This window comes from Bos indicus, chromosome 29 (assembly GCF_029378745.1).
Source record: "Bos indicus isolate NIAB-ARS_2022 breed Sahiwal x Tharparkar chromosome 29, NIAB-ARS_B.indTharparkar_mat_pri_1.0, whole genome shotgun sequence".
In the NCBI taxonomy this organism is placed as follows: Eukaryota; Metazoa; Chordata; class Mammalia; order Artiodactyla; family Bovidae; genus Bos; species Bos indicus.
Window position 1 is genome coordinate 8,997,437 of NC_091788.1, and position 226,504 is coordinate 9,223,940.

The following is a 226,504-nucleotide window of genomic DNA, read 5'->3' on the forward strand; positions in this document are numbered from 1 at the left end:
AAGGGATGGAGGCTTTCTCGGTGGTGAGGTGACGACTCGAAGTACGATATTCAGAAAGTGCCATTTGATCGAGGACCTGAAGCAGATGAGGGAGCAAACCGCGTGGGCATCCGAGAAGAGGCTGTTCCCTCCTCTTCTATTTCTTGTGCACATATAGTAATGCAGTTATACTTAGCAATGTCTGACGACATCCTTGATGTTAAAAATATGAAACAATGTGGAAACATACAGATGATAAGAGCATCTTTCTCACCACCCGTCACCTCCTCATCTCCCCGGTAAACACGCTGACCACTGTGTATTCCCTTCCTGAACTTGGTCTCCCCATCATCTGTATTCATTTCTGTGTATCTCACCCATGCATTTCATTTCATTCTCTTTACGACATAAATGAGATTGTCCTTTGTGAAGGTGATGCCTTTTTATTTTCCACACAGTCTCTTCCAAATGTTTTCTGCACTTCAGAAACATAGGAGAGCCATGCTCATGTTCAGTTGCTCAGTCATGTCCGACTCTTTGTGACCCTGTGAACTGGATGTGGTCCTCTAGACTCCTCCGTCCGTGGAATTTTCCAGACAAGAATACTGGAGTGGGTTGCCATTTCCTACTCCAGGGGATCTTCCTGGTCCAGGGGTTGAACTCAGGTCTCTCATATCTGTGGCACTGGTAGGTGGGTTCTTTGCTACTGAGCCTCTGGGGGGCTTCATATAAAAATGAAAGAGGTATATTTCATTGCTAAATGAGGTTGGATGTTTCACTTCCTCCCACGAGCGATTCATCTAGTGTTCATTGCATTGTATTGTAATACTGTTTCTGCCTGGACAGTCAGTTCTTCATGGTCAGGGATTGTGCTTCTCCTTCCTGAATTTCCAGCGCCTGGCACAATGCTGAGTATGTGGTGGGTGTTCTGTAGGTGAACGGGCAACTAATTACGCTTTCCCATATGATCATACAAGGCCTTTCCAACAGTGGATGGGATACAGGCTGAGATCAGTGCTATGGTCTTTCCTAATGGGAGGCATTTACTACCCATTGAACAATCTGTGTCACAATTGGATATAACCACTCTGGCATGGCAACCAGGGGGCCTGGGGTCAGGACCTTCACATCAAACAGTCCAGTGTTAGCTATGAAACCTACCTTTCACTCTCCTGACTGAAAGGAAATGGACATTTAATGAACGCACAAGCATGCTAAGCACTTTACAAAACACTTTGTCATTCAAGGCACAGAAAGAACTCAAGGAGGTCAGTATTATTTTGCAGATCCGAGGAAACCAAGAATCAAAGAGATTAATATGGGTATTATGTGGGTCCACTCACATACTCACAAACCACCATGCAGACTGATCTTCACATTTCCCCATATTTATTTTATTTTTAAAAATTTTATTTTTATTTTATTTCTTAACACCAAAAACATTTTGCATTGGAGTATAGCCAATTAACAATGTTGATGGAACTCTGCTCAATGTTATGTGCCAGCCCGGATGAGAGCAGGGGTTTGGGGGAGAATGGTTACATGTGTATGTGTGGTTGAGTCCCTTTGCTCTTCATCTCCCTGCATTTATTTTAAATTGTTTTTTCCATAAATAAACCATTATGTCCAATATACCCTGGAGGAGCACATTCACACATTTAATGACCAAGCCTGGATGGAACATTTAAAAAGCCACTTACACAACTTTGTCATTTAGCAGACTTCATTCTCTTTTAATTTATTGTGTGATGGATGTTAATTAGACTTATTGCTTTGGTAAGTTCAAAATATACAGTCATCCCTGTATATCCACAGGGAGTTGGTTCTAGAACTCTCCTCACATACAAAAATGCATGGATGCTTCAGTCCTTCCTATAAAATGGCATAGTATTTGCATATAATGTACACACATCTTCCCATATACTTTATTAATATTGTTGCAGACTTTAACTGATCCTAGGCCTTGAGGAGACATGACTGAAGTGACTTAGCAGCAGCAGCAGGCCTTGAGGAAGGAGGCCAAAGCAAGGTCCCAAACCAGAAAGAAGCTCCCTTTTCAGGGGGAGAGGCGAGGCAGATGCAGATTTTAGAGTTGGGAAACTGAGCCTCAGGAAGGAATGGTGACTCTTGCAAGAGACACAGTCAGGTTTAGAGCCCAGGGGCCCTGTGCAGGCGACCTCTGGAGCCCCAGGAGACCCCTCCAGCACAGCCTGCCCGGTTGCAAAGCGCGGTCCCTGAGTGGAGACATCTGCTCTCTGAGGCGAGCTGGCCACACAGGAGAGCTGGGTCTGACACAGCCAAGCAGAACCTGTGAGCGGGTGGTGGTTTTTTTTTCCTCCCTCCACTAACCGGCTTTTTGCTGCAAAGAATAAAATTCTCTTCTGGTGACACACATTTCCTGTCAGGATGAGGCACACCCAGCTGGTGGAAACCACCCAGATTAAATGAAGAAAAATCCTTTTAATTCCTCTAGGTACACATTTTTGGGTCCACTGGATTGTTGCCATTTTCCCAGGGGCTATGCCAGAGGTGGATACACTACACTAAGAAGGGTAACAATACACTAAGAAGGGTAACAAGCACAGTGACATTAAATCATCCACCGTTTAATATCTCCCTAAATTCCCAGGTTCTATAAAAGCAGTACATTCTCACAGAAAGCTCAGAAGAATGATAAAAATCTGTGTGCTCTTTTTTATATAAAAACAAAACCCAAATCTATAATTTTCAGTCTCAACAAACACTGTTAACATTCTGATGTGCACAGAATAATATTTATATGCATTTTACATCCTGCTCTGTTCCCATAACCTTATATGGTAAACGTATCCTCATTAATTGTGTCCTGTACAACCTAATTATAAATGATATTTAACATCCTGCCATGCGGGTTAGGTGGTTAACGTATTTTTGGACACTCATATTCCCACTCCCCGACTCCCACCAATTTTTGGTTACTATATTATGGCAACTGTGAGCAGATTCCTGCCTTTTTAAGAGACTACTGATACATTATCTTATTCCCTCATCTTAAGATTCCAATGTAGGCATTATAGTGTTTTAGAAATGAAAGGACTGGGCTTCAAGGAGGGTAAGGAATTGTCCCAAAGGCAGAGCCAGGTTTGGAGCCCAGGTGCTGCTAACTCCTAAGCCAGGCCTACCTATGCCGGACTCTGTCTTTACAGAGCATCGGTGCCTATGATGGAAGAATGTTCTGGTACTCTCCTTTGCCAAACTCTCAATCCTCATCTCTCTCCTTTCAAGTTCCCATGGACACCTGGAACCCTTAGTCAGACGGAAGCCTTTCCAACGAGACTCTCTCCATTGGAAAGCGGCCAGGCCTCTGCGCTGCCGCCATTGACGGCTCCCAACTGCTGCAGCATATGTTCCTCCTCGCCTCGCTCCCAGCTGTTCTCAGATAGGCCGGCCGCGAGGTTAATCACGTCTCACATTGTAAAACGGACTCCTGACAGACTCACGAAAGCCTCATGGCTATTGTGCCCCTTTCAGACTCCCGTTTGTAGTCTCAATGGTTTCCAACATCTAACGTGCCCTCAACAGCTCAGCACATTTTAAAGAGAATTCTAAACTTAAAAAAAAAATCAAGCTCAAAGCAGACTTGGGTATGTACCCAACAGTCAAATTGACATAGTTTCTCAGACGTTTGGAAACTTCCGGTGTTCAAATCCGAATTCTTGGGGTTCTCCTCTCAAACCTGTCTCCGTAGGTGGTGCTGGCTGTCTAGCCAGTAACCCTTCGCTGCTTCCTCCTCACTTGACAGAACCTTGATTTTGTTCAGGGATGACGTGCGCAGACCAGGGTTTGAACGGACTCGGGTCTAAGCCCTTCACAGCCATCTCAGCGCCAGCACTGGGCAGGCTTGCTCCTGGCTGGGCAGTCTTGCTCCTGGCTGCCAGCAAGGCTGGCCAGTGAGATTAAAGGAGGTCTGTAACTCCAAAAAAAAAAAAAAAAAATATATATATATATATATATATACTCCATTAATAATAATAAAAAACCAGTAAGAAAGGAAGTCGTCCAGAGAATTTCTAGACACCCAGTCTCCGTGAGCTGAAAGGGAGGCTGTATTAGGCATTTCTCACACAGCACTTCGGTTCATCTTGTCTCATCTCTTCCTCTGGCCATCTCTGTGGCCATCAGTTACTTGCAAGATTCTACCAGCTTCTGTCTGCCCTGGGGGGAATCCCATCTACCCAACCACCACCCAATCTTAGATGCCAGTCATCTCTTACATGAACGACTTCACCGGCTCCTGAACTGACCTCCTTTCTCCAGCCCCCGCCCCTTCCCCAGGATATTCTCCGTGTCACAACCAGAGTGAGCTGTTAAAAATATCATCGGAATCATGACGATTCCCTGCTTCAAACCTTTCAAAGAACCTGTATTAGATATCTTTTAAGTTAATTAGTTATTTTAGGTCAGGGTTAGGTCTCCACTGCTCTGCGTGTGCTCTCTCTGGTTGCGCCGAGCGGGGGCTCTTCCTCGTTTCGGCGTTCCAGCATTTCACTGCGGTGGTTTCTCTTGCTGTAGGGCACAGGCTGTAGATGTGTGCGCTTCAGTAGCTGCAGCACATGGGCTCGGTAGTTGAGGTCTGCGGGCTCTAGAGCGTGGGCTTAGCAGTTGTGGCGAACAGTTTGACATGCTGCCCTTCAGCATGTCAGATCTTCCGAGACCAGAGATCAAACCCACGTCCCCTGCACCGGCAGGTGGACTCTTATCCACTGCACCAGCAGGGAAGTCCTGCATTGTATTTTGAGTAAAGTCCGAACTTCTTACCAAGATCCACAAGACGTTGCGTGTTCCGGTCAACCTGTCCACATCTCCGTCCTTTGCCTGATCTCAATTTGCTCTTGTCCAGACGGTCCTTGAGGTCTTATGTGTTTGGAACCTTCAAGTGCAGATCCTTCCGCCTGGTTCCCTCTTCGCCTAGTGCTCCGCATGGCTGGATCCTTTCTGTCAGCCGGGTGTCAGTTTTCACATCTACCTTCTTAGAGGAGCCCTCCTTACCACCTGGGGTTAAGCGAGTCCCCATTCTTTTTTTTTTTTTTTCCTGACTGCTCCGGGTCTTCACTGCTGTGTGCGTGCCCTCTGCAGTTGTGGCAAGTGGGAGCCACTCTCTAGTTGCCGTGCAGGGCCTTCTCACTGCGGTGGGCTCTCTTCTTGTGGAGCCTGGGCTCTAGGGTGCTGGGCTAGCTGCCCCACGGCATCTGAGATATTCCCAGACCAGGGGTTGAACTGGTGTCCCCCTGCATTGGCAGGCGGACTTCTAACCGCCAGACCACCAGGGAAGTCCCTCCATTATTCTTTACACCGCATAGTGGCTGTTTTCTCCATAGCGCTCTGGTATGTTGTTATTGCATATTCATCTTTTGTTCACTCTTAAATTGCTCATCTCCCCAGTCGGGTTAGAATCTTTACTAGCAAAGGCCAGGATTTTACTCTTCAATATTTACTCGGGTCCTTGTACTATGCCTGCCTTAGAATACGTACTCAATAAATACTTATTGAGTGAATGAGTAAATTGTGATAATTAGTATATCAGTTGCCATTGAATGAGGTCCTTACTTGTGTGTTCAAATCCTGCTCTGTCATTGATTAGCTCTGAGAGCTTAGGCAAGTGTCTTAACTTCTCTGTACCTCAGTTTTCCCATCTAACTGGGGATAATAATAGTACCTAGATCTGTCAAAAGAAGTAAATTATTTATTATTATATGTGAAGTGAATTGAAGTGACTCAGTCATGTCCAACTCTTTGCGACCCCATGGACTGTAGCCTACCAGGCTCCTCTGTCCATGGGATTTTCCAGGCAAGAACACTGGAGTGGGTTGCCATTTAGTGTCTGGCAAAAGGTAAGTGTTATATGAATGCCTTTTTTTGTTTTTTTAGTTGCTAAGTCATGTCCCACTCTTTGTGACTCCATGGGCTACAGCCCGCCAGGCTCCTCTGTCCATGGAATTCTCCAGGCAAGAATACTGAAGTATTTCCTTCTCCAAATGATTAGCTGGTCTTTTTATCTCTGCCAGGAAACTGAGGCTCAGGAAGACTAGAGGCATCTAGCTAGTAACTGGCAGCCTGGAATTCCAACCAACCGGAAGTGCAAATTAACAAAGACATCTCTACTTTAGTGGAGGCGCAGTTATGACATTTTTTGAGGGGAAAGTTATAGATGGACATTATTGAAAGTGTGTGCCACTATTGCAATCCTTTTGCCAATTGTTTGCTTCTAAATGCTTTCGAAACCATAATCAAATGGTGCTTTTTTGAAGGATAGTCACATAAAATTGGAACAAATAATGGCTTAATATAATTACATTTAAAAAGCTATATGGTGCATGATTGTGAAATTTGTGTGTGGACAAAGATCATGGGAAGGCAAGTGGAATGCTGTGAAGGCATCTATAGATGCAGAGCAATTTGTGCTGCCTCACTTCCCACTCACTTTCTTTCTTTCTTTTAATATTTATTTATTTTATTTTTTTATTTGGCTGTACCAGGTCTTAGTTGCAGCTCTTTTAATTGAGGCCTGTGGGATCTAGTTCCCTGAACAGGGGTTGAGCCCTGGGCCCTAGCATCGGGAGCGTGAATTTTAGCCACTGGACCACTAAAGAAGTCCACCCCGCCCCCACTTACTTTCTAACCCTCCCCAACCTGGCTTCTCCAACCTCCACTGAAACTGCTCCTAAACATCACCAGTGATTTTACAGTTTCCAAATCCAATAGGAGCTTTCTGGACCTTGGATTACTGATTAATGGAGGCAGTTGATGCTATTAACCAACAGCAACCCTCAGCCTCAGCATCATCGCCACTACCACCTTCCTGATTCTCTGATGTCTCCTTCCGTTTGAGCCACCTTGCTCCCTGTATCTCTCTGCATCATCCCCATGTTCAGCTTCTGGCCCCCTTTCCTTCCCTTTCCCTGTTCTGGGAGAACACCCCCTGGGACTACTGCATCAACTCTTACCGCAACCTACATCCCTAACCAGAACTTTTGACATTTTAGTGCGGACTCAAATGCTGGCCATTTCTCCGAAGAATTGAAATTTCAGAGCCTGGAGCTCTCAGATATGACCTTTTCTTTCCCCATAATGGTCACCGCTGTGAACTCTCGTCCTCTTTCCCCAGGTATCTCATTGCAGCATCCGGATTTATCTCTTTATCCCTCCGCTCACCTCTAACCCTTTCCCAACACTCCTGTGGGGTACTTCCTAAAATGCTTAAATCTGAGGTTCCACTTCTGATAATGGCAGAGTTGATCCCGTAAGAACAAGTTTTCCATAAATAACAACCATAAGCTATAGAAAAAAATATAAGAACCAGTCACGGGGAAGCACTTAAAGAGAGTAACCAGAAGCAGACATGGTGAACAAGGGTCGTGCTTGGAAGAATGAAATGTCATGTGTGAGTTTTGCATGTTTTACAGATTTTTGCCTGAGGGAAAACTCCAGTCAGTACTCTACTGGGCAGCTAAAACTCGGACAGAAGCATACATTCTCAGCAGTTAAAAGAACTGGAGGAAAGCTTTTGGGTAACCCTAGCAGCTGTAAATTGGTGGAGAATAGGGGCGGGGGAGACCTAAGAAAGGAGAAAGCAACTTCAGAACCCATCATGTAGTGATCCACATCTGTCACTTTCAGATCCTGTTACTTCTAAAATAATTTACTCTTCTTATTCCTTATTACAAAAGTAATGCATAGGACATTTAGGAGATATAGGGGAACAAAGGTAAAAATAATTCATTATTCAATAGTGACTCACTGAAGACCAATCATGTGCCAAGAATTAACCTTGGTCCTGGGAACACAGCCCTAAAAAAAAATCTTTGCACTCACTGTAGTAGGTGAGTCACACAAGAGGAAAATAAACAAATAGATGTGTAACCTAATACCCAAGGTGGGAATTACAAAAATGTAAAATAGTGTTTCTGGACAAGATAGAGCAAGAGAGAGAATATTTAGAATGCTGAAAGTGGGTACTTACAGGAAACTTTTTTTTTAATTGAAAAAATTTTAGCTCTTTCTAGATACTTTAGGAATGCTCTTCAAGTAGCAAAGGTTAAAGATATAAATATTTTTCATTTAGGCACTTCATTTATTGTTAAGTGTGTTTTATTTTTCACCAGTAAAAGGTTAAAATATATCCTACAAAGTTTCAGTCTATGGCTGGATCTCTCTATGGAGCCAAACAATTTTTTATCAATTTTTTAAAACCATGAATTGGCTTATTGTTTTGGTGTTCTTTAGATAGAGTACGAATTTACATCTCTGTCATTGAGAGATGGCACAGGTATTATTACTATCAGAGCACTGTTATGAAAAGTGATCTTCCAACATCTGTCATCTCCCTCTCGTCTAATGAGATAATGTCATTATCTGCTGATGAAATATTGTTCTATGAAACCTTGCCCCGTCATGCAATTTCTGCAGATCTTATAGGGGCAATCTGAGCTCAAGTGATATTAATTACTATTCCATCTCTCCATTTATCCCAGTAATTAATCATGTATTTTAATGATCTTCTCTATTTCCTGCGGGTTATATAAAAGTTACCTTGGAGACTAAGTTAAAACAGTCAAATTTGGGGGTAATTTTTCAGTTGAACGTGCACTTCATTGAAGAAGCCTGTAGATTCCAGTTTGAAAAGCACGTAGATGAATAGCCCAGTGCACAGCACACTGTGGATATAAATTCAGTCTTGCCTTTTAGCAGACCCGAACTAGATTATTCATTTTATTTCTTCATGTTTACTTTTTGTTTTTTAAATGTTGCTTTTATTTTATTTGCATTACAGGGTCCATGATTGCGAGTGTGTGTGTGTGTGTGGCTGTGCTGAGTCTCCACGTGGCACACGGGCTCACGAGTTGCAGCGTGTGGGTTTCTCTAGCTGGGGCGCATGCGGCTTAGGTGCCCTGTGGCATGTAGGTAGTTTCGAACCAGAGTCCCCTGCATTGGAAGGCAGATTCCTAACTAGTGGGCCACCAGGGAAGTCTCTCTTTATGTTTAAATGACTACTCTGTATTTGGTTTCGTCAGTGGTTGGAGAGGGAAAAGCACTTGAGATACCTAACACACAGGACAGGGAGCAGACAGTCCTCAGCATGGAGTGATGGGATGGACTTCAGATGAGAGCGGGTACACGCCTGGTGTGGTGTCCCGGCACTGAGGGAGGCTACTGCAGACTGTTCTCCAGAAAGGGCTCTGCACTCCCTGACGAGGAAGTGGCGAGCCCTAGATGGCCACTGCCTGTGCAGGCACCCCCAGCCACACTGCCCTGCCTTCCAGTAAGTGGGCTGCCCACCATGTCTATCGGCCTGACTCTAACTAGCTCTGTGGTTTGGGTGAAGTCATTTCTCCTCTCTGAGCCCCTTTCTCCCTCTGAAGATGGATGGAGTGGAATGAGATGAGAATCGTGTGTGTATGTGTTCAGTCGAATCAGTCGTGTCCGACACTCTGCAACCCCATGGACTATAGCCCGCCAGGCTCCTCTGTCCATGGGATTCTCCAGGCAAGAATACTGGAGTGGGCTGCCATGCCCTCCTCCAGGGTATCTTCCTGACCCAGAGATTGAACCTGGGTCTCCTGCAGCTCCTTCATTGGCAGGTGGGTTCTTTACACACTGAGCCACCTGGGAAGGCCCAGATGAGAGTCAGGCAGCTTCTGGTTGATGTACGGTGGCCTCTCCCCCGCTCACACCCATCCTTACAACCCCAAGGAGCGTTCCCAAACACTTGAGCCTCACCATTTGCGCTGAGGGTCAGCCCAGCGTCATCAGGGTCAGTGGGAGAGAGAAATGTCCTCAGGAAAATGAGCCTGTCTTCTTCTTCTTGTTCCTGAAACAGGGGTCCCTGTGTTGCAGAAACCCGTACTCGAGAAACCAAGCACCATACTTGGAGAGTTGAAGAACTCAGGTTTATTATGCCAGCGGGCCCAGAGGAGTTAACACTCCAAGCTCTGAGCCCCAAACAAAAGGGTTACAGAATTTTTATATACGGACAGGCATGATTAAGCGGGTTTGCAGGTTTGCAGGGGCCAGGCGATTGCAAAGAGCAGGACAAGGGTGAGTGAGATAAGCTCCAGTTCCTAGTATTTGTAAGTCCCCACTTTCTGTGACCTCCGTGATCTAGACTTTGCATTGAGCAAGCTGAGTTACAGAGGCAGATGGAGGAGGTAAAACTTCAACTTTTCCTCTTCACCTGTGGGCTGCTTTCAGCTGTGCTATTGAGCCTCAGGCCCTGACCTTGGGTGGTCCCCTGTGGGCCATAAGTAGGAAGACTGGGCAAATACAAGCCAGGTGGGCTGGCCTGGATTCAGCCTCGGAACTGGGAGACTTGGGCTTCAGAGCTGACCCAGACACTAAACGGTGCATGTCCCAGGGGAAGTCACTTAACTCCAATCTTGTCACCTCACCTGTACAACAGGGACGGCAACTCCTGTGCTAGCAACTCAGGATTATTTGAAGACCAAAGTGAGGAAATGCAGTCAGTAAACATCTTTTTTTTTCTTGATATAATGATAATATAAACCGTACGTTGGCGCTAGTGGTGAAGAACCCGCCTGCCAATGCAGGACACGCAGGAGACGCAGGTTTGATCTCTGGGTTGGGAGGATCTCTTGGAGGAGGAAATGGCAACCCACTCCCGTATTCTTGCCTGGAGAGTCCCATGGACAGAGGAGCCAGGCAAGCTACAATCCATAGCGTCGCAAAGAGTCGGACATGACTTAGAACGAATGCACACGTATGAACCCCTTGGGGATGTTGTTAAAATGAAAATTCTTATTCAGTAGATTCCAGGTAGGACCCCCAGCTCTGCATTTCTAACAAAATTTTCAGGGTGAGACTGACTGATACTGATGCTTCTGTTCAAGGGGAATGTAAACAATTCAAGTCTTTGAAAATAAAAATCACAGTAAATTATCTAAATTCCACCACCCTAACATTACTTTCACTTCTTATATTTTTCACATAGCGGTACATCTTAAAATATTTCCCATATTTCTACAAATTATACAGACTGCAAAGTTGTTGTAATTATTGTTTTTAAATAGTTGCACATATTTCATAGAGCTGAAATAACATCACTTACCCAACCACTTCCATAACACTGGGCATGAAATTGCATCAGTTGTTTGACTTTGTGTATGATCAGACCAGTGAGTCTTCTGGGAGTGGTTGCAAGGGAAGCAGTGTGCTCCTGGGACAGCAGGAGGAGGCTAGTTGTTTCCTCCAGTCCCTCCCTGGGATTAATCTCTAAGAGTACCCACACAGCTCAGTGGTGAGGAATCCTTCTGCCAAACAGAAGACGCAAGTTCAGTCCCCGGGTTGGGAAGATCCCCTGGAGAAGGAAATGGCAACTCACTCCAGTATTCTTGCCTGGGAAATCGCAGGTCAGAGGGGCCTGTCGGGCTACAGTCCATGGGGTCGCAAACAGCTGGACACAGCTTAGTGACTAAACAGCAACAAACTGGCTCAAGACTGTGAACATCTTCATAAACTTTTGCTACTTTTGACACGTTTTCCTAAAGACCAACAAAATGATAGATATGCATGTATTTATATTATTCATACACGTCCCCCTTGCACACTCTCGGTACAAATGTAAAATGGTGCACTATGCTGGAAGAGAGTATGGAATTTCCTCAAAAAATACAAGTAGAGGGACTTCCCTGATGGTCCTGTGGTTAAGCATCCTCCTTGCAACGCAGCGGACTCGGGTTCAATTGCTGGTTGGGGAACTAAGATCCCACGTGACTCGGGGCAACTAAGCTCATGGACTGCAGCTGTGGACCCCACACCCCACAACTGGGGAGTCCACATGCCGCAAATGAAAGATCCCGCAGGATGCAAAGAAAGGTGATCCCGTGTGCCAAAGCACAGACCTGATGCAGCCAAATAAATAAACTTAAAAAATAAAATAAAAACAGGACTTCCATATGATACAGCAGTCCCACTTCGGGACAGTTATTCAAAAGAATTGAAATCAGGATCTCAAAGAGATATTGGCATGCTTATGCTCATTGCAACATTACGCACAACAGTCAAACTGTGGAAACAATCTAAGTGTTCATTGATGGATGAATGGATAAAGTAAATATTGTGTGTACACACAGTGGGATATTAGCCTTTAAAATATGGAAGTCTTGCCACATTTGACAACATGGATGAGACTGAGGACGTTATACTAAGTAAAATAAACAGTCACAGAAGGACTGCATGATTTCCCTTATATGAAAGATCTACAACGGCCAAGCCCATAAGGAGAGAGTAGAGTGGTGGTTGTCAGGGGCTGAAGGCAGGCGGAGCTGGGGTGTAACTGTTCAGCAGACACAGGGTTTCAGTTGTGTCAGATGAATTAGTTCTAGAGACCTGCTCTACAACACAGTGTGTGTGTGTGTGATAGTCGCTCAGTCGTGTCCCTCTCTTCTGACCCATGGACTGCAGCCCACCAGGCTCCTCCATACCTGTTGTTAAAAAAATACTATTTGTTGTTGTTGAGTTGTTAAGTCATGTCCAGCTCTTTTGTGACCCCATGGACTGTAGCCTGCAGGCTCCTCCGTCTATGGGATTTCCCAGGCAAGAATACTGGAGAGGGGTGCCATGTCCTTCCAGGGAATCTTCCTGACTCAGGGATTGAACCCACGTCTCCTGCATTGGTAGGCAGATTCTTTATCACTGGGCATCCTGAGAAGGCCCTAACAATACTATATTGTACTCTTAAAACTAGTTAAGAAGGTATATCTCATGTCATGTTCTTATCACAATAAGAAAATATATTTCCCTATAGAAATATATTTAAAAATGATTTACTAAACACCAATGGCAACTACTTGTTACAAGAATATTTTAAAAGACTATGCATGAAAATTACAATAATTGAGAAACCACTGGGTATGGTAGTGGTGCATGTGGCTGGCGTGTGAACGATTGGGAGCTCAGTCCACGAAACACAGATGGGGTGAATGAGGACAGGTGATCGCAGTTACCTGGTGAAAGAGAAGCTGAGATGATTGCTTTTTGTTTGTATTTTGGCAGATGGCGCTTCTTTTAGGTTTTATTACCTGATTGTGCAAATTGACATTAGACAGTTGTCTCTTAATCCATATAATAGATGAGAACAGAGAGAGGAGGAGAAGGGGCAAGAAGGAGGAAGTGAAAGGGGAGGAGAAACATCGAAAAGATTCTGGAGCCGGGTCAAATGATAGCAGGAAGAGCTGTTTTGAAGATGAAATACCTAAACTTTCGAAGTACCATTCATCCAGCAGGGTGAGCGCCCAGACACCTCAGTGAGTAATCTTCCTCTGAGCTGTTATCTTCCATGTCTTGACAACACAGAAACTGAAGCTTGAAATTATTACATGACTTGCTCACTCAACTCAGAAGTAGACCCAGAGTAACCACACTACTATCCCAGAAGCCACAGTCCAGGCACTTAACAACACTTACATACGTCTTTTATCCTTGGTGGAGGGGGAAGAAATGTCCAACTCAGGCTTGGGTGAGAGAAACAGTTTGGAATTAGCTAAGGTCGGAAAAGAATAAGCACCAATCTGTGCCTTGGTGTTTTGTTTTGGGTTGTTTTCTTTACTGTCTTTCTAGGAAAAAAAAAAAATAGGTAGTGGCATCACTTGCACTAATCTTTTCTCCTTGGTCTTTCACTTCTAGAGGTAGTTTAGTAGCTGGGCAGATGACACCAGGCCTGTTCCCTGCCTACCTGGCAGCTAGCCAGCTTGTCTAATTTCTTTAAAATTTCACAGAGGTTGTGGGCTGAGGGGAGGTAGGTGGATCTGAAGTGGCTGAGAGGTTGGATGAAGACTCTCATCCAAGTAGCCGCAGATGGGAATTAGATAAAGCTACAGTTGTTAAACGGAGAAGGCAATGACACCCCACTCCAGTACTCTTGCCTGGAACATCCCATGGATGGAAGGGCCTGGTGGGCTGCAGTCCATGGGGCCGCTAGAAGTCGGACACGACTGAGCAACTTCCCTTTCACTTTTCACTTTCATGCATTGGAGAAGGAAATGGCAACCCACTCCAGTGTTCTTGCCTGGAGAATCCCAGGGACGGGGGAGCCTGGTGGGCTGCCGTCTATAGAGTCGCACAGAGTTGGACACGACTGAAGCGACTTAGCAGCAGCAGCAGTAGCAGCACAGTTGTTAGAAAGTGGAAAATTGAGTACAAATGCCTGTGCCAAGGGAGAGGAGACCTCAACTGAGAGATAGTGTCAAAGTCAGGACACAGGCTGAGTATAAACAGAGGAGGAAAAGTTGGGAGCAGACAGAGAGGGATTCCAGGACTGTGGAGTATGCCTCCATGGGGTCTGGCCACTGGTGGGTCAGGCTAAAGCTGTAGCATTTTCTTCTTTTTAATGTTTCTTTCTTTATTTGGCCACACCGGGCCTTAGTTGTGGCATGTGGAATCTAGTTCCCTGTCCAGGAATCGAACCCAGGCCCCCTGCACTGGGAACTTGGAGTCTTAGCCATTGGACCACCAGATGTTGTTGTTCAGTCGCTCAGTCGTGTCCAGCTCTTTGCAGCCCACGGACAGCAGCAGCCAGGCTTCCCTCGTCCTTCACCATCCCCCAGAGTTTACTCAAACTCATGTCCATTGAGTCTGGAGTTGAACCACCAGAGTCATCCCGACAAAGTACAGCACCTTTTTAGGAGGGGCAACTTCATGTCAGTGAAAGACAAAGCTCCACGAATTGTGTAGACACACTCTTGTCCGTCTGTTATTCATGTATAGGTTTGGTAAACCTTAACGGATGATCTCCTCTGTGCTCAGCACTGCTCTGGGCTCTGGGTAAACAAAGACCAGGAACATCCCGTTTCCGGCCTGGAAAGGGAGCCCCAGTCCCAGTTCAGTAGAGAGACAGACATGAGTCATGGCTTCTCTCTTTATCTGCTTTTCTCTGAAAGAGTCCTGGTTTTCATAAATGATATGCCTTGACATGCTATGCCTTTATAATAATATTTTATAATCAGTGGAAAACCAAAGGAATGCCTGGAAGTTGCCTTTAGTTATGGGAACAGCTAGGCTTCTCTGATTAACATGGGCAGATCCTGTACCATGTGGGCAAGGATCTTTGGGGCCCGGGTTCTACCACTGCTTCTCTTTCCAGTATCAGCTGCACGTTCTGACATTTTGGCATTTACACAGGTGACCGTGTGGCTGGGTACCTGAGTGACCAGCTCTCCAGGAGACTTGTGTTTAGGGGCTTCCTGGTTTTAGAGTTGGACTTCCCTTTTCTTTAGACAGTAAAGAATCTGTCTGCAGTGCAAGAGACCCAGGTTCAATCCCTGGGTCAGAAAGATCGCCTGGAGAAGGGAAAGGCTACCCACTCCAGTATTCTTGCCTGGGGAATCCCATGGACATAGGAGCCTGGCGGGCTAGAGTCCATGGGGTCACCTGAGTGACCAGTTCTCCAGGAAACTTGTGTTTATGGGTTTTCTGGCTTTAGAAAATGGCTCTTATTTTTCTCAAAGTTCTTCCTAACTTTTCAGACCGGTGACCTCCCTTGACTGCAGTTCCTTGGCTGGAAGGAGAAGATGGTCTGCCAACCTACCATTTTGCCTTTAATTCAATTTGACAACAAGCACTTTTAATAATTTGATATTTGGTTGTGAGCTGATTTTGGTCAGAAGCCACCTATACCCTTTCTCAGCTGCAGGAGCAGACGATTTTGTAGTTCTCTTCAAGGCAGCCTTTTACTGATTCTCCAACTGTTCGTCACACACCAGGCTGAGTCAGGAGCTGTGCTGCGTACCGAATCACTTCAGTCATATCTGACTCTTTGAGACCCTATGGGCTATAGTCCACCAGGCTCCTGTGTTCATGGGATTCTCCAAGAACACTAGAATGAGTTGCCAGGCTCTCCTCCAGGGGATCTTCCCGACCCAGGGATCGAGTCCCCAACTCTTACATCTCCTGCATTGGCAGGAGGGTTCTTTACCAGTAGCGCCACCTGGGAAGCCCATTCATGGCGTATAATACCTGTAAAATAGATGAGTCGATGTCCTCATCTGTCAGGGATGCAGTGACAAACATTAGACAAATAACTCCACAACGTTTAGTTAGTTGCTATTAAGGAAGAGACTGGGCTATCCTGAGTGTAAAAAGAGGCAGACCTAATCGGATTGAGAGGCAAGGAAGGCCTCTTTAAGAAGAGATAATAATGCTGAGACCTTTTTTGAGGGAGGGGGGTGGGGGGCCTACACAGGCCTGCAGGATCTTAGTTTCCCAGCCAGGAATCGAACTTATGTCTCTTGTATTGGAAGTGTGGAATCTTAACCACTGGACTGCCAGTGAAGTCCAATAATGCTGAGATTTGAAGGAGTGGGCACTAGTCTGCCAAAGAGTTCAGAGAAGAAATTCCAGGCAGAGGGAACTTGTGTAGACTGTAAGCCGGAAAGAAGAGAGCGTCGCCTACAAACGGGTCCACAGGCAAATACAGCCATGGCGTAGTCATGGTGGCAAAGAGCAGTACAAATGGAGCACATCTGGGTGGTTCAGACCCAGACCCCGCGGGGCCTTGGAGCCCCTGGCAAAGAGTGTGAGTTTCATTCTGGGGACAGGGAAGTCACAGAAGGGCCGTGAGCAGGGAAAAAGGGTAATCTGTTTACCTTGTGAAATATCTGGGAATTCTGCGAACCCATGGACTATAGCCCGCCAGGCTCCTCTGTCCATGGAATTCTCTAGGCAGGAATACTGGAGTGGGTTGCCATTCTCCACCCAGGGATCGAACCTGCGTCTCTTAAGTCTCCTGCGTTGGCAGGCAGGTTCTTTACCACTAGCGCCACCTGGGAAGCCCCATAGAACGGATCAGATAAACATTTAAGAAGCACATGACACAGCTTGAGTCATCATTGTGTGCCTGACTTACCTGCACCATGGGTCAGGTGCTTTTCCAAGCTCTATGGCAAGGGGGGCATAAAAGCCAGGGGTATCCTGGGCACATAGAGACTGCCTTCTCCACCTGCCTCCCCTACCAAGGGGTCCTGCCTAGGAGGCAGAATGCGGCTTCCAGACCCTGCAACAAAGTATAAAGTGTCTGCAGTGGCAGCCCAGGAAGGCTTTGAGTGGGAAACCATAAATCAGGTTTTAAAGCTGTCCCCAACTTAAGAACAGGATTCGTCTTAAGTCGATTTTCAGTGAAAGGAATATATTCGTCTATGAGCACCTCAGGAAACATGTCCTTGGGGCCCGTTGATTTAGAAACATCTCTGTTTTCAAAGTGGTGTTTAGTCAGCCGTTTTCCTTTTGTAACTCAATTTCCTACTTTTCTCCCTCACAGACCACGCATTCTTTGGTTATCTGATTTGCCTTTGTAATTTTTTTTTTTTAAAGACAAGTGAAAACATCTTGAAAAAATCCAGTCTTTTTAGTGTCACTTGTCATGACTTTCCCCTCCCTGCAGTCATATTTTTTTCCTTGACTTGGTTGTCCTCTGTCAGCTCCCCATCGGTGGGGACTGGGCTGGGAGAGGAGTCAGCAGAGCCAGGATTTGTTGAGGTTGGTGGGAGTTGAAGGGTGGGAGGCAAATGCCCCCCAGTTTCACGTGTAAAATTGGTGGCTGCTCAGCAGGGCTCCCGGGTGTCCTCTGCCTGCCCGGTGTGCCCGGAAGTGGAGTGAAGCCCTGAAACGTGTGTGACGTGTGTGGTCCGCATACCTGGGTTTGTTTCCTTATCACTTCCTAGTGAATAACTCTTGGCCTCCAAGAAATGAATAGATGCATGCCTGTTACCACCAGACAAGGTACATACACGTTCCTGGATGCTGGGAGAGGTGGGTGTTGTTTTCCCCATTTAGAGCGAAGGAAATGCAAGTTCAGAGACGTTATGTAACATAACAATTTATCAGTCTGCTGAAGGAGGGAAGTCACATGACATTGGTTGATAAAGCCTGGGAATTCATGCCCTGTGAAACTTCCATGAGGACAGGTGGTCTTCATGGCCCATAGAGGGACCTCTAGAATGGGCCTTGGATCTCACTCATTTCTAGCGGGTATCTTGGTGGATACAAAGTGCGAGTTCTCCTTCTAGAACTGCCTCTGGCCCATTTCTCCCAGTCTCAGTCACTCCACTCCCCACCTGGGTTCTGCACCTGGCCCTCCGCAGACTAACCCCTGACCAGGGGCCCTGACCCCTCCCTGGAAGCAAGTTCCTCTTCCTGGAAGGTCTCTGTTGGCTGCTGCCCCCTCTGCTGAGGAATTCAGCTTCTTTCTGCTCATCTCAGCACATGCAGTCATGTCCTCTGTGTGACACACTTGTCTCCCACACAAGACCTGGGCCCCTAGGACAGGGACCTGTGAAGGAACAGCAGCAGAGGGATATCCATCTGAAGGGCGCTCAGTGCCATTTGCTCTTTCCCCGGATAGTGTGCAAAAGGGGCCCTTAGCGACCATTGGCACGGAATTCCCAAAGGGACTCTTCCCTGTGAAACAATAGAAAGCGGAGTCTGTGGGACTCTTATCTCTAATATCTAAACATTAATATTTGGTACCCATGTCAGTCAAATTGGCCTTAATGAGTCATGGCAGCTTCAAATCTTTTCTTATATTCAGCTTCATGAAGAAAATAAAAAAGAATACTTGAGGTGCTCTCTTTGGTTCAGTCTGGGGGCCTTCTTCATTATCATTTTTAATGTACATGGAAACAGAGGTGAAAACCCTTCTCTTCCTCCTCATTGCACTATTGACATTATAAACATTGACCTAAATTATAACCAGTAGGTTCCCATTGAAATGAAAGTTCTGCCCTGGGGTTTAAATTCCTAATTTACCATGTAAGATGAGCCCCAGTTAAAGTCTTCTAATAAGAAAAAACAGAGATTTGGTATTAAAACATCTTCAAATATTCTGTGAAGAGCTTTACTTATAATTTTATAGCATTTATCAGTGTCTGATTTGAGTAGAATGTGGGTTTATGTATCTCCACTACTAAGGAGACAGCTCCTTGAGGACAAGGAATTTACCAGATTCATATTTGGCACATATTTGAGCTCATAAGAGGCCCTCAGTAAATGCTGGCTGAACAGAAAGGGAAAAGGGAGGCTGGGAGCAAAAGAGGAAGGTAAAGCCTTCCTGGTGTCTTTCTGCTTCAATGATGATCATGATGACGGTGGTGATAGCAAGAGTTATCCCTGACTGAGTTGTTTACTATATGCCGGTAACAGTGTCAAGCACCTTACATGCAATGTACATGTACAATTTTCACTCTGTAATCCTATGAGGTATGCATTTTTCTCATTAGGTATTTGAGGTCTCAGGATCATTAACTAAAGCCACCAAGGTTACTTGCCTCAGAGGTGACATTTCCAAGATCTCAGTTCAGGTCTTTCTGCTCGCTTTTACCTGTGATGTCCTTCAAATTAGCCAACGTTTCTTGTCTTTTCATGCACACAATTGGGTCAAGTATTAGAAAACATGTTGTTGTTGTTGTTCAGTCGCTAAGTCGTGTCTGACTCTTTTGCGACCCCATCGACTGTAGCCCACCAGGCTCCACTTTCTATGGGGCTTCCCAAGCAACAAAACTGAAGTGGGTTGCCATTTCCTTCTCCAGGGGATCCTCCTGACCTAGGGATCGAACCTGGATTTGACTGATGTGTTGCCAATGTCTCTTGCATTTGGCAGGCAGAGTCTTTACCACCGAACCACCAGGGAAGCCCAGAAAACATTTTTTATCTTCTTACTTCAGTTACTTTACAAAGCAAACCCTCTGGGCCTTGAATCGGGTAAGTTAAAGATACACACATGTATAGGGTAATGTGTGCTAACCCTGAAGCACTGAAGAAAATGAAAAGTTCTCAGTGTAACAATCTGAGTCAGAAAAGTGTTAGCATGTTATGAGGAATTTCCCTTCCTCCGAGCCATTGGGCTTTTGCCAAGACTGCAGGGTAGATGCTCCATTAGTAGAAGACGAATTTGATCCAATAAGACATCTTCTCAATCCCTGTGTAAGATTAGTCTGAGTAGGAATCACTTGGTAACAATTTGGAATGGAGTGTGTTAGAAAAACATAGCTTTGTCTGGGCTGAGCCTAGAAATGGGTGACAGATGTTGATGAGCGACTGAACAGATGTTTGGGGGAGAATTACAAAAAGGGTTTCTATCACGCAGGATCTAAACCTTAACCTTCCTGGCTGATGCTGAAAGGAGAGCTTGTTTATGAAACATGCTCTTGCAAAACTGTTTGGTGGATTGTGACAAAGATGAATGACCGGATCCCATCATTTAAATTTGAAAATAAGGTAAATGGGGGTCCTTGTTTGTGTGCCTGCGTATATGTGTTTTCTTTGACAAGGGTCAGTGCCTTATTAAAGAATGGCGGGGAGGCAAGTAAGCAATTTCCCTCTGCCTTCTCCAGTTTTCTCCCCCACTGGAAGGAATGAGCAGAATTTGATACTATACCTCAAGGCTCAACAAAATTATTAAAATACCATCGCTTATAGCCATTCTGAAACATTTGCTTTATAACTGCATTTAGAAAAAAGATTTTTTTCCTCTTTTTTTTTAATGATTGCTATTTTATTGATTCTCCATGTCAATTTAAACCGTGGAATGAGGGAAATACACAAAAATTTACAACCAAGAAATCTATGCTTCTAAACATGGCAAGCAATTTGAATAAGTACATCCTTTCATGAATTTTTCTAAACATACATTTTTGGTGGCCCTGTTTAAACTATGAAAGCGAACATGGTGATTAGAAAAAAGGTTTTCTGTACAAACTTAATCAGTAGTTTTAATTGGGGTCTCTGAGACTTATTTGAAGTTTTAAAAAGCCTAAAAGATCCTTTAGCCAAAGTAAGAAACAAAGATAGAATTTAAAAGCTATAGAGCTACTACCAGAAACCAGTTACCACCTCCCCACCTTACCCACTTAACAGAAAGATAAACTGTTAGTTGTGTTATACGAATTATTGTGGCTCTTCCCAATAATTTGCCTGAAATGATTGATGGACTAAGGAGAGGCATTTATTAATTCATCTTTGTAAATAGCTTATCACTGACATAAGTATGACTTTTCTTCTACTAACTGTAATTATGTCTTCATAATAATATCATAAATTTGGTTGAAAATGATGAATGGAGCCCAAAATCCAAATACTCTCAGTTTAGTGTTAAAAAATAATAAATGCATAGAATTTATGACAGACATTGGCCTTATATGTCACAACAGCCTTTGTTGTTGTTCAGTTGCTAAATTGTATCTGACTCTGTGCCCCCATGGATTAGAGCATGCCAGGCTTCCCTGACCTTCACCATTTCCCAGAGTTTGCTCAAACTCACGTCAATGAGTTGGCCATGCCATCCAACCATCTCATCCTCTGTCACCCCCTTCTCCCCCTGCCCTCAGCCTTTCCCAGCATCAGGGTCTTTTCCAATGAGTTGGCTTTTCCCAGCATCAGTGTCTTTTCTAATGATGGGATTGGAGAATTCCGTGGACAGAGGAGCCAGGCAGGCTAAAGTCTGTGGGGTTGCAAAGCATCGGACATGACTGAACAACTAATGCTTTCACACGATAGCCTTATATGTCACAATAACCGTGTAAGATGAGTTTTTTTAACCCCATTTAATGGATGAGAAAGTAGATGCCCAGACAAATTAAGTGACTTTCCCAAGATCATACCACTAGGACCAGGATTTGTACCTTTGTTCATAGTATTCAAAATATTTTCCAATATGCTAGACTGTCTTGGGTAGGAGAGATATTTAACTCTTTAATTAAATCTTGTGTGTTCCTGTATATCAGAACAAAATCTGATTTAAAGCCATGATTTTCAAACTCAGGATCTGAAGTCTTGCTTATTTTTTTTTAAAAAAAAGTCATAACCAGTTTTATGATCTTGTACAGATTTATCAATTCTATAACCTGCCTGACAAAATTATTAACAAACATGCATCGTGAGAAGCAGGAACCATCACCCATTCTTTCTGCATGTTAGCAACTTGTCGCTCCTGAGCAATGGTGCTCCCATCCCTGGGGTCTGTGACCAATCATTTTCTGCATTCATTCCGAGCGCAAGATGGAAAGAGTACTGTTCAAAGAGCACTGTCAACTCTCTACGCTGTTGAAAGGGGAAGGGAAACACTAGACTCTTTCTTGTGCTTCCGACTAAAGCAAGACCAATAGGGAGGAAGGTGATACATGAGAAAGATGTCAGCTTTGGGCAAGGCATCATACTAGAAGCGGTAAGGGTTAGAAAGATAAATGAGATGCTTAGAGGCTACAGGGGAGATGAGACACATGCGTAAACTAGTCAGTGATGAGGCAGAGGGGGATATGTCAAGCGATATGGGAGTTAATGGGGAGAATGAGATTATTAGTCCGGGGATTAGGCAAGGTTACATGGATGGCATTTGTACTGTGAGCTTTCAAGTTCAAAATGACCAGTGAAGGTTAGCTTCTCCTTCTTTCAGCCTGACTTTCCTGTTCCTAGTCTCCTTCTCCTTCTCTTCATTGGCAAACTTCCCAAAAGAGTAATCAAGGTGTTCTCTCTTCATTTCATTGTTACTTGTTGTTGTTGTTTAGTCTCTGTCATGTCTGACTCTTTGTTACCCCGTGGACTGTAGCCCACAAGGCTCCTCTGTCCCTGGGATTTTCCAAAGAATACTGGAGTGGGTTGCCATTTCCTTCTCCAGGGGGTCTTCACGACCCAGGTTGAACCCGTGTCTCCATATTGCAGATGGACTCTTTTACCACTGAGCCACCAGGGAAGCCCTTCATTGTCCACCCTGCCACCCTTTCATATTTACTGGTCCTTAAAACCATGATCCTGGCCACATGGAATAAAGCCTGCATTGGCCAGCCTCCCTTGAAGCAAGGAATGGGCACATAGGTAAGGTCTGGCCAACAGAACATGATTTGAAGTGGTGGGTGCAACTTCCAGGTTATATCCTTAAAGATAAGGGGTATAATTTGTCCATGTGCCCTCTTCCAGAATGTGGCTATGGTGATGGTGAGCCATTTTATCTCATCCATATGAAAGCATCATGGCTAAGACGGTGAAGAATCTGCCTGCAAAGCAGAAGACCTGGGTTTGATCCCTGGGTTGGGAAGATCCCCTGGAGAAGGGAATGGCTACCCACTCCAGTATTCTTGCCTGGAAAATCTCATGGACAGAGGAGCCTGCCCATGAGGTTGCAAAGAGCCGAACATGATTGAGTGACCAAGCATGCATGTATATAATATATGTATATATGAATGAATATTCTTGACCATTTATAAAATGTTTTTCGTATCATGGGAATGGGTTTATAATAAAAAGTTTAGATGATAAGATTAGAAAACCACGACTACCTCTTCCAGTCTGATTTCAGAGAAGCATTTAATCTTGTTGGTCAGCCCTTCCCATTTGCAATAATAACAGTAATAATTAGCATAAAATATCTCTAGGTAATTTTCTATGCAATGAATTGCTTCACTCTCATGACACCTTGGGGGTGAGCTTTAATAACATCACTGTTTTAAAGATTATCATGCAGCCAGAAAGTGAAGGAGTCAGGATTCGATTCCAGACCCACACTTACTTCTCCACCAAGTCCTGTTTCTTTGGAAACTCACATCTCCCTTGGCTTCCGTGTTATCGCGTCAGTCTGCTCTGACCTGACTCCGTTCTTCTGGCTCCCGTTTTCTTTTTCCCATCTCCCAGTACTGTCACTCTGCCGGCTTCTGTCTATGGCTTGCTTCCTCCCAATCTCATTGGCTTCCTTGCTTTCTGCTTACAAGGTGGAGGAGTCTTAGTGCTGCCGTAGGCAGAACGGAAGGAGCCAATGGAGAGCAAAGCTTGAAGAGAGGAAGGGGAGGGAGTGACCGATGAAGCGAGGTTCCAGAAAGACGACCAGGCACCAGGAGGAGGAACCCTCCTGAGGAAATGGGGTGGACACCTCTTCCTGTGACACCTTTGGTCGTCTTAACAGGGTCGACAGTGGCAGCGGCAGAAGCAGGGGGTTCCTGTCCCTTTAGCTGGAAGGAGCCCTCTGGCTTCTAGCCACGAGCCTTGAAGTGAAAGGTGAGGCCTTGCCACGCGGATGACGAGCTCCATTTAGTCGGTCAGGCCAGGTCCGGGCCCAGAAAACAAGGAGCTGGTGCAGAGTGTTGAGTGACACCGTTTCAGAGGGAAATGTGGCAAAGCTCAAGTAGAAAAGCAGAAACACCAGCCCCCAGAAGCCTTCCTCTCTGTCACCTCATTAGCTGAGGCGACTCCCAGAGACTTGGAGAACAGGATGACTGTGTTCCTGAGCCAACCGCCATCTTCCCCAGATGATTAACGGGGTATCCTGTGGCGAATGAGGAGGACCCATGTTTCCACAGCTTATTTCTTCAAATCAGGACCTTTAAAATAAGAATGCATTGTTGAGGGGGCAATAAAACCATCAGAATGTGGCTCTGGCTTCTTTCCATCTTATTAGGCTTGAGGTAATTATCCAGGTAATTCAGGAAAAATAAACGGCATTGCCTGAATTACTCAGATAATTACCTCAACGTTTCAATTCAGTCTGGTGGTGGAGGGCCAGCTGTAAATGTCTCACGGGCCTCAAATAGTCTGATAACTGAAAACAGGCTTGGTAATTTAGGAGCCAGGGTGAAATAGTGAGAGGGGTTGAGCTCAAATAATTAGAAAATCTGGGTGTTTTAGACCAAGTTCTGCAGCAGAGACCTGCTTATTCCCAGTGGGCTATTTTACCTCCCTGAGCCTGAGGCCATTTTAAGGATAGTAAACTGTAAATTGCTAACCAAGTACACTTTAAGCAATTATCAATAATAGTTTTTGTTGCTGGTGTTCTCAACAACTGATGTAAAAATTTTTGTTCTGGCATAAAGCTGAATAAAACTTGATATCTGGCATGAAACTGGATAAAAGTATGCTTTATACAAAGGTATGAGATTCCAGGGCAAGGCTTTTCAACATTAGCTGCCCATGAGATTCATCCGGGGAGTTTGTAAAATAGGAGAGCATTTCTCAGGCCCCACCTGAGACCTGAATCTGAATATCTGGGGTGGGGTCCTTGACATTGGTATTTAAAAAAAAAAAAATCTCTCCAGATGATTCTAAGGGGCAGAACCCTGGCATGTCAGAGACAGAGTCAAAGAGGGAGGGAGATTTCTGTCACCAGAGTTTAATGTCCAGGGTTTAATGTATCTGATAGATAAGTCTCAGAGTGACAGGTGAAGCTGCCTGGCTCTTCAGTTGGTTCCCCAAGTTCCAAGTGGAATAGGCCCCCAAAACACCCTGATCGCTAGGTGTCCAAGTGCCCCAGTTTCAACAGTAAGGGAGGAGCTCACGGTGCCTGAGAACTGACATCCAGCCCTCCCGTGGTGCCCACTCCCTACACTGAGCTAGTCTGAGTAACTGAAGGACTTGTCAAAGGCCACTTAACCACAGCTAGTTATTAACAGAGATGGGCTGAAAGCATTATTTCCATTTCCTCTGAATTCCTTAAAATGTTCCTTCCCAGGGATCAGGACCAGATGCGATCCCCACCAGGAGTTACAAGCTCTTTCTAAGACACATCGGAGCATGGCATCAATATTCATTAAAAATAATGAGACCATAACTGCTAAAAGACATGACTTCATCCTGGCGACAAATGTTTCCCAAGTGCAAAGCTGCCATCTGTTCAGCAGTATGGGGAAAGATAAAACTTCCTTCTGAAGCAGTGCAGTTGGATCCTCTGGGTACAGAGCTCCTGGTGGGTACCGTGCCATCAGCATGAAGCTGCCATCTAGCTTCATGGCCAGTGTCGGAGCCTGAGGATAGAATTCCTGTGACCTAGACATAAACGCCACCAGGGCTCAGAGATGGGGCTCTCCTTTACATCTCAGGGGGAAAAGAACGTGGAAGCAAGGGAGCCATCTCTCAGCAACCTCTCAGGACTGGCCCCCAGTCTGTCTGACACAGCAAAACATCTGTTTCCTCCATGTAGCTCCAGTGAACCTAAGCTGCCTTCCCCACACGCAGGCTGCTTCTCGGGGTTTTATGACATGTGAACTCAAAGGACCATTTCTTTTACCCCGTGACAAGCTTCTCAAAGGGTGAAGTGCTTGAATCTATAGAGATTGCCCCAGGTGTTGAAATATGGAAAATACCAAGTGCTCCTGATCCACCGCAAGACGACGCAGGGATCACTCCTCGCGGAGTGCCCTCCACACGCTGGAGGGAAGCAAGGAAAAGCATGTGTCTGTTTTTCCCCCTTAGAAGATAGTCTAGTCTCTCAAAATTCTCCTTGGCTCCTATTATTCTTCAAGGTCCTGTTCAAATGTCATCTCCTCTGTGGAGCCTTCCAGGATTTTCCTGGGCAGGATTAACCACGCGTTCTATAGCAGCCTCAGTCTTTCTAGTGGCTTCAGTCTTTTCTCTCTTTTGTGCAACACTTAGTTGTTACACTGAAAACGTCCTTTCCACTGCCGTCTCCACTCCTAGTACGGTGGACTGCGAGCTCCTCAAAGACAGAGACCATGAAGTGGAGTGTCCAGTAAATACCATGTGGAGGATTACATTTGATTCCTGGTTCAGGATTTTTTGTTTTGTTTTGTTTGTTTGTTTGTTTACAGTGAGTGTCTAGGATCTTTGACCTTTTTTAGGTGCTTCTATAAAGTTGTGTTCCAAGTCCTTTGCAGGGAAGATGTCTTGAACATTCTTACCTGTTCCCTCATATTTGGCTCTGGATGCAGTGAAACCTTCCTCCTGGAACATCCCCAGAAGTTCGGGCAGGACTTTCATGTTTCTGTTCTTTTGTTTTTCCTGTTTTTCATCCACTCTGCTTTGTTTCCCGTCTTCGCTGGTGGTTTCCAACTCGCCGCTTACTTGCAGTTCACTGCCAATGCAGGCTTGTTTTGTACTCTGCTTGCACAACGCAGTCTCCACCTGCCGTATACCTTCCTCCAGATCTTGCATTTGGATATAGTCTCTAGAATGGCTGTTTGAAAGAAGGCAGTGCTAAGTCACTTTAGTCAGATCAGGCCCTTTGTAACCCCAAGGACTGTAGTCTTCCAAGGTCCTCTGTCCCTGGGATACTTCAGGCAAGAACACTACAGCGGGTTGCCTTGCCTTCCTCCAGGGGATCTTCCCGACCCAGGGATCGAACCCTCATCTCTTATGTCTCCTGCATTGGCAGGTGAGTTCTTTACCACTAGCACCACCTGGGAAGCCCCCCAAAAGGGCAGGACAGCCTAATAAGGATAAACACAGATTGTTTTTTAGGAAAAATAATAATGTTTTATTTATCTTTGTTAGAGTCCATAAATTATCCCCAACTTCAATCCACAAAATTAATTTCTGTCCTTGAGTTAGAACTTGAGAATTTTAAATGAGATTTTTCATAAAAAAAATACAAGAACAACCATTTTTATGTCATCTATTGTTTTTAATAACTGACTTAAAAATGATTTTAGAACAGTACCCATAAGAACATTAAACACAGGCATTATAATTAATCCAAAGCTGGTCCAGGAAATAAACACTGTACAAGGAACAGATTATGCAAATGATCGCATTCTACTAAGAGGCCAGATAGATAGTAACATGCCAGTTTAACCACCAAGGCACTGAAGGAAAAGCATATTGTCAGTAATAACCAGAAAAAAGTCATAAAAGTTTATAACTACTGAAAGCAACTCAGTTTGATGAACATAAGTTGAGTGAAAGACCAAGTATCCTATTTTTTAAAGGACATTGTGTAAGGATTTGTTAAGAGAAGTGAGACTTAGTCACTCAGGGGCCAGACTTGTTTCTGAGGCAGGCAGGGTTGTTGTGTGACCTACCTCTCACTGGCTTAGTCACTCTGAGACTTCATTGACTCTTGGGGGAAATGGGAAAAATAAGGAAGCTTGAATGAGCAGAGTTTTGAAGACAGTCATACCTGGATTTGAAATACATCTTTAATTTTAATTTTAATCTTGGTTGAGTAATTTAACCTCTCTGAAGTTCAGTGTCTTCATCTGTAAAGTGCAGGGTAGGGACAGTACCTACATTTTTGGGGTGGTTAATAATAATCTCATTGTTTTAAAGGAATGGATAAAGAAGATGTGGCATATACACAATGGACTATCACTCAGCCATGTAAGAGAATGAAGCTGGGTCATTTGTAGAGATATGGATGGACCTAGAGGCTGTCATACAGAGTGAAATAAGTCAGAAAGAGAAAAACTAATTAGTGCATATATGTGGAATCTAGTAGAGGAGGCAATGGCACCCCACTCCAGTACTCTTGCCTGGAAAATCCCATGGATGGAGGAGCCTGGTAGGCTGCAGTCCATGGGGTCGCAAAAAGTTGGACACGACTGAATGACTTCACTTTCACTTTTCACTTTCATGCATTGGAGAAGGAAATGGCAACCCACTCCAGGGTTCTTGCCTAGAGAATCACAGGGACAGGGGAGCCTGGTGGGCTGCCGTCTATGGGGTCACACAGAGTTGGACGTGACTGAAGTGACTTAGCAGCAGCAGCAGCAGCAGCAGCAGTGGAATCTAGAAAATTGTATCAGTTCAGTTCAGTTCAGTCGCTCAGTCATGTCCGACTCTTTGTGACCCCATGAATTGCAGCATGCCAGCCCTCCCTGTCCATCACCAACTCCCAGAGATCACTCAAACTCAGGTCCATTGAGTCAGTGATGCCATCCTGACATCTCATCCTCTGTCGTCCCCTTCTCCTCCTGCCCCCAATCCCTCCCAGCATCAGAGTCTTTTCCAATGAGTCAACTCTTCGCATGAGGTAGCCAAAGTACTGGAGATTCAGCTTCAGCATCATTCCTTCCAAAGAAATCCCAGGGCTGATCTCCTTCAGAAAGGACTGGTTGGATCTCCTTGCAATCCAAGGGACTCTCAAGAGTCTTCTCCAACACCACAGTTCAAAAGCATCAATTCTTCAGTGCTCAGCTTTCTTCACAGTCCAACTCTCACATCCATACATGACCACAGGAAAAACCATAGCCTTGACTAGACGAACCTTTGTTGGCAAAGTAATGTCTCTGCTTTTGAATATGCTATCTAGGTTGGTCATGATCTTAATTCCAAAGCAGAAATACAGACACAGATGTAGAGATCAAACATATGGATACCAAGGAGGAAAGGTGGTGGGATGAACTGGGAGATTGAAATCGACACATGCATACTATTGAAACCATGTATAAAGTAAATAACTGGTGAAAAGCTACTGTATAGCTCAGGGGACTCTACTCAATGCTCTGTGGTGATCTAAATGGGAAGGAAATCCAAAAAAAGAGGGGATATATACATATACATATATCCCCTCTTTTTGTATTAATTTTTTGAAATAATCTCTTTTGGATTATTAGTTGTTATTGGAGTGTAGTTGGTCTGCAATGCTGTGTTAGTTCGTTTTGCTGTACAGGAGAAACTAAGACAACGTCGTAGGCCAACTATTCTCCAATAACAATTAGTAATTTCATTGTTTGAATGCCTACTCTCTGTCAGGGGGCGCGGTCAAAGCTCTTTTTGTGGACTCTTCCGTTTAATCCTTACAAGAGGACTGCTGCAGGTCAGGTTCTTTGAGAGGAGGTTCTGAGATGAGGATGCACAGGCAGGAAATTGGGGACTGACAGTTGTGGGTAAGCGAGACACAAGCAGGTCTGGACAGACAGAGAAGCTGGGCTGCAGTACAGTCTTACAGGCTCCAGCCACTCTTGCAGGACGCTCTGAAGCTAGGAGGCCCTGCAGAGTTGTCTTGAAATATAGGGAGGGAGCTGGGGTCTCCTGCATTGACCCTTTATTGGGAGGAGTTTATCCCCTCTCCAAAGGGTGTATGACTCTTTGCAGCTGAGGACTGTGTTTGGAGAGTTGTCACTGTGAGATGACACCCTCAACAGCATCCATTACAAAGACTGATGACACAAATGCTTAGCACAACACTGTCAAAGAGTAAGTACTCAATAAACGTGGGCAGCTATCGTCATCAGTATCATCCACCAGATATCCCATACCCATCATCCTGCCAAAAAGAATACACTGCTCTACTTGTAGAGGAGCCAGTGGGCTCATTTTCTGAACACTTCCCCCAAACAATCTACCTCTTAGCAGCAGGATAGAGCTAAAGTATATGCCAATGAAAAAGATTCTTTTTGAAATTGAATCATAGTTGATTTATAATGCTGTGTTAGTTTGAGATGTACAGCACAGTGAATATACATAAAATTCTTTTCAGGTTCTTTTTCCATATAGGTTATTAGAAAATATTGAGACAAGTACCCTGTGCTATACAGTAGGTCCTTGTTGCTTATTTTATATATAGTAGTGTATATGTGTTAATCCCAAATTCCTAATTTATACCTCCCCCCACTTTGGTAACCATAAGCTTGTTTTCTATGTCCATGAGTCTGCTTGTTTTGTAAATAAATTCATTTGTGTTATTTTTTTTAAATTTCACATATATGTGATATCTTATAATATTTATCTTTCTCTGTCTGCCTAAGATCCTCTGGAGAAGGGCTAGGCTACCCACTCCAGTATTCTTGGGCTTCCCTGGTGGTTCACATGGTAAAGACTCTGCAATGTGGGAGACCTGGGTTTGATCCCTGGGTTGGGAAGATCCCCTGGAGAAGGCAAAGGCTACCCACTCCAATATTCTGGCCTGCAGAATTCCACAGACTGTATAGTCTATGGGGTCACAAAGAGTTGAACGCGACTGAGCGACTTTCACTTTCACTTCCTCTTTCTGCTTAACTTTGTATGATGATATTCTCTAGGTTCTTCTGTGTTGTTGCAACTGGCAATATTTCATTCTTTTTTGTGGCTGAGTAATATTCCATAGTGTCTGCATACCACATCTTGTCTATCCATTCATCTGTTGATGGACAGGTTGCTTCATTCCTGGTTACTGTAAATACTGCTGCTGCAAACATCTGGGTGCAGGTATCTTTTCCAATTACAGTTTTTGTCTTTTCTGCTTTATGCCCAGAAGTGGGATTGCTGGATCATATGGTAGTTCTATTTTTAGTTTTTTAAGGAACTTCCATTCTGTTTTCCATAATGGTGGAAAACGTTCTTATGTATTCGTCAAGGAAACAGACCCAATAAGAGATATGTATCTCTTATTATATGTATGTATACATATAAAGAGAGAAGTTTATTTTGAGGAATTTTGTCTCATATGATCATGGAGGCTGATGAGTCCAAACTCTGCATGGTAGGCCAGCAGACTGAGACCCGGTAAGAATCCGTGTCTTGGTCCAAGTCTGAAGGCTGTCTTCTGCTGCACTCCTTGTTCAGGAGGGGTCTGTGTTATTCTACTAAGGCCTTCAGCTGATAGGATTAGGCCCATTCACACTATGGAGGACAAGCTACTTTACTCAAAGTCCAGATTTAAATATTAATCACATACAAAAAACACTCACATACAAAAAAACAGTCCAGAGGACGAAGACCAATTATCTGGGGACCATGGCCCAGCCAAGTTGACACATGAAATGAACCATCACAGGAAATGAATAGCAGATGTCACCCCTAATTTGTAGAATAAGAATCAGAACTAGACTCAGGGGGTTTCACGGTGTTTGTAACAGAATTCCGTGACAGTGCCAGAACAGGTTTCAGGTCTCCGTGCATTCTTTCTCTATTTGTCTGTCAAGTACTTGAGATGAAGTAGTTAAGTCGGTAACATTCTTGAGTCACTGATGGCGAAAGAAATTTAATGCTGTTATATAGTATATGGTAGGAACACCGGAAATTTGATCACTGATTTGGGCCAAATCAGTTTGGCCTGGTTTGGGCCAAATTTTATTCTAGCATTGGAAATACAGAGCTAAATTAAACATGTGCCCTGTCTTCAAGAAATGATCTTCTAATCAGAACACAAACATCATAATGAGCACAATACTATAAAGTATTTGCTTTACTGGAAATGTAGATACAGTGCAGTGTGAGCACGGGAGAAGCACTTAAGTTTGTTGAAACTCATACAAAAAGTTGTTTTGTAAGACAAAACAACTTTTTTTCTTTTCTTGAAAAATAACTTAGAGAAGGCATACTTCCCAATTTCAAAACAGAACAAGGCTACAGTAATCAGGACAGTATGGTACTGACACAAAGACAGACATAGATCAGTGGAACAGAACTGAGAGTCCAGAGATAAACCTTTATGGTAAACTGATTTTTGACAATGATGCCAAGATAATTTAGTGGAAGGAAAATAGACTTTTCCACAAATGGTGGTGGGACAACTAGATATCCATATGAAAATAATGAAATTGAACATTTTTGCCTGATCTCACATCATATACAAAAATTAATTCAAAATGGATCAAAGATCTAAATGTAAGAGTTGTATACTATAAAGGTCTTAGATGAAAACAGAGGTTTAAATCCTTATGCTCTTAGATCAGGCGATGTTGTTTTAGATATGACACCAAAACGCCTGCAGAAAAAATAAACAGATAAAATGGACTTCATCAAGATTAAAAACTTTTGCGTTTCAAAGGACAGCATCAAGAAAGTAAAAAGGCAAGCAACAGAATGGAAGAAAAGATTTGTAAATCACATATGAAATATAAATCCATATCCCAAATCCAGAATATGTGAAGAGCTCTTAGAACTCAACAACATAAAGGCAAATGATGTGTTTTAAAAATGGGCAAAGGATTTGAGTAAACATTTGTCCTACGATATGCAAATAGCAAGCACATGAAGAGATGCTCAGCATTAGTCATTAGAGGCGTTTGCAGGGTCTTTTTTTTTTTTTTTTTTTTTGCAGTTCCTCATGTAAGTAACATCACCTTCTCCCTTTGCACTCCAATTTTCCAGCAATTTTGTCATCAAAAACTGCATATTTAGACTCTTGTTGAAACACATAGAGTATTTTTTCTTAACTAAACCCTGAAAACAACATGATTAAGGATACAGTGGTCATGTATGGATGTGAGAGTTGGAGTATAAAGAAAGCTGAATACCAAAGAATTGATGCTTTTGAACTGTGATGTTGGAGAAGACTCTTGAGAGTCCCTTGGACTGCAAGGAGATCCAACCAGTCCATCCTAAAGGAGATCAGTCCTGAATATTCATTGGAAGGACTGATGCTGAAGTTGAAACTCCAGTACTTTGGCCACCTCATGAGAAGAGCTGACTCATTTGAAAAGACCCTGATGCTGGGAAATATTGAAGGCATGAGGAGAAGGGGATGACAGAGGATGAGATGGTTGGATGGCATCACAGACTCAATGGACATGAGTTTGAGTAAACTCCTGGAGTTGGTGATGGACAGGGACGCGTGGTGTGCTGCAGTCCATGGGGTCGCAAAGAGTCGGACACAACTGAGCGATTGGACTGAACTGAACTGAACTTAAGGATACAGTAGCCTGAGCAGAAGTATGTTCATAAAGTACCTGCGTTTAAGATGAATCCAGAACCTTAGCACAGGTAAAGAATTAGAACTTTTTGAGATGAGTATCGGAGAAGGCAATGGCACCCCACGTATGTGGAAGGGAATCAGAAGCACTGAAGCCGTGTAAGGAGGGAAAGGGGCACATCCTGGATCCCAGCAGAATGAGGACCTTCTCCTTCATTAGCCCCTGGCTAAGGCTTCCTGCAGCACTGTGCTAGGAATCAGGGAGAAGACAGAGATGCTGTCCTTGACCTCATGGAGCTCACAGCACTGTGGAGGAGACACTTGAACCCCGATAGCAGAGGAAAATGGATAAGGTTACAATCGGGGAGTGAATGAAGTACCGGGAGAGCTAGATACCTATACTGCACACCGTCTTGAACCAACCCACGGGGGACCATCTTGGCTTGGCTGCAGTGGGCACAGTGAGTCCAGAGTACCACGAGGTGCCTTGATTGAGGTGGGAAAGCGATTGTTTGGCCAAGGCTCAACTATGCAGGCAGGGCAGGGAGATTATACCACTCCTTCCCACAGAGGCTCTTGGGTGATAAGACTGAACCACTTGTTCAAAACCACATGCCCTCTGGGAATTCTTCCATTAACTAGCCCTGTGGGTTTTCTTCTAATTGATACCCTTGGAAACTGGGCTTTTAATTATTACTAGATCCTTTCATGTTGCCCACGGGTTGCCTTGCCTTTAAGCTGCCTTGTTTTCATTTCATCAGAGTGTGTACTCTTACAGACCACTGCCTTTCACACACTAACACGCAGAGGAGTCATCTGGGGGTCTTGTTAAACTGTCAGTGCTAATTAAGTAGGGTTGGGATGAGGCCTGAGAGTCCGCTTTTCTAAGAAGCTCCCAGGTGATGCCAGTTCTGATGATCCATGGGCGACACATTGCTTGCGAGGCAAGACCAGTCTTTGATATTTTACCATTTACAAAGCACTTTAATACCTATCCTCTTAAGTAATATTCAAAATAACCCTGTGAGGTAGGAAGGGGGTGATTGTTATTATGATCCCCACTGTAACAGATGTACACCGAGCACGTGCTGGCTAGCCGGAGGAAGCTGCTGACACAAAGCTCCTTACCTGGGACTCAGTTTCCGATTGTCTGGTTCCCTCTGCCCAGAACTGGCACCCCTTAACCAGCTATGGTAGCTGGTGACAGGAAATTTCTGTGTCCCCTGAAATTTCTAATGTGATGCTCAGTGCATGGCAAGCATTTGATGCTGCTTTAATCCACAGTTCATCTTAAGACCCCAGGAGCCACTCTGCAGTGTTCTGGCTGCTTTATTTCACAGGTACTATCATAACCCTCATACGAGCTCAGAGTTACGATCTGCAATGCAGTTTCTCAGGGAAGAAACAGAGACCGGGAAGTGGAGTGTCTTGCCCAAGAAAGAAGTGGAAAAGAAGGAATTTAAAACCATGTCTGCTTTCTAAAGGAGCCCATAGCGTTTCATTTTTAGTTATGAAGCTGTGCACACATCACCCAGTGAAGAAATGCTTCTCCATCAACTCTCTATGACTGATATCCGGGCTGTCAAAAATCTTTAGACACTTGATCATGAGAATGAGAGTTGATCTGCCCAAGACCTTTGACGATGAGAAGAGCTGTTCTTATTCTCCTGCTGCACAGCCTCACAGCTGTCGCAGCCTCTATCCATAGCTGTACAGCAAATGACAGAGAATAACTGATGGAGCTGAAGGTCTCTGTCTACAGAGAAAACACTCTTGTTCTGGTGTCCCCACTGTGTCATGCAGTTGCTTACATTTTTAATCAAAGATCTAGTCAAGGAAGAATGCAGGGAGAGTCTTGCTGGGCTCCCAAGGAAGATCTGAATGGATATTTGGAAAAGAATGTTATGCCACTGACTCAATAAGTACTTGAGATTTTACTTTGTGAATAAGCCAAAGTTCCTTACAAAGGAAGGTCTGAAGGTGGGTTTTTAAAAATGACATTCTCAGCTTGGTCAGCTCATGAGTGTGGCCTGTGAAAAACATGACTGTACATTCTTTCACATTAAAAGCTGAGGTCAAGGTCCTTTCTCCTTGTATCTGGGTGGCTGTGACTGCCTTGACAGGTAGAATACAGCAGCAGCTGAGGCTGCATGAATTCTGAGGCTAAGGTACAAAAAACCATGCAGCTTCTGACTTATTTACCTAAATAATCATGCTCGGAACCCAAAGCACCAGCTAAAAACCCCAGCTGCCCTGAGGCAGCCGTGTTGTAAGAACTCAAGTCACGTGTGAAGACATGTGAAGGCTTACAGCTCCAGCTAAGCCCAGCCTTTAGGACACCCCATCCTGGATACCAAACCCGTGAGTGGAGAAGCCTCAGGACGGCTCAGTCCTTCATCCACATGTGCATCCTTTGCTATCTGCATCCCAGATGAGGCCTCAGACCTTATGGAGCAGGGATAAGCTATGCCCCTAAAGTCTATCCTAACTCACCACCCACGGAATTCACCAGCATAATAACACGGTTTCTGTATTATACCACAGAGTTGGGGGTAGTTTGTTGTACGTGAGTTGATAACTGCATCAGTCAGTCAGGACTCTCTGGGTTGCAGACAATAAAAGCACAACTCAAACTAGCGTTGGAGAAAGAGAATCTGCTGGAAGGGTCCTAGAGTGTTGCGGCAGCCATGAACATGTGCCTCAAAGATCCCTTGTGGGAGTGTGATTGAGCCATGGTCTCAGCGGCTGCACGCTGAGATCCGTCACCGTGTTCTCACTGAGCCCAGGTCCTCACAAGCCTGGGGGAGCCAGATTTAGCAGATAAAAGTACAGGATGCCCGTGTAATATTTGGGACATACTAAAAATTGGGCTTCCCAGGTGGCTCAGTGGTAAAGAATCCATCTGTCAATGCAGGAGACACAGGTTTGATCCCTGGGTTGGGAAGATTCCCTGGTAGAGGAAATGAAACCCACTCCAGTATTCTTGCCTGGAAAATCCCATGGACAGAAGAGCCTGGTGGACTGCAGGCCATGAGGTCGCAAAAGAGTCAGACATGACTGACTGACTGAGCATGCACAAATAATTCATTGTTTATCTGAAATTCAGATTTAACTGGGTGTCCCATAACTGTGTGGTGACTGGACGTGACAGGATTCTGTGATGGGCTGTTTCTGGGAGACATGAGACCCCTCTGATGGGTTACTTTGGTGCAAGTATTCTCCATCAGACTTGCTGAACACTGTACTGCAGCCCAAGACTATCCCAGCCAGCTTCTCCCCCGACCGCGCCCCATTCTCCTCTTCACAAAGTTTGGACCTGCATCTCGGCCTGACCAGAAGGCCTTCCAGCCCCCTCTGTCTCCCTCCACATTTTCCCTCATAGGCATTTTTCCCTAATCAAGGCCTTGCCCTTCTAATCTCATCTCAGAACTTACTTTTCAGGGAACCTTGAATAACACAGGAAACCCACATGAATGAAAGAAGCAATTGGGGAAAAACTGTTCTCCAAAAGAGATGGTTGGACAGACGATATCATAGGTGAATGTCCACGTTAGCCCCGGATCTACTGTGTAATGTTAGCCAAACTTACTGGGGAACATAAAAACCCAGAGTTAACTAATGGTTGATTGAATCGATGGAATCATGTGAACTGAATTTCCACGATGCACCGTGAAGAATCTGTGGTAGAGACTTTAAATGTGTTATTTCTTTATCATCTTCGCAAAAGACAGTAGGAGGTAGTAGTCATTATTCCTTTCTTACAGATAAGGAACTGAAGTTCAGAATATTGTTATATTAATTAATAATAATTATTAATATCCTTAAATTATTCAGTTCAGTTCAGTTCAGTCGCTCAGTCACGTCCGACTCTTTGTGACCCCATGAACTGCAGCACACCAGGCCTCCCTGTCCGTCACCAATTCCCGGAGTCCACCCAAACCCATGTCCATCGAGTCGGTGATGCCATCCAACCATCTCATCCTCTGTCGTCCCCTTCTTCTCCTGCCCCCAATCTTTCCCAGCATCAGGGTCTTTTCTCAAATGAGTCAGCTCTTTGTATCAGGTGGCCAAAGTATTGGAGTTTCAGCTTTAGCATCAGTCCTTCCAATGAACACCCAGGACTGATCTCCTTTAGGATGGATTGGTTGGATCTCCTTGCAGTCCATGGGACTCTCAAGAGTCTTCTCCAACACCACAGTTCAAAAGCATCAATTCTTCTGCACTCAGCTTTCTTTATAGTCCAACTCTCACATCCATACATGACTACTGGAAAAACCACAGCCTTGACTTTAAATTATTAAGAAATGAAAAATTCTATAAATATTAATATTCTCAATATTAAGAATAAATACTCAAGGTCATTCATTTAGAAAACACCTGGAAGCTAGGGTTGAAAACCAGATCGCGATTTCCCCAGGCCTTCTCACTGCTTAGTTTGCGTTCAGTATTAAGTGGAGCCAGTAGAAGGGATAATTGTATTGCCACTTTTACAGCATATTGCTTTGGCAGGGTATGTGCATAATGCCAGTTTATATTTTCTTGTGTGAAATTTTTTTTATTTGATTAAAAAATTTTAAGAATATTTGAATGAACCTACAATGTGCTCTGCCACTGTCCATAAGAGAGACAAACATGAATAAAACTGGTCTCAGCGCTCAGAGGAGCCGAACAGTCTTAAATGAGAGTAGAACAGTGGGCATGAAGTACAGACATGTTTATCAATAACAAGTGAGAGAACGTTCGAGTCAGGAGCCTGCTACGTGTGGGATGGACATCAAACTCTCCATTGTTCCTGCGGGACCACTTGATTTTCCAGAACCTTAAACAACTCAGAAAAATGATACTTATATTTGGAAGATATTTCCTGTTTTTTTACACATGGCCCAGGAAATTTACACATTATTTTCCGTTCTCTGAACATCATTTAAACATTTGCAAAAGAAAGAACAAAAATAACACACCATATAGGATTTACTCTATTACTTTGCTCAATGCTTTGCATAATTATCACATTATCACATTTAATCTCCACAGGGGTCTGGCTGGCCAGAGGAAGCCCAAACAGGAAACAGAAGTCTTGCCAAGTAGAGGAAACAGATATCGGTGTTTAGGCTCCTAAGGTGATTGGGATTTGGGGGGCAGGGTCCTGGAGACAAGGACACTGGAGAAAAGGAGTTTCAGAAACACGCAGAGAGACTCTAGGGTCTTTGCCTGAATATCACTTTGCTAACGTGTGCAGGGTGACTCAGGAAGGCCTGGCAGAGAAGAGTACCCCAGGGACTGAGAGCCGGGCAGCGACTCCCGAGGGCACACAGTGCTTGGACATGTGGGCTTTCAACCCTTCCGAGAGACGTGATGTCATGAAAACCCAGGGAATTCAGTTGAGACATCAAAAGGCCATGTTTTCGAAATAAGGATCAAATTCTGGAGTGAGGGAAACCCTAGACGGATTCTAACAAAATGCAAAACCACGTCTCAACCGAATCAAGACCATCCGGGAGTGACTTAACTGCCTGCTGGCATAAAACTGCACACTCTTTAAAGAAAAATAATACAATCTAGATTGTCTACCATTTAGCAGCTAGGTGAGTGTCCACCATAGCTCCTGATCTATTGTACAATGTCAGCCAAACTTTTCTAGTCTTCAGTCCAACGATGATTGTCAGGGTCCCTTCAGTTCCAGTTTCTAAAATTAAAGATATGATCACAGCTTTCTTTCCTTGGGACCAGCTAATCAACCATGCCACTCCTTAGGCAACAGGTTTCAGAATCTGGACATAGAGAAAGGAACTTGATTCCTGTAAACACTTCCACCCTTTACCTATTTACAAGCAACTGTACTATTGACGACTCTCTAAGAAACAGGTGGGATAATTTGGGAAAGCATTTTAGCTCTGGTGCTTTTTTCTCCTCCTTTGTGGGGGAAAAGAAAAAAAAACAAATCCATCAGGGCGGGGTTAACGTCTTGTCCGCGGGACTTGGATGCTCTGGCCGTCCTAGCCTGCCCTCTGCTGGTGAGATGGAGTCATAACATGCTCCGTGGAAACTAGGGTGGGGACCAGGGAATCACTTTTGAATTTCGCACTTGGCATATTTTTAAATCCCCTGATACTCCTCTCCTGGAGCTACTATAGTCTTTCTTAGGGCCTCACCATATGGACACGGATATGGATACATACACGTATATGTGGGCTTATATACATATATATATAAGTCGCAAAGAGCAAGACACGAATGAAGTGATAGCACACACACGTGTACATATTAATATGTGTATATGAATTGATATATACGAATATATATACGTATGTATAGAGGCAGAAAGAGGGGAGTGAGGAAGAGGGGGAGAGGAAGGCAGAGATGGGAAGAGAGGAGAAAGAGAAAACGAGGGGAGAGGGAAGCAAAGAACCAGAGGAGGCAGAGAGGTGGAGAGGAGGGTGAGAGAGAGAGAGGGCAAGGAGAGTCAGGGGAGAGAATTAAGGAGAAAGCAAAGGAGCTGAGTTTTATAGAGCCTGGGTATTGGCTCCTCTCTTTGCTTACTTTTTTAAACTTTATTTACGCACGTCCTTGTCTTTGGCTGTGCAGTGTGTCCGTTGCTGTCGAGGCGGCTCCTCTTGCTGTGGCCCACGGGCCCTCGGGAGCGTGGGTGTCAGCAGTTGTGGTGCTCAGGCTTAGCTGTTCCGCAGCACGTGGGATCTTCCTTGGCCAGAGATCGAACCCACGTCCCCTGCATTAGCCAGCAGATTTTTAACCACTGGACCACCAGGGAAACCACTGCTTCTCTTGTTTTTTGGACAAGCTCTAGTGGATGGAAAAGAGGGACTCCAGGCCTAGGCGGGGCCATTCCCTTTTGGGTTGCTGATATTTCGTCCCTTCTGTCAGCATTGGAGAGGGAAGCGTAGGGCCACAGTCAGAGGACTGGGTTCTGTCCCTGTCCTGCTGCTAAAAACCAAGTGATCTTCAATAAGCCAGTCAACCTCTGTGAGCACCATTGACTCACTAATTCAGGTTCAATACTGTGTTCTGAGCCCTGAGTGAGGCCCTGAGGGAATATAAAGAAAGGGATGTGGTCCTGGTCTTCAAGTGGCCCACTATCCCGTGACCGGTCAGGGAGATGCTGAGCAAACCCCTGCCTTGGAGACAAATGCAGTTCATCTGTGAGCCCCGTGACGGCGTGGGCATCAGGAGGCAGACACGCCTCCGCTTCTCAGGGGGCTGGCGATCGCCAGGCCAGCTGTGCGACCTTGACGTAACCTCTCAGAGCGGCTCTCCTCCTCCCGCGTCCCCTACGCGTCAGGCCTTTTCTCCAGCTGTCCTCAGGGGGAAGCCCGCTCTTCTGTCAGCGCTCACCACGGTGGACTTCAGCGGCCTCTCTCGCTGGGCTGTGGGCAGTGTGAGGCCAGGGCCGCCGTGGTCTTTATCCCCTGCTCCTGATGCAGTGTGGAGCACTTAGTAGGTGCTCAGTTAGTGTTTGATGAAGGACTGAACATACGGCTGAGCTGGGAGGCAGGGAAGGGCCTCACCGGACGCCCTGGGTTACGGCTGCTGCTCTCAGAAGCCAGGAGGCGTCTCTGGTCCCATCACGGCCCTTGGGTTCCCTGCAGTGAAAGCTCCCATTGATTGAATGTTCCCACCTTCCAGTCAAGGTTCTGTGAAATCTGACACTATTTCTTTACCTACTTTTCTCCTCACAGGAGTCATTTGCCAAAGCTGACACTTTGGTCTGTTTTGCACTCCAGGTGAGGTTCAGAGCAATTTTAGAAACCTGCCCAAAGTCAGGTGACGGAGCCAGGCTCCACCCTGGGGTCCCGACTCCACAGTGCTTTGCCTGCGTCGATGCCGTCTGCGTCCGGGGCTCCCCGGGCGAGCTGGATCCGGAGAACACAGATGCGGAGACAGCCAAGACTCCCTGTAGCCGGGGCGCCCGGGGGCGCTCCCCGCACAGGCGTCAGTGGGGACTGAGAAGCCACCTTGCCGTGTCTGGGGCCACAGTGAGACTAATGAGCTGCTGAGTGCCCGCGCCTGGCCTGGCTGCACGCTCACTTTCCCCCCTGGCGTCGGTCAGTGATGCGGTGACCGTCCTCCCGTGACCCGGCCACGTCTACAACCGGCTCTCTGTCTTTCACCGCTGCGTGTGGATCGGTGCGCCACACATCCAAACCTGCCGTCGGCGCATCCCGCGTGGAACGGAAGCCATGTGGATGAGAAGTGCCGTGTTCTTTCAATCTCATTCTAGAAAGCCACCCAGATCCCACAGTTAACTGGGGAACTGGCAGGTCTTCTACTGTGTTCAGCCCGCAGGATGGCCCAGCTTTTTCTGCCCAATTCATGATCCCACGAGGGGCTTCTCTGGTGGCTCAGATGGTAAGAATCTGCCTGCAGTGCAGGAGAGGAAGGTTTGATCCCTGGGTCGGGAAGATCCCCTGGAGAAGGGAATGGCAACCCAGTCCAGTTTTCTTGCCTGAAGAATCTCATGGACAGAGGAGCCTGTCGGGCTACAGTCCATGGGGTCGATTAGGAGGACCCCTGAAAACCAACTTCTCAGATGAAGATCCAGGCAGGGAGCCATCCTGCCTCAAAGCATTTGAAGTTAGCATTTTCATCACTGCACTCACAGAACTTGCTTACACCATCAGAATGACAATGATAAGGGCCCCCTATTTATTAAGTTATGCACTTTGCATGTATTATCTCAAGCCACACAATAACTCTAGGTGTGTGCATGCTTGGTCGTGGCCGATTCTTGGAGACCCCATGGACTATAGCCCTCCAGGCTCCTCTGTCTATGGAGTTTTGCAGGCAAGAGTACTGGAGTGGATTGCCATTTCCTTCTCCAGGGGATCTTCCCGACCCAGGGTTCAAACCTGCGTCTCCTGCATTAGCAGGCAGATCCTGTACAGCTGAGCCACCTGGGAAGCCCCGATAACTCTAGGAGGTAAGTACAATAGTCATTCCTGCAAGAGGACACTGATGCTCAGAGAAGATAAGTTCCTGGCCGAAGACCACACTAAACAGTGAAATTGGAAATCAACATCTGTCTGGCTTCAAAGCCTCTGGCCTCCTCACTGATGCCTCAGATGATGCCTCCTTAGAGCAGGAGGGTCACGTCCAGTAAAAAAATATCCACTGAGCCCATGCAACTTCACTTGTGTAGAAATCAGACTAAATGCACTGTCCCCTTCCACACCACCAAAGATGGTCGCATCCTGATCCCTGGAACCCATGGACATCTTACCTTACAAGGAAAAGTGGTATTTACAAATGTGGTTGTATTAAGGACCTTGAGATGGGAAGATTACCCTGCTTACCTTCACAAGAGTTCTTGTAAGAGGCAGACAGGAGGGTCCAAGTGCAATAAGCAATGTGATCACGGAAGCAGAGAGAGAGAGTGTGGAAGTCAGAGAGACTGGAAGATGCTCAGCTTCTGGCTTGAAAACGAAAAACAGGGCCATTAGCCACAGAATGAGGTGAGAAGCTGGAAAATATAAGAGAATGGGTTCTCCCCTAGAACCTCTAGAAATAACACAGTGTTCCTGATACCTGGATTTAGTCTGTAATTCCTGGTGCCTCAGACAGTAAAGAATTTGCCTGCAATGCAGGAGACCCAGGTTCAGTCCCTGGGTGGAGAAAAATCCACTAGAGAAAGAAATGGCTACCCACTCCAGTATTCTTGCCTGGAGAATCCCATGGACAGAGGAGCCTGATGGGCTATAGTTCCTGGGGTTGCAAAGAGTCGGACTCGACTGAGCAACTAACACTTTCACTTTTTTCCAGCCATGTTTGGACTTCTGATCTACAGAAGAGTAAGATAAGAAATCTGCTTTGTATAAGTCACTAAGTTTGTGATCATTTGTTATAGCAGCAATATGAAATGAACACACCTGGAAAATATCACAAATTGTCAGATGACAGGAGGGGGCTTGAGGGTCACTGCCGGGCAGGAGCCACCGTGAGAGCTGGTGATCATTAGAGGAGGCCCCGGACAGACTGAAGGTCTCGACCAGAAATGGTGACAGCACCTGCCACGCTTCTCAGACAGCTGCGTGGCTCTCTCTCTGGGTCACGATCAGCTCCTCTGCAGCTCGGTTTGCAGGAACTCCCCGTGGTAGGAGCCGGGCTCCCTCCTGTGACACCGCTGCTCCATTGAGGAGGGAGCCTGTTGCAGCTGCCTGATTCCCAGCCCTGGCTCTGCCACTCACCCGGTTTCCACCTTTGCCAGCTCCCATGTCAGACCAGGAACTTTCCAACTAAAAGAATCACCATTACGGGCTGTGCAGCAGGCATAATGACTACAGTCAAGGGCAGTTTTTTAATGTCTTAGCCTTGGTTATCTCATCTGCAAAGTGAGGTTAGGAACATACAACTCATGGAGCTGTTGAGATGATTTATGCAACATACACAACACGCTATGAGGTACTGAGTCAGTTCCCCCTAAACGACAGCTATAATATTATGATTATACATTTTAAACATGAGTCATGGACAAGCGCTCCAGAGTGACCTCGGGTTTAACATGCAGGCAGGTATGTGGAAAGCACGTGATTCCTTGGTGTCAGACACTGTGATGCACATTACAGTGCAAGCTTTGCTCTGTGATCCAGAATTGAACTTGGATTTTAATTCTTCTGCCACAGCTGGTGCCTTGTCTTTCTTCTTTTTATGTTAATCATTAGGAAGTCAAAATTTTAAAGATATTTGAGGGGGATTTCTGAAGTATTTAAAGTTTATGAGGGGATTTTGTAAAGAGAAAATAGGCCTAGGAAAATTTGGTAAGTGGGAAATCAAGAGAGAAAGGACTCAGTGTTGTAGGCATTTGAACTGTTCTGGGGTGTGCTAGGGGCTTCCCAGGTGGCTCAAGGTGTAAACAATCCTCCTGCTTACGCAGGAGATGCAGGTTTGATGCCTGGGGTGAGAAGATCCCCTGGAGGAGGAAATGGCAACCCATTCCAGTATCCTTGCCTGGAAAACCCCGGGGACAGAGGAGCCTGGTGGGCTATAGTCTGTGGGGTCACAAAGAGTAGGACGTGCCTGAGCAGGCACGACCACGCGCAGGAGATGCTAAATTCTGAAAGCTGGGATTCTGCCTGCAGGAAATGTCCCTGTGCTCTCCAGTATTCCAGCTCCCTAGGTGTCCCTGGTCGGGGGGCCTGTGGGCCTGAGTTACCCAGATCCTTTCTCCTTCCTGGTTCCCCACCCAGACTCCAGGCCAACTCAGCAGGAAGCCTGCCACTGGGTTCTAATGAGTGGCTGGTGCATTTCCTGTACCCTGCTGGGTGTTACAAGGGTCTACCAGGATGTTTGAAGCCAAGATTCTTACCTCTGGAAGCTCCTGACCTAGGGAAGAAAGGGTTACAGAAAAAGAAAAGAGTTTAAAGGCACAAAAAGAGATGTCACAAGGCAGAAATCATACTCTTAGCAACATTTATTGGGTGCTATTATAGGGATCAACATTTGTTGGATATCCACTATGTCGCAGGCTTGTTACTCCAGGATCTATTTTTTTAATTTATTTTAAAATAGAAGTGTAGTTGATTTACAATGTTGTATTAGTTTCTGCTGTGCAGCAAGGTGATTCAGTTATATATATACATATTCTTTTTCATGTTATTTTCCATTATGGTTTATTATAGGATTTTGAATATAGTTATCTATGCTATACAGTAGGACCTTGTGGTTTATTTTATTTCTAACAATGTGTATCTGCTAATCCCAAGCTCCTAATTTGTCCCTCCCCCACTCCCATTCACCCATTCCAGTGCATTTTAGTTTACTGATTCCTAAAATGATGATGTCACTGTACTTATTTAACTTATATGCAGAGTACATCGAGCAGAATGCCAGACTGGATGAGGCACAAGTTGGAATCAAGATTGCAGGGAGAAATATCAATAACCTCAGATACGCATATGACACCATGCTTATGGCAGAGCGAACAGGAATTAAAGAACCTCTTGATGAAGATGAAAGAGGAGAGTGAAAAATTTGGCTTAAAACTCAACATTCAAAAAACGAAGATCATGACATCTGGTCCCGTCAGTTCAGTTCAGTTCAGTCTCTCAGTCGTGTCTGACTCTTTGCAACCCCATGGACTACAGCCTGCCAGGCTTCCCTGTTCATCACCAACTCCCGGAGCTTACTTATGTCCATCAATCAGTGATGCCATCCAACCATCTCATCCTCTGTCATCCCCTTCTCCTCATGCCTTCAATCTTTCCCAGCATCAGGGTCTTTTCCAAGGAGTCAGTTCTTTGCATCAGGTGGTCAAAGTATTGGAGTTTCAGCTTCAGCATCAGTCCTTACAATGAATATTCAGGACTGATTTCCTTTGGATGGACTGGTTGGATCTCCCTGCTGTCCAAGGGACTCTCAAGAGTCTTCTCCAATACCACAGTTCAAAAGCATCAGTTCTTCACTGCTCAGCTTTCTTTATAGTTCAACTCTCACATCCATACACGAGTACTGGAAAGACCATAGCTTTGACTAGAAGGACCTTTGTTGGCAAAGTAATGTCTCTGCTTTTTAATATGCTGTCTAGATTGGTCATAGCTTTTCTTCCAAGGGGCAAGTGTCTTTTAATTTCATGGCTGCAGTCACCATCTGCAGTCATTTTGGAGCCCAGAAAAATAAAGTCTGTCACTGTTTCCATGGTTTCCCCATCTATTTGCCGTGAAGTGATGGGACCAGATGCCATGATCTTAGTTTTCTGAATGTTGAGCTTTAAGCCAACTTTTTCACTCTCCTCTTTCACTTTCATCAAGAGGCTCTTTAGTTCTTCTTCACTTTCTGCCATAAGGCTGGTGTTATCTGCATATCTGAGGTTATTGATATTTCTCCAGCAATCTTGATTCCAGCTTGTGCTTCATCCAGCCTGGCATTTCTCATGATGTACTCTGCATGTAAGTTAAATAAGCATGGTGACAATATATAGCCTTGATGAACTCCTTTCCCAATTTGAAACCAGTCTGTTGTTCCATGTCCAGTTCTAGCTGTTGCTTCCTGATCTGCATACAGATTTCTCAGGAGGCAGGTCAGGTGGTCTGGTATTCCCATCTCTTTCAGAATTTTCCAGTTTGTTGTGATCCACACAGTCAAAGGCTTTGGCGTAGTCAATAAAGCAGCAGTAGATGTTTTTCTGGAACTCTCTTGCTTTTTTGATGATCCTACAAATGTTGGCAATTTGAACTCTGGTTCCTCTGACTTTTGCAAACCCAGCTTGAACATCTGGAAGTTCATGGTTCAAGTACTGTTGAAGCCTGGCTTGGAGAATTTTGAGTATTACCTTGCTAGCGTGTGAGATGAATTCAATTTTGTGGTAGTTTGAACATTCTTTGGCATTGCCCTTCATTGTGATTGGAATGAAAACTGACCTTTTCCAGTTCTGTGGCCGCTGCTGAGTTTTCCAAATTTGCTGGCATATTGAGTGCAGCACTTTCACAACATCATCTTTCAGGATTTGGAATAGCTCAACTGGAATTCCATCACCTCCACTAGCTTTGTTGATAGTGATGCTTCCTAAGGCCCGCTTGACTTCACATTCCAGGATGTCTGGCTCTAGGTGAGTGATCCCACCATCGTGATTATCTGGGTCATGAAGATCGTTTTTGTATAGTTCTTCTGTGTATTCTTGTCACCTCTTCTTAATATCTTCTGCTTCTATTAGGTCCATATCATTTCTGTCCTTTATTGTGTCCATCTTTGCATAAAATATTCCCTTGGTATCTCTAATTTTCTTGAAGAGATCTCTAGTCTTTCCCATTCTATTATTTTCCTCTATTTCTTTACACTGATCACTGAGGAAGGCTTTCTTATCTCTCCTTGCTATTCTTTGGAACTCTGCATTCAAATGGGTATATTTTTTCCTTTTCTCCTTTGCCTTTCACTTCTCTTCTTTTCTCAGCTATTTGTGAGGCCTCCTCAGACAACTATTTTGCCTTTTGCATTTCTTTTTCTTGGGAGTGGTCTTGATCACTGCCTCCTGTACAATGTCATGAACCTCTGTCCATAGTTCTTTAGGCACTCTGTCTATCAGATCTAATTCCTTGAATCTATTTCTCACTTCCACTGTATAATCATAAGAGATTTGATTTAGGTCATACCTGAATGGTCTAATGGTTTTCCCTACTTTCTTCAATTTAAGTCTGAATTTTGCAAAAAGCAGCTCATGATCTGAGCCACGGTCAGCTCCCGGTCTTGTTTTTCACTTCATGGCAAATAGATGGGGAAACCATGGAAACAGTGACAGACTTTATTTTGAGGGGCTCCAAAATGACTGCAGATGGTGATTGCAGCCATGAAATTAAAAGACACTTGCCCCTTGGAAGAAAAGCTATGACCAATCAAGACAGCATATTAAAAAGCAGAGACGTTACTTTGCCAACAAAGGTCATTTTACTCAAAGCTATGGTCTTTCCAGTAGTCATGTATGGACGTGAGAGTTGGACCATAAAGAAAGGAGAGTGCCGAAGAATTGTTGCTTTTGAACTTTGGTGTTGGAGAAGACTCTTGAGAGTCCCTTGGACTGCAAGGAGATCCAACCAGTGCATCCTAAAGGAAATCAGTCCTGAATATTCACTGGAAGGGCTGATGCTGAAGCTGAAACTCCAATACTTTGCCCACCTCACGCGAAGAGCCGGCTCTTTAGAAAAGACCCCAATACTGGCAAAGATTGAAGGCAGGAGGAGAAGGGGACAACAGAGGATGAGATGGTTGGATGGCATCACCGATTCAATAGACATGAATAAGCTCCAGAAGTTGGTGATAGACAGGGAAGCCTGGTGTGCTGCAATCCATGTGGTTGCAAAGAGTCGGACACGACTGAGCGACTGAACTGAACTGAGACAGTACATTAAAAAGCAGACCCGTTACTTTGCCAACAATGGTCCATCTAGTCAAAGCTATGGTTTTTCCAGTAGCCATGTAAAGATGTGAGAGTTGGACAATAAAAAAGGCTGAGCGCTGAAGTTTGACGCTTTCAAATTGATACTTTGTGGTGGTGGAGAAGACTCTTGAGAGTCCCTTGGACTGCAAGGAGATCCAACCAATCAATTCTAAGAGAAATCAACCCTGAATATTCACTGGAAGGGCTGATACTAAAGCTCCAATACTTTGCCCACCTCAAGCGAAGAGCCGGCTCTTTAGAAAAGACCCCAATACTGGCAAAGATTGAAGGCAGGAGGAGAAGGGGACAAGAGAGGATGAGGTGGTTGGATGGTGTTGGATGGCATCAACGACTCAATGGACATGAGTTTGAGGGGACTCCAGGAGATGGTGAAGGACAGGAAAGCCTGGCATGCTGCAGTCTGTGAGATCTCGAAGAGCTGGACATGACTGAGCGACTGAGCAAGAGTAACACTCCCATTCTCCTTGGTAACCATCAGTTTGTTTTCCAAGTCTGTGAGTCTAATTCTGTTTTGCAAATAAATTCATTTGTGTCATATTTTAGGTTCCATATATAAATGATATCATATGGTATTTGTTTTTCTGTGTCTTGACTTACTTAGTGTGATAATGTTTAGGTCCATCCTTGTGCTGCAAATGGTGTTATTTCATTCTTTTTATGACTAGTATATATATATATGTATATATATACACATATATAATATATATGTGTATATATATCACATATAGACCATATATATACACACCACATCTTCTATATGCATTCATCTGCCGATAGACACTTAGGTTGCTTCCATGTCTTGGCTGCTGTAGAACATCCCCCCACGCGCTATTGAACTCCCATATTTGCTCTCTGCTCGCGTCCCCTTACGAGTAAGTGATGGAAGCAGGGTCTGGAACCCTGCTGTTCAGTTGCAGTCTGTGCTCACACCACATTCCAGCCAGTAGAGTTGAGTGAATAACACAGAACAGATTGTAAGCTCTTGGAATTCAGAGGGAGAGAAGAGATCAGAGAAGACTCCATGGAGCTCACGGTTTTAGCCAGCCTGGAAGGATGGCTAGAAATTTGGATAGACAGAGAGGAGGGTGATGAGGAAAGCCGTGAATAACCGACATTCACCAGATTTAGCTGAGTACCCGCTATGTTCTTGATGCTGGTCTAGGTACTTGAATAAAGCTATGAACAAAACAGACCCATATCTTTGCCATTGTGAGTTTATATTCCAATGGGAGGAGAAAGACAAGAAAGTAAAGATCTTAACAAGCAAGTGATATAAGATAATGTAAGGTGATAATGCGGAGAAGGCAATGGCACCCCACTCCAGTACTTTTGCCTAGAAAATCCCATGGATGGAGGAGCCTGGTAGGCTGCAGTCCATGGGGTCGCTAAGAGTCAGACACAACTGAGCGACTTCACTCTCACTTTTCACTTTCATGCGTTGGAGAAGGAAATGGCAACCCACTCCAGTGTTCTTGCCTGGAGAATCCCAGGGACGGGGAGCCTGGTGGGCTACCATCTATGGGGTCGCACAGAGTCAGACATGACTGAAGTGACTTAGCAGCAGCAGCAAGTTGATAATGATAGTAATTCAGTCATGTCTGAATCTTTCTGACCCCATCAACTGCAGCTTGCCAGGCTCCTCTGTCCATGAAATTCTCCAGGCAAGATTACTGGAGTGAGTAGCCATTTCCTTCTTCAAGAATCTTCCTGACCCAAGGATTGAACCAAGGTCTCCTGCATTGCAGGCAGATCCTTTACCAACTGAGCCAGCAGGGAAGCCCAAGTGCAATAGAAAAAGGAAGGGTGGAGGGCAAATGTGTGTTTCCTGTGGTTTCTATAACAAATGATCACAAAATTGTCTCCTAAAACAACATTCTTCTGGGTTCTCTTAGAACTTTAGAGGTCAAGGTCAGAAGTCAGAAATCAGTCAAGTTTCACTGGGCTGTAAAATCAAGGTGTCAGGAAGGCTGGGTCCTTTCAGAGGCTTTGAGAGGAGAATCTGTTTCCTTGTTTTTTCAGCTTCCAGGGGCTTGTGGCCCCTTCCTCCATCTTCAAAGCACATGACCCCCATCCCTGCTTCTATCATCACTTTGCCTCTTTCTGACTTCCTGTATGCATGTATGCTAAGTCACTGCAGTTGTGTCTGACTCTGCAACGCTATGGACTGTATGTAGCTCAACAGATTCCTCTGCCCATGGGATTCTCCAGGCAAGAATACTGGAGTGAGTTGCCGTGCCCTCCTCCAGGGGATCTTCCCAACCCAGGAATCGAACCCTTGTCTCTTAAGTCTATTGCATTGGCAGGCAGGCTCTTTACCACTATTGCCACCTGGGAAGCCCCTGACTTCCTGCCTCCCTCACTTTAAGGACTCCTGTCATTGTATCAGCCCTACACAGATAGTCCACTGAAAACTAGAAACCTTTCACTTAATCACATCTGCAAAGCCCCTTTTGCCATATAGGCTAACATTACAGCTTCCAGAAATTAGGACATGGACATGCCGAGGGGCTATTTTTCAGCACAGGTGTAAGGGCAATGAAGCTTGAAGGTGGGGTAGGGTTGGTCAGAGCTGGTTATTAGGATGAAATCCTTAGAAACAGAGCCTGAGGCAGGAATCTGGGTGCACACAATGCATTTCAGGAGGCTCCTGTAAAGGCAGGGAGTGAGCGGGACAGGGAGGAGACAGCCAAGTGAGGATGTGGTCACAGGACCCTGTCCTGGCTTGACCCACGGGGAGTGGCCTCAAGAGCGAGCGCTGCGCTGCAGACCATGCACCTGTCCTCTCTGGAGGCAAGGGGCCCGCCCCTGCTTTTTTAAAACTTTTTCTTCTGTGACTATTTTAAATGTACAGAAAATTTGCAAGGATACTACAGAGAACTCCCACATATCCTTTAATCAAAGTCATCAATTTAAAACTTTTTCTACATTTTAATGTTCTTTCTTTCCTCCTTCGTCTGTCTACCCCCCAACACACACACTCATGCACACACATGCATTTTATTTTTTCCAAACCATTTGGAAGAGTTGCTGCATATGTTGTCTTCAGTGTTGCTCCTGAGAATAACAATATTCCCTCATATAAGTACAGTGCAGTTATCAGATTCAGGAAACATTTATACAACCCTTTTTACAGTTTATATCCCATTTATATAATTGAATCTACAGTTTACACTCTATGTCAGTTATCCCAATAGTGTCACATATAGCATTTCTATCCCTCCAGTCCAGGGTATAGCATTGGATGTAATCGTCTCATTGGTGTCTTCTAATATAAGAAAAGTCCTCAGTCTCTTCTTGTCTGTTGTGATATTGATGTTTTTAAAGAATACTATGAGTATGAAGTCACTTAGTTGTGTTCGACTCTGCGACCCTGTGGACTGTAGCCTATCAGGCTCCTCCATCCATGGGATTTTCCAGGCAAGAATACTGGAGTGGGTTGCCATTCTCTTCTCCAGAGGATCTTCCCAACCTAGGGATTGAACCCGGGTCTCTTGCATTCCAGGCAGACACTTTACCGTCTAAGCCACCAGGGAAGCCCTTTTAAAGAATATGGTCTAAGTATTTTTGCAGAAAGGTTTTCGATTAGAGTTTGCCTATGTTTTTCTCAAGCTTAGGTGCAGGTTAGGCATCTCCTGCTGACTTTCCGAGGTCACGTGTTCCTCCTGCGGTCCCACGGGGGCACAGACTGCCTGGTCGTCCTGCACCAGCAGGGTGCATGTTGTGGGCCTGGTCGCATTGTGTAGCATCTCCACCGTGTGATTATTATTTTTTCTCTTGGAATTAACTAGCAATCTGTGGAGAAGCATTTTGTAACCAGGCAAATATTTCAGGTCTCATGAAACTTTTAATTCTAGATTTAGAATCTCTTGAAATATACTATGGTGTTTGCAAAATGATGATTTTTTTCCAACTTCACTCCTCCTTCTGCATTGATCAGTTGACATTCAGCTTACACTGTAAGAAAACACTCTTTTCTCCCTTGTTTATTAATGGATTTGTTTATTATCTATTTGACATGAGCATGAACTCATGGATTCCTACTTTGCGTGAATTATGAGCCTTGGTGTCCTCAGTTCTTGTAATCCTCAAAGTGCCCCGGATTTTGACATTTGAGGATCAAATAAATGAGAGCAAAGCGTGATTCTTGTGTCTACTCCTATTATTATTATTTTGAGCACATCCTTACTTTCTGTCCTCACCAAATGTCCCAGTCTATTTGAATCTTCCCTACCTTTGAAGTTTCTCCCTCTCCATGCATAACTTAGAGTTCAGCAACAGATTTAAGGGGATCTTATATAGATTTGGGGTGCTTTTTTCCTGACATTTTTTTTAAAGCAGATACATGTATGTTTTATTTTCCTTTATCATTTACACCAGAAGTAGCATACTGTATATACTCATGTGACCTTAGTTTTTCTTTTTTTTTTTTTTTTTTGACTTAGGGCTTCCCTGGTGGCTCAGAATCTGCCTGCAATGCAGGAGACCTAGGTTCAATCCCTGGGTCAGGAAGATCCCCTGAAGGAGGGCATGCAAACCACTCCAGTTTTCTTGTCTGGAGAATTCCATGGACAGAAGAGCCTGGGAGGCTACAGTCCACTGGGTCACAAGGAGTTGGACACAACTGAGAGACTAAGACACTTTAAAACCAGTCTGGGACTCTCTGTGTCTACTTGCCTTGGCCATCCCACTCTGAACTTAGCTGCCCAGCGTCTGTGGTCCATACCCCATCTTCTGATGCCTGTCTTTTAGCTCCAGTCTCTACACTGCTTAGCTTTTGAGGTTTCCTTTGTAGATCCGGGTTCTCTGTACAGAGCAAACACTTCTATAGCACTTTTAGGCAATCTTGCACTTACTAACTCATTTCAATCTTCTAATAAGCTCCTGGGGCAAACACTCCTGTTGCCCTCATTTTACCCACGAAGAAACTGAGGCACAGAGAGCTTGGTACTTTGCCTATGATCCCACATTCTAAATATTGACAGAGCTGGCATCCAAACCCAGGCAGTTTTCCTCCAGAATTCATACTCTCAACCCTCTTTATACCTGCTCTCAGCCCCTTAGGCAGAGTGCTAAGCCCTGAGCTTTGAAGTGAAATGGACCTGCTTTTAAATTTTAGTTTTGTTATTTAGCAGTTATGTGACCTTGGAAAATTATCTCAGGCTCACGGAGCAAGCTTTTAGTTCCACATTCATAAATCAGGGAAGATAATAGCTTCTAACTTACAGTATTGTCGAGAGATTTAGCTTATATATTTTGCAGTGATTTATAGTGACGTATATATGTATTTAATTATACCATTAGGCAATGATCTATATCTATATCCATCATTAGTGAAATGCTTGGCAACAGTGTGCTCCTATTAAAATGTACCTATTATTATTTCAGAGTCACAGACTAGATCTGACTCTTAGTGGTTCTGTAATGACTACCCTCCACCTCTAAACACGCACGCCAACAGCTCTGTCATTGTCTGCTCGGTGAAGGCATTAATGAAGAGACGGATGAGTGAGTTCATGAAGGCCATACAGTCAGACTGCAGGAGCTTTCTCAAGGCTGATATCCTCAGCCGTCCAGCCAGGGATCAGCAGACGGGTGAACCCCATCAGCTCTCAGAGCCCGAGCCCGTCTGGAGAGCGAGACCTCAGCTGTTGACAACACACTCATTGTCTTTCACGGTAAAAGGACTCACCCAAGCTGCTGTTTACTCTGTGGGGCTGGATGTCCTCCAGGCAGTGATCACCCAGACATCTCGGCCAGTGTCTGGGGTTTGTTTTCTTCCCATGGGACACAATCGCTGTGCACTCAGTCTGTTAGCTCCAGTGCTAGACGGTCTTCAAAGGCGCAAGGGAAATCCTAGCTCTGTTTTTCTTCCAAGGGCTTTCTGGGTCCCTGCCATGGACTTGAAGGCTGTTTCTCAAGTATTCTTGTAACTGCTTCTTGCTTTTCATGGCACATGAAACGACTAGATCCTTCCCTGGTGGCTCAGTAGTAAAGAATCTGCCTGCGATGCAGGAGACCCAGGTTCAATCCCTGGGTCAGGAAGAGCCTCTGGAGAAGGGAACGGCAACCCACCCCAGTATTCTTGCCCAGAGAATCCCATGGACAGAGGAGCCTGGTGGGTTACAGTCCATAGCATCGCAAAGAGTTGGACACGACTGAGCGACTGACACTTTCACTTCAGGAGTTCACACAGCTGGGTTAGAACACTATTCTGCTGCCCTGGCTATGTGAATCTGGGTGAGTTACTCAAGTGCTCTGTGTTTCTGCCAATTGTGGATCTGGAAGGCTCTGGGGAAGAATTCTTAGACACAGAGAGGGCTGTTCACCATGTCCCCAGCCTCCAGCAAGAGGGTGTCCACTTTCTGACAAGAGTCATCATTATCATCATTATTGCTCTTATTATTTAGAGTAACAAGCAGTGAACTTCCTTGGCAGTCCAGTGGTTAAGAATCTGCCTTCCAAAGCAGGGGGCGAGTGCTCCATCCCTGGCTGAGGAACTAAGATCCCAGATGCTGCAGGGAAGCGAAGCCCGAGCGCCACAGCTAGAGAAAGCTTGAGCCCTACAAGGAAGACCCGATGCAACCAAAGTAAAATAAAAGCCAACGGACAGGCCCAACTCCCCCCTAAATACTTCAGAGCACTTTTACTAGGAACAAGGAGTTTCTCTGTCAAAATAAGTAAACTTTTTTTTTTTAAACTTTTTATTTTGTAATTGGGGTATCAGTTCAGTTCAGTCGCTCAGTCGTGTCTGACTCTTTGCGACCTCATGAATCGCAGCACGCCAGGCCTCCCTGTCCATCACCAACTCCCGGAGTTCACTCAAACTCACGTCCATCGAGTCGGTGATGCCATCCAGCCATCTCATCCTCTGTCGTCCCCTTCTCCTCCTGCCCCCAGTCCCTCCCAGCATCAGAGTCTTTTCCAATGAGTCAACTCTTGGCATGAGGTGGCCAAAGTACTGGAGTTTCAGCTTTAGCATCATTCCTTCCAAAGAAATCCCAGGACTGATTTCCTTTAGGATTGACTGGTTGGATCTCCTTGCAGTCCAAGGGACTCTCAAGAGTCTTCTCCAACACCACAGTTCAAAAGCATCAATTCTTTGGCGCCCAGCTTTCTTCACAGTCCAACTCTCACATCCACACATGACCACAGGAAAAACCATAGCCTTGACTAGATGAACAATTTGTGATAGTTTCAGGTGAACAGGTAAGGGACTCAGCCCCACACGTACACGTATCCATTCTCCCCCAACCCCGCACCCATCCAGGCTGCCACATAACATTGAACACAGTTCCATTGTATACAGCACGTCCTTATTGTTTATTCATTTTATTTATTTTTTTAAATTATATTTTATTTTTAAACTGTACAATATTGTATTAGTTTTGCCAAATATTGAAATGAATCTGCCACAGGTATACCTGTTTATTCATTTTAAATATAGCAGTGTGTACATGTCCATCCCCAACTCCCTAACTATCCCTTCCCACTCACATTCCTACAATACTACAAATTATAGTCCTTGTTCCGATTTCATCAGTGCCCTGATAACGTCCATTATGACTAGTGCCCACCCCCCACTCTGCGAGGCATCAGTCCAGGATTATGCGTGGCCCTTAGCTGTCACTTATTTCACCTTCTTTAACCTGGAGATCACACAGAGCCAATCACCAGTCCCCTCGCTTGTTTCGCCACAGCCCTGCTTCCCTGCTCTCAGTCACAGAGAAAGAACTCAGCGGACTCAGCCATCCTGTGCAAAACCTTCTTTGGTAGTGCAGTGGGGCTGCTATTAACGCCAGTGCTGGATTAACGCCAGTGCCCACGAGGTGTCTGAATGGTCAGGGCAGGCTAGAGCATCAGACACCAGAGCTGAGAAAAGTGAATTGTGGATTGGCCATACCCATTTGAGAATAAACCTATGTCTTAGCAGCTCATTTCTTTTGACTTGGCAAAAGGTATACACTGCCACTGGAAGCAGCAGCCATGCCAAAGTCAAGTTTTAAAAATCTTTCTCTCTCCTACAACTGCTTCCCCTCTCACCTCCCTCCCTTCCTTTTGAAAAAAAAAAAAAATGATCTGAGCTCGAAACTCATCTTATAAATATTTTAATTAAACAGTAAAACCCAGTGACTCTCTGAAAATGAGAAGCCCATAGTTAGGCTGGCCCCACCAGTCAGGGCCTGTTTTCAACAGTTGCAGAACCCAGGCTGTCTCATTTTGGGTAGCTGGCATCAAGCATATTAAAATGCATATGCAAATCACATAAGCTTTAAAAAATGTATTCAAATATTTCTTCCATCCTCCAGCTCCTCTTCTTGCTTAAAGAATTGAGGTAATATTGCTTTCTAACATTATATAAGTTTATTGTGTATATTATAACACCACTGCCTGCTCACCACCAAAAGTTTATTTTCCACCTGTCAGCATACACTTGATCCTCTTTAATCATTTCCCTACGCCCACCCCGCTGCCCCCAACCTGATAATCACTAACCTGTTCTCTGTATCTTTGTTTTTTGTTTGGTTTGGTCATTTATTTATTTTTATATTCCACATATGAGTGAAATCACGGGATGTCTGTCTTCTCCACCTGACTTATTTCACTTAGCATAATACCCTCCATCTATGCTGTTGCAAACGGCAAGATTTCATCTGTTTTGTGACTAACAGTCCCTTGTATGTGTGTGTACCACTATACTACATCTTCTTTATCCACTCATCTGTTGATAAGCACTGAGAGTGTTTCCATATCTTGGCTATTGTACATAATGTTATGATGAACATAAGGGTGCATATATCTTTTTGAAGTAGTGTTTTTGTGTTCTTTGGATAAATACCCAGAAGTGGGTATTAAGCTGGGTCATATGGTAGTTCTACTTGGTTTTTTGAGGAATCTTCATACTATTTTCCATAGTGGCTACACCAATTTACAATCTTACCAACACTGCACAAGGATTCCCTTTCCTCCACATCTTCTCCAATATTCATCTGTTTTATTGTTAATGGTATTTTAATGGGCATGAGATGATAGTGGTTTTCATTTGCATTTCCTTCGTAATTAGTGGTACTGAACAGCTTTTCATGTGCTTTTTGGCCATCTATATGTCTTCTTTGGGGAAAAAACCACATCTATTTAGATCCTCTGGACGCTTTTAAATCTTGTTTGTTTTCTTATCATAATTCAGTTGTCTGAGTCCTTTATATATTTTGGATATTAATCTTTTATGAAATACATGGCTTGCAAGTAACTTCTTTTATTCAGTAGGTTGTCTTTTCACTTGGTTGATGTTTTCCTTTGCAGCAGAGGCTTTTCAGTTTGATGTGGTCCTACTTGTTTATTTTTGCTTTTGTTTCCCTTGCTGGAGGACACACCCAGAAAGATAACGCCAAGGTCAATGTCTTCGTATGAATTATCCCCTTTATCATTATACAGTGTCCACCTTTGTCTCTGGTCACTTTTTGTGGCTTGAGTTCTCTTTGTCTCATGTGAGTGTGGCTACACGCTTTCTTTTGGCTCCCATTTGCTTGAAGTATCATCTTCCATCCCTTCACTTTGAGTCTGTTTATCTTTAGAGCTGAGGTGAGTCTCCTGGAGGCTGCCTGTAGTTGGGTCTTGTATTTTAATCTATTCAGCCACTCTGTCTTTTGATTAATGAATTCAGCCCACTTATATTTAGGGCCGCTGCTGCTGCTAAGGCACTTCAGTCGTGTCCGACTCTGTGCGACCCCATAGACAGCAGCCCACCAGGCTTCCCGGTCCCTGGGATTCTCCAGGCAAGAACACTGGGGTGGGTTGCCACTTCCTTCTCCAATGCATGAAAGTGAAAAGTGAAAGTGAAGTCACTCAGTTGTGTCTGACTATTAGCAAGCCCATGGACTGCAGCCTACCAGGCTCCTCCGTCCATGGATTTTCCAGGCAAGAGTACTGGAGTGGGGTGCCATTGCCTTCTCTGTATATATAAGGCAGTTATTGATAAATGAGAACTGAGTATGGCCATTTTATCTTTTGCTTTTTGGTTGCTCCATATCATCATTTTTTCTTTTTCCTGAGTTTCTGTTTGCCATTTTTGTTTGGTATTTTCTGTGATGTTTTTCTCAATTTCCCCATTTTTATGTTTCAGGTCTCTGCTCTGCCTTTATCTTTTGTGGTTACTGTGAGGTCTGCATAAAATGTCTCATGGATAAAATAGCCCTTTTCTGCTGGGAGAACCTTATCTTCATTTGTCTATAGGGGTTCTGTCCTTTTCCTCCTTTTTATGCTTTTGTTGTCTCACATTATCCCTTTTAATGTTCTGTTGTGAGTTTGTTAGCAAATCAAAGTAGCTATAGCTTTTTTTTTAACTGCCTTTCCCCTTTCAACCTTTAAGCTATAATTACGTGCTTAACAACTTATTCTGATATAGAGTTGCAATTTTCTGATTCTATCTGCCCCCTTACTCAAAGTTTTGTGTACCTTTGCCTTTTTGTTGCAACTGAAAGAGCTCCTTTCAACATCTCTTATAAGGCAGGTCTAGTGGTGTGATGAACGTTCTCAACTTTTATTTGTTTGGAAAGAGCTTTTATTTCTCCTTCATATATGAATAATAACTTTGCTGGATAGAGCATTCTTGGCTGACACTGTTTATCTTTCAATATTTTGAGTATATCATTCCGCTCTCTCCTGGCCTGTAGAGTTGCTGCTGAAAAATCTGCTGATAGCCTAATGGGGATTCTGTGTACATTGCCACGATTTTTTTCCCTTTGGCAGCCTTCAACATTTTTCTTTGTCGACTTTTAGACAGTTTTAATATAATGCATCTTTCGTGAGTGTGTGCTGCTGCTGCTGCTAAGTCACTTCAGTCGTGTCCGACTCTGTGCGACCCCATAGATGGTAGCCCATCAGGCTCCCCATCCCTGGGATTCTCCAGGCAAGAACACTGGAGTGGGTTGCCATTTCCTTCTCCAACACATCAAAGTGAAAAGTGAAAGTGAAGTCGCTCAGTTGTGTCTGACTCTTAGCGACCCCATGGACTGCAGCCTACCAGGCTCCTCCATCCATGGGATCTTCCAGGCGAGAGTACTGGAGTGGGGTGCCATTGCCTTCTCTGGTGTGTGCATGCTAAGTCGCTTCAATCGTGTCTGATTCTTTGCTACCCTATGGAATATAGACCCTCCAGGCTCCTCTGTTCATGGAATTCTCCAGGCAAGGATACTGGAGCAGGTAGCCATGCCCTCCTTCAGAGGATCTGCCCAACTTAGGGATCGACCCTGCATCTCTTATGTCTCCTTCATTGGCAGGTGAGTTCTTTATCACTAGCACCACCTGGGAAGCTTGCAATACATCTTACACTGAGGTAATTCGGTGTTCTCTTTATTTCTTGGACTTGTATAAATGGTTCCTATCCTGAGTTTGGGAATTTTTCAGCCATTATTATTATTATTATTATTTTGACCATGTCATGCAGCTTGTGGGATCTCAGTTCCGCAACCAGAGATTGAATCTGGGTCACAGCAGTGAAAGGGCCAAATAGTAATCACTAGAACACCAAGGAAGTCCCTATTATTTCTTCGGATAAACTCTCTGCTCCCTTCTCCCTCTCTCCTTCCGTTGGAGTATCTTTTCCTTATGTTGTCCTTCCTAATGGAGTCAGATAGTTTGCTTAGAATTTCTTCTATTTTTTTCTTCAGATCTTTGTTCTCTCCACTCTTCTACCTGAAACATATCTAGATCTCTATCGCTGAGCTTGCTAATTCTTTCTTCCACGTGGTTTTCTCTATTTGCAATGCTTTCTAGTGCATTCTTTACCTAATTTGTTGAACACTTCAGCTCCAGAATTTGTTTGATTCTTTTTGAATTTCCATCGCTTTCATAAAGTATTCCTTTTGTTTAATCATTTTATTCCTTAGTTCACTGAACTCCTTTTCTGAGTTTTCTTGTAGCTGGTTGAGTTTCTTCACAACAGCTGTTTGAATTCTTTATTACTTGAACTATTCCATGGCATTATTTTTTTAAATCAATGTATTTTTAACTGGAGGGCAATTGCTTTACAATTACTGTGTTGGTGTCTGTTCATGACTTTAAGTTTGGTTTCCAGAGAATTGTCATTTTCCTCTTGTGATATCACATTACTGGCTTTTCATGGTGATGCACACTTGAAGTAATGAACACCTTCCTTCTTTAGGTAAAACTTTTTTTCACTTGGTTCTAAGAACTCAACAGTTAGTAATGAGCCAACTGTTTTGTTTTTCAGTGGTGCTGTAGCACACGTTTTGGGTTTCTTTTACAGGAGTTGCCTCCGGCTATATTTGAAAATGGGCACTTTTTACCCTCCACCGCGCCTGTCGGAGCCATCGCTGACTTTGGACAGTTTTAAACTCGTTGTCACTGCTTGTTGTCTCTGGAGCTGCTGCTGCTCTCGCGGTTGCTGCCAGCTCCCCCCGCCCCCGCACCTGGGTACCCGGATGATGTGTGCCGCCATCATGGCCGAGGTCACGTGGTCCCTGCGCGCCCTGCCGCTGGGGGCGTGGCGGGGGAGGGGGTCGCAGGTGCTGCTGACACGCTCGGGTGGTCATGGCTCCTGTTCAGCACCCTGGGGGCAGCGGGAGCCGGAGTTGTCTGTGCCTCCCTGCTGCTTCAGGTAAATTTTTTGAAAACCTTTTTATAATTATGTTTTTGAAATGACTTGGTTACATTACTCCTTTAATTTAGGGTTGTTTGTAATACCTGGGAAGCTTCTGTGCTTTCTCTGGAAAGAGTGTGATGTGAAAAATTCTAACTTGAAATTGTTTTTAAATGTAATGAAAACTTGCGCAAATAATAAAGACGAAAGTGAATAAGGTTGGTTTAACAAAGTCAATATATTACATCTTATAGATATTTACATTTTTATTCTTTTTGGCTTTGCAAACTCCCTGCTGTATTTTAGAATCGTTGCATTTTTGTTGTTTCACTGGATTCAGATGGCTTTACAGTTTCCCTAAAGATTTGGGCGCCTCAGGCACTGCTATGCCTGTAGGCCTTAGGAATCAGTCAGTGCAAGTCCCTGGCTTGGAATAAAGCTAACCTGTACCATTATAACACTCATCAGCCATCATGAGACTGCGTGGGAAGTCTGTCTCCACATGTCTATGAGAGACCTGGAGCAGGGCACCTGCCTGTCCTGATCAACAATGTGTCTCCAGCACCCAGAATGGGCCAGCACCGCATCCACCCACCCACCCGTCTCTCCTCTGTTCATCCATCCATCCAACGAAGTGTTTGTTGAGCACCTGCTGTGAGTAATGACTAATGATGACACTGCATTTTGGAAGTCTGATGGGGGGCCTGGTAGTTTTCACCATGAAATGTTTATATAGCATCTGAATATGTGACTGTCTTTTAATATACACATTCTCCCTTATAAGTCACACAGTTCATTCATTTACATTTTTTAAAGTTTTATGAAAGATTGGGATTGACATCCACACACGACTATATATAAACTAGATAAGTAATAAGGACCCACTGTCTAGCATGGGAAATTCTATTCAATACTCTGTAATGACCTATACGGAAAAGGAATCTAAAGAAGAGTGGAGATATGTATAACTTATTCACTTTGCTAGACACTGGAAACTAACACATCATTATAAAACAATTGTACGCTGACAAGTATTAATTTAATTTTTAAGAGTTTTATGAAAGAAAACCAAAGTCTTGAATAAGGTCTGTTCCAGCCCGAATGTGGACCTTGTTGATATAGGGTGGTGGCTGAAGGTCAGAGTTAAGCAGTGAGAAAGTGGGGTTCAATTCCCAACTTGACCACCGAGCTTAGCAGGCTGGAGCAAATGATTTAACTTCTTTAGTCGGCATTTTTTTCACCTGTAAAATGTGTTTAATAGCAACTGCTTTATTGGCCTCCTGGGGCCTCTTGGGGGTTCATGAGATCATGAATATGTGTTTCATGAACTGTGAAGAGCAATACAGAGTTGTAAGAAAATATGATTATGAAGGTGATGATCAGGGCCATTGTGGGAAGGGAGCAAAAGAGGTGGTAAATTGCAAACTATTCTATAAAATCCAGATACCATGTTAAGGAAAATAATGAACAGACACAAAGAAAGGGAAGGCTGGAAGAAACATTTCAGGGAATAAGGAAACATAAAGACATAACCCTTTCCCTCATTTCGATAAACATAAAGAATAACCTGTACGTGGAAGCACGCAATCAGTGCATCGTTTATGATTTAACAGCCTTCCCGTAATCTCCTAAAGCAAATGTTTAGATTCGATGAGGCTGTGGAGCTGTGACTCCCGAGAAGAATTTGGGCTACAGTCCACGGAGACCAAAGAAGCTCACACTTTCTCCTGTTTTGGAAACTCAGTGATGCCGATCTGTCTGCAGAGTTGTTCTATTCATGTAGACATTTAGCTGGAACCTTGCCCCGTTTGCTTGTGCTTTCAGAGTGAAGTAATGGCTTTCTACTACTGTGCCTGGCAGACACTCCTCTCTGGATTTACTGGGTTAGGGGTGCTCTGATCACACTCAGGGTCAAGGAGTTGCATGCAGTCAGCTCTGGCCACCCAAGTCTCTGCCAGTTAATCGCTCACACTGAGCAATCACTGGCTCAGTGCAAGAGCTGGGAGGGGCCATGTGGTAGGGAAGGTGAGATTAAATCACGATGAAGTACATGGTATCACTTAAACATGGAATCTAAAAAATGATACAAATGGACTTATTTACAAAAGAGACTCACAGACCTAGAAAACAAACTTACAGTTACCAAAGGGGAAAGAGAGGTGTGGGAGGGATAAATTAGGAGTTGGAATTAACATGTACATATTACTGTGTATACGACGATAACCGAGAAGGACTTACTGTAGAGCCAAACTGAATCCAATATTTTGTAATACTCCGGTGGCTCAGCAGTGAAGAATCTGCCTGCAGTGTAGGAGACATGGGTAGACATGGGTTCGATTTGTGAATCAGGAAGATCCCCAGGAGAAGGAAATGGCAACCCACTCCAGGATTCTTGCCGGGAGAATCCCATGGACAGAGGAGCCTGGTTGGCTACAGTCCATGGGGTCGCAAAGAGCTAGACGTCATTGAATGTGCACCCACACTCTATGCCCCCCACCCCTGGCCCACTGTTCTCAATTCCCCCTCTTTTCTCCAGGACAGGACCCTCTTTAGCTTCAACCTCCCTTCCCCAAAGCCTCCTGCTCTAAATTCTCAGTGTAACCTTTGTCAGTGAACTTTGCTCCATTAAAATGAATCAGAGTATGATTTTTTTTTCAAGATGCTTAAAAAACATTTTATTTTAAAAATGTGTTGGTAGTCTTACTTATTGAATCAAGCCAGTTATTGGCCTTCTGCTTCTTAAAGAAGGTTGTTTGAAGTCACAATGTGTGCGTGCTAAGTTTCCTTGTTATGAACTAATTGGACAGGACCCAGCGTTCTGCCGAGGGTCAGGTCCACAACGCTGGCCAGGCCTCACCCTGCTCATGCTATTTGGATGGTGCTCACGTGGCTGGGGCTGAGAGGCACAGCCCCTGCCGTCCAGAAGGCTGAGAAGTCTGGGACTGACTGAGAGCTCTAGGGTGGTGACTGCTGTATGTGGGTGAAAGGATGGAGCTCCTGCCCAGCAGCATTCATTGGCATTTTCAAGACTGAGCACTGCCGGTATGTCATTGTCATGTCCTTAGGCTAGCTGGCACCACGCCAGTGGGATGTTGACGACAGGAAGAGAGTGGACAAGTGAAAACATGGTACCATGGTACAAAGAGGAAAAGCAAGAGTACAGATTTGAAGGAAGGATTTCACCATCCGCATCAATAGCGTGTCTTGATCACCACTGAGTGTCTGGGCCACTTTGCACGTTGTGCACTTTTCACTTCAAGATACTGTCTTTGGAGGTCCCCTGGGCAAATTCAAAAACGTGTGGAAGGGACAAAATAAAAAACACCCAAAGCAACCTATTCAGTTCAGTCACTCAGTCAGGTCTGACTCTTTGCAAGCCCATGGACTGCAGCATGCCAGGCTTCCCTGTCCATCCCCAAATCCCAGAGTTTACTCAAACTCATGTCCATCGAGTTGGTGATGCCATCCAACCATATCATCCTCTGTCATCCCCTTCTGCTTTAAATCTTTCCCATCATCAGGGTATTTTCCAGTGGAGCTTCAGCTTCAGCATCAGTCCTTCCAATGAATATTCAGAACTGATTTCCTTTATGATTGACTGGTTGGATCTCCTTGCAGTCCAAGGGACTCTCAAGAGTCTTCTCCAACATCACAGTTCAAAAGCATCAATTCTTTGGTGCTCAGTTTCCTTCATGGTCCAAATTATACATGCAGAGTACATCATGAGAAATGCTGGGCTGGAGGAAGCACAAGCTGGAATCAAGATTTCTGGGAGAAATATCAATAACCTCTGATATGCAGATGACATTACCCTTATGGCAGAAAGTGAAGAAGAACTAAAGAGCCTCTTGATGAAAATGAAAGAGGAGAGTGAAAAAGTTGGCTTAAAGCTCAGCATTTAGAAAACTTAAGATCATGGCATCTGGTCCCATCACTTCATGCGAAGTAGATGGGGAAACAGTGGAAACAGTGGCTGACTTTATTTTTCTGGGCTCCAAAATCACTGAAGATGGTGATTGCAGCCATGAAATTAAAAGACGCTTACTCCTTTAAAAGACATTTACTCCTTGGAAAGAAAGTTATGACCAACCTAGACAGCATATTAAAAAGCAGAGACATTACTTTGCCAGCAAAGGTCCATCTAGTCAAGTGGTCATGTATGGATGTGAGAGTTAGGCTGTGAAGAAAGCTGAGCGCCGAAGAAGTGATGCTTTTGAACTGTGGTGTTGGAGAAGACTCTTGAGAGTCCCTTGGACTGCAAGGAGATCCAACCAGTCCATCCTAAAGGAGATTAGTCCTGGGTGTTCATTGGAAGGACTGATGTTGAAGCTGAAACTCCAATACTTTGGCCACCTGATGCGAAGAGCTGACTCATTTGAAAAGACCCTGATGTTGGGAAAGATTGAAGGCAGGAGGAGAAGGGGACCACAGAGGATGAGATGGCTAGATGGCATCACCAACTCAATGGACGTGGGTTTGGGTGGACTCCGGGAGTTGGTGATGGACAGGCAGGCCTGGAGTGCTGCAGTTCATGGAGTGGCAAAGAATCAGACAAGACTGAGTGACTGAATTGAACTGAAGTGAACTGAGAAATAGTCATAAGTTGAATAAACCACTAGGGGGCGATCCAAGAATGAGCAAACGTTAGCTCTGTTGGCCAAGGAAGATTCTCTTGCAGATATATATATATATATATATATATATATATATATATATATATTTTTTTTTTTTTAGTAAATTTTTCAAAGCTTGAAGAAATACAAGATGGTTTAGTATGAATCTGCAAACCAAGGTGGTATTTCAAACTGTCATTTATTTGGAGAGGTTTTTGTTTGACTTGGAGAGGAGACGTCTTCCTAAATGTTCAGAAACATTTATTAACTATGAGTTATTACAAACAATACAATCAGAATTACAGTGTATCTTTCTTCTTTTAAACTTTTTATTTTGTATTGGGGTATAGCCGATTAACAATACTGTGATGGTTTCAGGTGAACAGTGAAGGGACTCAGCCATACACATACATGTATCCATTCTCCCCCTACGTCCCTGCCCATCCAGACGGCCACTTTACATTGAGCAGTTTCAGGGCTATACAGTAGATCCTTGTGGGTAGAGTCACAGTGCATCTTAACTTGAATCCCTTCTCCAAGGCATTTCAGAAACTTCTGAATGTTGGCCATTTTAAATAGATTTTAATGAATGATATACACATAACTTGACAAGCATGTAAAAGAAATATGAAGTACTTCATCAGCATATAAATGAATAGAATCATGCATGATTTGTATCACACTTGTCCTGATGTCACAGGTTCTTAGGTATGTAACACAACTTTACAGATATGTGCACTTAATTTTTTTCAAGTGCTTCTTCTTTCCAGATAACTTGGCAAATGCTAACCGGTTGCTCAAAGGGTTTAAATCGATGCTTCATCAAGATCAAGCATCTTTTGCTCTGTGCTGCCCTCCCTGAAGCCCACCCAACCCCACCCCAACCAGGAGCCACGCTGAGCTGTGAGAGTCCCAGCAGTTCCCAAGCACCTGGCTGTTAGTAAAACAAGAGTGTGGGCTCCGGTGGCGGACTGCTAGAATATGAATCCCAGCTTTAACTGTGTGTTTTTGTCAAGTTAACTTCGATGGGCCTCGATTCTTCCATGTCTGAAATGGAGATAAAATCAAAGCCTCCTTTCATAAGTTTGTAGAGACAAGTAAATGAATTAATCTACAGGGAGCACTTAAAAAAATGTGCGCACATGGCAGGTATTCAATAAATTTATGCATGAATGGCCTGATCCTTGCCTCAATCCAATGTAAATTCTTTATAAGGACAAATTCATGAGGAAATTACAAGATCCTGGTCCGGGTTTTCATTTGCTATAAAAAGTTAACAAGCCAGTGGTAAACAGGAGAGTTGAATGGTGAATACCCTTTACAACTGAAACTCTGATTAATGTTTGGGTGTACCAGATTAGCCCCTTTGTCTCATCTCTACAATACAGTGATAATCAGTGGGCCAGAGACATAGAGCACTCTAATAAAAGTAAAGGGTTTGGCTCAAAAATGCTGGCCAGCCACTTAGAAAAGTTCCATCTGTGATCACAGAATTTCTTATTTTGTTTTTCATCTTTTCAATTGTAACCATCTAAAGAGCTTAATCAGAGAAGGCAATGGCACCCCACTCCAGTATTCTTGCCTGGAAAATCCCATGGATGGAGGAGCCTGGTGGGCTGCAGTCCATGGGGTCGCAAAGAGTTGGACATGACTGAGCGACTTCATTTTCATGCATTGGGGAAGGAAATGGCAACCCACTCCAGTGTTCTTGCCTGGAGAATCCCAGGGACGGGGGAGCCTGGTGGGCTGCCGTCTCTGGGGTCGCACGGAGTCAGACACGACTAAAGTGACTTGGCAGCAGCAGCACAGAGCTTAACATTTGCCAAATCACCAACTTGACTCTCTAGCCAGATTTATAACATTTCAAAAGAAAAGGTTTTAAAACGGCGTAGAAAACAAACACTATGTCAAGGGGCTATGGAGCTCCAGAGTCAAGAAAAACTGAATTCAACACACTATAGACTAAATAAATATCCAGGGAAACAGAAGCTCAAGTCAAAAATTTGATTAAAAAATCAAATCAGAAGACCCCCTCTTACTCTAAAGAACTGTCTTTTCAACAAAAATGAGCCATCTGAAAAATTACAGGCGGAAAAGAAATCTGATCACAATGTTAATGCCTGGATGTATGGACTCGAGTGTAATCATTATAATGTTTTATCCTTTCACACAGTGGGTGAAAGCATAAATAATTGCATTTTCAAGTCAAATTATTTTCTATGAGTGAACCTCCATAACATTTTACAATTTTGACTCCTCAGATGAATGCAAATGAAGAGAACATGGGACATTAAACACCTTGAAGAACTTAATGAGGCATAAAGGAGCAGATGGAAAATAAAGCAGGGAGCATTGAACGGATGATTCCTGACACATTTTTCCCTATGAGGACAGAAAAAAATGATGGCATTTCTAGGGGATCTTCCAAATCTGGTCTAGCAAACATCCTGGAGTTGTTAAATATGTCACTTCAAGGACAACGTCCTTACGTCTAAGCAAGGCTCACCCACGAAGGATATTAGTCATGCTTGAGTTATACTAGTTTACCAAACATGGCATTTTCCATCAGGGAACTGGATGTAGAGCAGTAGTTAGAAAAAAATCCCAAGGGCTCCCCTGGTGGCTCAGTGGTAAAGAATCTACCCGCCAGTGCAGGAGACAGGGGTTAGATCCCTGATCTGGGAGGATCCCAAATGCCACGGAGCGACTAAGCCCGTGCGTGTGTACTTGGTCGCTCAGTCATGTCTGAGTCTTTGCAACCACATGAACCATAGCCCGCCAGGCTTCTCTGTCCATGGGCTTTCCCAGGCAAGAATGCTGGAGTGGGTTGCCGTTTCCTCCTCCAGGGGATCTTGCCAACCTAGGGATCAAACCCACATCTCCTGCGGCTCCTGCACTGGCAGGTGGATTTTTACCACTGAGCCACCTGGGAATCCCAACTAAGCCCGTGGGCCACACCTCCTGAGCCTCCGCTCGAGAGCCTGGGGGCCACAAGTACTGAGCCCACGTGCCCTAGAGCCTGTGCTCTGCAACGCAGGAACCCACGGCGATGAGAAGCCAGCGCACCGCAGCGAGAGACTGGCCCCACTCTCCAAAACTAGAGAAAAGCTGGTGCAGCAACAGAGACCCAACACGGTCATAAATAAGTAAATAAAATTATTTTTAAAAATCTCAGAAAAGAAAGGCACTAACCAGGCAGGACAGTCTAACTCAACGATTTATTAAAACATGAGCAGAACACTCGATTAGTTTAATTTACCAAGTGGCAATTCCGTTTCATGGACACCAAGGCATTCTTGTAGACAGTGTAGTGACTGAGCCTCTCCTCTCTGGGGGGTGGAACAAGGGTCAGGACCACAGTGACCCCAAAAGGGGGAGCCACAGGGACACCTGGAGACCAGGGATGTGTCTTGTCTGTCTCTGCAGCTCCAAGGTCAGCACAGTTTCTGGCACCGAGAAGGCTTATTGCTGAACGAATAATCGAATGGCTGAATAACTGAAGAGATAGGAGAAGGGCGACCTGGGCAGTGGAGGAGGGCTTTGGGAGAGGCTTGGAAACACAAACACGTTCAGTACAACTTGGTGGAGGCCCGGCTGTGTGACTGGGGAGCAGTGGAGGACAGACTTGACCAGTGTTGCGTGGATGTGTACAGCCAAGGCTGAGAAAACTAAACTTCATCCTCTAGTGGCCTGAGTCTAGTCAACAGGACACGGTGGAGTGGCCTAACCAGATCTTTGCTTAGAACATGCCTTGGGCAGCTGTCAGTGAGCTGTTGTCAGTGAGGCTGTGGTTTGGAGTCTGCCATGATGGTGCTTCCCAGGTGGCTCAATGGTAAGAGAACCCACCTGCCAAAGCAGAAGTTGAAGGAGATGCAGGTTTGATCCCTGGGTCAGAAAGATCCCCTGGAGGAAGGCATGGCAACCACTCCAGTATTCTTGCCTGGAGAATCCCATGGACAGAGAAGCCTGGCAGGCTATGGTCCACAGGGTCCCAAAGAGTTGGACACAACTGAGCACATGCATGCGTGCACACACACACACACACACGTGATGGTTTAAAGAAGAGAGGGTCAGGACCAGAATCAGAGCAGTGGCAGAGGAGCTGGAGAGAAGGTGATGGCTGGCCTGACTACATGTGAGATGTGGGAGAGGACAAAGTCTCTGGGCCACAGGCCAAGTCGTAACTGACACCCATGCATTTTCTCACTATACATTTCTTGTCTTAGAGCCTGGGCCAGACAACAGAAGACACAGGGAAGAACAGGAGTCAGCCCTGCTCTCACAAGGCTCATCGTCTATGCATCTGTAGGAGACAGATGCATAACTAACAATAGCAATGTAATACATCCTAGAACAGGGTAGAATATGTATAAGATACCACAAGAGTTTTATTCTGGAATATGTTTGCACACAAGGAGTAGCCAAACCCAAGTAATCCCGAGTCTTGGTGTTACAGGATATACAAGGCAACTAGGAGAATTCCGTGGTGGTCCAGGGGATAGGACTGTAGGCTGTGACCACCAAGGGCCCAGGTTTGATCCTTGATCAATGAACGGAGGTGCTGGCATGGCCAAATAAAATAAAGCGACTGGTATCATTTGTCCAATCATTCATTTGAAAAACATTATTTACTGAGAAACTGTGTGCCAGCTGGTGATCTAAGTGTGGGGATACAACAGACAAAAATCCCAGCCTTCATGAAGTTATATTCCAGTGGACAAACAAGAGAAATACATATAACATGGAGTATGAGAAATACTGCTGCTGCTGCTGCTGCTGCTGCTAAGTCGCTTCAGTCGTGTCCGACTCTGTGCAACCCCAGAGACGGCAGCCGACCAGGCTCCCCTATCCCTGGGATTCTCCAGGCAAGAACACTGGAGTGAGTTGCCATTTCCTTCTCCAATGCATGAAAGGGAAAAGTGAAAGTGAAGTCGCTCAGTCATGTCTGACTCCTAGCGACCCCATGGACTGCAGCCTACCAGGCTCCTCTGCCCATGGGATTTTCCAGGCAAGAGTACTGGAGTGGGGTTCCATTGCCTTCTCTGATGAGAAATACTGGTTAGTGCTAAACAGAGATAATAAGGCAGGGAAGGGAGGTACGACCAGTTCAAGGCAGGGGCTGGGTTGACCTTTTAGAGCAGGGGCTCCCTGCCTCTGGGATCTAATGCCTGATGGTCTAAGATGAAGCTGATGGAACGATAGGAATAAACGGCCCAATAAATGCAGTGTGCTCGTGTCATCCAGAAACCACCCTCCCCCCACCCCCACCCCACAGCCCATGGAAAATCTGTCTCGCACGAAACCAGTCCTGGTGCCAAAAAGGTTGGGGACATTGGTATTAGATGGTCGGGGAAGGCTTTCCTGAGAAGACAGCTCAGAGTATGGCAGGGCTGAGCCGCGCTTCCCAGGGCGGCTGCATCAGTTCCAGCCCCGGGCTCTGTTTATTTCATTTTCCGAGACTCTCCTCATTCTCTTAGACTTGCTTCACTGCAGTGACTTGACAGTTCCTGAAACTGTCCTCGCTCTTTACGGAAGCGAGTGCCTTAGTCCTTTTAAAGTCTGAAGATGAGGGATAGTGATAAATCAAGACTAAGGGAACACTTGGTATTTTTACACACTTGATGCACACACACATACCACGCTGAAAAGTCACCCTGCACTTTCTATCCTCAGAGAACATCAGGCTGAGCAGCAGGGGATGGCCGTGGGCCTCCCTGAGCCCCTGTTTTTATAGCCCTTAGTCCCCTCCTGGGGAGTGCATGGCCCTGGATCCTTGCATGTCCTGAGGACACAGCTATTCCGAGACTCCATTGAGGATTCGGTTAATCCACAGTCATCACAGGCCCTGGGGGAGCAGGGAGAGGCACAGGCGAGGTCCTCCCTGCAGGACCAGATGACTCCTCCCTGCCTGTGGCCCCTTGCCTTGCTTACTGCAGCCAGGGGGAGGTCTCTAAACACAACCTCTTTTTTTTTTTTTCTTTTGTAAAGTATTTATTTTAATTGGAGGCTAATTATTTTACAATATTGTGGTGGTTTTTGCCACACATTGACATGAATAAGCCATGGGTGTACATGTGTCCCCCATCCTGAACTCCTCTACCACCTCCCTCCCCATCCCATCCCTCAGAGTCATCCCAGTGCACCAGCCCTGAGCACCCCGTCTCATGCATCCAACCTGGACGGGAGATCTGTTTCACATATGATCATACACATGTTTCAGTGCTATTTCTCTCAAATCATCCCACCCTCGCTTTCTCCCACAGAGTCCAAAAGTCTGTTCTTTACATCTGTGTCTCTTTTGCTGTCTCGCATACAGGGTCATTGTTACCATCTTTCTAAATTCCATATATATGCATTAGTATACTGTATTGGTGGTTTTCTTTTTGACTTACTTCACTCTGTATAATAGGCTCCAGTTTCATCCACCTCATTAGAACTGATTCAAATGCATTCCTTTTAGTAGCTGAGTAATATTCCATTGTGTGTATGTACCACAGCCTCTTCTTGCCCCGCCCATTTTCCCTCCTCCCTTCCCCACCTGGCTTCCCTCTTTTTGCTACTGGCCTCTGGGAGGCCACATCTCCCTGACTCCTCTGACCTCACTGGCTGTTTCTTCTCAGCCTCTTGGCTTCCTCCCCTCCTCCTCTTCCTCCCCGAGCCCAGCCTCTAAACGATGGCTGACCAGGACCCTGTCCTCAGCCCTCTTCTCAAACTTCATCCTGCTCCTTCTCTCCCCATATGCTATTATCTCATCACTTAAAGATGGCTTTAAGTGCCATCTACATGCTGATTCACGATCTTTTTACCAGGCTTCACAACCAGAACTCCTCACCTAACCGTTCATGCGCTCACTTGATTTCCCCACTTGGGTGTCCGTTAGACCATTTCAGACCTATTGTGACAGACACAAAAGTCCTTGATCCCAAACCCAATCCTCTTTCCTAGCTCAGCAAGTGGCACCTGGAATCTACAGGTTCTCAGGTCCCAAACCTAAGTGTCATTCTGTTTGTGTTTTTTTTTTTAACCGAGATATAATTGACTTATTCTATTAGTTTCAGATGTTACTCTGAAATGACCAATCCCAAAGTCTGGTTAACATCCATCACCATACATGGTTACAAAAATTTTTCTTCCTGTGATAAGAATTTTTAAGGTCTACTCTTGGTAACTTTCACATATAGAGTACAATTAGCTACAGTCACCACATTCTTCACAACATCCCAATGGCATTTATTTTATAGTGGAAGTTTATACTTTTTAACCTCCTTCATCTATTTCACCTCCTGAGCAGACCAAATTTGATCCTGCTGGGACCCTTGCACTCCAGTTCCCTCAGCCTAAGACGTTTTCTCCCCAGATCTTTAGTGGGCAGCTCACAGTTGGGTATATCGAGCCCATGAGAAACCCAAGTTTCTCATGGGTAATTCCAGTCTGGGTGAGAGTGGCTGAACTTGGAATATTTTGCTGGTTCACCACCCTAGAGGCTTGTCTCCCAGGTAAGGCTGCCCCAACAGCAGGAGGCAGAGGGTTATATCACTAGAGGTAAGAGCTAAGGAGGATAGAAGAGACAGTGTTACCTGAGAAGCAACAACCATGGAGGAAAGGATCCAGATATTTGCCCTTTCCCTCTTCCTTAGACTTACCTCAGCTCATTGGAAGAGTAGGAGCACAGAGAGAGAGAGAATCTTTAAATCAGACAAGAGAGTTTTACGTTTTAAACGGAAGTGCATTGAGATTCATTCACCAAAAGGAAGCAGGCAACTATAGAGTCAGCCTGCCCAACTCCAGAGCCAGCATCTCCCACCACAGCCCCACCAGTCTGCTGCCCTAGCTCTCAGCCTTATTAACTCTTGTCCTGGAAGCTGGTTTATTTCCTTCTCTGGGGAAACAGAAGACTAAAAACAGAGGGGTTGTTCATTGGCTAGAAATAGTGTTTACCACCTATGGTAAACACCCCATCAAAATGATTTTAAATGCCCTTCCCCTATCAGCTATCCTCAGAATGCTGATCTGGGCAAAGAAGGCACACAGCCCCACTGTTGCTCCTCGGTCAACAAGGATGGCTGCCGGTCTGCATTCCACACAGTGCTTTGGAGGGTTTACAGGTTTGCCAGTTTAGGTGACCCAACATGCTGGATTTCCCAGGACCCACCCAGGGTGTACCTGTTTCTCTAGCCACATTATTAATAGCATTTCCTTTCTATCAGTCTCAGAAGAGTTCCACTGTGGATGATAAGTTTAAATGGCCACTCTACTAAATACTCATGGGGCTTCCAGGGTGGCTCAGTGGGTAAAGAATCAGCCTGCAAAACAGGAGACTTGGGTTCGATCCCTGGGTTGGGAAGATTCCCTGGAGGAGGAATGGCAACCCACTCCAGTACTGTTGCCTGGAGAATCCCATGGACAGAGGAGCCTGGCGGGCTGTGGTCCTTGAGGCTGCAAAGAGTTGGACATGACTAAAGTGACTGAGTGCACACACACCAAATATTCATAAAGATTAGCTGAGGGAGGCAACTTCAAGGCATCCTTGAGTTGGTTCATAACAGTTCAGTTCAGTCGCTCAGTCGTGTCCGACTCTTTGCGACCCCATGGACTGCAGCACACCAGGCCTCCCTGTCCATCACCAACTCCTGGAGTTTACTCAAACTCATGTCCATTGAGTCAGTGATGCAATCCAACCATCTCATCCTCTGTCATCCCCTTTTCCTTCCACCCTCAATCTTTCCCAGCATCAAAGTCTTTTCCAATGAGTCAGTTCTTTGCATCAGGTGGCCAAAGTATTGGAGTTTCAGCTTCAATATCAGGACTGATTTCCTTTAGGATGGACTGGTTGGGTCTCCTCGCAATCCAAGGGACTCTCAAGAGTCTTCTCCAACACCACAGTTCAAAAACATCAATCCTTTGGCACTCAGCTTTCTTTATAGTCCAACTCTCACACCATACATGACCACTGGAAAAACCATAGCCTTGACTAGATGGACCTTTGTTGGCAAAGTAATGTCTCTGCTTTTTAATATGTTGTCTAGGTGGGTCATAACTTTTCTTCCAAGGAGTAAGCGTCTTTTAATTTCATGACTGCAGTCACCATCTGCAATGATTTTGGAGCCCAAGAAAATAAAATCTGCCACTGTTTCCACTGTTTCCCCATCTATTTCCCATGAAGTGATGGGACTGGATGCCATGACCTTAGTTTTCTGAATATTGAGCTTTAAGGCAACTTTTTCACTCTCCTCTTTCACTGTCATCAAGAGGCTCTTTAGTTCCTCTTCACTTTCTGCCATAAGGGTGGTGTCATCTGCATGTCTGAGGTTATTGATATTTCTCCCAGGAATCTTAATTCCAGCTTGTGCTTCATCCAGTTCAGCATTTCACAGGATACACTCTGCATATAAGTTAAATAAGCAGGGTGACAACATACGGCCTTGAGGTACTCCTTTTCCTATTTGGAACCAGTCTGTTGTTCCATGTCCAGTTCTCAGATTTCTCAGAAGGCAGGTCAGGTGGTCTGGTATTCCCATCTCTTTCAGAATTATCCACAGTTTATTGAACTAGTTTATTGAAACAGAAAAACATCTATTTCTGCTTTATTGACTATGCCAAAGCCTTTTACTGTATGGATCACAATAAACGGTGGAAAATTCTAAAAGAGATGAGTTCATGACAAGGACTAAGAAAAAGGGCAGACAGGGGCAGTAGAACTCAGACACAGCGAGCAGGCCTGAGAAGGGACTGTCCACGAGGCTCCTTGGCTGCAGGCTCTGACCAGCAGAGAGGGGAAGTGCTGAGGACCGCTGTCAGAATTCCCCCCGACACCCCGGATAGCTGCCCCTCACTGCTCAGCCAGTGCGTGGCGATGCACCAGAGCATCTTCATTCCAGGGCAGGCTTGCCATCCTTGACAAGCTCTAAACCAAAGACCCCCAGAGGTGGTAGAGGAAGACAGCTCCCCTAAATGCTGACCTTAAACGTGTCGCTGTGGGCTTGCCCTCCCTCTGGGCAGGTAGAAGGAGTCACCCAGAGTGCGAGCATCATCTTGGTGTTCTGATTTACTCTGCTGGCCACACAGCTTGTGGGATCTCGGTTCCCTGACCAGGGATTGAACCTGGGCAGTGAACATGCTGAGTTCTTAGCACACTGGACCACCAGGGAATTCCCTCCAGGTTTTTTTTTTTTTTTTAATCTATTTTCTGGTTCAAAAAAGGTAAAGAAAAAACACAGACACAACTCCATGACTGACCAGTTCATATTTCTCTTTTAGGCCTATTTTCTTTTTTTTTTTTAAATTAATTCCTTTCTGAATTCAAAACTTTGAATAAAGTCTATGGAAAAAAATGTGTCTGCAGTTTCTGCCACAACCTTCTGATTCTCAACAACAAATGATTTTTCAAGTTGAAAACTTTTCAATGATTGAAAAATCATTTCCTATCTCACTGTCTGAACATTCCCAAAGCTGGGTACAGGGCTCTGGTGAACCGAAAAGACGCTGGTACCCAACCCCACTCAGGACTCATCCTTTCTGCGTCATCACCTAGTCCAAGAGTTTGCTACAGCAATTCCCCAGATGTATTTATTAGAGCTTGCTCATAAGTATTATATGAGAAAACAAGGGTTCTGTGAGCAAAGACCTTTATTGAAATGCAGAATTTAAAACATATCTCTTCATTACAGGGATTTCTTAGAGCTTTTAATGTGCAAACAGGCAAGTGAATCCCCAGTGAAAAGAGGGAATATCCTGAGGCATTTCCCTCCTCCATGTTGGTGCCATTTTCACTTTGGGTAGAAAACCTGGATTGTGTTTAAGGCAGACATTTTGGGAAAGACTGTTCTGCTAGGGATCTATCAGTACAATGTATAACTACTGTATGTTCAGTGCTAATTATATTAATAATATTGCAAGAGCCTTTTCTTCCACAATATTTCAATAAAATGATTCTTTTTATTACCACTGAAAAGGTGGGCATGTCGAACTATTATATAATCTTCTTTAACACTTCTCTGACTTAGGCTGTACACAGCCTGTGGGCACTATCCTTAGTAAATTAAACCTACTTGTGAACTAAATATTGTATTATTTTGACTTTGTACCATTGCCCATCCTTGTTGAGTTTCAGCACTGCAAAAAATCAAAATCAAGAAATCAAGGTGCTTTGTAAAAGGAGCATCTATTTAAAAAAAAAAATCAGTTCTGGTTTAGGTGTAAAAAGTCAGTTCTGGTCTAGGCGTCCAGCAAACTTCCTTTGGCACCAAGCAAAAGTGAAAACAAACAAAACTCCCAAATACCAGACATAGAGACGGAGACCTCTCTTCTTCCTGAGGCTAGATTCCTGTTAGATTCCAAAGCATATTGTAGTGGAAATCCAAAGATTCCTGGCGGCCTCGCATCTCTGCTATGCACAGTATTTCTTATGTGACTGGAAGAATGCACTACGGCTGTGGTTGCTCGAGTGCCTTATCAAGGTCATTCTTCCGAAAAGCTCGAGGAACATAAGCCGAAAGTCACCTGCAGAAGGTATAAACAGCAGCGCTGTATCTCAATGTCCTCCCACAAAAAAGTCACAGTGCAGGCTGGAACTGCCAGGGGTGCAAACTCACCATGTATCTGCCTTGCAATTCATTTGCTTTTCTCCCTCTATTGATACATTTAGAAAGAACTGCTCAGGGTGAGAGGCATAGAATGGAAACCCAAAATAAGTCAAATTCTTTTCTTTCTATACTGTGATGATTATATTGATGAAACATTCATAAAGACATCAACTGAAGTGATGATTCCGATCCATTTCACATTCCCAATTTTATTCTAGATTATATATGCCTGTAGCCTGGAGAATTCTAGTAAAAGAGGCCTTTTAAAAGCTAATGGAAAAGAAGCCATGTTGATTTTTCTTAAAGCATTTTCCAAATATTTTTACTATAAAACAAGTGAAGTAAGAGAGGAAAGTTTCTAAATTGCACAAGTCCACAGCTCCCCAAAAGCTCACTGACAACTATGCCGAATAATTTTGATTAGGCTGGATGACTGTGCCAGGCTCCAAACAAGTGGTTATTCTGTTGTGACATCTGCCAAGCAATGCGTCCATTGTTCTCTGGAATTTAATTCATTTTAAATTACTCCATCTAAATGATAAAACATGAGATGTGCTACACTCCAGGGGTAAAATACAATGATTGTTTTTAGTGTGACCACAACTGTTAGCGGGGAAGCAATACAGCCTGTTCTAATTAGGCCCTGATTATTGTCTTCTGGAAAAGCTAGTTCGAGAAATGTGAGTGAAGTCCTGTTAAATGGAAGGATTGGCATAAACAATCTTGCCTACTCTGGTGCAACTGCAGGCCTGGCACTGCCACATGCGAAATCTTCCCAAAAAACACAGCAATGGTTTTCAAAAGAGAAGCTATTTCAAAACTGAAAGATGCCTGGGATACCAACTTACTGTAGGATACAATTGCATCTGTGCTGGTGTGTACTTGGCTGCTCAGTCATGTCTGACTCTTTGCAACCCTATGGACTGTAGCCCCCCCTAGGCTCCTCTGTCCGTGGGGATTCTCCACGCAAGAATACTACAGTGGGTTGCCATGCCCTCCTCCAGGGGATCTTCCTGACCCAGGGATCGAACTCAGGTCTCCCGCATTGCAGGTGGATTCTTTTACATGTGTACCAGTATAAATTATCTTACTGATCCAGGACTACTGTGCAAATGCCCCCAAATCCAAAACATTATAACCACCTGTCTCAAAAGTATCGTAAAAGTTCCTAAGAGTTGTATGTGGTGGGGAACATCTGGAAACATGAATGATTAGGTACTAATAAAACAAAACAAGTTGACTCTCAGGAGAAAATACACACATACACACGCGTCAGAGGTTATGTCTCCCATATGCCACATATTTAATGTCAACTTTGGAAACAAATTCAGGTGAAATAAAAATCAAAGTTCTCAAAAGGTGAAAGATTAACTTAACCATTAAGTCTTCCCTATTGCCCCAAACATCAGCATGTATTTCATGTCTATGCAAAAGTATGCCTTCAAACTGCTTGAATGATATATGACACACCAACCAGTTTTCAAATAACACTGCCGGTCATCTTGCAATTTTAAAAAATTAGGTAAAAGGTATTATAACACATTTCACACACATACACACACACACGCACACTCACACACACACCCCAATGACAACATTTGGCCTTTCCTAAAATAAGTACATGAAGACTCTTAAGAGCAGCCAGGGAGGAACCTGCCCACATCATCCCTCCCTACAATCCACGTAGTTTCCTTTAATCCAATAGCAAATCTGGGCATATTTGAGAGGGGTGATTCTAACGGCCACGTTGAAATCCTGTGGCGAACCATTCACGTCTACCCACTGGTGCCCAGAAAAGATGCCGATAATTTTCCGCTCCCATTTCTGCTGCTGTCTCTTCCACATCCTCACGTAGACCCCGGACCCGCTGGCACCAGGCTGGGCATCACACTGCTGGTAGAGCAGGTCGTAGGTCTCATCCTGGACGTCACAGAAGCGGTACACTAGGTTGCCGGGTCGGTCGTTGTCATAACCCGAGAAGTGGATCCTGCCCCCCGGCAGCTGCTTGGCAGGCGGGCTCACCCCGATCTTCATGAACTTTCTCTTGTGGGGCTTTTTGAGCTCCAGGAGGGCGTAGTCATAATCCATGCCGATGTCGTTGGCGTTGCCCTTGATCCAACCCTTGGGGACGTGGGTGCGTTTCACCCGGATCCACTGGAATTTCATCTTCTCCGGCAGGGCTGAGTGCGAGTCGTTGGCCCCTCGGCCGTCTTTAAACTTGGGCTTCAGGAAGCCTACCCGGAGCTTCTGGGTTCCTTTCACGTAGGTCTTGCCGTCGTGAATGCAGTGGGCAGCTGTGAGCACGTGCTTCTCGGCCACCAGGGTGCCGGTGCAGCCCGTGGATAGCTTCACGGAGGTTGAGAAGGGGTAGTTGAGCAGGAAATCCTTCCCAAAGATGCTGAACCTGCTGTCGTAGCCGTAAATCTGCCGCTTCCTCCGAGACTTCCCGGAAGACTGCCCCTCGCCACTTCTGAGGACGTAGATGCCCACCTGCGTCTCAGTGCGGCTGCCGTTGGCATAGAGGGTCTCGTAGGACAGGTACTGCTTGGCTTCTTCATAAGTGGGCAGTGGGGTTCCCTTATGACACTGGGGTCCACACGAGGAGGACACTTCCAGCTTGGCTTCAGCTCCAAAGTCTGGCTTGGCCAAGTTGAAAGTGGACTGGGGCAGGACCACGGGGAGGCGGTAGGCTGGCCAGGTGGGCTTCCAGTGGGTGCTGTAGGGGCTTACCTGCCCAACAGCACGGAGGAGGAGGAGGAGGAAGATGGGGTGCCCTGGAGTCCCCGCCATGCTGAGCACCACCCTGCAGGAACAAAGACAAGCGGGTGAGGAGGGTGAGGGTCAGCAGAAGCCGTCCAGGGGCATGCCTGGCATTGTCTGGAGCTGTGAAACTTCTTCAGGAATTGGGGTGTGCAGAGGAATCCCCGGAAATGGTCTCACAACACAAGGGCTTGACCTTGTTTCTTCCTGGGGCTGGATACCCAGCGTGAAACTGGGTATTTGTTCCCCTTGGTGTTTCAGAGGACCCTAAGGATGACCCGCAGAGGGTGGGTGCATGGGGCCATTAATTCCCAGATGAACTGCTTGACCGGCCCTGATACCCATGTAATTTCGGGCCATTCTTTATGCTCAATTCTACACCTTCATCCTCTGCTACCCTCCTGGTCCCCCTGAACTTCTCTCCTTTCTTCCTCCCTCTCAATCTCATTATAGCCTGTACTTGGAAATGTTCAGAGTAACTTGCTCATCTTCGGGGTGAATTCAAATTACACAGTTTATTGAGTGACCAAGGCATCAAAGAGGGATGGCTCCACAGTGCCACACTTGATGGGACGCAGATCGCTTCTAAATGGTGAGTGATTCAGAAGAAGGTGTGGGACTTTTTAATTTTGTTTTGTTTTGAATTTAGAACCATCAAAACTATTATAAGTTTACTTCCAGAGTAGACAGGCCTCTAGCAAAGGAAACACTCCCTCCTCCCTTGGATTTTATTGTATAAGACCAGGGCGTTGGGCTTCCCTGGTGACTCAGTTGGTAAAGAATTTGCCTGCAATGCAGGAGACCCTGGGTCAGGAAGATCCCCTGGAGAATGAAATGGCTACCCACTCCAGGATTCTTGCCTGGGGAATCCCTTGGACAGAGGAGCCTGGAAGGCTATAGTCCACAGGGTCACAAAGAGTGGGACGTGTCAGGGTCTTTGTCAAAGACTGAAAGCTTTAAATTTGCATCAAATAACACATTGTGACTATTACTGTTGGTTGCTTTTTCAGGTCTGTGCATTTGTGTTCCCAGCTAGTCTAAAGGCCTTGAGATTGGGCCTATGCTAGCATTCCACAAAGGTTTATTCATGGAAGAGTAAATGAATGAATGAATTAATGTTAGTGTGGCTCAAAAAACACGTTTTTTGAATGCTGCACGATGAATGCCAATGACAGATACGTACATGGAGGATGTGGTGGTTCAGAGAAAGGGCATGAAATCCCGTGGTGGGGAGAAGAACAAGAGAGGCATTCCAAGGGAGGTGATGCTTGAGAGGGGTGATAAAGCTGAACAGAAATAAGCTAAAACAAACTAAAGGGGACACTTAGAGAAAGGGAGCAAGGATACGGAGACAGGAAGCAGTATAAGTCGCTTTAAGAATTACCCTTAGCTCAGCAAGGGGGCTTCCTTGGTGGCTCAGACGATAAAGAATCTGCCTGCAATGTGGGAGACCCAGGTTCCACCCCTGGGTTGGGAAGATCCCCTGGAGGAGGGCATGGCAACCCACTCCAGCCTCCTTGCCTGGAGAGTCCCATGGACAGAGGAGCCTGGTGGGCTACATACAGTCCAGGGGGATCACAGAGTTGGACATGACTAAGCGACTGAACTGAACTGAAGCATTAGTTGGCTCTGACTGGCTCCGAATCTTCTGTTCAAGAGAAGCTGATTTAGCAAGTAGGTTAATTCATTCACAAGCAAGGATCCCAAAACAAGGACAAGGAGGGATTAGGTCTTAAGAGGCGGGTGCGAGCTAGGCGGAGTGAGAGTCCGAAAGAAACTGTTTTCCTATTCTCAAGCTTCCTCTTTGAGGATATACACCTGTGAGCAATTTTTGGGTGATTTTTTGCTTTCTTACCTAAAACTGGAAAACTGGAGGAATCATGTGCTTCCCACAGGGCTGCCTCCTGGACCCCTACACACTACCCTCTCCTCCCTCTCACTATAACACAGGAGGACATTAAGGCATGCTAACACTGAGCAACACAAGCCTTAAGCCAAGTTTACTGAGGCTTATCTCAAGGTAGAAAACACAAAGGTCCAGCTGCCAAGTATTCCCGTTTTCAAAATATGATTGCTGGGGAAGAGAAAGGAGGAGATGAGACAGTACGATCTTCTGTGTTATCATAAGCAGTCGACATTTTCCAGGGGCAGGAGGAACACGAGAGTTAATATACGCGCATATTATCAACTGGAACATTCATTTTCAAATCCCAAGTCTGAAACGTATATGTTAACTGGATCCTAGGAGTACCGGGTGCAAATTACTTACTGCAGCGGGACTGTTCCAGTGGCACATGCCTTTAGCTCTACCCATTCACCCAAACACTGAAACCAGCCACTTGCAAGGGTGTCAGGGAAGACAATAGCAGGAAAAGTCTGAAACTACTTCAGATAAACCTTTAAAAATCCATCCAGGAAGCTTGTCTTAATGAATTAACCCCCTCTCAGGCAAAATTGATCCCTATTTCACCTTTCCAAGCGCTTTGCCTGTATAGTAAACCCCTGTTTAAAAAATACTTTCAGACTTCCCTGGTGGTCCGGTGGTTAAGAATCTGCCTGCCAATGCAGGGGATGTGGGTTTCATCCCTGGTCGGGGAAGATGCCACAAGTCGAGAGGCTAAGGCCCTGAGCCATGACTATTGAGCCTGTGCTCTAAGGGCCCGCAAGCCGCCAACCACTGAAGCCCGAGCACCAAGAGCCTGTGCTCAGCAACAGGAGGAGCACCTCAGCGAGAGTCTGGTGCTGGAGAAGACTCTTGAGAGCCCCTTGGACTGCAAGGAGATCCAACCAGTCCATCCTAAAGGAGATCAGTCCTGGGTGTTCATTGGAAGGACTGATGTTGAAGCTGAAGCTCCAATATTTTGGCCACCTGCTGCGAAGAGTTGACTCATTGGAAAAGACCCTGATGCTGGGAAAGATTGAAGGCAGGAGGAGAAGGGAGTGACAGAGGATGAGATGGCTGGATGGCATCACCACCTTGATGGACATGAGTTTGAGTAAACTCCGGGAGTTGGTGATGGACAGGGAGGCCTTGCGCGCTGCAGTCCATGGGGTCACAAAGAGTTGGACATGACTGGGGGACTGAATAACCACCACCACAAGGAGAAGTTAGCCACGTGTAAGTAAAACTGCTGAACCAACAGTGCTGAGTAAAGCTCTAATTCCTTAAAAATAAGCTTTTCAGTTACCTCTAAAGACTAATTCTATTAGTTTGAAATCTCAGTTACAAGTTCCCTATACAATTTCAACTCTATTCATTTGTTTGTGCGGTAAGACCTTATTCTGAGAACTTTTTATATCTTCATTAAAGTTTCTATGTAACACTGAAAGCTACAAATATTTTATTATTTTATTCTATTTTGTTCCATTTCATTTTTTTGGCCACGCAGCAAGTAAGATCTTAGTTCCCTGACCAGGAATTGAACCTGTGCCCATTGAATTGGAAGTGTGAACTCTTAACCATTGGACCGCCAGGGAAGTCCCCACAGAACTATATGTTAAAAGAAACTGTGATTTAAATTTAAAAATTAATGCAGGTCAAATTATTCCGAATTGATTTGGTTTTTAAATACCTGATCAGAAGCTGGAAGGTAAAGTGATGTGTTCTCAGGTCCCCCCTGGGTTTAAACTGACAATGGTATTAAAGTTACAACTTCATAAGTTGCTCACTCCCTTACCAAATGTGTATTTAGGATGGTTTAGAAATTGTTCTGAACAATGATCTCTTAGTCTTCTAGGTCTGGTTTTTCCAGGAGCCTTTCCCCACCCCCGCCCCCCAGGAACTTTTACTCAAAGAATTGTGAAAGGTGGAGGTATAAGGGGAAACGAAAAGGAAAATTTATCATGCTAGTCTCTAGCCTGTCTGGATGACAAGATTCCCCTTATCTGTTTGCAAAGGAAACAAAGGCCTCCAGCAGAGGGCAGCTTTCAAGGATGAGTGGAGGATGGCTAGGTGAGAAAGCTCTTAAAAAGTTCGCAGAGGGGGTGAGTGAGGGTGTGTGTGCACTGTGGTGATGGGGGACAGACGACAAGCTACCTCCATTCGGGGCCTTTCCTAAGGCATTCACACCTTGCCCTGACCCCTGCCCTATTAATAAAACACTTTAGAATTAGCTTGGTGATTCTGCATTAATTTCTCCATTCACCTGATACTGGAATAATTCCCCAGGAGACACTTATTGTTTCCATTTTTATAAACTCTAGGTAAACCTTCACTACACCCATTTCATTTACTTAAACATAAACACTCTAAGATGAACACATTCATAATCTCACTACTGGAAAGGTAAATCATGGGAACATAATTTTTAATTCTCTCCTGCCTTTACTAATGGCTCACTTTATCCTCATAGAACTGTCTGGAAAACTCACACCTTAGAAAAGAATGAAGATTTCCAAATCTAATCCTTGTATCTAACTCTGGATGAGGAAAATTCAGGTCTATAACATTTCATTTCTAGGACTAAGCCTTTACTGGATAAGGAGTCCTTAGATACAGAATTATCTTTGAACGTTCCCAACTGAGTATATTCATGTACCACTTGATCTAAATGACAAAGCAGAATGGAAAATGAAGGTAAGCAAATATTTTCTGGCCGTGCTTAGTAATATGGAAACAGTATTCCTTTTCCAGCTCTGTATATCTGACTCACAAGAGGGCTACACTTTCCATGTTCCATCATTCACCATGAGCCCCTGTCCTGCTGTTCACTGTCTAAAAATATATGGACGTTATGAAGATGCTGCCACTTGGTAAGTGTGCTGATAACCTCACAGGGAGGGGACGCTGCTCGCTGCTTGTGATCAGCTGTGCACACCACAGTGCTGCCTGGAGGCTGTGGGCAGAGACGCTCTCCCAGTTCTGCACCTTGAAAACTCCAACAACACACATCTCCTCCAGAGGGCAAATACTCGGGAGCTGTGATATAACTCCTATAGCAAACAAGTGTTGGCAGGGAAGATCTAATCCTCAGGGTATAGGTTCTCTGTTGTACAACATCTGAATTCCTGGGACCACTATAAACAGTAATGACAGAAAGAAAGAGCAGGCAAGTTTGTGAGGATAACAGGCCTGGATGACATTCAGAAGGATGGCAGAGAGTTTTTCCATGGACTCTGTGGCCAGGGATACTGAACAGTAAAACCATGCTAATTCCTAAAGCAAATAGCTAAAAATGAACAAAGCTCTGGTAACACTCCGCAGCCAGGCATGCTCTCGTTTTCCTGAGGCACTGAACCTGTTAAAGGGAAACAAACCTAATCACATAATGGTTTAAGAATTACAGTCTTGTACAGGAAAGAAATGCAGGGTATTTACAAGCCCAGCCACCTTAAACATAATCTTGTGGTCAAACGACGTTTAACTTCGTCTCTATCAGATTTCAGGCAAACTGAACCACCCCAGTGAGCCTGGGACAAACCTGGCAGCAGAACAAGAATAGTAGAAAACGGTCAATGGTGAGACCCTGAGAAAGGAATTCCCTAGGGTCAGGGAGAGTTATGCATGAATAATGGCCGGTGGATTCCGTCCTAAGGGAGCTATGAGAAAAGATGTTCAGGAGAACCTGAGACTCTTAAACACTGCAGACAGGGGCCGGTAATGTTCTCAGACCCGCTAATGGGAACTTTGGCACTTACACTACAGACAGAAGAATGTACCCACATTCACTATCTACCTGAATAAGTTGTCAGTGTTACAAAAATGAGGTCCATATTAATTACCTTGAGAAAACGCTTCTGTTCCAGTTCAGGCATGGGAAAGTATGACAAGTTATCACCTGAGTTTATTTAAGTGGGAAAAACACAAGTGAAAAAACTTATTCAAATGCAGATGGTGTGCATATGATCACAAATGCTTTCACAAGTACATATAGTGGCTTTTGTGGCAGTTTCTGCTTCTCCACTCTACCTCCAATCCACTCCTGTCTAACAGAGCTCGTGAGAGGTGCACCTATAAGGTCTATTTTAAATGCTCTATGCACAAGTATGATTCTGAACCAAGTGTAGTAAATAGCTTGGTATTAATTTGGCTTTCAGCTTTTGGCCACAGCTGACTTCAAACCACAAATTCAACTCTTTATCACAGGGCTTCCTCAAAACGATTCTGACACTGGCCAATCTGCTCCAATCATTCGCGGATCTCCTCCTAAGGAGCAGCACAGGGACCACTCAAGTTCAGTTTCAGGAACTAAGAGAAGGCAGCCCTAGCCAACAGGGATACCAGGAACAACCAGGAGCTTTCCACCAGCTAGGCGCTATTTCTGAAGTCTCGCGGGTGTCACCCAAAAGGCAATAAAACAAACAGGACTTTTTATCAGCTGCTTTCTCACGGGATGTTTGAAAGCAAACCTAATTTGTATTCCAAAGGGGAGTGGGAGTTATCCTTCATCTAATATTCTTCTCGCTCTTCTAAAACATTTTTTTTAAACTTCTTTCAGCTTTTATTTAAAAATGAACCCACGAAGAATGTCCACACGCTGAAGAGGAAAGATTTGCTTCCAAGAACTGCTGCTAGTTCACGGACAGTGGCTCCTAGCGCAGCGCAGGGCCATCAGTCACAGAGCCAGAGAAGAGAGCCTTTTCCCCGACCTGTTTGCTGTCCTCTCCTTGCTTGCCAAGGTGTGTTCACAGTTAAATGCTCAGGGTAAAAAATTAACTTGCAGACCTTGCTGCAAAACTCAAGGGAAAAAGTAATTGTGTGCGTGCGCGCGCGCGCGAGCGTGCCCTGGGCAGGCTTCTTTTCTATTCCCACCCAGCATCCGAGATGGTAGCTGCGAAAACTTGCTTTTCCCCACTCGATCCGCGGGTGACACCGTGGAAATCCAAACGCCCTGCGGATCCCGAGTCTCCGCGGAGCTCCCGCAGGCCGCGGGTCCCAGCCCTCGAGCCCCGAGGGTGGCCGAAGCAAGGTCTCCGGGGCCCCCGCAGCCCTCAGTGCCCCTGCCTTGAGCGCAGCGGCCCTCCCTTTGTCCGGTACCCTCCGCCCCGGGCCGGCGCCCCTCGCCCGCGCCCGCACTCACCAGTGCCGGGTCGCCCGCCGGGCCCCGGCTCGCCGCGCCGCTCAGACAGGTGTGGGCGCCGGGAGGGCGCGCGCAGCTCCCATGCCGGCTCGGCGGCGCGACCGAGTGCGAGCGGGGCGGGCGGGCCGGGGAGCTGGGCCGGCGGCCGACGGATCCGCCCCCCGCGCCTCCCGAGCCGGCCTGCCCCGCCTCCGGCCTCGGGGACGCCGCGCCTCCGCCGCCCGCGGCCCGCCCCCCGCCCGCGGCCCCGCCTCTGCCGCCCCCGCGGCCCGAGCCTGGCTCGGGGCTGCAGGACCGCGGCGCGCGGCTCTGCGCAGGTGGCCCCCAGCGCTCGCCTGTCCCGGCCTCGCCGCGCCAGCCCGCGCTGGCTCCCGGGGAGCCCCCGGCCGGAACGAGCCCAGGGCCTCTGCTGCCGGCCGGCCGCCTCCTGCTCGGAAAAACCAGCCCCCGCAAAGTCGACAGCCTAGCGTTGGGGCTCTGGGCCACATCTGGTGCGCGCGGAACCCCTCCGCGAGTTTGCAAAGTTGGAGGCAAACCCTGTGCGCTCCTCACCCCACATGCACTTTTGAGAGTTTTCAGTCTTTAGGTGATGCCTGAGCTCCTTCCCGCTTCACCCAGCCTCTGGGGACCCCCCAGGGGCGGAAACCTGCCTCCGGGTGGCATGACCGCCCAGGCTTTGCATCCCCTCCGGCCGCACCCAGAGCGGGGCGCGGGGCCGGAGCGCAGCTGGGGCGAGGCAGCTTCGAGGGACCGGCTGGTTGGGGAGCCCACCGGCCTCGGCTCTTTATCGGGGCGCCAGCGGGTGGAGCCACCTCCTCGCTCAGTGGGTCAGCTTCCCTGAGTCACTGCAAGGGACCCACAGTTCAGCTGGAGAAGGTACTGATTACCCTCTGACAGGTAAGGCCCAGGAGGAGACTTTTCTCAGTTGAATGACTTGCCCCAATGCACTAAGGTCACATTTTTCCTTCTATGAAGCCATTTCGCCTGCCTGTCCTTTCTACCACCCATGTGTTAGTTCCTCAGTCATTCCTCAGTCAGTGTCCGACTCTCTGCGACCCCATGCACTGTAGCCCCCCAGGCACCTCTGTCCATGGGATTCTCCAGGCAAGAATACTGGAGTGGGTTGCCATGCCCTCCTCCAGGGGATCTTCATGACCCAGGGATCGAACCCTCATCTCCTGTGTCTCCTGCATTGCAGGCGGATTCTCTACTGTCTGAGCCACCAGAGAAAGAATTTCTCCCACCAAAGCCTGCTGTCAAAAAGAGGGGGGTCTCACAGGCTATTTCACACGTGTGTTAATGACAGACCCAGGGTGTTCACATTTGTCATCGATGTGTTTGTCACTGTTGGTGATTCTCAAATGTCAGGGCACTGTGTTAAAGGCAAAAGTTTCTTCAGCCTCCCCAGGCTTGGCTTAAATTATTTTCTTTCAAAATCTTGCATTGCTAGTTGTAAATATAAAACCAGATATAAACTTGTGTTATAGCTTTTGAACAAGCCAGGAATAAAGCAAAAATAAATTTGTAAATCAAATATAAAGTTCTTCTCCCAGAACTATAAAATTTAAATTACTGATGTTTACTCAATAGAACTCGCCTACCAACTCAGGAGGCATAAGAGACTCTGGATTGGATCCCTGGGTCAGGAAGATCCCCTCGAGGACGGTGTGGCAACCCACTCCAGGATTCTTGCCTGGAAAAGCCCCTAGACAGAGGAGACTGGTGGGCTGAAGTCCATAGGGTGGCAAAGAGCGGGACAGACGGAAGTGACTTAGCACACCTGCACTCAGCTGCTGCAAGCATTATGTATCTCTGGCCCGGAAATGAGTTCCTTCGGGGTCTGCATGGCTCTCCCCGTCTGATGGTGTGGCCAGTGCCCTATATTGACTGTTTTCTTACCTCTTTCCTCCCTTCCAGCTACATCTCCTCTGTTCACAGCCTATGTTATTGTAATAGTTGATTTTCACTTGAGTTGCATATATCATTCGAGATTAAATCTGTGCTTTCCCTTTCTTACTAGTGTAATGAGAAGGGTGGTGACTGCTGGTGTCAAGGCAGAGCTCACAGAGGCCCTGAGATCACAAGGCAATCCTTGGTATCAGGCGGTTATCCCAGTGCCCCAGAATGTGTTTATGTTCATTTTTTAAAATCATAACTATGAAAAAATTAAATTATGGGTCTCCAAGGGTCTATAGCTCCCAACTAGAGAAACACCATTAATAGTCAAACACCTGACTTAGTAGAAGAACCAGGGAAGGAATTAGAAGGAAAAAAAGAAGGGAGAGACTTACAAAACACCTATTAATGCAACGCACTGTGAGCAGTCCCGGGGAACTCAAACTGGGGTTCTATGGTACCCAGAGGGGCGGGATGGGGTGGGAGATGGGAGGGAGGCTCAAGAGGGAGCGGACATATGTATACCTGTGGCTGATCCATGTTGATGTATGGCAGAAACCAACACAACATTGTAATTATCCTTCAATTAAAAATAAATAAATTTTAAAAAATTAAAAAAAAATTTTAAAAGAGATGGCCACAGGAAGGCAATCCAGGAACGTAATTAAGAGCATGCCAGTAACATTCAACTATATGAGTACTAGTTCAGGCTCTGCCACTTACCAGTTCTGTAGCTTTTGGCTTAACTTTTCTGCACCTCAGTTTCCTCTTTTGTAAAATGGTGACTACCTCATAGTATTGTTTGAAGGACTGAATCAATTAAAACACAGGAAATGCTTAGCACGTGGCCTGACACATAGTAAACCCTTCATGAATATTAGCTCTTGTTGTGTCTGTTATGCACAAAGATGATGCCTTCCCTCTGCTTTGGAGCTCTGTACTTTAGGACCACCTCAGTTGAATTTGATATTCACTGCTCATTTGCTTTGACAGTTAAAAAAAAAAAAATATATATATATGTATGTATGTGTGTGTATATATATAGATAGATATTTGGCTGTGCTGGGTTTCAGTTGCAGCACACAGTAACTTTGCTCTTCGTTGTGGCATGATGGACCTTTAGTTTAGACATGTGAGCTCTTAGTTATGACATGTGGGATCTAGTTCCCTGACCAGGGATCGAACCCAGGCCTCCTTCACTGGGAGTGTGGAGTCTTAGCTACTGGGCCACCAGGGAAATCCCTGTCCTGGCAGTTTTTGAAATTCCATTGTCACCAGTTTGGGGAGGTAGCATCTTAGAGAACAGAATAATTTTATTCCCGTCATTCCAAGAGGGAAACTGAGGCACAGAAGGACCCGAGAGCATCTCCCTCTCCTGTCTCCTCTCCCAGAACCAGCCTCAGGCCTCCTGCCCCTGCCCAGATGGGACTCACCATGTTTGAACAGGCTCCACCCCCTTCTCTTGTTTCCAGGAGCTGTCGATAGTAAAACGGGAGGATGCTACCAGGCTCTAAGGTTGTTGCTGTGATTGCCACATGGACAGCAGCAACAGCAGATCTGCAGAGGACTTTAATTCAAAGAGAAATGCCCTGTGTAGCAGTTGTGAACCTAGATATTTGTTTTTATATTTGCCCCACTCCCCATCTGAAAAAAGAATACCATCAGAAAATCCAAAACCCACATTGTTTAAGAACTCAGATCAACTCCATAATCATAATTCTCAAATACTTTTCATGAGTATGGCAGCTGAGTTGTTAAAAATGCATTCAGAACAAAGCCCACACATTTAGCGAGTGCCCAGTCTGTATAAGGTGACTGTATGGGGGCTGTGATAAAAGAGTTGCTGTTGAGTTGCTAAGTTGTGTCCAGTTCTCTTGTGACCCCATGGACTGTTAGCCCTCCAGGCTCCTCTGTCCAGGGGATTTCTCAGGCAAGAATACTGGAGAATTCTTTTCCTTCTTAGAAATGCATTTCCTTCTAAGAAGGAAAGAATACATTTCCTTCTCCAGGGGATCTTCCCAACCTAAGGACCAAACCCGCATCTCTTGAATCTCCTGCACTGGCAGGCAGATTCTTTACCACTGAGCCACCTGGGAATAGAGGAAGGGAGGGAGAAAGCAAATATCCCTCATCTCAAGGAACTGATGCTTTGGATATAACCAAAACAAAATCAAACACAGGAGAAAGTGAGATGTAGGCTGGATCAGACTACAGCTACAGAGCATGGAAGAGGGAATTGTTAATTCCCACTCTGGCAGGTGCTGAAGCCTCCTAAGAGGTGGTAGAATTTCTACTGAAGCTCAGAGGATGAAGCCCTGAGCAGATCGTCAACAAGCATGGCATTGGGTTCCTCTACTGTGTAAACAAGGCAAACAGTGGAAGAATGAAGAGGGCAGAACTAGGCCTGCTGCTGCTGCTGCTGCTAAGTCACTTCAGTCGTGTCCGACTCTTAGCGACCCCATGGACTGCAGCCCACCAGGCTCCTCTGTCCATGGGATTTTCCAGGCAAGAGTACTGGAGCGGGGTGCCATATTGTGCTAATTGTCACTGTGTTTACTGAGTGCATACTGTGTAGTGAACTTCATACATGTTAATTCAAGAAACCAAAAAAAGAGGAACTATGGTTATCTCCACTTCGCAGGCAAGGAGACTGAGATTCAGAGGGGTTAAACGGGATACTAGTGTGTACCATTAAGTAACACAGTTGTGACTTCTGCCCCATCTGTTGCACTCTGTCAGCAGTTTCTGCCGTGTTGTACTGCTTCCCAGACCGGCATTTTCTCGTCCTTACAATAAGGAGGTTGATGAGTGACTGCCATCACTCCAACTGAAAACATCCTTTGATTCTGTCTTGCTTTTGTTCCAGGCTTGCAGTCACTTCGTTATGACCTGTTAAGTGGTCTCCATGCAGGAGACAAGATGGGACCGAAAGATAATTGGAAACCTAGGGTGGCGGGGAGGGGAGAGGCCCGACACCAACTCTGTACATGGTTTCAGTGCTGAGGTTTTTTTTTTTTAATGAAGTACAATTGGTTTACAGTGTCGTGTTAGTTTCAGGTGTGCAGTGAAGGGATTCAGTTATCCACACATATATATTCTTTTTCAGATTCTTTTCCATTATAGGTTATTACAAGATACTGAGCGTAGTTACCTGTGCAGTAGGGCCTTGCTGTTAACTATTTTATGTGTGTGTGTGTGTGTGTGTGTGTTAGTCACTCAGGCGTGTCTGACTCTTCGAGATTCCATGGACTGTAGCCCACCAGGCTCATCCGTCCATGGGATTCTCCAGGCAAGAATACTGGAATGGGTTGCCATTCCCTTCTCCAGGGGATCTTCCCCACCCGGGGACTGAACCCCGGTCTCCAGCACTGCAGGTGGATTCTTTAACCTCTGAGCCACCAGGGAAGCCCCACTTTATATATAGCAATGTGTATTTGTGAATCCCAACATTCCTCTTAGTGCTTACTTTTTATGAGGCCATGATTCACATGCAGCTTCAGCAATTTGCCAGTTTAAAAGGTGTCCATGAGAATTATTTCTAAGGAGATAAATTTCCTCATTTAAAAATCATTTCCATCCGTTTTCTTATATCTGCGGTGATAATACGGATCCAGGAGTTTATTCAGTAAGTGGATGTTTCTAGCTTTGTGTAGTGAGTGAAAAGAGAAATGGAGAGAGTCAGCACAGAGCAGGAGGGAAGCAGGCATTCTCAACCTGTCAGGGTGCCTTCGGGTAAATCATCTCACTTGGCCTGGATTTCTCATTGGTAAAGTCTAGAGGACCTACTGTTACAATCTTTGAGTCTACAGCATTGTGATCCTTATGGGAGAATGATCCACATTTGTATCTTTGGACACCCCCAGCATGTGGTCCTGGGAGAGCAAAGGAGGTGGAACTCTGGAGTCAGACTGGCTTGGGCTCAATTTAGAGTTCGTTTAGTTGCTGGATGATCATCGGCAAGTGATGTGACTTCTGTGCCTTGCTTTTCTGTTCTATGCAGTGGGGCTTATTTCAGGCTGTAGTCAGGACTCAGTGGAATAATCAGTACAAAGCACACAGCACTGGGCTAGCATAAAATAAATTCTGAATTGATATTACCTATTGTTATTACTACCACTGCAAATGCTTAATGTTTCAAACTTGTTGAATGAGTTGAATGAATCAATCGAATTGTTAAAAAGTTTTTTCCAGGCTTTCCAAGAATAAACCATCTCAGGACTTTTGTTCAACCCTAAGTCTTTTGTCATAGGTTTGGATTGGAGGCAGCAAAGAGTTTCCTGGTCCAGTCATCCCAGTCCAGTCATCCCTTAGTATCTGTAGAGAGAGGGTTGGTTCCAGGACCCCTGCAGATACCAAGGATGCTCAAGTTCCTTATATAAAATGGCACAGTCTTTGCATATAACCTATGAAATCTGCCAATACTTTAAATCATCTCTGAGCATGCGTGCTCAGTTGCTTCAGCCATCTGACTCTTTGTGACCCTGTGAACTGTAGCCAGGATCTTCCCGACCCAGGGATGGAAACTGCATCTCCTGCATCTCTTGCATTGCAGGTGGATTCTTTACCTACTGAACCACCAGGGAAGCCCAGGTTACTTATAATACTTAATATAATGTAAATGCTATGTACACAGTAGCTGATATATGACAAATTCAAGTTTTGCTTCATGGAACTTTATGGATTTTTTTCAAAATTTTTGGATCCATGGTTAGTTGAATTTTTGGAACCCATGATAACAGGGGGTTAACAGTACTGAATTTGGGAAGAGTTACAGGTTCAGATGGAGCCAGGGTTGTAGTCTTTTTGTCTCCCCTTCCAGTCTCCCCATATGGCACCATCAGTTCATTTATTCAACTAGCATCTTCAACACGAATATTGTTAGGTCTATAAATCTGTCAGTGTTTTAAGGGCAAAGCCAGATTTTTCTCTCATGAAGGTTGGATTTAAAATCTTTATGATAAAAAAAACCACAACTAGTTCTCATAATTTAAAAAAAATGATAACAAAAAGAACCAATAAAAATAATCTTTACAGCACTTAATAAAGTAAACGTACTTGTATAGCTACTGCTGCTGCTGCTGCTGCTAAGTCGCTTCAGTCGTGTCCGACTCTGTGCGACCCCATAGACGGCAGCCTACCAGCACTTAAAACTTAAAAAAAAAAAAATTCCTGTTCCTGTTAAAAGTATTGATTGTTGTCGTTGTTATTGTTCAGTCACTAAGTCGTGTCTGACCCTTTGCAGCCCCGTGGACTGTAGCACACCAGGCTTCCCTGTCCTTCACTATCTCCCAGAGTTTGCTCACACTCATGTCCATTGAGTCAATTACTCATTTTAAGTATTAATACTTGGAAATATAAGTAATCAGTATACTATGAATATAGATATGTGAAAGCGTAATATATAAAGCCTTAAAATATAAAGTAGTTGTAGAGCTAAATTGTCACACTGGTGCATATGGTAGCCTGAAAAGAAAAGAAAAAAAAAAGCTGCACAGCAAAGGAAAGCTTTGCTCTAATCCTACTTAAAAGAATATAGCAATCTAAAATTATTAGAAAGAAAAACAGGCTTTGGCACTAGCAATTTCCTGTATAATGTGGGCACTATTTGAAACTGAAAAATTAGAAACATTTTGAAATAACTGTGTGTTTCTCATTTTCTCTGGTGAAATTCAGAAGGTCTCTGGAGGCCGGCGCTGGGCTTCTCTGATGTACTCTAACTTGTATCCTGGATCTCATGAGCAAGAACAAAAGAGAAAAAAGTGTTTTTTCTTCCTTTAACTCAAGGAGAAGCAGCCTTGAAATAGACTTAAACAGCTTTTTGATATTCTCTTTTCAATGGGAATCTTATTAAAATTTCTTTCAAATCTCGATAGCTTTAAAAGGTCTTTTCGGAAAATCCTTTTGTTCTCAACTCATGTTTGTATTTCAACTTATGTTTGTATTTATCCATGAATATTGGATTCTTTCTTTTTCTGTAAGGAGTAATCTTTTATGCGGTTAAGTGTGGGGACTGGATATTCAAATTCAGTGTCTTTTCATGAGGTTTCTCCTCTTTCCTGGCAAATTCTACTCATCTTTTAAGCTCAAATATCAACTCTTCTGTGAAGGCTTCTAAACCCTTCATTGCTAGAATTGTAAATTCATACTCTGTGTCTTCAGAGAACTGTATTGAAATTATATCTTACATTGTAACCATATATTTACATGTTCAGCCTCAAGCGGCCCAGAGCGTCTCACGAGTGGGACCACTGGCTTGTTCTTCTAGACCCTATGGTTTTCCTCTGTCTTCTAAGACAGCCTGGCTCAGGATAAAGGCTCAATGAATTTTTACTTAATAAAATGATTGAATGAATGAATAAGTAAAATTCTAATTAGCTTAAAACATAATGTCTGAAATAATTTAGTTTGCCATTGCAGCCATTAGGAGCAAGGCATACTATATGTGAAATTTTAACCAGTGGGGCTCTAATATTTTCCAGGATGTAAATCCAAATTACTGTTTGATGCCCATTCACCATTCTTTCCTTTCGGGTCACTTAAGATAACAAATTCAATTTCTGCTTGGTGTGCTGGTTACATTTCAGTACTCATGCTATGGCTACATGTTGGTCTTCTTAGGCATCATCTGTCTAAGACTCGGAGAAGGCAAAGGCACCCCACTCCAGTACTCTTGCCTGGAAAATCCCATGGATGGAGGAGCCTGGAAGGCTGCAGTCCATGGGGTCGCTGAGAGTCGGGCACGACTGAGTGACTTCACTTTGACTTTTCACTTTCATGCATTGGAGAAGGAAACAGCAACCCACTCCAGTGTTCTTGCCTGGAGAATCCCAGGGACGGGAGCGCCTGGTGGGTTGCCGTCTATGGGGTCGCACAGAGTCAGACACGACTGAAGCGACTTAGCAGCAGCAGCAGCAGCCCCTGCTGAATCTCTGGCCTGCATATCTTTGGTTGGCTATATGAGTTGCGTTCTTGACAGAGACTCACCTTCCCCTTGATTGGTTCAGATGAAGAAATTTTATGGGAGTGCCGACTTATGGCAGTGAGAACAGGGTGGAGGGGACAAGCCAGCACAGAGAGCACCCAGGCTCCAGCAGCAGAGGAAAGCCGTGGCTGTTGTTGGGACCGAGGGGGAGAAGACCGCAGCAGAACCTAGTTGCATGCGCACGCCCAGGAGCCCTGTGTCAATGGGACGGCGGCTGCAAGCATTGCGGGAATCTGGTTCCCAGGAGGAAGGGAATGAGCGGGAGAGGAACACTCTGACCTCCTCTTTTCCCACCCTGATCTCTGGAGCTGCCAAAGTGAGCTCACAAGGGAACTGACCGTGCTGTCTGTAAGGCTTAACCTCCTGGATACAGGGCAGGGTGCCGAAGGGTGGAGAATTGCTGGGAGACTGACAGAAAATCCCAGGGGGCACAATAGTAGGGAATTTGCCTGCCATGCAGGAGAAACAGAAGATACAGGTTCAATCCCTGGGTCGAGAAGATTCCCCTAGAGTAGGAAATGGCAACCCACTCCAATCTTGGTGCCTGGAAAATCTGATGGACAGAGGAACTGAGAAGGCTACCATCCAGGGGGTTGCAAAGAGTTGGACATGGTTGAGCACACACAAATAAAGACAGAATAACCAGAACCCTGGGAGAGCCTAGTTTCCTCATTTGCAAAATAGGGTGATGACAATGCCCTCCTACCAAGGTTATAGTGAGGATTAATCTAGGAGTTGCATCAAAATACTTCTTAACATATGTGGTGCCTGATTTTCTACTCATTAGCTACGACTTCTTCTTATTTACAATAACAGCTCTTTGAATAGCTCCTGGTGTGTAAAAGCTAATTGAGGAAGGTATCGTGTGTTGGTTTATTTTGAAGCCCTTGCACATCCAGCCCCAAACACTGTTGTAGCAAAGCCCAAAATAGATGGCCTTTTGTAGGCAATGGGGAGACTTTTTGAACAGGGAAGACTGTCTGTTTGGGCTGACATCATCAGCCAGTGTGACCTCGAGAACAGACACCAGTGAGCTAAATTTGAGACTTGTTTTTAGTTTTCAGCAGATTTCTTTGGTCACTGTGCAGACACAGTCCGAGGCCCCTAGTTTTCCTTCACGTCGGTAGAGAGGAGACTTGCTGAAGAGCAGACGAGCTCAGCAGGACCAGCGCCCCATAGCCATCTCTGGGAATGGCGGTGGTTTCTCACATTGTGAAAGCCGAGTTAGGGTGGCCAGCCCTTAACAGAGGAGGGATTGTATCTGCAGAAGCCTTTCACTTCCTGCTCTTTGAAACCAGTAACCTGCTTTATTTCAAATGCAGGGCCACCTGGCTCCTGCTGCCTTTGGTACACAGATTAGGGAAACCACAAGCATGGCCATTCGTGTTCTTTTCCCTTCAAAGCCTGCGGCATGCCATGGAAAGCCAACTGGCTCTCCACCTGATATCGGGAAAGTCCTCGCATAGGCGCAGGGGTGGGGTGGGGTGGGACTTACCCACATGAAGGCAGGTGGATGTCGGAGCTGGGACTGCAGCGGGTGCTCTTGGAGGAAGGGCGGGTTCAGGGTGACAGCTCAGGGAGCCTGTCTCCCTGATGAAGCAGTGAAGGTCACGCTGGGAGGAGACTCTGGTATTGACACTGGCAGCTGGACTCCCTTCAAGGAGGAGTGACTTTATCCGGGTTTCCAGCAGACTAAAATTAGTGGGGAGAGCACCGAGCCCCTAGGTCTTGTGGGATCTGTAAGCAGCTGTTCACGTTATCGTCCTTGTCCCTGAAAAATCAAGATATAAGCCAGAACTGGTAAGAATGGCTCTAGAGCCTTTCCACCTACCACCTCTTGCTGTCTTCAAAGTGTGCATCCTCTGGCTTTTCCCAGAGCACACGGATGCTTTATTTTTTTTTTACTCAAGGCTGACTGAGGCCCTGTTTGGACAACTGTGTGCAGCCACTTGACACGTATGCAATGGGTTCACTCCATCAAGCAGGGGGGTGATAGGGAACAGAGTAGTTTGGGGATTACGCTCTCAATAAAAATTAGCTCCTCCTTTAAAACTTTGCATCCTCCAGTTGGATTTTGACACTCATCTTTTGCTCGTTATTCTTTTATAAAAACTTTAAGAAAGGTACAGCGTTTCCCAGTTGCTGCAATCAACAATATTAAGATCTTGGACATAGTCACATAGTAAACCACAAGAAACAGATTTGAAAGTTGTGTGTGTTAGTCACTCAGTGGTGTCAGACTCTTTGAGACCCCATGGACTATAGCACGCTAGGCTCCTCTGTTCATGGATTCTCCAGACAAGAATACTGGAGTGGGTTGCCATTCCCTTCTCCAGGGCATCTTCCCAATCCAGGGATCGAACCCAGGTCTCCCTCATTGCAGGCAGATTCTTTACCACCTGAACTGCCAGGGAAACTCCATTTGAAAGTTGACCTGTTTTACGTATTATTCTTTGTAATTCTGCCCAAAAAAGACAAAGCAAAATAAAAACAAAAAATTAGCTTCTCCTAGTAATGTGACAACATCCCAAGGTGACATGATATTTTTTTGTTTTAATGTTGAAATGAAGAATGTGATTGGCTTCAAACCAGGAAGGCCCAGAATGGCCCAGTCCTGCACTTAACGATTACGATCTCATGGTTGTATAAACAGCATCTTTGTAAAGTGAGGTTATCCAAACTATCTTCTCTTTTAGGACAAGAGATGGCAATGTCTGTCTCTTTTTTTTTTCCTCTCTCTCTATATTTTTTTAACAGTGCAATAAAATTGAACTATTAAATCCTTAAAACTCTTTCTGCAGGAAAATTAAAAGCAAATAAATGACAAGTCTTTGATTTGTTAGACTACTCTTTGAAAGGTTGATTGCTGACTTCAAGGCAAATTCCAGTCCTGGTAGCAGCCCTCCAACCTCAGCTCCAGTTGTAATTTTATTATCAACACTTTCATCCCCTGCTCCATAGTCCCAAAGCCTTAGGGAATTGAAGTTCATTCAAAGGTTGAGTATTCTTGATCTGAGATTGTTAGGAATCACCCTTTGTATTTACTCTAAGACCTGCCTGACTACAGTAGGGAGCGTGAGTGAGCCAATAAAATTGTTTTATATACATTTATAGTTTTAAAAGTTTTTTTTCTTGGTAGAAGTATTTATAGCATTGGTATAAAGTTCATCTTTACAATAATGACTATTTATTATCTACCAGGTATCAGATACTTCCCACTACTTATTGCATTGGACTGAAAAGCCCTGAGCAGTAGGTACACATATCCCTGCTTTTACTGATAAGAATCCATGGCTCTAAATAGTTGAGTAAAATTCCCAATTTGAAGGGTTGGAGTGGGGATTCAACCACAGGCCTCTCTACCCCAAATCCATGTATCATTAAGTTGCCCATATTGTTTCGGTTAGGATGACTTCATGTATTAGTAATGGAAACCCCTGACTTATGCCGGTTTAAATGACAACAAGGAAGTTGAGGACTGCACATGTCAAGAAATGGAAGGATAGGGTGGTTTCAGGTGAGGGGCACTGAAGCTCTGTAGTTACCATAAACAAGTACATCCAGGAGGAAAAAAAAAAAAACTTCTCTCCTTATCTCTTTCTTAGAAGCAGGACAATGATACTGCTCACCAGACCTCTCTTCATATCACAGTGGTGGGAATTCAATGGTCATAAGTCCTTTGCTAAATCAGTCACTGGCAAGGGATGATGTTATCTGTTAGCCTAAGGTAAGTGGCACAGGATAATTGGAAGGACTGGGGCTGGGTGTCAGAAACCTTGGGTTTTAGTCCTAGTTCGGTAATCTACTTGGTTATAGAGACTTGCTAGTTGCTTGGCCTCTCTTAGACCTTACCTCTTCCTTGCTGGTAAATAGGGCTGATGGGTCTTGCCTTACTGATCTCACAGAGTTGTAAACCAGGAAGGAAGTAAAGTCTGTAGAAGTATTTTATGAACTGTGACACATGACGTAAATGCACGTATGGCTTCTATTAACATGATTCAGAGTCTGGTCATAAGATATTTTTTCAGTTATACTCATATGTGGTCCTTGATCGTCATCATGAAGATAGCTTACAATTCCTGGGTGGGGAAGATGCCCTGGAGGAGGGCATGGCAACCCACTCCAGTGTTCTTGCCTGGAGAATCCCATGGACAGAGGATCCTGGTGGGCTACAGTCCATGGGATGGCAAAGAGTCGAACACAACTGAGCACACACACACAAGACAGTTTAGAATTTTCAATGATTTGTCAAAACTTTACCTCAATTTTACTTTTCTGTTGGAAAATTAGTAGTGCAAAAATAGGGGAGGGAGAAGTGTGAGATTTAGTACTTAAGAAAGACAATTTCCAAGCAACCCTGTATGCTCCTCTAGTATCTGTTTATATATGGGTAGGTTGTTTAGAAATTATTTTTTATACTTATTCAAAAGCAAGTTTCCTAAGAATCTATTAAACAACCTTTCTCATTCCTTCCTTTATACCAATTCAGTAAACGTATGGATTATTACTATGGGGGCAGGGGATGGGATCCACCAATAAAAGAACCAAAAACAGACCCTATCTGAACCTACTAGTGATGACCACTAATTCACCCCTAGTAACCATCTACTATACTGGGGAAGAACTCTAGAGAGCAGACTAGATAGAAAAGCATTAGTCACTCAGTCGTATCCAACTCTTTGTGACTCTGTGGACTGTAGCCCACAAGCTTCTCTGTTCGTGGAATATTCCAGGCAAGAATACTGGAGTGGGTAGCCATTCCCTTCTCCAGGGGGATCTTCCTGACCCAGGGGTCGAACCCAGGTCACCTGCATTGCAGACAGATTCTTTGCCTTCGGAGCCACTAAGCCCCAGATAGAACATATCCACAAATAGCTGTAACAAAATATAGAAAGATAAGAGGAATTGATGGGTGAAAGTCCTGAGCTGTGAAGAGATAAAGGACTGGAAGAATTCAGAAGGGCTTCCCTGGTGTCTCAGATGGTAAAGAATTCACCTGCAATGCAGGAGACGCAGGTTTGATCCTTGGGTCAGGAAGAGCTTCTGGAGAAGGAAATGGCAACCCGCTCCAGTATCTTTGCCTGGAGAATCCCTTGGACAGAGGAGCCTGGTGGGCTGCAAAAGAGTCTCAAAAGAGTCAGACATGACTTAGTGACTAAACAACAACAACCACAAACATAAGTAAATGTACTCCTGAATTCTGTGAGCCACTCCAACAAATTAGTTGAACCCAAGGAGAGGGCCGTGGGACCCTCCCATTTATAGGTAAATTGGACAGAAGTTGTGGGTAACCTGAGGAACTCCTGCTTCCAGCTGACATCTGAAATGGGAGAGCAGTCTTGTGGGACGGAGACCTTACCCTGTGAAACCTGGCACTATTTCCAAGTAGGTAGTGTCCGAACTTGGAGAAGGCAATGGCACCCCACTCCAGTACTCTTGCCTGGAAAATCCCATGGACAGAGGAGCCTGGTAGGCTGCAGTCCACGAGGTCGCTAGGAGTCGGACATGACTGAGCGACTTCCCTTTCACTTTTTCACTTTCACGCATTGGAGAAGGAAATGGCAACCCACTCCAGTATTCTTGCCTGGAGAATCCCCGGGACGGGGGAGCCTGGTAGGCTGCTGTCTCTGGGGTCGCACGGACACGACTGAAGCGACTTGGCAGCAGCAGCAGCAGTGTCCGAACTGAAGGACAATGTAGGACACCCAGCTAGTGTTGTGGAAAATTCCTCGGTGTGGGGAAAGCTCCTCCACACATTTGGTGACCAGAAGGGTCAGAAGTGAAGTATTCTGTGTGAGAGTAAAGGAGACACAGGGGGTGGGGAGGGGTCAAGTCTGTAGGTTTTTTTTAACTCAGGGAGCAGTGGCGAGTCAGTGGAAGCTGTGGAGCAATCGACTGAGTGCCTTCATCGTATCTGTGCTTTATGAGGATTAAGGGGCAGCTTCTGGGAAGCTAGATAGGAGGGGAGAAAATGAAGGCTGAGAGACAAATCTCAGAGTTTGTAAATTAGAGGCCATGAGAATCTGAACCAGATTATGGGCAGTGGTACGGAGATCAGCCAATGGGTACTTTGGACTGAGAAAGCAGAGGTCTTGGTAATTGATATAAAGGCCAGTTGGGAAACGGGGAGCCAGGAGTTTTTCATTGGTTTTGTTCATTCGTTTGTTTTGTGTTTTGGTCTTGCCTTGCAGCTTGTGGGGTCTTAGTTCTCTGACTGGGGGTCGAACCCATGCTCCCTGCAGTGGAAGCTCTGAGTCCTGACCACTGGGCCTCCAGGGAAGTCCCAGGAGGCTTTCATTTGCAAATGACAAGAGATCAAGGCAAATGTCTAAATAAAGAAGTGAATTTACCTGCTCCCTTAATTGAAAAGTCCTGAAATAGGTGTCGCTCAGGAGATGTTGGACCCCAGAGCTCAGATGATATCATCGGGGCTTGGGCTTCTCTACCAGTTAGTTCTTCTGTGATGGTTACTAAGGCAGCCTTCAGAAGCTACTAATTTACATTTTCAGAGGATTAAATCCAGTGGATGAGAGAGCTTGTCTCCTCATCGATTCCAACAAACATCCCAGGTCTGCTTTCCATTGCACATTCCTGAAGCAATCCCTCTGGCTGCAAGAGATTATGCTGACTGGCTTAGACTTATATATGTGGTCTTTTATTTTCTATTATAATTTTGATGATTCGTCCACAAAGGCAACCTAACTCTAAGCCACTAGGAGACATAGCCCTGTGACCAAAATCAGATCTCGTTCTGAGGAATTCTAACCAGAAGACACTATTTCAGAACAGTGAAGGCTGCTTCTCATTCCATTTCATCAACTGCAACTACTTTTTGAGGCAGGTTTCTTGAGGACCTGGCACATATCTGAACTTATAAAATGGATAAAGCCTAGACCATTTCTAGGGCAGTCTTCACAGTGGCCAGTTCAGATGCTGCATGAGTGCCTGGAAGATTTCACCTCTGCAAAACAGGTGAGCATTGTCTGAGAGGGCTCAACAAAGGAGTGACTATTGACATAAGTGTTGAAGCAAGTATAAGCTTTGCTTCAGTACCATCTAGACAGGACCTTGAATACCAACCAGATGTTGACAAACCATCTGAATTCTATTTGAAATGGGGTGATGGCTCTAAAAATATCAGCCTGAGCCATCCACCTGTTCTGAGCAGTCTTCTCTTTACATAGGATGTGTGGTGTCTAAACCATGTTTTTAAATGAAACTTTTACAAAGTGTTTAATTACACTAGGAAAGCTAACCCTTTTCAGAGAACCCAGTGGAAATTCCTTTGGTGAAGAAAAGAATCATTCTGCAAATTGAGTCTGTCCATCTGAAAGTGCCCCTCTTTTCCCTTAATTTGATGGGTACACATCCATTTTCACATACTGGATCTGTTGTAAAGCCAGATACGTGCACCTGAACTTCATTAAGGAAAAATGTTAAACTCCATTGGAAATCAGTTTTTTTTTGAAGGAGGAAAAACATCAATTTGAAAAGTGTCAAAGGCATGGATGCAGCCTGAATCAGGTTTTTGCCCTCAGTCACACTGCCGCAAACACATTTTCAAGCATAATGGCTGAGCTGCTTTTTGAACTTTCCAGAATGATCTTCACCCCATTAATGCAAATAGCTCTAACATCTAGTTTAGAATGAGATCAAAAGGATGAAAATTAGCAAATGCAATCCGGGTGGAACAGTTGAATTTTGATTCTGCAGAGCAGACCAGAGCACTCGTCTAGCATGAGCTGGCCATCTGGCAGGCAGTCAAGGGACACTGCCATCCCCAGCCCTCCGCGCTGAGGGCCACAGCTGCAGTATGGCAGCTGGCCTTGCAAAGCCCAGCTTTAATGATGGTCTTGGCCCTTATTAAGCTCTTAAGAGTCATCCTGAAGCAAGCCAGGGGCTAACAGCAATACCAAGAGGAGATTCAGGTTGGGAGAGAATCGCTTTTACCTTAAGCATGCATCTTTCTTCTTCTTCTTTTTTTTTAAGGTTTTCTTTTTATTTATTTATTACTTATTTAGCCGCGTCAGATCCCAGTTGCAGCCTTCGAGATCTTGCACTGTGGCGTACAGGCTCTCTAGTTCCAACCGTCCCTCCCTTTCCTGAGTGCTCAGTTGTGTCTGACTCTTTTTGACCCCACGGACTGTAGACCACCAGGCTCCTCTGTCCATGGGACTCTCCAGGCAAGAATACTGGAGTGGGTTGCCGTTTTCTTTAAGGGATCTTCCCGACCCAGGGATCCAACACATGTCTCCCATGTTGGCAGGTAAGTTCTTTACCACTGCACCACCTGGGAATCCCCTAGTTGCAGTACTGGGCCCAGTTGCTCTGTGGCATGTGGGGTAGTAGTTCACAGATCTGGGTCCCCTGCAGTGACAAGGTGGACTCTTAACCACTGGACCATCAGGGAAGTCCCAATTACGCAGCTTTCTAACCAGGGACTGGATGCCTGGAGGCAGCTGGAGGGGAAAGAAGATAATTTGAGATATCTATATCCCTTTCTTCTGAGTGCTCCCCACCACCACCTGCCCACCCCAGAAATAAAAGGAAAGGCCAGCGAAGGGCACTTGCACTTGGTGATCTGCACCTAGCAAAGTCCCGACACAGTATAGACTCAGTAGTGACAATCTGTTGAATAAAAGAGCGGATGAATGGGTGATCGGATGAATGAATAGTAGACTAAGAGAAGTGACTTTTCTGGGAGGGGCTACACTTCAGCTTTCCTTAGGAACCAGGATGCAGATTGTCCTTTTGGTTACTGATCTGCTGGAGACAAGGAGTTATGCAGAAAAGGAACTCATCTTGAATCTTTATAGAGTCTAGACAACTCCTTTCCAAACTTATTTGGAAATGTTTAAAACTCTTTTCCCACAGGAAAAAAAAAAAAAAAAATTCTGGGAGAATTAGAAGCCAAATCTGGGAAACAAAACAAAACAGCCCAGTCCTCTGTTGAATATATAGCACTTGAAAAAAATTTAAAGTTAGGGAAATTGTCAGTGATTTAACAATGAAGACTAGAGAAATTAAGGCCTGATACCAAAATGACTTTCCTTCCCTGCATGACCTCTCTCCCTCTCTGCCATCTGTGTCTATACTTGTTAAAGGTGAGGCTTTGAAGGATGTTAGATGTTGGAGGAAAACTCAACAGCTTGGAATACTCAGGCTGATATCAGACCTCCACGAATCCACGAATGGGTGATCAAGAGATAACCAGAATGAAGCCTTCTCTTCTTTTCCCATCACCAAATTTCTTTATTTTTGTAGAAGTTCAGGCTTGTAGCTTCTAGGCTGAACATCAGGAGTCAAAAAATTCTGAAGAAAGGAAAAATAGGAGGAAAAAGACAGTGAAAGAGTCCAACCCATAGTGAAAGACCTCAATTGAAAACATGGGAAAGAACATTCCAGAGCAACTCTTGGTACCCAACCAAGAGCTGGGTGTGTGTGAGAAAGAGATTGTGATTGAAATTGAAAAAGAATTTCTGAAGATCTCATCCAGTCTGCTTCAGATAGAGGAGGGACTCCCATTGTTTTGGGAATGGGTGACTCAGTGATCACATCCAAGGGGCCTCTCTGTCTTTGCTCTGAAAGCTTGTTTGCTTTCAGTTCAGTCACTCAGTCGTGTCCAGCTATTGTGACCCCATGAATCGCAGCATGCCAGGCCTCCCTGTCCATCACCAACTCCCGGAGTTCACTCAAACTCATGTCCATTGAGTTGGTGATGCCATCCAGCCATCTCATCCTCTGTTGTCCCTTTCTCCTCCTGCTCCCAATCAATCCCAGCATCAGAGTCTTTTTCAATGAGTCAACTCTTCCCATGAGGTGGCCAAAGTACTGGAGTTTCAGGTTTAGCATCATTCCTTCCAAAGAACACCCAGGGCTGATCTCCTTTAGAATGGACTGGTTGGATCTCCTTGCAGTCCAAGGGACTCTCAAGAGTCTTCTCCAATACCACAGTTCAAAAGCATCAATTCTTCAGTGCTCAGCTTTCTTCACAGTCCAACTCTCACATCCATACATGACCACTGGAAAAACTATAACCTTGACTAGACAGACTTTTGTTGGCAAAGTAATGTCTCTGCTTTTCAATATGCTTTTTAGGTTGGTCATAACTTTCCTTCCAAGGAGTAAGTGTCTTTTAATTTCATGGCTGCAGTCATCATCTGCAGTGATTTTGGAGCCCCCCAAAATAAAGTCTGCCACTGTTTCCACTGTTTCCCCATCTATTTCCCATGAAGTGATGGGACCAGAGGCCATGATCTTCGTTTTCTGAATATTGAGCTTTAAGCCACCTTTTTCACTCTCCTCTTTCACTTTCATCAAGAGGCTTTTTAGTTCCTCTTCACTATGCCATAAGGGTGGTGTCATCTGCATATCTGAGGTTATTGATATTTCTCCCGGCAATCTTGATTCCAGCTTGTGCTTCTTCCAGTCTAGCGTTTCTCATGATGTACTCTGCATATAAGTTAAATAAGCGGGGTGAGAGTATACAGCCTTGACATACTCATTTTCCTATTTGGAACCAGTCTGTTGTTCCATGTCCAATTCTAACTGTTGCTTCCTGACCTGCATATAGGTTTCTCAAGAGCCAGGTCAGGTGGTCTGGTATTCCCATCTCCTTCAGAATTTTCCACAGTTTATTGTGATCCATACAGTCAAAGGTTTTGGCATAGTCAATAAAGCAGAAATAGATGTTTTTCTGGAACTGTCTTGCTTTTTCCATGATCCAGCGGATGTTGGCAATTTGATCTCTGGTTCATCTGCCTTTTCTAAAACCAGCTTGAACATCAGGAAGTTCACGGTTCACATATTGCTGAAGCCTGGCTTGGAGAATTTTGAGCATTCATTTACTAGCGTGTGAGATGAGTGCAATTATGGGGTAGTTTGAGCATTCTTTGGCATTGCCTTTCTTTGGGATTGGAATGAAAACTGACCTTTTCCAGTTCTGTGGCCACTGCTGAGTTTTCCAAATTTGCTGGCATATTGAGTGCAGCACTTTCACAGCATCATCTTTCAGAATTTGGAATAGCTCAACTGGAATTCCATCACCTCCACTAGCTTTGTTCGTAGTGATGTTGTCTAAGGCCCACTTGACTTCACATTCCAGGATGTCTGGCTCTAGGTGAGTGATCACACCATCGTGATTATCTTGGTCATGAAGATCTTTTTTGTACAGTTCTTCCGTGTATTCTTGCCATCTCTTCGTAATATCTTCTGCTTCTGTTAGGACCATTCTATTTCTGTCCTTTATCGAGCCCATCTTTGCATGAAATGTTCCCTTGGTATCTCTAATTTTCTTGAAGAGATCTCTAGTCTTTCCCATTCTGTTGTTTTCCTCTATTTCTTTGCATTGATCGCTGAGGAAGGCTTTCTTATCTCTTCTTCCTATTCTTTGGAACTCTGCATTCAGATACTTATATCTTTCCTTTTCTCCTTTGCTTTTTGCTTCTCTTCTTTTCACAGCTATTTGTAAGGCCTCCCCAGACAGCCATTTTGCTTTTTTGCATTTCTTTTCCATGGGGATGGTCTTGATCCCTGTTTCCTGTACAATGTCACGAACCTCAGTCCATAGTTGATCAGGCACTCTATCAGATCTAGTCCCTTAAATCTATTTCTCACTTCCACTGTATAATCATAAGGGATTTGATTTAGGTCATACCTGAATGGTCTAGTGGTTTTCCCTACCTTCTTCAATTTAACTCTGAATTTGGCAGTAAGGAGTTTGTAATCTGAGCCAGAGTCAGCTCCCGGTCTTGTTTTTGCTGACTGTATAGAGCTTCTCCATCTTTGGCTGCAAATAGTATAATCAGTCTGATTCGGTGTTGACCGCCTGGTGACGTCCATGTGTTTGCTTTAGCGGCTGCTAAACTGAAGGCCTGGACCTGGCATCCATGGACTTCTCTCCCATTGAGTCATCGGGCCCCTCATCAGGTGTTGGGAGCCTATGAGCTCTGCTTTTCACATCCAGCAAGCCAGCTGGTGACTGAGTTGGCCTTCTCCATTTCATGACCCCAGGAGCCATGCCACTGTCTGTTGTCCCCAACGAGCAGTGCTTCCCTTCTCCTGTCCTTGTCATCCTCAAAGATGCACGTGCGGGCTCTTTCCATTTTAACAGTTTTAGTGCTAAGCAATCCTGCGGTGTTTCTCGGTGTTCAGGAGATCTGCATAAGAATGATCAGGATTGTAAGTTTAAAACTCCCCAAAACTGTTCCACTAATATTCTGTTTCTTGACCTCAGTGCAGGGTGCATAGATACATTCAGTTTGTGAAAATTCAGCAAGCTGTTCACTTATGTACACTTTTCTGGTTGTCTATTATATTTCAGTAAAAATGTTTTTAAGAACCACCTGAACCAAATGAATCAGAATCGCAGATTTGGGGCCTGAGAATATTCTCAAGAATATTCTCAAAATTCTCAAGTAGCTCGTTTTAGGGCCTTTACACTAAGCAGGAATAAAAGGTTCAAAACCACTGTGCCAGTGCTTGCAGTGGTATTTGTGGGCCTATTTCATTACTCATTTCATAAGTGTGTTTTTTTAGCCCCCAGGATCACAATAGTTTAGTGATGGGCAGTTTAGTCCAGTGGTTAAGACTCTGCACCCTGACCAATCCCTGGTCAGGGAACTAAGATCCCACAGGGTGCATGGCCAAAATATAAATAAAAAAAATAAAAATAGAAATTCCCTGGTGATCTAGTGGTTAAAACTCTGCACTCCCAATTCAGGGGGCATGCGTTCGATCACTTATCAGGGAAGATCTTGTATGTTGTATGGTATGGCCAATTAATTAATTAAAAAATAAAAAACCAGTAGTTCAGTGATGGACCAGGTTTGTGTCCCCCCTGCTACTGAGGGATCACTGATCTCATCTAGACATCATCCTTGGCCTTGATAATGAGCCCAGAGTTGGGATGCAGGCTGCTTAGTGCTACAAGAGTAGAAAGCATGGGGTGCCTGGGAGTCCTCAGGGAGCCACCTACCATAACCTCCTAGTTGGCAGTTGTACCCAGACTTCTGGCTTCTGCTTCCAGTCCTAGGTGGATGCTCCCTGACGTACTCCGCTCCCACAGGGCCCTGTGCTTCCCCTGTGCTGGGGGATGGCCCCACCTCCTGGCACTACAGGCCAGGCAGGGAGGAACAGTAAATGCTAGGAGAGGCCTTGTGTATGGAGTATAGAGCCAGAGTCCCTTGGTTCAAATCCCAGCCCAGATGTTTACTGGCTGTGGGACCGATTACTGTAGAGCCTCATTAATACTGTCACTTATTTCTAGGTGTGGTTACAGAAGATATTGTAGAGAGTAAGTAAATTCATATCTACATTGTACTTAGATCAGTGCCTGGTATATAGTTAATGCTGAATGTCGTTCAGTCTCTAAGTCATGTCTGACTCTTTGTGACCCCTTGGACTGCAGCACGCCGAGCTTCCCTGTCCTTCACTATTGCCCAGAGTTTGCTCAAACTCATGTCCATTGAGTGGGTGATGCCATCCAACCATCTCATCCTCTGTTGTCCCCTTCTCCTCCTGCCCTCAGTCTTTCTCAGCATCAGGGTCTTTTCCGGTGAGTCAGCTCTTCGCATCAAGTGGCCAAAGTATTTAATTCAGTGTAAGTGTTGACTCTTAGGTTGTCATTGTTATTGTTGTTGTTATTTACTCTACCCTTGGATTTCAAGTAGATAAATTACATTGCTGAGAACTTCCAGACAGGCTGCCTTCTGGAGTGATCCCCTTGAGGCAGTCCCTCCCAGCCTGGAAAGCAACTAAGCCAAATAGAAAAATACTGAATTCAAGCAAAACAAAAGCACAGTGATGATTCAGCATGAGGAGGAAGGGGAAAATACTGGTCACAGCCATGAGAGCTCCCTTCCCACAGGCTGTATCACCATGCTGGGCTAGGAGCAGCTTTTTCATGCCCATCTATGCAACTGTTAATGTGACTCAGGAAGATATTCATCACAACAAGGCATTGGAATCACGCGGTGTGTTTGCTCCCAGACCTTCAGTGGATTCCCGTGAGGACTGTTTTCCCCCTCACACCTGGAGGAAGTTCCTAGAGTACCTTTTGATATCGCCCATATTTCATTGATGGGGAAACTAAGATGTATCCAGAGTCGTTAAGCCGTTGGCTCCAGGTCACACAGGTAGTGAGAAGTGAAGCCAGGCTTTTCATTTTTGGCTCCTAACTCCAAGGCAGGTGTGCCCCATGAGAAAACCAGACAAGTGATCTAATCCCCAGTAATGTATGAATCCAGGCATGAGGAAGTTCAGGTTATGGCAGAGCTAAGGACCCAGAAGCAACATGGCAATATAACTCAGCAATTAGGAATATCAGCCTGGGAACTGGACAAGTCTGGGCTTGAATCCTGGCTCTATCAGTTTTACAGACTGAACGTTTGTACTCCCCCCAACCCAGGTTCATATGTGGAAGCCCTGAACTGCAATATGGCTTTATTTGGAGATGGGGTCTCTAAGGAAGTAATTAAGGTTAAATGAGATCATAAAGATGGGGCTCTGATCTCATGGGATTAGTATCTTTGGAGGATGAGACACCAGAAAGCTCAATCTCTCTGTCCATGTGCAGTGACCTGGAGAAAGGCCATGTGGCGTGGTAATAAGAAGGCAGCTGCTCCCCCAGCCCAGAAGAGAAGCCTCACCAGAAACCAAATCAGCTAACCTTGACATTGGACTTCTGGCCCACAGAACTGTGAGAAAATGAATTCAAGTTGACTGTCAAGCCACCCAGTCTACGGTCTTTTGTTATGGCTGCCCAGGCTGACTAATACAGCTGGCACTATCTCTGTGTGTGCTCAGTTGTGTCCAGCTCTTTGTGACTCCATGGACTGTAGCCTGCCAGGCTTCTCTGTTCATGGAATTTTCTAGGCAAGAACGGCCACTGGAGTGGGTTGCCATTTCCTGCTCCAGGGGATCTTCCTGGCCCAGAGATCGAACCCACGTCTCTTGCATCTCCTGCATTGGAGGTGGATTCTTTACCACTAGTGCCACCTGGGAAGCTTCGATTAAACTGGTAGTAGTTAGGTAACTGAGCACATAACTCTCCTGAGCTTCCTTTTTCTTATCTGCCACGTGAACATAATAGTTACCATGCCTCATTAGATTTTTATGGTCATTAAATGAGATACTGTAACATATTTTAAGAATATAGCCAAAGGACCCGCACATAAAAGTTTTTAAAAAACTCCTTCACACTGTCTACTTAATACATGCTGATTGAGTACCTGCTTTCTGCTAGGCATTGTTCCAGGTGCTGGAAATCCAGAAATGACCAAAAGAAATAAAGTCCCTGCACTCCTGAAGCTCACACTCTGGTTGGGGAAACAGATGACAAATGAGGAAACAAATAATTAAGATAGTGGTGGGTTGTAATAAATGTCATGTAGGAAATAAGTGATAAGAATGTAAGCTGAAGAAGCCACCGACCATACAGTTCTCAGGGAAGGTCTTTCTGAGTAGGATTTTTGAGACTGAAAGAGTGAGAATGTGGTAATCAGCCGAGGAGCTGGTGGACAAGCACTGCAAGCAAAGGAAACAAGTGCAAAAGCCAGGAAGTGGAAAGGGCAGAGTGCTCCCAAGAAAGGAAGGCAAATAAATAGGCTGTGCTGTGTAATAAAGCGCCCTGAGACTGGAGACACAGTCAGAAGCTAGAGTTTGCAGCACTTCATGGGCTTTTTCTGTGAGCAATGAACAGCTATTAGCTGATTCAACTGAGGGAATGACGTGTTCTGATACAGGTTTTTGGAGACATCACTCTGGCTGGTGTGTAGAGAATGGATTCTAAGAGTTATCAGCAGAAGCAGTGAAACTTGTTAGGGGACTGTTACACCAGTTCAGCGGAGGGATAATAGTGAGTTAGATTGGAGGTGGGGAGGAGGGTTTGGATGCTAGGTTATGACGGAAGAATTGGCAAGCGTTTGTGACAGATTTGAAGTAGGAGAGGGGAACGGGAGGAGCCAAGGATGACTGGTAGGTTTTTGCTTATTGTTAATGGCTGGATGGGTGGGGGAAGACTGGGGAGAGAATAGGTTTGGAGTCTCAGCAATAGCCAGCGGTTGGCAAATCACACTTTGAGAACTGCTGATGTGGAGGCTGTTGGGGATGGCAGGAGTGTAGTCCTTCAAAGGGCCAGAGGGAATGAGGTGGAGCACACAGGTAAAGGGGTCGAACAAGGACAGGAAAGTGACAGTTCTTTCATTTTCGTAGTTGAGGAGGAGAGAAGATTTGGTACGCATTTTTTAAGTTGTTTTTTTTAATTGAAGTATAGTTGATTTAAGGCCAATTTTACATTCGTTTTTATATTAGTTTCCAATATGGTTTCTCCCAGGATACTGAATATAGTTCCCTGTGCTATACAGTAGGATGTTTAGGATTTATCCATTCGGCATGTAATAGTTCGTATCTTCTAACCCCAAACTCCCGGTCCATGCTGCCCCCACCTCCTGCCCCCTGGGCAACCACAGCTCTACGTCTGTGAGTCTGTTTCTCTACGTAGACAGGTCCTTTTGTGCCCTATTTTAGATTCCACGTGTAAGTGGTGCGTGCGTGCTTAGTCGCTTCAGTCGTGTCCGACTCTCTTCGACCCCATGGACCACGGTCTGCCAGGCTCCTCTGTCCATGGCATTCTCCAGGCAAGAATACTGGAATGGATTGCCATTTCCTTCTATCATATAGTATTTGTTCCTCTCTTTCCCGCTTATTGGGTTGGCCAAAAAGTTTGTTTGTGTTTTCTGTAACATTTTATGGAAAAACTTGAATGAACTTTCTGGTCAACCCAATTCTTTACTTAATAGGATAATCCCTAGTTGCATCTGTGTTGCTGCAAATGTCGTTATTTCATTCTTTTTTATGGCCGAGTACTATTCCGCTGTATATATGTACCACATCTTCCGGAGAAGGCAATGGCACCCTACTCCAGTACTCTTGCTGGGAAAATCCCATGGGCGGAGGAGCCTGGTAGGCTGCAGACCATGGGGTCGAGAAGAGTCGGACACGGCTGAGCGACTTCACTTTCACTTTTCACTTTCATGCATTGGAGAAGGAAATGGCAACCCACTCCAGTGTTCTTGCCTGGAGACGGGGAAGCCTGGTGGGCTGCCATCTATGGGGTCGCACAGAGTCGGACATGACTGAAGTGACTTAGCAGACCACATCTTCTTTATCTGTTCCTCTATTGATGGACATTTAGGCTCTTTCCATGGCTTGGCTATTGTAAATGTTGCTGCTATGGACATAGGGGTACATATATCATTTTGAATGAAAGTTTTGTCCAGATATATACCCAGGAGTGGGATTTGCTGGATCATTGGTAATTCTATTTTTAGTTTTCTGCAGAACCTCCATACTGTTTTCCATAGTGACTACACCAATTTATATTTCCACCAACAGTGTAGTAGGGTTCCCTTTTCTCCACACCCTCTTTAGCATTTATTATTTGTAGACTTGTTAATGATGGTCATTCTGACCAGAGTGAGGTGGTATCTCATTGTAGTTTTGATTCATATTTCTCTTAATAATTAGCTAGGTTGAACATTTTTTCATGTGCCTATTGGCCAACCAATTTCTTCTTTGGAGAAATGTCTATTTAGGTGTTGTACTCATTGTTTTGATTGGGTTGTTTTTTTTGTTGTTGTTGAACTATAAGTTATTTGTATATTGAAAGTTACATCCTTGTCAGTTACATCATTTGCAAATATTTTCTTCCATTCCATAGATGGTCTTTTTTTTTTTTAATGGTTTCAGTATACATTTTATTGAAAGTGATTTGAGGCAGTACTTCTCTAATAACATGTATTTTCTCAGTGAAGCATAAATCAAGGTCTTCAATTGAGAGGAGAAAGTGATAAAAGTGGATATGGGAAGTTTAAACAGAAAGAAAAAGGTATGAGCTAGTTGGCTTGGAGAGTGGGAAATGGATTTGCTGGAGAAGCCCAGCTCATTTGAGATTTGTTAGCATGAATTTAAAGACTGTTTAAGCTGATTGACTTCGCTTTGTTCTTTTTTCCCCCAGGAATATTCAACTGCTTGGGTGTGGGCCCAAAGGAGGCAGAGAAGCTGGTTCACTGACTGCTGAGGTTTTTTTAGGTGAGTGTGAGAGGGAGGAGGAGCAGAGTTGAGCAAAGGAGTTGGGGCTGACAGTTGCCAGGGAGTGGCTGTTTGAACTGGGTAAGAAGGTGATGGAGAGAAGGATAGTGCAGAGAAAGTGATGGAGTCAGTAGGCTACAAGTTTTGATAAGGTGGTTGTCAGGGAGTGGGCTGTTTGGAATCAGGGAGGAGCTGCCGTCATGGCAAGGTCTAGGGCGTGACTGGGGGAGTGGATGTTTGTGGTTGAGAAGGTGGACAAAAACAAGAAACACAGAGGCCAGGGAGCTGGACAGTCCATTTATAGGCCTGTTGAAGACATCCAGAAGACAGCAGAAGCAGAGCAGGACCTGGAGCCCATAGCCAAAACCTTCAGCTAGAGGCGGGGCCGACAGCTGACAACCACAAGTCCTGTGAGCTTAAGGCAGGAGCCGCAGTTTTTGAGAGAGGAAGTGAGAGAAATGGTCTAAAATGTGGCATGAGCAAAGATGAGGCTCTCCCCACCTTCGAGCCTTGAGGTACACTCGGTGGGAGAGACAACAGGGCCTTGAGAGACTGTAGGGGAAGAAGTGTCTCAGGGAAAAGCCAGGTTTTAACAAAGCCAGGAGAAGAGGGGACTGTCAGAGCGGGGACGACATGGGGGAGTTTGTTGGCCACAGATCTCTTCACAGATAGCTCTAGAAAAGTGAGAGATGAAGTATTGGGTTACATGATGAAAAATATGTAGCTTGAGTCTTAAACTTTTGTGAGCACTTGAGGTGACCCAAAGACCCTTCTGCCTGTGAACCTCGATGGGGCAGCAAGAGAGAGGGTCACGGAGCACCCTCTTTCAGGTCAGCCTGGTATTATTAGGTACAGTTATCATCACCCAGCTCATCTCCCTGCCTCTGGGCATAGCTAAATATAGACTGTCCTACTTTTTGAAGTTCCCCAAGAGAAAGTAATTTTATAATCGCTCAGTAAATTGTGCCATGGTTTAACAATCAGCAACAAGTACACTGCCTGACACATAGTAGGTGCCCGGTAAATATTGTTTGAATTAACTGAATGAAGTCACAGTATCAAGATTTTCCTTTTATGTCCTTTAAATTAATTCACACTGTAGTGCTTTCCCATTGTACTACTTTGACAAAATGGATCCACAGTTAATGTTCCCATTTTATAATTTCCATTGTCACAGATAAGCTGTTCTCTAAGAGTCAGACACGACTGAGCGACTTCACTTTCACTCTTCACTTTCATGCATTGGAGGAGGAAATGCCAACCCACTCCAGTGTTCTTGCCTGGAGAATCCCAGGGACGGGGGAGCCTGGTGGGCTGCCGTCTATGGGGTCGCACAGAGTCGGACACGACTGAAGCGACTTAGCAGCAGCAGCAGCAGCATCTTTTATTTAGATGCTGATTGTATTATTTAGGGGTGTCATATCTGTATCCTTGATCTCCTCAGCTAGGTTTAAATCCACTCAGTATATGTGGACCAGTTTGCTAATTCTCTTCTCCATAGTATCTACTCCAGTGGAGGCAGAGAGTCAATATTTGGTAGGTGCTTTTTGAAAAAATGATACATTCTGTAATTAATTCTTGAAATAATAAATCCTCATTTGAAAATTTGCTCATCTTCTTAGATAGCCACTGTTCCCATGACCTAGCACTTAATGTAGCGTTCAGATTGCCTGGGTACAAATTGTAGCTGTGTCTCTTACTAGGTGTGTGACCCTGGGCGAAACGCTTAATATTTCTGTACCTCAGTGTCCTTGTCTGTAAAACAAAGACTGTTAAATTATTGCATATTTGTTTTGATGAATAAATTAGTATGTGTAAAATGCTTAGAGCGATGCTTGGTACTTAGTAAGCACTTAGAAAATGTTGTTGTTATTATTACTAGGCATATAGTCCATACATATGGAGTTCTTTCTTTTCAAAATATGTGTTTATTTGACCGTGTTGGGTCTTAGTTGAGGTGCACACGATCTTACATCTTCATTGGGGCATGCAGGATCTTTTAATTGGGGCATGTGGGATCTAGTTCCCTCACCAGCGATCAAATCCCAGGCATTGGGAATGTGGAGTCCTAGCCACTGAACCACCAGGGAAGTCTACATGGAATACTCTAATAAATGATAAATAATTCAATGCGGATCACTAAAAAACATCAGTTGGTCTGTTCAACAGACTCTATTGTGACTAAACAGTTAGGCACACCCTCTACAAATAAGGTGGGTTTGTCAGTGGCTCAGATGGTAAAGAATCTGCCTGTAGTGCAGGAGACCCGGGTTTGATCCCTGGGTGGGGAAGATCCCCTGGAGAAGGGCATAGCAACCCATTCTAGTATTCTTCCCTGGAGAATCCCCATGGACAGAGGAGCCTGAGGGGCTATAGTCCATGGGGTTGCAGTCGGACACGACTGAGCAACTAACACTACAAATAAAATCTGATTTAATGTTTCCCTTTTCAGGAAATTAAAGCAGGGCCATATTAGTGAAGTTAGTTTAGAAAAAACAATGCTCTCACTTTATGAAAAGGAGAAATGTGAAAAAAAAAAAAAAACAAAAACAAAAAACCCTAGTAACCTAACTTGTAGCATCCTGAAATAAGGTCAGGGATTGCTGAAAAAATGATGGTGTCAGTAGCACAAGCCTGAGGGCTCTGAGAAAAATGTTTGTTTTTTTAGAATTATGGAAACCGAAAATGCTGCCCTCAGTCAAGTTCTATAGATGAAGAAATAGCCAAAATAACAGAACACACCATTACACAGGTTATTGTTTGCTTCCGTTCGCAAGGACCCAGAGCCGAGGGGTACAGAGAATTAGGAGGTAATGAAAACACCGTCATAACTTTTGATGGAAAGCAGGCTGAAAACCCTTAGCAGACAGGAACTGTGCAGAATCTGCAGAGTGAGATGCACATTCCCAGGGGTGTTAGAAGTGGGTATTTGCATTAATGTGTATACAGTAAAGAAAAACTATGGTAGCTCTAGAGGTCAGAATCAGAGAGGTGATTTATGAGCTAGGTAGAATGTAGATCCTCTTCCATCAAGTAGTAGCACTAATTAAACAGTTATGAAATTTAGAAGATAAACCTAGAGACCTTAAGGAAAAAACAATCAACAGAGTTCAATAAGGTTCCTTTTCTTTTTTGAAAGAAAGTATGTCACACCAAAGAAACCAACTTATTTTACTTTTTTACACTTTAAATACATCTTATTTAATTTTTTCATGTCAGTTATATATCATAAACTGTAAAGTATTATGAGACTAAAATGAAGTAACACATGTAAAGCTCTAAAAGGGTCAGGCACATATAAGAAATTCATTTTAAAACACTAGGTTCCTAAATAAAGGTAGATATTATCGTGCATTTCATTTTTATAGTATTAGATATAGAATCTGGAAGCAGCAAGGGGTGACAGAGGATGAGATGGTTGGATGGCATCACCAACTCAATGGACATGAGTTAAACTCAGGGAGATGGTGAAGGACAGGGAAGCCTGGCATGCTGCAGCCCATGGGGTCTCCAAGATTCAGACATGACTTCAGGTCAGTTGCTCAGTCTTGTCTGACTCTTTGCGACCCCATGAACCGCAGCACACCAGGCCTCCCTGTCCATCACCAACTCAGACATGACATGACTTAGTGACTGAAAAACAAGTGACCTTTAGGAACATTTCAATTTAAAAGTAACGTCCTTTGCTTTTCTAGGTGATGAAACTAAATGTGATGTTTAATTCCTTTTTGGACAATTGGTGAGTTATTTTTGAAACACAAAGGTAAATAAAAGTTTACTTATACAAAGACATGTTGATTAAAAATTGACCAAAAGATCTTAAACAAGAGGGACCGTGAGCCGGTTTGCCTGTGCTGGGGGAGGTGGGACTCAGAGGCTTCAGGTGCTGGCGTCAGAATCCGTTTCGTTCCAGAGCTGGGTGTGTGTGATCTGGAGAAGTCAGAGTGACACCAGTGTAGTTTGCAGCCGACGCAGCGCTGGGGAGGTGCGGCACGTATAATCAAGGCAGAGCAACAACCAAAATCTGACTCAGAGGTGCTAGAAATACTGCCTTGCAGTAATTTTAGAAAACAGCCGACACAACGTTTAACTCCTCAGCACCGGCTGGAACTGGCTGTAGTGGGTGGAAAGGCCCCTTAGCATGTTCCCACTCAGGAATCCCGAGCTTAAATCTAATTGGTCTGTCGGGGGCTGTGAACTCGAGCATTTCAACTCCCTGGGCTTCAATTTTCTCATCTTTAAAGTTCAGATAATAAAGTGAAAGCGAAAGTCGCTCAGTCGTGTCTGACTCTTTGCGACACCATGGACTATTCTGTCCATGGAATTCTCCAGGCCAGAATACTGGACTGGGTAGCCTTATCCCTTCTGCAGGGGATCTTCCCAACCCAGGGATCGAACCCAGGTCTCCCTCATTGCAGGCAGATTCTTTACCAGCCGAGCCACAAAACCTTCCTCAAGGTTTTGCTGTGAGTATGAGCTGCTTTCTGCAGGGTTGCAGGGATGTCTGCTATGATGATGGCAAAAGTGGTATTTATGGAAAACACCCTAAGACATTGCAGTAAATTTAAATCGGGCAGACCTGAATTCTCTGAAAGTCACCTCATACTTTTCTTCTTTGCAGCTGTTGGAGTTTAGGCATGTTTGTTTTACTGGGACATCTATAAAAAGAAATATATCTATTTACTTCATAGTGTTCTTATAAGAATTAAATTCAGTAACTAGTATGCATGGGGCCTGACACAAAAAGCTTATGCATTTCTCTGGTTTCTCCTGCTATCTCTCTTCTGCCTGTAGCCAGAGAAAGGTCTCTGCTTTTCATGTAATTTAAGTTGGCCCACCCAGATAATTCAGGATAATCTCCCTATCTGAAGATCTTTAACCTTAACTGTGGGTCCTGGTGCATCAGACAGTAAAGAATCCTGCAGTGCAGGAAACTCAGGTTTGATCCCTGGGTTGGGAAGACCCCATGGAGAAGGAAATGGCAACCCACTCCAGTATTCTTGCCTGCAGAATTCCATGGACAGAGGAGTCTGGTGGGCTACAGTCCATAGGATGGCAGAGTCGGGCACACCTGAAGTGACTTAGCATGTATCTGAGTTCAGAGCTCCTGTTCCTATAGAGAACACACGTCTAGAAGGAAAAGGCATCAAGTTGTAGGGCCCTGATATACATGGGCTTTTTGTGTGTGTGCAGCAGTGCTCCATGGAGTCATGTGAGCAGAAAATATCTAAAATATAAATTCTCTGTGGAGAATTGGTATTTGGAAAGCGTGGGTTACAAATATTCATGGGTAACAGAAGGCGGATTAAAATTTTAATGGGACATTGAATTGGTCTCAAGAAATTGTGTTCTTGGAAGGAATCCAGTGTGGTCTGTCAAGGCACAGTATAGAACTATGACCTTGGACCACATAAAAACACAAACAGTTATTAGGCAGCATTCTGGGAGGTCTCTGGAGGATGTGATGAAGCCTGAGGGTCAAACTTAGTTCACTTAATATCTACCCTAGTGATCTTGGAACGTGGGATCTTCATCCCTTTTTAATGAAATTCAATGAAGATAACAAAATGGCTGGAGTTACAGTCACCAGAAAGGACGGAAGAAATGTTGACAGGAAACGTTTCCCATTAAACCTGGGGGGAGGAGGAAGCAAGGAATGCAAAACAGATAGTCACTAAGATACGGAGGTCTGGATGGAGCCGCCATGATTTAAGAGGCCTGCAATAGACAGAAGGGCAGAGGGGAAATTACATTGAAGGCGAAATGTGGTCACTGGCCTGAGCGCTGTTTCCCAGATGTGCAGAATCCCAGATGTCACAGACTTCCATGCTTTGGGGGCACAGCTGGAGGGAGGACCCTGGTCAACACTGAGCTGGTCTCCCGGGTCCGGGAGCTCTTGGAGTAGTTTGGGAGACGCCGAGGCAGAGCGGCAGGGGGGAAGGTGGGGAGGGCAGTAGAGAAGGGATGAATGTGTGTCCTGAAGAGCAGCTGCACTTCCTCTTAACTTGCCCATCCACCCTCTCTACTGTTAAGTTGTTCTGGCTGGCCCAAAGTGTCAGTGGCCCCTGAGTTTCTCCCTGAAGACTCTCTCAAGGACCTCCCATATGGTCCTGAAGTCATTGCACATGGCAGGTTGGTTGGTAATGACTGGGTTACTTGACTCTCCTTCTCCAACCTGTGAACTCCAGTTGACGAAGGGCACTTGAGGCAAACACACGTTAGGAGACCATCTGCAGAAATGGCTGGTTTTGTTTTTTTTTTAAGAGTTTTTTTTTTTTTTTTTGAGGTAGATCATGGAAAATAAAATGAAAATGAAGAGAAGCATCTTTTAGGAAAATCATTTGATTTCTTGTGACTATTGGATAAATATTCATTTGTTTCTTAGAGAGTGTTTTCTTTTCCCCAGTTTTTTTGAGGAATAATTGACATACATCACTGTATAAGATTAAAGCGTAGAGCATGATGGTTTGTGAAATGATTTATTGTGAAATGATTACCACAGTAGGTTTAGCTCAGCAAGAGAATGTGTGGGCGATGTGGGCGATGTTTACCAATGCACTAAGAATACATCATGAGAAATGCTGGGCTGGAGGAAGCACAAGCTGGAATCAAGATTGCTGGGAGAAGTATCAATAACCTCAGATAGGCAGATGACACCACCCTTATGGCAGAAAGTGAAGAGGAACTAAAAAGCCTCTTGATGAAAGTGAAAGAGGAGAGTGGAAAAGTTGGCTTAAAGCTCAACATTCAGAAAACGAAGATCATGGCATCCGGTCCCATCACTTCATGGGAAATAGATGGGGAAACAGTGGAAACGGTGTCAGACTTTATTTTTTGGGGCTCCAAAATCACTGCAGATGGTGACTGCAGCCATGAAATTAAAAGACGCTTACTCCTTGGAAGGAAAGTTATGACCAACCTAGATAGCATATTCAAAAGCAGAGACATTACTTTGCCAACAAAGGTCTGTCTAGTCAAGGCTATGGTTTTTCCAGTGGTCATGTATGGATGTGAGAGTTGGACTGTGAAGAAGGCTGAGCGCCGAAGAATTGATGCTTTTGAACTGTGGTGTTGGAGAAGGCTCTTGAGAGTCCCTTGGACTGCAAGGAGATCCAACCAGTCCATTCTGAAGGAGATCAGCCCTGGGATTTCTTTGGAGGGAATGATGCTGAAGCTGAAACTCCAGTACTTTGGCCACCTCATGCGAAGAGTTGACTCATTGGAAAAGACTCTGATGCCGGGAGGAATTGGGGGCAGGAGGAGAAGGGGAGAACAGAGGATGAGATGGCTGGATGGCATCACTGACTCGATGGACGTGAGTCTGAGTGAACTCTGGGAGTTGGTGATGGACAGGGAGGCCTGGCATGCTGCGATTCATGGGGTCGCAAAGAGTCAGACACAACTGAGCAACTGAACTGAACTGAACTGAAGGCACTGGAGCAGGGGGCACTGAAGTGGCAAGTGGTAGATTGTAGAGGAGTCAAGCATTTGCCATTGCTGTACCCAGAGGTTCTTAACCTGGAGGATATAGATCAGGAGGTTCCCTGGGGGTTCCAAAGTGACCCAGGAGCCTCTTGAAGCCTCTGGAGTTGTATGCGAACATTTGTCTGACTGTGCATATTTCTGGAAAGGAAAAAAACATAGCTTTTATCAGGTCTTTAAAGCTATCTAAGACCTCCTCCAGAAGATTAAGATCATTTCTGGGGGATTTCCCTGGCCATCCAGTGGGTGGGACTTCGTCTTCTAGTGCAGGGAGTACAGGTTCGATCGTCAGGGAGCTGGCACATGCCTCACGGCCAAGAAACCGAGATGCAGAACCGAAACAGTACTGTAACAAATTCAGTAAAGACAGACAGACCCCAAACGGTCTTAATCCAGTACTCCCAACTTTTCACCAGTATTTTTGAATTGGCATCTGGATTCAGTCCTGGAAGTGAGAAAAGAAGGTAGGAAGAAAGACTCATCGGAGTCTAAGAGGATCGTTTAGGTGGAAGAAATGAGAAAAGGCTTATTCGTAGGGTGAGGGTGGAGAAAAGGATGATTGGACTAGGCACTTTGATGTTTGGTGACCTAGGAGCAGGAGATTTAAGGAGGCTTGTGGGGTTGTAGCCAGATCACAATGGGTAAAACTGATGGGTTTCTTTGAATATACTCTAAAGAATACATTCGAATGTATTGGGTTGGCCGAAAAGTTCATTCGAGGTTTTTCCACAAGATGTTATAGAAAACCCAAACAAACTTTTCGCCCAGCACAATACTCTAAATGTATTTCCTTGATTGTTTTCTTTTCGTTTCTTACACTTTATTTATTTGGCTACACCAGGTCTCAGGTGCATGGGGCATCCTTAGTTTTGGCCTGTGGGATCCAGTTCCCTGATCAAACTTAGGCCACTGGGAGCATGAGGTCTTCATCACTGGACTACCAGGGAAGTCCCCAGATGTTATCTAAATAATGCCACATGCATAGGGATAGAGGTACAAGGAGGTTAACTATGGCCTTATTAAACAGTAGTAGTACAAATTGGAAACCATCTAAAGGCCAAATATTGAAGTATTTGGTTAATTTGATTTTAATGAATCCATATTGTGGAATAGTATTGTATTAGTAAGGATTCTTTAAGTAACAGAAGCTTGAATCAAACTAGTTCAAAGTTCAAGCAAAGAAAGATATAATGAATTTATAGGCTCATGCAGTTGAAGAGTCCAGAAATTGTCTGGCTTTAGGCAGGTCTGGACCCAAATGCTCAGATTTGATGTCCGTTAGTCTTAAGATCTCGCACTCCCCACTCACCCCCATGTCCCTCTCCTTTCCTCTGGAATGGCTTCATTCTTAGACAGGATCTCTCTCCATGATGGGAATGACAGCCTCCCTAGGATACAGCATTTCTAGAGCTCACCGTCTCCACAAGAGAGAAAACTTTCTTGTCTCAGCATCCAGACCAGGCCCCTCCCCCAAGAATCTTACAGGCCCTGTTTACATTGCTGCCCATCCTTCAACTGCTGTGCCCAAAAGCGTGGAGTACTGTGATTGGTCAGCCCAGAGCACAGGTGCCTTCTGTGACAAACCCACCAGAATCATGTGCTGTGGGGGAGAAAGGTGACTTCCACAAAAAAGGAAGATGGAATGGACCATAAAAGAGGTACCGTTATAACTGTGAGTTTGTTTCTTTAAGAGACAGTGTAGATCTCTACTTATGGGCATGGAGACTGTGTGATGAGACAAGACTGAGGTCTCATCAGAATGCTGCTGTTCCCGTGCTGAAATCCCACCAATCACTGTGACCCTTCTCATGTCTTTGGGCTACTGACTATTTAGGGCGGGCAGAATAATGTCCCCCTCCCCCAATGAAGTCCACGGGCTAATCCTTAGAGCCTGTGAATATGTTACCCTGAATATGTTACCTTATATAGCCAAAAGGATCTAGCAGGTGGGGTTAAGAATCTTGAGATGGAGATGATCCTGAATTATCTGGCTAAGCTCAGCGAAAAGACACTCTAAGTACTCTGTGAAATAAGACAAGCTAGTCACAGAACACAACATAGAAGATGATTTTATCTTTGTTTTAAAATCTTTTTTTAAACCTTATTTACATGCATATATGCATGGAAAGAAGTTTGGAAGTTGTACTCCAGGTAATAATATAGTCATTTTTGAGGGGTCATGATAATAGCTTCCGCTTTTTGCTTGTGTACAGTTTCTAACTATTCTGCTGTGAACAGAGATTACTGATGTAATCTAAATATGTAAGTGGAAGAGGTGTGGAGAGGAAGCAGCCATTACAGAGAAAGGTAGGATGGTGTTTTGCATGATGAAAAAAAAAAGGTGTTTGTTTACCCATTCATGTATTTATTTGTGTGGGAAACACTGGAATCTCTTTTTAAGCTGAGGTGATGAGCCTGGGGAGCTGAGGAAGATGCAGGAACCAGGGGAAAATTCCTGGGGACGGATCTCTAGGACTGGTGGGCAGAGGATACCTCCTCCAGTCCAGGGCATGGGGGTCCCTGAGGGGCAGAGAGGAGAGAGGAGAGACTTGGAAGAAACAGGAAGTTTGTGGGTTTGTTTTGTTTTATTGTAATTTTTGGCTGTGTTGGGTCTTCATGCAGCCTTTTCTCTAGTTGTGGTGTGCGGGGTCTGCTCTCTGTTGCGGTACGCAGGCTTCTCATTGTGGTGCCTTCTCTTTTTTCAGAGCACGGGCTCTGAGACATGGGCTCCGAGTTGCGGCTTCCAGGCTCTAGAGCACGGGCTTGGTAGTTGTGGTGCACGGGCTTAGGTACTCTGTAGCATGTAGGATCCTCCCAGGTCAGGGTTTTTTTAAAAATATTTTTATTTACTTATTTATGACTGTGTTGGGTCTCTGTTGCTGCACCAGCTTTTCTCTAGTTTTGGAGAGTGGGGCCAGTCTCTCGCTGCGGTGCGCTGGCTTCTCATCGCCGTGGGTTCCTGCGTTGCAGAGCACAGGCTCTAGGGCACGTGGGCTCAGTACTTGTAGCCCCCAGGCTCTCGAGCAGAGGCTCAGGAGGTGTGGCCCACGGGCTTGGTTGGGATTCCCAACAATCCACCTGCCAATGCAGGAGCTGCAGGAGATGTGGGTTTGATCCCTGGGTTGGCAAGATCCCCTGGAGGAGGAAATGACAACCCATTCTAGCATTCTTGCCTGGGAAAGCCCATGGACACAGAAGCCTGGCAGGCTACGGTCCATGTGGTTGCAAAGAGTCGGACACGACTGAGCGACCAAGTACACACGCACGGGCTTAGTCGCTCCGTGGCATTTGGGATCCTCCCAGATCAGGGATCTAACCCCTGTCTCCTGCATTGGCAGGTGGATTCTCTACCACGGAGCCACCAGGGGAGCCCTGAAACAAGGAGGTTTTTAGTGGAAGAAGAAGGAAGTCAAGGACTTCAGTCTTGTAAGCAAAGCAGGACCTGCGGGCAGAGGGGCTGGAGTAGGTCCGGGGTTTAAGAAAAATGGAAACAGTTGGAAAATGTGCTCAAGGACTGTGATAGGGAGTCATCCAGGATCAAGGAGGCTGTCTGAGTGGCACTGAGGCCCCACTGAGATTAGATAATGGGGTCTGTAGTGCTGATCAGAGCCGCAGCCTGACTTCTTCCTGTCAGCCTGCAAAGAGAGAACAAAGCCAGCAGGGAAGCTTCAGATTATGGGTCCAGGAGTCGCCACCGGACCGCAGGGATTCCCCATGAGCTTCCTAATTCATTCATTGATGAGGAGCCCGTGGACCGCTCTGCCCTGTGCCTCTGGTACCAGCACCGGGTTGCCTCTCTCAGGCCTCATGGAGGTGAATCCAGTAACTCCACTGAGAGTGTTTGAGAGGCCAGAACAAAAGCCATTAGAGAGTGTGACAAGGATGGAGACACACACGGGGCTGTTGAGCTGCTGGGAGAACAGGAGGGAGTGGGCAAGAGGAGAAGAAGGGGAGAGGGGCCAGGGTCGTTCCCCAAACATAAATCCAGGTCACCTTTACAGGATGAGTAAGAGTTAGCCAGGCAAGGCTGGGGGGAAGGGTGTCCTGGAAAGGGGGAACCACAGGAGGAAAGGCATGGAGGCCTGAGGCTGCGGAGTCTGTACAGATGGACACATGCAAGTGAGTGTCTTCAGGGTCAAGTAAAAGGAGAACGTGATGGGAGATGGGGCTGAAGAGGTGGCCAGGACCTCACCCTGGGGGACAGGGGAGAGGGGGTCTCTGAAGGAAGCTGAGACAGCAGGATCAGAGGAATAAAGAGAGTACAGTCGCTAAGTCAGGTTAGCCAGGAGGTTATTAGAGTGAAGAATGATTGAGTGTTGAGTATCCTAAAGATGCCCAATAAGACGGTTTCAAAAATCTCACCAACAGGCTTGGCTAATGGGGAGATCCCATGTGACCTTTGCCAAATACATTTTGATGGGCCAGTGGGAATTGAAGGCAGCCCACAGACGACTGAAAACTAGGTGAGAAAACAGAGAATCTGAGAACTTTTTCTCTGTAGAAAAGAAAAAAAGATAAAAGCAAGAATGGATTCAAATTTCAAGAGAGGATATGTGGGTTTAAGGAAGGAAAGATTCTAACAGAGAGAGTGTAGGGAGGTGAGAGAGAGAGAGAGGTTCACATTTTAAGAAAGAAGAGATAAGAATTGGCATAGAACCCGGGAAATGGGAGGGAGTGGGTTTGGGTGGGGGTGGGAAGAAGAGTTGATCTTGTCTAATTAGCTCCATTTCCTTTATAAAGCGTTCAGCACGGCGATCTGCTGAAAATGAGAAGTGAGAAAAATGATAGAGTTAGAAAGAGGAGGTCACGTGAAAGGGTCTTTGGAGAGGAGCACTGGACCCGTGCAGGCTGCAGAAAGTACAGAGGCAACAAATGGAAGAGGCTCTGCTCAGGTCCTGGCCAATAAGTGTGTTAGTCATTCAGTCATGTCTGACTCTGTGTGATCCCCAGGGACTGTAGCCGGTCAGGCTCCTCTGTCCATGGAATTCTCCAGGCAAAAATACTGGAGTGGATAGGCATTCCCTTCTCCAGGGGATCTTCCTGACCCAGGGATCGAACCCGTGTCTCCTGCATTGCAGGCAGGTTCTTTACCATCTGAGCCACTAGGGCCCTCTACAAATGGTGGAAATTATCTATGTTCAAGGTGAATCTTGAAGGAACATATTCAGGGCCTAACTAATCTCAAAGGGACACAGTTCTGAGTGGGGGCACTGATGGGTCTGAAGGTCAACCACCTATGGGGATCTGAAGGCAAATGTTTAAAGAATAAAGATTTTCTTAGTAGTTTTTACATTGCTCTTCCAGGTGATGCTAGTGGTAAAGAACCTGCCTGCCTATGCAGGAGACCTAAGAGATAAGGGTTTGATCCTTGGGTTGGGAAGATCCCCAGAGAAGAAAATGGCAGTCACTCCAATATTCTTGCCTGAAGAATTCCATGGACAGAGGAGCCTGCTGGGCTACAGTCCGTAGGGTTCCAAAGACCCAGACACGACTGGAGTGACTTAGCATGCATGCCAGCTTCTGGGTGTTGAGATTTGGGAAGAACTCATCCTGCAAAATAAGAAAAACTTGCAAATTCTGGGGCCATATTATTTATATAATTCCAGAGGCAGAGACTGAGCTATTCTCTGCTGTCAGAGACTGAGTCTCTGGTTGCAGTGACTGCAAATTAAGAAAGATTAAACTGATAAAGTGCAATCTGAGATGATGTGGTTCACAACAGAGAAAAAAAGATTCCATGACTGGAATCGCTTGGTTCAATCTTCTTCTCTTTTCCCCATTTTGCTAAATAAGTGTTTATTCAGTGCCCTCATAGGCTCACAAAGTCAACAGAAACAAAGTTTGGCGCAGATTCTGTTGGCATGCCCCTAATTTTGTTGGTGTGGGCAGATGTGGGCTGCTGTGGGCAGCATGCACAAGTTGCGTTTTGCTCTGCTTGCTTGCGGTTGAGGTTAAGAGTACCAGCTTTTCAGTTGCACTAATGGGGTTTGATCCCAGCTTACCCCTGACTTAAAACCATCATATCACTCTCCAAGCCTCAGTTTTCTCATCTGGAAAACATAGATAATATCAGTATCCAATTCCAAGGGTCCTTGTGAAGATTTAAATGAGGTCAGGCATATAGAGCATTTAGCATACAGAATGCCTGACAAGTAGAAAGTGGTCAATAAATGTTCATCCTTCCTGTTAATGTTAGCCTGACTTTCCTTATCTCTCACCTGCTAAGCTGCTGCATTGGTCCATGAGCCACAGTCAGGCAGGGTCCCAGAAGATAAGGCAGTCATGGTGTTTTTTACAGTATCAAAGATTGCCTGACTCTGTGGGATGACGGTTGGAGCCATTCAGACAGAATGCCTTGAGACAAAAGCAGTCTCAGTTAGTAGCATCTGTATCATAGGAGAAAAAAGCACAGCCCCTCCTGGGTTAGCGGTAAGGGAGGCCGTGTGTTACCAGCTGAACCCAACAAAAATCTTCCAAGTCCCAAGTACAAACCAGGCTGCAGGATTACTCTCTGGTAATCCCTGAGTAAGAATATGGCTCGTGATGTGGACCAGCCTCTGGAAGCAGACAGAAATAACTAACATTCATTCATTCATTTATTTACGCATTTATTTGTTTATTCAGTCATTTACTTATTGGGCATCCACTATGTGGCAGAAACTGCTTTCATGTTGAGGTACAGAAATAAATCTAATTATTCTAGAGACCAAGCACATTAGAGCAGTTCTAAAGGCTGTGGCCATTTGGAATAATGTCTGTGTTTGGGACATTTTACTAAGGACTCAACATCTTTTATTTCCGTGCCCCTTGCCCTGTAGTCCTTTACACATGTTCCCTTTTTCTTTCTGGATTAAACAGGTCTTCAGAACTCAGTTGAGCTGCCATTTATTCCAATAAAACTTCTTTGACTACCCCTACCCCCAAGTCCAAGTTAGGTGTCCTTCTTAAGTGTTTCCCAAGCATGCTGGATGCTGCAAGTGGTCTTAGCATACTCTATCAATGAATCATCTCCTTATTGATCTATATCTACCTCTAGCATGGAAGATCCAAGAGGCAAAGATGCGATCTTTTCCAAAGACCAGATCATTTGTCTGGTCTACCACTGTATTCCACCAGGGTAACTGGCACACGGAAATCTCTCAATAGATATATCTAGAATAAATATATGCTGATACTCACAAATGAAGTAAGCATTGTTATTTTTGTTTTACAAATTTGTTGTCAAATAATTTCCCCAAACCTAAACAGCATGATACTGGTAGAGATGGAACTGAACAAATCCTGTCGGGAGCCACGTTAGGCATTACTGACAAAATGGAGGCATGGTCCCCAGCCCCCTCTCCTCATTCTGCAGGCACGAATCCCGGGATGAAGGAGTTAGGCCTTGTAATTCTGATTTGTCTTTTCCTCTCCTCGGCTGAGTTGACTGAAAAGGAATATTAAAGTGCTTATTGTTCTTGAGAGGAGCATGAAAAGGCACAAAGCCTTCTGCAGCTGTGCTCAGAAAATAATTCATAAAGTTAATCATTGACATTTGTTCAAGGACTTTTATAAAAGAGTGTTCCAGGATGAGCACATAGGCTGTAGCTTGAGGCCATGGGAGGGACTGCTATCTGAAGCCTATTTGTGAGGAGAATGTTTATGGCAAAGGAGTTTACTGAATTTAGGGCTTAGAAATAATTAAAACAGTTAGAAGTTAAAGATTTAAGGAATGTTGTAAAGTTAGCATATTTTACTATAGCTTATAGAAGTTAGGAATTTTTAGAGACAACATCCGCTGAATCATGGAAAAAGCAAGAGAGTTCCAGAAAAACATCTATTTTTGCTTTATTGACTATGCCAAAGCCTTTGACTGTGTGGATCACAATAAACCGTGGAAAATTCTGAAAGAGATGGGAATACCAGACCACCTGATCTGCCTCTTGAGAAATCTGTATGCAGGTCAGGAAGCAACAGTTAGAACTGGACATGGAACAACAGACTGGTTCCAAATAGGAAAAGGAGTACCTCAGGGCCGTATGTTGTCACCCTGCTTATTTAACTTACATGCAGAGTACATCATGAGAAACGCTGGACTGGAAGAAACACAAGCTGGAATCAAGATTGCTGGGAGAAATATCAGTCACCTCAGATATGCAGATGACACCACCCTTATGGCAGAAAGTGAAGAGGAACGAAAAAGCCTCTTGATGAAAGTGGAAGTGGAGAGTGAAAAAGTTGGCTTAAAGCTCAATATTCAGAAAAAGATCATGGCATCCGGTCCCATCACTTCATGGGAAATAGATGGGGAAACAGTGGCAGACTTTATTTTTCTGGGCTCCAAAATCACTACAGATGGTGACTGTAGCCATGAAATTAAAAGACGCTTACTCCTTGGAAGGAAAGTTATGACCAACCTAGATAGCATATTCAAAAGCAGAGACGTTACTTTACCAACAAAGGTTCTTCTAGTCAAGGCTGTGGTTTTTCCTGTGATCATGTATGGATGTGAGAGTTGGACTGTGAAGAAAGCTGAGCGCCAAAGAATTGATGCTTTTGAACTGTGGTGTTGGAGAAGACTCTTGAGAGTCCCTTGGACTGCAAGGAGATCCAGCCAGTCCATTCTGAAGGAGATCAGCCCTGGGATTTCTTTGGAAGGAATGATGCTAAAGCTGAAACTCCAGTACTTTGGCCACCTCATGTGAAGAGTTGACTCATTGGAAAAGACTCTGATGCTGGGAGGAATTGGGGGCAGGAGGAGAACAGGACGACAGAGGGTGGGATGGCTGGATGGCATCACTGACTCGATGGACGTGAGTCTGAGTGAACTCCGGGAGTTGGTGATGGACAGGGATGCCTGGCGTGCTGCGATACATGGGGTCGCAAAGATTCGGACACGACTGAGTGACTGATCTGATCTGATCTGATCTGATAGCTAGAAGCCTATTTAAGAGATAGTGAGCTCAAGATGTTAGGGGCAAACAGGATTTAGGAAGATAAGTAGTAAACTGAGGAATGTAGCATGAGCTACAATGTAGTCACAAGTTAACTATAGGTCACATTCAGATCAGATCAGATCAGTCTCTCAGTCGTGTCCGACTCTTTCCGACCCCATGAATTGCAGCACGCCAGGCCTCCCTGTCCATCACCAACTCCCAGAGTTCACTCAGACTCACGTCCATCGAGTCAGTGATGCCATCCAGCCATCTCATCCTCTGTTATCCCCTTCTCCTCCTGCCCCCAATCCCTCTCAGCATCAGAGTCTTTTCCAATGAGTCAACTTTTCGCATGAGGTGGCCAAAGTACTGGAGTTTCAGCTTTAGCATCATTCCTTCCAAAGAAATCCCAGGGCTGATCTCCTTCAGAATGGACTGGCTGGATCTCCTTGCAGTCCAAGGGACTCTCAAGAGTCTTCTCCAACACCACAGTTCAAAAGCATCAATTCTTTGGTGCTCAGCCTTCTTCACAGTCCAACTCTCACATCCATACATGACCACAGGAAAAACCATCGCTTTGACTAGATGGACCTTTGTTGGCAAAGTAATGTCTCTGCTTTTGAATATGCTATCTAGGTTGGTTATAACTTTCCTTCCAAGGAGTAAGCGTCTTTTAATTTCATGGCTACAGTCACCATCTGTAGTGATTTTGGAGCCCAGAAAAATAGAGTCTGCCACTGTTTCCACTGTTTCCCCATCTATTTCCCATGAAGTGATGGGACCGGATGCCATGATCTTCGTTTTCTGAATAATGAGCTTTAAGCCAACTTTTTCACTCTCCACTTTCACTTTCATCAAGAGGCTTTTTATTCCTCTTCACTTTCTGCCATAAGGGTGGTGTCATCTGCATATCTGAGGTGACTGATATTTCTCCCAGCAATCTTGATTCCAGCTTGTGTTTCTTCCAGTCCAGCGTTTCTCATGATGTACTCTGCATAGAAGTTAAATAAACAGGGTGACAATATACAGCCTTGACGAACTCCTTTTCCTATTTGGAACCAGTCTGTTGTTCCATGTCCAATTCTAACTGTTGCTTCCTGACCTGCATACAAATTTCTCAAGAGGCAGATCAGGTGGTCTGGTATTTCCATCTCTTTCAGAATTTTCCACAGTTTATTGTGATCCACACAGTCAAAGGCTTTGGCATAGTCAATAAAGCAAAAATAGATGTTTTTCTGGAACTCTCTTGCTTTTTCCATGATCCAGCGGATGTTGGCAATTTGATCTCTGGTTCATCTGCCTTTTCTAAAACCAGCTTGAACATCAGAAAGTTCATGGTTCACATATTGTTGAAGCCTGGCTTGGAGAATTTTGAGCATTCATTTACTAGGTTGTGAGATGAGTGCAATTGTGCGGTAGTTTGAGCATTCATTTACTAGGGTGTGAGATGAGTGCAATTGTGCGGTAGTTTGAGCATTCCTTGGCATTGCCTTTCTTTGGGATTGGAATGAAAACTGACCTTTTCCAGTCCTGTGGCCACTGCTGAGTTTTCCACATTTGCTGGCATATTGAGTGCAGCACTTTTACAGCATCATCTTTCAGAATTTAAATAGCTCAACTGGAATTCCATCACCTCCACTAGCTTTGTTCGTAGTGATGCTGTCTAAGGCCCACTTGACTTCACATTCCAGGATGTCTGGCTCTAGGTGAGTGATCACACCATCGTGATTATCTTGGTCATGAAGATCTTTTTTGTATAGTTCTCCTGTGTATTCTTGCCATCTCTTCTTAATATCTTCTGCTTCTGTTAGGACCATACTATTTATGTCCTTTATCGAGCCCATCTTTGCATGAAATGTTCCTTTGGTATCTCTGATTTTCTTGAAGAGATCCCTAGTCTTTCCCATTCTGTTGTTTTCCTCTATTTCTTTGCATTGATCGCTGAAGAAGGCTTTCTTATCTCTTCTTGCTATTCTTTGGAACTCTGCATTCAGATGTTTATATCTTTCCTTTTCTCCTTTGCTTCTCTTCTTTTCACAGCTATTTGTCAGGCCTCCCCAGACAGCCATTTTGCTTTTTTGCATTTCTTTTCCATGGGGATGGTCTTGATCCCTGTCTCCTGTACAGTGTCACAAACCTCATTCCATAGTTCATCAGGCACTCTATCTATCAGATTTAGGCCCTTAAATATATTTCTCACTTCCACTGTATAATCATAAGGGATTTGATTTAGGTCATACCTGAATGGTCTAGTGGTTTTCCCTACTTTCTTATATTTAAGTGTGAATTTGGCAATAAGGAGTTCATGATCTGAGCCACAGTCAGCTCCTGGTCTTGTTTTTGCTGACTGTGTAGAGCTTCTCCATCTTTGGCTGCAAAGAATATAATCAGTCTGATTTCGGTGTTGACCATCTGGTGATGTCCATGTATAGAGTCATCTCTTGTGTTGTTGGAAGAGGGTGTTTGTTATGACCAGTGCATTTTCTTGGCAAAACTCTATTAGTCTTTGCCTTGCTTCATTCTGTATTCCAAGGCCAAATTTGCCTGTTACTCCAGGTGTTTCTTGACTTCCTACTTTTGCATTCCAGTCCCCTGTAATGAAAAGGACATCTTTTTTGGGTGTTAGTTCTAAAAGGTCTTGTTCAGCTTTTTCATTGTTACTGCTTGGGGCATAGACTTGTATTACTGTGATATTGAATGGTTTGCCTTGGAAACGAACAGAGATCATTCTGTCATATTTGAGATTGCATCCAAGTACTGCATTTTGGACTCTTTTGTTGACCATGATGTCCACTCCATTTCTTCTGAGGGATTCCTGCCTGCAGTAGTAGATATAATGGTCATCTGAGTTAAATTCACCCATTCCAGTCCATTTTAGTTCGCTGATTCCTAGAATGTCGACATTCACTCTTGCCATCTCTTGTTTGACCACTTCCAATTTGCCTTGGTTCATGGACCTGACATTCCAGGTTCCTATGCAATATTGCTCTTTACAGCATCAGACCTTGCTTCTATCACCAGTCACATCCACAGCTGGGTATTCTTTTTGCTTTGGCTCCATCCCTTCATTCTTTCTGAAGTTATTTTTCTACTGATCTCCAGTAGCATATTGGGCACCTACTGACCTGGGGAGTTCCTCTTTCAGTATCCATTGCCCCACAGGCATGGCTTAGTTTCATTGAGTTAGACAAGGCTGTGGTCCTAGTGTGATTAGATTGACTAGTTTTCTGTGAGTATGGTTTCAGTGTGTTTGCCCTCTGATGCCCTCTTGCAACACCTACCGTCTTACTTGGGTTTCTCTTACCTTAGGCGTGGGGTATCTCTTCATGGCTGCTCCAGCAAAGTGCAGCCATTGCTCCTTACCTTGGACGAGGGGTATCTCCTCACCGCTGCCCTTCCTGACCTTCAGCGTGGGATAGCTCCTCTAGGCCCTCCTGCGCCTGCGCAGCCACATAGGTCACATTAGAGGAGGTAGTTAATAGATGATAAGGCTGATTCCGAGAGAAATCTGAGAGAATCACTGAAGCAGGAACTCTGTTTGAAGAGCAACAATGATTTATGGAGGTAATAAATCTGGGAGAAGGGGTACTGAAAATTTCAAACCTCTGGCCTAATGTTTTTGTAAAAGTATAAAAGAGAATCTTAAACTTGAAATAAACAGGCAGTCCAAGAAAGATGAGAGGCTGTCTCATTACTCACCAACACTGTCCATGTCTTCAGGTTGACTCCCTGGCTGCTGGAGTTGGACTCCAGCAAAATCCATAGTGTTAACTTCCAGTGAGGTACTCCTAGAAGATTCTGAGATTGCAGCCTGCTGTCTTTGAGTATTGGAGTCTTAGGAGAAGGTAAGAGAGGAGTTAAAAATGTATTAGCTCCAGATGCAGACTTTCCTCTAAAAATTCAGAAAAAAAAAATTTAATTGGACAGGGACTAAGTTTTTAAAAGATATCAGTGTTCTTTAATGCTATATCTTTAAGCCGCTTACAATCATCTCCCATGCTACGACTTGTGTATCTTCCATGCTGGTCTAAGGCAGTAGATTTTACTCCCTATTCTGGGAGCCCAGGGATTTTCTGGGGTGAAGAGTGACTGTGTCAAGATGGGGAAGTAGCTCAGCAGGTGGGGCTTTGAGGCTGCACCCCCAAGTTAGAGCAGCTCTGCTCTTACTCAGGGCTGTGAACATTTCGTTTTTAAAAGAGTTACACTGCTAGAAAAGCAATACCTTGAAAACCACCAGCCTACTGAGTAATAGGGTCCACTTACTATATACCTGCTAGAGGCCAGGTCCTTTATATACTTTAAACTTCTCTCTACAAAGTAGCCTTTGTTAATAGATGAGGCAGTTGACAGTTTGAGAGATTCAGAAACCTACCCAAAGTCATCTGGATCATAAGAGAGAGAATTGTCATTCCCGCCTAGTCATTCTGCTCTCTTTCTATTTTTATATCCTGCTTTGGAGCCCTTCCCATTCAACATATATTATTGAGAATCTACTACTTCACAAGGACTTGTTAGGTTCTGGGGCAAGAAACTCACCATCTATTGGAAGAGAAAAGCATGTGAATAAATATCCACACAGAGCGTTTTGGAATGCGATGCTCCAGTGAGACATGGGGTAAAGAGTGGTCACTTCTACCTGGTGGAGTGACAAGGTCATCATTTAGGTTTCTTAACGGTGGCAGTGCAGCAGTATCCGTGACGATAGGAGTGGTGAAGAGATGACATTGGAGAGTTGGGGAGGCCAAATTTTAATGGATTTTGTGTGTCATGCATACAAACGTTCAGAGCCCTGTGTCTGGAAATTGCATCATTTAATTGATGTATAGTCCCCTAATCCTTAGTTGTTTTGAAAATTCCAGTCTTAGCTAAAAAAAAAAAAAAAAAAATTTGTAGATGAGATTTGTTGCCATTTTAGAAGGAAAATGGAAAGACAATCTGAGGAAAGAAAAGTATTTGGAGGAGGGGCCCCTCTCCCCCAAGGAGTATGGACTTTAGATACTGGGGATCAGTGAAGGATTACAGTGCTTAATTTATCATGCTGTGGCTCTGAAGTCAACGAGGGCCTCCTTGACCTACACATCCAGCTAAACTTGGCCTACACTTCCAGTTTCACAGTCTGTCTGTCCCAACACTTGTTCCCTGAGGACTTACTCTCTCATGGCCCATTTGAGTCTAGATTTTGTCTTCCTCCAGTCCTGTGTTGCACCAAGGATGATCCCAACCAGGCATGAAAGTCAACGTGCAAAAGAATTCACTCACACCAAGCACACGAGCCTTGTAGATTTAACTAAAGATTTCTTAGAGGAGTTAGAGGAAAAATTTACAGCAGTCACACCAAAGTCCACTTTTAGACATTCCTGTTCTCTCCAAATTCCTCCTTCATGCAGTAACTGGCCTAAGGCGCCCGTCCTCACTTCCTGGGTCACCTGTTGAAACTTCGAATTCTTCTGTTAAGATGTTCCCCAGGCCCAGGAACAGAACTAGGCTGAGGGCCAGGGATTAAGGTAGACTTCAAGCCCCAGGTGTTTAAAAAAAGCTTTTCCACCCCATATCCAACACCCTTCAGGCCAAAATACAATGTTCTTCATGAAAGGAATTCTAAAAATCCTAAATATCATATGACATCCCTTATATGGGGAACCTAAAAAGAAATTATACAAATGAACTGGGCTTCCCAGGCGGCTCAATGGTGGAGAGTCCGTGTGCCAATGCAGGGGACACAGGAGATGCACATTTCTGGCTTGGGAGCATCCCCTGGAGGAGGAAATGGCAAAGAAACTTATTTACCAAACAGAAGACTTAGAGACTTAGAGAACAAACTTATGGTTGGGGAGGGGGTGGGGAGGGGGGTGAGGATGGGAGAAAGAGATGGTTAGGGAGTTTGGGATGGACCTGTACACACCGCTATAGTTAAAATGGATAACCAACAAGGACCTACTGTATAGCACATGGGACTCTGCTCAATGTTATGTGGCAGCCTGGATGGAAGGGGAGTTTGGGGGGAGAATGGACACATGTATATGTGTGGCTGAGTCCCTTTGCTGTCCACCAGAAACTGTCACAACATTGCTAATCAGCTATCCTTCAAAACAAAATAAAAATTAAAAAAAAAAAAAAAGAGGAATCTTAGTGTATAATTTCCCCTGTCTGGTTATAAAAGGATTAAGATAACAATAGACTCTTTGATCTGAAAGGATAAAGCCACACCAGTGTTTGTACTGAGATTGTACTGGGCAATCTCTCTCGAAGAATGAATCATCCTGTCAATCCTGGGCAGAAAATATGTGTCATAACCAAGCCAAGATAGGTATTGGAAGAGAATCTTTTTTGATCTTGTCAATGGGAAGAGTCAAGATGTTTAGGAGAAGATCCTAGGTGGTGGCCACTATTATCCACAGGCAACAGGTGGGAGCTTTGAAGTGAGGTTGACTTCCCTGGTGGCTCAGATGGTAAAGTGTCTGTCTACAATGCGGGAGACCCGGGTTTGAGCCCTGGGTTGGGAAGATCCCCTAGAGAAGGAAATGGCAATCCACTCTAGTACTATTGCCTGGAAAACCCCATGGACAGAGGAGCCTGGTAGGCTACAGTCTATGGGGTCGCAAAGAGTCGGACATGACTGAGCGACTTCACTTTCACTTTTGAAGTGAGGGCTTAGGCAGAGGATCTGGGAAGTGATGTCAGCCCTTTGGATGGCTAGCTCATTGACATTCACGGAGCTTGTATGAAACAGGAGCTTGTATGAAACGGGAAGAGGTAAAATCCCTGAGAACAATCCAGTTCAAGTGGAATCAGAGCCTGTGCTTTGAAAATTGCATCATGTACTTGATTGATACTCATGTGTTTTTCTTTTGCTCTTCCCTAACCTTCAGTTGTTTTTGAAAGTCCATTTTAGCTGGAGAATCTGTGGAACTGACTTGTTGCCATTTTAAGAGGAAAGTAGAAAGATATTTGAAGAAAGAAAGAAAGATGTTGGGGGAGCATCATTCTGTTGAGAGTGTTGGAGAGTGGAGGAAGTGAACAAATTGAGAAAATCCAAAGGGGAAGAGAACACTTAGAACCTAGAGGAACAGAAGAAGAGTTTCTAGGTCCAATTCCCATCCTCCCCCTTGAGGTCCTCCTTCCAGGCCAAATTTTGAGGATATGAGTTTTATTTTATTGGGAGAAAGTAACAGTAGATTTCTTTATCAAAATATGGTTGCTAAGTTGGGCCACTCTACCCCTGTTTCTGACCCATAGTAAAGATAGACCTTTGTCAGTAAGGTTCCTGAAACTTGTGCACCAACACCTACTTTCAACCCCAACCACATACCTGCTCCCTCAAGGTTTACTTGAGCATGGAGGTGGGAGATGTTGAGATGTATCCTCTAGCTCACAGGTTTCAAATAATTGTTGCTAGCATTGGAATTCTTTCCCGAGTAAAACTGTAATTGCAAGCCACAAATATGGTGCAAATACAGTGCAATAAAATTAGACTGCTCTGGTTGAATTGCAACAGGGGGTCGGGATCCCATCCTTCTTGCTCCCCTACTCCCACTTCATGCCAAGACTCCCCCAGGTTTCCTCCTGGGAACTCTAGAGATGGAAGAAGTTCTTCGTGAAGGCCACCCCACTAGATAGGCATCGTCAAAGCCCTTGCCTCATGAGTCTGGCTATTGCATGTGGGTAAAAGTTCATCTCAATCCATTTGAACGTGCCCACTTTTCCCTGGAGACCCTTGTTCGTGCTAAGGGAGGCACAGAGTGCATTTGATCTGTGAGGTTACATGCCTGTGCTGACATCTGCTGAGATGTCCAACAGCTCTTCAGGTCCTCAATCATCTATCCATCCAGGTTGCCTTTGAATCATTCTTCATTCATATCTGAAAGCTTTTGTGTCTTTTGTCCTTTCAGGAATGATTCTGTAACTCCAGTGTCACACAATGACACAGGAAACTAAGTCTCTCTATAACTTCCAAAATCACTGCAGATGGTGACTGCAGCCATGAAATTAAAGGACACTTCCTTCTTGGAAGGAAAGCTATGACAAAGCTAGATAACATATTAAAAAAACAGAGACATAACTTTGCCAACAAAAAGTCTGTCTAGTCAAAGCTATGGTTTTCCCAGTAGTCACATATGGATGTGAGAGTTGGACCAAAAAGATGGCTGAGAGCTGAAGAATTGATGCTTTTGAAGTATGGTGCTGGAGAAGACTCTTGAGAGTCCCTTGGACAGCAAGGAGATCAATCCAGTCAATCCTAAAGGAAATCAACCCTGAATATTCATTGGAAGGACTGATACTGAAGCTCCAATACTTTGACCACCTGATGCGAAGAGACAACTCATTGGAAAAGATCCTGATTCTGGGAAAGATCAAGGACAGGAGGAGAAAGGGACAACAGAGGATGAGATTATCAGATAGCATCACCGACTCAATGGACTTGAGTTTGAGCAAACTCTGGGAGATGGTGAAGGACAGGGAAGCCTGGCAAGCTGCAGTCCATGGGGTAGAAAAGAGTCAGACATGACTTTAGCAACTGAACAACAATATAACCTGCATATAACAGGCAATCGTTTCTTCTCAAACATCTTTCAAGATTTCTGGCACAGGTTTTCTTTATTCCTGAAGCCTGCAAGCATTCTATTAGGGTGTTTGAGGCTTCAAAATAGAATACCCAACAAAGAGTAACTTAAAGCATAAGACGAAATATTGTTTACTGGAACAAGAAGTCTGGAAGTGATGGGGAGTAAGGAGATTGACTCTTTTCAGCAATATGACAATGTCATCAAGGACCCAGGTACTTTGCATATTCCCCCCCACCGTGTCCCCTGCCCCTCCATCATCAGGCTTGTTGCATGGTTGGAGTTGGCAGACACTGTCTCAGACATCACCTCCTTACACAACAATTCCAAAGACTGGAAAAAAGCCTCCACATCTATCTTTATTTTTTAAATTGGAAAGTATAACAGACAGAACAGATTGTCGAGTAAGAAGATGATTTTATTCAAGCTATTGCAATAGGAAGAATGTTCATGAATGAGAAAGTTCTCTAAGAAAGGAAAGGGGGGCCTGGAATTTTAATAAGGATAGGTCAGCAAAGGGGTCGTCCACAGTCTTATAAGAGTCATGAAGAAGACTAGAGATGAGTCTTCTTTTAGTGCATGGGAGAGCATTGCTGTAGCTGTTTTTTGGAATACAAAAGAGAAGAGAGATTTCGGAGAACAAATGTGTGGGGGAATTTCTTAGCCAGCTCTGTTTTCTGAGAGCACAGGCCTCAGGTAAAGTTCAACACTGCCTGCCCTTTTTTTGAAAAATGAATGAATATCACTTGTCACTGAACAACTCAGAAGTAATTTATAAACCCCTGAATGGAGTGAAGCAGAGTCTGAGAAATAGTCTCTTGAGGACTTTTTGTTGCTTCTATTCCTGCAAAACCAGTTCAACCATCTGCAGAGAAGTGGTGGCAAAGGTAGGTTATTTTAGGGTCCTGGAGATCAGGCATCTTAAAAGAAACATGTTTAAAGGGCTTCCCTTGTGGCTCAGCTGGTAAAGAATCCGCCTGCAGTGCAGGAGACCTGGGTTCGATCCCTGGGTTGGGAAGATCCTCTGGAGAAGGGAAAGGCTACCCACTCCAGTATTCTGGCCTGGAGAATTCCATGGACTATATAGTCCATGGGGTCGCAGAGAGTCGGACATGACTGAGCGACTTTCACTTTAAAGTGAAAAAGAGAAAGAGTGATATAAAAGGTTGTATTAAAGAACCAGGAGTTGTACTCTAAGAGTAACCAGTCCAGTGGATTCCCACAGGCCAGTGGAGGAACACATCCAGTTATGCAGCACAGCTCCTTGAGTTTCTTGAAGGTCTTGAGCTAGAATGTCAGTGTTCTTGGTGAAATTGCTGTCCACAATCAAGGTCACCTCTCATAAGGGCATGCATGACCCAAGCATTTCACCAGCCTTCCTTAGTAGTCCAGAGAGTGGCTTGTCAAGAGAGAATTCCAGCTCACGCATGCTCTGCGTGATGGATAGTGCTTCAAGCTTTATATCAAGCAATAGAGCTCCAGCTTCCAGACCTTCTTCAGGTCCTGGGGCAAATGGCCAGCTGCAAGGCAACCAAGAGTCCCAGAAGGAATATGGACAGTCAAGCTATAGTTCTTAGGTATGCCACCAGGCAGAAGGCAGACAAATTGGAAAAGTTAGTTTGGAAGGTTGTAGCCAGATACTGAAGGAATCTGGAAGAACTGAAAATTGGGGGAAAACTCACTATTTGGGCAAGGTAACAGGATCTGGTTCAATTTGCAGGTACCCAGGTACCAAAACTGGTTTTTCCATGGGGAAGAAGGAAGTCAGTTAATCTCTGCCTGACAAAACAAAGTTTGCATATCCATTGTCTGCAGTTTATAGAGAGGTATAAAATAGCTCAAATACAATGACAATCTCATAAATAGACCCATTAAATGTAGCCAGCTCTGACCACAATTAAATCCCCTTTCAGGAACCTTCTACAACTTTCTATATCCATTGCATATCCTTTATTACAACTTCTCAAAGTGGCAAAACATAAACACATTTATTAACAGACCCAAATAGCATATAAAAATAAGAAGCAAAAGTATATTATACTTAAATTATACTTAGTGACACCATTTCAGTATTCTGTCTTTTTAGAAATGATCTTAGTATCTAACAAATATCTATTAATGAAGTCAACTTAGTATCTGTCCAGGATTTTGAGAATTGCTTAATGATCTTGGAAATTATCTTCAAGCTAACATACTAGAAAACATAATTACTATTGAAATAAAGCTTGTCAGAATAATATTTGGTATGATTAAACAAATATTTGAATTAAAAAAATTCTAAAATTCTATGTATTTAGTAGAAGTAATGCTAACTTAGAGCTTCCCTAGTGGCTAAGTGGTAAAGAATCGCCTGCAAATGCAGGAGACTTGGGTTTAATCCCTAGGTTGGTAAGATTCCCTGGGAAACGAAATGGCAATCCACTCCAGTGTTCTTGCCTGGGAAATCCCATGGACAGAAGAACCTGGTGGGCTACAGTTCATGGGGTCTCAAAAGAGTCAGGCACGACTTAGTCACTAAACAACAACAATGCTAACTTACTCTATCAGTAAATCTGGATACGTTTAGGAAGAAGATAGTTGTGTAGAGTAAAAACATATTTGTATCATGCATAACTATAACTCAGAAAGCAGCTGTTTTATTAAACTGAAATTGTTGAACTAGTCTTGTTTGCAGAAGATTTACTTGCATCCTGAGTACTTGAATTTTTTTAAAATTTCTAAGTTTGTTTCTGTAAGAATACCTTTTTTTTTTTTTTTTTTACATTGAAAGTATTCCAGGCTCAATTTCCTTTATTTCTGGGGTATTTTTTTTTTTTTTTTTTTTAGAAACATTTAATTTATATATGAGGTTTTTTGTCTCTAAGCCAGCCAGAATACAAAGAGTTCCTTTAACATATTTAATAATATAATTTGGGCATGCCACCCAGAGAATACTACACACTCAGATAATGAGAGGTTTTCTGAATTACAGACATATAAGCATGCATAGGGGCTTCCATGGTGGCTCAATGGTGAGGAATCCATCTACCAGTTCAGGAGATGCAGGTTCAATCCCTGGGTTGGTAGGATCCCTGGAGGATGAAATGGCAACCCACTGCAGTATTTTCGCCTGGGAAATCGCATGGACAGAGGACCCTGGTGGGACTACAGTCCACCGAGTACAGAAGAGTTGGACACGACTGAGCCACTAAACAACAGCAACAACAAACATACCCAGAGAGGGAGCCACCTCCAGCTTCAGCTGTAAATTTCAGCCATGGGTTAAACGGGTCCTCCTTTTTATTCTCAGCCTTCTTTCTCATACTTGCACTTTGAAATCCTCCCTTTCCTCAAAGCTGATTCTCATGTGCCTCTCCTGTGAAGCCTTGCCTGAGTCCCCTGCAGGGGGTAATTTCTTACATACCCCTTACTCCTCCCTGACCACTTGAATCAATCAACCTGGATACGGTTATTTATGCATATTCCTCATCTTCTCTCTAAATCCAAACTCAGGGATGGCAGAGACCAGGTTATCTTTCCTTCAACAAGCATTCATTTTACACCCACTGTATTTCAGGTACTGTATGCTGCTAAGTCACTTCAGTCGTGTCCGACTCTGTGCGACCCCATAGATGGCAGCCCACGAGGCTTCCCCGTCCCTGGGATTCTCCAGGCAAGAACACTGGAGTGGGTTGCCATTTCCTTCTCCAATGCAGGAAAGTGAAAAGTGAGAGTGAAGTCGCTCAGTCGTGTCCGACTCTTCGCGACCCCATGGACTGCAGCCTACCAGGCTCCTCTGTCCATGGGATTTTCCAGGCAAGAGTACTGGAGTGGGGTGCCATTGCCTTCTCCATCAGGTACTGTATAGGTACCTTTTAAACAACAAGTGACCAAAAGGTAGGATCCTGCTTTCATGGGCTTCTAGTTTGGAACTGGATATATACATTTGCATTCCCTGCAACATTTGCAGTGGTTTGTGGAATACATTAATAAAGGAATAGCTTTAGGCTTAGATTTACCCTGGTACTTGAAAGGGAAGTAACATTTTGGGGGGGGGGGATATTATGTACCCTGAGCTCATGGGCACTTTGGACAAATCATTTACTTTGATCCTACTAATATCCAGAGTCTGAGTTGAGTGCCTTGTATACATATTTCTAATCTTTACAGCAACCTTGTAAGGTAGATGAGTTTTTCAGTTTTGTATTTATTTGGCTGTGCTGGGTCTTCGTTGCTGTGAATGGCTCTGCAGTCCCTCTCCTGTTGTAGCGCACAGGCTCTAGACACACGGGCTCCAGTAGTTATGGCTCAGGGCTCCAGAGCGCGGGCTTAGAAGTTGTGGCACATCGGCTTAGTTGCCCGCAGCATGTAGGATCTTCCCGGACCAGGGAATGAACCCATGTCCCCTGCATTGGCAGGCGGATTCTCAACCATCGGACCACCAGGGAAGTCCCAGGTAGATGATTTTGCAGAGGAAACAACTAAGGCATAGGGAAGTTATCCCCCTTGCCCTGAGTCGTGGTGATTGTAAGTGTCAGTAAGGAATTGGAACCTATGTCTGTCTGACTCCAGAGCTGCAAGTCAGACTACTGAGCTTAGTTGAACTGCTTTGCAGAAAGCTCAGGTTGTGTCTCCCAGAAGACATGTCACAGGTTAAGTCCTGACTTGGGGAGCCTGTGCACAGCAGGCAGTTAAGGACAGGCTGGACCACATCAGTGACCCGAGGGCCCTTCCAGCCCTCAGTCAGGTGAGTCCTGGTGGGAGCCTTGGCCAGCAAGTGGTGGTGTGCTTTGTGCAGCTGAGGCTGAGGTTCCCAGGGGGCAGAGGGCTCTCTCACTTGGAACTGCAGCCCACCGGGCAGTGAGGAGCCAGGAGCTACCAAGGAACAAGAGCTGTTCGTGCCAGAAGCACACCCTTCCCACTGAGACCATACATCACATTCCTTGTTTTCAGATGAGTGCTCAGAGCTGGCTTTTCATGGAAGAGATGCTGTATGCAAATGAGCTTGATGATAACCAGTACCAAATGCATTGTCACCCATCAGGTTCACAGCAAGTGGCTGCAGGCAGTCTAATTGATGTCACATTGGAAAGGAGTGGGATAAGGGTTGCTGCCTTGACCTGAAGGATGAAGTAGCTCCCTCACTCCCTGCGGAAAACTAGGACCAGTAGTAAGAGCAAAGAGCTTTTAGGACACATTTACTATGAGTTAGGGGCTTAACGGGCTTCCCAGGCGGTGCAGTGGTAAAGAATCTGCCTACCAATGCAGGAGACACAGGAGATACATGTTCAATACCTGGGTCGGGAAGATCCCCTGGAGAAAGAAATGGCAACCCACTCCAGTATTCTTGTCTGGAAAATTCCATGGACAGAGGAGCCTGGTGGGCTGCAGTCCATGTGGTGTCAAAGTCAGACATGACTGAGCACACTACTCAGGGGCTTTACAGATGTAATCATATTTATTTATCACAGTCAACCTCATAAGGTGGGCACTGTTATTATCCTTCCCAAATTACCAATGAGGAATCAGGCACAGAGAAATTTAAGTCTCCTGTCCTATGTTACAAGTCAACAAAAACAGCAGGATTTGAAACCAGATTGTTTAAATCCAAAGACTGTGCCCTTAACCGCTACATTATATAGCACCTCCAGGCAAAACTAACACGGATGATTATTACAATAATAGCCACACATGCACCGCACCTCGTGTGTCCACACCCCTTTGCAGTCTGTCATTGTTGCCTCTCTTATCGGGAAGTGGAATCTCTTGCTCCACCCTCTCTTTTTTTTTTTTTTCTATCTAACCTGGACACGATTGAAGTGACTTAGCAGCAGCAGCAACCTGGGCTAATCGCATGACTTGCTTTGATTAATAATTATGGTTGAAGTGACACTGTGGGAGTTCCAGAGCCTAGAGCTCAGGAGGCTATGCAACTTCCACTCTTACCTTCTTGGAATTTTGAGGCCACCAAAATTCCAGGCTATCCCCCTGGAGGATGAGAGGTCACGTGGAGAGGATGAAGGCTCTCCAGCCCACAGCCAGCACCAATTGGCAATTGAGTAAGACCCTTTTGGATATTCCAGCTACAGCTGACTCCCCTTGTCTGCAGCCATACCTGTGAGCCCAGGAGAAACCAGTGCAACCTCCCAGTAAATCCACTGAATCAAAAATAGTAAGCTGTCATCTTAAGCCACTAAATTTTGAGGTGATTTGTAATGAAGCAATTGATAACTAAAATACATAGGTTTTAAATTCATGTCTATCTTGGGCTAGCTGCTTTTTAGTAAGGGTTACATGAAAGAGAATTATATGGGTGGTTTGAGCTAGAGGAATGAAGACAGCATGTAATTAAACCCTTTTATTTTATAGAGGAAGAAACCCATCCCAGAGAGGAGAAGTGACTTGTCCCAAACCACAGTTTTTATAGCCTGAGTCAAGACTAAACCTGTCTTCAGATTTCCACGTCTAGAATTCTTTTTGCTACATGACACTGTCCAACTACACTGCATTAAGAGAGTGAAAGAGCTATTTCCAACTAATTTAAGAATAAACATGAAAAGCTGTTTATAGTACCTAGTGTTAAATTTATAGTCTTAAATTGTGACATCCATGCAAAGAGATCCGTATGCCAAGGACCCATAAGATGCCAGGAAAGAAGCAATTACTGGAAACAAGGCTGTGAATTGTCATAATTGAATGTATATATATATTGTCTCTGGCAGGATCTGTGCATTTACAGATATGCCAGCTTCTTGGTAGACCAGTTGTTCTCACCTTGGCTGCACATTGGAATCATCTGAGGAGTTTTAAAGATTGTCTGAGGCTGACCCAGGCCTCAAAAGTTTGAAAATTGATTCTCAGTGGATCTGTTGTACAGCTGTGGCTGTGAACCCCTGCTCTGGACTGTGCATTCCTGGAGGGGCAAGATTTTCATCTTTGCACCCCCCAGAGTGCCATGCCAGAGAACAATTGTTGATTGAAATTGGGGACACAGTGCTGAAAGTCCCTACAGAGAGCAGCTATGGCAGAGTGGAAAGTACATGGGCTTTGACGTCAAAAAAATCTGTCTTTGCCTCTCAATTTTGCTTATTTAGAGGCTGTGTAACCTTGAATACAACAGGCTGTCTGAGGCATCTATAAAATGGATATAAAGATGATACTAACTGCCAAGGGATGTTATAAATTCCACTGAGGTTATTTAGCTTTCAAAAAGCTCCTTGGTAACAGTAAAGACCTTCTCAATATTGCTATTTCTATTCAGAAAGGAAATAGAGAAAGTTTTTAAAGAAAATAAAATGGTAAAAGCAATGAAAGATTATAATAATTTAAGCAATACAGAGAGTTATTTTAAAAAATCAAGTACAAATTACCTATTATTCCTCCATGAAAAGTGAAAGTGTGAGTCACTCAGTGTGTCTGACTCTTTGTGACTCACATAGACTACAGTCCACCAGGCTCCTCCGCTCAAGGGATTTTCCCAGCAAGAATAGTGGAGTGGATTGCCATTCCCTTCTGCAGGGGATCTTCCCAACCCAGGGATTTGAACCCTTGTCTCCTGCTTTGCAGGCAGATTCTTTACCATCTTCCACCAGTAGCTTCATAATTCTTCCATAAGTACATGTAAACATTTTGTTATTTCTCCTTCCAGGTGTCTTCATTGCTGTCTCTCTGTGTGCCTGCACACACTCAAACACATCCACAAAAACACGATTGGAAAAATACAGGAAGACGTTGTGTTCATTTTCCTTGTTAATACCTTGAGTTCTTCATATCCATGAATGGAGTAGTTTTTGTGATGTACTTTGAACCTAGTGACTTGATGAACAATTGAAAGAGGTAATATGGCTATGATGAAATGGAAACAAGAGCAAAGCCAGTGTAAATTTGCATAAAATTTACACATTTGGGGTGCCTAATGATTGTTGAAAATTATTTCCAAGGTTCCATTGTGACTAACCATTTTCTCCTATGAAAAGACTGATAAGTGTTTTCGCTCAGTCGTGACTCTCTGTGACTTCATGGACTGTAGCCCACCAGGCTCCTTTGTCCATGGAATTATTCAAGTAAGAATACCAGAGTGGGTTGCCATTGCTTTCTTCAGGAGATCTTCCTGGCTCAGGGATCAACCTGGGTCTCTGCATTGCAGGCAGCTTCTTTACCATCTGAGCTACCGGGGAAACCCTAAAAAGACTGATGCTTCCTACAAAAGCTTGGGAATTGGCATAAATAGTCTCGACCCAGGAGCCTTCCCTCTCTAGAAAGGCCTTAGTCACAGCCCCCAGATCCTTTCGGCCAGCAACCATTATTTACATGTGGCTTCAAAGCCAGTGAGGAAAGGAATGGAAGGAAGACCAGAAAGTGCTTATTCAAGTAACTATTAATTTGAGGAAAGCAAGTTTCATACCTGAGCCAAACTAAAGTTGATCCAAAAGTCAACAGTTAAAAAAGCCAGAGCAAACACACAGGTCAAATCTCTGAGGGCTATACTGTCTAGCAAGAGATCCAGCTTCAGGAAGGACACGCAGATGACTGACCCCTTTCTGGCTCAAGCCTCCTTTTTTTCTGGATGTAATGCCTAATAGCATCGGAGTCTCTTATGTGTCTGTCGCCTGGCAGCCTTGTCCATAAGGAGGCTGTGTTTACAGAATCAATGAGGAACAGAGGAAGGGCATCTGTGTATCTAAACAAGAGGCCTCTTTTAAGGATGCTTCCAGCATGGGCACGTGTGCGAGTGGCTCCATAAAAACAAGGCATTTGCCAGAGCAATGCCTTGTTCTGCCCAGGAACCACTGCTCAGAACAGCCTTGGAATTTTTCTTTGCAAATTTTCTTTGGAGGCCCACAAGAAAAACCTGTTTCTTTCTTTCTTTTTTTTTTTGTACCCTCTGATTTTTTTGTTTTGTTTTGTTTTTGTTGCTATGTGGATCTTGTTTAGAATAAAAGGAACTAAACTTGGAGTTGGAGAAACCTATGTGTTAATTCCAATTAATTTACTAATTGGTTGAGTGTCCTTAGATAATCACATATCCTCTGTGTTTCTTAATTTCCTTATCGATAACGAGAGGAGCATGATCATTACCTGCTTCCTATCACTTATCACGAGGGAAATTACCATGTTGCAGTGGTAGCCTTTAAGGTCACTACCAGGCCAACTGGTACACCCTACCTGAGGTCATGGAACAGAAAGGCTCACTAACCAAGTGGATTACAGAATCATTGTAAAACACATAAAGGAAGCAAGAAGAAAGAGATGAGCACTCGGGTGCCATGTGATCAGGGCGGAAGGACCACAGCACCGAACCGTGGGGTGGGCAGCGTTCATCTGCCCACCTCACCCTCTACCACATCAACCTTCCCCCTTGGGGACCTTCCCCACTCATGGTTCGGTTACAGGATGAGAGTTGAGGTTTGAGCTAAGGGGCTCCCCAGTGGGAAGTCCCCTGCCAAGAACACACAAATTGTTGGAGAGACAGCACAAGTACACCAGCACAATAGCTGTAGCTTGCAGCTCACCTGCTGAGCAGGCCTGAGTTTCAGCCAAGAGGTTTTGCAGGGGGCACACAAGTCAGAATGGGTGTCAATCAATGTGTGGCTGAATTATGGCCTCATGGATATTGATTGCTCATGTATATGTAGTACACCCAGAACATCAGAACCTCACAGGACTCATGCATATTTATGTGTCACTTATATTTAGTGCACAGGTGCCTCAGGAATATTTAGTGCCTCCTAAAAAGTAGATCGGAGAAGGCGATGGCACCCCACTCCAGTACTCTTGCCTGGAACATCCCACGGATAGAGGAGCCTGGTGGGCTGCAGTCCATGGGGTTGCTAGGAGTCGGACACGACTGAGCGACTTCACTTTCACTCTTCACTTTCATGCATTGGAGAAGGAAATGGCAACCCACTCCAGTGTTCTTGCCTGGAGAATCCCAGGGACGGGGGAGCCTGGTGGGCTGCCGTCTATGGGGTCACACAGAGTCGACACGACTGAAGCGACTTAGCAGCAGCAGCAAAAAGTAGATATCTTTTTAACTTTCTATCTCTTTCTATCTATGGTTAAATACACACATGTCATAGTTTCTGTAATAACATATTTTATGAATTTCATTTGTCTAGTTTTTTCCATTTCTGTTTCAGAATTGAGTATTTTCAAACCAAACAACGAATATACACATTACAGCATTTTATCAGAGGGCTCAAGTGAAAAAGCAACTTGTAAACTGTAAAGTCCTCCATGATTTTAAAGAATTATTATTATTCCTGTTATTTTGATTACGGCCATTTATAAAAATCAATTTTATCTTCAAAGGGTGAAGAGGAGGTAGTTTAACCCAACGACTAAGAGCCGTGAACTCTTCCGATAATTGGCTTTAATAGTTTTGGGGAAATTGCATAACCTCCCCGAGATGGTTTTCTCATCTATGAAATGGGAATAACAGTAGTGACTTCATAATGCTCTAGTGAAGATCCAATGAGATAATGTGTGGAAAGCACTTAGGAAATTGCTTGACCCACAGGAATGATGATGTCGTCTAACCTCTATTGAATTGTGACTCTATGCCAAACCCTCACTGATTACATGATTCTATAGGTGTGCTTATCATGCCCACTTTATAGATGAGGATTTTAAGATAGAAACAGAATCCACATCCAGGCAGTCTGACTACAAGCCCATGCTCTTGACCATTTTGTAACACTGACACTCCCATAACAAATATTCAATGCGTGTTTTGTCATTGCGTTAGTAAAATTTCCCACTAGAGCAGATGCTCAATACCACAGGCCACCGGTGTTGGTATTTTGAACTGACTCTCTCAACCACAATTCTACCTTCCATCTAGTTAGAGAAGTTGTCAAGGGGTACATGACATTTTCCAGAATCCTTGGCATCTAGGGCTATAATGGAAATTCTGCTTTGAGGTTAAATGCATTGGTGAGTAACATGAGAGGCAGAAGCAAGGTGAAGCCATCCTCCTGCTGCTAAGTCTGCTGCCAAACGAGGTGTGGTGGACAGACTCTCAGATGGCCCCGAGATTCTCCCTGCTGACATTCACACCCTTGTGAAATCCTTTCTCCTGAAATATGGGCGGTAGGACCTGTGACTTCCAGCAGCCCCAGGGATGGGTTTCATAGAAGACAATTTTCCTACAAACCAGAGTGGGGATGGTTTTGGGATGATTCAAGCTTATTACATTTATTGTACATTTTATTTCTATTATTACATCAGCTCCACCTCAGATCATCAAGCATTAGATCCCAGAGGTTGGGGATCCCTATAATAACCCATGGGATGTGGCAAGGTGATGAAATTACATGTACGTGATTATGTTGTATGAGACTGCATCATCCATCTTGCTAGGAGATGCTCTTTCTCTTACTGGTTTTTGGGAAGCTAGTAGCCATGTGGCAAGAGGTTGAGGATGCCCTCTGCTTAATAATAATCAGTAAGAAACTGAAGCCCATTCTCTGACAGCCTGCAAGAAGCTGAATGCCACCAACAGCCATGTGAGCTTGAAAGCAGTTCCTTCCCCGGGCAGGACTCAGATGAGACTGCGACCCCAGTTGACACCATGATGGCAGCTTCTCGAGACGCTGAGTCAGAGGATCCATGTAAGCTATGCCTGGATTCCTGACCACAGTAACTATGAGATAGTAATAATGTGTTGCTTTCAGCCCCTAGGTTTATGATGAGATTGTCATGCGGCAATAGAAGACTAATGTGTGTGCATGTTAAGTCACTCCTGTTGTGTCCGACTCTTTGTGACCCCACAGACTGTAGCCCACCAGGCTCCCCTGTCCATGGGATTCTCCAGGCAAGAATACTGGAGTGGGTTGCCATGCCCTCCTCCAGGGGATCTTCCCGACCCAGGGAAGGAACCCACGTCTCTTATGTCTCCTGCACTGGCAGGCAGGTTCTTTACCACTTGTACCACCTGGGAAGCCCTAGGAAGCTAACACATGAGGTTATAGCTGGGAGATGATTTGGCTGTTGTGGCAGCAACAGAGCATGCTGACGTAGGCAGGGCAGCCACCATGGACTGGATGTCCTTGAACCCGATAGTCCAGTGCTGGGCCCGTGATGTCCATTCTTCTAGCTCCTTTGGCAATTTTACTCCCCTAATATCCCACGTTGCAGGCAGGAGGAGAAGGGGACGACAGAGGATGAGATGGCTGGATGGCATCACTGACTCAATGGACGTGAGTCTCAGTGAACTCCAGGAGTTGGTGATGGACAGGGAGGCCTGGCATGATGCGATTCATGGGGTCACAAAGAGTCAGACATGACTGAGCGACTGAACTGAACTGAACTGAATATCCCATGTTAAATCACTTTCTTCTTGAATTACTCAGAATGGTTTCCATTTCCTATACTGAATCTTAGTTCCTATCATCACCTTGCTTCAAAATCATGGCCTATCTATCCCAATATTTTATTCCTTCATGATCCAAAAACATTTTAGGAGAGAACACAGTAGTTTGCTTTCAAAATGTCAAGTGGTTGAGCAAGTCTAAATTGTGAACAGCCACAGCAACCCTTTCTTAAAGAAAGGTAATATTTAAGTTCTTTAATTTTTATTATTCCTTTTTCTTAAGTTGAATTACATTTCCTTTTATTTATTTTTAATTGGAGTATAATTGCTTTACAGTGCTGTGTTAGTTTCAGCTGTACAACAAAGTGAATTAGCAATATACCTGTACATATATCCCCTTCCTCTTGAGTACCCCTTCCCCCATCCCAGCTCTCTAGGTCATCCCAGAGCTGAGCTCCCTGTGTTACACAGCTAAGGAAGGTAATAGTAATCTCGTTTTTTAGAGGAAAAAACTGAAGTTCAGACCCTAAATGACTACCTTTTAAGGATAGCATCCATGAGATATAATTTGAGGTTGAGGGGACACCCGATTGCACATTCTTTTCACTGAACCGTGTTGTTAAGAATATCCCGGGTCCTTGTATATCCCTGTACTCACTCTGTGGTGCTCACAATCCCTTAGGACAGATCACTGAGAAAACAGACCATTGCAGGGCAGTGCATCCAGTCCCGTGATGGAGCCTGGCACAGGATGTGGAGAGGAGAGTGGGGAGGGGCATCAAATGACCTGACTTGGGGGTCAGAGTCCCAGAAGGAGGGGTCCCACCATGGCCTGGAATAACCTTCAGTGCAGGGACTTCATGGATCGCTGACATAAAGCTGTGGGAACTCCACAGAGTGGTGCTGGGCAGGGACACAGGCGGAAAGGCTTCAGTGACTCGGGGAGACCTGGGGTGGCCTTGACCGGCCAGGAGCAGATCCTGTCCACGTTCCTGAGCGCAGTGCGCTGTCCCTGGAGATGGTTCAAGCCCCAGGCTCGTTCTTCAAGGCTGACCTGCTGTCAAGCTCCAGCAGGCCACAGGCTTGTTTTCTTTACTTGCTTGCTCTTTGGCACAAATGTATTTTCCATTAATTGCGGTTTTCAAAAATTAAGTTTAAAGCCTTTGATTGAGTCTAAAGATAGATCTGGCTCACTTTCATCAAAACTTACCCAGCTTTCCCGTCAGGAGAGAAAACAAAGTTTGAGAGTTTAAATCTCAGACAGCTTAGATTAGTTCGGATGCCAAAATAATCTAAGCTCTAAGAGCCCATGGGCGATTTTTTTGGAACCCTTCTGAACTTCATTTTCCGTATCAGAAAAACGGGTGAAGCGGGACGCCTGTCTGAGCGTGTGACTGTTTCTGTGAGGATGAAAGGAAGGCCAGCGTCGCTGTCCCTGGCGTGCTGGTCCTTGACGAGGTCTCACGGCCCTCCCTGCCTGGCCCTGCCTGCCGCGGGCGGCCCCTGCATTTCCCACGACCCATGTCAGCTGGCTCCTCTCTGGGTGTAGTCAATTCGAGGTGCTGATGGGAGGTTATCAGGTGGGGGAAGGGAGACGCGGGGGTATTCCTCCTCCCTTCGTCTGTGGGTGAGACCTCCAGAGCAGATGCTGCTTCTCGGCCGGGTTTCCTGCAGGCACGCCCCCTGTGGTCGGGCTCGGCAGGGGAGCCCAGCACCTCCGCTGGGGGACAAGACCGCCTCCCTCCTCCTTTTCGTCGGAAACCCCCTGGGCATCACCCCCTGTGGTCTTCGTTCTTCTCCACAGCCGTTTCCTGGTATTAGATTCCCTGTTTTCTTTTTTTAATTGGAGGATAGTTGCTTTACAATGTTGTGTTGGTTTCTGCTGTACAACAACATGAATCAGTCATAACTATATATATATAATAATACCTACATATAAAGCATCAGCGTAACCACATGCCCAGGATGGTCCCTGGCATGCTGGGAATGATGAGATGCAAGCACATTTCTAAGATGCAGGCTCTGAAACAAGCCTCCCTCTCTGGTACCCTAATGCCACTAACTACATCTATCTATCTATCTATCTATCTATCTATCTGTCTATATCTCCCGGCCCTCTTGCGCCTCCCTCCCTTCCCCCATCCCACCCGTCTAGGTCATCACGGAGCACCAGGCTGAGCTCCCTGTGTTATACAGCAACTTCCCACTATCCCTCTGTCGTACGCATGGTGCTGTATATATGTCGGTGCTACTTCCCCTGATTAAACACTTGGGAAGGTTCTGTTTTCTGCTTGAATTCTGATGGCTGCAGGGAGTGGCGTGCACTTGCCTGATGGGGGTCTATTTTCTCAATGAATGATTAGCCAAGATACCAGGTGAGAGGAGGGCAAGCAAAGCCTGAAGCACAGAGAAGACTGGTTAGAGATATTGGGGTGTCTTCACTCCCCCTCTGGTAAGCAGGTGTTCAATGAATGGGGCTGTGCTAGGAGGATCGTTCCCTTTCTGCCTATGGAGGGTACCATGAGAAACACGCCTTTGAGCAGAACAGAACGGTAGGGAGAGCTGCCGCTTCCGTTGGCTGTTCGCAGCGCGCCCCCCCCCCTCCCCCCCGCCCTGCCCCGCAGCCTGTGCCCTGGGCTCTGGTTCCCTGTGCTGGTGAGAGCTGGCCTGGCTGCTCAGCACCCAGGCTGTCACCACGGGGTTGCTTGGGAGAACTGCTCCCCCTCATGAAGAACGGATTTTTCCAGCCCCACAATCTGGGGCTAGAGCTCCTCTCACCCTAAGAATAGACCGAGAATGTCTGATTATTTGCCTGAATATCTGAATGTCAAGAATATTTGCCACAGCTATTCAACCAAGATCTTATTTTCACATTCCCACTGCCGGATTCCCAGCTCCACACCAATCTGTTGTTTACATCCCAGAGCCATTTTATTTCCATTCCCAGCACAGTGCGAGTCAGAGGCATCCAGAACGGGCCCCACCCAGAGTCAGGAAGAGTCCAACACAGGCTTTGCCACTGGGAAGGAGACGGGATGGTCACGGACTGAGCCCACTGGAGCGGGTAGAGGAGGTGAACTCCATGCATCAGCGCAGCCACGTGCCCAGGATGGTGCCTGGCAGTCTGGGAATGACGGGCTGCAAGCACAGTCCTGAGATACAGGCTCTGAAATCAGCCTCCCTCCCTGGCACCCTAATGCCACTGACTACCCGAGCCCCTCTGTGCCAGGTTCCTTATCCGCACCGTTGCTTGTGCTCACAACAACCCTGTGAGGCAGAGTTACCAAGTCTGGTTTGCACATGATGACACTAAGGCTCAGAGAGGCTGAGCGATTTGTGCAACGCTGCACAGCTGATCAGTGTCAGAACTGGGGTTCAGAGCCACACCTTTCAGGTTCCAAACTCATTATTTCAACAGTTTTATGCTGCCTCCCTGACATCTTCATGGCGGATGTAGATGGACCTAGAGACTGTCTCACAGACTGAAGTCAGTCAGAAAGAGAAAAACAAATATCGCATATTAACGTATATGTGTGGAATCTAGAAAAATGGTACTGCTGCTGCTGCTAAGTCGCTTTAGTCGTGTCCGACTCTGTGCGACTCCATAGACGGCAGCCCACCAGGCTCCCCCATCCCTGGGATTCTCCAGGCAAGAACACTGGAGTGGGTTGCCATTTCCTTCTCCAATGCACGAAAGTGAAAAGTGAAAGTGAAGTCGCTCAGTCGTGTGCGACCCTCAGCGACCCCATGGACTGCAGCCTTCCAGGCTCCTCCGTCCATGGGATTTTCCGGGCAAGAGTACTGGAGTGGGGTGCCATTGCCTTCTCCAGAAAAATGGTACAGATGAGTCTTATTTGCAGGGCAGGAATAGAGAACAGACATGTGGAATGGGAAGTGAATTGGGAGATGGGGATTGACATATACACTGCCGTGGATAAAACAGACAGCTGGTGGGAACCTGCTGTATAGTAGAGGGGACTCAGCTCCGTGATCTGGGATGACCTAGAGAGGTGGGATGGGGGAGAGGGATGGGTGGGAGGGAGGTTCAAGAGGGAGGGGATATATTTATACACAGAGCTGATTCACTCTATTGTGTAGCAGAAACCAACATGCTATTGTAAAACAACTATATCCCCATTAGAAAAAAAGAATACTCTGTGTAACCACACCACATATTTTGCAGCTGCCCTCACCAAAAGCCTGGGTGGAACCCAGTTGGCAAAACATGAGGGAGAATGACTGTGAACCCAGCGGAATCCACTGCAATCAGTCCCCAGGGTCTCTCCTGCAGCTCAGGCTAAATAGCAGCCGTTACCTGGGAAACCAGAAGCCATGTGCAGAGGGCAGTGGCTGTGGAGGGAAGGTTCACTGGGATACACCTCCCATCACCCTGAGATTAAGGGACATAAAAAGAGAAGGTGGATGAGCTGCCCAGTGGCTGGTGTGAGAAGCAGGCTGTCATTTGGGAGAGCAGTTTCCATTGCAGGGAGGAACCGCTAAACCAAAGGAAGCCTTAATAACAAAGCAACAGCCAGAGATTACCTATTTGATGAGCTTTGTTCCCAATCTTATAGGTCTATGATCTGAACATCCCAGGCGTTACCAAGGCAATCATGCTTACGTGAAGAACCCAAGTCTCTAGGTCACTGAGGGTTTGAAGGTCGGAAGACCAGCCTTTGACAGAAACCCCTTGAGACGTTTCTGAAAAGCCCCTGGAGTGCTCAGTGTATCCACGAATCCATGCTGGGCGATGATTGCCGAACACGGCAGCAGCTGCCACCACCCTCATGAGCTAGCCCTTCCCCCGCAAGGTGCCCCATCTCATCCCGCCTGGTGGAGGATTCCACCTGTTCTTTTGAGTCCTAGCTTCCAAGTCTGCCTCCAAAACGTTTTCCAGGACTATTCGAATTCTCCCATTCACTCTGTGGCCTTGAATCCCCTCACCTGAGCATGTCTTGTTTTGTTATTTTGTGTGTGGATTGCTGGCTTCCCACGTGGCGTGGTGGCCGATGCAGAAGCCCAAAGAGACTCAGGTTGGATCCCCAGGTCAGGAAGACCACCTGGAGGAGGAAATGGCCATCCACTCCAGTATTATTTGCCTGGAAAATCCCATGGACGGGGGAGCCTGGCGGGCTGCAGTCCCTGTGAGGTTGGGGAGAGGTGGACACGACTTAGTGACTGAGCATGTGCACACGTGTGGATGGCCAAGTCGTGTCTCACATAATATGGGGTGCAGGCTCTACACGGAGGTTCTTGATGAATGAATGTGTCCAGATATGCATGAGACAAATTCCAAAAATGTTCAATGTCGACATACACGCTGTTCAGCCTTATATTTATTTAGAACCACTCCCCAAGCACTTTTTGCCAGGCCCTGCAGATATAAAATGAATTGAATGAGGCCCTTGTCTCAAGGGTTTGTGTGTTCCAGCTGGTTTAGATCCTTCCAGCTGTTTGACTTTTGGGGGGTGGTGGGGAAGAGGGGATATGTTGGCACAGTGGTTTTTTTTTTTGCCCCCAAGTAAGTGATAAATAATTATCTAACTTTGTAAGCAAATAGCAAATTTCTGAGGAAGAGAAATCCTCAATGAAACACAAATCCTTAGTAAACAATACAATATTTATCCAATTATAGACTACTTACTATGCTCTGAGGCTTCCCTAGTAGCTCAAATGGTAAAGAATCTGCCTGCAGTGCGAGAGATGCAGGTTCGATCCCTGGGTTGATAAGATCCCCTGGAGAAGGGAATGGCAACCCATTCCAGAATTCTTGCCTGGAGAATTCATGGACAGACGAGCCTGGTGGGCTACAGCCCATGGGATCTCAAAGAGTCAGAAGCAACTGAGCTTTCACTTCAGTTCACTTCCTGCACTCTGGGTTCATTTAGAAACAGCAGCTCTCTTATTCCTCCATGCAACCCTTTAAGTGCATTATCATTTCTGCTTTAATGATGGGAAAAAGAAAATGAAGCAAGTGCCTTGCTCCAGATCCCATCAAATGTGATGCCAGGTTTCAAACCCAGGTTTGTGTAATAAGTCAGGCTATGTCCTCAGCTGCTGTTCTGTGTCACCATCCTGTCCCCCGACGGTCCTTCTGTGTCCAGGGTCAGATAATGAAATGAACAGTGATGAGTCACCGAGGGCAGGCAGCAAACGTGAGGACATGGATGAACTTGTTTTCAGTAAGTGAAGCAGAGATTACAGAACAACTTTAGAATCCATTGCACAAAACCCCAGGCTCCCAGAGAGCCATGCAGAAAGCCAAGGTGTGTCATCGTTCTCAGAGGGGACCTTGGTGTCTGGACCTGCCTTCCCACCCATGTATTCTGGGGCTTTCTCTCCTTCAAGGGTGGTTCTCTAGGGGCAGTCCAGAGAATTCAGATTTAACACTATTGTCCCCAGGGCTCCTCTGCCTGACTCATTGTGTGGTCTCTCACTGATGAGTCACCAGTCTATGACTCAGTTTTCACATCCTACTCAGGGCTCAGAGTTTGGCTGTTGGGCTCCTGGGGTTGGGTTTATATGGAGGTAACAGAAGGTTAGCGATATGCTGGTAATCCAGGGATCCTGGGCTGTACTTCTTTCCTTTTGCTCATGGGAGCATCTTCTAATCTGTCAGAGGTGCTCATGGATGCGCCAAGACCAAGGGTGCTGAAGTGGCCTCGCCAGTGAGGTCAGCCTCCATTTCTGCTGCTGCTGTGTAGACGCTGACTGTGGATCCTCCACTCCGTGGGTGGCCTTCTGTGGCTGTGGTCTGTCAGAGGAAGACAACACCCTGTAGAGGAAGAAATCCTCTGTGTGAAAAAACATGGGTTCACTTCAACCCTATCCTTTCTCAACTACACTGCTCAGAAAACTTCAGTCTGTAGCTTCCTGTTTTAAACCCCACCCTGAAGTCCTCCAGGTAAACTCTGGGATGGCAAAAACTCACCTGGGTTGTGAATAAGGAAATCAGCCAATGAGGAGCCTCTTGAAAGTAACTGGGTCTTTGAGAGGTCCCCTACTTCTGCATCCAAGCAGACCATAGCTTGGCTGAGCATCCTGGGAGATGCCATGTCCAGATGGGCTGCTACAATGATGGGACATTAACAAGACATTGAAATGGGATTCTTGCCACTAGTTCTTGCCACTGAGACTTCATAAGATGAAATCAGGATCCAACAATGGGTATGACAGCATACCCCAGGATGCAGATTTTCAAGGGGAAGGGCTCGTATGTCTTCATTCTTCATCCACATAAAAGATAGGGGAAAGGGTCAGAGAGGGTGGAGAGGGGAGAGGGTGAGAGAAGAGATTCCTTTGGGGGAAGGAGACTCCTCTTTCAGGGGAGGGTGCAGATGCTGCCGGAGAATGCAGAGAGCTATTTTTTGCAGTAGGGAGACACAGGCACTGGTGACCTAGCCAACTGTGACTAGCACCTGGCTCCTCCCAAGAGGTAGAGAATGAAGGAGGGGTGACTTTTGACATAGATGCAAGAGCCAGGATAGAGTGCTGGGGGGGCTTAGACTGCACCCCCAGAGTTTTTCAGGGTAAAGGGTGCAACTGTTTCCTGCTCATGAGATGTGGCTCATGCCAAAAAATAAGTGTGTGATTAGGTCCCCTTAGATCTTGTCTGAGAGTGCCTGAGGGAGGAGGGAATAGGGCAGGAAGGTGAGATGTGCGGGTCCCAGTGCCTCGAGTGGCTCCAGGAATGGAGTTGCATTTGTCAAAGTCAAGGAAACTGTAGGACGGAGGCCTCTGAAAGGGGTCTTGGGAGCATCCATGGCATGACCCCAAGAGACGAGTCCTGGCCTGGTCCCACCAGGGATTCTTCCTTTGGCCAAATCAAAGCTCTCCAATCTCTTTACCTTTCCTCTTGCTCATGGCTTTGACCTCAAACAGCAGAGAGAGAGAAAGAGAGAGAGAGAGGGAGGAATGGGGAAAAACCAGGACAGGAGGAGTCAGCCAAAAAGTTGCATTTCTAACGTGCTACGAGTCATGTTTGTCCAACAGACTAGTTACACAAACCATACTAGTTCAGTTCAGTTCAGTCGCTCAGTCATGTCCGACTCTTTGCTACCCCATGTACGGCAGCACGCCAGGCCTCCCTGTCCATCGCCAGCTCCCTGAGTTTACTTAAACTCATGTCCATTGAGTCCGTGATGCCATCCAACCATCTCATCCTCTGTCATCCCCTTCTCCTCCCACCATCAATCTTTCCCAGCATCAGGGTCTTTTCAAATGAGTCAGCTCTTCCCATCATTTGGCCAAAGTATTGGAGTTTCAGCTTCAGCATCAGTCCTTCCAATAAACATTCAGGACTGATTTCCTTTAGGATAGGCTGGTTGGATCTCCTTGTAGTCCAAGAGATTCTCAAGAGTCTTATCCAACACCTCAGTTCAAAAGCATCAATTCTTTGGCACTCAGCTTTCTTTATATTCCAACTCTCACATTGATACATGACTACTGGAAAAACCATAGCTTTGACTAGATGGACCTTTGTTGGCAAAGTAATGTCTCTGCTTTTTAATATTCTGTCTAGGTTGGTCATAACTTTTCTTCCAAGGAGGAAGCATCTTTTTATTTTATGGCTGCAGTCACCATCTGCAGTGATTTTGGAGCCCAGAAAAATAAAGTCTGCCACTGTTTCCACTGTTTCCCCATCTATTTGCCATGAAGTGATGGGACCAGATGCCATGATCTTTGTTTTCTCAATGTTTAGCTTTAAGCCAACTTTTCCCCTCTCCTCCTTCACTTTCATCAAGAGGCTCTTTAGTTCTTCACTTTCTGCCGTAAGGGTGGTGTCATCTGCATATCTGAGGTTATTGATATTTCTCTCGGCAATCTTGATTCTAGCTTATGCTTCTTCCAGCCTGGCATTTCGCATGATGTACTCTGCATATAAGTTAAATAAACATGGTGATAATATACAGCCTTGATGTACTCCTTTTCCTATTTGGAACCAGTCTGTTGTTCCATGTCCAGTTCTATCTGTTGCTTCCTGACCTGCATACAGGTTTCTCAAGAGGCAGGTAAAATTGTCTGTTATTCCCGTCTCTTTCAGAATTTTCCAGTTTGTTGTGATCCACACAGTCAAAGGCTTTGGCGTAGTCAGTAAAGCAGAAATAGATGTTTTTCTGGAACTCTCTTCCTTTTTCGATGATCCTGCGGATGTTGGCAATTTGATCTCTGGTTCCTCTGCCTTTTCTAAATCCAGCTTGAACATCTGGAATTTCATGGTTCATCTATTGCTGAAGACTGGCTTGAAGAATTTTTTTTTTAATTTTCTTAATTAATGGTAAACACCTTCACCTTCCTCTCAGAGCCCGCCCTCATCTGTACCTTCCATTTCTTCTCTCTGTATCTCACCACATTTTGTAGAAGCCTCTGCGAGTGCACACTGCCATGCCCCGTTTACCAGTATCCACCACATAAATGGGGCTTTCCAGGTGGCTCAGTGGTAAAGAATCTGCCTGCTAAGCAGAAGATGCAGGTTCGATCCCCGGCTTGGGAAGATCCCCTGGAGAAGGAAATGGAACCCACTCCAGTATTCTTGCCTGGGAAATCCCAAGGGTAGAGGAGCCTGGTGGACTAGAGTCTATGGAGTCATGAAGAGTTGGACATGACTTAGCAATTCAAATAACAACCATCTAAAAAGGTGAATTCTTTGTGGGCAGCAGCCGTATCTTCTTCATGGCAGTAGTTCCTGTAAAATAGCATCACGATGCTGTATGGTTGGTTTGCCCTCAGTTCTTGTTAAGTGAACGATTAAATGAGTGTAAGGATGGCAAAAGGGAGATGCATTTATTTAGACCTTTGGGACCTTCTCAGAGCTCATCAGCTGGGCTCTGCCCATTGTTTCTACTTACAGCTCCCACCAGGTTCCCTGAAGACCCAGTAGCTCTGTGCCCATTTGTACTTTTGAGGGCAATCCCAATTGTCCCCATAAGACAGCATGTCCCTGAGGAGAGATGGAGATGAAGAGAGCCAGCTCTCCATCCAGGGAAATCAAGGATGGGAGCTGAGCCACTCCTGCCCAATTTCAACAGAACCCTCTGTTGTACAGGGAACAGTGGAGAAATTGTTCATCCACATCTCATTGCTCATGGAAATATTCCGACTGCAAAGTCAGCATCGGCTTTGATTTCCTGCCCTGGGAGGAGGCCGGGTCAAAAGGCGCCAAGGAGGCCTGTGCAGAGTCAGAGGGCTCATGAGATGGGGTGAGCAGAGACCCTCACACCCCATCTGTGTTCGGCGGTGGAACTTCTAGCACTGGGGGTGGTCAAGCCAAGCCAGCCCCATCCTCGCCTTTGGCTCCTCTGAGAGCTCCAGCCCCTCTTGGAACCACCACAGCCGGAAGTGCGAGGGTCAGAGCAGGCCTGAGGGTCTGTGCCCGGGGCCTGCACTTGCTTCCTGGAAAGAAACTGCACGGGGAGGGTCTGGAGTACTGGGCCTCTGAGGGGCCCGAGGGTTAGGGAACCAGAGGCAAACCCAGCCATCTGAGTCCCTTTAAAGAGGACACCAACTGAAATAACCTGGGAAAGGCACTTCCAGAGCAAAAGTACGTCCAGTTGCTGTCTCAAAGCTAATTTTAAGAATGTCCTTTTCTCTTGAAATTTCATCACCATGACTCATCGCACTGCAGGCCAAGATTCTGAAGCTCTGAGTCAGACTGAGCCCTGAGAGCTGAGGCTCAATGGGAGTTTTACCTAAATAAAGCCTGCAAGCGGACCTGCTGTGATAGATGCCTTAGAAATTTGCTAATTCAGCAATGCACACGCCCTTGCACCTCTGCTGTTCACACAGTTGCCCGCAAGTTCCTGGGGCCGTTGGTGTGACCAGGCTTCTCTCAGGTGTGAGAACTTCCTTCTTCTTGCTTGAACCCTCAGCCAGTTTGTTTCCGTATCTTTCCTGCGAAGGTGGGTCCTTTCCTGTAGTCTGCTCAGCCCCTCTGTATGTGCCCTTTTGATGTGCTATGGGCTGTGCTCAGTCGTGTCTGAGTCTTCTTGACCCCATGGACCATGCCCACCAGGCTCCTCTGTCCGTGGGATTTCTCAGGCAAGAAGACCAGAGTGGGTTGCCATTTCCTTCTCCAGGGGATCTTTCCCACCCAGGGATCGAGCCCATGTCTCCTACATTGGCTGGTGGATTCCTTACCACCATGCCACCTGGGAAGAGCCTTTTTGATATTTGCAGCCAAAATGGTATGATGATTAAGCACAAATTCCAGAAAGGATCCAGACAGGGTGACCTTCTCTAAACGCCAAGCAAAGGGAATGGCATCTACATTGGGATTTTTGAAAGTCAGAGCTGGAAGGGGCCTCAGCTCATCACCTTCCCTATCATTCTACAGACATCCATGTCACCCAGGACTCAGATCGACAGCTTGCCCAAGGTGACCCAGCCATTAGGAGGAAGATCCAGACCTTAAGCCAGGGTCTGCTCACATCTTAACCTCTTGACTCAACTATTTATGCTTTGTTTACTCACTATCCAGATTAATCTCTAGACTCTACAAAGCCTACATCTGGGTGTTGGGGGAGGAGGGGACATAGAGGAAAGTGAGGAGGCCAGTTCAAGGCTGACCACCTGCTTTGGTGCCCCTTGAGCTCCAGGTCAGGGACCTGAGAGGATGGTGGCTGTAACCATGGCAACAGGAGGCCTGAAGAGTGACCCTGGAGGGGAAGCTGGGACTGCTGGGGAGTGGCCCAGAGGCAGAGACCCGGTCTTTACTCAGGGATGGTGGCCATGGAAGGTTAATAAAAGTAAGAGATTCATGGAGCTTGGCCCAGGGGACCTTTGGCTTCTCAGCTGTCCCTGGGGCACACGGTGGGTGGCGCCCTTATCGTGAATGAGGGGGTGGGGCATGCAGTCACGTAGAGTAAGCACAGCTTTGCAGTCAGGCTGTTGAAGTCAGAACTTTGGCGGGGGGTTGCCACGGAGGCCCACTCTCCGGAGGTAGAAAGGATTGTTGTGGGGTTCCAGAGACATCACAGGAACCCAAGCTGGGCACCATAACGCAGCCAAGACTCCTGGGGCCTAAAGTCGGGGCTCTGGCAGGAACCCGAGAGGCTAACCCCGGCTCTTTTCCCTTTGACTTGGTGTCCCTGCCCTTATCTCTCCATCTCGGTGTCTCTCTCTGGTTTTATACTCACTTTCTCTTGACATCTTTTCTTCTTCCTGTGCATCCATGCTGTTCTCCCCTCCCTCTGCCTGTAGTTCTCCTCGCTTTTGTTAACGTGTGACCCAGAATGGCTGCTCCTGTATTAACTGCATCTTACCAGCCTTCAGCTAAGCTTCCATGACTTGGTGGCTGTAATTTTCTAGACTCTAAAATCTAAGAGAGGAGCCCGATGGGCCCAGATCGCATTTCTGAGCCAAGCTGCACGAGTCATAGGTTGCTGGCCGTCCCATGAATTAGCTGCTCTTGTTTCAGATGTCCAGCCTCATGCCATCAACTGTGGCCATGGGCGCAGTCAGTCAGCCGGGAGTGAGAAAGAATAGACAAGGGAAGGTTCCTGACCTGCAGAGGATCATCTGTACATTCAACCAAGCCACTTCTAAGACATGTGACTCTGTGCAAGGCTTCCTAACCCTCTGAACCTTAGTTTTCCTTATCTATAAAATGAGGGGAATAATACCTACTTCCTGGGGTTGTTAAGTGAAAACTGAAAGTGTTAGTTGCTCAGTCGTGTCCAACTCTGTGTGACCCCATGGACTGTAGCCCTCCAGGCTCCTCTATCCATGGGATTTCCCACCCAAGAATACTGGAGTGGGTAGCCATTCCCCTCTCCAGGGGATCTTCCTGGAGGGAAGATCTCCAGGGGATTGGACCAAGGTCTCCTGCATCGCAGGCAGATTCTTTACTGTCTGAGCCACCAGGGAAGCCCACGGTTGTTAGGAAGACCAGATAAATATGACATGTAATCCAACCATGCCAGGCCCATGGAAAATACCCAAAAAATTATCGCTATTATCCGCCGGAAGTGATTTAGAAGAGCCGGAGTCTTGGGTATGCACAGGACCTTCTGGCCTATGGGGCCTTCTGAACTTCTCCCCCTTTTGTCTTTCTCCATTTGGAATCTTTTTCTGTTTCCCCTCTTGATGGTTGTTAATTTCTCCCTTGTTGTCAGTGCTGTAACCCGATGCTTGAGGATTTCACAACAGGATGCACTGAAGCCAATGTTTTCCATTTGGATATGACTTCCATGTTCTTGCCTTGCTGTTGTCAATAACTTTAAAAGGGTGGAGGGTGTGGTTTACTGTACTGAATAAGGCTGTGATCTGTGTTTTTGAAAATTGCTCGGGCAAAGGAAGGAAGTTGTCTGTGATGACACTGCTGGCTTTTATAACATAAATATGAAGCTCTGTGTTGTCGTTTGGCAAAACTCCCAAAATTTCCCTCGAGAAGCTCAGGCCAAGTTGAGAGTCAACTTCAGAGTACAGAGATATATTTAATAAAAAGCAAAAATTACTCTAGATGCCAGAGATTGTTATAAACAAATACCTTGCCAAACATGCACAGCCTTCTTTCTCTCTCCATCAGTTCCCTATCTGTACACATTGCATAGTCATTGACTGGAACACTGAATGGGTGATCTGTGTTGCTAAGAATGTCAGAGTGTGAGAGTATGTCTGGAGAGTGGGGTAGGTTACTGGAGGTTGGGGAGGGGCTGGGAAAAATGAGGGAAAGGGTCAATAAATGGAGACCGAGTCCTACAATGAAGATCATAGCATCCGGTCCCATCATTTCATGGCAAATAAATGGGGGGTAACAATGGAAACAGCGACAGACTATTTTCTTGAGCTACAAAATCACTGTGGATGGTGACTGCAGCCATGAAATTAAAAGAACCTTGCTCCTTAGAAAAAAGGCTATGACAAACCTAGACAGCATATTAAAAAGCAGAGACATTACTTTGTTGACAAGTATTGTCAAACTGGTTTTTCCAGTAGTCATGCATGGATGTGAGAGTTGAACAATGAAAAAGGCTGAGCATTGAAGAGCTGATGCTTTCAAATTGTGGTGCTGGAGAAGACTCTTGAGGGTCTCGTGAACATCAAGGAGATCAAACCAATATCAATCCTAAAGTAAATCAACCCTGAATATTCATTGGAAGGACTGATGCTGAAGGTGAAGCTCCAATACTTTAACCACCTGATGCTAAGAGCTAATTCATCAGAAAAGACCCTGAGGCAGGGAAAATTGAGGGCAGGAGGAGAGGGGGACAACAAAGGATGAGATGGTTGGATGGCAACACTGGTTCAATGGACATGAGTTTAAGCAAGCTCCAGGAAATAGTGAAGGGCAGAAGCCTGGTGCGGTGCAGTCCATGGGTTCGCAAAACAGTCAGACATGACTGAGCAACTGAACAACAAGAAGTCCTAACAGCCGTGGTCAAGGCAAGCCTGTACTAGGTTAGAGCAGGGAGATAGATGTGTTGCAAAAACAGAGGGAGAATCTGTGGTGAAAAGCTAGGTCATTCTAAAGATTTCAATAAAACCTGCAAGACCCGGACTGACTTCATGGGCATGTGAGCTGTTGGATTGCACGGGGTCCCACCCTCAGAAGGGCCCCATGCTTACCTAAGTGCTTTGCTGTTGCTGTCTTGACATTCTTAAGTTTTAAACATGAGACCCTATATTTTAACTTTGCACCGGGCCTTGAAAATTATGTTGCTGATCCTGGCCAGGGAGCATTGAACCGGAGACTCATCTCCAGAAGTACAAGCTGGCATGAACAAGAGAAGCATGAAGTAGTTACCCCTCCTGGTTATTAGGGCAGGGGACGGGGGCAGTCATCAAGTGATTTTAGAACCTAATATTTAGAACCAGACAGAGGTTAGGGACCCAGCTTGAATAGGCAAGGACCGTGGCGGCAACTGACACTGCAGTAGAACTGTGTCTTGAAGCTTGCCTCGGGGGAATCGACGCACAGAACACTGGGCTTAGGAAAGCCGCGCTGGTTTCAGGTGTGTATCCGCCAATCAGCTGTGGCCCCCAGCAGAGTCTCACGGCCACAGCCAATCAGCAGAGAGGAAGAGGCCACAGCCAATCAGCAGAGAGGAAGAGTAGTACAGGCAAAGGAGGTCTCCCATAGATGGAGCTACGTGTAGATGCTAGCTTTGCCACTTACAGGTGTTGGGCTTCAGGTAAGGAATGCTCCTTACTTCTCTGAGCCTTAATTTCTTCATCTATGGAATGAGGAAAACAATACCTATTCGCAGTTGATGAGAAGGTTAGATGAGATACGGTATATAAAATTTCTACTACCTCGCCTGACCGGTAAGTAATCTACAGTTGCTCTTATAGCCTATTGTTAATTTAAGAGAGCCAGAGTTAAGAAAAGTAGGTTTTAATCCCACTGGCTGTGACCTTGGGCAAACCACGTTGCATGTTTGAATCTCAATTTCTTCATAAGTAAAGGGAAATAAAAACCCAATGCCTGAGACAGTGTCTTGGACATAGTAGATACTCACTAAATGCATATTAGATGTTCTGCTGCACTGCAACAAAAGATATGAGAGCTATTTGCAAAGCTGCAAAGGGCTTTGCCACTGTATTATCTTTTTGTTGACTTTAGAAAATCAGATTTATTACTTGGCAGGGTAGGAATCAAATAAGGTTGAGATCACCTCACTCTGAAAATAAAATAACTTTCTGAGTGCTTGCCTGCCTTGGGATTTGGGTCAGTCTTTTGTTACTGGCATCAGCACATAGCTAACTAATCCAAATGTAACCAAACTGGGCTGGGAGTCTTTGCATTGCTTTTTTTCTTCCAAGTTTTTCTTTCTAGAATAAAAGGGAAATGGTATTATCACGTGGGTTACCACAAATCAAAAAGTATAATTAATGACAAGACATTCAATCTGCATGCACCTACATCAAATGGATTCAGAGCATGTCATTCCTTTTCACGACAGCTCATGAAGCATGAAGACTATTTAGAGAGGATGAAAAAGTCTCATTCATTAGCCTCTGGGATGCCAAGAGGGGAAATGACTTATGTACAAATGACACAAAGCACATATTTTTCTTGTTCTGAGTTTACATATTCCACATGGGATTAAAGGAAACCCTGTGTCACCAGGCTACGTGCCTTGGACGAGGAGAATTCTGGGCTGCAAGGATAGAATAACAACCTGAACACTGAGACACCAAAGGTCAGCTTCACTGAACTGAAGTGACCTTGAGATTGAAATGATTCTTAAGGCATTATATACCTTCTGCCTCAAATGATGGAATAATATGACCGACAATCGCTACTGAGACCAACCTGGGTAGACTTCCACCAAAAATCTGTGTTCCTCCTTTTATTATAGGCAGCTGTAGCTTCTCTATCAAGGGCTAAGTTTCCCAGTCTTCTAGCAGTAAGTGTGATTGTGTCAACAAGTTCTCTACAATGGAATGTGTTGTTATTGATGTGTGTATATATCTTCTTTGGAGAACTGTACATATAAATCTTTGGCCCATTGCTATTTGAATTGTCATTTTCTTCTTGAATTTCTGGTTGAGTTTGATCTTTATATATTCTGATAATAGTTTTCTGTATATATGTTGTTTTTCTCTTATCAGATACATGATTTGCAAATATTTTCTCCCATTTTGTGTGTTGTCTTCTCACTTTCTTGATGACATTTATGAAGCACAAAGGTTTTAATTGATGAAGTCCATTTTTTTCTATTTTTTCTTTGTTGTTTGTGCTTTTGGTGCCATAGCTAAGAAACCATAGCCTAATTCAAGGTCATGAAGATTTACACCTATGTTTTTTCCTAAGACATTTTCAACTTTGAACTATTTGAGTTCATTTTTGTATATGGTGTGAGGTAGGAGTTTAGTTGCTTCTAGGATCATTCAAACATTCTCAGAGAATTACAGCACCCCCGTTTATGCCACACTGTCCATTTGTGTTTTTATGAGTTTCGACAGTCTATATAATCAGTGTGTGTGTGTGTATGTTTTCAAAGCTCAAGAAAAACATATCTTCCTTAGGTTGCAAGTATTTGATGAACTTCTGTATCTGTAGCACTCAAAACAATAGTTTAATATTTGTATACTGTACAAGAACGAGTCAGTACCTTTTTCTCATCTATTGTGCTATTTTATTTTCACTGAAATCCAAAGGTAGGTGATACTCCTGGACCTAAAAGCTAAGAAATGTTAACATGGCCAAGATCACAATATTACTAATAAGTGAATTATAGACGTAAAACCAGGTTTCCAGATTATGTGCTCTTCCTGTTCTATGTATTTATTACTATGGTGAAATGGAGTGCTTTAAAAATAGTTTCATTAATTTATTCATATATTCCAGAAATATATAGTGAGCCTCTGTTATTTGCTAGGCATTGTGCAAAACACTGACAAGAAATGATGAGCAACAATGGACATAGTTCTTTTACTTGCGAGATGGACTTGATGGAAAATCAAATGGTCACACAAATACATACATAATTACAATTGTGACCAGTGGTAGAAGGTGGACTTGCATGCATCATTATGAGTAAATAATGAGGTGATCTGACTACTAAGATAGGTCAGGTGACGATTCTCTAGGAAGTAGTACTTCACTGAGATCTGAAGTTAATAGGAGCTAAGTGAAGAGCAGGTAAAGAGCATTCCTCACAGAAATAATAGTCTGTGCAAATGTCCTGTGGCAGCATCAGCCATCTGAGAAATCTAAGGATTTTGTCTACTCCATTTAAAATGTATTCGTTAAAACAATATATCACAACTGAACAGGAAAATGATTCAGTGTACACAAAAAGGCAAGTTAACCCTAAATTCTTTAAGACCTAATTTATCCATCTCTTTGCTTTTAAGCACCTACATTGGAAAATAAAGAGGAGAACAAAAAAGGAAATGATATCACTGTATACCCCTAAATCCATGCAATTGATCAACAGGAGTGTTTGTTGAGTATTTCAAGGACATGAGGATGTTCTTCTCTTCTTTGGGATGGTCCTCAGAAGAATAAACATCCTCATTCCTTTGAGGGCTTGTGAGGCCTGTGAACTTGTGCGTGCGTGCTAAGTCACTCAGTCAGGTCCAACTCTTTGTGACCCCATGGACCACAGCCTGCCAGACTCCTTCGTCCATGGGATTTTCCAGGCAAGAATACTGGAATGGGTTGCCATTTCCTCCTCTAGGGGATCTTCCTGACTCAGCAAACCCACTTCTCCTGCATTTCCTCCTTTGGCAGGAGTGTCACCTGGTAGAAGCCTTAACGCCATCAGGGCAGTCCCCAGGGTCCTGTTTCCAGGCAGAGTAAGCTGCTTTGCTCCAGGGTTATCAGGCACGTTCCCATATGTATCCGTGCATTAATCAATTCAAGTTCTGGATTAAAGGCAATGAATCACCTTGAGGATTATCTGTGATGTTGGTGCTTGCAGGAGTTTTAACAGCCAATTTGGAATCCAACACTGTTGTTGAATTTAGAGGGGAAAAAATATTCACATTTAAGAAGCATATTTCACCCAAGGAGGATTAATCATTTTTAAGAAGGAGGAGACCTATGATGACTGGCAGGGAAGGAATGTCTGGGAGAAATTGTGACCTGCTAATTTAATTAGTATCTGCACTTCTATTTGATTTCCTTCCTTGTCTAGGAATTTTGTTTGGCATTGTATGTGCTTAGTCATTTTGTCATGCATCAGACACTAGGGATCCAAGCACTGATGGGAATTGGGCTACATAGGAGCCTAAGAAACAGGTCCTGCCTTGTAAGGAGTAGCCAGCAGAGAATCTGATCCCAAGAAGTGCTTTAAAAACATTGACTGAAATGAATAGTACTTCATAAAATTAAATGTGCTCATTGTTTGGGGGAGAGTGAAAAAAGTAGTTATCCTATAATATAACAGCTTCATTTTCCCCTTAGAGATGCAGGGTTTTATAGAGATTAAGGGTTCTAGATTTAGAGAAGTTGACATGAAACCCAGGCTCAAATCCTGTTTCTGTCAACAGTCACCAGTGTGACTTTGAGCAAACTGCTTGACATCTATGTGCCAGTTTCCTCAACTGTCCAATGAGATTAAGGCTAGTACTTACCTCAAAATGTTAAAAAATTTACAAATGCTAGTGTATGTAAAACACTTAGTCAGATGTTTGATACATATGTTCAATATTAAGAGCATTTTGAATTGCAAAGGATTTAAAAGGGCTCAATGATCACAGAGAAATAAGAGTAGGAAGTTCTCCATTTGAATGACTGAAGATCTGGATGTGATTTGTGGTGGACATGAGGATGGATAGATGGATGGAGGGGTGGATGGATGGATGGAGAGGTAGATGGATAGATGGATGGGTGGATGGTTGAGTGGATGGAGGGGTGAATGGATGGATGGATGGATGGGTGGGTGGATGGGTGGGTGGATGGATGGATAGGTGGATGGAGGGGTGGATGGGTAGATGGATGGGTGGTGGATGGATGGGTGGGTGGATGGGTGGATGGAGGAGTGGATGGATGGATGGATGGAGGGGTGGGTGGATGGGTGGATGGATGGATGGATAGGTGGATGGAGGGGTGGATGGGTGGATGGATGGGTGGATGGTGGGTGGATGGATGGATGGGTGGGTGGGTGGATGGGTGGGTGGATGGATGGATGGATGGGTGGATGGATGAGTGGATGGAGGAGTGGATGGATGGATGGATGGAGGGGTGGGTGGATGGGTGGATGGATGGATGGATAGGTGGATGGAGGGGTGGATGGGTGGGTGGGTGGATGGATGGATGGATGGGTGGGTGGGTGGATGGGTGGATGGATGGATGGATGGGTGGGTGGATGGGTGGATGGATGGATGGATGGATGGGTGGATGGAGGGGTGAATGGATGGGTGGGTGGGTGGATGGATGGAAGGGTGGATGGATGGGTGTGTGGGTGGATGGATAGGTGGATGGGCGGATGGATGGAGGGTTGGATGGATAGAGGGTTGGATGGATAGAGGGGTGGATGGATGGATGGGTGGGTGAGTAGGTGGATGATGAGTGGATGGCAGGATAATGGCAGCACAGGAGAGGGGTTAGCCCAGGGTCTGTTGTTCTATCTGGCCTCAGCAGAAGCTGTTTGTATGTCCTACTGGATTTTATGTCATCTATAGGATGGGCAGGGTGTGGCAAAGCACCAGTGTGAGACACTGTCTTTCTTTACATTTCTGCACAACCCACCATGCATGATTCTGATACAGTGAAACATCAACATACCAGGGTTTGGGGGTTTGATGAGGGAAGGCCAGGTAGGGAAGCAGGATGGTCAGGGAAGGCATTAGCGGTGGTGGAGACATTCGAGTGTCTTGGAGCAATGTTCATCAGCAAGGAGGCTACTGCAATAGGACAAGTTTGGACTCGTTCTTAAGTTCTTACTAGACTAGTAATCTTGAGAAAGTAAGGGCTTCCCAGTTGGCGCTAGAGGTAAAGAACCCGCCTGCCAATTCAGGAGATGTAATAGATACAGTTCAGTCCCTGGGTGGGGAAGATCCCCTGGAGGAGGGCATGGCAGTCCACTCCAGCATTCTTGCCTGAAGAATCCCATGGACAGAGGAGCCTGGCAGGCTACAGTCCATGGGGGTCACAAAAAGTCAGACAGAACTGAAGCGACTTGTGAGACCTAGGGACTCCATCAAATAAGAGGGGATCTTTGAGGAAGAGTTGAGATCCTGCAGGTGGGGCTGTGAGCTTGCAGCATTTGGGTGCTAGTGCGAATTTATTCGTTCTTGCAGTTTGCTTGGGCTTGAGGACATTTTGTTGTTGTTTTGGGTTATACTAAGTCTTAAGCATTCACAATTATTTCTTCCTTTTAAAGCTTCTGCTATGAATTAGAATCATCTTATTTACCACTGTCAGTGACAATTTGAGAAGGAAGAAAAATAACATCCAAGTGTCAAGGAAGACATATTTATCCTCTTCCAGCTTGGGTCTAGTGATTGGGACCTGCAAATTAACTGACAGTAAGCCAATTAACAGGAGAAGAGAAAAGGTGTATTTACAGGGGGTTAATTGCAACTGTGTTTTGGGGAGCTGCTTCAGTTAGATATGAAACATTCAGATAAGATTTCTTTCTGCATCATTTTAGCTCAGATGTTTTCACTTTACAATAATCTTTATACTAATTCTGAGGTCTGTGCAGTTCCCTACATACCTTATCAGATACTGTGCTAAATTTAATTGTATACCGTTACTTTTCACAGGTTTTTCTGTAAGATGTCTCTCTTTTATTATTTTTTTTCACAAACAAACCTAGAATTGAGGATCACATAGGTCAAGTGACTTGCCCACCCTTTATTAAAATGATGATGAATGATATTTGGTGTGTGACATGCTCCCATGAGTTACACATTTCTTGCATGCTATGTATGACATGACCCCTCTCTCTTTTCTTTTTTAAAAAATATTTATTTATTTGGCTGGACCAGGTCTTTGTTAGGGCATGTGGGATCTTTAGTTGAGGCATGCAGGATCTAGTTCCCTGACCAGGGATCCAACCCAGACCCCTGCATTGAGAGTGCAGAGTCTTAGCCACTGGACCGCCAGGGAAGTCCCACAACCCCTGTGTTTTGACTGAAGAAAGTATATCAGTAAAGAGTGTGTGACACTGATGTTATTATCAGTATAAGCAAGTGCTTATATCCTCTGTAATGTATTTTTAAAGACAATAACTAGCAAGCATCATTTATCTGTTTATCATTTCTAATAGGTGACTTGTGATGATACCCACAGGCTGTCTCATCCACCTCTACATCCTAATACCTCAGCCGAGAATGCTGCCCTGCCCTGCGCCATTACCCAGGTGTATAGTAGAATGCTGAGACCCATCAAATTACCCACCCCAGGGTATCGACCAGACTCCCGGGTGTTGTTTGGAAAATCTCCTCCACAGCCAGTGGACTGGAGAGCATCCTTTGTCAACTGATGCTGTGTTCACATTTCAGGTCCAGGGGTGGGTGGACCCCGACAGTGGATGGCTACTTGGTTAATGAGTTCCCTCTGAGCAAATGTCCTTAAAGTCAGTTAGGTTAAAAAAAACACCGTACTCTCCATTCACTACTGCCCAGAGTACAAGAAAAATAGATTTAATACATATATCCAATTTATTTCTGCCAATGAGCCATCCTTAGGAAAAGAATGCACAGCCTGAAAATATGAGTTCTCAGCTCTGGGATTTCCCTTCCTGGGTCCCTTTATCCTCACAGGGAATTGAAGGGCAGCAGAGAGCCCTCCTCCAGTTTTCTCTTCAGTTTCTCACCCATCATTCTCTTAGTCTCTTTCTCCCTCCTGTCTTTGCTGCAAACATGGAAGAAGTATATCCACTGCATGTAATACACAAATCTCTTCTTGCCGGGTTATGTGTCTGTTGCCAACTGAAGGGAAACAACTTGAAGGCAAACACAATATTTTTCACCTCTACCTTCAGTTCGTAGTAGTATTCAAGAATGAATTTATGCTGAATAAATAAACCAGAATAGCCCTCTTTCCTCATTGTATAAACAATCTCCCATGGCAGGCAGGGGCTTATTTATAAGTCATACAATAATAATAGCAGGCATATATTAAGAACTAACCATCTGAGAGTTTTTTTATATATTGAGGAATCCTGGATTCCCAAGCCTCACACATGTCAGCCAAATTCTAGTTACTCATGAGCCAGGGCTATCAGAAATAATGTGGAGGTTACAAGAAACATGGGGACTAAACCACATCTATTATCAAGCAACTTCAACTTTGACATGAAAGTCAGAAGAAACAAAATGCCCAAATATTGTATTTAATATAAAAATTATATATATGTAAGATGTAAAACATGATAACTTGATATACATATATATATATAATGAGGTATTTACACACATAAATATGCATATATATGTGTGTGTGTGTATATATATACATATATATTAATGCATATACATACACTGCTCCCATGGTTACTGTTTTTCTCTGTGTGGTTAAAGCACCTAATATAATAAGTGTATTTCCAGTATTCAATAGTATTATTAACTATAGTTAGCATGCTGTACGTTAGATTTCTAGACAGACTCATCCAATAAAGCTGTCACTGTGTACTCTTCTCTGACCAGCATCTCCCCATTTCCCCCCTCCCCTTCCCCACCTCTGGCAGCACCATCTGCACTCTGCTTCTATGAGTGTGATCTTTTTTTTTTAAAGATTCCGTATATAAGTGAAATCACACAATATTTGTCTACCTCTGTCTATTTCACTTAGTATAAGGTTTCCCCCATGTTGTTGCTAATGGCAGGATTTCCTTCTTTCTCATTGCTGAATATATATGTGTGTGTGTGTATGTGTGTGTGTGTGTGTACACAGCATCTTTATCCATTCATCCACTGATACCCAAGAATATTTTTAAGAGTCCTGCTTCACTATGGATATCTGATTGCCTTGCTTTCAGATGGTGATTGCAGCCATGAAATTAAAAGACGCTTACTCCTTGGAAGGAAAGTTATGACCAACCTAGATAGCATATTCAAAAGCAGAGACATTACTTTGCCAACAAAGGTCCATCTAGTCAAGGCTATGGTTTTTCCAGTGGTCATGTATGGATGTGAGAGTTGGACTGTGAAGAAAGCTGAGCACTGAAGAATTGATCGTTTGAACTGTGGTGTTGGAGAAGACTCTTGAGAGTCCCATGGACTGCAAGGAGATCCAACCAGTCCATTCTAAAAGAGATCAGTCCTGGGTGTTCTTTGGAAGGAATGATGCTAAAGCTGAAACTCCAGTACTTTGGCCACCTCATGCGAAGAGTTGACTCATTGGAAAAGACTCTGATGCTGGGAGGGATGGAGGGCAGGAGGAAAAAGGGACGACAGAGGATAAGATGGCTGGATGGCATCACTGACTCGATGGACGTGAGTCTGAGTGAACTCCGGGAGTTGGTGATGGACAGGGAGGCCTGGCGTGCTGCAGTTCATGGGGTCTCAAAGAGTCGGACACGACTGAGCAACTGAATGGAACTGAACTGAAGAAGGTATGTTGACTCTACCGTTCCTATGACCTTCCTCACTTTCCCCCACCATGAATTGTTGGCATATTGAACCAACGAAGAGGTTTTCATATCTAAATCAAGCACATTACCTAGCATGCCTTAGTAATGGTTTTAACTCATCTGAAGTTCACAACAGCCTTATGAGGCAGGTACTATCATCACCTCCATTTTACATGTAGGGGAACTAAGAAGCAAAGAGGCATTAAATACTTGCTCGAGGATACAAATCTGTAATTTCAGCTGCTGTGCTTTTAACGCCCACCCATTACACTCCCCAAGTTGGGTGCACTTAATATGCGGTGCAAAAATAACTGCTAACTAGAATAATTAAAGAAAGGATTGTTCTTATTATGTTTCTCAGGCAGACAGGGTTCTGCTCAAAATCTTTAAAACCTTTAACTCTTATTGAAAGTAGCATCAACATGTATACACTACCGTGTGTAGAGCAGATGGCCAGTGGGAAGCTGCCGTACAGCGCAGGGAGCTCGGCTCAGTGCTGTGATGGCCTGGAGGGGAGGGGTGGGGGGTGGCAGGGAGGGAGGCTCCAGAAGGAGGGGATATATGTATTCGTATAGCAGATGCACTTTGCTGTTCAGCAGAAAATAGCACAGCATTCATAAAGCAACTATACTCCAATAAAAAAATTATTTTTAATAAAAATAATTTAAGTCTTACTTTAGAAAGCCCAGTGGAAATAGCAATGGATTCTTCAAAGAGAGACCAAGCTCTGACCACAACAGTTGGTCCCTTTATTTGCCCTATCCTTTTCCTCTCCCCTACTTTCTCTTCAGCCCCATTAGGAGCTCCAGCCCTATGACTGCTCCTCAAAGAGTCACTCTTGTTTGGATCAGACAGGAACCCCAGAGCGAATCACTAATAGCACTCTTGCCATGCCCTCTGTGTCCCAGCAGGCTTGTCATTCTCCAGTCCCCAGCTTTGTAAACCCCAAACTTCAGCCTAATCCTGTGTTTCACCTTCTTCCCTCTGACCCAGCTCTCTGAGTGTCCCTGGAGGGGAGCCCTGGCCATGCTGGTGAAAGAAAGAGAGAGAGAAAGAAAGAGAGAGAAAGGGAGAGAGAGAAAGAGAGAGAGAAAGAGAGAGAGAGAAAGAAAGAGAAAGAGAGAGAGAGAGAGAAAGAGAGAGAGAGAGAGAGAGAGAGAAGTTGCTTAGTCGTGTCCAACTCTTTGTGACCCCATGGACTGTAGCCCACCAGGCTCCTCCATCCATGGAATTTTCTAGGCAAGAGTACTAGAGTGGGTTGCCATTTCCTTCTCCAGGGGATCATCCCAACCTAGGGATCGAACCCGGGTTTCCTGCACTGCAGGCAGACGCTTTACTGTCTGAGCCACCAGGGAATCCCGACCATGTGGTGGGTGCTATGACAGATGTACAGCCTCTGACTCAGCTGGAACCCAGGAGCACTCTGCAGTCTTCCCTGTGTCCCTGCTTTCTCTCAGGGACTGTCCAGGCTCTGCTCCAGAGTTTCTAGTTCTGTTCTTACTTAGTTGAGGCACTTGGACCAATCACTCAAGAGCTTTATATTTTACTCTCTCCATCTGTAAGAAGACTGATTTCCATCAGTACTCTTCTTCTCCTTTTTTAGTTTTGGCTGTGCTGGGTCTTTGTCGTGGCAAGCAGGCTTCCCCTGTTGCAGGGCAGGGGCTTCTCCTGTTGGGGAGCACGAGTCGGGCATGGGCTCAGTAGTTTTGCTTCCCAGGCTCCAGCGCGCACAGGCTCAATCATTGTGGCTCAGGCTTAGTTGCTCCTCAGCCATGTGGGATCTTCCCAGATCAGGGATCGAACTCGTGTCTCCTGCATTGGTAGATGGATTCTTTACCACTCGGCCACTAGGGAAAGCCTACCCTGGGTTTTAAAAGAGAACTTCCACCGGCTCATCACTCAAAAACTAATGAAATTCAGTGCATTACCAGCTAGTTTCAGCTCTGATATGTTCAGGTTTTTCTTACACAATTGCCCAAGCTCAGCTACTCTTCCTCTGTGGGTAGAGGGCCTGTCCTTGCCTCTTGCAAGTCTGAGATGCTGTTTTTTGCCACCAGCACTCTGCACCGTGATGGTGCCAGCTGCGTCTTCACCTCTCATTTGGGGATTGGCTTCTCTCAAACCCACTCTCAGCCTCGGGAGCTGGTTAGGGTATATTCTCTGGCCCAGCCAGTACTCTGCACACTGTGTCATCCTCCACTAGCCGGGGAAAAGAATGTGATGGAAAGAGCAATTTTGGTCGCTGGAAACGGAGACAATAAAAGGATCTGGCCTTGGGCAGAAACAAACTCCTGATACTGTGCAGTTTTAAACCTCTAGGATGCAGACTCCAGTGGCATGTTTTCCTCAACTTTGACATCAATTATCATGTAAGTGGTTGGGGCTGGAGGGCACGAAGGGTGTTACATGGAAAATGTAACTCTGTGATCCCAGAGAAGGGATCACAATAGTAAGGCATTCATTTTTACTTGTGGTTCTTCTGTAGCTAAGTCATATCTGGCTCTCTGTGAACTCATGGATTCTAGAGTGGACCCTGGAGGCAACCTCTGCCATCACTAGCCTGTTTGTTTGTTCAGTTGCTAAGTCATATCCAACTCTTTGCAACCCCATGGACTGCAGCACACCAGGCCTCCCTGTCCATCACCAGCTCCTCAAACTCATGTCCATTGAGTCAGTGATGCCATCCAACCATCTCATCCTCTGTCATCACCTTCTCCTCCTGCCTTCTCTCTTTCTCAGCATCAGGATCTTTTCCAATCAGTCATTTCTTCACATCAGGTAGCCAAAGTATTGTAGCTTCAGCTTCAGCATCAGTCCTTCCAATGAATATTCAGGGTTGATTTTCTTTAGGATGGACTGGTTGGATCTCCTTGACCCCAGATCTTTTCAGTTCTCTTCCTTGCTCAGTAATAGGAGAGAAGAGTAATTTAAATGCTACACACATGCATTCATAGCACTGTTTCTTTCTTTTTTTCTTCTTTGTCTGCACCCTTGGGAATTTTAGTTCCCCAACCACGGATGGAACCCAGCTCCTCCGCAGTGAAAGGGCAGAGTCCTAACCATTGGACCAGCAGGGAGTTCCCCACAGCATTGTTTCTTTTAAGATATGAAAGTATGTTCAGGACTTTTGTGCATCTTAATTGCTCACCTCTATTGAAAGCTGGTTCTTCTTCACACCTTTCCATGGTTTTTAATCTTTCACTATAGTTTTTTCTCCTCTGAAGGATCTATCACTGTCTATTGTAATTGTCCATCTACTGCAAGACTGTGAGTTCTGAGAACACCTTATGTTTAACACAGTCACAGGTTATCTCTGTATCCTGCATTGCCAGACACAATAGGAGGAGATGATTTCTTAGGATTTTCTAGACAAACAATCATGTTGCCTGTGAATAAACACAGTTTTTAAAATCTTTCTTAAAACTGAAATATAGTTAGTTTGCAATGCTGCATTAGTTTCAGATGTACAGCAAAGCGTCAGTTATGTATACTTTTTCCAGACTCTTTTCCATTACGGGTTATTACAAGACATTGAATATATTCCCCTGTGCTATACATAGGCCCTTGTTGTTTATCTATTTTATATATAGTAGTGTGCACATGTTAATCCCAAACTCCTAATTTATCTCCTCCTCCACTGCCACCCCCCTCCCCTAACTATCCCCTTTGGTAACCATAAGTTTGTTTTCTATGTCTGGAATCTAGTTTTACTTTGTTATTTTCAATTTTTATGACTTTTTTTTTTTTTTTCCTTTGACACTGGCTAGTACCTTTTGAACAATACTGAATAAAGGTGGTAAGAGCAAACATATTTATTTTATCTTTCATTACAGGGAGAAAGCATATAGCATTTCATCATTAATGCTATATGTAGTTCCTTATGTAGCATTAGTATCTTCCTTTTCCTGTTTTGCTAAGTATTTTGAAATTAAATGGATTTATCAATAGCTCTGTAACACAGGAAGCCCAGCCCTGTATGCTGTGATGACCTAGAGGGGTGGAGTGGGGAAGGGGAGGGAGGTAATACATGTATAATTATGGCTGATTTGTGTGTTGTATGACAGAAACCAACACAACACTGTAAAGCAATTTTTCTCCAATTAAAAACTAAATGGGTGCTGAATTTTGTCAGCTGTCTTTTGGCATCCATTTCATTGGTCACATGGTTTTCTCCTTTATTTTCTTAATATATTATGTTGACTGATTTTTGAATCTTGAACTACCTTTGCACTTTTGAGATAAACCCTATTTGATCATTATGTATTACCATTTTAATAAATTGCTGTGCTTTATTTGAGAATGTTTTGTTAGAGATTTTTCATATATGTTCATGAGGGATATAGATTTTCAGGGTTTTTTTTTAATGTAATATCTTTTTGATATCTAGGCTTCCATGAATATGACAGGAAAAAATAACATAAATGACTTAAAATTTACATAAGTTACTAACCATTTAATGGTGCTAAACTCTAGTAGGTCTGTTTAGTTGCAAGTAATGAGAAGCAACTGGAGCTAGCTTAAGCAGCTGGCTCTGATCCCAAGGTCAGACATGAGATGAGTCCCCCAGCCTCTGCAAGGAGCTGGAGCCGCAGACCACCAAGCCTCCCACCTCTCTCACTCTCCCTATTCCACAGCTTCATCCTTCCTACTTTTCAGACTTTCTCTCTCTCTCTGCTTCTCTGATTCTTATGGTAATTCCTAAACTTATTAATAATAAATAAGTACATATATAAGGCCTAGAAAGGTTCAGAAACATTTTTAATGCATCGTTAGTGAAATCCATGCACAATTATAAGGTAATAAATTAATCTTAGTCTGAGAAAAAGGAAGAATGATAGAATCAATGGATCCAAGTGAAAATTTCATTAGTAATGATTATAGCTAACACTGACTACGTACATGGGCTTCCCTGGTGGCTCAGTGGTAAAGAATCCACCTGCCAATGCAGGAGGCCTGGGTTCCATCCCTGAGTCGGGAAGGTCCCCTGGAGATGGAAATGGCAGTATTCCAGCATGGGAAATCCCATGGACAGAGGAGCCTGGTGGGCTACGGTCCATGGAGGTCTCAAACGGGTCAGACACGACTTAGTAACTAAACAGCAACAACAACACTAGCAACTACTATATGCTGCTGCTGCTGCTGAGTCGCGTCAGTCGTGTCCGACTCTGTGCGACCCCATGGACGGCAGCCCACCAGGCTCCCCGTCCCTGGGATTCTCCAGGCAAGAACACTGGAGTGGGGTGCCATTTCCTTCTCCAATGCATGAAAGTGAAAAGTGAAAGTGAAGTCGCTCAGTCGTGTCCAACTATTATCGACCCCATGGACTGCAGCCTACCAGGCTCCTCCGTCCATGGGATTCTCCAGGCAAGAGTACTGGAGTGGGGTGCCATTGCCTTCTCCGTAGGAGGTTGTTACATTGTAGTGCTGCTGCTAAGCTAGATCCCAGATAAGCACTTTACTTGCTGTATCTTATGTGATCTTAACCATTTCCTTATGGATGGAAGGCGTGTTATCCACATAGTTTCAAGTTGAGGCTTAGCTGAAATAACTTTACCTAATTCTCTCTGAATTATAAATTTCAATATTGCTACATCTAAATGCAGTGAAGGCCTCTGGGTAGGACACAAATCTTTTGAAAAAAGAAGAAACCATAATGTAAAAACTTCTAACCTTCATATTGTGTATGAGTTTAATTTATTGCATTTATGGCAATATAAGGATGTTGCTTATATGGAGAAGGAAATGGCAACCCACTCCAGTATTCTTGCCTGGAGAATCCCATGGACAGAGGAGCCTGGTGGGCTACAGTCCACGGGGTCGCAAAGAGTCAGAGACGACTGAGAGACTTCACTTTCACTTTCAAGGATATTGCTAGCAATATGCTACAGTAAGACTTTTATCAAATAGTGGTGCTGCATAGTCAAATGATAAGACTAGTATTTATTTTATTTTAAATTAATTTATTTATTATAATTGGAGGCTAATTACTTTACAATATTGTGGTGGTTTTTGCCATACATTGACATGAATCAGCCATGGGTGTACCTGTGTCCCCCATCCCAAAACCCCCTCCCACCTCCCTCCACATCCCATCCCTCTGGGTTGTCCAAGTGCACTGGCTTTGAGTGCCCTGTTTCATGCATCGAAGTTGAACTGTTAATCTGTTTCACAGATGGTAATATAAATGTTTCAATGCTATTCTCTCAAATCATCCCACCCTTGCCTTCTCCCACAGAGTCCAAAAGTCTGATCTTTATATGCTATCTCGCATATAGGGTCATTGTTATCATCTTTCTAAATTCCATATGTATGTGTTAATATACTGTATTGGTGTTTTTATTTCTAACTTACTTCACTTTGTATAATAGGCTCCAGTTTCATCCATCTCATTAGAACTGACTCAAATGCATTCTTAATATCTGAGTAGTATTCCATTGTGTATATATACCACAGCTTTCTTATCCATTAATCTGCCGATGGACATTTAGGTCACTTTCGTGTCCTAGCTATTGTAAACAGTGCTGCGATGAACATTGGGATACATGTGTCTCTTTCAATTCTGGTTTCCTCAGTGTGTATGCCCAGCACTGGGATTGCTGGGTCATATGGCAGTTGTATTTCCAGTTGGGCTTCCCTTATGGCTCAACTGGTAAAGAATCCATCTGCAGTGTGGGAGACCTGGGTCTCCCACAGGGATCAAAAGCTGGGTCGGGAAGATCCCCTGGAGAAGGGAAAGGCTATCAACTCCAGTATTCTGGCCTGGAAAATTCCATGGACTGTATAGTCCATGGGTTCACAAAGAGTCAGACACGACTGAGCAACCTTCACTTTCACTTTCTTTCAAGGAATCTCCACACTGTTCTCCATAGTGGCTGTACTAGTTTGCATTCCTACCAACAGTGTAAGAGGGTTCCCTTTTCTCCACACCCTCTCCAGCATTTATTGCTTGTAGACTTTTTTGATAGCAGCCATTCTGACTGGCATGAGATGGTACCTCATTGTGGTTTTGATTTGCATTTCTCTAATAATGAGTGATGTTGAGCATCTTTTCATGTGTTTGTTAGCCATCTGTATGTCTTCTTTGCAGAAATGTCTATTTAGTTCTTTGGCTCACTTTTTGATTGGGTCATTTATTTTTCTGGAATTGAGCTGCTTGCGCTGCTTGTGTATTTTTGAGATTAATTCTTTGTCAGTAGCTTCGTTTGCTATTATTTTCTCCTATTCTGAAGGCTGTCTTTTCACCTTGCTTATAGTTTCCTTCGTTGTGCAAAAGCTTTTAAGTTTAATTAGGTCCCATTTGTTTATTTTTGCTTTTACCTCCATTACTCTGGGAGGTGGGTCATAGAGGATCTTGGTATGATTTATGTCAGAGGGTGTTCTGCCTATGTTTTCCTCTAGGAGTTTTATAGTTTCTGGTCTTATATTTAGATTAGTAAGATCACATCTTGTCACATGTATTTCCATACAATTTGTGTAATTATTTGTTCTAGTTCTCTGAAAAATACCGTTGGTAGCTTGATAGGGATTGCATTGAATCTATAGATTGCTTTGGGTAGTATACTCATTTTCACTATATTGATTCTTCTGATCCACGAACATAGTATATTTCTCCATCCGTTTCCATCATCTTTGATTTCTTTAATCAGTGTTTTATAGTTTTCTATATATAGGTCTTTTGTTTCTTTGGGTAGATTTATTCCTAAGTATTTTAGTCTTTTCGTTGCAATGGTGAATGGGATTGTTTTCTTAATTTCTCTTTCTGTTTTCTCATTGTTAGTGTATAGGAATGCAAGGGATTTCTGTATATTAATTTTATATCCTGCAACTTTACTATATTCATTGATTAGTTCTAGTAATTTTCTGGTGGTGTCTTTAGGGTTTTCCATGTAGAGGATCATGTCATCTGCAAACAGTGAGAGTTTTACTTCTTCTTTTCCAATCTGGATTCCTTTTATTTATTTTTCTTCTCTGATTGCTGTGGCTAAAACTTCCAAAACTATATTGAATAGTAGAGGTGAGAGTGGGCACCTTTGTCTTGTTCCTGACTTTAGAGGAAATACTTTTAATTTTTCATCATTGAGGATAATGTTTGCTGTGGGTTTATCATATATGGCTTTTATTATTTTGAGGTATGTTCCTTCTATGCCTGCTTTCTGGAGAGTTTGTATCATAAATGGGTGTTGAATTTTTTCAAAGGCTAACTCTGCATCTATCGAGGTAATCATATGGTTTTTATCTTTCAATTTGTTAATGTGGTGTATCACATTGATTGATTTGTGAATACTGAAGAATCCTTACATCCCTGGGATAAAGTCCACTTGAAGACCAGTATTTATTAAAGAAGCTTTTGTATTCTCAATAACCAACTGAGCACTTCTCTAGCAGAAGAATATCAAAAAGAAAGCAAAATAACTTTGGTGCTAAGGAAGAATTTTATGAAAAAAAAAATAAAAATTTTTATGAGAAAAAAATGTTTTTTTCTCATAAAATTACTACATTATTAAGAATTTATAAATTATTAAGAATTTATAAATACTAAGTGCTAGGTGCTCTGATACATGCTTTATTTTCATTGGCTTATTTTCTAGTCACAACAACCCCCAAGTAGATATTATCAGCTCCATTTTATAGATTGAAAAACTGAGTTTCAGGAACTTTCCCAGGAATCACAGCAAGTGAGCAGCCAATCCATATTCTGTTAATACCTTGTGTGGTGGCAGAAATTACAAGAACACTGATGGATTCTCCACTTTGGATTGGTTGTGGCCCATTCATTACAGTTATTTTCAAAAAACAAGACAAAACAAAACATTGTCTGGAAATTTCTCAGAATTCCTTGCTGTGTTCCAGAGTAAGACAATATGGTGAATCCAGAAGTTCTGAGATACTCTCATTAGCTGTGAACTCTAGACATCGCTACATTTCCTTGACCAGAGGAAAAATACCAGCTTCTACAGTGGAGAGGCACAGGGCTCATAGCCTTTCCCAGTTTTCTGAAAGCGCTAAAGATGAGAATGTAAATAGTCCTTCTGTGTGACATAGAGCAGGGCAAATACAAGCATCCACTGGCTGGAAAGTGGGCTGCACATGCTTATCTCTTAATGCAAACACAGCAAAGCAAACATGGCACAGAGACAAGGAACAGAGGCTGCTGCGGCTGGCGGGAGTCCCTGATCACACCCGGAAGTTCATCCACCCAGACATCTGGTGCCCTGGAGAGGGCCAGGGTGGAACCCGAGAAGCCCTCCTCGGCCTCCTTCCATCACTCACTGATTTTGGCTTACAATTTGAGCAGCAAAAGTCATTTGCAGAGGGTTTGCGGGGAGGAGGGGTGGTGCATATCACGAGTTGGCATCCAAGATAAAAACATCTTGAATGTTGATGCTGATCCCAAGTGGGTTAAAAAAAAAAAAAAAAGACAAATGTCAAATCAAAGTGCTTCTAACTGTGAGGTCCACAGGCAATGCTCAGAGTAGCATTTATGATACAAATGTGTGAACATTGTCAAGGGAGTCAAGCTGATGATAAGATTTCAGGCTTCCTTCCAGATCAAGAAAACCGAGATCCAGTGTTTCTAAATCATTCCAAAATCATCCTTGAACTTCCTTTATATTGCTGGCACAGTGCTGGGTGCTGATGGCATAAACATGAAGACCAATTCTCTTCAGAAACATAGGGATGGCTGGGGAGACACTCACAAACAGACCATTTAGACTGGGTGAGGAGGTGCTGTGTCCGAGTTATGTGCAGGGCACCATGGGGGCCCAATGCAGGCAAGGGAGGGAGTCAGGAAATGCTTCCGAGGGATGATGTTTGAGCGGGATCTTAAAAGAGTGAGTAGGAGAGGGCCACGTGGAGATGTGGAGTTGAGGGCACAACGAAGAGTGTGGCCTTGCCAGATCCTGCAGTGGCAATTGGGAAGGATCTGGAAACAAAGCCAGAGAGAGAGACAGGGGCCTGGTAACAGAGAGACAGGAGCATCCCCATTGGCAGATGAGGGAAGTGATGCTTAGGGAGAAAATGTCCAATGCCCACGATTTAAAGTCAGACAGTCCTAAATTCAAGTCTCAGGTTTGCAGCTTACACATGGAGTGAACATCTGAGTTGTTTATCTTCTGTGTCTTGGTTGCCTGATCTGCAAACTAAAAATAATGACAATACCCAGCTAATGGGGTGCTGGGCGGATTAAATGAGGCATGCAAAGCCTGTAACGTCATTTCAGCACGTTGTAAGCACTTGATAATGATAGAAATTAACTTTCTAAAAATGTATAACTTTGCTCAAGATTGCACAGTAAATGTCAGAATGTGGATCTGAACCCATTGGCAGGGAACACCTGGGGTGATGGTGGGAGGGACCTGCCCTGGGTGCTGGCAAGGGGGTGTGTGTGTGTGCAAGCTTGACAGAGAATTTTACAACTATCATCAAATTAAATAAATCATTCGTCTGCTTTTCATTATTAAAAAGCATAGGGCATTCCAAACATTGTCAGTGATAAAATACTCCCCCCTCCAATATTTCCTGTTGGTCTAAGAATTTCTAAACAATCGCCTCGTGGTTACTGTTGAATTTTAATAATACCTATGAAAACCACAGGGGCCTCCGACACACACTGTGAGCTAGAATCTGATCCTTGCCTGGATCCCATTCAGTGGAGCATAGCTTTCAAATGATCGCTCCAGCCACTTCATTTCCCCATTTTAAACGTTAGACAGATAAACATTCCAAATGATCACACAGGGTGACAGAATTGAAGTGACTCAGGTTCTGTGTCTTTGTCTTTCAATCTTTGCGCTAACATTGTTCATTCTGAAGCTATTGTTTCAACAAGGGAATGTGTACTCCCCCAGGGATGGGAACCATCAACTCTGCCCAAAACGTGCTTGAATGATTGTCAACTATTAAGAAGCTTTGTAGACAAGAATTTTTATTAGAGAATAAGGAATAAAAATGGGCTAATCTAAAGCTATTAACTGCAAACCATTTTTTTTTTTTTTTTCATACCGAAGAGGGTATTTAAAAGTTATCTGCTCCAGGTTTTAAATACCCAGAAGCACTCAGCTCTGCAAGTCTGGCAGGCTTTAACACCTCTGCCAGTATTTCTCGTCTTCTACCCTGACTGCTGCAGCGCTCTGACCATCCCCCTGAATCCTGCTTTCTTCTGGAACCTAGACACTCCTATCAGCGGGGTTAGTTGCTCAGGTTTAATTGTGTCCCTCTGAGGCTTTAATGAAATGCAAAATTATCACTTGAGATGGGCAACACCTTAGCTGAGTGGCCGGGACAGCTCAGGAAGGTGGGTGCCCTCTGGGGTGGAGAGCTCCAGATGAGGCATGAACCTCGGGGGTTGGAGGGGGAGAGAGCTGGGCTGCAGAATGAGGGTGCTGATCCTCTGGGGGTGACATGGAGAAGATGGCCCGATGAGTGACCCAGCTCTCAGGGAGGCAGCCTTAACCATGAAGTTTTTCCACTTTACAGTGTTGCCCAAAGAAGAGGAGTCTAAATGTGCTCTTGGGTTTCTGCTGGGTTGGAAGGGAAAAAAAAATCCCCAAAGCCTTGGAACTAATTACAGCAGATGATGGGTGCTCTTGCAAACACACTAGGAGAAGATGAGGGCTGCATGCTTTTGAAAACAGAATTCTAGTCAAATAACCAAAAGCCTACGTGTGACAAGATGCTGGCCTCTGGGTCTATATACCCTCCTTGTTGGAAGCCTCTGTGTGTGCCTAGTCTTCCAACTCATTGGAAGTTTTATTAGTGAAAGATCACTGCAGAGTTCATAGACTGTGATCTACAGAATGGCACTGGGCTCTTGAGATGGCCAGTTGCCACCAGCTCTTTTCATTATCTCATGGCGTGAATGTTAAGTCAGTCGGTCACCTTGTGTTTATTGGGAATTTATTTTGTCTCAAGCACTTTGACCCTGGAGATACAGTTATGAATGAGAAGAACACAGTCCCTAGCCTCACTGGGATTAGAGACTAGCCATGCTGACGGGCCTTAACTTATACATACAAATTAAATAATTTCAAGTGAGTGAAGTGCTTTGAAGGAAAAGTAGAGGGTGCCATGGTGGGGTACAAGGTGGGCTGAGGGTCAGAGAGGCCTTATCTGACCCCCTCATGAGTAGTTAGGGTAAAAATAGGATGGATTGGAAGAATTCAACAGTGGCAAATCTTAGTGGGAAAGCAAGAGTAATGGAAGGCTAGGAGTAACATGGTGAGAGAGAGTTCACTAGAAATCCCGGACGTCAGGGCTCGCTATGGGAAGGTCTCTGGCACACTCAGACTAAGATATATGTAGGAGTGACTTACACTCACACGGCTTTATCTTAGGGAAATCAACATTTCTGGATAGAAATACGTTTCCAGATTGCAAGCAGTTAATACACACAGCAGTAGATAGGGTGCACAAACCAATCCTGGCCAAAATTCCCTCAAAAATACTAGATAAAATTGGTGCTAACTTAGGGACCATCGGACAAGCCAAACGCACTTGTAATGAAGAAAGACACAATGAAGAAAAAGACTTAACAAAAGGAAGATTTTTCAAGAAGGAAGGGAAAGGATGCAGCCCGGCTCGACAATTTAACACTTGAAAAATGGATACCACAAACTCAACAAACAGTGAGACAACCTGTCAGATGACAGACGTGGGCAAGAGTGTACACCAGAACTCAAGAAGAGCTATTCAGTAGACTCATTCAAATGGAAACAGAGGTAGCTACGCAAAGTTGGCCAGAATTTTGGCAGCAGAAGCAGAGGGAATAAGTCTGTGAGATATCTCTGGTTTCCCTAATCTGTGGCCAATTGCAAATGGTGAAAACACTTTAGATAGGTGCCCTTTCACTGCCAAGATTCCTCCTAAATGGAAATAAGAAATATTCAGTTGTACGGTTGGCATGGAATATAGAAAGTTGATTCAATTCGACCGAGTGTTGTCCCTGGATAGAAGATGGCCTTTACTCCAGAGAAGAGAAGTTTTGTTTCCAGAAACAACTGGATCCATTGTCCACCTGGATCTTATTACTTTTCATGGTCTGGCATGATTTTTTTTATTATTTTAGTTTTTATTGTGAAAGTCTCCCATGTCTAGTGTTTATAGGTTATGAAGACCAAGACCTCGATCATGTAGTTCACAGGTACAATGCCAGCTCTTACAGTCCTTGGATCAGAGGAGGCAGAGACATAAACATTTAAGGAATGAGTGGATGATGCAACATGAAGATTGGGATGTAATGAACACACAGCTTTGGCCAGGCAATGAGGGAGGCACATTCCAGGTCAGTGATCACAGTTGAGGCCAATCTACTTTGCTGCAATTGGAGAAACCTCTCATATTGAACAAGACTCACACTGCAATTCTAAGACTGAACAGGAGATGAATAAAACATGCCGAAAGCTTCGCTCTTCCAGGATATAAGCTGAACCTTATAGATAACCAAAGCAGTATCAGGAGTTTAATTTTCAATGTGATGAGTGTGAGTGTATCTATTCTGCTTCCGGGTGGCATTACTAAAGTAGGCAGTTGGACATACAAGTCTGGAGTTCAGGAGAGAAGCTGAGACTGGAATTAAACTTGGAGAAGATACATATTCATTTAGCTGAACTGTAAAGTGTGGGAAGGTAGCAGGGTAAGATAGAGCTGGAAAGGTTGCTTGGGGATAGCATGTTAAAGGATTTAAAAGAGAAAGATGCATTCTGAGCCTCAAGGAAGAAGATGATAATGATGATGACTAGTTCATCTGCTAGACCAGAATAGATATGAGGGGTGGGGACTAGTGCCTAAGCCCTGTGCCTTCAGAGGCGGTACACCCAAGCATAAGGGCTCCCAGATGCCCCCATAGACCCCAGCTCCCTTCCAATGAGCCTCTCCCCCACAAAGGAAAACAAAGGGAGACGATGATGACATAGTGACCAAACGACTCCCAGCGGGTGTGTCTCCTGCTTAGAAGGAACTGAACGAGAAATTAATCATGTAAAGACCCAGAAGGTGATCTTCAGGGGAATATCATGATGTTGTGATGTAAGAAGAATTACATATTTGATCTTTCTCTCTGATTTTTGACATAAAACTCTGAAAGCCCTTGGAATTTTCTGAGCCACAGGGGTGAAAAGAGCATCTTCTGTTATTCATAAGAAGCCTGGCTCAAGCCTACCTGAATTTATGCTAAGGAGATGGCTCTGGGGAGTGGGAGCTGGTTGCCAGGGAAGCCAGCCTGGTGACTGGAAGGTTAGAACTTTCATCCCTACGCCTCTTTACGCCCACCTCTGGGGAAAAGAGAGAGGCTGGGGATTCATTTAATCCCAATAGCCAATCAATCATGCCTGTGTAATGGAACCTCCATAAAAACCCTAAATGAAGAGGTTTGGAGAGTTTCTAGGTTAGTGAACACATGGGGCACTGGGAGGGTGATGTCAACACGCAACCTAAAAGTCGAGAGTTATGTTTTATTCAGCAGAAATTTTTAGGACTTAAGCCCAGTAGGCAGCATCTCAAGTATCCCTGCGAGAACTGCTCAGAGGAGGTGAGGGGAGGAGGCAGGTTATATAGAAGTTTTGCAACAAAGGACGGGTAGTCTGATTGTCAGAAGTTTTTTCATAGGACTTCCCTGGTGTCCAGTGGTTAAGACTCTGTGATCTCAATGCAGGGGGGCCACTTTCAATTCCTGGTTGGGGAACTGAATCGTACACAGCTCAATGAAGAGTTTGCATGCTGCAGGAAGAGCGAACATCTTTCATGAGCATGGAACAAGCAAATAAATATTTTTTTTTAAGTTTCTTTAAATTAAAGAAAACCAGATACCTTCAGTTAAGGAATTCAGTGCTTTTCTATGTATGTGTGTGCTCAGCCGTGTCTGACTCTTTGTGACCCCATGGACTGTAGCCCACCAGGCTCCTCTGTCCATGGGATTCTCCAGGCAAGAATACTGCAGTGGGTTGCCATTTCCCTTCTCCAGGGGATCTTTCTGACCCAGGAATCAAACCCTCGTCTAAGATTCTTAGCACGGAGCCACCTGGGAAGCCTTTTTCTACCTATGGGGAGAGGCAAGAGTCTGGCCTTGTTGAAATCATGCCTTTGATATGCACCTCTCCTATCTGGGGCCAGTGTCCTGTGGTTTTTTTTTGTTTTATGTTCTGAGCTTCCTCAGGGCTCAGTGTAGGGAGTGGCTGCAATTTGACGGCTGTTAGAGGGCAGGCATTCTTTCCTTCCCGAGCTCCCTCAGGGCTCACCAGCTCACCGTCCTCTGTGGCTGCAGTCCTGGTGACTGTGACAGGCTTGTTTACTGATACGGCAGGAAGTACCCCATTTCTCCCAGGTGTGCCCAGAAAGGGTATAAAAGCTCTGCACTTCTGTCCGCATACCTTATGCCTTATGCATCTCTTCCATTTGGCTGTCTAAGCTGTCTCCTTTATAATAAACTGGTAATAATACTTCAGCTGTTCCCCAACTTGAGTTCTATGAGGTCATTCTAGCAAATCATCAAACCTGAGGAGGGAGTCTCAGGAGCTCTCCACTTGTAGCCAGTTGGTCAGAAGTACCAGAAGTCCAGGCTTGTGAGGAGCCTCTGAAGTGTAGGCAGCCTTATGACACTGAGCCCTTAGTCTTTGGAGTCTGCCATAATTAAATCCAATCACTGGACACCCACTTGGTGTCCAGAGAGTTAAAAGAATTGGTTGCTGGTGTGGAAACCACCCCTCACCTTTGGTGTCAGAGTGTGTTGTGAGTAGAGAAATAGTTTTTCTCTTAGGTGTATAAACTTGTTCTCTCAATTAGGGGTAAGGAAGTATAAGGCCCTGTTACTATTTTGTATCTGAAAACTCCCATGGGCCAGCAGGCTACAGTCCAAAAGATCGAAAAGAATAGGACACAACTGAGAGGCTAGGCATGCGCCATTTTGGATGCTTTCTGCTGTGACCAAACACCAAGGGGTGCGAATAAAGCAAGTATTAGAGTTTAGGGACTTCTTTGCTTCAGCCAAGGCTGTATTGAGGCAACCAAGCTACCCAAAATCCTCTGCGGTATTAGAAGCATCTGCAGAGCAGCAGCAGTAAAGGGCCAGCTGCCTTAGGAGAGTCTGCTAACATGACTCTTTCTTAAGCTCCTGCTGCATGCCAAACCCTTGCTAAAAGCTTTATATACAGGATCCCATTTAAATCCTATAGCAAATATTTTCTGGCGGCACAGCCAGCAGATACACATCAAATTACACTTAGGACTCCACGATTCTAAATGGGGGGCTATAAATTTCAACTTTATGAAGGCAATTTTTTTTTTCATTAAAAAACTTCTGTGCTTAAATCCAGTTGGCAAAACCTAACCCTTGCTGCTGATTTGTAGTTTGATCCATAACCCTAGAATTTGCTTAAGTGCTCCCTAAGGCTATGGAACAAAAAAATATGCATTTGAAAGCATCAGTGAAATAATTAATTGCAACTTTAAAGATGCTTGAATGTTATTTCATGATTTTTGGCCTGTTTCTTCTTTGTGTGTGGTATAGGGCAGGACGGTATGTTTTTCTTTTTCAGTTACTTAGGAGTGTTAAAGAGTCTTTCTTTGAGTCAATATTTTACACCACTGGAAAACTGGTCCTTAGTTTAGTAACACTTGGACCTGGGCAGGCAGTGCTTTTGCTTGCCTAGCAAGCAACCTCATCTCTGTGTGTGACAGCATAGTTTTGAGTGAAAGTCGCTCAGTCATGTCCGACTCTTTGCAACTCCATGGACTATACATTCCATGGAATTCTCCAGGCCAGAATACTGGAGTGGGTAGCCTTTCCCTTCTCCAGGGGATCTTCCCAACCCAGGGATCAAACCCAGGTCTCCCTCATTGCAGGCAGATTCTTTACCAGCTGAGCCACAAGGGAAGCACATGACAGCATAGTTAGGCGAGAAAAATCCCACTACACTTTGCCACCTTAAGTCTCGTGACAGGACAAAGGCATCTCTGTTGCAGGTTTCTGCTGTTCTAGAAAGATGTAGAGGTTCTTAAGCCAGAGTCCAGGAGAATCAGTGATATGTGTTTGTCATGGATGCGTGTTTTTCTAGAATGGGTCCATAGCTTTCAACTGAGTCCCAAAGATGTTCTTGACCTTACCAAAATTAAGATCACTGCTACCAACATTTCTTGAGACACAACTAACTAAATACATGGAACAATAGAGAGATCCTTTATAGCTGGATGTATTATAGTAGTGTTGTACCTTGGTATTCACGCGAATTGACTTTAAGACCCCACCGATCGCAATATCTGTGTATGCTCAAGTCCCTTATATAGAATGATGTCATACAGCCAGCCCTTCATATGCACAGGCCCACACATACACAATTCAACCAACTATAGATAGTGCTATTGTAAGATAGTAGCATCTGATGCAGAACCGTGTATACAGAGGGCTGACTGTAATTCTTCATAAATGTAGTGTTGTAAAAGTGTATTTAAAAAGGTATATGGTCCATGTTTGTGATTCCCATGCTTTTTTTCTCTCTCTGAGATTCTCCAAGTTCAGCCCTTTGTCATCAATATCCTATATCTTTTGGGGCTTCCCTGATAGTTCAATGGTTAAGAACCTACCTGCCAATGCAGGAGACACGGGTTCAAATCCTAGTCTGGAAAGATCCCACATGCCACGTAGCAACGCAGCCTGTGTGCTACGACTACTGAGCCGGCGCTCTAAAAAGCCTGTGCTCCTCAAAGAGATGCCTCCACTTAACCACAGCGAGAGAAAGTACATGCACAGAAGTGAAGATCCAGCATAGCCAAAAATAAATATTCTCTGCCCTTACTATTGTATGAAAATTCTGTCTTTTGTTGCTGAGATATAGTGCAGAGGTGGTGTTTTGATTTTTCTCTCCCAACAGAGAAAATGGTCTTGGTGTAATACAGTCACTCTCACTTGGCAGTTGCCCTGGACTATCAGAAAGCATTTATCAGATAGTCAATGAGGCTAAATGGGCATGTGCATTAAAAGCACACTGGTATATACACAATAACTAATGTTGAAAAAAATGCCTCTTATTTAAACATTCAGTATGTAATGCATGTAAGTTTCAAGAGCCCAGTGATTCTTTCCATGGTTTCATATTTAAAGAAATTTGGTCCTAATCTATAATAATCAAAAAGAAATTTACTTTTTTATTAAAATCTCTCTACCTTTAGTGGAAAATAATCAATAGCAAAAATTATTTGATTTTTTTTTTTTTTTTTTGTATCTCATGTCCTTTTATCATCTCTCATGCATGGAACTTGCTCCAAAATACTTCTCCTCCCCCACTCCAAGCTCTAAAATTTCCCTTAATTCAGTGCATTTAAGCTCTGATAGCTCCATTCCTGTCTTTATCTTAATTTTGTATTCCATAGATCAATTTAATCTCTCTGGTTTCTTTCTTTTGCCTGTTTTGTCATAACTCCAGCTCATCTCCCTTTCCTCTCCCTGCAAAAAGCTGGTCCAGCAAGCAAGAGTCCTTTCTGGGGGGTTGGGGGAGTAAAAGAAGGAAGAAAATTTATATTTGCAATTTAAATCGTTTCTTTTATCTCTGACACCAGTATAAAGAAAATCACCTAGTTTAAATTATGAGTTTAAAACTCATTTTAGGTTTAAACATAACTTCAATTTGGGATTGTAGCCTTCTTAATTCAGAGAAGGCAATGGCAACCCATTCCAGTACTCTTGCCTGGAAAATCCCATGGACGGAGGAGCCTGGTAGGCTGCCGTCCATGGGGTCTCGCAGAGTCGGACACGACTGAAGTGACTTAGCAGCAGCAGCAGCCTTCTTAATTAACTTGTCCAATTAAACTATTCACACTTGATAAATTTGATAAAAAGAACTGTTCATACATATTAGTTAATACCTTAGCTGTTTTTTAGCCTCAGCAAGTTCATTCACTGTATGTAACACACACACACACACATTTTCACCCATCTGATGTTTAGCTTTTCATTTTAATTGAACCAGTCTTTCACTCTAAGTGCCTTGGTTGAAAGTTCTGCCTAGGAAGGAAGAGCTTTAAAACCAGGCAAATGGAAAATTGATTTGCATAAAAGCATCTCTTCATGAGTGAACGTCTGGCTTATCCCAAATCCTGCAAGTACTTAGCTTCTCTTTTCTCTCACCATTAAAACCTGGAAAACAACCCCCCAGGGGAAACATGCTGATGAGACACGTGGGTGAGGCACCTTGGTGACTCTAAGTGTCAGCCTTTCTTATTGTTCCTGCAGCGAGGGAACACTTTAAGTACCTGAAGGCAGGCCTGGATGTTCACACGAGGGTTTCACATGTGCCAGATGAGAGTTCCAGAAGCCAGAAATTCTTTCCATCAAGATAAACTTCCCACCCCAAATGGGAAACCTGTAATGCGGCCCGCCTGGGTTTCAAAGTTTGGGTTTTGAATCATTTTGAATCAAACCAAGTTTGGGTTTGGTTCACTGCTGGAACCTCCCTGGGTTTCAAAAGCACAGGTCCATCAAATCTCTCTGTAAATTTCCAGCAGCCATAAAAACGACTTGAATTTGAGAAGTCAACAAGTGACTTTGGATGGCTGCATTACAAGTTTCCCGTTTGGGGTGGGAAGTTTATCTTGCCGGAAAAGAATTGTCACCCATCCCAAAGAAATCCACAGTCAATCAGTTAGCTGTTTCGTGGAGCATCCAGGGGAGAGCCTGGGGCCATGCAAGAAACGCAGGACTGGGAGCTGGGAGTGCCCTTCCCTGCCCTGTTATCAGTGACGTGTGTGACTTTGGCCTTGAGGATGCCTTCCAGGTCTAATACTCTCTGATGTGAGCATTTCACAATCCATGATTTGAAAACAATGTACACATGAAGCTGTGTTAGAAGCTGAGCAATGAAGATCGTTCTGGCTCTGGGCCTTCGGTTGGTTATTTGTAAAATGAATGGGAGCAGAAAGTGAAGTGAAGTGAAAGTCGCTCAGTCGTGTCTGACTCTTTGCAACCCCATGGACTATACAGTCCGTGGAATTCTCCAGGCCAGAATACTGGAATGGGTAGCCTTTCCCTTCTCCAGGGGATCTTTTTAACCCAGGGATGTAATCCAGGTCTCCCACATTGCACGCAGATTCTTTACCGGCTGAAACCTTTACCCGAGAGCAAAAAACTATCTCCCAAGTCCAGCTTCAAAATGTGGCAGTTTTTACAAAGAAAACACTGTGAGAAAATCCCTGTGTGAAAAAACATAAAAAATAAAAACAAAACAAAAGCAAAACCCTGTCCACAAGAGGGTTCCCTTCTAACTAATGAGAGAAAATATATCTTCTGTTAAATGAAAACTTCCATATATGTGGGTGTATTGGTATAGTATCTATACCAATCAAAACATTTATGAACAAGAATTTTACAGTCTCATGTATGCTATTATTAGCGAGTATCTGATTGTTTGAAACAGGCTGCTGGAAATACTAGAAATGTATAAGAAAGGCAGGTGGCACAGTGATAAAGAATTCCCCTGCTGGGCTTCCCCAGGGGCTCAGTGGGAATGAATCTGCCTGCCAATGCAGGACACTCGGGTTTGATCCCTGGTCCAGGAAGATGCCACATGCTGCGGAGCAGCTGGGCCCGGGGGCCACAGCTATTGAGCCTGTGCTCTAGGGCCCAGGAGCTGCAACTACCGAAGCCCATGTGCCCTAAGGCCCCGCTCCATAGCAAGAGAACCACCGCGGGGAGAAGCCCAGACACCACAGCTGGAGAGCAGGCCCGTCCACCACAGCCAAAGAGGAGCCTGGGCAGCAACCACGACCCAGCACCTCCAAAGATGAATAAGTAAATAAACAATTTTTAAAAAGAGTCTGCCTGCCAAGGCAGAAGACAAGAGATACACGTTTGATCCTTGGGTTGGGAAGATCCCCTGGAGGAGGAAATGGCAATCCACTCCAGTATTCTTGCTGGGGTAATCTCATGGACAGAGGAGCCAGGTGGGCTACAGCCTGTGGGGTCGCTAGGGGCCGGATACAACTGAGCTACTGAATACACACACACACACACGTGTGTAACATGGGAAATAATGTGAAAATGGTAATCCTGCATTTTTTGCCTGGTTCCCAGCCCTACTGTGCGTTCATTCTCTTGAATGTTTTCAGGAGAATCCCAGGTCCCTTGTTTCCAATAGCTTCCGCACTGTGATCTATCTCCCTGGTTTAGGAAAATGTAAAATGCCGTGGCAGTGGTTCTCTGTCTTTATGAGATGTCATTCCTGCTGCTTGTCTTAAAGTTACTTGGGTCCTTTTGCCTTGGACATCATTCATTCATTCATCAGAGATGGTAGGCACTTTGTTCAGTGTTGGGGTGCAAAGGGAAGTACATCTCAGCTTAAATGTCATTTCCTCGGGGAGGCCAAATTACCCAGTCCCTCTGCAGAGGGTCCCATAGCTCCTGGATCTGTTTTGAAGACCATCAAATTTGTTGGTTGTATCAAGAGTTTGTTCTTTTTTATTGCTGAGCAGTGTTGCATGGTAAGGACACCCCAGACTGTGTTCCACCATTCACTCTTTGAAAAGCACTTGGGTTATTTTTAGTTTTTTGCTGTTATGAATAAAGTTGCTGTGAATGTGCGTGTGCAGGTTTTTTGTGTGAACATGAGTTTTCACTTCTCTAGGATAAAAAGTCCAAGAGGTGCAATGACTAGGCTGTATGGCAAGTACGTGTTTAGTTCTGTAAACAGCTGACAAGCTGCTTTTGAGAGTGGCTGTACCTTTGTTTATTCCCACCTGGGTGCCTGAGATCCAGGATCTCTGCCTCCTTGCCAGCCTTTGGTATTTTCATGCCTTTTGTTTTAGCTGTTTTCATAGGTTTGTAGTGATATCTCACTGTAGTTTAACTGACTTTTCTCCAAGGGCTAATAATGTTGAAAAATCTTTTCATGTGCTTTTCTTTTCCCATCTGTATTTCCTCTGTGGGCTTCCCTGGTGGCTCAGCTGGTAAAGAATCTGCCTGCAGTGCGGGATACCTGGGTTCAATCCCTGGGTTGGGAAGATCCCCTGGAGAAGGGAACAGCTACCCACTCCAATATTCTGGCCTGGAGAATTTCGTGGGGTCACAAAGAGTTGGACATGACTGAGTGACTCTCAGTTCACTTTCCTCTGTAGTGGAATATCTGTCTATGTCTTTCTCCGCTGTATAACTGGGTTGTTTGGACCTCTTTACTGTTGGCTTTTGAAACGTTATATATATACATATAAAACCTCTATTGGAGAGGTGTTTTGCAAATATTTTATTCTGGTCTCTAACCATCTTCTCACCCTCTATTAAGAAGGCCTTTCACAGAACGAGGTTTTTAATTTTGATGAAGTCCAATTTAACAATATTTGCTTCTATGAATTATGCTTTTAATGACATTGATAATAACTCCTCACAAAGATGTCCTCCTGTGTTTTTTCCCTAAAAGTTTTATATTTTGATATTTTACACTTAAGTCCATGGTCCGTTTTTTAATTAATGGTTGTACATGGTATAAAGTTTAAGTCAAGTTTCATTTCTTTTTTTGCCTAAGGATGTCCAGTTGTTACCAAACAATTTGTTGAAAAGATGAGCATTCTTCCTCCATTGAGTTGTTTTGAACTAGCAATTAACATTTTTAAAAATAATTAAAGTATAACATTTGATTCACAATATTGTGTTGGCTTCAGATGTACAGCAAAGTGATTCAGCTACATATATATGAATCTTTTTAGACTCATTTCAAATTAGAGGTTATTACAAGATTGAATATTGTTCCCTGCGCAGTACAGCAGGTCCTTGTGTATGTGTGTATAATATATACATATATATATATTAGTGTGTATCTGTTAACCTCAAGCTCCTAATTTACCCCTCTCCCTTTCCTCATATTTAAAAATTGACTTTCATGACAGCTGTGGTTCATGGCCTCACAGAGCTGAAAATCTGCAGAGGGAAATAGTTCCTTAAGAGAAAAGCTAGAACAAGGTGTGCACAACACGCTAGGGAAGCAAGAAGTCTGTGCCCCAGAGACTAAATGCATCTGTTTCCTTGTACCCACAGGCCCCTGTGACTGAGCCCCGGGGCCCTGAGGTCTGCTTACAGACCTTCCTGGACTGGAACAGTCAGGTCCAGCTAACTGCACTGGAGCAGAGGTCCCTGAGCTCGGCCCCAGGTTTTCATCCTAGATCTCAGCTCCCTCCCCCTGCAGCCTGACTCAGCTCACATTTGAAGTCTCTTCAATCTTGGCCGTTCACTGTTACCTAAGACACTGTTCCAGTGTATGAAACCCATTGTCTCTCCCCGGTTTTGTTTGGGCTTGCCTACCCAGACCAAGGATATGAGGATAGAGTAAAGGAGAGAACTGAAAATTCTCCAGTGAACTGCTGCTGTGCAAGTAACCAGTCAAGTATACTCTGACTCCTGTTTAAAGGGATGGTGGACAGAGAGAGTAGAGGGGTGCTTCCTGATAGACTGACAGCTATTTGAGCTCACTGGCCCTCAGTGTATAAAAAAATAAATGAATAACAACAATAATAGCAATAACAACAATTCATTGTGTGGCCTAAACTATCTGGAGTGTTAGTCTCTTGTTCAATACCTTAGCCGCAGAATTGCTTCAGTCTCCCCATCAGAGAAGGCAATGGCACCCCACTCCAGTACCCTTGCCTGGAAAATCCCATGGATGGAGGAGCCTGGTAGGCTGCAGTCCATGGGGTCGCTAATAGTTGGACACGACTGAGCGACTTCACTTTCACTTTTCACTTTCATGCGTTGGAGAAGGAAATGGCAACCCACTCCAGTGTTCTTGCCTGGAGAATCCCAGGGACAGGGGAGCCTGGTGGGCTGCCGTCTATGGGGTCGCACAGAGTTGGACACGTCTGAAGCGACTTAGCAGCAGCAGCAGCAGCCCCATCAGAGGATTTGTGAGGAGCTGGTCACATTTAGCTATCTCTGTTTCACTATTTTGGGCTTCCCAGGTGGTGCTAGTGGTAAAGAACCCACCTGCCAATGCAGGAGACCTAAAGAGACGTGAGTTTGATCCCTGGGTTAGGAAAATCCCCTGGAGGAGGGCATGGCCATCCATTCCAGTATATTTAGGGCTTGATCTGTGAATCAAAGTCTTTGAAGAAAGCTCATCCTTGAAGAAACAACTAGTATGGGCCCTGGAATGGGGAAGCTTTCCTTCTATGTCCACAGTGACTGCTAAAAGCCAAGGGATAATTTTTTCTTGCTGGAAATGTGATTAATCAGTTAAGGCCTGGAACACCGGCCTCTTTCATCACTCAAATGCCCAGGATGTTAATCACCCAGAGTCATCCAATTTCCATGGCCAACCTGGCATATAGTCAGGATTTAAAAGGAAAAATTCTAAACATGGCCTGTTAGTACTGGAGAACTTTCCCTTTTTTATAAGATCTATTAGTGAAGTTCTCCTGCCTTGGGATATGTGCTAATTAGTCATAAACCAAAGAGATAATCCTTGTTAAGGTAGCACTAGCTGCTACAACACATAAACTCCAGAATATTAGTAGCTTAGCAAAGTGTAAATGTGCTTCTTGCTCACTTACATTCGAAGACGTTTTCCATCTTAGTGGTTGGTTCTGTTCCAAGTAGCAATTAAAGATCCCAGGATTCCTCCAGCTTGGAACTCCTCCATATTCAATATGTGGGCTCCAAGATCATGGACTTGGGAGAAAAAGCACAGAGGATGGCAGTTAGGTGTTTTTATAGACGGGGCCTACAAGTAGTTCATATCACTTCTATTAGCATTCCATTGGCTAGAGCTGGGTCTTATGGCCACACTAACTTCAAGGTGCCTGGGAGATGTAATAAAACTCTGTGCCCAGGAGGAAGAGGAAAAAGGTTTTCCGTAGTCCCTGAAATCACTACATGTCAGTGATCTAAAAATAGGTGATTTGCAAAATATTTGGAAACCTTCCAAGGCATGTGGTCCTATATAGCCTAGTTTGTTGAACATAGTGATGATAATGATGATGAGAGTAAGGTTGTTGATATATCAAAGAGATCCTGAGAAGCCAATGAACTCACCACCAAAACTTTGTCAGATGTCTTGCCTCTTTACATCTGTATATGACTTGGTGTATAAGTTGATGAAATCCTTCCTTTACCACTGAAACAAATTGATAGTAAGTAGTCATCAGCAACCCACTCCAGTGTTCTTGCCTGGAGAATCCCAGGGATGGGGGAGCCTGATGGGCTGCCGTCTATGGGGTCGCACAGAGTCAGACACGACTGAAGCGACTTAGCAGCAGCAGCAGTCATCAGCATTACCCTCTTGTCTTTTCCCAGAATTAACATACTGTCCAATTGCTATACAGAGTTAAGCAGTTCTTTGCCTAGAGAGGAAATATAGTATAGTGGCTATAAACATGGCCTGGAATGTTTTACTTGGGTTAAAATTTTGTCATATGCTAGGTGTATTAATTAAAACTCTTTAATTGAAAGTAACAAATATAAGCCTGAGCTAGTTTCTGCTAAAAAAAAAGGGTTTATTATAAGGACATAGTGGTATCTTATGGAAATTATGGGAAGAAATATAGCTGGGGCTCACGAAAGGAAGGAAATTAAGAACTGGAAGGCTATCGTCTATCTCTCTACTTCTCATCTCTGCTTCTCTCTTTGCAGCAGCTTCATCCTTCTTTTCTCTGCCTCCTGGGATTCTCTAAACATCTTGTTGGAATCTGCTTCCCCGTGGCTGTCAAGTCTATGTGTTCCAGCCACAAGCCAGGACTTGTAGTCTCTGAATTCCAACTTCAAATTTCTAGGAGAAAGAATGTGATTAGCTCAGCTTTGGGTCACATGTTCACTCAGTTCAGTTCAGTCGCTCAGTCGTGTCCGACTCTTTGTGACCCCATGGACTGCAGCATGTCAGGCCTCCCTGTCCATCATCAACTCCCAGAGTTTGCTCAAAGTCATGTCCATTGAGTCGGTGATGCCATCCAACCATCTCATCCTCTGTCATCCCCTTCACCTCCCGCTTTCAATCTTTCCCAGCATCAGGGTCTTTTCTAACGAGTCAGTTCTTCCCATCAGGTGGCCACAGAACTGGAGCTTCAGCTTCAGCATCAGTTCTTCAAATGCATATTCAGGGCTGATTTCCTTTAGGATTGACTGATTTGCTCTCCTTGTAGTCAAAGGGGCTCTTAAGAGTCTTCTCCAACACCACAGTGCCAAAGCTTTTTTTATGGTCCAACTCTCACATCCATATAAGACTACTAGAAAAACCATAGCTTTGACTAGACAGACCTTTGTAGGCAAAGTAATGTCTCTGCTTTTTAATATGCTGTCTAGGATTGTCATAGCCTTTCTTCCAAGGAGCAAGCGTCTTTTAATTTCATGGCTGCAGTCACCATCTGCAGTGATTTTAGAGCCCAAGAAAATAAAATCTGTCACTGTTTCCATCATTTCCCCATCTATTTGCTGTGAAGTGATGGGAGCGGATGGTCCCATCTGGTGGCTCCACGTGTTCCCTAGTGGTGCCAATAAAAAGTGACAAGGGAGGCAAGATTCTGCCCCAAAATAGCTTCCGGAGGCCAACTCCTGTAGATGTAGGCTCAGTTCCACAAGGAGAGAGAGAGGCTGAGAGAGAGACACAGAAAACTCTGCTAACAAATGGTTACCTGTCAACCTCAGATTTCTCATCTCTAACATGGAGATAACACCATTATTCAAAGGATTGAAGACTGTATTCTGAGGACTGTATGTAAATTCCAGCATTGTACCTTTCACAAAGAAAGTCCTCAATAAATAATGAATGGATGGATGTAAAGTAATATATCACTCCATTTATCAGAGGCTGCAAGCATTAAGGGATACATTTGAATAAATAGAAGCTCTGATATGAAGGTTACTAAGTTTCCATTTTATGCAACTATATTTTTCATTCTGTATCCTGAAAACCCGAGACTGTTATGCATAAACAATGAAAATGTTAGGAATCTTAAACCCTAATACAGATCTGTGGACTTGCCAAATTCCACATCTAAGCTTTTAAACAAGAATTCATGGAAGCGCAAATGAACTTGTTACAATAGGAAACTATTATTGCTAACTTACATGATTTACTGTGCAATGATCAAATAGATGGAGGTTTTATAAAAACAGTTCATTCCCAGGCTTCCAACCTGTCACTTAGTTGTACATTCATGCCCAGGGGCTGTCATTACCACCGTCTTTATTACTCTGGTCTTCCATGAAGTCAAGACAGAGTTAGCAGTTGAACTTCCCCAAACTCTGGGCTGCACTTAATTTGGCTCATGCTGTGCAGGAGCTAGGCCTCTGTCTCCCGGCCACTGCCACACACAGGCTTCCCTGCATCTCTCCTGAGTCAGAGACGTGGCTCCCAACAGTGATCCTCTTTCCATTGCCTACCGCAAACCTTCCCAGGCTGCCCTCAACAGAAAAAAAAATCACCCTCAGTCTCCTCGGCTTGGCATTCCTGGGCCTTTACCTTGGGTCCAGAAAATTTTCTTATAGGGTTTCTTCACTCAATTCCAACAGCCTCCTTTCCATTTTCTAAACACTCTTCAAAGTCTGGACTTGATCTGTTCATGCCTAACTTCTCATGGGAATATGTTACTTACTTGTTGATGTTTGTTTAGGTCCTAAGTCATGTCTGACTCTTTGTGACCCCATAGACTGCAGCTCGCCAGGCTCCCCTGTCCATGAGATTTCCAAGAAAAGAAAACTGGAGTGGGTACCATTCCCTTCTCCAGAGGATCTTCCCCACGCAGGGATGGAACCTGCATCCCCTGCACTGGTAGGCAGATTCTTTACTGCTGAGCCACCAAGGAAGCTTATTCTACCTACTACTGTCTGTTTATTGAAGTCTCATCCATCTCAGCTCAAATCCCATCCTCTTCACAAGCCTTTCCATAATCTCTTCAGGTAGTAATTCCTCTCCTCAGCTGTCCATACACTCATTATGAACTGTGCCAAAACATATGTTTGTATTGTTGGTTAAACTACTAAAAAGTTATTACAAAAATCAAAATTTCATTTTACATTCATTGGTAGATTGTTATTTCAGTAAAATCTGCATGCTAATAACAAAATCTTGGCATGTTTTATTGGAGGATAGAAGTCAACGAGACTTCAGACTACAGATTCTAAAGGTGAATTGTAAATGAAAGTTAGATTGGTGTCGGATTTCTCATTTGCAACATCTAGTAGCTAGTAGAACAAAGTTCACAGATAACTTAGACAAAAGGATTATATCCTACAATTGTGATTGTTAAGTTGTGCTCATGCTCAGTTCAGTTCAGTCGCTCAGTCGTGTCCGACTCTTTGCGACCCCATGAATCGCAGCACGCCAGGCCTCCCTGTCCATCACCAGCCCCCAGAGTTCACTGAGACTCAACATCCATCGAGTCAGTGATGCCATCCAGCCATCTCATCCTCTGTTGTCCCCTTCTCCTCCTGCCCCCAGTCCCTCCCAGCATGAGTCTTTTCCAATGAGTCAACTCTTCGCACGAGGTGGCCAAAGTACTGAAGTTTCAGCTTTAGCATCATTCCTTCCAAAGAAATCCCAGGGCTGATCTCCTTCAGAATAGACTGGTTGGATCTCCTTGCAGTCCAAGGGACTCTCAAGAGTCTTCTCCAACACCACAGTTCAAAAGCATCAATTCTTCGGCGCTCAGCCTTCTTCACAGTCCAACTCTCACATCCATACATGACCACAGGAAAAACCGTAGCCTTGACTAGACAGACCTTTGTTGGCAAAGTAATGTCTCTGCTTTTGAATATGCTATCTAGGTTGGTCATAACTTTCCTTCCAAGGAGTAAGCGTCTTTTGATTTCATGGCTGCAGTCACCATCTGCAGTGATTTTGGAGCCCCCCAAAATAAAGTCTGTCACTGTTTCCACTGATTCCCCATCTATTTCCCATGAAGTGATGGGACCGGATGCCATGGTCTTCGTTTTCTGAATGTTGAGCTTTAAGCCAACTTTTTCACTCTCCTCTTTCACTCTCATCAAGAGGCTTTTTATTCCTCTTCACTTTCTGCCATAAGGGTGGTGTCATCTGCATATCTGAGGTTATAGATATTTCTCCCGGCAGTCTTGATTCCAGCTTGTGTTTCTTCCAGTCCAGCGTTTCTCATGATGTACTCTGCATATAAGTTAAATAAGCAGGGGGACAATATACAGCCTTGACGTACTCCTTTTCCTATTTGGAACCAGTCTGTTGTTCCATGTCCAATTCTAACTGTTGCTTCCTGACCTGCATACAGATTTCTCAAGAGGCAAAGCAGGTGGTCTGGTATTTCCATCTCTTTCAGAATTTTCCACAGTTTATTGTGATCCACACAGTCAAAGGCTCTGGCATAGTCAATAAAGCAGAAATAGATGTTTTTCTGGAACTCTCTTGCTTTTTCCATGATCCAGCGGATGTTGGCAATTTGATCTCTGGTTCCTCTGCCTTTTCTAAAATCAACTTGAACATCAGGAAGTTCACGGTTCACATATTGCTGAAGACTGGCTTGCAGAATTCTGAGCATTACTTTACTAGCATGTGAGATGAGTACAATTGTGCAGTATTTTGAGCATTCTTTGGCATTGCCTTTCTTTGGGATTGGAATGAAAACTGACCTTGTCCAGTCTTGTGGCCACTGCTGAGTTTTCCAAATTTGCTGGTGTTGGGGATTTTCTTCCCGGGACTTGGAAACGACGAATCTGAAAGAATGACACTCGGACAGTCTCTTGCAAGGACTGACATGTTTATTTCTGCAGTTAAGCCTTTTTATAGAAGCAGGAACAAAAAGCTTAGAGTATACGGCCAGCAGAGCTCACATGGGGTTAAGACATAACCAGTAAACAATATTTCAAGTACAGCGCGTTCTAAATGACCCAGGTGTTTATCCCATGACCCATTTTCTCAAGCAACATCTTTAATATTTATTATTAAATCTTGGCACCAAGCATAGCTAAAGGCAGGAGATGTTTTTCAGCCAGCAGCATGCAAAGCTGGGGTACTTCTGGCCTTCTGCCATTTTCCCAAGGACCTTCTCCTTCCAGGCTATTTTGTACTGCACTGCCCAACAGCTGGCATATTGAGTGCAGCACTTTCACAGCATCATCTTTCAGGATTTGAAATAGCTCAACTGGAATTCCATCACCTCCACTAGCTTTGTTTGTAGTGATGCTTTCTAAGGCCCACTTGACTTCACATTCCAGGATGTCTGGCTCTAGGTCAGTGATCACATCATTGTGATTATCTGGGTTGTGAAGCTCTTTTTTGTACAGTTCTTCTGTGTATTCTTGCCACCTCTTCTTAATATCTACTGCTTCTGTTAGGTCCATATCATTTCTGTCCTTTATCTAGCCCATCTTTGCATGAAATATTCCCTTGGTATCTCTAATTTTCTTGAAGAGATCTCTAGTCTTTCCCATTCTGTTGTTTTTCTCTATTTCTTTGCATTGATCACTGAAGAAGGCTTTCTTATCTCTTCTTGCTATTCTTTGGAACTCTGCATTCAGATACTTATATCTTTCCTTTTCTCCTTTGCTTTTTGCTTCTCTTCTTTTCACAGCTATTTGTAAGGCCTCCCCAGACAGCCATTTTGCTTTTTTGCATTTCTTTTCCATGGGAATGGTCTTGATCCCTGTCTCCTGTACAATGTCATGAACCTCATTCCATAGTTCATCAGGCACTCTATCTATCAGATATCTATCACTCTATCTATCTATCTATCATGCTCAGTTACTAAGTCATATTGGACTCTTTTTGATTCCATGGAGTATAGCCCACCAGGTTCCTCTGTCCATGAGATTTCCCAGGCAAGAATACTGGAGTGGGTTGCCATTTCCTTCTCTGGGAGATCTTTCCAACCGAGGAATGGAACCGAAGTCTCCTGTATTAGCAGGTAAATTCTTTACCAAGGTGTCACCTGGGAAGCCCATGATTGTTAAGAACAAGTTTCTTAGCCATGCAATGATTAAAAAGGTATATCACCTGTTTAATCTATATTAATCCAAATCCTGGTTGGAACTGACAGAAACTCAACTGATCTATTTCCATGTGCATTGGGAGACTTCAGTCATAGATCAGCGATGTCATCTGGGCTCTGTTTCACCATCTCTTGACTTCACCATCTCTATACGTAGTAGCAGGAAGCCACCAACAGCTTGACTCACGTTCTGTAAGTTTAGAGATCCTCAAAGAGAAGTGGTGCTGTCTGACGTGTCTTGAAGAAAGAGCCCAGGATTTGGGTCACATGCCTTTTCCAGGGAAGTTGAAGGGTTAGGTGGAGTGGGCCTTAACTACATCAGTGAAATGGATTTGTCACAAGGAAGCAGAGCTCTGTAACTATAAGAAGGGAAAAGGGATGCTGGATAAACAAAAATTCCAGTGGTCCACCACATGCAGTTGTGTACAACTTATGTCCAATTACTAAGGAAATTACCCTAGAAATATTCAAGGCAGTTGACTATCAAATGACACCAGAAATGAGGAAAGAATAAGCAAAAAGAAATAAGTAACTTATCTGTTAAAATTTTGTGATAGTTAATTCTTGGTAGGGTTTGGTAAAATGTAATTTTATTTCTGCTTCATTGACTACACTAAAGTCTTTGACTGTGGATCACAAAAAACTGAAAAATTCTTAAAGAGATGGGAATAACAGACTATCTTACTTGCTTCTTGAGAAACCTGTATGCAGGTCAAGAAGTGATAGTTAGAACCGGACATGGAAAAATGGACTGGTTCCAAATTATTGGAGAGGAGTATGTCAAGGCTGCATGTTGTCATCCTGCTTATTTAACTTATATGCAGAGTACATCATGTGAAATACTGGGCTAGATGAAGTACCAGCTGGAATCAAGATTGCTGGGAGAAATATCAATAACCTCAGATACGCAGATGACACCACCCTTCTGGCAGAAAGTGAAGAAGAACTAAAGACCCTCTTGATGAAAGTGAAAGAGGAGAGTGAAAAAGCTGGCTTAAAACTCAACATTCAAAAAACAAAGATCATGGCATCCAGTCCCGTTACTTCATGGCAAATAAATGGGAAACAATGGAAACAGTGATAGACTTTACTTTCTTGGGCTCCAAAATCACTGCAGATGGTGACTGCAGCCATGAAATTAAAAGATGCTTGTTCCTTGGAAGAAAAGCTATGACCAACCTAGACAGCATGTTAAAAAGCAGAGACATTAATTTGCCTACAAAGGTCCATCTAGTCAAAGGTATGGTTTTTCCAGTAGTCATGTATGGATGGGAGAGTTGGACTATAAAGAAAGCTGATCGCCGAAGAATTGATGCCTTTGAACTGTGGTGTTGGAGAAGACTCTTGAGAGTCCCTTGGACTGCAAGGAGATCCAACCAGTCCATCCTAAAGGAGATTAGTCCTGGGTGTTCATTGGAAGGACTGATGTTGAAGCTGAAACTCAAATACTTTGGCCACCTGATGCGAAGAGCTGACTCATTTGAAAAGACCCTGATGTTGGGAAAGATTGAAGAGGGGAGGAGAAGGGGACGACAGAGGATGAGATGGTTGGATGGCATCATCGACTCGATGGACATGAGTTTGAGCAGGCTCTGGGAGATGGTGACGAACAGGGAAGCCTGGTGTGCTGCAGTCCATGGGGTCGCAAAGAGTTGGACACGACTGAGTGACTTCACTTTCACTTTTCACATCCATGCATTGGAGAAGGAAACAGCAACCCACTCCAGTGTTCTTGCCTGGAGAATCCCAGGGACGGGGGAGCCTGGTGGGTTGCCGTCTGTGGGGTCATACAGAGTTGGACACAACTGAAGTGACTTAACAGCAGTAGCAGCAGCGAGTGTAGTAATAACATGAGGTTTTTATAAAGATTGAGTAAGATAATATCTTAAAGCATTTAGTTCCATATCTGGAAAAATAAGCACTATTAAAAGTATCATGTGGCAGAAAAGGAATTAATAGACATACAGTAAAAGAATGACTGTAAATTGCTAAAGATAATTATTAAGAAAAGGATTCATGAAACTATGGATCAATGAAACAAATAGTTTACAGAAAAGGAATTATAACTAGACAATAAAAATGTAAAAGATTCTCATCCTCACTAGTGGTCAGGAAAGAAAAAATTAACACAATAATGAAGTACTGTTGTTTCCTATTTTACTAACAAAAATAGTGAGATTGATAGCATCAGTGTTTTGTGAGTGTGCAAAAAAGGACATATTTGTATGTATACCAGTGATGAAAATATAAATTGGTACAACTTTGAGGAAAGTAATTGCACAGCATCTATTAATGTTTCAATGTGGGTATATTTTAAATTGGCACTCCCACGTCTACGGGTTTTGTCATTCAATGATAAAAGCATGAGAATATGTCAACATATTAATAGTTTATAATATAAACAACAGAGAAGGCAATGGAAACCCACTCCAGTACTCTTGCCTGGAAAATCCCATGGACGGAGGAGCCTGGTTGGCTACAGTCCATGGGGTCAATGAAAAATCTTTTAGTTACCCATTAAAGGTAGCATGCAATAAACTATATTCAACCTTACAAGGGACTACTATGCAAATATGAAAGGGAAAAGATAGGTCTATATATATTGTCTGGGGAATTTTATATAATATATAATTAAGCAAGTCACAGAGCAATATTTATGGTATTAATGCTCTCCATGGACTACAAACTCAGATATGCAAAAAATACATAATTGTCTTTATTTTCCTATACTGAACTTAACGTAATATCTTAAGTCCCTGTTCTGCCTAATGAGATGATGGAAACTGAATTACAGTCGGTGGAGGGTTTCTACCCCCTCCCCTCTTCATTTTTTCCCCCTGGGAGTGGAGGTGGATTTAAGGAGATCAAGCCTTAGTAGTCTGTGATTGGGGGAGGCGCAGGACAGTGGTCCTTGGGCACTGTCTACTACGTCTTCCCTCCAGAGCCTAAAGGGAGGTCTAGACTACCAGGTCCCTGGGCCTGTCAGCAGCGAGTGCTCCCCACACGCGGATTGCAGCCCGAGGCAGAACACTCTGCGGCTTTCCTGAGAACACGGAGGGACACGTAGATTCTGTGCGTGTGCCGCACTGCTGGGCAACCCTGCTTCCGTCTGCAGCACTCACTCATTCCAGGTAGTGAGATGTGAAAAGGTGTGAGTGGGGAACTGGCAGAAAGCAGCAACTGAGCAGAGCCTTGACAGTCTTAGGGAGACAGCATTCACAAATCAGAGTGAAGTTTAGCCAGCAAGTGCTACGGACTACACGTTTGTATTCAGCACCGCCCCCACCCAAATTTGTATGTTGAAACCCTAATCCCCTATGTGATGATATTCAGAGCTGGTGTTTGGGGAGGTAATTAAGACATGAGGGCGGAGGCTTTGTGATGGGATTAGTGGCCTTATAAGGAGAGACATGGGAGAGTTTTCTCTCTCTCTACAGTGAGAGGATACCATGAGCAGATGGCCATCTGTGAACCAGGGAGAAAGCTTTCACCAAGAACACAGCCATTCTGGCACCCTGATCTTGGGCTTCCCAGCTCCAGAACCATGAGAAATAAATGTTTGTTGCTTAAGCCACCCAGTAAATGGTACATTTGTTATAGAAGCTTGAACTAAGACACCAAAGCGTGCAGCACTCACGAGGCTGAGAACCTCGATGGAAGGGAAGTGCAAAGAAGGGAATCCTTGAGTCATTTGCCAGGTCCTAAGTGGCCCCAATGGAGAAGGCAATGGCACCCCACTCCAGTACTCTTGCCTGGAAAATCCCATGGGTGGAGGAGCCTGGTGGGCTGCAGTCCATGGAGTCGCTAAGAGTCAGACACAACTGAGTGACTTCACTCTCACTTTTCACTTTCCTGCATTGGAGAAGGAAATGGCAACACACTCCAGTGTTCTTGCCTGGAGAATCTCAAGGACGGGGGAGCCTCGTGGGCTGCTGTCTATGGGGTCGCACAGAGTCGGACACAACTGAAGCGACTTAGCAGCAGCAGCAGCACACAGTAGACTACAGTGCATTATATCCTTATAATTCTTCTTTTAAAGGTTATTTCTAGGAGACTGAAGTTAAGAAATGCTCCTTCCAAGCTGAGCCAAGTGTGCATTTGGAAAAACAGGACATGATAGTTGACTCTAAACTTTCCCCTTTCATAGCTCCTGTTTGACATTTTGGATAGTCAGCTATGATCAGTGTGTTCCTGGAACTGGAACTTTTGAAGTTACAGTAATGTTGAATGCAACTGAAATTTAGTGAAAGAATCAGGAGGCTTAGGTTCCTCATTCTCACCTTAGCCTCCCCAGAACCTTAGCAGTTTTAGGCATGAAAGCTGAAAGTCTAAAAGCTCTTTTCAGAACTAAGTAAAGCTATGAAGAAAGCAAAAGCTCATCATACCAGCTAAAATAAAAGGTCAAGCTTCTTTCGACTACAGTATTACCAACCCTGCTCTGCTCACCGGTAGCTTAGATCGCTTGTTGATGACAATGTTGGAATTTCTAGGATGCAGTCAGTTGATGACGTGTCTTCACAGCCATAGGTCTGGTGGTTTCAGCAGTCCACTGGATCAGATGCAGAGCAGGCATGACCTTGGACACTAAGTATAGCCCAGTGGCTGGAGATAGGCCACTAACTGCTGACTTCACCATTCCCTCATTATTATAATTAGTGCCACAACCATGAGAGTGACTCATGTGATTATGCAATTCATAATACTCAATTAAAATGACATTACTGAGTGTCGCACAGCAACTCCCCAAGCAAAAAGCCCTGACTGAATAGACGAGCTTTTTCTTAATAAATATTGTTTACTTGGGAGATGACCCTGTTCAAAAGGCGGCATTCATAGAAGGGAGAAGGGTTTTTGGAGATCAAGGTTTGGGAAATCACCCACTTGGAGGGCAAACCATGACCTTGAGTGATGGGAGTTTGGAGAAGAAAGATGTACTAAGCAAAGCTTGGAGAATAAGGAAGTATATGAACCAGGCTTTGTAAAATATCTGTGATTTAGACAGTGAGGAGTAAAGAGTGTTCCATAGGAGGTAACTGCTTGGACAAAAGTGCAAGATGAGATCTCTGCTAGTGCAATTCAGAGCTTCAATCCTCAGTTACCTGGTAGGGACTAGGACTGATGTTCCCTGGTACCTCTGATTCGGAGAAGAAACTCCATGAAATACATTTTCCAATATACCCCTTTTTGACTAATTTAAATGGCTAATTATTATCGCCAAAGCAAGTAAAATATGTATTTTCTATTCTGCCTCTTATGCCTATTCCTATGGTATCTACTACTTTGGCCTGTTAATAATAAAAGTTATACCTACAACAAAACCAATTTTAAAAAATTAAAATAATGTATAACTTGTTTCTATATCATTTCTACATCACACACAAATACATATTGTTAGCTTTTAAACACTCCTGTCACCAAAGACTGATGTTTATACTTGCTGCAAGAAATAAACAAGCTGTAATCTCGTTATGATCAATAAACTTTGGTTAAATATATCCAGTGTTAAGACTTGGTTTTAATCCTGAGTTTTAGTTTCTTCCTAGGCTTTTATAATATTCTAAAAACCAAGTAACTGTTTTAATCTTATATAAAGAGGACACTGTTTTCTATGATTTTTAAGCATAGAAAACATGCACTCCATTCCATTGGGGCAACCAACAAAGTCAAGAGTCATTTTAAGCTTATCTTTTCTGTTTTACCAATTCTGCCATTTGGGTGGCTTCGGCTTGGTGAGACTCACCATGTACTGGCCCTGTGAGTCAGACAGGGTCATGAGCAAATCTGCCTCGGGCTCCCCAAGGAACCACGCTGTCTGGAAAGGCTCTGTGGGGCACGATCCCAGGCACTGTCGGTACGTCCAGGGCAGAGGCACTGGGAATTTTCATATGTCTGTGTGATGGTTCACTACTGAGAGTAGTGAGTCAAGATGGTCCATGCCTGGCAGGGATTACTGAATGAAATTGCAGTGTGAGTCATATGCACAAGAATGCTTAATCCAAATCGTTATTTCCTATACTCAATAATCCATGTTTTAAAAAAACGTTTATTTATTCATTTATATTTGTGTGTGCCAGGTCTTTGTTGTGGCACGTGGGATCGTCCACCTTCCTTGAGGTGTGTGGGATCTTTAGTGGGCATACAGGATCTAGCTCCCTGACCAAGGATTGAACCCAGGCCCCCTGCACTGGGAGTGCAGAGTCTCAGCCACTGGACCACCAGGGACGTCCCTCACTGATGCATCTTAATGCCCTGGTATCATGATGTAGTATTAATGTAATTAAGCCCAAGTTAGATAAGCGCATTCACTTTTCTTCCCAATGATTAATAAATTAAAGAATGCTAGGGTGACATTTCTATACAGTGGGAGACCCAGACAGGGTAGTTACAGAACTCTGGTTCAAGTTCGTCGTCTAATTAAGGAGCATTCTTTGTTTTGGCTGACGTTCTCTATCAGAGGAATGGTATTTGGTCCACGAACTGCACGCTCGACGCCTGTGCTCCAGAATTGCTTCATCTCTGAACTCTGGGTACTACCCTCTTCTCTTGTTAGTTCTTTTTCTTACTGAACTCTGTCTGCTTTCCCATCATAACCTCAACTATCACTTAAGAAGAAAAGAATCAGTTGATTATACCAAAACTCAAAGGACAGTGGTAACTGGACAACTGATATTTCTAGTTAACTCAGGATTAAATGGATCCTTTTGGTTTTCACATTTTATTGAAATGAATTCAACCAGGTGTTTTGGTTTTACCTTAACATTTTTGAAGGTCATTAGACTGAACATGAATTCTAACTTTGCAGACCAGTAACTATTGAGGCAGAAGCAGGAGGTTATTGGGCAGGACGTGATTGAGTCCAGGCTTATCAGTAATTTTCCCCTTATTGACTTTGATATGTTCTTATTTTGCTGGTGCTTCTCTTTGTCTAAGAAGTCCAATGTTGCAAAAATAAAGGTAAGCTTCTGGGTGTTGACCTTATAACTGACTGAATACTAGACCAGTGGTCTCCACTGGCTAACCACAGAAGTCTACCCTGTCCTGAAGTTCCTGTTAATGCAAATCGCAGAATGTCGGTTTACCAATTTGTGTGTGATGCAACATGATGAGCAAGACCTAACACTTGAGTAACAAAGTCAACATCATAAAGATTGCAACAAGCTGAAGACAGCTGAAAAGAGCAAAATTACAGTTAAAAGGCATGAAAGAATGGAGAGGTATGAAGGTTAGAAATTTTCTGTCATCAAAAAAAACCCAGTTGTCCAAGTAGACAATTGCCTCTTTAGCTGTTCATTTGACCTTGGGATTTCCATTAACAGCAACTCAATCTAGCCAGCACTGTGGCAGTTCAGTTCAGTTCAGTTCAGTCCCTCAGTCGTGTCCGACTCTTTGCAACCCCATGAATTGCAGCACGCCAGGCCTCCCTGTCCATCACCAACTCCCAGAGTTCACTCAGACTCACGTCCATCGAGTCAGAGATGCCATCCAGCCATCTCATCCTCTGTCGTCCCCTTCTCCTCCTGCCCCCAATCCCTCCCAGCATCAGAGTCTTTTCCAATGAGTCAACTCTTTGCATGAGGTGTCCAAAGTACTGGAGTTTCAGCTTTAGCATCATTCCTTCCAAAGAAATCCCAGGGCTGATCTCCTTCAGAATGGACTGGTTGGATCTCCTTATAGTCCAAGGGACTCTCAAGAGTCTTCTCCAACACCACAGTTCAAAACCATCAGTTCTTTGGCCCTCAGCTTTCTTCACAGTCCAACTCTCACATCCATACATGACCACTGGAAAAACCATAGCCTGGACTAGACAGACCTTTGTTGGCAAAGTAATGTCTCTGCTTTTGAATATGCTATCTAGGTTGGTCATAACTTTCCTTCCAAGGAGTAAGTGTCTTTTGATTTCATGGCTGCAGTCACCATCTGCAGTGATTTTGGAGCCCCCCAAAATAAAGTCTGACACTGTTTCCACTGATTCCCCATCTATTTCCCATGAAGTGATGGGACCGGATGCCATGATCACTGTTTTCTGAATGTTGAGTTTTAAGCCAACTTTTTCACTCTTCTCTTTTCACCTTCATCAAGAGGCTTTTTAGTTCCTCTTCACTTTCTGCCATAAGGGTGGTGTCATCTGCATATCTGAGGTTGTTGATATTTCTCCCAGCAATCTTAATTCCAGCTTCTGCTTCTTCCAGCCCAGTGTTTCTCATGATGTACTCTGCATAGAAGTTAAATAAGCAGGGTGACAATATACAGCCTTGATGTACTCCTTTTCCTATTTGGAACTAGTCTGTCATTCCATGTCCAATTCTAACTGTTGCTTCCTGACCTGCATATAGGTTTCTCAAGAGGCAGGTCAGATAGTCTGATATTCCCATCTCTTTCAGAATTTTCCACAGTTTATTGTGATCCACACAGTCAAAGGCTTTGGCATAGTCAATCAAGCAGAAATAGATGTTTTTCTGGAACTCTCTTGCTTTTTCCATGATCCAGAGGATGTTGGCAATTTGGTCTCTGGTTCCTCTGCCTTTTCTAAAACCAGCTTGAACATCTGGAAGTTCACGGTTCACATATTGCTGAAGCCTGGCTTGCAGAATTTTGAGCGTTACTTTACTAGCGTGTGAGATGAGTGCAATTATGTGGTAGTTTGAGCATTCTTTGGCATTGCCTTTCTTTGGGATTGGAATGAAAACTGACCTTTTCCAGTCCTGTGGCCACTGCTGAGTTTTCCAAATTTGCTGACATATTGAGTGCAGCATTTTCACAGCATCATCTGTTAGGATTTGAAATAGCTCAACTGGAATGCCATCACCTCCACTAGCTTTGTTCATAGTGATGCTTTCTAAGGCCCACTTGAATTCACATTCCAGGATGTCTGGCTCTAGGTGAGTGATCACACCATCATGATTATCTGGGTCATGAAGATCTTTTTTGTACAGTTCTGTGTATTCTTGCCATCTCTTCTTAATATCTTCTGCTTCTGTTAGGTCCATACCATTTCTGTCCTTTATCTAGCCCACCTTTGCATGAAATGTTCCCTTGGTATCTCTAATTTTCTTGAAGAGATCTCTAGTCTTTCCCATTCTGTTGTTTTCCTCTATTTCTTTGCATTGATCACTGAGGAAGGCTTTCTTATCTCTTCTTGCTATTCTTTGGAACTCTGCATTCAGATGCTTATATCTTTCCTTTTCTCCTTTGCTTTTTGCTTCTCTTCTTTTCACAGCTATTTGTAAAGCCTCCCCAGGCAGCCATTTTGCTTTTTTGCATTTCTTTTCCATGGGGCTGGTCTTGATCCCTGTCTCCTGTACAATGTCAGGAACCTCTGTCCATAGTTCATCAGGCACTCTATCTATCAGATCTAGTCCCTTAAATCTATTTCTCACTTCCACTGTATAATCATAAGGGATTTGATTTAGGTTATACCTGAATGGTCTAGTGGTTTTCCCTACTTTCTTCAATTTAAGTCTGAATTTGGCAATAAGGAGTTCGTGATCTGAGCCACAGTCAGCTCCCGGTCTTGTTTTTGCTGACTGTATAGAGCTTCTCCATCTTTGGCTACAAAGAATATAATCAATCTGATTTCGGTGTTGACCATCTGGTGATGTCCATGTGTAGAATCTCTCTTGTGTTGTTGGAAGAGGGTGTTTGCTATGACCAGTGCATTTTCTTGGCAAAACTCTATTAGCCTTTGCCCTGCTTCATTCCATATTCCAAGGCCAAATTTGCCTGTTACTCCAGGTGTTTCTTGACGTCCTACTTTTGCATTCCAGTCCCCTATAATGAAAAGGACATTTTTGGGGGGTGTTAGTTCTAAAAGGTCTTGTAGGTCTTCATAGAACTGTTCAACTTCAGCTTCTTCAGCGTTACTGGTTGGGGCATAGACTTGGATTACTGTGATATTGAATGGTTTGCCTTGGAAACGAACAGAGATCATTCTGTTGTTTTTGAGATTGCATGCAAGTACTGCATTTTGGACTCTTTTGTTGACCATGATGGCTACTCCACTTCTTCTGAGGGATTCCTGCCCGCAGTAGTGGATATAATGGTCATCTGAGTTAAATTCATCCATTCCAGTCCATTTTAGTTCGCTGATTCCTAGAATGTCGATGTTCACTCTTGCCATCTCTTGTTTGACCACTTCTAATTTCCCTTGATTCATGGACCTAACATTCCAGGTTCCTATGCAATATTGCTCTTTACAGCATCGGACCTTGCTTCTATCACCAGTCACATCCACAACTGGGTATTGTTTTTGCTTTGGCTCCATCCCTTCGTTCTTTCTGGAGTTATTTCTCCACTGATCTCCAGTAGCGTATTGGGCACCTACTGACCTGGGGAGTTCCTCTTTCAGTATCCTATCATTTTGCCTTTTCATACTGTTCATGGGGTTCTCAAGGCAAGAATACTGAAGTGGTTTGCCATTCCCTTCTCCAGTGGACCACATTCTGTCAGACCTCTCCACCATGACCTGCCCGTCTTGGGTGGCCCCACGGGCATGGCTTAGTTTCATTGAGTTAGACAAGGCTGTGGTCCTAGTGTGGGTAGATTGACTAGTTTTCTGTGAGTATGATTTCAGTGTGTCTGCCCTCTGATGCCCTCTTGCAACACCTACCGTCTTACTTGGGTTTCTCTTACCCTGGGTGTGGGGTATTTCTTCACGGCTGCTCCAGCAAAGCACAGCTGCTGCTCCTTACCTTGGACAAGGGGTATCTCCTCACCGCCGCCCCTTCTGACCTTGAACGTGGAATAGCTCCTCTAGGCCTTCCTGCGCCCGCGCAGCCACTGCTCCTTGGAGGTGGGTTGCCCCTCCAGCCGCGGCCCCTGGCCTCGGGCGTGGGATAGGCCCTCCCAGCCACCGCCCCTGGCCTCGGACATGGGGTAGCTCCTCTCGGCTGCCGCCTCTAATGGCTCCTACAAATGTCAAATGATATGAGGCTGCATTGGGCTTCCCAGGTGGCACTAGAGCTAAAGAATCCACTTGCCAATGCAGGAGACTTACAGAGATGCAGGTTTGATCCCTGGGTTGGGAAGATTCCCCTGGAGGGACCCACTCCAGCATTCTTGCCTGGAGAATCCCTGGACATAGGAGCCTGGAAGGCTACACAGTCCATAGGGTTGCAAAGAGGCAGACATGGCTGAAGTGACTTAGCACAGAGGCTCCAGGCTGCATTATTAGAAATCTGATGGATGGGGTAGATAATAGTCTCACTGTACTTTCCTGATCAGTCCACACCTGGAGTTGGTGGTCAGGTAGGTGGGTGAGAAATTTGTTAATAGGAGAACTGCTTGTCCTCACACTTCCTGCCTCAGGGATTGACATTGAGTATAATTTTATAGTTTGGGTTTCCATGGATATATGTCCCAAACAACTGGTTCGTTCTTAATATGATACTTACTGAGAACATATATTAGCACACTTCACCTCTAAATTGTACTTTTCTTATTAAAAAAAAAAAAAAAACTCAGAGACCTTATAATAGAAAAGCATAAACTATTAACTAATATTATTGTAACCACTTTATGGAATATGCTGATTTCAGTGGAATACAACAGGAAATACCCATTTTCTCTCTTCTCATTGGGGCCTTTGGTTATATTTGGTCAGGTCCCCTTTTCAAAACCCTTGAGAAATCTCAGGTGGGTCTCAAAACTTCAAACCTACTTTGCAGTAACGGAAGTTTGCATGCATGCTAAGTCACTTCAGTCATGTCCAACCCTTTGTGACCCTATGGAATGCAGCCCGCCAGGCTCCTCTGTCCATGGATTCTCCAGGCAAGAATACTGGAGTGGGTTGCCAAGCCCTCCTTCAGGGCATCTTCCCAACCCAGGAATCAAACCCTTGTCTTTTACGTCTACCTGCATTGGCAGGTGGGTTCTTTACCGCTAACGCCACGTGGGAAGCCCAGTGGAAGTTTAGTAAGGTACAATTTCAAATTTCAGCCTCACATTCACTTCAAAGATTCTTCTCCCAGCTTGGGCCTGTTTCATATGCAGTGGAAGATCTCTAGGGAAGAAAAAGGTGGATATAGTCTATGCTTTCCTCCTCTTCCACCTCACCTAGAAATTTCTGGTCCCTGCCTGCTTGGAGGAGGAAAGGCAGACAAGAAATGTAGTGGGTTGAGTTGTTGCCTCAAAAATATGTCCATGTCTTGATCCCCAGATCCTGTGATTATGAACTTATTTGGGATTTTTCCAGGTGTAATGAAGTTGCTGCTGCTGCTGCTAAGTTGCTTCAGTCGTGTCCAACTCTGTGCGACCCCCTGGATGGCAGCTCACCAGGCTCCCCCGTCCCTGGGATTCTCCAGGCAAGAACACTGGAGTGGGTTGCCATTTCCTTCTCCAATGCATGAAAGTGAAAAGTGAAAGTGAAGTTGCTCAGTCGTGTCCGACTCTTAGCGACCCCATGGACTGCAGCCTACCAGGCTCCTCTGTCCATGGGATTCTCCAGGCAAGAGTACTAGAGTGGGGTGCCATTGCCCTCTCTGGTAATAAAATTAAGGATCTTTAAAAAATTATTTATTTGTTTGTGTGTTTTATTTATGACTGTGCGGGTCTTTGTTGCTGCAGTGAGCAGGGGCTTTGCTTTGCAGAGCCTGGGTTCTGAGTGCAGGAGTTTCAGTACTTGCTGCACTGGAGCTCAGCAGTTGTGGTGCACGGGCTTAGTTGCTCCACAGTGTGCGGAATCTTCCTGGGCCAGGGAACAAGCCCACATCCCCTGCATTGACAGATGGATTCTTAACCACTGGACCACTAGGGAAGTCCCTAAGTTAAGGATCTTGAGATGGGATTGTCGTGGGTTATGCAGGTGGGTCCTAAACTCAATGACTTATCCTTATCAGAAAACACACAGGGAGAAGCCGCAGCAGCAATGTGACCATAGCCAGATTGTAGTGATGGAGCCACATGCCAGGGAACACCTGGAGCCTTCTGAAGCTGGAAGTGGCAAGGAACAGATTGTTCCCTTACAGCCTTTGGAGCACAGCCCTGCTGACACCTTGATTTCAGACGTCTGGCCTTCAGAATTGTGAAAGAATCCAGTCCCCTCGCTTTAGGCCACCAAGTTTATAGTAATGTGTTACGGCAGTCCGAAGAAACGAACACAGGAGTAAGCATTCACATTTAGCGTCTGTTCTTTGTAGCTCTCTCATGGCTACTGAAGGGCTCTGTGTGGCACGTGTCCCAAAGCTGGCGGCATAATCAGACGCGGGAGCAGGTTTTCTCAGATGCCCTTGTGGCGAACTGCCTTAGGTCAGCTCCTGGCTGACCTCCGTGACTCCCTGCCCAGTTCCTGGCATAGTGGGGAACACCACGGCCTCTTATGGCCCCAGTCCACTCCCGTGAACAGGCCACCCTCAGGGGTGTTACACCCTCAAGCGACTCAGGCCCAGCTACTTCTTGTGCTATCTCCTTGGCCTTCAAGAATTTCATCCTGTGAACCTATTTGCAGGGCAGGAATAGAGAGGCAGAGAACAGACATTTGGACACAGCAGGTCATGGTGGGGGGACGGGAGGGCAGAATGAATTGGGAGAGCAGCATGGATATATATGTTTATATATACTACTGTGCGTAAAACAGGTAACTAGTGGAAGGCTGCTGTATAACACAGGCTCAGCTCAGTGCTCTGTGATGATCAAGATGGATAAGATGTGGATGGATGGGAGGCTCAAGGGGGGGATATATATATATATACATACAGCAGATTCACTTCATTGTACAGCAGAAACTAACAAAACATTGTTAAGCAATTATACTTCAATAAAAATAAATAATCTCATCCTAGCCAGTGTGAAGAATGGAGATCACCCCACCATGCAACTGGTCTCTCTCCACTCTCACCATCACTGGCTGCTGTAGGCAGCCTCTGGCTACAGAATGTCCCATCTCCCCAGGGCCATGGGTCAGGGTCAGTCATGAGCCACTGAGACGGGCTGCTCACTGAGCCTCTGGCCAGAGGTGGAGATGCTAGCCTGCCGTCTCAAAGCAGCGCTCATCTCCAGGCGTGCTCCCCTGAGAGGCTTCTTTCTTGCCAACCATCAACAAGAAAAGAGGGCTGGGCTTTCGTCTTCTGCCAATGCGGGTGATGGCTGGAGGATCCATTTGGATTCTTGGAGCACTCCTGGAGGCCGTGTCTAATGGTTTTTTGGTTTCTTTACAGAATATGGGGAACTACCTATTGTCCTTAGGTCAGGGCTTTAGCTGAAATCCTGACATAATAAGAAAAATCCCACTCAATATCCTGTTGTATTGGCTGGTAAGCAAGACCTGAGAAATGTAAACAGACTGTTTCAATTTGATATCCTCTTGACTCATTCTCATCCATTATCAATCAATTATTAGTCTCTCCAGAATTTTCATTTTCTTGGCTTGGTTAGAGCTAGTCGGAACTTGAGATTAGATAAAAAATTTCCTGACTTGTAGTCTAATTGCCTTGAATTTTCTCTCTGTGAGAGCTCCAGTGTTCGGCATGTGCATTATTTATCCATCGTCTCTCACTTTCTTCTTCTAAAGGAGAAATTTCCTTTTTGAAACCTGAGGCTTGATAAAAGTGGGAAAATAAGGCTGCTGAGTGTGATCATTCTTTTTTCATCATAAGGAATGGTTTTCTTCCTCAAATGAGAGCATTTTCTTTATTTCATTAGATGTCCCAGGCAGGGGTAAGTGTCTTCTTGCATCCAGAAATCTGTTCTCATTGAGCAAAATGTCTATTCTTGACACCATCACTGATTTATTATAAAACCTGGATGATCCCTAAGGTCCCTGCCAATGTGAGAGTTATGTCATTTCATGTATTCTGTAATTACCAGGAGTTTTAGAAAGCTCCCAGCTCAACCTTGATAATTCTCTTGATTTATAAAGAAATTCCAGTTCCTACCTTCACTTCTGTCACACACATATTGTTAAAGCAAATATTTTTAAAACAATAAGTGGCAGGGCACCTGGAGTGGGAAGAACTTGGATTTGAGGGCAATTCTATTGAATTTACATACCTCCTACTGGAGGTTAGTCCTCTGTATGCACTAGGCTGGCAAATGTCTTAAATGTGACAGGATGCTATGGACATTTGAATCGCTGGGCACGGAGCTGATTTGCATGTGGCCTTGGAGCCTTGTGAAGAAACACTTGAGCCTAATTACAGTTGAGGGCTTCCCTGGTGGCTCAGATGATAAAGAATCTTCCTGCAATTCAAGAGACCCAGGTTTGATCCCTGGGTTGGGAAGATCCCCTGGAGAAGGAAATGGCAACTCACTCCTGTATTCTTGCCTGGAGAATTCCACGGACAGAGGAGCCTGGTGGGCTACAATCCATGGCGTCACAAAAGAGGTGGACATAACATAGCAACTAGACAACAATTAATACATGTTACAACTGATATGTGTGTGTGTGTGTGTGTGTGTGTGTGTGTGCGCGTGCGCGCATGCGCGCGCATTAAACCAAGTGGACCTACCGAAGCTTGAATACAGATAGAGAAAATGCTTTTCTTCTAGAAAAACTGTTAAAGATAGTTTCCAGGATAGGTTGGAATTAGGAGCCTGGATAGGAGGAAGCAGAGAGTCAGACAGAGTCCAGGTGGGCTTATCCTGAAATCCACTTTGCCCTGTCTCCCCCCAGGACCATCTGTGTGCTCTGGGATGAGGAGAGAATGTGTTAACCAAGTCTGCCAGGGATCTCTGCTCTTCCAAGGAGACGATAAATCTGAAAGCACTGTGTCGAGAGGTGTCCTAGGTCTTCATCTCAACCTTCCTCTGCCACCACCAAGACAGCCAGGCTCTAGAAGAGTCTCCAGCTGAAGAGAAAAGGTGGAAGACCACAGACATGCTGAGACAGGCAGAAACAGAGGGGTTTGAAGTGGCATCAGCTGGGAAAGCCACCCCAGAAGTTACAGTGGTCAGAGTCCCTCGGCAGGGTCTGAGCAGAGTTGCAGCTTCGTGGGGACCCGAACCCGCCTCGACAGCCCCACTGAGCAGAAGGCGAGCACCCAAAAGGGAGAGCCTTGGTGTGGTTCAGATTCTGAAACCTGCCTCGCTGCTGGGCAGAACCCTAGGTAAGCACAAAGCTGGGGTGAGCTGAGGTCCTGGCATTTGATAGGTAGAGGGAGACAGAGCTAGCGAACTATAGGCCAGTGGTGTGAGCGACCTTACCTGCAGCATGAGAGGGGGCCCAGGGAGCATTCGCACAACACAGATTTTAACAGTATTTAAAAGGTTCATACTCTGTGCCTGTGTTTTCTGTGATAATTAAAGTACAGCTAAAACTCACTGAACATTCAGCCCCTCCTCTGGGCCTCAACCGCCTTGGAGATGTACCAGTATTTCACAGTGACTCACTGAGAGCTGGATCTTTGAAAATTCAGTCAAGTGCAATTTAACCAATGTTTATTCAGCAATTACAATGTACCTAGAATTGTTCTGTGGGAAGGCAGAGGAAGCATTGAAATAGCAATAATTGCTATTTATTGCAGATTTCCTGTGGACCAGGTATTTAATCCTTACAACTACTTTATGAGCTAGATACTATGATTATCATCCTCATTTTAAAGATAAGGAAATTGAGGTTCAGCAAGATGGAGTAAATCTCCCAACATCACACAGCTAGTGAGTGACAAAGTGGGGACTCAATCCCAGATGTATCGGAGTCCAAAGAGAAGGCTCTCAGTACTACACAAAGAACAGGACATTCATACTGGCGAAAATCTGAAACGGTAACCGAAGTTTCTATCCTTTATTTTATTGTGCAAATTAAAGTGTTACATAATAGGTTGATGGAGCTCGAATCTCAAAACCTCCTTTGAAACAGCGGGGTTAAGCCTGCAAAAGCATAAAACGATGTGTAACTAATTCTGATGCCTGAAAAGCAAAAAATGTGCCTCTCCCATTCATACCAGCCAGATAACTACTGGATCAGTCTCCACTTGGACCTTTGCAAGCCAGTCTTAGATTTGAAACCAAGCCCGATTTAAGCTGAGAAGAACTAAAATCCATCTGCTCTGAGAAGCAAGCATAGTCCTGATAACTAGTGGCCTGCGGAGAACAATTGGTGTGACCTGGAGGGGGAAACCCTGACCCTTTTGGTCAGAACGCACATCTGGTTTCACAGCCCATCTGGTTTCACAGCCCACTGAATGCTTGCTCTGGAGGTTGCCCGATGACACAGATAACACCCAGGGCAAGAATAAACCATCCCAGCTGCAGCTCTAACCTGTGAATCCACAAAGGAAGCAAATTACATCTCTTTGGCGAAAGAAAGGCTCAGTGAATTCCGCAGGGGGATTTGAGGCTGAATAAGAGATGAGGGGAGGGGCTGAGCGGTTAAATCTGGTGGGAAGAAGGAACAAAAGCCAATTGGAGCGATAAGGAGCCGAAGAGAGGCTTATCGCTCCTCGCGAGGAATTGACGAGGCCTGTCACTCTCACCAATTATGTGTCTAAAGAAAACGTCTACTTGGGAAACACCGAAAGCAAAAATAACTGGAACGCCCCTTGATATCCCCAGGATTCCTCCAGAAATTTGATGATTTTTGTTCCCCTGAGAAGACGGTCAGCAGGGAAGACCACGAATTCCTCCCCATCCCGGAAGGGTGTCAGGAAGGTTGGAAAGTCAATGAGGAAGCAGGAGGCTACGCTCATTACGGTTTAACAAGCGCGCAGGTGAAAAAGGGAAGAAGCTGAGCTGGCCAAGCAGGGGTCGGCGGGGGCGGGGGGGATGCTGAGAGGGTCAGAGGGGCGGTCACACCGCAGACAAAGAGCCCGCCCTGACCTCCAGCAAACAGCCCGGCGCAGATTTCGTCCCCCTTATCAGCTGCTCAGCCCAGCAGCGGCTGCCCTGAGTTTCTGCTTCCGCATCCTGCCTTTTCCCAACAGTTGCGTTTTTGTCTAACTTTTTTGTGAGGAGAGAAGAGGCCGAGGGGCCAGGAGCAGAAGCGGAGGATGGCCGTGGTGGCTGTCAGAGGACGGAGGGATTGAGCAGAAGGTTCGGGATGGGCCGAAGACAGATTTTCTAAAACAGCCTCTGGGAAAACCAGAGGCGTAGAGGAGATACAAGAAGCGCTGGTTATTCGTGCTCTCTCTGGTAGCTGATCGAGAACGTTTTTCTCTTGGCATTCCTATTGCAGGACGGAAGTGAGGGCGTGTATGAAATGGATTATAAATTGTCTGTGCCCAAACCAAACCGTGGAAGTAAAGGCTGGCCCATTGGTCAGGCTGAGAAGGGGAACAAGCCTGTTCAGGATTAGTGCGGAACTAAATGAGAATCAGGCAGGGAGTCTGATGAGAAAGAAAGGCAGTATGTTATTTCCTTCTCTCTGGAAGCAATTATGTTTGGTACAACAGCTGCTTGAATAAAAGGTTGAATGGATTTATAAATAAAGATTTCGAAATGTTTTTGTGATAAGAGTATGCAGGCCTCACTGGATCTGGCAGCCACCTCTGTTGGAAACGTGGTTACTTCAAAGATGTTCCTCTCTTGTTAAAATTAGCCATCACTAAATTATGGCAATGCAACAGAGGAATAGAGAAACAGAATGCAGTGCCATAGAGGAATAAGACACATGTTTTCTTCTGCTACCCAACCAAATTACTCTTCATTTCTCCTCGTGACATTTTCGGAATGTCAGAGAACTGATTATTCCCGCTTAATGGGACGGGGCGGGTGGCAGGGAGGTGGAGAGAGGGATAGGAAGAGAGGGAGCGATGGTTACCCTGGAAACGGCTCTAGAGGAGGGGCTCGGAGGGATCCGATACAAAGGCTTCATGGCCCCTCTGTGCCACTGTGTCCTTCCCTATTCAGGTGAAGAAGGGGGACACGGAGGCTGAGATGGTGGGATAGCATCACCAACTCAGTGGACACGAGTTTGAGCAAACTCCGGGAGATAGTGGAGGACCGGGAAGCCTGGCGTGCTGCAGTCCATGGGGTCGCGAAGAGTCCAACTCAACTGAGTAACTGAACAACAACATTCAGGCAAATCAATTCAGTTCCGAGGATATTTATCGCACCCACCCCTGTGCTCAGTGTCTTGTAGGATGCAAGGCTGAGAGTAACAATGAAGATGACTACAGAGCAGATCATAATTGTCCACTGAGTGTCTGACCACACCAGGCCAGGTTCAGTTCAGTTCAGTTCAGTCGCTCAGTCGTGTCTGACTCTTCACGACCCCATGAATCGCAGCACACCAGGCCTCCCTGTCCATCACCAACTCCCAGAGTTCACTCAAACTCAGCATCCATTGAGTTGGTGATGCCATCCAGCCATCTCATCCTCTGTCGTCCCCTTCTCCTCCTCCCCCCAATGCCTCCCAGCTTCAGAGTCTTTTCCAATGAGTCAACTCTTTGCATGAGGTGGCCAAAATATTGGAGTTTCAGCTTTAGCATCAGTCCTTCCAATGAATACCCAGGACTGATCTCCTTTAGGATGGACTGGTTGGACCTCCTTGCAGTCCAAGGTACCCTCAAGAGTCTTCTCCAACACCACAGTTCAAAAGCATCAATTCTTCGGTGCTCAGCTTTCTTCACAGTCCAACTCTCACATCCATACATGACCACTGGAAAAACCATAGCCTTGACCAGATGGACCTTTGTTGGCAAAGTAATGTTTCTGCTTTTGAATATACTATCTAGGCTGGTCATAACTTTCCTTCTAAGGAGTAAGCGTCTTTTAATTTCATGGCTGCAATCACCAACTGCAATGATTTTGGAGCCCCCCCAAAATAAAGTCTGACACTGTTTCCACTGTTTCCCCATCTATCTCCCATGAAGTGATGCGACCAGATGCCATGATCTTAGTTTTCTGAATGTTGAACTTTAAGCCAAATTTTTCACTCTCCTCTTTCACTTTCATCAAGAGGCCAGTCTCAACATTCCCTAAATGTAAGCCCTTTGCGTCCCGGTGACCACCATGGCCTCTGGAACCGGGGTAAAATCTGTCCCCTCCTCCACTGCCCACCAAAAATGTCCTGGCTCGCTTCAGTGAGTTATTTAGCTTCTCCAGATTTTGTGTTCTCATCTGTAAAATGGAGATAATAATACTAGCAGGCAGGGTCCAGTCAAGGAGACCAGACTATAGTAGGGGTGTATGTGTGTGTGTGTGTGTGTGTGTGTGCGCGTTCAGCTGCTCAGTCATATCTGACGCTTTGTGACACCACGGACTGTAGCCCACCAGACTCCTCTCTCCATGGGATTCTCCAGGCAAGAATACTGGAGTGGCTTGCCATTTCCTTCTCCAGGGGCTCTTCCCGACCGAAGGATCGAACTGACGTCTCCTGGGTCTCCTGAATTGGCAGGTGAATTCTTTGCCACTCTAGTGCCACCTGGGAAGCCCCAGAGTAGCGTGGATCAACAGAAAAGATTTATACAAACAACTGGCTTCACAAGGTGCTAGAGGGCTGAATGGTCTTCCCAGGTGGTGCCAGTGGTAAAGAACCTGCCTGCCAAGGAAGGAGACAGGAGATGCAGGTTTGATCCCTGGGTGGGGAAGATCCCCTGGAGGAGGGCATGGCAGCCTACTCCAGTGTTCTTGCCTGGAGAGCCTCACGGACGATGGAGCCTGGTGGGCTGCAGTCCATAGGACATGACTGAAGCGACTTGGTAAGCACACACGCAGAGGGCTGAATGCAAAGGGAGAGTGCTGAGGCAAGCACAGAGAGAGACTGC

The 226,504-nt window shown here is 44.6% G+C and overlaps 1 protein-coding gene and 2 long non-coding RNA genes across 7 annotated transcripts; 1 reads left to right on the forward strand and 2 right to left on the reverse strand.

Annotated features, from left to right (window-relative positions):
* Positions 1 to 78,260: 78,260 nt before the first annotated feature.
* PRSS23 (serine protease 23) lies at positions 78,261 to 97,259 on the reverse strand. 2 transcript variants are annotated; one of them, XM_070782992.1, is made up of 2 exons: positions 97,134 to 97,259; positions 78,261 to 79,784 (listed from the first exon to the last, which is right to left on the reverse strand). In XM_070782992.1, the coding sequence occupies exon 2, from the start codon at positions 79,769 to 79,771 to the stop codon at positions 78,644 to 78,646; it is 1,128 nt and encodes a 375-aa protein (XP_070639093.1). In that variant the 5' UTR covers positions 79,772 to 79,784; positions 97,134 to 97,259; the 3' UTR covers positions 78,261 to 78,643. The 2 variants fall into 2 exon arrangements, with proteins under 2 accessions (XP_070639093.1, XP_070639092.1); XM_070782991.1 differs by lacking the exon at positions 97,134 to 97,259 and adding an exon at positions 86,761 to 86,904.
* LOC139180711 (uncharacterized) lies at positions 87,075 to 151,195 on the forward strand. 4 transcript variants are annotated; one of them, XR_011564965.1, is made up of 5 exons: positions 87,075 to 87,657; positions 113,655 to 113,728; positions 117,424 to 123,361; positions 138,015 to 138,901; positions 146,314 to 147,621. It is a non-coding gene; the product is annotated as an uncharacterized lncRNA (long non-coding RNA). The 4 variants fall into 4 exon arrangements; XR_011564964.1 differs by having other exon boundaries at positions 113,655 to 123,361; XR_011564966.1 differs by lacking the exon at positions 87,075 to 87,657 and adding an exon at positions 150,141 to 151,195 and having other exon boundaries at positions 97,313 to 123,361; positions 146,314 to 146,501.
* A 5,093-nt stretch (positions 151,196 to 156,288) lies between these two features.
* LOC139180750 (uncharacterized) lies at positions 156,289 to 203,271 on the reverse strand. Its single transcript, XR_011565012.1, has 2 exons — positions 199,470 to 203,271; positions 156,289 to 157,753 (listed from the first exon to the last, which is right to left on the reverse strand). It is a non-coding gene; the product is annotated as an uncharacterized lncRNA (long non-coding RNA).
* Positions 203,272 to 226,504: the final 23,233 nt, after the last annotated feature.

What these genes read in the sequence shown, in the direction of transcription:
- PRSS23 (XM_070782992.1), bottom strand. Translation starts at nt 79,771, where the DNA reads ATGGCGGGGACTCCAGGGCACCCCATCTTCCTCCTCCTCCTCCTCCGT.